The sequence below is a fragment of the Argopecten irradians genome, chromosome 4 (genome assembly GCF_041381155.1).
Source record: "Argopecten irradians isolate NY chromosome 4, Ai_NY, whole genome shotgun sequence".
NCBI lineage: Eukaryota > Metazoa > Mollusca > Bivalvia > Pectinida > Pectinidae > Argopecten > Argopecten irradians.
The window spans coordinates 3,086,336-3,372,172 of NC_091137.1; the positions used below are offsets into that span (position 1 = coordinate 3,086,336).

The window sequence follows — 285,837 nt, forward strand, 5'->3', positions numbered from 1 at the left end:
GCTAAGGTAACAACGCTCCTTATTTGTCATAAAGTAATATGGGGGCATGGATGAAATCAAAATAACTTTTTGTTTGGAATTTCAGTAAAAGTGAAAACGAAACACGAAGACACCGACGTGTTCCTATATTTCTTACCAATCAAAATAGCAATACTGTGAGAGATGGAGTTAACATTACATGTCAACGCTAAGGGTTTGATATGCACTTATCATTGCGTAGTAAAGATAAAAATGATCCAATCCCTGCACCAATATACACAGAACACCAATTCGGTCACGTAATGTAAAGATAGTTATAGAAATACGAGACAGGGAATATTATAGTAAAGGCATTGATGGCTTGGCAAGCGGAGTCCGAAGGCGGGTTCTAATGCTTAAAGGCTCACTACCTTTCCGAAACGGCTTTTAGTTTCTAAAATGGGAAAGTAAAACGAGATCGATATTTTTGTATAGTCGCTAAAGTTATTAACTTACCGTTAATACTACACGTGTCATCACATTCTAAATAATTTGATAAAAATAAATAAAATGTTAATTTTCATAACGCGGGTCGTCTTATGGTTCCCGCCGTCGTCCTAAATACCAAGTTTCAAGTTTTCAAGTTTTTTTTTTATTTTCCAAATTCAATACAGCATATAGGTTTAACCAATACATAAATACATAATCCAATGATCATTGTTATGTTTCAAGATGGCGGAGGATAATTTCGATATACTTCATACCAAATTAAACAAATTGATTGAAACTTGGATCAAATATTTCCCCAACAGATTTAAGCTCTTTACATTTTAGATGAAAATAACATAATTAATTTATATACACTTGGGTGTTTGTGGTAATAAGTTTTTATAAACTTTTTACGTAACTCAGAATAAGCAGGACATAGTAATACAAAATGCATTTCATCTTCTACATCATTTTTGTCACAAACAGTACAAAGTCTATCGCCTCTGGGAACGGCGTTATAACGGCCAGCTTCAATGTGCAGAGAGTGGGTTTGCATGCGATATTTACTCAATATTTGTCCTAAATACCGCGCGGTAGTTGACTATCACTGCGCCAGACGGCAAAACAGCAAAATAACTCTCCACTGTTATCAAACATTACGCAGGAAATCTTGCATATGTTTGGTGTTGTAACCTCATCTTAGGCCATTGGTATATATTTTCTGATGTTATTAATGTTTTTAAAAAACCTTTATGTTTTCCTCCGGAAAGGTAGTGGGCCTTTAAAAGAAACAAAATGGAAAGTTTATAATTGAGAAAAATAAGTGTTAAGAATTTTTACCTGTAATTACTTCATTTTAGAACAAACATCCGAAAAATATTTTTGGCAATATTTACAAACAGCGAATTCCATCCGTACCTTTAACAATAATCAATATAATTTCAGTATATATTCTGCAAACCGTATAGTTCACAAAACCTTGTGGATAACATATTTCAGCATACTCGGACGTCCAGATATCATACACCAATCCTAATTACACCAAAAATCGTACACATAAACATTATCTCATATAATGACAAAACGATCATGCTTTGGGACTAAATGAAAGAAAAACTCAACCAATCAAAATCCAATTCATAATGAAATTTCAAGCTGAAGATTACAGCTAGACTACCTACATATTTATCACTGTGAAATACTTTGTCATCATGAGGACTATTTGTAATCCGATTGGGTGATACCTAATCAACAGAAACAGGTATAAAATGTACAGGTAAGAGATTGATCTGTTATCTGCATGCACCTTTGATCAGCTGTACGATAACATATAGTACCTGGCAGTACGACGGTAGATGTACCCGTGATAGGTGTGAGATAATGTGTAGGGGGAGTTACCGTCACAAGGTACACGCCAGACTCATTGCGAAAGTGGTTCGGGCCTTTTAACATCAGGACGGACCATTAATGACGGTATTTCAGATCTGATTTGGCATCTGAATCTCCAGCAGGCCTGGTCTACATAGCGAGTGAACATTCTGGGAGCAAGACCATTTTGGTCACATTTGAACATTCTTCGTCAGAGGAAATATATAGACAGTTTTCAAAATGGTGATACGGAAAAGTGCTACAACTTTAAATATATGTGTTTTTGTAATAATAGTGTCTACAACATGCCTACAAATCTCAACTGGTAAGTTCAATTCTGTACAAAAATAGAAATCCACTGTGGAGTACTGAACGGTTCCATGTCAAATGTCGCCCAGTTTTAGGCCTACTTTAGCACCACTACTGTGTAGATGTATTGTTTCATAAATGTGTTAAAATGATTTAAATATATGTAATTTTGATGCAATCAATCACAGTAATTGATGTTATTCCTAGTTACAAAATGAAAGTACAATACAAGCTTACTTTAAACCGGATGAAGACCATGTAAAAGAATTGAAGTAATAATCAGATTGTATTACATACAGAGGTAGTGTTCATTTTTTATTTCAATAAGTATCGGAAATAAAACAAGCAAAATTGCCACCTTCATCAAGTATCACTTTGAATTGGATACATTGATTCTCTTTAAGTAGCTATCACTTTTGATGGTCAGTTTTTGATGACACGGTAGAAATCATTTGCGGAGTTTATATTTTGTTTGGAATTTGTATTCGAATTTGGTTATATAAAACGATTGTAAAGTTAAACAATCCCCTCTCCTGAAAAGTTGGTTTTAACATGAAAGTAATTCTTCTTTAGTTTTGGTTTCGTTATATCCCTGGTTTCTCATTAACATAAAACCTATTGATTTTTATCAATATATTAATAAATGTTGTGGACCGCGTAAATCAAATATCTTTTTTCTTTAATTTTGCCCTTACAAAGAATGCTAATCTTCATCTGGTACATTTTTACATTGTTGAAATGTTGACTCTGATCATGTCCTTCTGTTAATACATAGAAGTGTGTTAATTTGTGTGTAGATTCTGCGTTTACGTTATACATTCATCTCTCTTCACACTGTTTTGGTTGAACGCCATGTCCTGTGTTTTAGCATTCCAGATCCGGTTACAAGGGGGTAAGAGAGCGTCACAGGGACGGGTCGAGGTGTACCATAACAACACATGGGGTACAGTGTGTGACGATAGCTTTGATAACAAGGCTGCTAAAGTCGTGTGTCGTATGCTGGGTCTATATAATTCGTAAGTCTTCACATTCCACCTCGTCAGCATTCTGATTGTGTCATTTTTACTGAACACGTTTATTACGATTTTTTTTATTCTAAACTATCTTCTAAGTTATCTGTAAGTACAGTATTACTTGTCAAAACTAGTCCTTTTGAAATCTGGTTTCCATAATGCATAGTATAGTAAACCTGGCTATTCCGGAATATAGTTTGACAATGAAAAAAAAATGTCAAAACAAATCTGCCTTCCCTAGAACTTTTGTAGCTAAATTGATCAAATAAAAAATTGCATAGTACATTCAAACATGAATAGCCGTGCCAAAATTGAAACCCAAAGCCATATCATCACATAATATAAAGCCTTTGAAAGAAACAAGAATATAAATGTATTACTGGGATTAATCTATTCGAACTTTATGTTCTCCTTTTTGAGTATATGATTTTAAAAATAAGATATACATTTTTCAGGGCAAACTATATCCTGGCTCGTTCGAACGCCTTCTTTGGCCAGGGAAGTTCATCCATGCCAATCTGGTTGGACGACGTCACTTGTAGTACGGGACAAGAATCTACTTTATCAAACTGCCGCCTAAAGCCTTGGGGACAACAGAACTGCCGGCACTCAGAGGACGTGGGGGTAGACTGTAACGCTGGTGGGTAGTAGAACTTGTGTCAGAGGACGTGGGGGTAGACTGTAACGCTGGTGGGTAGTAGAACTTGTGTCAGAGGACCTGGGGGTAGACTGTAACGCTGGTGGGTAGTAGAACTTGTGTCAGAGGACGTGGGGGTAGACTGTAACGCTGGTGGGTAGTAGAACTTGTGTCAGAGGACCTGGGGGTAGACTGTAACGCTGGTGGGTAGTAGAACTTGTGTCAGAGGACCTGGGGGTAGACTGTAACGCTGGTGGGTAGTAGAACTTGTGTCAGAGGACGTGGGGGTAGACTGTAACGCTGGTGGGTAGTAGAACTTGTGTCAGAGGATGTGGGGGTAGACTGTAACGCTGGTGGGTAGTAGAAACTTGTGTCAGAGGACGTGGGGGTAGACTGTAACGCTGGTGGGTAGTAGAACTTGTGTCAGAGGACGTGGGGGTAGACTGTAACGCTGGTGGGTAGTAGAACTTGTGTCAGAGGATGTGGGGGTAGACTGTAACGCTGGTGGGTAGTAGAACTTGTGTCAGAGGACCTGGGGGGTAGACTGTAACGCTGGTGGGTAGTAGAACTTGTGTCAGAGGATGTGGGGGTAGACTGTAACGCTGGTGGGTAGTAGAACTTGTGTCAGAGGATGTGGGGGTAGACTGTAACGCTGGTGGGTAGTAGAACTTGTGTCAGAGGACGTGGGGGTAGACTGTAACGCTGGTGGGAAGTAGAACTTGTGTCAGAGGATGTGGGGGTAGACTGTAACGCTGATGGGTAGTAGAACTTGTGTCAGAGGATGTGGGGGTAGACTGTAACGCTGGTGGGTAGTAGAACTTGTGTCAGAGGACGTGGGGGTAGACTGTAACGCTGGTGGGTAGTAGAACTTGTGTCAGAGGACGTGGGGGTAGACTGTAACGCTGGTGGGTAGTAGAACTTGTGTCAGAGGACCTGGGGGTAGACTGTAACGCTGGTGGGAAGTAGAACTTGTGTCAGAGGACCTGGGGGTAGACTGTAACGCTGGTGGGAAGTAGAACTTGTGTCAGAGGACCTGGGGGTAGACTGTAACGCTGGTGGGTAGTAGAACTTGTGTCAGAGGACGTGGGGGTAGACTGTAACGCTGGTGGGTAGTAGAACTTGTGTCAGAGGACGTAGGGGTGGACTGTAACGCTGGTGGGTAGTAGAACTTGTGTCAGAGGACGTGGGAGTAGACTGTAACGCTGGTGGGTAGTAGAACTTGTGTCAGAGGACGTGGGGGTAGACTGTAACGCTGGTGGGTAGTAGAACTTTGTGTCAGAGGATGTGGGGGTAGACTGTAACGCTGGTGGGTAGTAGAACTTGTGTCAGAGGACCTGGGGGTAGACTGTAACGCTGGTGGGTAGTAGAACTTGTGTCAGAGGACCTGGGGGTAGACTGTAACGCTGGTGGGAAGTAGAACTTGTGTCAGAGGCTGGGGGTAGACTGTAACGCTGGTGGGAAGTAGAACTTGTGTCAGAGGACCTGGGGGTAGACTGTAACGCTGGTGGGAAGTAGAACTTGTGTCAGAGGACCTGGGGGTAGACTGTAACGCTGGTGGGTAGTAGAACTTGTGTCAGAGGACGTGGGGTAGACTGTAACGCTGGTGGGTAGTAGAACTTGTGTCAGAGGACGTGGGAGTAGACTGTAACGCTGGTGGGTAGTAGAACTTGTGTCAGAGGACGTGGGGGGTAGACTGTAACGCTGGTGGGTAGTAGAACTTGTGTCAGAGGACGTGGGGGTAGACTGTAACGCTGGTGGGAAGTAGAACTTGTGTCAGAGGACGTAGGGGTAGACTGAAACGCTGGTGGGTAGTAGAACTTGTGTCAGAGGAAGTGGGGTTAGATTGTAACGCTGGTGGGTAGTAGAACTTGTGTCAGAGGACGTGGGAGTAGACTGTAACGCTGGTGGGTAGTAGAACTTGTGTCAGAGAGGACCTGGGGGTAGACTGTAACGCTGGTGGGTAGTAGAATTTGTGTCAGAGGACGTGGGGGTAGACTGTAACGCTGGTGGGTAGTAGAATGTGTGTCAGAGGACGTGGGGGTAGACTGTAACGCTGGTGGGTAGTAGAACTTGTGTCAGAGGACGTGGGGGTAGACTGTAACGCTGTTGGGTAGTAGAACTTGTGTCAGAGGACGTGGGGGTAGACTGTAACGCTGGTGGGTAGTAGAACTTGTGTCAGAGGACCTGGGGGTAGACTGTAACGCTGGTGGGTAGTAGAACTTGTGTCAGAGGACATGGGGGTAGACTGTAACGCTGGTGGGTAGTAGAACTTGTGTCAGAGGACGTGGGGGTAGACTGTAACGCTGGTGGGTAGTAGAACTTGTGTCAGAGGACGTGGGGGTAGACTGTAACGCTGGTGGGTAGTAGAACTTGTGTCAGAGGATGTGGGGAGTAGACTGTAACGCTGGTGGGTAGTAGAACTTGTGTCAGAGGACCTGGGGGTAGACTGTAACGCTGGTGGGTAGTAGAACTTGTGTCAGAGGACGTGGGGGTAGACTGTAACGCTGGTGGGAGTAGTAGAACTTGTGTCAGAGGACGTGGGGGTAGACTGTAACGCTGGTGGGTAGTATAACTTGTGTCAGAGGACGTGGGGGTAGACTGTAACGCTAGTGGGTAGTAGAACTTGTGTCAGAGAACGTGGGAGTAGACTGTAACGCTGGTGGGTAGTAGAACTTGTGTCAGAGGATGTGGGAGTAGACTGTAACGCTGGTGGGTAGTAGAACTTGTGTCAGAGGACCTGGGGGTAGACTGTAACGCTGGTGGGTAGTAGAATTTGTGTCAGAGGACGTGGGGGTAGACTGTAACGCTGGTGGGTAGTAGAACTTGTGTCAGAGGACCTGGGGGTAGACTGTAACGCTGGTGGGTAGTAGAACTTGTGTCAGAGGACGTGGGGGTAGACTGTAACGCTGGTGGGTAGTAGAACTTGTGTCAGAGGACCTGGGGGTAGACTGTAACGCTGGTGGGAAGTAGAACTTGTGTCAGAGGACCTGGGGGTAGACTGTAACGCTGGTGGGAAGTAGAACTTGTGTCAGAGGACGTAGGGGTAGACTGAAACGCTGGTGGGTAGTAGAACTTGTGTCAGAGGACGTGGGGTTAGACTGTAACGCTGGTGGGTAGTAGAACTTGTGTCAGAGGACGTGGGAGTAGACTGTAACGCTGGTGGGTAGTAGAACTTGTGTCAGAGGACGTGGGGGTAGACTGTAACGCTGGTGGGTAGTAGAATTTGTGTCAGAGGACGTGGGGGTAGACTGTAACGCTGGTGGGTAGTAGAATTTGTGTCAGAGGACGTGGGGGTAGACTGTAACGCTGGTGGGTAGTAGAACTTGTGTCAGAGGACGTAGGGGTAGACTGTAACGCTGGTGGGTAGTAGAACTTGTGTCAGAGGATGTGGGGGTAGACTGTAACGCTGGTGGGTAGTAGAACTTGTGTCAGAGGACCTGGGGGTAGACTGTAACGCTGGTGGGTAGTAGAACTTGTGTCAGAGGACGTGGGGGTAGACTGTAACGCTGGTGGGTAGTAGAACTTGTGTCAGAGGACGTGGGGGTAGACTGTAACGCTGGTGGGTAGTAGAACTTGTGTCAGAGGACGTGGGGGTAGACTGTAACGCTGGTGGGTAGTAGAACTTGTGTCAGAGGACGTGGGAGTAGACTGTAACGCTGGTGGGTAGTAGAACTTGTGTCAGAGGATGTGGGAGTAGACTGTAACGCTGGTGGGTAGTAGAACTTGTGTCAGAGGACCTGGGGGTAGACTGTAACGCTGGTGGGTAGTAGAACTTGTGTCAGAGGACGTGGGGGTAGACTGTAACGCTGGTGGGTGGGTAGTAGAACTTGTGTCAGAGGACGGGGGGGGGGTAGACTGTAACGCTGGTGGGTAGTAGACCTTGTGTCAGAGGACGTGGGGGTAGACTGTAACGCTGGTGGGTAGTAGAACTTGTGTCAGAGGACCTGGGGGTAGACTGTAACGCTGGTGGGTAGTAGAATTTGTGTCAGAGGACGTGGGGGTAGACTGTAACGCTGGTGGGTAGTAGAATTTGTGTCAGAGGACCTGGGGGTAGACTGTAACGCTGGTGGGTAGTAGAACTTGTGTCAGAGGACGTGGGGGTAGACTGTAACGCTGGTGGGTAGTAGAACTTGTGTCAGAGGACGTGGGGGTAGACTGTAACGCTGGTGGGTAGTAGAACTTGTGTCAGAGGACCTGGGGGTAGACTGTAACGCTGGTGGGTAGTAGAACTTGTGTCAGAGGACGTGGGGGGTAGACTGTAACGCTGGTGGGTAGTAGAACTTGTGTCAGAGGACGTGGGGGTAGACTGTAACGCTGGTGGGTAGTAGACCTTGTGTCAGAGGACGTGGGGGTAGACTGTAACGCTGGTGGGTAGTAGAACTTGTGTCAGAGGACGTGGGAGTAGACTGTAACGCTGGTGGGTAGTAGAACTTGTGTCAGAGGATGTGGGAGTAGACTGTAACGCTGGTGGGTAGTAGAACTTGTGTCAGGGGACTTGGGTGTAGACTGTAACGCTGGTGGGTAGTAGAACTTGTGTCAGAGGACGTGGGGGTAGACTGTAACGCTGGTGGGTAGTAGAACTTGTGTCAGAGGACGTGGGGGTAGACTGTAACGCTGTTGGGTAGTAGAACTTGTGTCAGAGGACGTGGGGTTAGACTGTAACGCTGATGGGTAGTAGAACTTGTAGTATTGTATCTTCTGGTGTTTGTCGGATCAAACAATATCATACATTCAGCTTCTGTATTCAATGGTGGGAATGATATAAAATAAGTAACTTTTTTAACTGAAGAAAAATACTAATTCGTCTGTTCCTGTTCCTGTTAGAGAAGAAAAAGTCATTTCTCAGCGGTGGAGCATCTTTAAATGTTTTAGTATAACATTACTTGCACACTAAGGTATATTTTAGTGATGATGTGTGTTTAATTAATATGATAACATGTCATAAGACTTTCTTATAAATGCTAGTCATATTTCATGGTATGCTTGTAGCTCTCGATGGTGGTATGTATTTTTACTACTGGGTTATATAATCATATCCTAATTACTTTAAATTGCTTATAACCAGATTGTGTACTTGAACGTTTTGATGTATTCTAGAGATGCGATATTATACTGTTATTTCACGTTGTGTCATACAATGCGTGACTTCAAACACCAATTCAAACGTGTAGATACATCCATGGAACTGTGACTCAATAAAATGATTTTTATAGCATTAAATTAACATTTCCTCTGCAGTATGGTTATCTTAAGCGCAATCTGCCAAATAATAAGTCAAGTCAAAAATACCATACGGCATTCTCTGTTAAATGCTTTTCTCGCTTTGCATTCATTATTATTTTACCATTCAAAGAAGCCTGGTCATTTAATTATCCCTATTTCGTTTTTGTCCTTTTGCTTGTATCATGGCTTCAGCAAATAATGCATCAGAAGCAAATATTACCTGTGCTTTGTAATCAGAGATGCGAATTGGATTATATCGCAACTTATATCCAATAGTGTTTTTATTGGATTTTTTATAATAATTCTGCAACAATGTAGACCTTGAAACTCGAGTCTATTTGATATGATACAAAATAATCGTTTGTAGTACATTTAAACTTTTATATTATAATATTACTAGACTCTTTCGTAACAAAGTTATCATTTAGTCAATTTGTTGTTTGAGTTGTAGGGATATATTAATCTTAAAACTTTTACATGATTTAAAGAAATTAGACTACTAGATTCGTTTAAATTGAATCCAATTATTTTGAGTTTTACAACTTATTTTATCAATGCAAATTTGTCTATTCTATTTTAAAATGTCCACAATCAATTACCCAGTATAAACAAGTGGTTAGGCATTCCTCACAGAAATTGTTTAATATACTTTTGTTTATTTGAAATGTTTCGGTTTGTGATACCTATGAATATCGCTCCTTTTGATGTTGTTATATTTAGTTTACCTGAGATATTCCTACCATTTCTATAACACTATCTATTGCAGCCCTTGATGCTAACGTTCAGTTACGACTGAGGGACGGTACTAACAGCAGAGAAGGCCGATTAGAGGTGTTTTACAACAACAGTTGGGGCACGGTATGTGACGACGAATTCGATGATCATGCTGCTCAAGTCGTCTGTACTTCACTCGGTATACAAACGTAAGCACTGTTATCCTTTAGTCACAAATACCCATACAACGCATATTCAAGTTAAAAAATATATGTGGTTAATTCATAGTAGCATTTACCATCGTTTCTCAACATTTTCCGAACCATTCGATTTTTTTCTTTTGTCCGTGACATTATCAACTAAATGAGAATATTGTTTGAAAGCACAATGTGAGGACTGTGTAGAATTATTATTTATGCCATCTGTGATATTCCACAGAACGAACGCTATACCTATTGGCAATGGATTTTTCGGTAACGGTACTCTACCGATCTTGCTGGATGACGTCAGATGTACCGGTACAGAGCCTGGCTTGGGCGCGTGCGACCATAAAACCTGGGGCCAGAGCAACTGTGGCCATAACGAGGATGTTGGCGTTATATGTTATCAAGGACCTCGTATGTAATTTATTACTAGATTATCGATTATCTTTTATTTTCGGATTTCAAATTCGTCTAATAGACAAGAACTCAAGTTACATTCTAATAACACAAACTTGACATATATTTGAATAGATATTACCGTATGACAAAGTTGTTTTAATTTGGCTGAATACCTATATATAAAATGATAGATATGAAATGCGGGTTCAGTGCCGAGTTTACTTAAAATTCCTAATGTTGACACGACTATTGTTATAGTTATTTTCATTTTTCGTAGTTCTGTCGTTCATTTAGTGAAATTTGGTACTAAAAATAATATTTATTGCAGAGCCGTCATCGGCTAATGTACATGTACGTCTACGTGGTGGCACGAGCCAGTACCAGGGACGTGTGGAAATCCAGGCCTTTAACAGATGGGGCTCCGTTTGTGACGATTCTTTTGATGCCAGAGAGGCCAATGTCACGTGTCGTATGCTGGGTTTCCTCAAGTATGACTCTTTATCCTTATTGTTTATCAAAATAACATCTGTCGTATTTTGACGGCTTTAATTAAATCATATTTAGCTACATAGTACAGCCACGACGAAATTGAGAAAAAATAAAATTTATTACCTATTCACGAAATACTTATGATTATATCATTATTTCATCAACCTGATCAGTAACGATTGGTGACGTATAACGTTTATTACAGTGGGGGTACGGTGTTAAGAGGAAGAACATTCGGAGGTGGGCGTGGTCCTATCTGGTTAGACGACATGGAATGTCAGGGAAGAGAATCTAACCTTGTCAGCTGTGTACACAAGCCGTGGGGTGTGAACAACTGTGATCATAGTGAAGATGTCGCGGTCTCATGTAACCCGGGTAAGTAAAATGATAATCTCGTGTAACCCGGGTTAGTAAAGTGATAATCTCGTGTAACCAGGGTAAGTAAAATGATAATCTCGTGTAACCAGGGTAACTAAAATGATAATCTCGTGTAACCAGGGTAAGTAAAATGATAATCTTGTGTAACCAGGGTAAGTAAAATGATAATCTCGTGTAACCAGGGTAAGTAAAATGATAATCTCGTGTAACCCGGGTTAGTAAAGTGATAGTCTCATGTAGCCCGGGTAAGAACAGTGACAGTCTTATGTAACCCAGGCAAGTAAAGTGATAGTTTCATGTAACCCGGGTACGTAAGATGATAGTCTCGTGTTAATGAAGTACAGTGATTAGGTATGGAAGTGAGGGTTCGAGTGACGACACCTAAATTGTCAAGTTAAGAAAAGTTATATACGTGAATTTCAATGATAAAGTGTTTAGATTACGTATTGACCGTGATAAAAATAAGATAATACAAGATAGTTAAGACATTTGTTTTTCGTTATAGCCAATGTGCCTAGACTTCAGGCTCGTTTGGTTGGTGGTCAGAACAGTTACTCCGGCCGTATAGAGATCAACTACAATAGTGTGTGGGGTACTGTCTGTGACGATTCCTGGAGCAATGCTGATGCTGCAGTCGCATGCCGTATGCTGAATCTACCATTGTATGTATTCTATGCCAACATACTAAACGTCTCTACTATTGAAGTCATTTTAAGGCAAACAGTATTACCAGTAGAAGAAAACGGATCACATGCTAGTATTATTTCATCACATACATCAGGGTGTTTAAATATTTGTATACACATTTCTTTTGTTACTTTGATTTCCACGTGTTGCGTTTTTGAGTTGCACGAGTTTAATGATTAAAAGGAACACTAAAACCATTTCTAATATGTATGGTATTTCCAGTTCCGGCGCCACCGCGATTTCTAAAGGTGGCTTTGGGGCGGGGACAGGACAGATCATCCTTGACGATGTGGTATGTGTAGGGACAGAGACAAATCTGGCGCGATGTCAACACTCTCCATGGAATCAAAACAACTGTGGCCATTCCGAAGATGCTGGAGTTATTTGTCAGAGAGGTAACTCTTCTTCTAAACTTGTCACCGACGACTTGATCTATGTTCTTGTTTTATGTCTAATCAACCTCATATAACCTAACGGATGTGAGGTATGACAATGTTTGTTATTTTGGGAAACTTTCGTATTTGCATACCTAGCTCCTTCCCAATTCATTGTAATACACAGTTCTTTGCTTAAATATAAAACACGTGCTATTTACATTCTTTAAGTGTGGTGTGTTAACATTTATAGTTGTTTTTGAAAGATATAAATTAAAAATAAGATTACAAATATAATGTGAATACTCTGAGTTAAAAGTACGACTTGCAAGAATTTGTGAGACATAATATACTGTATTTAAACAGTTTAAAGATGCTCCACCGCCGACAGAGCATAAATGGCATTCATCAGTAGAACAATAATTGGTGTTCAATCTTGTATATATATATCTAATTAACACAAAAAATAATATAAGATAATTTGTTTTGCCTTTGGTGCATGCACAATCAGTACTTCATTCCATATAGGATATAGTGCCACGGATTTTTTTCGGGATGCAGTTAATTATTTTTTGCATTTTCAACTTGAAGTAAAATTAGAAGCTCAAACATTTCATTGGTGGTAATGGTGTAAAGTAAGTTACATTTGTAACTGAAGAAAAATACTAAATCGTCTGCTCCTGTTTTTGATAGTGAAAAAAATACCATTTGTCAGCGGTGGAGCATCTTTTAGTTTTATATAGCAAGATCAAAATATCTTCTATATAAACTTTCAATTTTATCTTATTATTGCATTTTGATTATTTCTATTACAGAAAATGCGAATACACCTATTCGACTAGTTGGTGGAAATGGTAACTTTGAAGGTCGCCTGGAGGTCTTCTATAACAACATTTGGGGGACTGTGTGTGACGATTCATTCGGTGTCCATGAGGCCCAGGTGGTCTGTAAACAACTCCATTACTCTGGGTCAGTGTTTCCTTCGTTATACCTTTTTATTATGTCTGCTAAAATTTTCATTTTGTTTCTGAACAGTTGACATAGAAAGGATAATGTAGGATTTGAAAGAAGTCAAACAAACATTATTACATGTAACAAAATGGGCAGATAATTAGTGACGTGTAAGGGAATCTAAGATCATTCAAATGATGAGCTTAAAGTACGATGGTTTAGCCAAAATGCATTTCAGATGGAACACTAGAGATGACGGGCATAGTATCTGTTGTGGTCGGTAGTTTAAGGTTCTGTAGCCTCTAGCCAGCGATCTGACAGCCCGTAGATGATAGCAGTGATTGGGGTGGTCAGTGTGAGGCCAGACTGTCAGTTGGGGGAGAGGGAACATGATACCGCACCAACATGGAAAGGGTGTGGTGGATGTTAGAATTTAGATACATGTATGTACAAAGGGGCGGAGTGGAGTTGGTGTTTACTGTGAATTTACGGAGATGAGAGAGAGACTCCAGAATGTAGACCACAGGGCGACATCCCTCCGAGGGGATAGGAATGGGAGGGTGTTTAGGAAATGTAAAATACAACGCGAAGTACTATTAAGAGAGCAACCAACTAAATAATTTTACATAGACCACAGTGTTAAACTTTGTTAAAGTCTTGTACTGTATTATTAATACAAAGGAATATTAGTTAGCTGTTGTGTTCTATAATCAAAGTCTAGGTTCTCATATAACACTAAATAGAAAAAAAGTTTGGGTCCTTCTACTCCAACTCCAACCGGGGTAGCTTAATTGAAATCAGGCGCATTTTGCACTAAAAAATCCTGAAATTCTAATATTTTTACCTATTTATTATCAAAATTGATATTTTGAACCTAAATCTCAATATGAATTTCCAAATTCATATCATGGTTATTTAGGAATAATTACCTGTCAGAAAACATTTTTACTTTTGAAATTCATAATTAGCCAGCCAATCAGCGGCCGGGTTAAAATTCTATCTTGGGCTCAATCTTGTATACACAGGGGCCATTTGGAAGGTCTTTTCATTTAGTTGGTTATTCCCTATAAAATAACTTTTACTAAATACCATGTGTATATGTTATGTCATACTCATCATAAGATAATGAACTAATTAACTTTAGGTTTGTGGCAATTATATGTGTTGGTTTCATTGATCATATTGCGTTAATTGTAAGTAACGAAAAGACTAATTATTGAGATCATCGAACCAACATTATAATTAATGCTGTAACTCTAGCGAGATCGCTAATATAGGTATGTAGCGACCGTAGTTAGACTTGATTATGGAGTTAATGCTACTTAATGTCTTTTATGAAGAAAAGCTGACAACATTTTTATTTTTTTGTAGAACGGGTGCACGAGCCAAAGGAAACGCCTTTTTCGGACGCGGAACTGGACCTATATTCTTGGACGATATGCAGTGTTCTGGCACTGAGCCTAACCTGGCGTTATGTGGACACAGAGGCTGGGGCCATAACAACTGTGACCATACCGAGGATGTGTCCGTCATCTGTGCATGTAAATTAATGTCTTTAATGTCATAATATATTAATAAATAAAGAGGCCCATGTACTTCTTCTTTAGGTAGAATAAAAATTTCCGCCAAAACATATCAGCAATAAAAAGCATTGTGTCTCACCAACGCATTAATCATGGAAGAAAATTCATACAAATCTGCCAGTTTCAGTTATGTATTCTGACATACATCTTAAAAGATATCAATTCATTTCTTCAAATGTAAACGTTAATTACCAACTTAATCCACAGCAGCACGGTATATGATAAAAAGAAATGTAATACCAATGTTGTTTGTTCCAGCGGGAAATCCTTCTGCAAACACCACACTCCGCCTTGTTGGTGGGGCTAACAACCAGGAGGGACGCCTAGAGGTGTTCCATTCCGGTACATGGGGAACTGTCTGTGACGATTACTTCGACAATGTAGCCGCCAGTGTTGTTTGTAAAATGTTAAAACTTCCATGGTATGACACTTATTTAAACATTTAGAAAAAAATTATCATACGTATCCGCCACTAAGAATTACGATTTTGAGTTCATGGTTGTCATAGATAAAATTAAAGAAAGTTTGTTGTTCAGGTCTGTTTCAGAACTCTTCATAATAGTAGTGTTTTAATGTAGTTGTCTTGTTCAGCAGATAAAGTCTCGGTTATATATTATGTGTATATTGTCCCTAGGCGTGGAGCACAAGCCCGACCCCGCGGATTCTTTGGGAGTGGGTCAGGACGGATATGGCTGGATAACGTCGTCTGTCATGGTAACGAGACCAACCTAGCCTACTGTCGTCATCGGCCGTGGGGTAATACCAACTGTGACCATACTGAGGATGTGGGAGTGGTCTGCGGCCAGTGTGAGTTATTTGCCTCATATACTGGTTCTGATTCAGAAAAAAGAACTGTTGTTGCAAATCTAATATAGAGGATTTTATTAGGAATTTAAGAACTTAAGAAATATGAAGGGCGGAATTCAAATTACCTTTCTATTATATAGTGGTTGCATCTTATAAAAGAAACAAATTTGATTCGGAGTTTCAACTGACGGCTTTAATGAGCAGACAAATGTTATCTTTTTGACAAATATTTGAAAACAAAAAAATGACAGATGATAAAATTGATTGAGTAACGTAATATAGATAGTAAACAAATAGGGACAGGGGTAAATCATTATTATCGCATACATGATTAACGTTACAGTAGAGAGACTGAGGGTACGACTGACGAATGGTTCCTCAACATCCCAGGGAAGAGTCGAGGTGTTCCATAACAACACCTGGGGCACAATTTGTGATGATTCTTTCGATAGCGCAGCCGCTAGTGTTGTCTGTCATATGCTCGGTTTTAGACGGTAATATCACAGTGCTATACCATATTTTATATAACTCTGTGCAAGAAATTTCTCATACATTAAGAGATATATTCACTAAAGAATATGCAACACAAAAATATTGTACAGTTCTTTAATCAACACGATATTTAGCTCTGTTTCCAAGCGTGTGTTAACATTTAGAATTCACTTTTGCATAATGCAATACTGAGGTGTTATACTGTTAAAAGTACTGATCTGTCGACATTGATATCTGTATAATAAAGCACGTACTGTTCATATCGTTTAGCATGTTAGTTATAAACTTACAGGAATAAACAAAATATCGAATATAAGCTACAAATGGTATATTATCGTACAATATATATGACTATTTCAGCGACCACGCTTTAGCGTTTTCAAATGCCCATTTCGGACAGGGAACTGGTCCCATAATGCTTGACGATTTAGGATGCACAGGAAATGAAAACAACATTCTCCAGTGTCGTAACAAAGGCTGGTACGAGAATAACTGTGATCACAGCGAGGATGTCGGTGTTGTCTGTAACTCAGGTGAGTCAATGTCTTCATTAGTGTAAAGGTACATCAATTTGGTGATTCCGTTTAGCTCATTGTCGTAAATCCGAATTCTGTATAACAGTTTTACGATTTCTCGATTGTCAAAGACTTAAAATGCAATGTAGGACTTGAGTATATAGTTTTAAATCTATTGATCAGTCTTGCGTTTTAATATTTGATTATACATAAGTATGGTCAAGTGCCCCATATTCGTCAGAGACCTGTTTTTGTCATGTTTACAATTTTGCTTATATCCCATGAAATATCGCGTGATTTCATAAAGAGTGTCGTCTGCCAAAGCAGATTTGATCAAGGAAGATTTGCCATGCTTAAAAAAGATTGTGTGATATAATCAAGTGATTTTATAAAAACGATGTACAATATACTCCAAAATGAAGGTATTTTCTTAAGTCCATTTAAAATGAAACTTTATAACCCTACCGTCAGCGTTTGACTGTCCACGTGCACTGATCAGCAGTATGTCAAGAACGTACCGGAAGTTACGTGTCTGATCATGTGATTCATAGCCCAGATTTTGGGTTATTACAAATTATTTTGGCGATTCAACTTACCCGAAATTTTTGGTGTGGTACTTTTGAAAACATACCGTTATTCTATGTAAACAGATATGTTCTCCACTTTCCATGACCAAGAGGTTTAAAGACTTAAAATCGATGTAACAACAAGAAATTTTCAGCTTAAACACGATCTCACAAGCGCCTGCTGCTCAACATTTATTTGGAATTACCTCAATTTCCGTAATAAACCAAACAGCTCCCTGACGAAAATAGGTCGCTATCGTGTCGGCCATCACCCAGCGACTGGAGGGTAGAAATCTTCCGTATCGCGATAGATAAATAACGAATTGATAGACAACATGTTGTACAAGTAAGACAAAATATTATATATTTGTGTTGATAAAATTGGTACATTTTATTTCTTTCTGGTTGGTTGATATAAGGAAGATTTGATTACTCTGACGAATATTCGTCCTTCAAGGTTATATCTATGAGATCAATACGGTTATGGTAAAATTGATGTTTCTTTAAAAGGAAGATCACCCGTACGTTTAGTAAATGGCCGAAACCGTAACCAAGGACGAGTGGAGATACAGATAGGGGGTCAGTGGGGAACCATATGTGATGACAGCTTTGATGGGAACGCTGCTAAAGTTATCTGCCACATGTTACATAAACCTTCGTAAGTATGGAAGGATGGATTACATTTATAATAAGTCAGGGGATCTAAGCAATCAGAACAAATATCATGTAAACAAGCAAGAAGTTTGTTTGGCGGTTGATCTCATATATACATTATTTGACATTTTTGATAAAGAATCTGCGTCTTATTTTTGCAACAGTTGAATACAAATCTCGGCGAATATACTGATAAAGAATGTTTTCCGGCTACACGAACTCGGAAATACTCGCTTAGTTATAGCTTGTTATTTATCTACGGCGGGATAAGGCTGTGAGACAATGTTGGTTATATCTACATGTATCAGTTTGAACGCTACATTCACGTATTATTGATATTTTCTAATTAGTTTGAGTAATATTTATTTCACAAAAATGATGACATTTCAGAGCTAACGCTGTAGTAGTGTCAGCCGCAGGATTCGGACTGGGGTATGGGCCTATTTATCTTGACGAAGTGAATTGTTATGGCAACGAGTCGGACATTCTGAGCTGTGATGCAAACCCAATCGGAACCAATGACTGTGACCACTCTGAGGATGTAGGGGTGATATGTACCAATTGTAAGTACTTAACTACAAAGATCCTATAATTTATCCAAAGAGAAGAATCCTTTCTAGTTTCTTGTTTTCCAAGATGGTGGATACATATTACTTATCTGGAACAAGACAGATATTAGGTGCGTATTTGGCCTGCACTTACACGAGATTAGATGTATATTTTGTTGACTTTAACATACCGAAGAACCTCTTCAAGCTTTACATTCCTGTCACCTACTAATTTATAAATGAAGCTATATGTAAACAGATCTGGCACCAAGTATAGATTAATCAAATTTTACGTCGATTTCGTGCTGACGCCAGTGACAACTCTTTTGCGACCATTAATGTTTCGCGATTCACAGTCAACATTAATTCACCTATAACTGAATACAGCGATTAAGTTTCACTACTATGTATACATGAAAACCATAGCCAGATGGTCGTGATACACAGGCAGAAGTAGGTATATATCAGCCATTATGGACGCTAAGAAAGTTGTCATTATTCAGGGGTGGTCGCTTAGTGATGTTTTACAGAGCAGCGTTATCATGTGTTACAGATGCGCAGACCAACATTCAGGTGCGACTATCAGGAGGGCCAAATAGGAACGAGGGACGACTACAGGTGAATTATAATCACCAGTGGGGGTCTGTATGTGACGACAGCTTTAACGACTCGGCTGCTGCTGTGGTCTGCAGGATGCTCCATATCAATGTGTAAGTGAAAATTACTGACTCGATACAAAAGGGGTTGCTCGCATATTTCTTCTTAACTAGATATCTTGTAATGTCAATATTATTTTCTTTAATAGGAGTTGATTACATATGGATAAGAATTCTTCGTTATTTTACATAAAATTAGTACACTTGTAAGGTTTATTCGGCCATGTTACAATGACATTATTTCAGAACGTCTTCTTACTAATGGTATAACTGAAGCGGAGTTACTTGTGGTAATGAAAATTAAATCTGAATGCTGTATTATGATATTAAGAATAGCATGAAATAAATTGTTCTAATAATGATATTATAGTGTTTCCTGAGAGCGTAACGGTGTTGAGCACCATTCAAGTACCGTTCATATTATAATCATAACCTGTATTTGGGGACTTCCTGTTGCCAGTGTGAATGCTCGAGCTGTACCCGGTATCCGATACAACGTCTCTAACCCAGGTCCTATCTGGATGGACGATGTTAAGTGTTCGGGAACCGAGACCTCCATCGCTGACTGTCAGCGAAGTCCATTCGGCACCAATGACTGTGAACACACTGAAGATATAGGCATTATCTGCGAGACAGGTAAAGCAATGTTGTCACACATAACATGAAACACCTATGAATGGCATATAAATCCATCTAAACTCAGTGTTTCATTTCCTCTCGGATATTATCTTAATTAGTTGCATTTTTTTTATAAAATCCTAAATTGTGATAATTCAACTTTGTTTGTATCGAGCAGTTCCATTGGCAGCAAACGTATCCTAACATAAAATAATGCTGCGATGTGATTGGCAGATATGGCACATCAATTTCTAAGAAACACAGTGTTTCAAGAAACTTACAATTTAACTGGATTAGAATAAATAATTGGCTAGAATGACCATTTGGTGGCGCTCCTCTCCTCTACATCAATTCTATCCAAGTTAATGCTGATATGCACGTTGCAGCTCAGTCCATGCAGGCTCCAGTTCGTCTGGTGAACGGCACGAATGGAAACACTGGACGGGTGGAGGTGCAACATAACGGGGTGTGGGGTACGATCTGTGACGATGGATGGGGAGTAGCAGAGGCCACCGTGGTCTGTCACCAGCTCGGAAAACCAACGTGAGAACAATAACTCTATTAAATATAATTCAAAGATGTTGCGTATCATTCGTTCTAAGCGCATATGTTCGAATGTGTCAGATATATTATTATAAATTATTTTGTGTATAACAATAATCAATACCATAGACAATACCATATCAATAGATCACAGAAAATAATATATCTGTCACCTCATTTAGTAAAAACGTTCCGTATCTTTTGAACATCAGTACGTAGGTGTTTTATTTTCCATTCTAAGGTCGGTAGTGGTTCCTGTGTCCAATGCATTCTATGGAGCAGGACAGGGACAGATTCTTGTGGATGACGTCGACTGTGTGGGGAATGAGACAAGTCTTGCCTATTGTCAAAGAAAACCCTGGGGAATTAATGACTGTTCTCACCAAGAAGACGCCGGAGTAATGTGTCTAGGTAAGTTAATGACATTCAATAAGTACAATTTAAGTTTAAAAGAAATCAATTCCCACCACTCCTTCCAAACTCTCAAGTTGTTTGATTGATTTTTGCAATTTTTAACGTCGGTAAACTATGTGCCATTGCACCACTCTCCTCCTCGTTTTCGCAGAATTTTAATATTTGTCTTTTTTTCGACCTTTTTCTGTCTATGATTGAAAGTGTCATAAAGATGCAACTATATCAAAGTGATTTTATTGCGATGATACGGCTGTTTACAAATATAACTATGCTATAGATGATACTGCAGGTTGAATATTGCAGAGTCTCATTACATAATACTTTTAACATGGATACTATATCATCTTGTGTAGAACAAGAAAGGAAACGCTTTGTTACGATTTGTTTATACATGTTCTATGTGCTAACGTATTTTAGGGTTTCAATACACAGTGATTTTAACGTGGATGCTAAAAGATCTTGTGTAGAACAAGAAAATAAACGCTTTTCATGATAATTTCAGCGAGAAACCCAAACCCTAACGTGCGTGTAAGACTGGTAGGGGGACTGTCCCACAGTCAAGGGCGCGTCCAGGTGCAGTATAATGGTGTATGGGGATCGATCTGTGATGATTCTTGGGACAACAGGGACGCCACGGTTATCTGTCGCATGCTTGGATATAGCACGTAAGTCTTCAAATCAACAGTTTGATTTTACAACTGAGTTGGTTGATGATTAATGAATAAACGAACGAGATAAAATGACAAGTGCGTTTACATACTATTGATCAATAATAAAAAGATAAGATACACTGACAGTAGATCAGTATTTATTTGTTTTTATTTGGATGTTTATCATATATAAGTTATAAAGTATGATATAGGACAAATTGTTATATCATTACACTGACTAGTAAACAAGCAGAAAAAACCTTAAAATTTGATGTATTGATCGTCTTCTCTCAGTACTGGAGCGAGGGCACTAACAAATATCGGTACGGGGCGTGGACCTATCTGGATGGATGATGTTGAGTGTAGCGGCACCGAGACCAACATCCAGAACTGTACGTTTAAAGGCTGGGCAGAAAACAATTGTGACCATTCGGAGGACGCCGGGGTTTACTGTAACGATGGTACGTTAACTAATATAAATTCCGCTTTTATTCACTCAGATAAGAGAATATTTCCTAGAATGTATCTACGCCCTTGGTAGTATTTACTCTTGCCACATAGATTTAGCTATCGACACAATTGACCAGGCTCATCTACATTCAAATAAATGTTATAGATAATTTTCTACTTATTCTTGGATATTTTACGGAAACTTATTTAATAGTGCATTGTTATGGTAAAAATTTAGTTCATACTTAAATGATCGAAGTATATCCACGTTTTACGTTATTGATCGAAGTAGATGATACCATTTGTAAATTACGAAACCAATCAACGATCAAAGATCGTTTATATTATAATAAGCATTATAAATGTTTTTATATAGTCCAAAATTAAATACTTCATTTTTTAAAATGAATGGTGTATCCGATTGTTTTGTATGTTGCAAAAGTGGATCGATAAAACACCACTCAAAAAATAAGAATAGTAGTCATCCATTATTACATATATAATCGTTTTTACTTTTTAATCTTTTTAATTAAGAGATGATGTTATGGGCCAATTTCCAATGACATATTTTTTCATCATGTTCAAGTATAATGTTAGAGACAAAATGAAAAAGATTAGTTAAATTGTAATTCTCTTCTCCAATATCTATTAATTTTTCCATATAACAAAATTATAGATAACATCAATTTTGTTTTGTATTAAGATAGCATTACTATGATAGTTGCTTAAATTTGTCAGAGAAATCACAAAGTGAACTCTAGGCAAGGCACGTATAATAGTTGATCATTCCGCGATCCAATATCTTTTACATTTTAATGTTTCTGGTATATGATTTTCATCGATACTTCCGTTCATTCTAATTATATCATTTAAAAAAAAAATAAGCCGAAATCACATTAATTTCTAAAATATAAAGCTTTGCCATTGAACGTTATATTCCTATTACCCCTTGTTGTTAGATTTCTCTAGCATTTATTTTACGCTGGAAACGGACTATGTTGTATACCATGCATTGCAATAAGTAGATTCAAACAAAGGTCAGTAATGCAATACTATTGTGTCCAAAGGTTAATGGACCCAGTGTTCATACTGTATAAAGGATCATTTCCTTCAAAGAAATCAAAATCCAAACGAGCTTGTTTTTCAATTAGCATCATCTCTAACGTTCGTATCCATGATTAAAACATTATTATGACATTCTTAATCTCTTACATAAAGCCAACTCATTTCAAGATCGCCAATCATAACATTAAGCTTAGTCTTATAGGGTTTTCCATCCCAGATGTATTGATATATCATTTTTGCTAGAGTTGTGATTGTGTTGCTATCAATTCCACTTGTCTTTACAAGAAAAGTTATCTTAATCATCTGTGTATGATGATAAATTTAACAAGCAAAGTGAGTTTTCTTTTTTTCCCAATTCTAGTAGAATGTCTGTATTAGTCTTTTTTCTTTCCAACTTTGAACATGAACATGCTTTGCTATTTCTGCCAAAATAAACACCCAGAGATTTAAACATAGTGACCCACCCATATAACACCTGCATGAACTTAAGCTTTATTCTTGTTTCTTTCAACAAATATGCTTTCTGGTTTGTCCTTGTATAATTTCAAATCCGTCACTTCGCCGAGCTCTTCCACTAGATTCACTTGTCTTTTCCTATGTGTCAAACCTTTTATATATGTATGAAGGCCACAGCCAGAATGTGCCTGTGAGACTGTCCAATGGCCCGTCCGCCATGGAGGGCCGAGTAGAGGTCCAGTACAATAACCAGTGGGGTACAGTGTGTGATGACTATTGGTCTAACGCGGACGCTCAGGTCGTGTGTAGGATGCTGGGATACGCTACGTAAGTAACATCAATATGGAATTTCAGAAAATATTATCGAAGGATCAAACAAAAGACTATGACTTGAGTAAAAATATCCAAGCGAAAATGAGCATTTATATTAAAAATTAACAAAAGCTGGTTTATAAACATATTCTTAAAAGTTATCAGAAAGATATTCATGTATCATTTGATAAGTATTGATTAAGAGTTTGGGAATATGGTCAATGGTAAACTGACTTAACGGTCAATATTGTATAACCAGTGACTCTGGTAACAAACCACTGCCAAACTAATGATCTCCATGTACATCACTGACCTTTGTTTGCAACAGAGATGGAGCAATGGCCTTCAATAGATCCAAATATGGTGCGGGTACTGGCCGAATCTTAATGGATGACGTCAGATGTGTGGGTACAGAGGGAAACCTAGGGCAGTGTCAGTTCAATGGATGGTCTATTAATAACTGTGACCATTCAGAGGACGCTGGTGTCCGGTGTCGCCCAGGTGAGGACATGCTTCTCAGCATTCACCGGCCGTCTAGTGTTTCATTTCTAGTTTCCTGTAACAAATATAGACTTGATTAAAAACACAATATAATATCCAACTCTGATTAAGTTCAACAATACTTTATTTATCATAACAATTATTCTCTAGAAGACATTTAGAAATGAGAGCACACTTATAAATATGGATTACGAAACTGTATATTGGTTTACAGATTAGTAAGATAAACAAACACTAAACATAACGTTATATTCTGAACACTTTACAGCTGGAACCGTCACGGACAACGTGCAGGTTAGACTTGTGAATGGCTCCAATAGCAACGAAGGTCGAGTAGAAGTGTTTTACAACAATACCTGGGGAACCATCTGTGATGACTACTGGGGGGCCGTGGACGCAAAGGTCATATGTCGTATGCTTGGAAAGCCAACGTAAGTATTATTTGTAGGGTAAATCAATTTAATTTACAATCAATTTCATTTATAATGAACAGAGACGGTACAACAGGAAACATCATATTTCATTTCATGGATTTTGACAATTTAATTTAATATCAAGATTTTGTATTCAATAAGACGCCATTGAAATTGCAGAAATTATTACTCTTTGTTCCGATAAATTTAAAATATTTCTCTCTTTTTATTGATTTTGTACAATAAACGAACATCTGCAGTATAACAAAACTTGACGTCAATTTTTTCTTTGATCTTACATAATAATTCCAATTGCAAAATTTACAATAAATATCTCTTGAAATCAGTGACGAAAAACTATACAAATGATTTCTATGGAATTCGTAAATATTTTCAATATCAAAAATTAAGGATAATTAGAATTTGTTGTAAAACAAACCAAAACTAATAAATGATTAAAATCAAATTGTATTGATGGTGCTCTATATTGTATTTACCAGGCTAAACTTCAATAAGGCCAATAACGTACTTAGATTTTGTATTTCGTGTCAGCTTTGGATATTGTTGATTTACAGTATCGGAGCTGTTGCCAAATCCAGGGCGTTCTATGGGCGAGGCACAGGGCCTATCCTATTGGACAATGTCAACTGTAAAGGCAACGAGACAAGTATTGCGCAGTGTGGCAATCGAGGATGGGGTATTAACAACTGTCGTCACTCCGAGGACGCGGGCGTCGTGTGTGCGGGTACGTTCACAGATACCTCTCTCAGTTACCCCGCTAAACAAGGAATGGTATAAATTTCTGACATGTCCTTAGATAAGGCATGATACTGTCCATAAATTATTGAAATAGCATATGTCTAATTATTGTTATTATTAATTCGTTAGTATACTGCAATCATATTTCTGTCATTCAGGCCGCACTCAAGTGACCCCTGTCCGTCTGGTTGGAGGACCGAGTCGCTACGAGGGTCGTCTGGAAGTATACCATGCGGGAGTTTGGGGGACGGTTTGTGACGACATGACCAACTTCCACACCGCTGCCGTCGTCTGTAACCAGCTGGGATACACAGGGTAAGTATGTAATAACTTTGGTTTTATCCCTCAAACATCACACCAGTGACCAGCAATTCTAACAAGTGTATAAATGACAAAATAAACTTTTCAGTTAAGAATAACAATGATTATATCAATGACCGTTTAGTTTGTATAACATTAAAGAGAACAGCAATGACAACATCATCAAGAAAATGCGTCGTTCTGTTTCTTATTGTGCAAATGTGTTTTTACCAGAGGCCTTCAATCTGTAAGAGGCAATGCATTCTACGGATCCGGTACGGGGCGGATATGGATGGATGACCTGAGGTGTACGGGCACGGAGATATCATTAGATGCGTGCAGCTTTAATCAGCCATGGGGACGGAATGACTGTGATCACAGCGAAGACTTGGGGATAGTTTGTAGAAGTAAGCAGTACATGGAAACCTTTGCAATGATGCCTTGTTTTATCTTGCGTCTAATACAATTAAACATATAGCAGAAACTTATAAAACATAACTTAAACGTATTATCGGAATGGGAGTTCTTAATAACAAGGAACGTAGATAATGTTCTTCGGATACCGATAATACATAATATACATAATTATCTATTTTGTGCCAGACAAGATAACATTACTTCATCCTATTTACAGCTACGACAGTTCCTCTCCGACTGGTGGACCCCAGTGGAAATCCCAACCAGGGCCGAGTGGAGATCCGAGTCAACAACACATGGGGGACAGTCTGTGACGATCAGTTTAACTCGGTCACTGCCGGCGTCGTATGCGCCATGCAGGGATACAGCAGGTTTGTTTCTGTAACCATTACTCAGACACCAAACAAACATTAGACATGTTCTTTGTCATTATTCTGCTTTGCAAAGTATTAAGGAATTGATCATGCAATAACAACGCCAAAAGTATGGCTACGTATTTATAACTGCAATTGAAATAATGCATCACGTAGTCCATTTCATTAGAAACAAAATGATCAACGATTTCTTTCGTTTTTCATTTTTAACAGTTGTTATAATTTTCACGCGAAGGCTTTTAGTTAATTAATTGGCACAAAAAACGGTGATGTTTTCCAAAATCATTGCACATCTAATTTACATGACAAAATAATCCGTATTGACGCTATATAATGTGTATCTATGACTTTCAGGACAGGAGCTGTAGCCAAGGGAAACGCGTTCTTTGGATCAGGCAGTGGCCCCATACTTCTGGATGACGTGCATTGTGTTGGCGGAGAAAGTAACATACTTCAATGTGCATCGAAACCTTTCGGTAATAACGACTGCACCCACGATGAGGATGTTGGTGTTATCTGTCATGTTGGTAAGTATCTCCAACTGTCCATGTGGTTCAATAGTCTTAAACTGTTTTTAATTTTATAAAAATGTTTAATGATTTCAAATACAGACAGCGATTATACTTAACACTCCAATTCTTATCATTGTATTTAGGAAGATAAAAATGTCTTTCAGTCTATGGAGAAGATTACATTGGTACAAACTTTAATATTATTGATCACAGATTCGATCCCGATGCGCCTGGTTGGTGGACCAAACCGTATGAGTGGGCGTCTGGAGGTACTACACAACGGCACGTGGGGAACAGTCTGTGACGATTACTGGACCGGGACCGCCAATGCTAAAGTCATTTGTCGTATGCTTGGTTACCCAACGTACGTACAAAACATCTACAAATAGTGCATAACGAATATTTACGGCTTATTATAAAGCTGATAGAACTATTTTTATTTTAGTTATGTATTCAGCAAAATCATGTATGACAAGACCCTACGTATGCCTGATTTTCCAACATAAAGTTATTTCAGTTTTTTAAATAATGGTTAATAGCCTTACGTATAAGAAAGAATTGATACATGAATGCAATGTCTGTTTTATGAAAGTCGTTTTTTGAGATATCTTTTGATTTAATTATATACCTTTACAATAGCGCTGGGGCATACTCGAGGTCAAGAGCCTATTTTGGAGCAGGAACTGGACAAATATGGCTTGACGATCTTCGATGTGGTGGGAACGAAACGTCCATTGGAATGTGTGGACATCGTGCCTGGGGATCTAACAACTGTCGACACACAGAAGATATCGGCGTTGTGTGTTCAGCAAGTGAGTCAATCTAAAAAACGGTATTTACATTACATGTAGTCTTAGAGTATATACAAATTGTAATCGTATCATAAAACATTAATCTTCACTTCTCTGAGGTATGAATGATTCCTTGCATTATGTAACGGATATGAATATGTTCGTCATTTGTAAATTGGGGGTTTCGATAACGAATAATTACATCTAAGGTCTAGAACTGTACTTGAAGATGGGGCACTTTGTAAACGTTCATATGTGGCCTTACGTAAATGCGATGATAGAAGTAGTGCTATATATACTTTATAGTCGTGTTTTAGATTGGAAAATCGAAACTGGTGGCAATTCTGAACAAAAAGATTGATTGAAATATGCATACTTTGTACTTTGTGCAGCAACAACCCCGGTGATGACATCCCCTCATGCCACTAACCCCCCACCATCGACACCCAACCCAAGTCAGGTGTTCGTGCGCCTTGTCAACGGCAACTCTGCTAATGTTGGTCGAGTGGAAGTGTATGCCAGTAACGTATGGGGTACGGTGTGTGATGATCTCTGGAGTAACAGCGACGCAGGTGTGATATGCCAGATGCTTGGCTACAGCAGGTGAGATTCAAACACTTTAAAGTTCCTATGAATTTTCAGATCGAAAAGGTGTCAGAAAAAATCATTAAGATATTTACCATTTGGCCCTATTAGATACATTTGAAAAAGAATGAACATCTTTGCTTTTAAATTATCTATGGTCCATGGTGAGAACCTAAATTTTTATACTTATTCATATTTAGTTTGTATGTTGTATGGCTTCAGTACTGGAGCTAGTCCAAAGTCTCGAGCTACATTTGGTCAGGGAACAGGAAAGATATGGCTGGATAATGTTAACTGTTCTGGAGCAGAGTCTTCCATCACGGCTTGCCGATCAAATGGCTGGGGAGCTCATAACTGTGGCCACCAGGAAGACGCTGGGGTGATTTGTGCTACCGGTAAGTAGCAGCGGAAGTATGCTAAGGGAGGCCACTCACAAATATTGCTGTATACTGTTATTGTAGTATATCACTTTATATTAATTCTATGGTTTTAAAAAGTTAGGTATTAGGATGTATTGCATGAGACAGATATGTTTATATATGTTATCATAAACATATTGAAATCACCCAATATAAGCGGTTAATAGAATCTTACATGTGCCTATCAAGTTGACATGGATATCTCAACCCGGATGAAAATTTGGGCTGGTTAACACGAGGCTTGTCGAAGGCTGATGGCCAAACTCTTCCATGGGGGTCGAGATCCTTGTGTGCCTGACAGACCCATGTTTAGTTATGTTTCATATTTAATTGAAAAGTAAAATTCATTTGTTTTGTAACATTTTTACTGTCCCGTAATCAAAGTTATAAAGTAATGCGTCAAAATTAAAGACGTCAACAACAATGATCGCTGATAATGTTAATGACATCACATGATTGGCTAGCGCGGTAAAAGTCAAATTCATCTTCTCCCTAGCAACTAACCAAGTTTAATATAATTAATTGAAATATTTTCCAAAAGGTACAAATTATGATTTATAAAAGCATGTACTTTTATGAAATAAAGATAAAAAACTATTGTATTTCTAACGTATACCAATTTTTGGAATTAAAGCTTCTTCAAAATGATTGCTTAGGATAAAATCATTTTTCCCTGAAAAAACCCCCAACGTATTTTCAATTTGTTTTCAGACATGATACAAATTGAAATGAAAATGTTTAAATCTTCAAAACAAAAATAACATTATATGAAACATAACATGGTGTGTTTTATAGAACGCCCGCATTTATATCTTTTGTAGGTCAAATTCCGAATAACTTCTTGCTTATAACGGATAGCACAAAGAGACAAGTGTATCGTATGGATATCAACAGCCAAAGCTATGTGACCATTCCGCTAAGTAACCATGACAACCCTATTGCCATTGACTATAACCCAAGTACGTACCGAATCCTCTGGACAGACGTCGGCTCCAAACAGATACGTATGGCAGGTCTCAACGGCTACGCTGAGAAGACTATCCGACAGCTGTCTCGAAGTAAGATATGTTAGGAATATATCTAAATTATGGTTTCCTTTATAAAGAATAGTAAGATGTCTAAAAAAGAGAGCAAATGACTTTGATAGTAATGACCTCTGAAAATCATATTAAAAAAATTAAATGATTTTAATCATTGATATAACTTTCCCAATAACATTATCACATTATTTAGGGGTCGTTTAAGATACAGGCATCCTATAATCTCCAAGAAACTCTAAACAGAGTTACTATAAATAGCTTGTTTAGCTATTTTGGTGTTCATGCTATTATCGTGCATTATAGATATTTTAAAAAAATGTAGCAATTTACTAGTTATGCATTTGAATTCGGTTGTATTCCAGATGCTATTATGGACGGAATAGCTGTGGATATAGTGTCCGGATTAGTGTTTTACACTGACACCGGAAATAACGTCATCATCGTCATGACAATGGCAGGAACAGTCCAGAAAACAGTCATTAACCAGAACCTGGACCAGCCCAGAGCCATTGTCGCAGATCCACAATATGGGTAAGTTAAAAATTATTAAGATTAGCAAAAATCATGCAAGACACGTTTACTCATTACTTTACTGATTGGGTCGCCTAAATATTAGATTGGAAGCTTCCAAGAAGCATGATCGACCCACCAAGCAAAGAATGATAATACTACTGAATTATTTGTCTTCAGTATGATATACTGGACCGACTGGGGTGCCATACCACGAATAGAGAAGGCCAGTTACGACGGGACAGGGCGCACTGCTATCGTCAACACTGGACTCAAATGGCCCAACGCAATAGCAGTAGATGTGACAGGAAACAAAATATACTGGGCTGACGGCGGGTTAAACAAAATAGAGTCAGCAAATCTGGACGGAAGCCAACGTACTGTACTCCTTGACGAAAGTTCTAGTCGTCCGATAGCGCATTACTTTGGGCTCACTCTACTTAGTGGTCAGCTCTATTTCACCGACTGGTCTAGAAAGTAAGAAGTATAATTTCAAATAACGTGTACCTTAATTATTTATGAGTATTATTGAAATATCTACTTATACTTGCAATATGTCATTACATGATTTCATATATTTAGATACTAGTAATACGTAATATCACGGTGTTAATTAATCATATAATCGAAGTATCATATCGTACTCCAGCACAATCAAATGTGATTCTCAAATTTTATATGCATTTTTAAAATTTAACAATATTTCACAAAACAGTGAGGTAGAGGTTTGTTGACTCCAACAAATATCTAACCGCTTGTGTTGTTTCCTATTTACAGCACAGTTATGACTATGGGTGTTGATGGATCAAATCCCACAACATTTGGTCCGCCAGCCTTCGGGCGTCTCAATGATATTCATTCACACAAAAATGGAGTTGGATTCCAAGGACCCAACGGATGTTCCACTGGAAAAGGCGGTTGCAGTCATTTATGTTTGCCTATGGGAGCTAACAACCATATCTGTGCTTGCCCAGACGGACTTACTCTGCAGCCAAACGGACTTAGTTGTGGACAAGGTAATTATCCCCAATTAGCCTTCTATAATGCAATATCCCTTTGTATACGCACCATGGAAAACGTTCGGTAGTAATCGAATTATTGTTTAAGGATATTAAAAATGGTTTTTAAATATATGTATAAGGTTAGTGCCATATGTGATAAATGAATGTAATGCTTTGTACTTTACAGCTGTCCCCTGTTCAAACCTACAAGCTCCACAGAATGGACAGATCACTCCGGCCAACTGTACCACTGGTCAGTCTGGAGGAGGTGCTGTCTGTAAGGTGTCCTGTAACACTGGATACTACTTGTATGGTCAGTCAAATGTTACCTGTTTATCCAACGGTCAGTGGAGCAATTACGGACAAAATTTCGTTTGCCGAGGTAATTTGATATTTGTAGCATTAACAATTAGTTTGTCAACTATGATGCAAAATATATAGAATCAATATAAATAATACCTGTCAGTACAATACAACTGACTGATCCCAATTCATTTCAAACTATATGATAACATCATCAATCAGAAGAATAATTTTAATTCTTCTCATTCTCTCCAAAGAATACGTTAAAAGGTAGAATTCGCTTATGTAATTTAAAAGTACGACTTGAAATCTATGGCCAAAAATGCCTTTTGTTTAGATAAAGATAAAAACACCATCAGCGAGACATATCTTATTTTGACCCCTAAATTCACATTTCTCCGTGTAGACAACCAGCCTCCATCAGTTTCCTGTCCAGCAAACATACAAGTAAGCGCCGACAAGGGAGCCCAGACCGCCACTGTGACGTGGGCCAAACCCACGGCCACGGATAATTCTGGAGCTAATGTGGTGGTATTCCAGAGCATGCAGTCCCCGACAACACTGGGCGCGGGTACCTACACTGTCACTGTAATGGCGTACGATCCCGCCGGACAATCCGCCTCATGTAGCTTTACTATCAAGGTCACAGGTACAACATCACAATACCTATTTTGAGTTTCAGTGAAAAGTATGTCATGAATCTAATTAATGTAGTTTTGTCACTATTGTACCATTCACACAAAAAAAATAAAAAAAACATATTGAAGACACTTTATTCGAAACTAAGCAACACAACCAACATCATTCCTACACCATTATAAAGGACCTTTGATGGAATCCTTTTCATTCCTATTAATTGTTATCAATGGTGTTTGCACACCATAATAGAACATATTCAATTTCAAAATGCATTAAATCATTTGCACTTCAAAACTTTCCATCCCAATATTACTCGTACAGTGTTTCTAAGGCAAATGTTAACAACATATGCTATACAGGGGACGATTCAGTCTAGATTTGATGACGGACAGCTTGCTACATTAAATCCATGATCACTATAGGTAGGTTCTAATCCACGGAATGATGATCTATTTCAGTCCTTACCTGTCCCCCTCTCAACCCGCCTACCAATGCTGTCATTGCTTCACCATCGTGTGCCTCTTACTATGGAGCGTCCTGTCAGATCAGCTGTCAATCAGGTTACACTCTCAAAGGCAACTCATACGTGTCATGTGACACAACCGGAAACGGAAACCCAGCATGGACACTCACTGGAAGGTCCTGCGTCCGTAAGTATTTAAAAACAGCCTCTGTTCTACACAAACAGATATATGACGCAGTTATACTTTTGTCTTAATGTAGACACGTGCGTCTGCGTATGGACAAAAATTATTAAAATTAATTAACGTTTCCGAATAGTTATTTATTGAATATGAATAAGGTAACTCAAAGACCTTTTACAGAACAATCAAACAAGCGATTTGTTTCCGTTGCATATCTATCATAGGAAATCAATTACTACATGTGTGTAATTTGACTCATAGGAAATATCAGGTAAAAAAACATAAGTATTATTTGTTATTTATATATGAGCTGAATATGTGTCTATTGTATCTACACAGCACTGACATGCCCGAAGCCTCTCGTACCCGGAAATGGTAAAATTACAGCATGTACCGCACCTTACACAGTAGGGACATTATGTGTCCAGTCCTGTAACGCCGGGTACGCGGCGATCTCTGGTACTACCAATCTTCAGTGCCAGTCTAATGGAGTTTGGGCTGGTCAAACACTCAGTTGCTCAAACGGTAAGTATATGCATCTAAAAAAATAAAACCCTTACATATAGGAGGTTTATGAAAACAAAGTTATAAAGCTGAATGTTTCACTTTCATAACGCCACTTTTTAACGAAACTTTCCAAATGTGTAATGGTTTTTTTTACTTGTCTTAAGGTGCCAGTGGTTCAGCTTCTGCCGTCCGTTCTGGAGCTGCAGCGTCCCCATCCTCTTCCCTTTCCGAAAGCAGTGTATCTGGAATAGTAGCAGGCTCTGTTATAGGCATCGTACTAGTTGTGATCATAGCCGCGGCCGTGTTCTTGTACAGCAAAAAGATGTAAGTGCATTCTTAGGTATCAAACATATTCTTCCACATATACACTGGCCGCAAAAAGTGATAAAGATATTCTAACACTCATTGCTATACCACATATATAATGACTATTGACGTATGAAATTATTGAAATAAAGTTAGTTGTTCACATACCTCTCATGTAAGGTCCTCTTTCTATTTTCGACACTTTGTATAAACTACTGTATAGCTAACAGTTAGGTTTTAAAGATACAATTAGTCTTTCTACAATATTTGTGTAATGGTTATTTGGCATCTGAATTTGCGTGTGGAAAGACAAATACCAAAGCCTTGTATTTGAAGCATAATGTCACGGTATTGGAATCAAAATCCTAAATGTCAGTAATACAATAAAAACGGGACATTTTGAAAACTGTTACATCAAATATTGATCATCATATTATGCCTTGATGATCGGTTTTCTCACCAATTCACCCCAATAATTCACTGGATTTTTACAACATTGAAATTTAATGAGATTTAGCTGAGATACCGTTATATTGAATTGCTGCTTCATAACATTTTTTCAGGCAACATAATTTGATAGCGAACACCGGCGGAGCACGAGGTTATGAGATGGGAGGAATGAGCAACCCTAATTACAGCAGCACGGACCAGTAAAGCAACACAAGAGGAAATTATAAGCCCGAGATTAATTTATAAAGGATACTTAAGATCCTTACGTCACTGATATTTTACTTGTGTATTATATTAACTTCATATAAATTCTTGGCATCTGTTAAGAAAGTTCGTGGTATGTGTGTGACCGACATATGTAGGATATATTGTGAACAAGCACGTCATTTTAGCATAATCAATACCATCACCTTTGTGTTGAGTGAGAGGTTGTAAATGAGATGCGGAATATAGCTTCGTAACACGAGTTTATTTTAACAATTTCTCAAAATTCTTTTTTTTTAAGAAGAATTATGAGTTGAACTGACCATAAACAATGCAAAGCGCTACGAGAGAAGTAAAATTGTGAATAATTAATAAAATCCATGTATCGTATGTACCATTACTTCCACGATATTGATTTGTTCAGCATCAGACACGATTATTTATTATGCTTTTATTTCCACGTCTTGATGTTTATGGCTTTACGATGTTACGCATGAAATTTAATTCTGTGAAGATTTGCAATATGGATAGCGCTTTAGAGGGGTTTATTTGTAATCTGTCAACATACGACCAATTGGAGGTGTGCGAGAGTTAATCGACGAGTGTACTTATCATGTCCCCACATCGAGTCATAGATCAACGTCGCCGACAACAGTATTGGACAATTCCTATGGTAAAAAGCGTTGCTGCGAGTAAAATTGAAACCTACGTTAAACTGTTTATGTGATTAAAGTTTCTAGTTATCTATAAAATGTGAGTAAGGAAATTATTGTTAAAGTATAATTTTACCTATTTATTTCTAGGAAACGTGTCGCCTAACGATAAATTTAAAAATGTATTTTAAGATGACGTTTCCTCGCGTCAGCTCGTAAATAGGATAGTCAGTTGGCATCTGTATTAAATGTTCTTTTTCCACGTGGGCTGTATGCTCGTTGTCTGTTTGAGTAACAGACATAGTCAATACTGAAACGCAGGGTGCCTACTGTGAGTGTAATAAGAAAATAGATCATTACTTTTCAACCAGGGATTCATATAACCAATTTGTTCACACAAATGATAAATTGTAAGTCATACGCTTATTCTATTCCATTAAAGCATAAATAACATTCTTTTATATTTGTTCTAGAGCGTGTTTTCTCACAAACCGGAAGTATTAAATATTCATATTTTAAGAATGCCACAGACGAAGATAAGCGATATGCTATCAGCAAACTCAGGGTGATACCAGTGTGAAAGGCTTTAGTTATAATACCATTGTGTCGTCACCTTCTCCTGTATAGTTTAGGTGAAATATTATCCAGCACGCATTAGCGTGTGCATTACACGTGGGCGACGGCATCACGCCGCTATCTCCTAAAGCAATGCGCCGCAATGCAACTTTATTTGGACTGGGATACCATAGAATATTAATAATACTCATTTTTTTTGCATTACATAAATTTAGGTGTAATTGTTTAACTGATGTATGTATGATATGTTAACACACATAATATAACCTCAGGCCAAAGTATCACACAAAAACATTGTTAATTGCAATCGTTGCAATTGTGTGGTGTTTAATTAGTATACTCAAACACATTCAGTAAAACAAAAAATCACATTCCAAATTAATATTTTACCATTACATGTGTTTTATTTGTTTCTTTTGAAGCAATGAACAGAGTAGAGAGATTGTCATATGGTTCATGCGATACTGATAGAATGATTGTGAAATATTGCCATAGGACTAAGGAAGTATGAAATATTACTTCCCTAGTCATGTAACATGAAATTGGATGATTGATGTATAGCAGGTAAATCTTTTGTTATATACGATATACATTGTTGTTAATTTGTGACAGTTTGTAATTGGTAAACGAGTCCTGGTATGTGATATTCATTCATCATATGAAAATACTCCATGTGAAGACAAATTACATTTTTCAATAAAAATAAAATACCTTTGGTTTGTGTTTTGTTATTTGAGATTATCATAACGCTTCTTCTTATATTTTGTGATGGTTACCGACAGTGTAAGTAAGAAACCCAACTACACAACTTAGCGGGGTAGTGTTATGTCGAAACACGTTACAAATTATGAACTTTATCAAACGAGTTCAATGATTTGATATGCCGCGAGCCTCTAGGAGAGTGGCATATTATATTATTTAACGAGATTGATAAATTTCACATCACATAGTCACGAATGTAAGATTCTATTTATCACATAACTTCTACAAATAGAAATATAAGTTAAACTTCTTTCGTCTCGATATAAAACAGTAGAAAATCCGGATGTTATGAATGTGATGTTACCGTCTGCTGAGACAATCATGCGACGTCATATATATATATATATATATATATATATATATATATATATATATATATAATTACCTGTAACGTCATAATAGTGTTATTACACATGTGTCTTACGATATTTATGACATTGCTGTATAATATGGCTGGACTGGAAAGTTATGTGATAAGTATATCTATGATATTACTTCATTCTAGCGATATGATAAAGACATTTGAAGAAGCAAAATATATATTCAGAAAATTTCATGTTTTAGTAGCTTCTTCAGAACCGTCACATCAAGGCACTATTAATATCGGCAAAATATTCATATATTACTTTGTACTGATATAAGACAAACTTGGCTACAAGCAATTCCTGGTGGCGCCCGAAATACCTTTATCAGTTAAAAGACAAAATGATACAGTATTAGCAATATTAATTCACCAGACTATTGAATAAGACAACAGTCTTTGGGGACTTGTTTTGTATACAGCTGTTACAAACAATTGCTATTAAACTTAACGAGGAATCTTCTGATGAAGAGAGAGCATTTCCAGCATTTTCCATTTATTGATCATCTCTTCTCGATATTATTATATAGCCGTATATAGACATTGTAAAGGGCTTGCCTGTCCAAATAGAGTTATAAACGATCTTTAATCACACTCTATAAATTAATTTTCCTTGAGAGCTTCCTTCAATGGGAATGTCCATCAGTTCTATCCGGTGTAGCGTCTCGCAGCACCTGCACCACGACACTCTCTGGGAATCTGTGAATATGAATTGAGAAAACAAGACCTAGGAAACACATGGGTAAGAACAAGTCTATCGAAAACCATGCCCCTGAACGATTCCAGAAGTAGATCCGGCTATGAATTATACATGCTTCCTAAGAAATATCACTGTATTGATAATGTTTGACTCCGATATCCTCCCATTTTGGTCAGCCTCAATAAATATACAAGTGAATGTACATTTCCAAATATTTTGTTGGCAAAGAGATGCTATAAATGCCAATAGGAATAGACATCGAGCATGACCAATCTTGGCCCTTTCCTTATCCACATGTGGTACAAAGAAATCAAATTTAACATGAAACAAGAGGGATTTTTTCCATTTATAGTTTAGATATTACATGTAATTTTCTACCAGTTATTAGTTATTGATAGTTTTTTCACATAGGGGTCTTTTTGTAGATTTTCAGCATGTGATTGTTGTGCTTGCTGTATTTTATTTATGGGGCTTCATTGTTTTATTCTAAAATTTCCTAAATAAGAGAATCCCATGTAGCTGATTTTGCTTCTCTAGGCGCCCACTGTCTATGTCGTATATGTAATCTGTTATCGGTATTTATCAAATGTGCCTAATTGTAACAAATTAACTAGGTATACAGTCAGGATTTTATAAGATCACACAAGATGTTATTTAACTGATTTGTATCATACATAATTATAAGACTTTCTCAATCCTTTCTCAGTACGGATCTGTTCATTTTATCAATAACATCGTCTGGCTATCTAAGACATCTTAACGAGATAAATGTATTTTGCTTGTTTGTTTGTTTTTTTAAACCGAAGAAAAGAAATTGAAATTAATTAAATAATGCTCACTACATATAGGAGGAAGTACAAATGCATTTTCGAAGTTGTTGATTTTGAAGTGATACGAGAAGTAAAAACCATTTAAGAAGATTTAAACATGGCTTTTTCTGAAGCCGAACCATTCCATATATTTGTCCCTCCTTCACGCTCTAATTCAATTAATCTCTTTTCTTAGCGATGTTTTGCTGATACTTATTACCACTAACCTTTACGATATAATGCCCTTTCAGACCACCATTGTCAGCCGAATTTGATAATTGATCAGAAGTGTTTATTTGGTTTTATGCCTGATTGTGTTTGTCACGGAGCAGCATTGTGCCTTGTGATATTTCCTAGAACGACGTATCGACCTATCGTATCTACGGAGTGAAATCACACGTACGGATCACGACATATATCCTGTTTGCAATCCGGACATATCATACTTGTTTTTGGTTCATTTAGTTTTAGATGTTAGCAAACAGGAAAAGCGTTAGGATTTTAGTATATATTATCCAAATGCAGTTTAGTTGGAGCAAAATACGATCTTCTTTTCGAGATTTATGCTGTAGTTATAGACATTATGGCTAGGAAAATACATGTTTTATTTTATACGACGGAATCCCATTCATACCTAAGATAACTGAGTATGCAAAATTTTCATTCACTACGAAACTTTCGAGATTATTCGATGTCTCAAAGATTTTAAACAGTTGCCCATTGCTAATTTTTTTCTCAGATACGTTAAATTTAAACGGACTTCAATATTAATTACCCGAAATTATTATACAATAAAAATGTACATGTCAGTAATTTTAAAAGAATATCACAACCAAAAGTGTGATACGCTTTTGGTTGAAGCATAAAATATATTCAACATCAAATTTCAAAGAATCAAAAATCTTATATTGAAGCTAAATATGTTTATGCGTGTATAAAAAGTATATGAGTTATGTTTAGTAAATCGGTTACCGCACCGAATTAAGAAAACCTAAATAAAAGTGTTAAATGATTAAAACTTGAAGATTCAATCCAGTGCTTGTAAAATATAAGAAGCATTATCATAGGTTCATAAAATTATGCTATCATCTCGTAAAAAGTACGTCGTCATTTGTAACGTCACCTCTGATTGGCTAAAACAACGCCGTAATGATTTCATAGACGAAGGAATTACAAGGATGAAATTAATTAGTAAGAGTTTTATGGAGCTACAACACAACAATCAGAGAGTACTCTCATCACAAAACGCTTCGCAGTTTGTTTAGAATACACTCTGAGTCTTGTGTTATATCTCTTTTGCGTTTACAACATAAAAACCTAATCCATTACAAATAACCATAATCAAATAGAAACTAATGTTATTATTAGGAGATATTTTATTTAGATTTTACCTGCTGTCTGATCAAGATTAACTCTTTTGGATTTTACAAAATATGTTTGAAATGAAAATAATCAAAACACAAAGACAGAAACAAGAAATGAAATACCACTTTACGATATCTATCGTAAGCTATCACTTTACAATTGGCATGGTTAACGTCCCTTTTATGTGTCGTATTGTCAAACAAAGTCAATATATGGGCGGTTCACTGAAGGCAACTGGTTGAGACCATCGTTACAATCATTTTATTTTTGTTATTGTATAATGTCGTCGACATAAGAAGCATTGCACCATACTTCAGAAACATCCACGTAGCTTTGAAACATGATTCTGATTACAATTTGACACCCGACACGCCTTCTGTAGTCTGTGCCATATTGGGACTAATCAGTAGGGCTGTCCATTCTGCCGAGGTCGTCGAGTCCCAATATTCGCTAGGGATGACTGACAGGTGCTCGGATAACACCATAAATACTCGTATCTCCACATCAACAGCCAGTCTACCGAGCAATAGTGCACGGGGGACAACGCTTTCCATCCTGTCAGTAAAGCATAAGTGACCACTTAACTGTGATAAGATGTCAATGCTGGATGCAGTGGTGACTAACATACAATATGAAACTATAAAACGTTTTTATTGAATTTAATTTGTTAAAACATCAAAATGATATTTGTGAGTAAAGCGCTACTCCTCAGCCTATTGGTCCAGACAGCAATGTCTATATATAGATATCACACTGCTTTAGACACGGATGGACACTTATCTTTGGACTGGGACGTAAATAGTGACCACCAACAGGTGAACTTCCGGTTAAAAGTCAAGGTTGACAGTCACTTGAATCAGTGGTTCGGTCTCGGCTTCTCGGACTACGGCGAGATCACCGACGCAGACATTGCCATATATTGGCGGAACAATGGAGTTCACCATTTTCAGGTAAGACGTTACAAAAGTTAATATATAATCCAAAGTAATATTAGAGAATGTTACAACAGGAAAGCGCTAAAAAGAATAACGATATTCTACATGGAGTATATAACATCAGCAAAACCTGAAATTTCTTTTAGAAACCATACAGAAATGCTTCGATGACTGTTTGGAATTGAAGACATGTATAACTTTGTACTTATTTATAAAAGAAATACGAGTAATAATATACAATAATATATAAATAATATAAAAAGAATTAGAAGATAATCTAAACTATCAAAATTAGATATATTTAATACACGCTGTACGTTTTTTTCAAATGACGCACGCTATTTTTATACATGTTAGGAAACATGATCATTTACTATTAAAGTATGGCGAATGCTGAATATTGTTTCAAAGCTGATTTTAACGCAGGATAAATGATGGAAAATTGTTGTATCTTAACAAGTGTAAATTTACGTTATATATGACACTCAGTATTACTAATCAAGCCGTAACTGGTATCAGTATTATCACTCTGTTCGTCTGTATTCCATTACTAACATACCCCTCCACCCCCGCCACAGACCGTTGCCATCGTTAGAGCTACAGATCACCTCACACCTGACATATTCCCCCAATATCCCTTTTTCAGAAAATTGTTTATTTGAAAGTTTAATCGTCCTCATAGGCTTGTTAACATAACCATAGCGAATATTAATATCATGTTTATTCCGTAAACATTTCATGTAACGATTTCCTGTCTACGCGTCCTTTTTTATGCGTTGAATTGATAATCAGGCGTTATTTCCAGATGTTTTATTATGCCTTTTTTTGCATTCAAATATAATAAAATGGTAATGAATATTCCATTCAGGTTGCAAACGCTACACATGACCTTTAGCAGATTGTGTTTCGTATTCACGGAATCAATTTATTTCCCATTGAATCACTCACTTGGGATCAAATTCAAGACTAAAATTCGCAATTGAAGTTATAAATTTAGAGGAAAGTATTATCAATTACCGCAGTCGTATAAATAAACAAATGCCCCAGTAAAAAGACATCCTTCCTGTTTTTTGTTATCGTCAATACTATCCAAAGATTAATCAAATACCATGTTCAATGGTAGAGACAAATATATTTTCGGTTTCAAAAATATCTCTGTAGACATCATATGAAATGATAAATTATCTAACGCGATGCGGACGAAACAATGCGAGGTTACTATTCCGGATCGTCTAGCTCTTGAGTCACATTTCATGCCCTAAATTCTATATGAAAATCTTGTTGCTTTATAAATTTCCTTACCTTTAAGATAATTTCATAATTGATTTACAAATGTGTTGTTATAGCGCGCGGCTACCTTATTTGAACGTTATAACGGAATGCCATCTTTTTTTCTCAAACATTTTGTTCCCATGAACATTACCATGGTATCACCTTAATCAGTCAGAACGGCAGTGAACCATTCTCATTTTGCATGCATTTAAAACAGTAATACTATTGGGGAACATTTAGACACGGTCCGTGATATCATGTGCAACAGCACCATGTTTCTAAGCCTTGATGTTATTTATGATTTTAATACATTGATATTACAAATTAAGTTCAATGATTCAAATGCAATTTTAATTTGTCTGATACACGGTACGTTAACACAGTTTTACAGATATTTTAATTTGTCTGATACACGGTACGCTAACACAGTTTTACAGATATTTTAATTTGTCTGATACATGGTACGCTAACACAGTTTTACAGATATTTTAGCTTGTCTGATACATGGTAACACAGTTTTACAGATATTTTAGCTTGTCTGATACATGGTAACACAGTTTTACAGATATTTTAGCTTGTGTTACATTGTCGTATAAAACAATGACTGTTTCATGTAAATCAAGCAGAAAAGACAGTGAGATAGTCTAAGAGAGTTTTTTTTTGTAAATTTCTAACTTTTATAAAGATACGTAATAAACTGTGCAAACACCAGAAATATCTTGGATTATTCAAAGAACACTCACACACAACGTGTGAGAAACACAGAATACTATATACACATTAAATCCTGCCAAGTTAGGTGCAACAATATTTGAAATAAAAAAATGCGTTCCCATCTGTATCAAACCGAATATTTCTCGTTTTCGTGGCCATTATATCATATTGCCATCCCTCATCGTCATGTCCGCTTGTGAAAAATGACCATTCATTAAATTAAATTACGATTGTAAAATAATATAGGATAAAAGTCTATTAATGTAAAACATACGCTGCTATAAATAATGGAACGTTATACACGCACACAGAGAATGTGAATTAGATTTGCGCTAGGGTCATCGATCGATATACCGTACGACATAGCAATGTATACAATGTAACAAAGCGGTTTGATTAATATGTCGAAATCCGAGGATAAACGGTTATTGTTTTTATACACAAATTTGAAGTGTTATTAATCATTATTGACAACCTTTTGTGGATACATTGCCTGAAAAGGGAGGTAATTTGAGTGGTCGAATGGACGGGATCTCTCACAGGAAGATTGGGCTGTGTAATAACCCAGTATATAATTTCAACGAGCGTATACCACAACGTAAATAACACGAAGTCAGCAGATCTGTGGTTTTAGATAATTGTAATCAGACAATCACTATAAAATTAATCAGAAAATGCTTGAACAACGCGAATCTTTTTGGGGACAGAATTAAAACATAACATTTCATTACATTAGTGTAATAATAAAAACATATATAGTATTACTAATAAATAGAGCGTGTTAATTCAAGTGTTGTAATTAAATACCCATTATTCAGAACGCATGTTTTTTTATATCACCTGAGGTTGCATATCAAAATCTTTAAAACGATCCAATGTCGACAGAGCATAAACAATGTTTTTCATTATGACAATAGCTGATGTTTTAAAATGTTAAATCCTGTATAATGTCTAACTAACACATAGAAATACATATGAAATAATTGGTTTTGCTTTCGTTGTTTGTGTCATCAGTATCTCAATTCATATAGGGCATACTGTTATGAATTGGTTTCGAAATGCAATGAAAATGAGTTATTTAAATTGAAGTAATAAAAAAGCTCAAACTTTTCAATGACAGTAATAGTGTTAAGTAAGTAACTTCTGTAACTTCCGATATTAATAGATAAAATAACCACTCTGCAGCGGTGAAGCATTTTGTAATCATAGTTATTACGTTTTAAATTTCTACACACACCTAATTCGTATTGAGCTTATCGAGATATTTTAACGGTCACCTTTAACCCCGGTCAGTCACTCACACATCACCAGGATAGATATTTTTGTCAAAATTATTGAAACATTTAATGACTATAAAGTAGTAATAATTAGAACATGGCTGGACTGTACAAGTAGACTTGTTCCATACACAGGTCGGAGGAGAAATCTATCACAGAAGTCAACAGATTGACTTTTGTCTGTGTTAGCCCTGGCCATCCCTCAATCTATTAGTGATTTGATAATTATGGTGTTTTCCGATAATATTGTAAGATCCGATAGTGATTTTGACAAGGCGTCACATTTCAAAATTAGGATAATGAATAAATGTAACAATGTTCCACTCACCAGTTTTAGACCACAGTTATGCATTATTCATCTCTATTGGTCATCGCGACACTAAATGATGAGTACAAACCCTTTTTGTATTTTGTGTCGATAAAGCAAACATATTCATTGAGTTTCTCCGAAACATTCTATCAATAATATTGAAACTACCAACATTGCTTCTTCATATATTTCCTTGAAATAGCCACAACACTATCAAAATACAATTAATCGAACACAAATCAGAAAGGGGCCTGACGTATCAGGTATACCTGATGATAAATAAGTGTTATAGACAGTCTCAATTGATAGGCACAATCCCCCCAATTGTTTCCCAGATTATACACATTACACATGGTAATAGTATTTTATTCACAAATACAGGATCATATGATACCAGTGCCTCTTGGCTTATAATGGACTTTTAGCACCAGAGACGTATGGACAGGCCTATGACGTACGTCAAGGATCGGGTGGAAAAGAGTCAATATTTGTTTCGTTAAAATAGTTCATTGAGCATGAATTATTCAATCCAAAGATGATAATAGGTCGTAAAGTGACTCTAACACTAGTCATATAACAATGAACACTGTAGATTTGTCTGTTTAAGAGGACTGTATTACCAAATTAATAAATTACACACGCTGTTTTAACAACGTATGGAATATTGTGTACTTCATTCAAAGCCGTCCTCAGGCCTGCAACATTCACATTGTAAACTTTGCGTCAATTGAGTTCAATAGAGAATCTACTGAGGTGAACAGATAAAGTAAGTTCTAAGACACAATATAACATGGTGTTGTACGTACTTACATGTACAGTATTCCAAACCTTATATCACTACAAACAATTGCATATTATGTTCAAAAATGTCTTTTTAGTTTGTTCATTCACATATTTTTGACACGAATCATGATCACATAATATATGATATATACTTATTATTGTTCTTCGCTTCTTGTTCTTATGATACTTAAGATAAATGTACCATTTCTGGGTAACAGAAGTAGTAAATAGACAATAAGCGAAGCCTAGACAATAGGCGAAGCCGAGACAATAAGCGAAGCCTAGACAATAGGCGAAGCCGACACAATAGGCGAAGCCTAGACAATAGGCGAAGCCTAGACAATTGGTGAAGAATAGTTGGTGATAACAGACGTAGTAAAGGTATAGAAAGAACAGATGGCGATAACAGAATTAGAAAAGGCCAAGGCAAAAGGCGAAAATAGTTGGTGATAACAGAAGTAGTAAAGGTCTAGACAATAGGCGAAGAATAGTTTGCGATAAAAGAAGTAGTAAAGGTCTAGAAAAAAGGCGAAGAATAGTTGGCGACAACAAAAGTAGTAAAGGTCTAGACAATAGGCGAAGAATAGTTTGCGATAAAAGAAGTAGTAAAGGTCTAGAAAAAAGGCGAAGAATAGTTGGCGACAACAAAAGTAGTAAAGGTCTAGACAATAGGCGAAGAATAGTTTGCGATAAAAGAAGTAGTAAAGGCTAGAAAAAAGGCGAAGAATAGTTTGCGATAAAAGAAGTAGTAAAGCTCTAGACAATAGGCTAAGAATAGTTTTCGATAACAGAAGTAGTAAAGGTCTAGAAAAAAGGCGAAGAATAGTTTGCGATAAAAGAAGTAGTAAAGGTCCTAGAAAAAAGGCGAAGAATAGTTTGCGATAAAAGAAGTAGTAAAGGTCTAGACAAAAGGCGAAGAATAGTTTGCGATAAAAGAAGTAGTAAAGGTCTAGACAATAGGCGAAGAATAGTTTGCGATAAAAGAAGTAGTAAAGGTCTAGACAAAAGGCGAAGAATAGTTTGCGATAAAAGAAGTAGTAAAGGTCTAGACAAAAGGCGAAGAATAGTTTGCGATAAAAGAAGTAGTAAAGGTCTAGACAATAGGCGAAGAATAGTTTGCGATAAAAGAAGTAGTAAAGGTCTAGACAAAAGGCGAAGAATAGTTTGCTTTAACAGAAGTAGTAAAGGTCTAGACAATAGGCGAAGAATAGTTTGCGATAAAAGAAGTAGTAAAGGTCTAGACAAAAGGCGAAGAATAGTTTGCGATAAAAGAAGTAGTAAAGGTCTAGACAATAGGCGAAGAATAGTTTGCGATAAAAGAAGTAGTAAAGGTCTAGACAAAAGGCGAAGAATAGTTTGCGATAAAAGAAGTAGTAAAGGTCTAGACAATAGGCGAAGAATAGTTTGCGATAAAAGAAGTAGTAAAGGTCTAGACAATAGGCGAAGAATAGTTTGCGATAAAAGAAGTAGTAAAGGTCTAGACAATAGGCGAAGAATAGTTTGCGATAACAGAAGTAGTAAAGGTCTAGACAATAGGCGAAGAATAGTTTGCGATAAAAGAAGTAGTAAAGGTCTAGACAAAAGGCGAAGAATAGTTTGCGATAAAAGAAGTAGTAAAGGTCTAGACAATAGGCGAAGAATAGTTTGCGATAAAAGAAGTAGTAAAGGTCTAGACAAAAAGGCGAAGAAGGTCTAGACAAAAGGCGAAGAATAGTTTGCGATAAAAGAAGTAGTAAAGGTCTAGACAAAAGGCGAAGAATAGTTTGCGATAAAAGAAGTAGTAAAGGTCTAGACAATAGGCGAAGAATAGTTTGCGATAAAAGAAGTAGTAAAGGTCTAGACAAAAGGCGAAGAATAGTTTGCGATAAAAGAAGTAGTAAAGTTCTAGAAAAAAGGCGAAGAATAGTTTGTGATAAAAGAAGTAGTAAAGGTCTAGACAATAGGCGAAGAATAGTTTGCGACAACAAAAGTAGTAAAGGTCTAGACAAAAGGCGAAGAATAGTTTGCGATAAAAGAAGTAGTAAAGGTCTAGACAAAAGGCGAAGAATAGTTTGCGATAAAAGAAGTAGTAAAGGTCTAGACAAAAGGCGAAGAATAGTTGGCGACTACAAAAGTAGTAAAGGTCTAGACAAAAGGCGAAGAATAGTTTGCGATAACAGAAGTAGGAAAGGTCTAGACAAAAGGCGAAGAATAGTTGGCAACAATAAAAGTAGGAAAGGTCTAGACAATATGCGAAGAATTGTTGGCGACAACAAAAGTATGAAAGGTCTAGACAAAAGGCGAAGAATAGTTGGTGATAACAGAAGTAGTAAAGGTCTAGACAAAAGGCGAAGAATAGTTTGCGATAAAAGAAGTAGTAAAGGTCTAGACAATAGGCGAAGAATAGTTTGCGATAAAAGAAGTAGTAAAGGTCTAGAAAAAAGGCGAAGAATAGTTGGCGACAACAAAAGTAGTAAAGGTCTAGACAAAAGGCGAAGAATAGTTTGCGATAAAAGAAGTAGTAAAGGTCTAGACAATAGGCGAAGAATAGTTTGCGATAAAAGAAGTAGTAAAGGTCTAGACAATAGGCGAAGAATAGTTTGCGATAAAAGAAGTAGTAAAGGTCTAGACAAAAGGCGAAGAATAGTTTGCGATAAAAGAAGTAGTAAAGGTCTAGACAATAGGCGAAGAATAGTTTGCGATAAAAGAAGTAGGAAAGGTCTAGACAATAGGCGAAGAACAGTTGGCGAGGATATTTCGGTGTGAAATGTGTGAAATGAATGAGATAATAGAAAAAAAAACGAACTGACCACAATTTTTAAATCCAACCGAAGTAGAACATGGGGAGATAATTATGATTCTATTTCATCAATCCAAAGAACTCATTTCTATCGGATACTTCGTGGAATTCGATTCCTAATTATAATTATTAGCCTAACGTATCAATACCTAGTTATAGATGATTTATTCTTATCGAAACTTGTAATGACAGAAAGTGTGTTTTTATTCCAAAGTTGTTATTGTGACTTATTGTAATGCAACACATGGGTTTGAGACACAAAAACCACCTCAGTGGTGTACGACTTAACGTCGATTTAGTACCTTCCTGTGATTGTGACGTCACGCAAATTGCGTCACAATATGACGTCACAATCGCCGGAAGGTGGAAAGACGGTAAATCGTATTTTTTTTTAAATCATTTGGTATTTCCGTATTTTCCATTTATCGTCACTTTTTATAACATGCATGGCTTTATGACCAGCGCTGTAATATGTTTCAATGGAACACTGGTATTATCATTGCCCTTCTAAAATTCAAACCATTTTACCATTGTATGTATAGACGTAGGCGTTGTTTGGTGTGATAACGAACTATATTGACAACTTGTCAACTCCCAAATTATATGATGTTGATCATGCTACATGATGCAAGAGGAAGTCGGTGGACCTAGATGTCATGTGTTCTGTTTGTGGTGTTTGATAAATAATCCCGACATATCATGTATACAAAGTCGACAAATATAGAACGTGCTTCAGTACTATGATACTAACAAGTTTTAGCAGTGGTACTTGTCAATAATTAGATAAGGCCAACAAATCAGTGATCACGCTACATATCCGTGATACTAGATATCACACAGCTGACGTGGCTACTTTAACATGACCAGAGTGGTATTTGGTTTAGCTTTGTGAATTAACTCGCTAATGTATTTATATACACACAAAATGACACGGAATAAATATGCCGTGTCTGCATATAGGTATATACCCATATGCTACAATACTAAAATACGTAGAGTGCGTTTTGTATTACCATGCATTCATGTTTAAACTTATATAGGTCAATAAAATGAATAGGTTTCAGGAATGTTAAGGAATGTTCATGAAACTGGGCACTGGAAGCTTTATAATTTGCTCGGAAAAATGAGACTCGTTTCATAAAATCTCATATGAACTGGACACATGTTAGGAACCTATTTATTTTACTGACCTTTATAAGATTAAACATGAATGCGTTGGAAAACAAAATGCATTCTACGTAATTTTAGTATTTTGGCATATGAGTATATTCCTATATGTATGGGCCCAGTTTCATGAACATTCCTTAAGTTTAAGGAATTCCTTAAAATTCTCCATAGGAAAGCATTACAGATTTCAAGGAAAGCTCCTTAACTTAAGGTACTTTCATTAACTTCCGTAATACTTTCATATGGAGAATTTATGCTTTCCTATGGAGAATTTTAAGTTAAGGAATTCCTTAAAGTTAAGGAATGTTGATGAAACTGGGCCCATACTTCATAAACACAAAGTTAAGGTATGTTTTATCATATGCTTACATTTCGAAGAATCTCATTGATGATTTTTTTTTAGACATTTAGACACAACTTCCTCGAATGTTAATGTCACGCATGGATTTCCAGCCAATGAAAATCGCTCTAGATTATATTACAATAGTGACATATGCAAATTAATACATGAGTTGAGTCACTGGATATCAGGCAAATTATGAGATAATTATATAAATACTATATGACAAGAGCTTCGGTCTACAAAAAGGCGCAAAGATCCTAATCTATAGTCAGTAAAAAAAAAGAAAATAATTACGTTTTTTTTTGTTTTTTTCCCCCATTGTCAGGCAATTTAACAGATATCAAGATAATTATGTTATGGTATTCTTGCCAGTTTTCACATGGAATGCATGTCAGCACGGCAATCAGTGAACGATTAGCGTATTGAAATACAATAAGGTTAAAATTGGTTTTAGATTTTCTCAGTATGGACATTATTTTATTGATGTTAGTGACAAGAGCGTTTAACAAAAATGTTGACTGAGCGATATTGCTGTATCAATGTTTTATAGTGACATTTTACATCTATAATTAGCGGATTTTATGTAATCCCGACAGCATTTCCATCTTATTGAAAATGATATTTAGGAAGCAGTGATACCAATTTAAAATAGTATTCCTGATGTTTGTGATATTTGCAGCTTTATCAATTAAAACAAGCAAACAAGCACACCATTATGATTTCTAAAATTTGGTTTATTTGCAGGACTGTTATACCGACGGTCATGGTCGACTGCATGTAGACAGACAACAAGACTATATTATGAAGTCATCGTTTACGGATCGGGATCACCATACCATAGAGTTCGAGAGACACTACGACACGTGTGACAGTCATGACTATATCATTGAGGTACTCAATAGGGATTTACTAGAAATATAGAACATTCCAAATTGACAACAACAGCTATTTGACGCTTAATAAAGTTGAAATACATGTAAGGGGGCATATTTGAATACAATAGCACACGGGCTAATACTTGTTAGAACTTTAGGTAAGCAGCCATATGGAGAAAAATAGAAAAAATGCCCGCTGTAAAATAAGTAATTGCATACACTTATCAAATAGTGGGAAAACGGTGTTTGAAATTATTGAGTGTTTATCATCAAACTGTATTATTTCTTTTCTTGCAGAACGGCACGACTCACATAATCTTCTTTTTAGGCAAGTCTAGTCCACAGAGACTTGAGGGTGTGTTACTGTCTGATCTAGAGGTCAAGGTCACACGAGTACAGCTGCTGAAGCCCGAGATCCCTGCCCCAGTGTACCCTGGTGACACCTGGACATTTGACGTCACCGCTCCTTCGGTACGTATCTACGAATCTAAAATAGTCTACTCCCATAAGAATAAGCTGAAATTGTACAGAAAAAAAATGCATAGTTCACAATCATCTTCGATATAAGTTTAAGCCATTCATGTATGCATTTTTATTTTTCACTGCGATACTCACGATCTATCCGTGAATATTGGAGTTAAAATGATCACATTTATTTATTTCTAATACATGTTGTAATGTTTATCATTTCGTCACACTTCAGTAATACAAAGTCATTATGGAAGTTTAATTGTTAAAAACTATGTTTGGTATCCTCTTAATGATATGCGATGTTCTGTAGATAACCGTCCCGGATAAGGACACCACATATTGGTGGTACCTCACGAGACTCCCTCACCTGTCTGACAAACACCACATCATTCAGGTAAGTAAGGAATATCGTATATCCAGTTATTTTGCGGGGATGGTATTTCGCAGTTTCGCGGAATATTGCTATGATTGCGAAAATCTGATCCGCAAAATATTAAGAATTTGTTGAATCATATATAGCCGTAAAGCCATATCGCGTAAACCAGAGCCGCTATTTGATTTACTTATTTTTACATCATATAGTGAAAGTTTTGATCCGCGAAGTAATCGGCTTTACGATATCACAGAAAATCAACAGAAAAGTACTTTTGATAACATTGTATTTGAATCTACAGAAACTTTTATTTTTTTTTACTTTAAACGAGTATTCCACTTCGTATTCAATTTTGCTTGTGACAAGCATTTTCATTGGCTTAATTTTTTTCTTTATCAGTCCATAATAGAAAAAAGACGTCGCCGTTTATAATGTCACTTTTGATTGGCGGATATAACGACGTAATGATATCATAGAATATAGTCCGACAGTGAATTTGGAATGGATTATCTTTAGTAAATTGAATTATAAGGATTAACAGCTTCGCTGTTTTTTTGTGGTTTTTTTTGTTATAACATAAAAATATATTCAAGTTAATTCTTTAATTTGGTAAATTTTGGATGTGTTGAGCATTTTCATTGGCTTAAAAATCAACCCATTAAGCAAAAAATGGCGTCGCTGTTTATAAAGTTGCTTATGATTGGCAACTATGCATGTAGCGGCATAGTTTTTTTCATAGCAAAAAAAAAACAAGAGTCCCAAAATGAATAAGAAATTTTGAAGAAATTATCTTAAGTAAATTGAATTATAAGCATTACATTGAATAGATTTTTTCATGTTATACAAAACTCTGAGTGTACTCTCATCATAAATGTTTTTGTGTTACATTTCCAAAACATAAAATTCTATTCAGGTTAATCCTTACGCCATTTCAACACTAATGGAAGTTTTGGAAAAAGACAGCATACCACCTTTGTATATACCCTTTTATATCCGTTATAGTATGAAAGTGTAATCCAGCCTGGGAGCGAACACCTCGTCCATCATATGGAAGTCTTTCAATGTGAAATCAGTCCCTATGACGTCATCGGACCTTATAACGGCCCCGGATTGGCGGAAGGGAAGCCTCCGGGATTATCTGCTTGCAGGAATGTCATCGGCGCATGGGCAATGGGAGCGGGGGTAGGTCTCCTCATTATGACTAGTCCTGTATCACTGAATGGCAACATCTGTGAAAATGCTAACCATTTTTTTTTTTTTTTGGAATGTTAGAATTATGCTTCTGTCCATGCTGGTATGTTTTTTAATGTTTTTAATGGCCTAAACTTAGAAGTAAATTAAAATGTGTTACTTTATGGAAATGAAAACGAAAACGTGACTTTGACAGTAAATTGACCTTATGCAGTCAGTGATGAAGACAAGCAGAAGATTTTAAATATGATATAATTGTAAATCTTGTTATTAGGTACATGGTATGCTAAATTCAATTATCCTTAATTGTATACCTATGCCATCATTTGTAAATATAATACGTTGACGAGAGAAGGCTTTATAAGTTGAAATAACATGTTTCTAATCCCTGTTTACTTATTAAAACAGTAAAATATGTTTAAAATCAAAGATCACTCAATTGAACTTGATAGTCAGTTTAGTAACAGTTAAAGTTTGAGTTACAGTTGTTATGTTTTACAGCCTAAAATAACATTATTGGTTTATTTTACAGCCGTTTATACTACCACCAGAAGCCGGAACCCCCATCGGCGATAAGTCGTCCTCGTCATTCATACTTCTAGAGATTCATTACAACAACCCTAAGATGATCAAAGGTAGACAAAATAGGAAAATCGTCAGTGAAACAAAGAAGTGAAACCCGTCAGTAACAGAAAACTGTGGGGATATGATATGATAGTTTCAAGATGTGGATAAAGAAGTGAAACACTAATAAAGTTACTTTTTATCAGGTTTAAGTCTGGTATTTAAATATACAATACATTAAAATTTTGACTTAATCATTTATTGAATATTGTTTCCCATTCAGATACAATATGGGTAAATTTAATGATGCTTCCTTCTCTTTTAATTATGTTTTCTGATATTGTATGTTATTCAATTTATTTTGATTATTAAAACATAAACACAAATTTGACAATTATTGTTAACGTTATGATCTTTATCGTTATAGGAATGGTAGATTCGTCAGGGATACGGTTCTACGTCACACGACATCTTCGTCGCCATGATGCCGGTATTATGGAACTTGGCTTAGAATACACAAACAAAATGGCCATCCCTCCAGGCCAGATATCATTCCCACTTACTGGGTACTGCATCGCTGAATGTACAAAAGTGGTGAGAATTAGAAACAATATTTTAACATGAGGGTTGCAGATGAACTATTCTTTAAACATGGCCTATTAAATGAATTTAGTTTTTAGAATGCTGTTTTAACCTGATAAACAGTTTATGTAATAAACTTGGTGAATATTAGAGCATTTTGAATTTTATATGGAAAGCAACATTGAAAAATGTCAAGTACATATTATGTAGGGTAACTGAAGGGATGTATGGTACTTACTCTAATAACTTAATTCTGCACGCCAGAAAACATGAAGTTGTAATGTTAAAAAATGTCATAAAGTTAATGACTAGAAGTCTGTTTTATTGTATTTTTACAAATATTATAACAAGAGTTAGTAAAAGACAAGAGGTAATTAATTGATCATATGACCTTATCGATTTCTGTGTGTTGCTAAAGGGACTAGGACATGACAACATACATATATTTGGATCACAACTACATACCCACCTGACAGGGACGAAGGTATACACCAAACACATACGTCACGGGGTGGAGTTACCGGAACTTAACCGTGACAACCACTACAGTCCACACTTCCAGGAAATCCGCCGTCTTCCAGTCCCCGTGGAGATTCGACCGGTACTATATTTATAAGCGATCTTGTAAAATATATACAAATACCAATGATATATATCAATCTGAACAAAACGTTGGCATTGTTTTGTGTAATGATATTTGTAACACAACCAGTGATAGTATTACGTGTGACATTTCTATGACTTCGGATGCGTACACTGACCCGGGGAAGGAGGCACGATTACACAACGTACATCGACACGTCACATATGAAACTCACACTGTGCCGAATATTATTACAATAACCTTCCCAACCTACAAAGTGTTTTGAAATGTTGAAATTGTATTAGGAACATTTGAAAGTCTTTCTGGCGTCTCTAAACGTAATTAGTACTTAACTAAGATTCTCTCAAGTAATATGTTTTGAAAATAATGAAAAAAAAGTTATTCTTTCACAATTATTTACGAATTGTACATGTAACATTCTAGTGATGTGTCCTACACTGATTTATATGATACCATTGTACTGTTTATATTTCATTAGGGCGATGCTCTGGTGACCACATGTGATTATAACACTGTCAACAGACCAAACGTTACAGTGGTAGGTTTCTTTAACTACGTTTTAAGTTCTTTTAATTCTCCTTATGTATTAATGGCTGTTTGGTAAGCCTGTTTCTATAATTTGAATAGCTGTGTTTACCTGTCTAAGACAGTATATTGTATATGCCAAATGTCTATGTGAAGATGTAAAGAAATTGTAAAACAATCCCGAGACACACCATAACTGACCACATGCATTACATAGGAATCATACAGAACTAGGGAAGATCAAACAAACTTGATGTACATTGTTTGTAGGACATAGAGCAAACTGTTGAAACAAAAACCTCAGTTGCGTTTGGCAACGATATAAAAACCTGAAGGTGATACCGACCTTTGATGTTGACAGGGCGGGTTCTCTATCAAGGATGAGATGTGTGTTAACTATGTGCTGTACTATCCACGGACCAATCTCGAGGTCTGCAAGTCATCCATACACACATCAAGTCTCCATATGTTCTTCAGATTTCTTAACCAGTGAGTCGCATAGCCATGCATAATCTGACTTCCCTCTGCTTATCCTTCTTCCTATGTGGTATCTGAAATCGTTTACTTTGATATCTACAGTTTTTGCAAAATATGAAAAATACACCTTTTTAATATTGAATTTGAAGTTTATTTCTAAAACAAGAGATTTCTGATATTGATAAAGTTGGATCATATGCAATAACAATATTTCGATGCGCTATATCATGAATAGAATGGTATGTTTGTTTGTTGAAACACACAATTTCGAAGTCTTCTCGACTAATTTCAAGGTAAAATAATTTGCATTCACACACATTGTGTGAAACTTTGACATTTGTATTGTTAGGTGGGAGAAGGACAAAACCTCACGGATGAAGGGTGACAGAGAAAACTACAGTTCTATACACTGGTCCCCTACTACAGCCAAGCTTCTGTTGTCGCTGTACGATATTTCGCCACTCTCCATGCAGTGTAACAAGTCAGATGGCACAAGATTCCCGGTAAGTCGTTCTGTGGGGATGTAGAATTTATATATATTGTTTTCAGTCAGTAACAGAACCTGTTTCCAGGTTAATTATTTCAGTTTACTTTTCGTCACCACGTAGTTTATATACAGTACATCTTACAGTTATCACTTGCTGTCATGAATTTGTAGAAATGTTTGGCAAGATTTGTTTGTTCTGAGACGAAATAAGTGTTCTTCTTGTTTTGACCATCTCGTTCGACACTATTAAAAATTATACTGCGGGCACATGATGTACTTATATAGTTATATGATTTTTATAGTTTTATTAACAACGTACATTGCTTTTACAAGTGAAAAAAAAAAAAAAAAAAAATTGTTCTGTGTCCATACAGGGAGAATGGGAATCCGCCAAGAAGACCAGAATACACCTACCTCTACGGAAGCCAAAGTCAAGCTGTCGTAGGAGACGCTTGTTTACGCGGATCATCTGAGAATCCGGGACCGTCACCACAATCAACGTATCAATGACAAATTAAAAAGTTAGAACAACGAACTAATGTGGTTGCATTTTCATTTTTCGGATGAATGATGTATGTATGATTTATTTTTTGACGTGCAAATAACCAAACTAATCGTACTATTTCATTTCCGGAATACAAGTGCTATTTTGTACATCATAGATCATCTAGTGGCTACAGCTGTTATTCCGTCTTTGCATATTACAGAGTTAGCTCCCTTGTGGCTAGGTATCGATTGTTACGTTATTATTTTGTAAGTACAATTCACGTCGTTTTCTCCGAAAGATATGACGTTACGCTCGCAAACACATGACGTCACAATCAATAGCTACCCGCAAGTGCAGATAACTCTATAATATGCCAATTCGGAATAACATTGGTCAAATAATCTTGTGAGCCAGGCTCTTGTTTCTGTCCCTACCCAGACCAAGACAAACCATGGTCTCTATAACCTTATAATTTAGCATTAAATAAACATCCCGGAACCAATGAACATGCGATGAGGTTTATCGGAAAAGTTTGCTTGACGTCCTTTTAAGGACTATATGATGTCATGTTAAATGAACGGCGTCCTGAGGCCTGTATGGTATATTTTGCGTATGTTGGGGGGTGATGGGATTTTTGTGACTCTGTCTTCTACGAAGTGGACTTTTTGATAATTTGTAGTGCAATCCAGTCGTCCCAATCCCTTTATGGCGCGCATTAATTGTCTTTGAAAATATGAATGTTATAATAAAATATATATGACCATCTTTCCGCAAAATTTTGCCCTCTTGACCATCCTTAGGTACATAGAATCAAAGTTCTATAAAATCCATCTTTAATTTCCAATTTATGATTCTGTCGCAACATTTTATAGGCTAGGGATTGTCTCGGCTTTGGAAGAAAATCTATTTTTCAATAAAGTAACTATCCAATTTTGTTTAGACTATTGGAATCCTGGAAACGAGATATAACGACAGTGATAGTAACCCCTGAATGGACTTGTAGGAATCTAGGTTATTACTGCGTGAACATAATTTCGTTGTATTCTAAATAACAATGACTGTGATTTTCTGGCCTGGAATGCAATCCAACGTAAGCGCTCGTGGTAATGGCGATAAGTGTAAATATAAAATTGAGTCATGCTAATACCGATGGAGCTTTTCTTAGTAAATTGCAAATGATTGCACCAAGGATGAATTTCAACAAATTCCAGTCAAGTCAACTTAAGTTTTCATAGGGAAACAGTCTTTTGTAGTTACAATGTATTGATCGTGGCTTAATTCGTATGTATCTGATCTGATAATCCATCCCTCATGCCAGCATTTTTGGTAAGATTATCTGCACGATTAGTTACCTGGATTTTGAAAGGGACAACACCTCTGAGTAGAAGATGTTCGCACTGTATTTAGTTATTTTCCCGACGATAAAACCAAGTTTAAGTTTTATTTCATTTAAGCATTCAAAACACTATTTATTTAATTTCATCGGCGTTATAAAAGTTTGCAAACAAAATTTATTTCATAACCCGATGAAATTAAAAAAATAGTGACTTCAATGCTTTTAATTAATTTTCCATGCTACTTTATAAAATGAAATACGTTTACACGTACGATTCCAATGATTTTTCCCAAGGGACTATTTTTTCCAAATCAATACGCAACGTCAATGTTTCTATTGTGACGTCAAGATAACGTCCGGTTTTCGCGCCATTCTCTGATTTTTTTTTCATCGTGGAAAAGAAAAAAAATGAAAAGGCCAATCAGAAAGCCAGAAACAAAGAGAAAATTAATTATTATGATGTTAAATATCAAGTGAAAATAATTCAAATGTGCCGTTGCAGGTTTCCAGACGATAACTTGAGAACAGAGTGGTGTATTTCAGAACAAGTGGCTGCTTATGGCTTTGGTAAAATATAATAGCCTACCCTTACTATATGAACTTTAGTTTAAACAGTATTTTATTCATATAAGGATATATATATATATTATATATATATATATATATATATATATATATAATACAGTAAATAAACACATTTCGGGATCGGAAAACAAGCTTAGAGCTTATATAAATTCCTTTCTCTGAAAAATCAAGCCAGAGGAATGTTCGGTACTGGAAACACCTTTTACAAGATATGTATAAAGAAAGTATAACGCAGAAAAACATTAAAACTAGAAAAATACGTGTACATAGAAACATTCATTTGACAACATATTGAAGAATTTCGTTGCAACAGTTTGGTATTGAATTTGGAGTCAAAATTAAAATTGGACGATTTGGAAATTTCACCTTTTATAAGGGCCACAGTACGTGGTCATTTTGGTTCCCCAGTCCTCTTCAAAATAAGAGGCTCAAATGGCCTGAATCGCTCACCTGGTTTATGCCCAGTAATGGTTTGTATACAGAATCATTGTTTCTGGAGGATTTTAAAGATTTTCCTCCAATTTCCCAATCGGGCCCACCATTTCTGCTCTAGGGGTCAATGCCAAGAATTATACAAGTTTCTCTTTCCCTTCTCTAGAGAATTTTTGTGGTCAAACTTGTTAAGTTCTCAGACAAGTATATGACAGGTAGCTATTTAAATGATATACCTATATTTCCCGTATTGGGTCCCTCCCCTCCTGCTTTAATTTGGCGATCAGAGCCAATACTTATACAAATTCTGTTCCCCTTTCACAAAGGATGTCTCTGGCCAAATTGTGTTACAATCCATGCAGCAGAACTATGACTAGTAGCGATTTAAAGGAAATGTTGGTGGACGGACACTGCGCCATGGCATAAGCTCACCAGCACTTCTGAGCTAAATACAACCATATTTATTGTCACTGTACCCTAAATACCATGTATTTCAATTTACATTAATTAGATAATTATTGAATTGTGACTCTATCAGAAGAATCAGTCATGGCATCTTTTAAAACCAGAGCCTAACTTCACTACGTTAGGCCGACTAACATGAGTAACCGATAATGCAGTCATCATGACCATCTTGAATTTCTCGGGAATCATTTGAACTTCTACATATTATCAGGTAATACCTTGTGTTATATCAAAATCATTGGCCCATGAAGTTTTCAGAAAATCTCTGAAAAACAATTGTGGACGGACCGATGAAGAGAATGACAGTGATTACCGTAGGGATCTCATATTTCTGATGTGGAGTACTAATAAAATACCAAAAGACAATCATCTGGTACTAATACATTTTATTCCTGTGAGGGATAACAAGTTTTGTCTATGGGGTTTATAAGACACCACATAAAACCAGCATAGATCCAAAGATTTATAGACAGTAACTGTCATCAAGTGATGATGTGTTATATATTTACACTGTATACTGACATACAGTATGTCTACAAACTTTATAAATAGTTGGTCATACACTCACAACATTGAAAATTGTTTCATTATATCTTATGTAATGTAAGACATATCTCTCTGTTAATGTACATATAGTAATATGTATTGGTCAATAGAAAGAAAATCTATATTTACAAGATGAGCTGAAGCTGAATGTTAAATAGTGGGCTAAAAACTGAATGATCTGATGATAACAGTGTAACTACATGCACTTCTAACTGTAATCAAAACAAACAAGAAGTGAGTGGGATCTACAGAAATCATGAGATGTACAATGTACTACCATTTATTATGTACAATAGTAGGAACAAAATACTATAACTTGGTAAACATCCACTGGCGTAATCACAAATATTAAAGCTTTTATTTCATGGGTAAAACCATCCATGATTAGACAACGGAATAATAAAAATTTCATGGTTTCACAACAACCATGGAAAATTCTATCCAACGAACATTTCTAAACCATGGAAACTACAGAAATTCCTACCCAACAAACATTTCTAAACAACGAACATATCCTATTATACAGCCTTTACTTTGAGAAAGTCACTTCTACCTTTAATACATATAAGTCTCGGAATCAGTAAGTTATCATATTTACAAACTTAAGCCAACAGTGATAGAGAAATATAAAGTAAACTGTTTCCACATCTTTTTTATCATCTTCTCATGTAAGTTCAAAGCTAGACCAGAGAAATAACAGGATGATACCTTCAGTATACCTGTGTCAAGTGTACAAGTTGGTTTCCACAAACAAATAGTCAATAAAAAATAATTTGATAATACAATTGACCAGAGGAATTTCTGTATCTGTAACTCTATTAGGATCCCAGTAATGGACCTACTTACCTGAATTTTTTAAAGTATCTGAGAGCTACGTTTTTGTTAGTTAATATTTGGTCAATGGATTGTTTTATTGTGATACGGCATATCAAAATCTGATCCACTAAACAAATTACATTGTAAATAAACGTATGTTTATCATCACAACACTCTAATATGAACACGTGGCCTTTTGATGTATGTGCAGGTTATTACATGTATGCAAGAAATGTTCTGTCAGAAACATGAGATTAGTTAGACAGAAGAAGAAAAACACATGTGAATGAAATCATCTAAAGCTACTGAGCAACAGATTTTCAACTTTCCACTTCTTTGAGCATAATTTTCATGTCATGATTTCTGTTCAAATATTATCAGAATTACAAATCATTTTTTTTGATATACACATATAACACTTCATTATGGTGATTTTTTAGGGCTGTTCCAGAAAAACATATATGGTAGGGGGGGAAGGCACTTTGAAATTGGGAGACCCACAGATAGAAGCGATTTTCAATTTTGTTGACCCCTCCACATATCTCTTTTTTTGTGAACGAGACTATGGCATAGAAGCGATTTAATTTTTTGTTTTGTTCCAACATCTATTTTTATTTACATATTTTAATTTCTAGCATCACCGAATAGTCCTTGGACAAAATTGCGCTGTTTATGGTGCAGTGAACTATTGTTTGATGTGCTGCATCTATAACTAAATTTGTACAAAGGTACAATCTTCCTAGAACTAGTGGAAAATCTGTTAAAGATACCGAAGTGTTGCACAAGGGTAATGCAAGAGTATGCGTAGACATCTGGACATTCACACTTAGCTTGTGAAATGCCACTTTTTCCTCGACTTAATACCAGTGAATCTAAATAAAGATCTATTGATGACAAATGTATTTTACCAAAACTGTTTCTCTGTACTATTGCCAAGTTTGATTGAATATAATATGTTTTAAATAAATAGTTATTTTTGTAGTCAGGATGACTGACAGGAACATTATAAAACACAAATTTTGCATTTTATTTCAAGAGGTTACAAATGCTTCAGATCGACCCACCCACAGAAGTGATTTTATTAAAACGTCACCCTGGCACAGAATTGATTTTGTTTTGAACCCACCATGGCACATACTATTTTTTAAAGTGCCTTCCCTGGGTGCAAAATATGTTTTGCTGGAACAGCCCTTAGTAAAATGTTTTAGACTACATACCTAACTAAAACATAATTAACAGATAAACTTACAAGTAAAATCATGCCTGAAGTTCACACATTTCATTTTTTCATTATTTTCTTTTCGGGGGAAAATAATTTCAACTCCAATATCATATGAAAACATGTTTTGTTTAGGTTTTTATCTGATTTTATCTGAGCTTTGAACACATCCTGAGTTTGTTTGGATCTGACTACCCAAAGGCCACTGTAAGGGGACATAGGCATGGTACTTATAAAGTATACAACTTTTAGTATTTACATCACTTTATTACAAGATTCTAAATTTATTAATTGAATGAAAATTACATAAACATTTAATAATGGGTCCACAAAGATGAAAATTGGCAGAATAAAATAAGGTTCATGTTTAATATTTCACAACTTTAAAACTTTGATTTATCATAAACAAATGAATATAAATTAAAATATGAATTGAATCAAGATGAAAATACCAGTATTATTTCTAAAATTTAATCCAGTTGACATAGCCATAATAAATTCAATGTGTGACCATGTTTCGTGACATACAATAATCTCCATCTTAACAAGACCAAACATATTCTAAACCTAACTTTTTCCGTTGTGGTCGATTCTTATGACACTTAATTTACCGAGAATAAATACAATTTTTCTGAGGTTTATTTTCATTAAATTTATCATTTTTAATTCATGATAAAATGCCTCATAATAAGAGTTTACTGTATTAAGAAGTTCCTAAAATGTTGCATGAAAGCTTATATATTTATAGTATTATAAAGCAAATAGCTCTACTAATAGAAAGAATACCTAATTAACTATTAAACGCCAGAGAAATGTATCTTAAAAAAAACACACCTAAGTATAAATTTTTATTTAGCTATCAGCAGAGTATCAATTTGTGTTTCTATAGCAATAAAACCATTTATATACTTCAAAAACAGATATAGAAAATAATTTTTTTAAAGCACCATTTTGATGCATTCTGTTAATCCAATGTATGGGCCTGCATTCAGTTCAGCACAACAAAGAATCTATATTGTAGACATACAATGGTAAAATAAAACAATGCCAGAGGTAAAAATGATGAACCACTATGGAAATGTATATTTTCCAAACCTATTCAACAGTTTCTTCATTGAGCATTACAAAAAATGGAAAAAATTAATAGAATTGCACCAACGTGATGTCGCGAAAACAAAGAAGTATATACTGGTTGGAAAAAATATACCATTTTTCTATCCAAACATTTGAGGAAATGTGTTGAAAATGTTCCCATTATTTGCATCTAATGTTATGAAATTTCAATTTTATAATACTTGCCTTCATTCCAAGAATTATCAAAATTACAGCATAGAAAGATTACCTAGTACTCCATACATTTGTATCGAATCATAAAAAAGGAATCCAGCGCACAAACACTTGATAACATACTTAAAAGTGATGATTCCATTTGGTAATTACTTATCAGTATCTGCTCAAAATGTAAAAAAAAATGGAAAAAATACCATGATGATAATTAGACAAATGCAATTAAAAGAAACTAATATGTGCGATGATATAGTAAATCTGTAAATGAAATGACTTAAACACAAAACATCCATAGCTTCTCGTCCTATATTTTCTAAACTTACGAATTACTTTGAAGACAGTTTCTCCTTTTACCGAATACCTTGTACAGCACTTTTATGATTGTATCATTTGATATCTGAGATTTCAATCAAACATTCTACGTTTCATCCTTGAGACCATCACCCTTGAGAAGTTCAAACAGAAGACCACAGGAAGTGAACTCTGGTGGCATGACTGTGTTTAGAATCTCCTTGCCGATCATACTGACGCGCGAGATTTCGGGAAGTCGTAGGAGCATTTCTCCGAATTTGTTATTGTGTTGTGGGTAATGTGAGTTAGTGTAGAGACCTAGAGCCTCACAGATAGCGTCCTGATGCTCCTGGGCTTTACCTGGCTCCTTCAGGCCCTTCACATCTGTAAACATATAACACAAATTCACAAAATCGTGTACCTAAAGATACTTTCATTTCCTTTGGAAGGAATGACTTTGAGAAAAAAAATAAAAAAAATTGTATAAATGATGCTATAATATAACCCGAATATTTCAGGTCAAAGAACTTTCACATCTAATATCAGTTTTTTTTCTTTTTTTGTTTCTTTACATTTTTTATATTTATTTAAAATCAATACCGCTGTAACTTGTAAACTGACAATAAGCTTGCTGCAACCTTCGAAGCATTTTTTCCCCAAAACTTTATTTATTTTTATGAGTGGTCTCCCCTTAATAGAGAAAAGGAAGTTTCAGACAAACCTGGTGTAATGAGCATGAGAACTTTCAGAGCCACAAACTCATACTGGTCGACCTGTAGTCGTCTTAGCTGGTCAGTAATAGCCAGAAGTCGGGACACGATATCATCTGCACCATGCCCCAGTTTTGCGGCCTTCTCCATGTCAATGGACTTGCCCATTGGTAGGAATATTTCTGTTGTGCTCTGTATCGACCGCATACAGCAGTTAAATAGTAACAAGTCTGCCCAGCAGTTCTGTAGCAGTAAGATCTGGTCATCCGTCTGTTAAAGGAAATATTCAGTACAGAGATTATAGTCATCAATTAAACAAATTAATTTATTATTCAGATGTTCCGTTAGCAGTATATAACAGATGAATACATACCAGAATCAGTATTTTACAAAGGAGTGCAGATCATAAGCAGTCTGTTTGATTATTGTAGCATATTGTCATTGTGATAAAATGTATCTTGAAGATTTACATGCATATACTCAAACATTATCATCCAAAACTATTTTACTGTTATAATCAGATAAAATTCCTACTAGCTGTATGGCTGTGTATGTACTTACCCCTATAGAACTGAACTGAGGCAGATTACGAGCCCAACGCACCAACTTGTACAGGCGAAGCTCTGCTAGTTGCAGCAGGGACAACATAAAAGTTGGATCGTTTTCTGACAAACGATCTGCTGGAAAATCTGCTTGATTTTCGTCATCACATAAATAGGATTCAACGTTCATAATTTCCGTTAACAGATGAGGAACAAATGGCTTGATAGTTTCTTCTGGAGCTGTCTTTCCATTGCGATTAAGAATTGCCATTAGTTGACTCCCTGATATATCTTCACCAGTGGGCAAAGTCACATGCACATTTTCTAATGCACTGTTCATATGGTTGGAACTTGATGCTACTTTGCGATGAGAACTAGAAGCGCGTCTCAGTGCTTTTTGGCCTGGAGTGAGCTCCAAGGGATAGACTTTTGGTCGTCCATGTGGAGAACAGCCGTCGTAACTACTTCTTCCCCCTCTCATCCTGTCATGTCTGATAGCTGGTACAAAACAGTACAATCACATGAGAAGTGGACTTACACTCTATATAATAGTTATATCATTAAAATAATTAAAATAACTACATGTAATCAATAAACAGATATAAGGTCATTATTTAAAGATAAAAAGAAGACAATAAAAAATAATTCGTACATATAGGTTTCTTTAATTGGTTAATAGACTTTGCTTCTAATTCTTTTCAGATGATCATGATGATACATGCTACAATTATGGTCTGACGCAATGAATGAAACATAAACCTTAATCTTATAATTACTAAAGCATGATCAGGAAATGTTTGTAAATGGTTGCAAACTGTATGTATTTTAACTGGTTGACTACTCTAGAGTACTCTCGTCTTGTTTTTATTGACATTTTTAACAATATCATATATATACAAGCCCGCCTTATATAGCTATATAAATAGCCAACTAGCGAAGGCAATGTTTGCAACATACACATCCAATGTTGAGAAATGAAAGTTCAGCATTTGAACTTTATTAGCGACAATACTGAATTGAAATAAATTAAAGTGATTAGCTTTTCCCCCACTTACCTTCAAGTTTCATACCGTGGATAATACATTTGGCAAACCGACATGCTGGGCACTTCTTTCGACTTAACTTTGTTATTTCACAATCTCCTTTTCGATGACAAGCGAATGTTTTTTTGTTTTGTACAGTTCTTTTGAAAAATCCTTTACAGCTTTCACATGTGAATATTCCATAATGATAACCTGAAAATAGGTTATGTTAGTATTGTAAAATATCAACATATAATATTTAATAATAAACCACCATCACTAACAAGATCAATTAACATTCTATTCATGGCATCCATCAATGATAATATTTGTTTAATCAACTAAGTACTGTGATTCTAAATCATTATAATAATTTCAGTTTCAACAAATTTCACAATTTTTCTAATGCAATTAATTCATGTACCCAGGGGTTTCAATATAAGGCGGTACCCGGTACTTTTTGCCGGTTGAACCTGGCTGTGGTACCGCCTGATTTGGGCTAAATTACATTAGATAGCGTACAGATGGTATAGAAAAGTACCCCCTGAAATCGCAATTGTACCGCCTCTCCTGAAAGATAATGAAACCCCTGTACCATGTGATACCTGATAACGTTTAATTTGTACTGAATTATTGTTTCATGGAATGACATATAACGTCATGGAATGACATATAGTGTCATGGAATGACATAGCCTCATGGAATGACATTTAACGTCATGGAATGACATATAGCGTCATGGAATGACATGTACGTCATGGAATGATATAGCGTCATATAGCGTCATGGAATGACATAGCGTCATGGAATGACATATAGCGCCATTGAATGACATATAGCGTCATGGAATGACATATAGCGTCATGGAATGACATATAACGTCATGGAATGACATATAGCGTCATGGAATGACATATAGCGTCATGGAATGACATATAGCGTCATGGAATGACATATAGCGTCATGGAATGACATATAACGTCATGGAATGACATATAGCGTCATGGAATGACATATATAGGGATTGGATTTCGTTTTTATGTTAACCATGCTTGTATGGAGCAATTCCTCTAAGAATATATTCTATGGGGCGCGTTAGCGCCCCATATTGAATATATTCTTAGAGGAATTGCTCCATACAAGCATGGTTAACATAAAAACGAAATCCAATCCCTATATTTACACTCACACGACTTTTTATTTATATTTTATGCAATAAAATCGTCATTTGAAAGTGACGTAATTATTCAATAAAAGTCGGTCAAAAGTGGGAGGAGCTTACTCAATTGAACAGCGAATGATGACGCTTCACGTAAGGTAGAATTATTCATCCGCGACGACAAAAAAGTTCAATATTTTAGTGTAAAATAAACATGACAAACAAAGTAAATTTCAGAGATAATTTTATTTAATTAGATCAGAACTTTAAATATATATTCAATTTTGCTAAAAGTTAATATATAGCGTAATAACATAAAGAATTTGTACTCGGCCACATGTGTGAACTCGGTGGCCGTTATTGTGCAGCGAGGCGAAGCTGACGCACGCTTACACACTGGAGTTTGCCGAAGTTGTGGAATACCGATTTTCAAGTAGCTCAATGTGTTTGAATTGTCGTCTGACTTGACGGTTTTACATCCTTGGGAGCCATGTGATTATATAATCTACGCTTAGATCCATATTGCCATCGATAGATAAAACAAATTCACTTGTGTTCGATGGATGCAATGTATAAATTTGTGGTGACGCGGAACTGTCAACACGTGGATTATTAGCGGTGCATGTTTTATAATACACATGATTAAATACTCAAAGAACAAAGACAAGAGGATATGTTTATAACTGACCTCTATCACAGGGTCTCACACCCGTCTACCCCAAAGACTCGATCGTAGGACGAACATAGGCACAGAGGTAATGTTTACATTTGACACCCATCATTTTTAACAAAAATGAAAGCACGTCGCCCCGGTCGGGATATTTTTCCGTTTCTTTATACAATTGTTAATTTAAAAATTGTTTGAATCATATATAAATATAAAACATGTATATATTGTTTACTTTTTTCCAAAATTTTATGATAAACAACAATATACACGTAATGTTGCGTCAAAATGTAAACAAAGCCATGTGTTTCTTTTTTAAAAAAGTAGTCCTTTTACGTTGCACAGAACATTTCCTTACGCAAGTTCAAAGTTCAATGTTACCATGCAGTTATGGTAAACAAAATCGGCTAGTATTAGCGTATAGTGACCAAGCCTAGCAAGTGTAAATATAGCATCATGGAATGCGATTAACGTCATGGAATGACATATAGCGTCATGGAATGACATATAGCGTCATGGAATGACATATAACGTCATGGAATGATATAGCGTCATATAGCGTCATGGAATGACATATAGTGTCATGGAATGACATATAGCGCCATTGAATGACATATAGCCTCATGGAATAACATATAGTGTCATGGAATGACATATAGTGCCATTGAATGACATATAGCGCCATTGAATGACATATAGCCTCATGGAATGACATATAGCGCCATTGAATGACATATAGCCTCATGGAATGACATATAGGCTCATGGAATGACATATAGCGTCATGGAATGACATATAACGTCATGGAATGATATATAGCGTCATGGAATGATATATAGCGTCATGGAATGACATATAGCGTAATGGAATGACATATAACGTCATGGAATGACATATAGTGTCATGGAATGACATATAGCCTCATGGAATGACATATAGCGTCATGGAATGACATATAGCATCATGGAATGACATATAACGTCATGGAATGATATATAGCGTCATGGAATGACATATAGCGTTATGGAATGACATATACAGCGTTCCCCCTGACTTTCTCTCATCAGGGGTTAAGTGTACCCCTCCTCAGAAAATTTGAGGGGTACAAGCATAAATCTTGGGGTACAAGCAAAATTTTAACAAATATGAAGCATTTCATCAAGCTTTTATCATAAGACAATGACACATTTAAGTATATTCAATTATCGACTCCTTGGGTGACATAAGGGCAATTTTACTTTCATTTCTAATTCCAATTCATCGGATATCATGCTGCAAAAATGACATTGAAAGGCTCAAAGCTGTAGATTTTAAAGAACTTAAATAGTGTTAACTGTTTCCAATCAAATCATCATAAACACTGGGATTGGAACTTTTTTACTCGTTTCTTACATTGATCTACGTTTTCAGACGATGTTTCATTCAGGGATTTTCTTTGGTGATATAAGGACACGCAAAGAAATCGCTAATCGTACGCTTTTTAGACGGCTCCATGTTTACAACATCGGACAAGTTAACACCACTGGTGTTACGCCTTACGATATTTAGTGTGTAATAGCGCCCATAATCAAATAGCGAAACATTATTCAGGTTATGAAATAACCTAGATCGATGGGTCGTCATGATCAGCCAATCAAAATGCAGGGAAATCGCCTGTAGCAACCAGCTTACAGAGGATTAGGACGATATTGTCTCGTCATTTCTTCCGACAGTTTTAATATATAAATTATATATAACAACTGTTTTCAGTTTTTACACCCATTTTATTAGCTTTTACTCCCATTTTATCGTACGTGCAGTGTACCCTCTGCTTCCAATTTGTGTACGTGCATATTACTTTTGATGCGTGAATCACGTACACCTGTACGTAATGGGGCACGCTGCATATAGCACCATTGAATGACATATAGCGTCATGGAATGACATATAGCGTCATGGAATGACATATAGCGTCATGGAATGACATATAGCGTCATGGAATGATGGAATGACATATAGCGTCATGGAATGACATATAGCGTCATGGAATGACATTTAACGTCATGGAATGACATATAGTGTCATGGAATGACATATAGCATCATGGAATGACATTTAACGTCATGGAATGACATATAGCGTCATGGAATGACATATAACGTCATGGAATGACATAACGTCATGGAATGACATATAGCGTCATGGAATGACATATAGCCTCATGGAATGACATATAGCGTCATGGAATGACATAGCGTCATGGAATATAACGTCATGGAATGACATATAACGTAATGGAATTATATAGCGTCATATAGCGTCATGGAATGACATATAGTGTCATGGAATGACATATAGCGCCATTGAATGACATATAGCGCCATTGAATGACATATAGCCTCATGGAATGACATATAGCGTCATGGAATGACATATAGCATCATGGAATGACATAAAGCGTCATGGAATGACATATAGTGCCATTGAATGACATATAGCGCCATGGAATGACATATAGCCTCATGGAATGACATATAGCCTCATGGAATGACATAAAGCGTCATGGAATGACATATAGTGCCATTGAATGACATATAGCGCCATTGAATGACATATAGCCTCATGGAATGACATATAGCCTCATGGAATGACATAAAGCGTCATGGAATGACATATAGTGCCATTGAATGACATATAGCGCCATTGAATGACATATAGCCTCATGGAATGACATATAGCCTCATGGAATGACATAAAGCGTCATGGAATGACATATAGTGCCATTGAATGACATATAGTGCCATTGAATGACATATAGCTTCATGATTTTAGTGGGAAGATTACAGAGGTTCATATATGTTCCACCATCACTGGAGATACTATATATAGCTAGTAGTGCACAAAAGTTTAATATCAGATATCAGGTGGTACATGAATTATTCCAATTAAAAAAGGGGCTTTAATATATATTTACAAAGAGATTTGTCTAGAATATTATATTATCAATTTTGACAATTTACTTTCGAAACTATACGAAAATTTAATTTCCTTAAGTAATACATGTGAATAAGTTAAGAATTAAATCCCCTGCACAGGGTTCTCACGAAGTTTTATTTTAGATGGTTGAAAATTATTATAGGTGGATGCTGGGGGTCACATGTACAGGTCCCGTGGTTGACAATACTTATTTCTGACATAAATAACCTGTTGTAAACAAGGAAATAGACGGCTGTTTTTGTTGGCAACCGGCTTTTAACGAGAACCCTGTTTGGACTATATATATACTTACATATGTCAATCTACTGTATTTTCCCTAATAAGGGCGCAGGGCACTGCTAAATGTCCGAGGGGGGTTATTTGAGACCATTTGTAGATGGTTTGACATCTTGCTTTTAGTTTCGTATTTTTCTTAAACTTACTATAACCAGCTTACGTTTTGAAGTCAAGTAAGTATTGAAATTCAGTCTGTGACGTTAATATTTTTCGCTGCTAGTCATTTGGACAAATAAACCCCAAAATTGTATTAGTCCGACTATTTAATCACTAGTCCAAATTAAATATAAAGTTGTTTAGCTTCAGCACTTCTGTCATGATCAGTGTACGATTCTTGACCTATTTAAATTACAAACGCAAATTCTCACAAAATGATGCATCAGGACTGAAATAATTGCATACATTATAATGCACTAAAATGTGTTGAAATATGCAATTGACCACCATATTTAATTTGTAAATATAGTATTTACCCATTTTAATTGGGTGGGGAGCCAATAATCCCATGAATCGTACTAGTTCATTACAATTGGCACTAGTTCGGCTGTAAAATTACTAGTCATGGGCATCGGATCCCCGACTAGTGCTTAAAGTCGCAGACTGGAAATTACATAATTATGAAGAAATGTATGTTCCAGAAGTATCTAACATTGGTTAAATGTGATTATGTGTCTGTTTCACAGAATTTTGGCATTTCATGTCAGCCTGTTTGTTTACCATGTGTACACAAAATGGCAGACAATGCTTTTGATCGCTACTTTCGTTTTGTGGCAGAAGGGAAATACCAATAAGAACAATATGTGTAAACACTTGGAAAAATGTCCTAAGTTGTCCAATGCATTAAATTTAGTACTTTACAAGATGATCAAATATCTGTTTAGCATCAGACTGATGTGAAACAGTATTTTATTAGCATCTCAGTGCAAAGACAAATCGTCACAATCTGACAAAAATTGCATGAAATTCGTTGATTTTTTCAGCAAAAAAAATTGGGGTGCCCTTATTAGAGGAGGCAATCTTAATAGGGAAAATACGGTATATATAAGGGCAAATACATTAAATATGTAAACAATCTAAAGATAGCAATAATTCCACTTAGACAATAATTCTGTCAAGCTCTTTGAAATCACAATGAAACACATGTCCTCATGAAATCCATTCTAATTATATATAATTAACTTATTATTCCCATTTATCTTACCTGATATTGCATCCCCACAAATCGGACATGGTCCCATGGAAGGGTCTGGGGGTAGACCAGAGTCCCTACTTGGCATCGAAGATATTACTTCCACTGGGGCACTTTCATTTACTATAGTGAAATTGCCATCCTCTGTGTATCGGAATTGCTTTACGGCAGGTGACGATCGGTCAAGACCTACATTACTAGATTTGTCCGTGGAGGTATTATGCATGTAAAATCTTTGTCCGTCCTGTTCTATCAGCATGCCGACAGGCTGACCGCCCGCATCAGAGACTACCACATCATTTATTGGTGACGGAACATTCACCTGACCGTTGTTGTCTTGATAACATATTATCATCTGTTTCTCTTGTTCCAGAGTATCTGCCTCCTTTGTCTGCACGGGGGCGACGTTATGAGTTTGGGAAACATTTACTGTCTCTGCAGGGCATTCATCATTTTTGGCCTCTTTGTCTGCTCCTGTAGATTTCAAATGTTGAGAAGCTAAGGCTGATAACACATTTACCATACTTAGATCTCCACCAGAGTTTGAGGTAATTAAGATGGTGTCTCGACCAGCTGTATTGTTTTCCTGCTCCTGCAGTCTAGCCTCTTCCTGAACTTGTTGTATAGCACTGTTCAGCACATTCTGTTGATGTAACTGGTCAATCTTCCATTTTAACATGCTCTTAATGTTTTCTGAAGAAATGTTCATGCCTTCAGGAGAAAATACCTGACCTGGACTTTCACAGCTACCGTCTATATCGGATGAAACAGATCTGGAATGTAGGCGCGATTGTTCTGAGACAGGTTCATTCATACCCTGAAGTATATGACCAACAGAGTGAGCCCCTGCTGCTTGGAGGTCTTCCATCATCTCTTGCTTGACGTTGATGTTTGGCTGCATGCTGACGGTGTGCCGGTCTTTGGTCGAGGTGAGAGTCTGCGATATGGCCTGAAGAAGCACTGGAGAAATGGTCACTTCATTAAGCCCACTCATGTCTGAAATAAATAAATTTTACTGTTACTTATCTCACTTTTTAACTTACAGTTGGACCCTTTGAAGACTAAAGCCCAAATAAAAAAAAAATCCTGTTTCTGTTAACAATCTTTAAAAATGAATGGTTGGTAGGTAGAGATTTTTTTTTTTTTGAAATATTTGTTCTCCTCATCCAAGTTATTTGCAGCAAAAAACGAATTAGTCTTTAAAAATGTATTCAACCTTATATAAATGATGGATTTGATTCCCAGGGGATTATTGGGGTCTTAAATTTACAGAATTTGTACCAAAATTCCTGATTTTGTGCAAAACCAAACAAAATTTAGGTTGTTATTTGATTGCTTGAGGAACAAAATTGATACAAAGTTTTGAGTAGGCACTGATTTTGAAGGGTCGGTCAGATTACTGGAAACACAAATTTTTTTTGCATGGCCTAAATTGTATTTTCCTAAATAACACTCAGGTAAGTTAACCAAAAGTTATGACTGGATTGAAACTCTGAAAGTTACAAAGTATATATCATTAAATGTAAAATAACGATAGAAAATTATCAGTAAATTAATGAATTTCTTCATGTTTTATAGATTCAATTGTCTCAAGCCAACCAAGAAATGCAAGCAAAATTTATAAGATTATATCAAAGACAACTAGTTCATCTTATTCTGGTATGAAGATAAAGTGATTAAACACAAGAAACTGAAGTTAAACTACATGCAATAGTATCATATTATGGTAATAAATTAGGGTTAAACTACATGCAATAGTATCATATTATGGTAATAAATTAATTTAATAAATCTCATTTTAATGTTTTGGGGTTTATTTATTTCATAAGCATGTATTTCGCCATAGATAACAAAGTAAAAAAAACAACATTAGATCGTTTAAATTCACTAGATTATTTTCAAAACATCGAGAGAATGGGTTTGTTTTCGTTACAAGGCCGAATATCGGCGTCGCTGTCAAGGTCGAGTCGTGAGTCCAAACTGACCACCGGTGGACACACATGGACACGTGATGCGAGGTGTGTGTCACCGCAAGATCAACAATATTTCAAAAACTTCAATAAACCTTACTAAGATAACTTGATATTTCACATAAAAACTATTTTCCAAAGCCAGTTTACTGTTTGGGACGGACAAAAATAGACCCTCCCGTGTGTTGTCGGAATATCAGCACGCACATGTGGTCTTTGTTTGAAAACAAAGCGGAAGAAAAAATACCCCTCTCCGAGTTAAGTAACGCGATTAATCTTCCGTGAAGATGAACTCACTACATACTGATTGAGATGTCTTCGTAACTACTCCATAATCATTTACTCATGTGACTCGTATGTTTTCATATGCTTTCAAGATACCCGTGCTTGGTTTCGATGCTCTTCGGCCATGACCTTGCACCCTCTGAAACGTCCTTCACTGATTCTTTCGGTTCTCCACGCCCCTCTCATTTAGCAACACAATTCCCATTGTATTAGTCAGCTACTTACCACATTGATGTGCTGTTTCCTATTTTTCTTGACAGGTTTGTCAGATTTTCACAATGGCGGCCATTTATGTGTATTTGGACGCCATATGACTGAAATCAATTTTTACGTAGAGAGTATTACTCCGCGAAGAATGTGTAAAATTAAAATCACGAGTTGTCTCCCCTACTACGGTATTCAGCAGGTGCGCGGTGTCAATTAATGATTAATTTTAGGCCTATAAGATAAACGAGGAAAGTATACATTAGGACACCATTTGCTCTGCTTCTGAGAGGAAGATCTCTCACAAATTAAGGCATGTCAAATATTTAGAAGAAAAACACAATTTGTGTTCCTAAAATTTAGGGTTTTCTGTCCTTTTTTTCTTACATCTCACCACAGAAAATAAAATCCGTTTGGTTATTAACATATAAATTTAGATAGTTAGAATACTATCTAAATTTCTGCTATTAACAATAATCTTGTCCGATATACTTTCTTTTTAAATGTACACATTGTATATTTATAGATTATTTTAAACACTGAAAACAAAGAAACTATCTTTTTCCTATATTTTTCACAGGGGGCCAATTCAATGAAAATGGATGTTGTCATACATGTTTTTGTATTTGGTGGATGGACTGATGAGTATACATACCTGTAACCTGTTACCTATCGTCGAGGTCTTTAAATATGCCGTAGGCATCTCTGACCCATTTGAATATTGTTCATATTGTTTGGCGTTTGTATGTTCTCATAGCAGGTAGGGTTGAACTTCTCTTGCTTGAATTTCCAATGGCTGTTTAGTCTTGACTTAAACTGGTTTAAAGTTTCTGATGATATGACATTTTCAGGTAAAGAGTTCCATTGATTTACTACTCTTTTCCTGGTGTTAAGTCTGGAACGTCCCTTGACAAGTTTTTTACTATGACCTCTTGTTTGAGTATGACTTTGGGGAAGTAATTTATTTTTATCACATTTGTCTATGTCGTTCAGAATTCTGTATACTTCCACCATATCACTCCTGAGACGTCTGTATTCTAGGGTTGGCAGTCCTAAATCTAGTAGCCGTTCTGGGTAAGATTTGTTTCGTACAGTTTTGTTGAGTTTTGTTGCACGCCTCTGTACTTTCTCAAGTGTGATTTTTGGTTTTTTTTTTTTTTTTTTTTTTCGTATTTGTTGTCCAGACGGTAGATGCATATTCCAGATGTGGTCTCACCATGGCTTTAAAAAGGTTACAGAACGATCTTTATGACAGTCATGTGATTTTTTTTTAGAAAATACGAGATTTGAAAAATTATCTAAAAAAATCGGAACATTTACTATAAAACAGTTTTATAGTAAATATCCCGATTTTTAAAATATTTTTTTTTTCAAATCTCATATTTCTTTAAAAAAATCACATGACTGTCATATATACTCATCAGTCCATCCACCAAATACAAAGAATGCGATTAAGGTTTCTCCGACACATGCGTGGGACATATATTCAAACACATTATCGTTTGCCTTTCTGATTTGAGTTATCTGAGTTAGAAATTCACATAGTATTTGCCAGGTTATGTCCATAGATCAGTGATTGTTTCTCCGTGTAAACCGGTTATCATCGACCCCTCCAATTAGCAACCTGGCACGTCCTATATCATACACCGTATCATCTAGAAAAGTTATTGAATTTATTTTTGTTCTATTTTATAGCTGTTTCTCTAAAATATAAAATATCTAATTGTACCTGTTCAAGTGAAACCAAATATATTTAATTGTTGCATTTTCATTAAATGAGAAATAAAAAAGATAAAAATTGATAATGAAGAATCTTGATCCCGTCACGATGATTTCTTAAAAATAACGATATTTAAGCTACATTGTATCTTCTCAATACTGAGACCCTTCTTACCCTCCCCAATCCCCCCTCAATTTACATGAACAGTTCGAGTACTTACCTGGTATTAGCTGTTGCACACCAACTGATACCGCCCGTACAGACGTAACCGTATAGTTTATATTGATATCCCCTTAGTAGTGGTGATAGCGACACACGGGGTGGATGACATTGTCAAGTTCGCGTCAAGGACAAATCTATAACGACCTTCAAAAAAATATGAACGGTACCGCCACCAAGGGCATACCTTTCAGATTGTCATATAGATATACAATTAACATACGACCTACATTGTAGGTCTCATGGCTACTTGCTCAGGTAATTCTTTAATTCCACAATATATTTTAAGGCTGAGATATGGAGTCCCGATAGCAGTTTGGATACTGTGAACAGTTTTCCGAGTTTTAGAAATTAGAATCTAAAATGCAATAAGAAATGATTTAGTAAAAACTATCTAGTGTTAAAACGAACATGTACTGTCTGCTTTGGCTGCTGGTAACACGGAAATATCAACCTATCAAAAGAGGCACCTATAATGTACCTATAATGAGAGGCACTTACAATGTACCTATAATGAGAGGTACTTACAATGTACCGATAATGAGAGGCACTTACAATGTACCTATAATGAGAGGCACTTACAATGTAGCTACATATGTATAATGAGAGGCACATGTAATGTACCTATAATGAGAGGCACATGCAATGTACCTATAATGAGAGGCACTTACAATGTACCCATAATGAGAGGCACATACAATGTAGCTACATATGTATAATGAGAGGCACATGCAATGTACCTATAATGAGAGGCACTTACAATGTACCTATAATGAGAGGCACTTACAATGTACCTATAATGAGAGGCACATACAATGTACCTATAATGAGAGGCACTTACAATGTACCTATAATGAGAGGCACTTACAATGTACCTATAATGAGAGGCACTTACAATGTACCTATAATGAGAGGCACTTACAATGTACCTATAACGAGAGGCACTTACAACGTACCTATAATGAGAGGCACATACAATGTAGCTACATATGTATAATGAGAGGCACATGCAATGTACCTATAATGAGAGGCACTTACAATGTACCTATAATGAGAGGCACTTACAATGTACCTATAACGAGAGGCACTTACAATGTACCTATAATGAGAGGCACATACAATGTAGCTACATATGTATAATGAGAGGCACATGCAATGTACCTATAATGAGAGGCACATACAATGTACTTATAATGAGAGGCACTTACAATGTACCTACATATGTATAACGAGAGGCACATACAATGTACCTATAATGAGAGGCACATACAATGTACCTATAATGAGAGGCACTTACAATGTACCTATAATGAGAGGCACATACAATGTACCTATAATGAGAGGCACATACAATGTAGCTACATATGTATAATGAGAGGCACATACAATGTACCTATAATGAGAGGCACTTACAATGTATCTACATATGTATAACGAGAGGCACATACAATGTACCTATAATGAGAGACACATACAATGTACCTATAATGAGAGGCACATACAATGTACCTATAATGAATGGCACATACAATGTACCCATAATGAGAGGCACATACAATGTACCTATAATGAGAGGCACTTACGATGTACCTATAATGAGAGGCACATACAATGTACCCATAATGAGAGGCACATACAATGTACCTATAATGAGAGGCACATACAATGTACCTATAATGAGAGGCACATACAATGTAGCTACATATGTATAATGAGAGGCACATGCAATGTACCTATAATGAGAGGCACATGCAATGTACCTATAATGAGAGGCACATACAATGTACCTATAATGAGAGGCACTTACAATGTACCTATAATGAGAGGCACATACAATGTAGCTACATATGTATAATGAGAGGCACATGCGATGTACCTATAAAGAGAGGCACATGCAATGTACCTATAAAGAGAGGCACATGCAATGTACCTATAATGAGAGGCACATACAATGTACCTATAATGAGAGGCACATACAATGTACCCATAATGAGAGGCACTACACTTACAATGTACCTATAATGAGAGGCACATACAATGTACCTATAATGAGAGGCACATACAATGTACCTTCATATGTATAACGAGAGGCACATACAATGTACCTATAATGAGAGACACATACAATGTACCTATAACGAGAGGCACCTATAAAAACGAGAGGCACTTACAATGTACCTATAATGAGAGGCACATACAATGTACCTATAATGAGAGGCACATACAATGTACCTATAATGAGAGGCACATACAATGTACCTATAATGAGAGGCACTTACAATGTACCTATAATGAGAGGCACATACAATGTACCTATAATGAGAGGCACTTACAATGTACCTATAATGAGAGGCACTTACAATGTACCTATAATGAGAGGCACATACAATGTAAATACATATGTATAATGAGAGGCACATACAATGTACCTATAATGAGAGGCACTTACAATGTACCTACATATGTATAACGAGAGGCACATACAATGTACCTATAATGAGAGACACATACAATGTACCTATAATGAGAGGCACATACAATGTACCTATAATGAGAGGCACATACAATGTACCCATAATGAGAGGCACATACAATGTACCTATAATGAGAGGCACTTACGATGTACCTATAATGAGAGGCACTTACAATGTACCCATAATGAGAGGCACATACAATGTACCTATAATGAGAGGCACATACAATGTACCTATAATGAGAGGCACATACAATGTAGCTACATATATAATGAGAGGCAGCTACATATGTATAATGAGAGGCACATGCAATGTACCTACAATGAGAGGCACATGCAATGTACCTATAATGAGAGGCACATACAATGTACCTATAATGAGAGGCACTTACAATGTACTTATAATGAGAGGCACATACAATGTAGCTACATATGTATAATGAGAGGCACATGCAATGTACCTATAATGAGAGGCACATGCAATGTACCTATAATGAGAGGCACATACAATGTACCTATAATGAGAGGCACATACAATGTACCTATAATGAGAGGCACATACAATGTACCTATAATGAGAGGCACATACAATGTACCTATAACGAGAGGCACATACAATGTACCTATAACGAGAGGCACATACAATGTACCTATAATGAGAGACACATACAATGTACCTATAACGAGAGGCACATACAATGTACCTATAACGAGAGGCACATACAATGTACCTATAACGAGAGGCACATACAATGTACCTATAATGAGAGGCACATACAATGTACCTATAATGAGAGGCATATACAATGTTCCTGTAACGACTGTGTTCTGTTTCCTTTCAGCGGTACTTTGTCCTTATGCATCCTCGATACTCCAGGGGTTCCGATCACTTACGATCTGTGTAGAGATCGTAAGTGATCGGAACCCCTGGAATATCGAGGATGGCCCTAATTGATTGTGAGAATGTTAACGTTAATATTCCTAAATAAGATATACTGATACACTTAACCATGCTATTGAAACGACGATCTGACTATAATTATGTCTGATCTAAAAACTTTTCGTTTAATCCAACTTCTATGTTACTCGACAGCGATGGACAGTGGTTTTCAGTTACAAAGATGTTTCGACATATTGCCACTAGCTCCCCCCGTTTCTTGTTCGTGAAGTCGACTGGGATATAGTTCCCAGGATTTTTAAAATCGTAAACCTAACAGAAGTGATTTTCTTAAGGTGGTGTTCAAGCTAATGTTAAAAATACCATAGAAACTGCCCACAGTCCAATTTTCTTGAAACTTTGCATATTGTAAGTACTACTAGTTGTCTCTTTAAAATGACACTTCTTTTTCCTTTTGTGATTTTAAAAAGGCCCAAAGGGCCTGAATTCTTTGAAGTCATTTTCATTAAAACTACCTGCACAAGCATGCCAAAAAAGGTTAGCCTTTGTTAAATATTCTACATTTTCTAATTCATAAATCATTTGAGTAGATCGTATACTTTGTATTTAAGTCATTTCTTTTAGATTTTTAACGGAAAATTTTGTTTGAAATAATATTTTTTACGAAAATTTAACACTTTTTGGAAAAAACGAAAACGAAACATTGCTCTTTGTCATCTTATTTCACCCTGTTACTGGTTTTGTCCACAATTTTACCGCCGTTTAAAAATTCTCCCATGACATTTCCTGTTATGTGTAAATCAGGTTCAAAATTAAAATCCGGGAAAACTGTTTTTTGAGTGACTTCAAAATAGAGAGTGCATGTAGCAACGGAACACTTCTTTGTTAGTATACCTAGTTATACATTTCCAGTTTATGATTCCAGAGTCCGATATAAGTGAAAATCGGTGTACAGTAATAATTTTTGATGCTAAATATCATGGTAACACCTTTTAAAATATTGGTTGCCATGGTAACAAAACGGAGGCCTCTGATTGGCTGAAATTTAAATGATGTCAGAATTAAGTGAAAAATGGTATATATGGGTTATAAAATATGCTGAATAATATTGAATCCCTTTTTAAACGATTGGTTGCCATGGAAACAAAATGGAGGTCTCTGATTGGTTGAAATTTCGATATTATTAGATATTAGTGAAAATTGGTACATATGGGTTATGGGGTAGGCCGAATGAGATAGTAACAGTTTTAAATACATTGTTGCCATTGTTTCGAAATAAAAGCCGTCTGATTGCTCAAAATTAAGATTGTAGCCTTTGTGGTGCTGGTATTATTTTTAAATTATACATACTTTATTTGAAATTCAAATGTAACTCTATTTCCCTCTTTAATCATTTTTAATTCAATTTAAAATAGTTTCTATTTACATAAGAGAGATGGATAATCTTAATTTGTATCTTTTGAGTTTAAGTTGCTGAGGAAAATATATTTCTTTCCAATAATTATTTGATTTCTGATATGAAAAGAGAAACTATTTGTTTCACCCAAGAGTATATCTAGTTGTTAGGTTTTTTTGTACTGGTGGGGAAGATGCATGAATAGAAATGCAATAATTTTAGAGTACATATGTTAACTAACAAAAAATTCTATCACTAACTGTTGTTTTATTATGGTGTCTATGATAATTTAAAATTTATGGTCAACTAGGGCAAATATTGATTTTTTAGAAAATTCCCCTCGCTACATTTCAGCCTATGAAATGCTGTTTTCCCGGACTTCAATTTTTTTGAAAAAGTATCTGTTATAAGATTATACCTATAGCATGTTTTTAAAATGGTTTAAAAGTGTGGACAAAATCGATAACATGCCAAATATTTCGAGCAAACCCAATATCCTCAATTTTTAACCTGACAAAAATTTGAGTTTTTTTGCTTCAAAATCAATTTGTCGTAAAAATAATTCGTAAATATCATTATAAATGGATATGAAATAAAGAATGAAGTATCTTTTATTAACAAAAATAATTAAAAAATAAAAATTATGTTCAAAAGATGGACACAAGGGGTCCCCTTGCCACATACCCAAAGCAATTTTAGAAAATATCATTTCAGGACCTTTATGCCTTTTTAAAACATACAAAATAAATAAACAACACATAAAAAGTAATTATGTACCTAGACCTTTAACACTGCAAAATTTGAAAAAAAATCGGCAAGTGGGCGGATTTTGCAACCCCACCAATTTGTCCACCTTTGTCAAAGTAAAATAAACCCGTAACCCCAGATCGAGATGGATAAGAATGACATAAAAATGGAAAAAATTCAATATGATTTATTCAGTATGCACACTTTGATTGATTTTAAAACAACATAAATCATAACTTGTATACGGGTTTGGATCATTCATCTTTCCTTGATATTTAATTGCGTCAATGCAACTTCATGTGTGATCTACAAGGCACTAAGACAAACCAGTAATGAATATATAACTGTTGTTGATACGTTACATTATCTTAACTGGCATTACCCTCAAGGATGCATACGACATAAAACCAGAGAAACGTTAGTGACACTCACAATTGTAGTGCTTGATAACTTCTTTAAAAGTTTAAAGAACAAAATAGATTCCATACATATTATCAAAAATATATTGGTTACATAAGGAATCAAGGTATTACAAACTCAGACGTCATGTCATATATGGGTGTCAATGATGAGCACTCAAAACCATAACACGTGCACATTTACTTGTAATGTAGTTATCAGCGTTATTCTATATCAACACTACTCTTGATATCGATTACAAAAACGCCTCACATGGAAAGGTCAATTTTCATTTGTTTAAACCAGGTGTATCTTTTATGTTTCAAAAATTTTACAAATGCCAATATTGGTTTGAGAACACACGTGTTACACTATGTTTAACATTCCTTATGAACAGCAAAACGATTACAAAAATGTTTGTTAGTACAATGGGGATGTTTTAAAACATTTCCACCTACATCCCGTGTAACCATTAACGCGCAAACATTTAGTACTACTTTTTCTGGTGCCACACCATAGTAATTTTAAACATTTACATATTCTTGCTGGCGTTATAGACTATCTAAATCCGTTGCCGAAGTATATACTTCCAGTTCTTTTTCAATTATATTTCACTGATTGTCAATATTTTCATAATAAGTAAGTAAGTTCATTCAATGCTTTAATTGTCACTCGCACGGTTGATAAAATATTTTTTACACTCAGTTTTAAAGGTTTATTTTTTATCAATGTGAATTCCCATTAAAATGTTGTTTGCGCTCTAGGATCGCCCATTAATTGTCGTTTGTAGGCGTCCGAGACGTTGGCTCTCTGTCGCGCTTGTGGTCTCTAGTCAAGAATTTCTTCTGGATTACTATTTTGAGGCCTCCGAAATTGGCCCTTGACGGTAGTGTTGGGGTGGGAAGGACTCGAATCTGTTTCTTTTCGGGATTGAATGATATGATGTCTTGATGGACATTGCCGGAACTTTCACCTCCAATGACCAGTATGGAGCCATTGTGATGGACCAGTCCAAACCGGCGCCTATTAAAGTAACTGAGCGTTTCGATAGTACGGCACTTGCCGTCGTCAGCCATTTCCACAATGCTACCGTCCGTACACACTACAAATAACTGTTTCTCTAACACTATTGCTTTTGCCATTTTGCATTTAGAAGGCATTCCCGATAGAAAACTTGAAACTCCGAGTCGTGTGTCGAAGCACTGGACAGCGTCTGTTTCTTTATCATCGGAAAGTATACCGCCGAAGACAAGAATCTTTTCTTTGGACACAGCTGCCGTCATAGACCGCACCGCTACCTGGAGCTTTCCCACAGAAGACCACGAACGTGTTTGAATATTGTATTCATCAATGGATGACAACGTTCTCTGGGATTCCTCTTTAACGTTATCGTCAAAGCCACCGATGACGTAGATGGAACCGCCAACTGCAACCATGGCATGACGTCGCCGTCCTTGATTCAATGACGTACATCGATACCAGTCATTGTTTTCTGACCGGTATCGAAGAAGAACGTCAAGTCTCTGTGAACCTCCAGATACAAAAATATCGTTACCATAAGCACACGTGGCGAACTCGCGTCCCAGAACGATTGGCAGCTGTGTGAGAGTACACCAGCGTTCCTGATGGAAGCTGTACGCCAACAAGTCTGATACTTTGTCTCCTATAGCGTTATAGCCACCTATAATCACTAGTACTTCTTCAAGGTTAGAAAATTGCCGAAAGGCAATCCGCGGGGAATTGAACTCAGGGCGGCGAGCTAAAAGCATTTGATAACTAATGGCCTCTTTGACTATTTCCCTACACCGCGGACTATCTGTAACGATTTGCATGGGCTCTATTTCATGCAGGAGGTACTCTGATCCTAATAGCGGAAGTCTAAGATGCTCAAACAGACGAATTGTTTCTTCTTTCCTCTCTTGTGGTTTGGCATTGTACCAACGAAACACGGCGTCACACACGACTTCTTCGTTCGCCACCATTAAGTGATCGTCAGTAATGATTGAAATTATGTCATCAACATCGAGCCACAGGAAGTCATCAGATCGACAAATGTCACTAAAATGTTCCATAACCAGAGCCCATGCCTTCTGCGATAATTGTGGACATTCATGCGACTTGCCGAGTTTCCATGCACCAATGCAATTCTCTGCACAAATATTTTCCAAGAGAAACTGTTCACACTTTTCATGCAGATACTGAACTTGGAATAACGCTGCGGCTTTAATCAATTCCTGGACATTGTCAACGGTTACTACGCTTTTTCCAGAATAGATAAAATCTAAGATGTGTTCGAAAATGTCTTTATCAATGTTGTGTAATGTCACGACACTGTCTAAGGATTCACGCATACCTGAGGAAAACATGGCGTCAAAGTACGGAGAGATGGCGGATAAGACGGTCTTGTGGCAGTGGAAGGTTTTGTCCTCCACTGTAATCTCCACGTCCGTGTGTCGTCTGCTCTGGTACATGTCCTCCAGGGACGTGTGGATAAACATGGCCAGGTCCTGTCTCCAGTTGGCAGGCATCTTCGCTCTGAAATATACAACACAGCAACTGAAGTATCACGTCCAAAAACTACTGTCAGTACATACACAACATACACATAACTTCCTAAAAATTGTCCGAAAGAAATATTGACACGAAAATGTCCAATAATTGATTCGAATTTGACATCAGCGATTTTTTTTATATATACTTGAGGGCGTTGTCAGGTAAGCTTTTTAAATTTGTTTTACATGACATTGGCTTTCCGATTTAATTCAGTTCAGTTTCAGATCATCCTATATACTTCAGGGGTTACTTTCAATATCGCTAAATATTCACCACTAGACTATTTTAAAGTATAGGCATGAAAAGACTTCAACTGAAGACTACAGATAGAGAAACGCTTAACTTCATAGCCACACAGTCGACTATAGTGTACCGTTATTTTATTCTTTTGATCAACGTCAAAGAACCAAACCACACTTTTGCTAACGTGACGCTGCCCAAATTGGAACACTTTTTTGAAGTTAATTATAAAAAAAGAAAATCTTACGAGTGCTTGAATCCAGTTTTTTTCTTAACACTCAACATATAAATGCCATTGGTTTTAAGTTCATGATTTTTTATATGTCAGCAGTGCATATATTTATAAATAGAGAGCGTTGAACCATGCCTGGTCCAGCCCTGTGTTACAGCAGGTTTGAGTACACCTTTTAAGTATGGTTTGATTTTTAAAAGTATAGATATAATAAAACATGTTTAAACTCATTTAAAGACAGTTCAAACTTTTTTTATTTGTTTAAGTCACAAAAATATTCCATTCAGCAATAGTTTTTGTTGTTTTGAAATATATGATGTGTTTAGGATTGTCGCACGTTTTCCCGGATTTTTTCCTCACCATTTCATTATTATCATGCCTGAATAGAGATGATAAGCATCAGGAACGACAATAACATAAGACAATTGTCACAGTTACTACTCAGCACCTGATGTTTTCTTCAGAACAATTATTGTTAGTTTAGAAAATCAGAAAATTTTGTTATTACTTATTTTAAAAGTGTTCACTTTTGAGTATCGTTCAAATTCGGGTAGAGTCACGTTATTTGCCATGACACATTCGAGGGGTGGATATAACGACAGTGATTACATACATATGTATCCCCTGGGATATTGAAGATTTTTTCAGATCAGACTTTTGACCACTATGATAATTTATTGTGAATTTCAAGCTTGTGTAGTAGATAGAAAATGAAGATGTCATCGATCGACCAGATCGATATCTGGGTAAAGATGAAAGGGTATGACTGGATAACGTGGATTTCAATGATAAAATTTTAAAAGAACCTCTTCTTTTTTTTGGATTTCAATGATTAAGTTTTAAAAGAACCTCTTCAGAGAAGAAACTAAAGGTAAGTTTAAAAAAAATAAATGCATGTATATGGTTTTATGCCCAATATACTAAATAAAAATTCATGTAAAAAATTAATATAACATGTGTTAATAAATGTTGAATGTAGATGCGAATGTTAGAAAAAGAAGAAAATGAAACGGCCATAATTAACAATGGAGGAGTTGCCTCTATAGCAAGTATTCACTACATTATATATTCTTTTTGGAAACAATAAAAACATTAAAGTTCCGTGTGACCGGTTAACCTAGTTATGTCGAAGCTTTAAAAATTTATGATAATTAAGTTTAGTCATACAAGCGGAACCGAAATATATGACAAGGTTAAATACATAGCAATTATACTTCATTTACAAACAGAATTATTGATAAGGTGGATAGATAACCACGCGACTCGTCAATATAACAGAGAATGAAACCATTGAGGGACACGAATCTAGGGAGATCAGGATGAACAGGAAATGACATTTTTGGAAGTACTAAAATCAACCTTTCATATAATGTAAGATATTCTACGTGAACGGATTGGTGGGATTAAGTCCGTAAAACGTAACTGCTTTTGGAAATCAATATACTAGATAAATTGTATATGTTTTCTGAACAGTGGAAATTCATTTTGAACTTCTTAATAAAACAAAAACTGATATGAAACACGCAATGATCAATAATCATTTGTTTGAATGCATACGTCAGTTCTTTTTCTTTTTAAAATTAAAAAGTAGAATATACAGAGCACATTTACTTTCTAAATCGATTTAAACGTATTTCATGTTTATGTATTATACAAAGCATGAAGAAAACGATTTGTTCGTGTATAGGCGTGCATTTCTCGGAGTAGGTCGTGTTCTGTGAATAATTAAAAGAGGACGTTCATTATACATATATAGTATATATCCACCCGACCCGATGGGATCACGTGAGTTATTTATAATGGATAGGCCTAGATGAAGAAAGAAGTACATTTGCAGACGGAGCTTGGCGTGTTAGCAGAGACACACCAGTATAAAGACTGAGTATAGAGACACACCAGTATAAAGACTGAGTATAGAGACACACCAGTATAAAGACTGAGTATAGAGAACATTTATGGAGGCAACTTCCATTTTTAACATTGATGATAAATAATAGAATATTGGTATGCATGCAATTTAGTTAAAATAAGTTATATTCAAGTGTTCCACATTTTGAAACAACAATTACTCAAAAGCAGAAAGCAATGGGGAGTTACTTTTACAGTATTCAAATAAGGACCATAAATTAAGAAAACATTTGTAACTTATAAAAAAAATACTTAAAACTAAAAAAAAAAAGAAAATAGATAATTAATAAACTAATGAGTGAAATATAAATATTTACCAAAATCGAAAAAAATCACATATTCAAATGAAGGCAGATAGCTTAAGTTTTTAAGGTAAGACAATAACGCGTATTCAATTTGTCTGCAATCCTGGGAGAATTATAGGACCATAAAATTCCCCAAGAAGGCATTCTAATGCTTAAATAGAAGACACACTTTGAATCTGTATCGACCCTAGTGTAGTTGGTAGTGTTTATAATGTATACTAGTAATGCCTCATCAGTTATGCTGATCAATAACAACACATTAGCTGGATATTAGGCAGTTGTGCGCGGATCCTTTCCTCACGTCCAATTACATTTAAAGCAATCGATGTAATGGCTAATGCGTATGACGATGTGAAACTGAAGTCAGTGCACACAGAAGTTGAAATATGCAAGGCAATTTTAAAATGCATGATATTGACATTTTAACGATCGATCTGTTCATTCACCTCTTTGCAGCCTCGAACTGAATACCTTTGGCTAGCGCAGTATCACCTCTCTGTATCTAAAAACAAACAATAAAGCACTATCAAGGTGCTATTACCTACATCATTTACATAACACAGGCCTGTAATGATTTTTATTAGATATATAGATCTAACGTGTGATATCGGTCATATTAGGTAACTATAGGCTGATAAAAACGAAGTATATCAATGTCAATGTTTAGAGGTTGACATTGCAAATCTGGTAACCTAGCTATAAATAGACACAGGGAATTCCCTGTCCCTTCCACATTTTTGACCAATCAAAATAGAGCTTTTCTGATCATTTAGCAAAAGTCCTAATATCAGCAAACATGAAAGACGACAGCGCAATAGGAGTTAAAAAATGTTGAACACATGAAGCTGTATGTTCGAAGATTATATTGTGAAGAAGCATAGCAAAAGTACTAAAGAGCATACTGAGGATATGTAGGTGAAGATTTTCCTTGATATTTTGTTCAATTATAGTCATTGTTTCAAAATTGTTTCAAATAGCAAAGCTTGTATTATAGGCACCGTTTCATACAACAACACAATCATTGACATTTTGTAGGTTTATACGAGGAATTGTTAAACTTTTGAAAGTTCATATTTTCATCTGCTTTTGACCTCTGATCGCACTATAACATCCTTAATGATTTTTTTCAAAGAAATCAATACGCCGTAAACCAATACTATCATCATCATCATCAAACTTTATTTCCTCCAGGTGGAGATACAATATAAATCGACATAAAAGAGAACAAAGAGAGAAGTTCAATTAGTATAAATAGAAGAGTAATAGGCAAGCCATTACTCTTTTAAGTGAATTTTTATCAATGTCACTTTCACGGATGGAATAAACGCAAAGCGTTCAAGATGAACCGAGCCGATTTCATCAGGTATGTCTTTCTAGCAGCATCCTGGAAAGGGACTCCTGCCGTTTCGCCTAGAAGGGTTCCAGCAAATGAAATGTCATTTTTGCTTATGATAGTGGTGAAGACACTGGGCCCAAATTCAGTCATGATTTCCTGCAGAAACCTGTCACGGAGAGCTCTGGAATGATCACAGCTAGCACAGAAATGAACTATGGCGTCGTGGAAGTGCTGAAGGCACAGAACACACACTATAGTATCATGGGTGACTGATAATGTCAACATGGAACACAAGGAGTAGATTACCTGAACATCCAATAAGGATGTTGCTGCTTGCAACATGACGCACGGTTTGTAGGATGAATGACACAGCCGAAACATCTCAAAATCTGAATCATTTGTCATACGGACTTTCAAGGCCGCGTTTTCAGTAGATGATATTGCGGTATTCACTATTGATTTCCATTTACATTTAGAGGGGAATGAACATGACCTGAGGTACGTGTCAAGATATGAGAGTAGCTGGTATCTTTGAAGGACTCCAACGATATCTGGAAGGTATCCTTTGCCACAAGAAGATTCTGGTTTTACAATTTGTACATTCAAATAGGAATACAATCGTGCGGTGAAGATTCGCTTGACTAAAAACGACTGTTCTAAGGATATCAGTTTCTGAAGGAAACACAACTTTCTTCTGTCAATTTCGGCAGATATACGAAATAATCCAAGCATGGGCTCGATCATGTCCGATCTTGATCGCCGGTGTACACAAAGAATAAGTTTTGCTGCGTAGTGTTGGAAACGAGCTAGTTGTGAAAGATCGCTCACACTCAACTGCACCCAATGTTCGCATCCATAGAGAACAGATGGCAAAACCTCTTTTTTGTACAAATTGGTCTTGACGAGCGGATTAATGAAATTGGATGGGTCAATGCCAATGATCGAGTGGATGGTTCTTCTTCCTTTATCACACGCCGCGCGAACACGTTCCACGTTGGACATTCCGGCTGATACTAGAGTTCCAAGATGAACTTGAGAACAAGTTATACCTATATCGACAGGACAATACAATACAAATACAATTCGGATAATTTATAAGTTGTTAGAATTTGTCTTCTGCCCAACCCTTTAAATTAAATATCAAAATTGATATTGTCACTGGAATGAAATATATCGCTTTTATGTTCATCGCAAAACCTTTTTTTACTACCGTAACGAAAAATTCAATAAAAACTGCACTCATTATTTGATGTTTTAAAATTTCAGTTCTGTGATCAATCTCATTATTTTAGTTTGACGTTTCACCTCCCAAACAATATCGGATGATATGTGATATTGATATGTATATTGACCTAGTCTGTAAGATCCTTTTATGATATAGAGTTTACACATACACTTATCAGCATCATATCTAGACTAAATATACGTGGTACAATCAGTTATAGCATCATATCTAGACAGATACGAGGCATACTAGACAGAATCACATATTTGGATTATGGGTACATCAGTTTATTTAATCATTGCAAGACAGATATATCCGATGTTTCATTGATTTCAAACAGAAGATATTACGATGGGTACAATCTGTTATAGCATCACATTTCGACAGATATTACGATGTGGTACAATCAGTCTATATCATCACATCATCTAGAAAGATATACGCATTGGGTACATCAGTTATAACCATCACATATAGGACAGTGATATACGATGGGTACAATCAGATAAACATCATAGCTAGGGACAGATATTACGACGGGTACAATCAGTTATAACATCACATCTCGACAGATATACGATGGGTACAATACAGTTAGAGCATCACATCTAGACAGATATTCGGATTGAGTACGAATCCAGTTATAACATCTATAGCTAGACAGATTATTCCGACTTAGGTACCAATCAGTTTATAACATCATATCTAGACAGATTAATACGATGGGATCACAATCAGCAAAGCTAACATACATCTAGGACAAATATACGTTGGGTACACTCAGTTAAAGCATCACATCTAGACATATACACGATGGAGTACAATCAGTTATAGAATCCACATATAGACAAGATACACAGATGGGTACAATCAGTTATAGCATCTACATCTAGACAGATATACGAGGGGTTCTATCAGTTATAAACATCACATCTAGACAGATATACGAGGGGGGTACAATCAAGTTATAGCATCACATCTAGACAGAATATACGATGGGTACAATCAGTTATAGCATCACATCTTAGGACAGATACACGATGGGATACAATCTGTTATAGCTAGACATGAATTACGATGGGTATATAACATCACATCTAGACAGATATACGATGGATACAATCAGTTTATAACTTCTTATCATATCTAGACAGATATACGTTGGGTAGGTACAATCACGTAGCTTATATCGCTAGACAGGATATACCGATGGGTACAATCAGTTATAGCTAGGACAGATATACGATGGGTACAATCAGTTATAACATCACAATCTAGACAGATATACGATGGGTACATTCAGTTATAGATCTATTCACATTAGAGAGATATACGATGGGTACAAATCAGTTATAGCATCTTATCTAGACAGATATACGAATGGGTACAATCAGTTATAGCATCATATCTAGACAGATATACGATGGGTACAATCAGTAATAACATCAACATCTATTGACAGATATACGAGGGGTACAATCTATGTTATATATCACATCCAGGACAGATATACGATGGGTAATATCAGTTATAATTCATAACATCTAGTTAATATCAGACAGATATACGATGGGTACAATCAGTTATAACATCACATCTAGACAGATATACGATGGGTACAATCAGTTATAACATCACAGTTATCTAGACAGATATACGATGGGGTACAATCAGTTATAGCATCATATCTAGCATATACGATGGGAGACAGATATACGATGGGGTAGCACAATCAGACAGATATATACACATCAGTAATTAATCATATCTAGACAGATATACGATGGGTACAATCAGTTATAGCATCATATCTAGACAGATATACGATGGGTACAATCAGTTATAACATCACATCTAGACAGATATACGATGGGTACAATCAGTTATAGCATCACATCTAGACAGATATACGATGGGTACAATCAGTTATAGCATCACATCTAGACAGATATACGATGGGTACAATCAGTTATAGCATCATATCTAGACAGATATACGATGGGTACAATCAGTTATAACATCACATCTAGACAGATATACGATGGGTACAATCAGTTATAGCATCACATCTAGACAGATATACGATGGGTACAATCAGTTATAACATCACATCTAGACAGATATACGATGGGTACAATATCTGCAATCAGTTATAGCATCATATCTAGACAGATATACGATGGGTACAATCAGTTTATAACATCACATCTAGACAGATATACGATGGGTACAATCAGTTATAGCATCACATCTAGACAGATATACGATGGGTACAATCAGTTTAATAGCCATCACATCTAGACAGATATACGATGGGTACAATCAGTTATAGCATCACATCTAGACAGATATACGATGGGTACAATCAGTTACAGCATCTTATCTAGACAGATATACGATGGGTACAATCAGTAATATAGCATCACATCTAGACAGATATACGATGGGTACAGAACAATCAGTTATAGCATCACATAGCTAGACAGATATACGATGGGTACAATCAGTTATAAGCATCACCTCTAGACAGATATACGATGGGTACAATCAGTTATAGCATCACCATCTAGACAGGATATACGATGGGTACAATCAGTTATAGCATCATATCTAGACAGATATACGATGGTACAATCAGTTATAACATCATAGTCTAGACAGATATACGATGGGTACAATCAATGTTTAGCGATCAGGTACAATCGATAGACGAGGTATACAATCAGTACATATAGTATCACATCTAGACAGATATACGATTGGTACAATCAGTTATAACATCATATCTAGACAGATATACGATGGGTACAATCAGTAATAACATCACATCTAGACAGATATACGATGGGTTACAATCAGTTATAAGCATCACATCTAGACAGTATATACGATGTATACAATCAGTTATATTCAGCATCACATCTAGACAGATATACGATGGGTACAATCAGTTATAGCATCACATCTAGACAGATATACGATGGGTACAATCAGTTATAACATCACATCTAGACAGATATACGATGGGTACAATCAGTATAGCAACATCTATCAGATATACGATGGTACAATCAGTTATAGCATCACATCATACAATATACGATGGGTACAATCAGTTATAACAATCACATCTAGACAGATATACGATGGGTACAATCAGTTATAACATCGGATGGGATATAACATATCTAGACAGATATACGATGGGTACAATCAGTTATAACATCACATCTAGACAGATATACGATGGGTACAATCAGTTATAGCATCATATCTAGACAGATATACGATGGGTACAATCAGTTATAAGACATCACATCTAGACAGATATACGATGGGTACAATCAGTTATCACATCACATCTAGACAGATATACGATGGGTACAATCAGTTATTATAAGTATCACATCTAGACAGATATACGATGGGTACAATCAGTTAAACCATCACTATAGGACAGATATACGATGGGTACAATCAGTTTAACATCATATCTAGACAGATTATACGATGGGTACAAATCAGTTTTATAAGATCACATCTAGACAGATATACGATGGGTACAATCAGTTATAAGCATCACATCTAGACAGATATACGATGGGTACAATCAGTTATATAGCATCATAGACATCTAGACAGATATACGATGGGTACAATCAGTTATAGCATCACATCTAGACAGAATATACGATGGGTACAATCAGTTATAGCATCACATCTAGACAGATATTACGATGGGTACAATCAGTTATTAACATCACATCTAGACAGATATACGATGGGTACAATCAGTTATAAGATCACATCTAGACAGATATACGATGGGTACAATCAGTTATAGCATCACATCTAGACAGATATACGATGGGTACAATCAGTTATAACATCACATCTAGACAGATATACGATGGGTACAATCAGTTATAGCATCACATCTAGACAGATATACGATGGGTACAATCAGTTTATAACAATCAATCTAGACAGATATACGATGGGTACAATCAGTTATAACATCATATCTAGACAGATATACGATGGGTACAATCAGTACTATAACATCACATCTAGACAGATATACGATGGGTACAATCAGTTATAAGCATCACATCTAGACAGATATACGAATGGGTACAATCAGTTATATAACATCACATCTAGACAGATATACGATGGGTACAATCAGTTATAAGCATCACATCTAGACAGATATACGATGGGTACAATCAGTTATAACATCACATCTAGACAGATATACGATGGGTACAATCAGTTATAGCATCATATACGATCTACAAACAGATACAGATATACGATGGGTACAATCAGTTATAGCATCACATCTAGACAGATATACGATGGGTACAATCAGTTATAGCATCACATCTAGACAGATATACGATGGGTACAATCAGTTATAACATCACATCTAGACAGATATACGATGGGTACAATCAGTTATACGATGGGTGCAATCAGTTATATCTAGACAGATATACGATGGGTACAATCAGTTATAGCATCACATCTAGACAGATATACGATGGGTACAATCAGTTATAGCATCACATCTAGACAGATATACGATGGGTACAATCAGTTATAACATCACATCTAGACAGATATACGATGGGTACAATCAGTTATAACATCACATCTAGACAGATATACGATGGGTACAATCAGTTATAGCATCACATCTAGACAGATATACGATGGGTACAATCAGTTATAGCATCACATCTAGACAGATATACGATGGGTACAATCAGTTATAGCATCATATCTAGACAGATATACGATGGGTACAATCAGTTATAGCATCATATCTAGACAGATATACGATGGGTACAATCAGTTATAACATCACATCTAGACAGATATACGATGGGTACAATCAGTTATACCAGCATCACATCTAGACAGATATACGATGGGTACAATCAGTTTATAGCATCACATCTAGACAGATATACGATGGGTACAATCAGTTATAGCATCACATCTAGACAGATATACGATGGGTACAATCAGTTATAGCATCACATCTAGACAGATATACGATGGGTACAATCAGTTTATAGCATCACATCTAGACAGATATACGATGGGTACAATCAGTTATAACATCACATCTAGACAGATATACGATGGGTAACAATCAGTTATAATAGATCACATCTAGAAGATATACGATGGGTACAATCAGTTATAGCATCACATCTAGACAGATATACGATGGGTACAATCAGTTATAGCATCACATCTAGACAGATATACGATGGGTACAATCAGTTATAGCAGCATATCAAGACAAAATATACGATGGGTAACAATCAGTAAATAACATCATATCTAGACAGATATACGATGGGTACAATCAGTTATAGCATCATATCTAGACAGATATACGATGGGTACAATCAGTTATAGCATCACATCTAGACAGATATACGATGGGTACAATCAGTTATAGCATCACATCTAGACAGATATACGATTGGGTACAATCAGTTATAACATCACATCTAGACAGATATACGATGGGTACAATCAGTTATAGCAATCACATCTAGACAGATATACGATGGTACAATCAGTTATAACATCACATCTAGACAGATATACGATGGGTACAATCAGTTATAGCATCACATCTAGACAGATATACGATGGGTGCAATCAGTTATATCTAGACAGATATACGATGGGTACAATCAGTTATAGCATCATATCTAGACAGATATACGATGGGTACAATCAGTTATAACATCACATCTAGACAGATATACGATGGGTACAATCAGTTATAGCATCATATCTAGACAGATATACGATGGGGTACAATCAGTTATAAACATCACATCTAGACAGATATACGATGGTGTACAATCAGTTATAGTCATCACATCTAGACAGATATACGATGGGTACAATCAGTTATAGCATCACATCTAGACAGATATACGATGGTACAATCAGTTATATCCATCACATCTAGACAGATATACGATGGGTACAATCAGTTATAGCATCACATATCTAGACAGATATCGAGCAACAGCTATAACATCATATCTAGACAGATAACGATGGTACAATCAGTTATAACATCACATCTAGACAGATATATACGATGGGTACAATCAGTTATAACATCACATCTAGACAGATATATACGATGGGTACAATCAGTTATAACATCACATCTAGACAGATATACGATGGGTACAATCAGTTATAACATCACATCTAGACAGATATACGATGGGTACAATCAGTTATAACATCACATCTAGACAGATATACGATGGGTACAATCAGTTATAGCATCACATCTAGACAGATATACGATGGGTACAATCAGTTATAACATCACATCTAGACAGATATACGATGGGTACAATCAGTTATAACATCATATCTAGACAGATATACGATGGGTACAATCAGTTATAGCATCACATCTAGACAGATATACGATGGGTACAATCAGTTATAGCATCACATCTAGACAGATATACGATGGGTACAATCAGTTATAGCATCACATCTAGACAGATATACGATGGGTACAATCAGTTATAGCATCACATCTAGACAGATATACGATGGGTACAATCAGTTATGGCATCACATCTAGACAGATATACGATGGGTACAATCAGTTATAACATCACATCTAGACAGATATACGATGGGTACAATCAGTTATAAGATCACATCTAGACAGATATACGATGGGTACAATCAGTTATAGTTATCTAGACATCACATCTAGACAGATATACGATGGGTACAATCAGTTATAGCATCACATCTAGACAGATATACGATGGGTACAATCAGTTATAGCATCACATCTAGACAGATATACGATGGGTACAATCAGTTATAACATCACATCTAGACAGATATACGATGGGTACAATCAGTTATAGCTAGACAGATATACGATGGGTATAGCATCATATCTAGACACAGATAATACGATGGGTACCAATCAGTTATAACATCACATCTATCTAGACAGACTAGGACGATACGATGGTACAATCAGTTATAGCATCACATCTAGACAGATATACGATGGGTACAATCAGTTATAGCATCACATCTAGACAGATATACGATGGGTACAATCAGTTATAGCATCACATCTAGACAGATATACGATGGGTACAATCAGTTATAACATCACATCTAGACAGATATACGATGGGTACAATCAGTTATAGCATCACATCTAGACAGATATACGATGGGTACAATCAGTTATAACATCACATCTAGACAGATATACGATGGGTACAATCAGTTATAACATCACATCTAGACAGATATACGATGGGTACAATCAGTTATAGCTAGACAGATATACGATGGGTACAATCAGTTATAACATCACATCTAGACAGATATACGATGGTACAATCAGTTATAACATCACATCTAGACAGATATACGATGGGTACAATCAGTTATAGCATCATATCTAGACAGATATACGATGGGTACAATCAGTTATAGCATCATATCTAGACAGATATACGATGGGTACAATCAGTTATAACATCACATCTAGACAGATATACGATGGGTACAATCAGTTATAGCATCACATCTAGACAGATATACGATGGGTACAATCAGTTATAGCATCATATCTAGACAGATATACGATGGGTACAATCAGTTATAGCATCACATCTAGACAGATATACGATGGGTACAATCAGTTATAACATCACATCTAGACAGATATACGATGGGTACAATCAGTTATAGCTAGACAGATATACGATGGGTACAATCAGTTATATCTAGACAGATATACGATGGGTACAATCAGTTATAGATAGACAGATATACGATGGGTACAATCAGTTATTCAGCATCATATGACAGATATACGATGGTAAAATCAGATTAGACGATATACGATGGTACAATCAGTTATAGCATCATATCTAGACAGATATACGATGGGTACAATCAGTTATAACATCACATCTAGACAGATATACGATGGGTACAATCAGTTATAGCATCACATCTAGACAGATATACGATGGGTACAATCAGTTATAACATCACATCTAGACAGATATACGATGGGTACAATCAGTTATAGCATCATATCTAGACAGATATACGATGGGTACAATCAGTTATAGCATCATATCTAGACAGATATACGATGGTACAATCAGTAATAGCATCACACATCTAGACATATATACGATGGGTACAATCAGTTATAGCATCACATCTAGACAGATATACGATGGGTACAATCAGTTATAGCATCATCACATCTAGACAGATATACGATGGGTACAATCAGTTATAAGCATCATATCTAGACAGATATACGATGGGGGTACAATCAGTTATAACATCACATCTAGACAGATATACGATGGTACAATCAGTTATAACATCACATCTAGACAGATATACGATGGGTACAATCAGTTATACCATCACATCTAGACAGATATACGATGGTACAATCAGTTATAGCATCATATCTAGACAGATATACGATGGGTACAATCAGTTATAGCATCAGTTATCTAGACAGATATACGATGGGTACAATCAGTTATATCGACAGATATACGAAGGTACATCAGTCATCATAATCACATCTAGAAGAATATACGATGGGTACAATCATTTATAGCATCATATCTAGACAGATATACGATGGGTACAATCAGTTATAGCATCACATCTAGACAGATATACGATGGGTACAATCAGTTATAGCATCACATCTAGACAGATATACGATGGGTACAATCAGTTATAGCATCATATCTAGACAGATATACGATGGGTACAATCAGTTATAACATCATATCTAGACAGATATACGATGGGTACAATCAGTTATAACATCACATCTAGACAGATATACGATGGGTACAATCAGTTATAGCATCACATCTAGACAGATATACGATGGGTACAATCAGTTATAGCATCACATCTAGACAGATATACGATGGGTACAATCAGTTATAGCATCACATCTAGACAGATATACGATGGGTACAATCAGTTATATCTAGACAGATATACGATGGGTACAATCAGTTATAACATCACATCTAGACAGATATACGATGGGTACAATCAGTTATAGCATCACATCTAGACAGATATACGATGGGTACAATCAGTTATAGCATCACATCTAGACAGATATACGATGGGTACAATCAGTTATAGCATCATATCTAGACAGATATACGATGGGTACAATCAGTTATAACATCACATCTAGACAGATATACGATGGGTACAATCAGTTATAATATCACATCTAGACAGATATACGATGGGTACAATCAGTTATATCTAGACAGATATACGATGGGTACAATCAGTTATAACATCACATCTAGACAGATATACGATGGGTACAATCAGTTATAACATCACATCTAGACAGATATACGATGGGTACAATCAGTTATAGCATCATATCTAGACAGATATACGATGGGTACAATCAGTTATAACATCACATCTAGACAGATATACGATGGGTACAATCAGTTATAGCATCACATCTAGACAGATATACGATGGGTACAATCAGTTATAACATCACATCTAGACAGATATACGATGGGTACAATCAGTTATAACATCACATCTAGACAGATATACGATGGGTACAATCAGTTATAACATCACATCTAGACAGATATACGATGGGTACAATCAGTTATAACATCACATCTAGACAGATATACGATGGGTACAATCAGTTATAGCATCACATCTAGACAGATATACGATGGGTACAATCAGTTATAGCTAGACAGATATACGATGGGTACAATCAGTTATAGTATCACATCTAGACAGATATACGATGGGTGCAATCAGTTATATCTAGACAGATATACGGTGGGTACAATCAGTTAAAGCATCATATCTAGACAGATATACGATGGGTACAATCAGTTATAACATCACATCTAGACAGATATACGATGGGTACAATCAGTTATATCACATCTAGACAGATATACGATGGGTACAATCAGTTATATCTAGACAGATATACGATGGGTACAATCAGTTATAGCATCACATCTAGACAGATATACGATGGGTACAATCAGTTATAACATCACATCTAGACAGATATACGATGGGTACAATCAGTTATATCTAGACAGATATACGATGGGTACAATCAGTTATAACATCACATCTAGACAGATATACGATGGGTACAATCAGTTATAACATCACATCTAGACAGATATACGATGGGTACAATCAGTTATAACATCATATCTAGACAGATATACGATGGGTACAATCAGTTATAACATCATATCTAGACAGATATACGATGGGTACAATCAGTTATAACATCACATCTAGACAGATATACGATGGGTACAATCAGTTATAACATCACATCTAGACAGATATACGATGGGTACAATCAGTTATAGCATCACATCTAGACAGATATACGATGGGTACAATCAGTTATAACATCACATCTAGACAGATATACGATGGGTACAATCAGTTATAACATCACATCTAGACAGATATACGATGGGTACAATCAGTTATAGCATCACATCTAGACAGATATACGATGGGTACAATCAGTTATAACATCATATCTAGACAGATATACGATGGGTACAATCAGTAATATACATCACATCTAGACAGATATACGATGGGTACAATCAGTTATCACATCTAGACAGATATACGATGGGTACAATCAGTATAGTATCAATATCTAGGACAGATATACATTGGTACAATCAGTTATATCTAGACAGATTATACGAATGGTACAATCAGTTAAAACATCACATCTAGACAGATATACGATGGGTACAATCAGTTATAGACATCACATCTAGACAGATATACGATGGGTACAATCAGTAATATAGCATCATATATACAGTTATAGCTGACAGATATACGATGGGTACAATCAGTTATAGCATCACATCTAGACAGATATACGATGGGTACAATCAGTTATAACATCACATCTAGACAGATATACGATGGTACAATCAGTTTATATACGATGGGTCAACATCTCATCATTAGACAGATATACGATGGGTACAATCAGTTATAGCATCACATCTAGACAGATATACGATGGGTACAATCAGTTATAATACATCACATCTAGACAGATATACGATGGGGTACAATCAGTTATAGCATCACATCTAGACAGATATACGATGGTACAATCAGTTATAACATCACATCTAGACAGATATACGATGGGTACAATCAGTTATATAACATCATATCTAGACAGATATACGATGGGTACAATCAGTTATAAGCATCATATCTAGACAGATATACGATGGGTACAATCAGTTATAACTATCATGAGAACATCACATCTAGATCAGATATACGATGGGTACAATCAGTTATAACATCACATCTAGACAGATATACGATGGGTACAATCAGTTATAACATCATATCTAGACAGATATACGATGGTACAATCAGTAATAACATCACATCTAGACAGATATACGATGGGTACAATCAGTTATAGAATCACATCTAGACAGATATACGATGGGTACAATCAGTTATAACATCACATCTAGACAGATATACGATGGGTACAATCAGTTATAGCATCACATCTAGACAGATATACGAGGGGTACAATCAGTTATAGCATCATATCTAGACAGATATAGGATGGAATACCAGACAGAGAGGATTACTCGAAACAAAGTTTGTTTCGAGAAGTCGGGACCTGGGTGGGGATTGAGACAAATGACAGAAGCTATTAGATAATTCCAAACAAATTCAGCTTCACAGGTTCATCAATTCTGCTTCATGAAATGTTTTAAATCGATTGCTAACAAATTTTCAAAGGATCCTTTGTGAAAATTAAACTTCTTTTTTTACACGCATAATTACATAGTTTCTTTCGAATCATCAGAATGATTTGCTGCGGATATATTATACTAATACATTGTACTTATCTGTATGTATTTATCATTTCTTTAAAAAAACATATAGTTGAAGAGAATTTATTGAAAGGAAACAAACGATATATTTATATAAATGTGATATAGTGCCAAATGCTTTGCCCATATGAAGTCTGGAGCGTTTGTCTGTCATGCAATGTGCCGATAACTATTTCTAATATACTGTCTACTGTAACACAGTAACGTTACAGTCTTAATGAGAGAACACGAACAGGGCAAATGTTATTTGCCATACTTTAGCCTGAAGAATTTAGAATTTCCATTTATTTAAATTGGGTATCACTATGATAATTAGATACTTCTCCCCCAAGAACAGGTGATAGATGCATATCAATCAGGCTTCATTTGTTGTTTTAAGCGTTTACATCGCACGTTATGGCAGGTCTACTGGTCTGATTTAACTCGAAGGGGATAATGGTCGACACTAGGTTCTCAAAGAAACTTTTTTTTCGCTAATTAGTAAATACATGATGAGACTACTTCATGTGGGAGTTATGGACATCTAAGTGATCTTGACAACAAATCACTTATCGGCATGATACAATGTAAACACCATTAATGATGCATTGGGTATCGGGTATAGTTTATGCTTATCATGGATATTGATTTCATTATTTAATACCCAGTGTTTACGGATATGTGACGCACATGATGAAACATTTCCTTAATGTTTAATGGGCATAACGTGATTCATAGGTCATTTTTATCATGTTTTATTATGTACTTTGCAGGTGTTTATATATAAAACAATTGATTTGGTGCTGTTACGTGGAAACATGTTAATGTACACTCCATCATAAAGAACACGCCACCAATTCGAAACAATTATCTGATATTCTCTAGTTACCGCTACAATTTAAGTAAACATCGTTTAATGTTTCCTGATATTATCATACCAGTATCATAGCGATAATGTCAATGATCCCGACGGTTATTGCGACGGCAACAATACTAGTATTTTACATATCTTAAACGCATGTACATTGTGTCATTATATGCGTTTTTAATATCAGTGATCAGACATTGCATATGCTATTCGATTTAAATCGGCAATGATATTGATTTTTCACAGGTTACTGTAATTGTAGGAAGGCGAAACTGTCTGTCAACAACACACCGTTTTATACATCGACTGTAACTTCCATGGCAGGGCACATATACAGAGGTTACAGTCAGATCCCTCATTTGCTTAAGTTTTATAACTTACATTTAAATTCTTAACTATGCATATACAATATAACATTATAAGACATACGATTTATACATTGCAGAAAAACATAAGCCATCACACCCATTACGCTTTCACACACACTCACACATTCTTGGTATAAAATGATCCTTACATTAGCTTTTGTAGTAGAGACAGTGTGTGTGTGTGTGTGTGTGTGTGTGTTGTGTGTGTGTGTGTGTGTGTGTGTGTTGTGTGTGTGTGTGTGTGTGTGTGTGTGTGTGTGGAATACTAATTCTAGCATCTTTTTCATCCTTTGGTGTATAAACTATAAAGTTATTTCATATAACAGGGGTATTAGATTTTACATATTCAGCTGTATCACTATTGTAGCATAGGTTTGCGATAAAATACTGGATTTCATTACTGATTTAGTAATTTGCCACAACTCACTAGAAGGCATTGACTTATCTTGAAAAGATTTTCTTACGAGTGATCAAATCATTAAGTTTGGTAGTTCGAACTAAGTTGTAACTTAATTTTAAGGTTTCCCAGAGTGTTTATCAATTTGTATTTGATTTGCTAGTTATCCACGATTTATCATTTGGACGTATCGTAATAATTTTAGATGGAATAGAAATGATGTTAGATAATTAATACATATAGTATCAGTGAACAGCTTTATATATTCATAAGAGTAAAGGTTTTGTATCATTTAATCCCAGTTTAATTACATTCCGGGTCTTTTCTTCTGGTGTTTATAATATGTTTATAATTAATCAATCCACTTCTAGGCCAAGCCTATGTATTTTTTCACCAATTTCAAACAGTGATTTATCATTCAAGTGGGGCTTTCAAGATTACAGTAAAGTCCTGGATATATCATAAATAAATTATAAAACAACTCCACAAGTCATAGAATCGGTGTCAAAAGGCAAGTATTCTAATGTAGCGACATGAGTTATATGCCAAGTATTCTAAGGTAGCGGATAACTTACATGACAAGAATTTTGATGTAGCGACATAAGTTATATGCCAAGTATTCTAAGGTAGCGAATAACTTACATGACAAGAATTTTGATGTAGCGACATAAGTTATATGCCAAGTATTCTATGTAGCGACATAATATATGCCAAGTAATTCTAATGTAGCGAATAACAAGTATTGTAATGTAGCGACATAAGTTATATGCCAAGTATTTAATGTAGCGAATAACTAAATGCACAATTAATGTAGCGACATAAATATGCCAATATTTAATGTAGCGACTAACTAATATGCCACAGTATTCTAATGTAGCGACTAATAACTAATCATCCACATATTGTAATGTAGCGACATAACTAATATGCCAATATTGTAAATGTAGCGACATAACCAATATGCCACATATTGTAATGTAGCGACATAACTAATATGCCACATATTGTAATGTAACAATAGCCACATATTGTAATGTAGCGACATAACTAATATGCCACATATTGTAATGTAGCGACATAACCAATATGCCACATATTGTAATGTAGCGACATAACTAATATGCCACATATTGTAATGTAGCGACATAACTAATATGACATAACCACATATTGTAATGTAGCGACATAACTAATATGCAATACATATTGTAATGTAGCGACATAACCAATATGCCACATATTGTAATGTAGCGACATAACTAATATGCCACATATTGTAATGTAGCGACATAACTAATATGCCACATATTGTAATGTAGCGACATAACTAATATGCCACATATTGTAATGTAGCGACATAACTAATATGCCACATATTGTAATGTATGTAGCGACATAACTAATATGCCACATATTGTAATGTAGCGACATAACTAATATGCCACATATTGTAATGTAGCGACATAACTAATATGCCACATATTGTAATGTAGCGACATAACTAATATGCCACATATTGTAATGTAGCGACATAACTAATATGCCACATATTGTAATGTAGCGACATAACTAATATGCCACATATTGTAATGTAGCGACATAACTAATATGCCACATATTGTAATGTAGCGACATAACCAATATGCCACATATTGTAATGTAGCGACATAACTAATATGCCACATATTGTAATGTAGCGACATAACCAATATGCCACATATTGTAATGTAGCGACATAACTAATATGCCACATATTGTAATGTAGCGACATAACTAATATGCCACATATTGTAATGTAGCGACATAACTAATATGCCACATATTGTAATGTAGCGACATAACTAATATGCCACATATAATGTAGCAATAACAATCCACATATTATGTAGCGACATAACAATATGCCACATATTGTAATGTAGCGACATAACAATATGCCACATATTGTAAGTAGCGACTAACTATATGCCACATATTGTAATGTAGCGACATAACTAATATGCCACATATTGTAATGTAGCGACATAACTAATATGCCACATATTGTAATGTAGCGACATAACAATATGCCACATATTGTAATGTAGCGACATAACTAATATGCCCACACATAACAATATGCCACATATTGTAATGTAGCGACAATAATGCACAATAATGCCACATATATTGTAATGTAGCGACATAACTAATATGCCACATATTGTAATGTAGCATATATGCATATTGTAATGTAGCGAAATAACCAATATGCCACATATTGTAATGTAGCGACATAACTAATATGCCACATATTGTAATGTAGCGACATAACTAATATGCCCATATTGTAATGTACTAATATGCCACATTTAATGTAGCGACATAACCAAAATGCCGCATATTGTAATGTAGCGACATAACTAATATGCCACATATTGTAATGTAGCGACATAACTAATATGCCACATATTGTAATGTAGCGACATAACTAATATGCCACATATTGTAATGTAGCGACATAACTAATATGCCACATATTGTAATGTAGCGACATAACTAATATGCCACATATTGTAATGTAGCGACATAACTAATATGATACATATTTTGATGCATTGTCATAAGTTAAATGCAAAGTATTCTGATGTAGCAACATGATTATAACTTATATGCCACGTGTTGTAATTTAGCGACATAAGTTATATGTCACGTATTGTAATGTAGCATTAGTATTTTAATATAACAACATAAGTTACATGACCTATACACTATCATGATGAGATGTTAAAAATTATGAAAATGAAACGAATTCACAAGTTCAATTTTCCTTTGACGACACTCTTACGACATTTGTTTACGCTGTAGTGATTGTAATGCATAATTCATCAAACTTTAGGTATACGTGTGTAAACGATGTCCAACAACCTGCTAGATCACCCTTATTGCTGTGTCATGGTGGAACAATTAACATAATGGGTATTTACAAAGGTATCGAGCTCATTCCCCAGACATTCAATTATTTAGCAGGATATTGGTCTCCTATTGATTCGTTGATAGAATTGATCATATCTTATGTATTAGTGTGTAGCTGTGATATGCCAATCAGACTCTCCTTAGGGGGATGTCTAGTATGTAGGTCAATCCTAGGGACACTGCATCAATATGCAAAGCTTATACTAAATAAACAATCGTATAACTGTATAACCTACTTATTGTAATCGATAAAATATATTAAGATCGCGCTTTTAAAGAATCCGTTCATATCAGTAATTTGAGACACAAGAGAAATGTTTTGGTAGACTGTTAAGGAAAAAATTAGTTATGATTTGTGATAGGATAGTACATGTGTCACACTGTGTAATTATAGGAATGCAATGCAGCAAGCAAAGAGTAGACATTCGAACCCTAAGAGCAAATCGTGTTTGTCTCTGGTATAAGCTACCACCACATAAATGAATGGGTGGCGAGAAAGGAATTACCTCGAAAAGCATATTGAGACGTGGCGAAAAACAAATCTGACCTAGATTCAACAAGGGGCGAAATTAATATAAAATATATCAGTTCGTAAAGGGAATCAGACCTTATATTGAACAGGGAAACAAATCTAACGTCGCCTATCCCAGAGTATTTACCAGCCTGTATTTCTCCGGTTTTTGTCTCTGTACAGCGGCAAAAATAATAACGACAATACGTAGACACATGGTTCTAAGAGTAGAAAAACCAACAAGTGTGATGGTATTACCAGTCAGGCGTACTTACCTGTAGTACGCTTGTAGGTATCACTCTGGTACAATGTCTTCCATGTCTGTGGAATGGCTGCTCCAGTCAGTCTCTACCACTGTCGGGTATTAGTGTGAGTTCAGATAAAACTGGTTTTAACAGACTATCATCAGTGCTAATAAAAAGACAATAGTTAGTTGTCCGTCTAAATAGTATCACGAACCCTCACCGACTCCTCAGGTCGAAGTTGAGTAAAATGTATACTGTATTCCTGCAGCACATATTGATCTGTATAGTTTACGCTCTTGTCGCGATCGATTTCATGGTGAATGCTCTAAACGGGTAGATTATGGACTCGGTGAGGTATATAGGGAATAATCTACACAACTGAGTGATGAAACAGGAATTAGGTCATTCCAGGACAGTGCGTAGTCATTTCTGGACTGGTGGTACGGACATCGGGAGACAGGTAGTAACGATACAGACATAAGTCATAACAGGACATTCTAGAACAGGTGCTAACGTAACAGACGTCTAATGGCAATAGCAGACGATACAGGTATAGGACATTCTAGAACAGGTGCAAACGTAACAGACGTCTAATAGCAATAACAGGACATTCTAGAACAGGTGCGAACGTAACAGATGTCTAATGGCAATAACAGACGATATAGGTATAGGACATTCTAGAACAGGTGCGAACGTAACAGACGTCTAATAGCAATAACAGGACATTCTAGAACAGGTGCGAACGTAACAGACGTCTAATAGCAATAACAGGACATTCTAGAACAGGTGCGAACGTAACAGATGTCTAATGGTAATAACAGGACATTCTAGAACATGTGCGAACGTAACAGACGTCTAATGGTTATAACAGGACATTCTAGAACAGGTTCGAACGTTACAGATGTCTAATGGTAATAACAGGACATTCTAGAACAGGTGCGAACGTAACAGACGTCTAATGGCAATAACAGACGATATAGGTATAGGACATTCTAGAACAGGTGCGAACGTAACAGACGTCTAATGGTAATAACAGAGGATATAGGTATAGGACATTCTAGAACAGGTGCGAACGTAACAGACGTCTAATGGTAATAACAGAGGATATAGGTATAGGACATTCTAGAACAGGTGCGAACGTAACAGACGTCTAATAGCAATAACAGATGATATAGGTATAGGACATTCTAGAACAGGTGCAAACTTAACATACGTCTAATTGCAATAACAGGACATTCTAGAACAGGTGCGAACGTAACAGACGTCTAATCGCAATAATAGACGATATAGGTATAGGACATTCTAGAACAGGTGCGAACGTAACAGACGTCTAATGGCAATAACGGGACATTCTAGAACAGGTGCGAACGTAACATACGTCTAATGGTAATAACAGGACATTCTAGAACAGGTGCGAATGTAACAAACGTCTAATGGTTATAACAGGACATTCTAGAACAGGTGCGAACGTAACAGACGTCTAATGGTTATAACAGGACATTCTAGAACATGTGCGAACGTAACAGACGTCTAATGGTAATAACAGAGGATATAGGTATAGGACATTCTAGAACATGTGCGAACGTAACAGATGTCAAATGGTAATAACAGACGATATAGGTATAGGACATTCTAGAACAGGTACGAACGTAACAGACGTCTAATAGCAATAACAGAACATTCTAGAACAGGTGCAAACGTAACAGATGTCAAATGGTAACAACAGACGATATAGGTATAGGACATTCTAGAACAGGTGCGAACGTAACAGACGTCTTATGGTAATAACAGGACATTCTAGAACAGGTGCTAACGTAACAGACGTCTAATGGTAATAACAGAACATTCTAGAACAGGTGCTAACGTAACAGACGTCTAATGGTAATAACAGAACATTCTAGAACAGGTGCTAACGTAACAGACGTCTAATGGTAATAACAGAACATTCTAGAACAGGTGCTAACGTAACAGACGTCTAATGGTAATAACAGAACATTCTAGAACAGGTGCTAACGTAACAGACGTCTAATGGTAATAACAGGACATTCTAGAACAGGTGCGAACGTAACAGACGTCTAATGGCAATAACAGGACATTCTAGAACAGGTGCGAACGTAACAGACGTCTAATGGTAATAACAGAGGATATAGGTATAGGACATTCTAGAACAGGTGCGAACGTAACAGATGTCTAATGGTAATAACAGAGGATATAGGTATAGGACATTCTAGAACAGGTGCGAACGTAACAGACGTCTAATAGCAATAACAGGACATTCTAGAACAGGTGCGAACGTAACAGATGTCTAATGGCAATAACAGACGATATAGGTATAGGACATTCTAGAACAGGTGCGAACGTAACAGACGTCTAATGGTATAACAGAGGATATAGGTATAGGACATTCTAGAACAGGTGCGAACGTAACAGACGTCTAATGGCAATAGCAGACGATACAGGTATAGGACATTCTAGAACAGGTGCGAACGTAACAGACGTCTAATGGCAATAGCAGACGATACAGGTATAGGACATTCTAGAACAGGTGCGAACGTAACAGACGTCTAATGGCAATAACAGGACATTCTAGAACAGGTGCGAACGTAACAGACGTCTAATGGCAATAGCAGACGATACAGGTATAGGACATTCTAGAACAGGTGCGAACGTAACAGACGTCTAATGGCAATAACGGGACATTCTATAACAGGTGCGAACGTAACAGACGTCTAATGGCAATAATAGACGATATAGGTATAGGACATTCTAGAACAGGTGCGAACGTAACAGACGTCTAATAGCAATAACAGGACATTCTATAACAGGTGCGAACGTAACAGACGTCTAATGGCAATAATAGACGATATAGGTATAGGACATTCTAGAACAGGTGCGAACGTAACAGACGTCTAATGGCAATAACGGGACATTCTAGAACAGGTGCGAACGTAACAGACGTCTAATGGCAATAATAGACGATATAGGTATAGGACATTCTAGAACAGGTACAAACGTTACAGAGGTAGGGCAAACATACATAAAATGGACATCAGGAGGTTCCCACATACCTGGCACATTTAATTTGTTTGCGGTGTATATAAAACCACAATCACCAATAGGTAGATAAACATTTGGCTCAACATATAATCTATAAATAAAGTTTATTATTACGATTGTTATTATTGGGATTAAAACACCACTTGTACAAAACACTCCGACAATCTATGGACAGTTAGTTATGGATAGAAGACGGAAAGTAACGAACACTGACGTCATCATAGGTCAGGCATGAACCGGGCATTACTTGAATAGAATTTTGGACCATATACCTATCAGGAGACGTACTTTAATATCAAAATAAAAACATACAAAAACGCATGTGTGAATTAAGTATGGAAGAAAGACACCGATCATACGGACAGTTTTGAACAGACACATACCAGCGCTAGAAGACAACGTAGATTTTGTAACAGGTGTGACAAAGATGACAAAGACAATAGGAATGAGATGACTACAACCAGAGCAATATAGTAAACACACATTGCAGATGACGATTCCTTATATAGAATCAGCACGATCATTTAGCTGTAAATTAAACGTAGATGTACACGATCTCGGCAGAAAACCATACATCTAACTCCCTTGCACGTTCGATTGTTTTATATACGGATATCGAGACAGTTTTTGGCACGGCGCTTTAATTCCAAAACACTACATATCAATCCAAATAAATACAGTGGAGTAAAGTAAAAAGGTCAGCTAAATAAAGCAATCAAAAGCATCAAGTACCACAGTTTTATGTGATTCGATTTATTCCGCTTAATAAATTTTAAAGAAATGATCAGATTAAGGTTCTGAATAGGGATTTTGTATTTGCACATTACAGAGGTTACCCGGCCTTGCAGAGAGGTTTTGATTATTTGCGAGCATGATGGCATACTTTTAGAGACATAATGCTAGTTTCGCTTACAAAATGATGGCATCGCACTAGATACCTACTCGCTAGAGGCAGCTACAAGACATTTGTCTGCCTGGATCAAAATCAACTGCATGCTTCGCAATGAATCTTTTCAGGATGTGTGTACAAATACGATACTCAACAACAATACGTAGAAAACAATATAAACATACAAACTTTATTTATTTTACAACGATTGCGAAGCAATTCATATAACATAATACAAAACACGCACGAGGGGTGACAAACTATTAAAGTCTTTCAAACTGTTCGTTACAAATCAAATCAAGTAACGCATAAAAATAAGTGAATTTTATATGTAAAATGCAAACAGCATATTAAAATGGAGAAAATCCATGTGCATGACATTTAAAACGTGTAAGAAAAATAACACTTTTAGATGTCGTTTATAACAACTTTTGTGCCCTTGGTATACACAAGTTCTAACTTGACCTATTATATGACTCCAAGATTATCGGTGATCGTAGTGGCAACGGACAAAATTTTTAATCTTGTTATCCTTCCTAAATAGCATTCTAAGTTTAGTGTATATGAAATAACAGTTACACATGCCAATAGCGAAACTCTGGGAGACAACAAAATCACTTCGTTGCAAGCAAAATTCCTTATGCACATATTACAAACATTGTAAAGTAACCTTAACAAGAAATAACATCTATAACGTTATAACAATCATTTCGATATTACATGAGTGATCATTTCATATGAGATTTTATGAAACGAGTCTAAGAAGTTTTTATTTTTGCGAGCCTTGGCGAGCAAAAATTAAAACTTCGAGACGAGTTTCATAAAATTACTTAATTAACTTTAATTCGCGTTATTTTTCCTGACGTCATTTTATTGTTTCTGTCTGACGTCACAATAAACTTTCAGCCAATGAAAATCGCTCCAGGTCATATTACAATAGTGACATATGCAAAAATATTACACTGGTGAAATCACTGATTATTAGGCGGATTATGTGATAAAAATGTGTTTTGCTGTATAAGCTCCTTACATGAGCATTGTAATCGAATCATCATTGGACGGAAATGGGTAACATGATAAATCAATTCATTAAAAGACATGTGCAAAATATGCGAGAGATACCAGATTAAATTACCATAAAAAGATAACATTTTGTCTTTCAAATTGCCTTGAGTGTTTTGTTTTACTGTAAATATAAGTATCGTTATAATACTATATTTGGAACAATAATGCACTCTCCACATAAGCAATGATGATTGCAAATACACTGTATATCGCGTTTTACCGACAATAACGAATGCGCATTTGTTCATATCCGTTTTACTAAATCTTCCCTATTTAGTACTGCGCTTGCACACGGAATATTTCCAACACTAATATGCCCTGCATATCATTTTTTAAGTTATACAACTACAAAATATTCCGTTGATTGGATTTTATACTTCTCCAAACACAATGTTGTAATTTATCTTGGTATAAATTTATCTTGGCAAAATCATCGTTTTTGGTATCAATGTCGTCTACCGAGATATTACCGGCGGTAATATTCTTCAGTAAGACGGAGGAGGATCGACTATTTGTATTCATCGGTCTGATGTCGGTTCGGCTATCGATGTTCTTCGGTCTGATGTCGGTTCGGCTATCGATGTTCTTCGGTCGGACGGCTGTTCGGCTTTCGATGTTCTTCGGTCGGACGGCTGTTCGGCTATCGATGTTCTTCGGTCGGACGGCTGTTCGGCTATCAATGTTCTACGGTCGGACGGCTGTTCTGCTATCGATGTTCTACGGTCGGACGTCGGTTCAGCTAGAGATGTTCTTCGGTTGGAAGTCGGTTCGGCTATCGATGTTCTTCGGTCGGACGTCTGTTCAGCTAGAGATGTTATGCGATCGGTTGTAGATTCTGTATTAGATAATCTTCTATCTGTCGTTGACTCTTCTATAGATATTTGACGTGCAGTGGTTGGTAAATCTATTGTTGATTTTATGTCATCCGTAGATGTTTGTTGCACAATCTTTAATTCTGCTTTCACGGCCGAATGATCATCTTGAGACATTCTGCGGTTGCCATCCGACTGAGTAATGGATTTCCGCCGGTCGGTGGCATTCTTTATAATTTGATTTTCTGTGGTCAATTGAGATGCAGTTGATTTGTGGATTGCTTTGGAATTGGTAACGAATGCGCCGCATCCAACTCTACTTGCAGTATAATTTGTTACAGCAGCATTCTGAGTAGCATTGCTATCGGTATCAAGTCCAGAAAGCTCACCTACTGGAGACACTAACGTAATAGAGGACGAACTCTTATTAATATGCAGTCCTAAGCCGATCAACACACTCTGAAAATATAGATAATTTCATATTGATAAAGACAAAAGTACAAATAATCAAATAAAGTATTCTATTCGCTTTTTAGAAAAAAAATTTACCAATCGTATTCCTTGATTTATTACGAATAAATATTAAATTCTTTTTCTTCAGATAAAATCTCTCTTTTTTTCTTTAATAGAATTCTGCGTAATAGACGTATTCATCACACACATTATTTTAACTCGTCTTAAACCGTTTTTCATTTCAAAATATTTTATTAAATCATTCGATTTAATAGGGATTGGGCAGCAGGCTATGCCTATATAAGCTCTCTCCCTCTGGATACATACATGTACATCTCAAAATCATGTTATGACGAATATATGTAATTTTTATGACAAAAATTGAAATTAAATATATATTTAGGATACACTTGTAACTTATACTATGATAACACTCCGATAATGAGCGGGTATAAAACAGCATTATATATACAATGTATATATGTATATAAAAACATGTTAAGCATATATATATATAATATATATATGTATACCTATGTTTTTGTTTATAGTTTAAACGTGGATACTGTATAGCCAGATAATTATAAGTTAAAATATATAATGGATTCATATCAGTTCTATATATATACAGTTCCTTGATTTAAATCAGTTGATGTTGATTTGAATTTAATTTGAATTTGGATCCCTCAATATTACTCCCACATAAGCCATACTTAGTGACCGGGCAGTACTAAGTCGTCTTAGTAATTTGAGAATCGGGAAAATGACATTTAGTTTCATTAATTTGTTTATAGGACATGTGTCTATACACAATGCTTACTTACCAATAATACAATGTGAACTACGTCAAATCCAAGGTATAATCCCGTCATAAGGTACACTTCAGAAGCGCCTGTATCACACACTCCCTGGGGCTAAAATATTATTCCATGTTGATATAAACCATTCAGCAACTATAGGCTAATATGTTCGAGTACAATTATTGATATAGATGCATGTAAGAAGAAAAAAAAGAAATTCGTTTGGGATTGAAGAAAAGGAAATTCATATTAAACGAACTGAAGCTAGTATCAATGACATCAAACCTCTAACTCAGAAAAAACTGAAATATGATAATGAAATGTATCAAAGCAGACTATTCGTTTAGTACCATTGTTGTAAGGATGTTATTGTTTAACTTACCGACCAATAGAATGTGTCCACACAGTTATAACCAGCCTGGAAAATATCAATATCTTCATTACAATGAATATCATATATATCCATTGTGTTACACAAGATGTTTATATATATATATATATATATATATATATATATATATATAGATGTTCTTGCGTGTGAGGTCATGTGATTTAAAATCAATTAAACGAGTTCAATAAATTGATATGCCACAAACCTTCAGCCAAGTGACTTATACAATTCTTTAAAGAGTTTAATTAATATCATATTACCTAGATCATCTTAGAGTGTAAGATTAGATTTATCACATAGCTAGTATTTATGGATGTATAGACAAAAGTGGTTAAGATGTCCAAACATCTGGATCGGGAGTTCGAATCCCAAGTGGGTCAGTTACCAGATTATGACCACTAGACGGTGGTATCTCTCCGGGTTCTCCGATTTTTATCCAGTATCACACATGTCGCGTCCTTAAATGACCCTGGTCGTTAATAGGACACAAAAGCAAACAAACAAAACAAACAAAACTAAAAGTTCAGTTTCGTTTTATTAAATGGGGGAAATCATATGACAAATGTTATAAAAATAACAATGATAAAAACACTTTACCTTATCAAGTAAAAGTGCCACCAAAGCGAGAGTAACGATGTCGCATATTATCATAAAGGCCTGTAGCAGTACGGACTGAAAGGTAAAAATATAGAATGCATTTTTGTTTTTAATTTGCTTTGAACGAAGTACTATTATTTCAGTTAGTTATGATGTCATCCATAATTGTATATGTGAAACAGACTGAAATCAGATGTATGAATGATTAGAATCAGCTGTCAAGAGTTAAGGAGACGCAGGTTCACGATCTTGTCGTCACGGATGGTGTACCTGGTCTATGCTCTGGGGTATTATAAAAGATCAGAAAACCTGCCTTAGCGACCACCTTTGTTTTTACAGAACTACAAAAGTTTATTATAAAACTCTGGGTAAAAACAGACAACTTACCATATAGATAAACCCCCAACTACAAAAGTGTATTATCAAACTGTGGGTAAACACAGACAACTTACCATATAGATAAACCCCCAACTACAAAAGTGTATTATCAAACTGTGGGTAAACACAGACAACTTACCATATAGATAAACCCCCAACTACAAAAGTGTATTATCAAACTGTGGGTAAACACAGACAACTTACCATATAGATAAACCCCCAACTACAAAAGTGTATTATCAAACTGTGGGTAAACACAGACAACTTACCATATAGATAAACCCCCAACTACAAAAGTGTATTATCAAACTGTGGGTAAACACAGACAACTTACCATATAGATAAACCCCCAACTACAAAAGTGTATTATCAAACTGTGGGTAAACACAGACAACTTACCATATAGATAAACCCCCAACTACAAAAGTGTATTATCAAACTGTGGGTAAACACAGACAACTTACCATATAGATAAACCCCCAACTACAAAAGTGTATTATCAAACTGTGGGTAAACACAGACAACTTACCATATAGATAAACCCCCAACTACAAAAGTGTATTATCAAACTGTGGGTAAACACAGACAACTTACCATATAGATAAACCCCCAACTACAAAAGTGTATTATCAAACTGTGGGTAAACACAGACAACTTACCATATAGATAAACCCCCAACTACAAAAGTGTATTATCAAACTGTGGGTAAACACAGACAACTTACCATATAGATAAACCCCCAACTACAAAAGTGTATTATCAAACTGTGGGTAAACACAGACAACTTACCATATAGATAAACCCCCAACTACAAAAGTGTATTATCAAACTGTGGGTAAACACAGACAACTTACCATATAGATAAACCCCCAACTACAAAAGTGTATTATCAAACTGTGGGTAAACACAGACAACTTACCATATAGATAAACCCCCAACTACAAAAGTGTATTATCAAACTGTGGGTAAACACAGACAACTTACCATATAGATAAACCCCCAACTACAAAAGTGTATTATCAAACTGTGGGTAAACACAGACAACTTACCATATAGATAAACCCCCAACTACAAAAGTGTATTATCAAACTGTGGGTAAACACAGACAACTTACCATATAGATAAACCCCCAACTACAAAAGTGTATTATCAAACTGTGGGTAAACACAGACAACTTACCATATAGATAAACCCCCAACTACAAAAGTGTATTATCAAACTGTGGGTAAACACAGACAACTTACCATATAGATAAACCCCCAACTACAAAAGTGTATTATCAAACTGTGGGTAAACACAGACAACTTACCATATAGATAAACCCCCAACTACAAAAGTGTATTATCAAACTGTGGGTAAACACAGACAACTTACCATATAGATAAACCCCCAACTACAAAAGTGTATTATCAAACTGTGGGTAAACACAGACAACTTACCATATAGATAAACCCCCAACTACAAAAGTGTATTATCAAACTGTGGGTAAACACAGACAACTTACCATATAGATAAACCCCCAACTACAAAAGTGTATTATCAAACTGTGGGTAAACACAGACAACTTACCATATAGATAAACCCCCAACTACAAAAGTGTATTATCAAACTGTGGGTAAACACAGACAACTTACCATATAGATAAACCCCCAACTACAAAAGTGTATTATCAAACTGTGGGTAAACACAGACAACTTACCATATAGATAAACCCCCAACTACAAAAGTGTATTATCAAACTGTGGGTAAACACAGATAACTTACCATATAGATAAACCCCCAACTACAAAAGTGCATTATCAAACTGTGGGTAAACATAGACAACTTACCATATAGATAAACCCCCAACTACAAAAGTGTATTATCAAACTGTGGGTAAACACAGACAACTTACCATATAGATAAACCCCCAACTACAAAAGTGTATTATCAAACTGTGGGTAAACACAGACAACTTACCATATAGATAAACCCCCAACTACAAAAGTGTATTATCAAACTGTGGGTAAACACAGACAACTTACCATATAGATAAACCCCCAACTACAAAAGTGTATTATCAAACTGTGGGTAAACACAGACAACTTACCATATAGATAAACCCCCCAACTACAAAAGTGTATTATCAAACTGTGGGTAAACACAGACAACTTACCATATAGATAAACCCCCAACTACAAAAGTGTATTATCAAACTGTGGGTAAACACAGACAACTTACCATATAGATAAACCCCCAACTACAAAAGTGTATTATCAAACTGTGGGTAAACACAGACAACTTACCATATAGATAAACCCCCAACTACAAAAGTGTATTATCAAACTGTGGGTAAACACAGACAACTTACCATATAGATAAACCCCCCAACTACAAAAGTGTATTATCAAACTGTGGGTAAACACAGACAACTTACCATATAGATAAACCCCCAACTACAAAAGTGTATTATCAAACTGTGGGTAAACACAGACAACTTACCATATAGATAAACCCCCAACTACAAAAGTGTATTATCAAACTGTGGGTAAACACAGACAACTTACCATATAGATAAACCCCAACTACAAAAGTGTATTATCAAACTGTGGGTAAACACAGGCAACTTACCATATAGATAAACCCTCAACTACAAAAGTGTATTATCAAACTGTGGGTAAACACAGACAAACTATATAACCCCATACAAAAGTAAACAAGAAACTTAACCCCCAACTACAAAAGTGTATTATCAAACTGTGGGTAAACACAGACAACTTACCATATAGATAAACCCCCAACTACAAAAGTGTATTATCAAACTGTGGGTAAACACAGACAACTTACCATATAGATAAACCCCCAACTACAAAAGTGTATTTTCAAACTGTGGGTAAACATAGACAACTTACCATATAGATAAACCCCCAACTACAAAAAGTGTATTATCAAACTGTGGGTAAACATATACAAATTACCATATAGATAAACCCCCAAACTACAAAAGTGTATTATCAAACTGTGGGTAAACATAGACAACTTACCATATAGATAAACCCCCAACTACAAAAGTGTATTATCAAACTGTGGGTAAACACAGACAACTTACCATATAGATAAACCCCCAACTACAAAAGTGTATTATCAAACTGTGGGTAAACACAGGCAACTTACCATATAGATAAACCCCCAACTACAAAAGTGTATTATCAAAAACTGTGGGTAAACACAGACAACTTACCATATAGATAAACCCCCAACTACAAAAGTGTATTATCAAATTGTGGGTAAACACAGACAACTTACCATATAGATAAACCCCCAACTACAAAAAGTGTATTATCAAACTGTGGGTAAACACAGACAACTTACCATATAGATAAACCCCCAACTACAAAAGTGTATTATCAAACTGTGGGTAAACACAGACAACTTACCATATAGATAAACCCCCAACTACAAAAGTGTATTATCAAACTGTGGGTAAACACAGACAACTTACCATATAGATAAACCCCCAACTACAAAAGTGTATTATCAAACTGTGGGTAAACACAGACAACTTACCATATAGATAAACCCCCAACTACAAAAGTGTATTATCAAACTGTGGGTAAACACAGACAACTTACCATATAGATAAACCCCCAACTACAAAAGTGTATTATCAAACTGTGGGTAAACACAGACAACTTACCATATAGATAAACCCCCAACTACAAAAGTGTATTATCAAACTGTGGGTAAACACAGACAACTTACCATATAGAGAAACCCCCCAACTACAAAAGTGTATTATCAAACTGTGGGTAAACACAGACAACTTACCATATAGATAAACCCCCAACTACAAAAGTGTATTATCAAACTGTGGGTAAACACAGACAACTTACCATATAGATAAACCCCCAACTACAAAAGTGTATTATCAAACTGTGGGTAAACACAGACAACTTACCATATAGATAAACCCCCAACTACAAAAGTGTATTATCAAACTGTGGGTAAACACAGACAACTTACCATATAGATAAACCCCCAACTACAAAAGTGTATTATCAAACTGTGGGTAAACACAGACAACTTACCATATAGATAAACCCCCAACTACAAAAGTGTATTATCAAACTGTGGGTAAACACAGACAACTTACCATATAGATAAACCCCCAACTACAAAAGTGTATTATCAAACTGTGGGTAAACACAGACAACTTACCATATAGATAAACCCCCAACTACAAAAGTGTATTATCAAACTGTGGGTAAACACAGACAACTTACCATATAGATAAACCCCCAACTACAAAAGTGTATTATCAAACTGTGGGTAAACACAGACAACTTACCATATAGATAAACCCCCAACTACAAAAGTGTATTATCAAACTGTGGGTAAACACAGACAACTTACCATATAGATAAACCCCCAACTACAAAAGTGTATTATCAAACTGTGGGTAAACACAGACAACTTACCATATAGATAAACCCCCAACTACAAAAGTGTATTATCAAACTGTGGGTAAACACAGACAACTTACCATATAGATAAACCCCCAACTACAAAAGTGTATTATCAAACTGTGGGTAAACACAGACAACTTACCATATAGATAAACCCCCAACTACAAAAGTGTATTATCAAACTGTGGGTAAACACAGACAACTTACCATATAGATAAACCCCCAACTACAAAAGTGTATTATCAAACTGTGGGTAAACACAGACAACTTACCATATAGATAAACCCCCAACTACAAAAGTGCATTATCAAACTGTGGGTAAACATAGACAACTTACCATATAGATAAACCCCCCAACTACAAATGTGTATTATCAAACTGTGGGTAAACACAGACAACTTACCATATAGATAAACCCCCAACTACAAAAGTGTATTATCAAACTGTGGGTAAAACACAGACAACTTACCATATAGATAAACCCCCAACTACAAAAGTGTATTATCAAACTGTGGGTAAACACAGACAACTTACCATATAGATAAACCCCCAACTACAAAAGTGTATTATCAAACTGTGGGTAAACACAGACAACTTACCATATAGATAAACCCCCAACTACAAAAGTGTATTATCAAACTGTGGGTAAACACAGACAACTTACCATATAGATAAACCCCCAACTACAAAAGTGTATTATCAAACTGTGGGTAAACACAGACAACTTACCATATAGATAAACCCCCAACTACAAAAGTGTATTATCAAACTGTGGGTAAACACAGACAACTTACCATATAGATAAACCCCCAACTACAAAAGTGTATTATCAAACTGTGGGTAAACACAGACAACTTACCATATAGATAAACCCCCAACTACAAAAGTGTATTATCAAACTGTGGGTAAACACAGACAACTTACCATATAGATAAACCCCCAACTACAAAAGTGTATTATCAAACTGTGGGTAAACACAGACAACTTACCATATAGATAAACCCCCAACTACAAAAGTGTATTATCAAACTGTGGGTAAACACAGACAACTTACCATATAGATAAACCCCCAACTACAAAAGTGTATTATCAAACTGTGGGTAAACACAGACAACTTACCATATAGATAAACCCCCAACTACAAAAGTGTATTATCAAACTGTGGGTAAACACAGACAACTTACCATATAGATAAACCCCCAACTACAAAAGTGTATTATCAAACTGTGGGTAAACACAGACAACTTACCATATAGATAAACCCCCAACTACAAAAGTGTATTATCAAACTGTGGGTAAACACAGACAACTTACCATATAGATAAACCCCCAACTACAAAAGTGTATTATCAAACTGTGGGTAAACACAGACAACTTACCATATAGATAAACCCCCAACTACAAAAGTGTATTATCAAACTGTGGGTAAACACAGACAACTTACCATATAGATAAACCCCCAACTACAAAAGTGTATTATCAAACTGTGGGTAAACACAGACAACTTACCATATAGATAAACCCCCAACTACAAAAGTGTATTATCAAACTGTGGGTAAACACAGACAACTTACCATATAGATAAACCCCCAACTACAAAAGTGTATTATCAAACTGTGGGTAAACACAGACAACTTACCATATAGATAAACCCCCAACTACAAAAGTGTATTATCAAACTGTGGGTAAACACAGACAACTTACCATATAGATAAACCCCCAACTACAAAAGTGTATTATCAAACTGTGGGTAAACACAGACAACTTACCATATAGATAAACCCCCAACTACAAAAGTGTATTATCAAACTGTGGGTAAACACAGACAACTTACCATATAGATAAACCCCCAACTACAAAAGTGTATTATCAAACTGTGGGTAAACACAGACAACTTACCATATAGATAAACCCCCAACTACAAAAGTGTATTATCAAACTGTGGGTAAACACAGACAACTTACCATATAGATAAACCCCCAACTACAAAAGTGTATTATCAAACTGTGGGTAAACACAGACAACTTACCATATAGATAAACCCCCAACTACAAAAGTGTATTATCAAATTGTGGGTAAACACAGACAACTTACCATATAGATAAACCCCCAACTACAAAAAGTGTATTATCAAACTGTGGGTAAACACAGACAACTTACCATATAGATAAACCCCCAACTACAAAAGTGTATTATCAAACTGTGGGTAAACACAGACAACTTACCATATAGATAAACCCCCAACTACAAAAGTGTATTATCAAACTGTGGGTAAACACAGACAACTTACCATATAGATAAACCCCCAACTACAAAAGTGTATTATCAAACTGTGGGTAAACACAGACAACTTACCATATAGATAAACCCCCAACTACAAAAGTGTATTATCAAACTGTGGGTAAACACAGACAACTTACCATATAGATAAACCCCCAACTACAAAAGTGTATTATCAAACTGTGGGTAAACACAGACAACTTACCATATAGATAAAACCCCCAACTACAAAAGTGTATTATCAAACTGTGGGTAAACACAGACAACTTACCATATAGATAAACCCCCAACTACAAAAGTGTATTATCAAACTGTGGGTAAACACAGACAACTTACCATATAGATAAACCCCCAACTACAAAAGTGTATTATCAAAAATGTGGGTAAACACAGACAACTTACCATATAGATAAACCCCCAACTACAAAAGTGTATTATCAAACTGTGGGTAAACACAGACAACTTACCATATAGATAAACCCCCAACTACAAAAGTGTATTATCAAACTGTGGGTAAACACAGACAACTTACCATATAGATAAACCCCCAACAACAAAAGTGTATTATCAAACTGTGGGTAAACACAGACAACTTACCATATAGATAAACCCCCAACTACAAAAGTGTATTATCAAACTGTGGGTAAACATAGACAACTTACCATATAGATAAACCCCCAACTACAAAAGTGTATTATCAAACTGTGGGTAAACACAGACAACTTACCATATAGATAAACCCCCAACTACAAAAGTGTATTATCAAACTGTGGGTAAACACAGACAACTTACCATATAGATAAACCCCCAACTACAAAAGTGTATTATCAAACTGTGGGTAAACACAGACAACTTACCATATAGATAAACCCCCAACTACAAAAGTGTATTATCAAACTGTGGGTAAACACAGACAACTTACCATATAGATAAACCCCCAACTACAAAAGTGTATTATCAAACTGTGGGTAAACACAGACAACTTACCATATAGATAAACCCCCAACTACAAAAGTGTATTATCAAACTGTGGGTAAACACAGACAACTTACCATATAGATAAACCCCCAACTACAAAAGTGTATTATCAAACTGTGGGTAAACACAGACAACTTACCATATAGATAAACCCCCAACTACAAAAGTGTATTATCAAACTGTGGGTAAACACAGACAACTTACCATATAGATAAACCCCCAACTACAAAAGTGTATTATCAAACTGTGGGTAAACACAGACAACTTACCATATAGATAAACCCCCAACTACAAAAGTGTATTATCAAACTGTGGGTAAACACAGACAACTTACCATATAGATAAACCCCCAACTACAAAAGTGTATTATCAAACTGTGGGTAAACACAGACAACTTACCATATAGATAAACCCCCAACTACAAAAGTGTATTATCAAACTGTGGGTAAACACAGACAACTTACCATATAGATAAACCCCCAACTACAAAAGTGTATTATCAAACTGTGGGTAAACACAGACAACTTACCATATAGATAAACCCCCAACTACAAAAGTGTATTATCAAACTGTGGGTAAACACAGACAACTTACCATATAGATAAACCCCCAACTACAAAAGTGTATTATCAAACTGTGGGTAAACACAGACAACTTACCATATAGATAAACCCCCAACTACAAAAGTGTATTATCAAACTGTGGGTAAACACAGACAACTTACCATATAGATAAACCCCCAACTACAAAAGTGTATTATCAAACTGTGGGTAAACACAGACAACTTACCATATAGATAAACCCCCAACTACAAAAGTGTATTATCAAACTGTGGGTAAACACAGACAACTTACCATATAGATAAACCCCCAACTACAAAAGTGTATTATCAAACTGTGGGTAAACACAGACAACTTACCATATAGATAAACCCCCAACTACAAAAGTGTATTATCAAACTGTGGGTAAACACAGACAACTTACCATATAGATAAACCCCCAACTACAAAAGTGTATTATCAAACTGTGGGTAAACACAGACAACTTACCATATAGATAAACCCCCAACTACAAAAGTGTATTATCAAACTGTGGGTAAACACAGACAACTTACCATATAGATAAACCCCCAACTACAAAAGTGTATTATCAAACTGTGGGTAAACACAGACAACTTACCATATAGATAAACCCCCAACTACAAAAGTGTATTATCAAACTGTGGGTAAACACAGACAACTTACCATATAGATAAACCCCCAACTACAAAAGTGTATTATCAAACTGTGGGTAAACACAGACAACTTACCATATAGATAAACCCCCAACTACAAAAGTGTATTATCAAACTGTGGGTAAACACAGACAACTTACCATATAGATAAACCCCCAACTACAAAAGTGTATTATCAAACTGTGGGTAAACACAGACAACTTACCATATAGATAAACCCCCAACTACAAAAGTGTATTATCAAACTGTGGGTAAACACAGACAACTTACCATATAGATAAACCCCCAACTACAAAAGTGTATTATCAAACTGTGGGTAAACACAGACAACTTACCATATAGATAAACCCCCAACTACAAAAGTGTATTATCAAACTGTGGGTAAACACAGACAACTTACCATATAGATAAACCCCCCAACTACAAAAGTGTATTATCAAACTGTGGGTAAACACAGACAACTTACCATATAGATAAACCCCCAACTACAAAAGTGTATTATCAAACTGTGGGTAAACACAGACAACTTACCATATAGATAAACCCCCAACTACAAAAGTGTATTATCAAACTGTGGGTAAACACAGACAACTTACCATATAGATAAACCCCCAACTACAAAAGTGTATTATCAAACTGTGGGTAAACACAGACAACTTACCATATAGATAAACCCCCAACTACAAAAGTGTATTATCAAACTGTGGGTAAACACAGACAACTTACCATATAGATAAACCCCCAACTACAAAAGTGTATTATCAAACTGTGGGTAAACACAGACAACTTACCATATAGATAAACCCCCAACTACAAAAGTGTATTATCAAACTGTGGGTAAACACAGACAACTTACCATATAGATAAACCCCCAACTACAAAAGTGTATTATCAAACTGTGGGTAAACACAGACAACTTACCATATAGATAAACCCCCAACTACAAAAGTGTATTATCAAACTGTGGGTAAACACAGACAACTTACCATATAGATAAACCCCCAACTACAAAAGTGTATTATCAAACTGTGGGTAAACACAGACAACTTACCATATAGATAAACCCCCAACTACAAAAGTGTATTATCAAACTGTGGGTAAACACAGACAACTTACCATATAGATAAACCCCCAACTACAAAAGTGTATTATCAAACTGTGGGTAAACACAGACAACTTACCATATAGATAAACCCCCAACTACAAAAGTGTATTATCAAACTGTGGGTAAACACAGACAACTTACCATATAGATAAACCCCCAACTACAAAAGTGTATTATCAAACTGTGGGTAAACACAGACAACTTACCATATAGATAAACCCCCAACTACAAAAGTGTATTATCAAACTGTGGGTAAACACAGACAACTTACCATATAGATAAACCCCCAACTACAAAAGTGTATTATCAAACTGTGGGTAAACACAGACAACTTACCATATAGATAAACCCCCAACTACAAAAGTGTATTATCAAACTGTGGGTAAACACAGACAACTTACCATATAGATAAACCCCCAACTACAAAAGTGTATTATCAAACTGTGGGTAAACACAGACAACTTACCATATAGATAAACCCCCAACTACAAAAGTGTATTATCAAACTGTGGGTAAACACAGACAACTTACCATATAGATAAACCCCCAACTACAAAAGTGTATTATCAAACTGTGGGTAAACACAGACAACTTACCATATAGATAAACCCCCAACTACAAAAGTGTATTATCAAACTGTGGGTAAACACAGACAACTTACCATATAGATAAACCCCCAACTACAAAAGTGTATTATCAAACTGTGGGTAAACACAGACAACTTACCATATAGATAAACCCCCAACTACAAAAGTGTATTATCAAACTGTGGGTAAACACAGACAACTTACCATATAGATAAACCCCCAACTACAAAAGTGTATTATCAAACTGTGGGTAAACACAGACAACTTACCATATAGATAAACCCCCAACTACAAAAGTGTATTATCAAACTGTGGGTAAACACAGACAACTTACCATATAGATAAACCCCCAACTACAAAAGTGTATTATCAAACTGTGGGTAAACACAGACAACTTACCATATAGATAAACCCCCAACTACAAAAGTGTATTATCAAACTGTGGGTAAACACAGACAACTTACCATATAGATAAACCCCCAACTACAAAAGTGTATTATCAAACTGTGGGTAAACACAGACAACTTACCATATAGATAAACCCCCAACTACAAAAGTGTATTATCAAACTGTGGGTAAACACAGACAACTTACCATATAGATAAACCCCCAACTACAAAAGTGTATTATCAAACTGTGGGTAAACACAGACAACTTACCATATAGATAAACCCCCAACTACAAAAGTGTATTATCAAACTGTGGGTAAACACACAGACAACTTACCATATAGATAAACCCCCAAACTACAAAAGTGTATTATCAAACTGTGGGTAAACACAGACAACTTACCATATAGATAAACCCCCAACTACAAAAGTGTATTATCAAACTGTGGGTAAACACAGACAACTTACCATATAGATAAACCCCCAACTACAAAAGTGTATTATCAAACTGTGGGTAAACACAGACAACTTACCATATAGATAAACCCCCAACTACAAAAGTGTATTATCAAACTGTGGGTAAACACAGACAACTTACCATATAGATAAACCCCCAACTACAAAAGTGTATTATCAAACTGTGGGTAAACACAGACAACTTACCATATAGATAAACCCCCAACTACAAAAGTGTATTATCAAACTGTGGGTAAACACAGACAACTTACCATATAGATAAACCCCCAACTACAAAAGTGTATTATCAAACTGTGGGTAAACACAGACAACTTACCATATAGATAAACCCCCAACTACAAAAGTGTATTATCAAACTGTGGGTAAACACAGACAACTTACCATATAGATAAACCCCCAACTACAAAAGTGTATTATCAAACTGTGGGTAAACACAGACAACTTACCATATAGATAAACCCCCAACTACAAAAGTGTATTATCAAACTGTGGGTAAACACAGACAACTTACCATATAGATAAACCCCCAACTACAAAAGTGTATTATCAAACTGTGGGTAAACACAGACAACTTACCATATAGATAAACCCCCAACTACAAAAGTGTATTATCAAACTGTGGGTAAACACAGACAACTTACCATATAGATAAACCCCCCAACTACAAAAGTGTATTATCAAACTGTGGGTAAACACAGACAACTTACCATATAGATAAACCCCCAACTACAAAAGTGTATTATCAAACTGTGGGTAAACACAGACAACTTACCATATAGATAAACCCCCAACTACAAAAGTGTATTATCAAACTGTGGGTAAACACAGACAACTTACCATATAGATAAACCCCCAACTACAAAAGTGTATTATCAAACTGTGGGTAAACACAGACAACTTACCATATAGATAAACCCCCAACTACAAAAGTGTATTATCAAACTGTGGGTAAACACAGACAACTTACCATATAGATAAACCCCCAACTACAAAAGTGTATTATCAAACTGTGGGTAAACACAGACAACTTACCATATAGATAAACCCCCAACTACAAAAGTGTATTATCAAACTGTGGGTAAACACAGACAACTTACCATATAGATAAACCCCCAACTACAAAAGTGTATTATCAAACTGTGGGTAAACACAGACAACTTACCATATAGATAAACCCCCAACTACAAAAGTGTATTATCAAACTGTGGGTAAACACAGACAACTTACCATATAGATAAACCCCCAACTACAAAAGTGTATTATCAAACTGTGGGTAAACACAGACAACTTACCATATAGATAAACCCCCAACTACAAAAGTGTATTATCAAACTGTGGGTAAACACAGACAACTTACCATATAGATAAACCCCCAACTACAAAAGTGTATTATCAAACTGTGGGTAAACACAGACAACTTACCATATAGATAAACCCCCAACTACAAAAGTGTATTATCAAACTGTGGGTAAACACAGACAACTTACCATATAGATAAACCCCCAACTACAAAAGTGTATTATCAAACTGTGGGTAAACACAGACAACTTACCATATAGATAAACCCCCAACTACAAAAGTGTATTATCAAACTGTGGGTAAACACAGACAACTTACCATATAGATAAACCCCCAACTACAAAAGTGTATTATCAAACTGTGGGTAAACACAGACAACTTACCATATAGATAAACCCCCAACTACAAAAGTGTATTATCAAACTGTGGGTAAACACAGACAACTTACCATATAGATAAACCCCCAACTACAAAAGTGTATTATCAAACTGTGGGTAAACACAGACAACTTACCATATAGATAAACCCCCAACTACAAAAGTGTATTATCAAACTGTGGGTAAACACAGACAACTTACCATATAGATAAACCCCCAACTACAAAAGTGTATTATCAAACTGTGGGTAAACACAGACAACTTACCATATAGATAAACCCCCAACTACAAAAGTGTATTATCAAACTGTGGGTAAACACAGACAACTTACCATATAGATAAACCCCCAACTACAAAAGTGTATTATCAAACTGTGGGTAAACACAGACAACTTACCATATAGATAAACCCCCAACTACAAAAGTGTATTATCAAACTGTGGGTAAACACAGACAACTTACCATATAGATAAACCCCCAACTACAAAAGTGTATTATCAAATTGTGTGTAAACACAGACAACTTACCATATAGATAAACCCCCAACTACAAAAAGTGTATTATCAAACTGTGGGTAAACACAGACAACTTACCATATAGATAAACCCCCAACTACAAAAGTGTATTATCAAACTGTGGGTAAACACAGACAACTTACCATATAGATAAACCCCCAAACTACAAAAGTGTATTATCAAACTGTGGGTAAACATAGACAACTTACCATATAGATAAACCCCCAACTACAAAAAGTGTATTATCAAACTGTGGGTAAACATATACAAATTACCATATAGATAAACCCCCAAACACAAAAGTGTATTATCAAACTGTGGGTAAACACAGACAACTTACCATATAGATAAACCCCCAACTACAAAAGTGTATTATCAAACTGTGGGTAAACACAGACAACTTACCATATAGATAAACCCCCAACTACAAAAGTGTATTATCAAACTGTGGGTAAACACAGACAACTTACCATATAGATAAACCCCCAACTACAAAAGTGTATTATCAAACTGTGGGTAAACACAGACAACTTACCATATAGATAAACCCCCAACTACAAAAGTGTATTATCAAACTGTGGGTAAACACAGACAACTTACCATATAGATAAACCCCCAACTACAAAAGTGTATTATCAAACTGTGGGTAAACACAGACAACTTACCATATAGATAAACCCCCAACTACAAAAGTGTATTATCAAACTGTGGGTAAACACAGACAACTTACCATATAGATAAACCCCCAACTACAAAAGTGTATTATCAAACTGTGGGTAAACACAGACAACTTACCATATAGATAAACCCCCAACTACAAAAGTGTATTATCAAACTGTGGGTAAACACAGACAACTTACCATATAGATAAACCCCCAACTACAAAAGTGTATTATCAAACTGTGGGTAAACACAGACAACTTACCATATAGATAAACCCCCAACTACAAAAGTGTATTATCAAACTGTGGGTAAACACAGACAACTTACCATATAGATAAACCCCCAACTACAAAAGTGTATTATCAAACTGTGGGTAAACACAGACAACTTACCATATAGATAAACCCCCAACTACAAAAGTTTATTATCAAACTGGGTAAACACAGGCAACTTACCATATAGATAAACCCCCAACTACAAAAGTTTATTATCAAACTGTGGGTAAACACAGACAACTTACCATATAGATAAACCCCCAACTACAAAAGTGTATTATCAAACTGTGGGTAAACACAGACAACTTACCATATAGAAAAAAAAACCAACTACAAAAGTGTATTATCAAACTGTGGGTAAACACAGACAACTTACCATATAGATAAACCCCCAACTACAAAAGTGTATTATCAAACTGTGGGTAAACACAGACAACTTACCATATAGATAAACCCCCAACTACAAAAGTGTATTATCAAACTGTGGGTAAACACAGACAACTTACCATATAGATAAACCCCCAACTACAAAAGTGTATTATCAAACTGTGGGTAAACACAGACAACTTACCATATAGATAAACCCCCAACTACAAAAGTGTATTATCAAACTGTGGGTAAACACAGACAACTTACCATATAGATAAACCCCCAACTACAAAAGTGTATTATCAAACTGTGGGTAAACACAGACAACTTACCATATAGATAAACCCCCAACTACAAAAGTGTATTATCAAACTGTGGGTAAACACAGACAACTTACCATATAGATAAACCCCCAACTACAAAAGTGTATTATCAAACTGTGGGTAAACACAGACAACTTACCATATAGATAAACCCCCAACTACAAAAGTGTATTATCAAACTGTGGGTAAACACAGACAACTTACCATATAGATAAACCCCCAACTACAAAAGTGTATTATCAAACTGTGGGTAAACACAGACAACTTACCATATAGATAAACCCCCAACTACAAAAGTGTATTATCAAACTGTGGGTAAACACAGACAACTTACCATATAGATAAACCCCCAACTACAAAAGTGTATTATCAAACTGTGGGTAAACACAGACAACTTACCATATAGATAAACCCCCAACTACAAAAGTGTATTATCAAACTGTGGGTAAACACAGACAACTTACCATATAGATAAAACCCCCCAACTACAAAAGTGTATTATCAAACTGTGGGTAAACACAGACAACTTACCATATAGATAAACCCCCAACTACAAAAGTGTATTATCAAACTGTGGGTAAACACAGACAACTTACCATATAGATAAACCCCCAACTACAAAAGTGTATTATCAAACTGTGGGTAAACATAGACAACTTACCATATAGATAAACCCCCAACTACAAAAGTGTATTATCAAACTGTGGGTAAACACAGACAACTTACCATATAGATAAACCCCCAACTACAAAAGTGTATTATCAAACTGTGGGTAAACACAGACAACTTACCATATAGATAAACCCCCAACTACAAAAGTGTATTATCAAACTGTGGGTAAACACAGACAACTTACCATATAGAAAAAAAACCCAACTACAAAAGTGTATTATCAAACTGTGGGTAAACACAGACAACTTACCATATAGATAAACCCCCAACTACAAAAGTGTATTATCAAACTGTGGGTAAACACAGATAACTTACCATATAGATAAACCCCCAACTACAAAAGTGTATTATCAAACTGTGGATAAACACAGACAACTTACCATATAGATAAACCCCCAACTACAAAAGTGTATTATCAAACTGTGGGTAAACACAGACAACTTACCATATAGATAAACCCCCAACTACAAAAGTGTATTATCAAACTGTGGGTAAACACAGACAACTTACCATATAGATAAACCCCCAACTACAAAAGTGTATTATCAAACTGTGGGTAAACACAGACAACTTACCATATAGATAAACCCCCAACTACAAAAGTGTATTATCAAACTGTGGGTAAACACAGACAACTTACCATATAGATAAACCCCCAACTACAAAAGTGTATTATCAAACTGTGGGTAAACACAGACAACTTACCATATAGATAAACCCCCAACTACAAAAGTGTATTATCAAACTGTGGGTAAACACAGACAACTTACCATATAGATAAAAACCCCCAACTACAAAAGTGTATTATCAAACTGTGGGTAAACACAGACAACTTACCATATAGATAAACCCCCAACTACAAAAGTGTATTATCAAACTGTGGGTAAACACAGACAACTTACCATATAGATAAACCCCCAACTACAAAAGTGTATTATCAAACTGTGGGTAAACACAGACAACTTACCATATAGATAAACCCCCAACTACAAAAGTGTATTATCAAACTGTGGGTAAACACAGACAACTTACCATATAGATAAACCCCCAACTACAAAAGTGTATTATCAAACTGTGGGTAAACACAGACAACTTACCATATAGATAAACCCCCAACTACAAAAGTGTATTATCAAACTGTGGGTAAACACAGCCAACTTACCATATAGATAAACCCCCAACTACAAAAGTGTATTATCAAACTGTGGGTAAACACAGACAACTTACCATATAGATAAACCCCCAACTACAAAAGTGTATTATCAAACTGTGGGTAAACACAGACAACTTACCATATAGATAAACCCCCAACTACAAAAGTGTATTATCAAACTGTGGGTAAACACAGACAACTTACCATATAGATAAACCCCCAACTACAAAAGTGTATTATCAAACTGTGGGTAAACACAGACAACTTACCATATAGATAAACCCCCAACTACAAAAGTGTATTATCAAACTGTGGGTAAACACAGACAACTTACCATATAGATAAACCCCCAACTACAAAAGTGTATTATCAAACTGTGGGTAAACACAGACAACTTACCATATAGATAAACCCCCAACTACAAAAGTGTATTATCAAACTGTGGGTAAACACAGACAACTTACCATATAGATAAACCCCCAACTACAAAAGTGTATTATCAAACTGTGGGTAAACACAGACAACTTACCATATAGATAAACCCCCAACTACAAAAGTGTATTATCAAACTGTGGGTAAACACAGACAACTTACCATATAGATAAACCCCCAACTACAAAAGTGTATTATCAAACTGTGGGTAAACACAGACAACTTACCATATAGATAAACCCCCAACTACAAAAGTGTATTATCAAACTGTGGGTAAACACAGACAACTTACCATATAGATAAACCCCCAACTACAAAAGTGTATTATCAAACTGTGGGTAAACACAGACAACTTACCATATAGATAAACCCCCAACTACAAAAGTGTATTATCAAACTGTGGGTAAACACAGACAACTTACCATATAGATAAACCCCCAACTACAAAAGTGTATTATCAAACTGTGGGTAAACACAGACAACTTACCATATAGATAAACCCCCAACTACAAAAGTGTATTATCAAACTGTGGGTAAACACAGACAACTTACCATATAGATAAACCCCCAACTACAAAAGTGTATTATCAAACTGTGGGTAAACACAGACAACTTACCATATAGATAAACCCCCAACTACAAAAGTGTATTATCAAACTGTGGGTAAACACAGACAACTTACCATATAGATAAACCCCCAACTACAAAAGTGTATTATCAAACTGTGGGTAAACACAGACAACTTACCATATAGATAAACCCCCAACTACAAAAGTGTATTATCAAACTGTGGGTAAACACAGACAACTTACCATATAGATAAACCCCCAACTACAAAAGTGTATTATCAAACTGTGGGTAAACACAGACAACTTACCATATAGATAAACCCCCAACTACAAAAGTGTATTATCAAACTGTGGGTAAACACAGACAACTTACCATATAGATAAACCCCCAACTACAAAAGTGTATTATCAAATTGTGTGTAAACACAGACAACTTACCATATAGATAAACCCCCAACTACAAAAGTGTATTATCAAACTGTGGGTAAACACAGACAACTTACCATATAGATAAACCCCCAACTACAAAAGTGTATTATCAAACTGTGGGTAAACACAGACAACTTACCATATAGATAAACCCCCAACTACAAAAGTGTATTATCAAACTGTGGGTAAACACAGACAACTTACCATATAGATAAACCCCCAACTACAAAAGTGTATTATCAAACTGTGGGTAAACACAGACAACTTACCATATAGATAAACCCCCAACTACAAAAGTGTATTATCAAACTGTGGGTAAACACAGACAACTTACCATATAGATAAACCCCCAACTACAAAAGTGTATTATCAAACTGTGGGTAAACACAGACAACTTACCATATAGATAAACCCCCAACTACAAAAGTGTATTATCAAACTGTGGGTAAACACAGACAACTTACCATATAGATAAACCCCCAACTACAAAAGTGTATTATCAAACTGTGGGTAAACACAGACAACTTACCATATAGATAAACCCCCAACTACAAAAGTGTATTATCAAACTGTGGGTAAACACAGACAACTTACCATATAGATAAACCCCCAACTACAAAAGTGTATTATCAAACTGTGGGTAAACACAGACAACTTACCATATAGATAAACCCCCAACTACAAAAGTGTATTATCAAACTGTGGGTAAACACAGACAACTTACCATATAGATAAACCCCCAACTACAAAAGTGTATTATCAAACTGTGGGTAAACACAGACAACTTACCATATAGATAAACCCCCAACTACAAAAGTGTATTATCAAACTGTGGGTAAACACAGACAACTTACCATATAGATAAACCCCCAACTACAAAAGTGTATTATCAAACTGTGGGTAAACACAGACAACTTACCATATAGATAAACCCCCAACTACAAAAGTGTATTATCAAACTGTGGGTAAACACAGACAACTTACCATATAGATAAACCCCCCAACTACAAATGTGTATTATCAAACTGTGGGTAAACACAGACAACTTACCATATAGATAAACCCCCAACTACAAAAGTGTATTATCAAACTGTGGGTAAACACAGACAACTTACCATATAGATAAACCCCCAACTACAAAAGTGTATTATCAAACTGTGGGTAAACACAGACAACTTACCATATAGATAAACCCCCAACTACAAAAGTGTATTATCAAACTGTGGGTAAACACAGACAACTTACCATATAGATAAACCCCCAACTACAAAAGTGTATTATCAAACTGTGGGTAAACACAGACAACTTACCATATAGATAAACCCCCAACTACAAAAGTGTATTATCAAACTGTGGGTAAACACAGACAACTTACCATATAGATAAACCCCCAACTACAAAAGTGTATTATCAAACTGTGGGTAAACACAGACAACTTACCATATAGATAAACCCCCAACTACAAAAGTGTATTATCAAACTGTGGGTAAACACAGACAACTTACCATATAGATAAACCCCCAACTACAAAAGTGTATTATCAAACTGTGGGTAAACACAGACAACTTACCATATAGATAAACCCCCAACTACAAAAGTGTATTATCAAACTGTGGGTAAACACAGACAACTTACCATATAGATAAACCCCCAACTACAAAAGTGTATTATCAAACTGTGGGTAAACACAGACAACTTACCATATAGATAAACCCCCAACTACAAAAGTGTATTATCAAACTGTGGGTAAACACAGACAACTTACCATATAGATAAACCCCCAACTACAAAAGTGTATTATCAAACTGTGGGTAAACACAGACAACTTACCATATAGATAAACCCCCAACTACAAAAGTGTATTATCAAACTGTGGGTAAACACAGACAACTTACCATATAGATAAACCCCCAACTACAAAAGTGTATTATCAAACTGTGGGTAAACACAGACAACTTACCATATAGATAAACCCCCAACTACAAAAGTGTATTATCAAACTGTGGGTAAACACAGACAACTTACCATATAGATAAACCCCCAACTACAAAAGTGTATTATCAAACTGTGGGTAAACACAGACAACTTACCATATAGATAAACCCCCAACTACAAAAGTGTATTATCAAACTGTGGGTAAACACAGACAACTTACCATATAGATAAACCCCCAACTACAAAAGTGTATTATCAAACTGTGGGTAAACACAGACAACTTACCATATAGATAAACCCCCAACTACAAAAGTGTATTATCAAACTGTGGGTAAACACAGACAACTTACCATATAGATAAACCCCCAACTACAAAAGTGTATTATCAAACTGTGGGTAAACACAGACAACTTACCATATAGATAAACCCCCAACTACAAAAGTGTATTATCAAACTGTGGGTAAACACAGACAACTTACCATATAGATAAACCCCCAACTACAAAAGTGTATTATCAAACTGTGGGTAAACACAGACAACTTACCATATAGATAAACCCCCAACTACAAAAGTGTATTATCAAACTGTGGGTAAACACAGACAACTTACCATATAGATAAACCCCCAACTACAAAAGTGTATTATCAAACTGTGGGTAAACACAGACAACTTACCATATAGATAAACCCCCAACTACAAAAGTGTATTATCAAACTGTGGGTAAACACAGACAACTTACCATATAGATAAACCCCCAACTACAAAAGTGTATTATCAAACTGTGGGTAAACACAGACAACTTACCATATAGATAAACCCCCAACTACAAAAGTGTATTATCAAACTGTGGGTAAACACAGACAACTTACCATATAGATAAACCCCCAACTACAAAAGTGTATTATCAAACTGTGGGTAAACACAGACAACTTACCATATAGATAAACCCCCAACTACAAAAGTGTATTATCAAACTGTGGGTAAACACAGACAACTTACCATATAGATAAACCCCCAACTACAAAAGTGTATTATCAAACTGTGGGTAAACACAGACAACTTACCATATAGATAAACCCCCAACTACAAAAGTGTATTATCAAACTGTGGGTAAACACAGACAACTTACCATATAGATAAACCCCCAACTACAAAAGTGTATTATCAAACTGTGGGTAAACACAGACAACTTACCATATAGATAAACCCCCAACTACAAAAGTGTATTATCAAACTGTGGGTAAACACAGACAACTTACCATATAGATAAACCCCCAACTACAAAAGTGTATTATCAAACTGTGGGTAAACACAGACAACTTACCATATAGATAAACCCCCAACTACAAAAGTGTATTATCAAACTGTGGGTAAACACAGACAACTTACCATATAGATAAACCCCCAACTACAAAAGTGTATTATCAAACTGTGGGTAAACACAGACAACTTACCATATAGATAAACCCCCAACTACAAAAGTGTATTATCAAACTGTGGGTAAACACAGACAACTTACCATATAGATAAACCCCCAACTACAAAAGTGTATTATCAAACTGTGGGTAAACACAGACAACTTACCATATAGATAAACCCCCAACTACAAAAGTGTATTATCAAACTGTGGGTAAACACAGACAACTTACCATATAGATAAACCCCCAACTACAAAAGTGTATTATCAAACTGTGGGTAAACACAGACAACTTACCATATAGATAAACCCCCAACTACAAAAGTGTATTATCAAACTGTGGGTAAACACAGACAACTTACCATATAGATAAACCCCCAACTACAAAAGTGTATTATCAAACTGTGGGTAAACACAGACAACTTACCATATAGATAAACCCCCAACTACAAAAGTGTATTATCAAACTGTGGGTAAACACAGACAACTTACCATATAGATAAACCCCCAACTACAAAAGTGTATTATCAAACTGTGGGTAAACACAGACAACTTACCATATAGATAAACCCCCAACTACAAAAGTGTATTATCAAACTGTGGGTAAACACAGACAACTTACCATATAGATAAACCCCCAACTACAAAAGTGTATTATCAAACTGTGGGTAAACACAGACAACTTACCATATAGATAAACCCCCAACTACAAAAGTGTATTATCAAACTGTGGGTAAACACAGACAACTTACCATATAGATAAACCCCCAACTACAAAAGTGTATTATCAAACTGTGGGTAAACACAGACAACTTACCATATAGATAAACCCCCAACTACAAAAGTGTATTATCAAACTGTGGGTAAACACAGACAACTTACCATATAGATAAACCCCCAACTACAAAAGTGTATTATCAAACTGTGGGTAAACACAGACAACTTACCATATAGATAAACCCCCAACTACAAAAGTGTATTATCAAACTGTGGGTAAACACAGACAACTTACCATATAGATAAACCCCCAACTACAAAAGTGTATTATCAAACTGTGGGTAAACACAGACAACTTACCATATAGATAAACCCCCAACTACAAAAGTGTATTATCAAACTGTGGGTAAACACAGACAACTTACCATATAGATAAACCCCCAACTACAAAAGTGTATTATCAAACTGTGGGTAAACACAGACAACTTACCATATAGATAAACCCCCAACTACAAAAGTGTATTATCAAACTGTGGGTAAACACAGACAACTTACCATATAGATAAACCCCCAACTACAAAAGTGTATTATCAAACTGTGGGTAAACACAGACAACTTACCATATAGATAAACCCCCAACTACAAAAGTGTATTATCAAACTGTGGGTAAACACAGACAACTTACCATATAGATAAACCCCCAACTACAAAAGTGTATTATCAAACTGTGGGTAAACACAGACAACTTACCATATAGATAAACCCCCAACTACAAAAGTGTATTATCAAACTGTGGGTAAACACAGACAACTTACCATATAGATAAAACCCCCAACTACAAAAGTGTATTATCAAACTGTGGGTAAACACAGACAACTTACCATATAGATAAACCCCCAACTACAAAAGTGTATTATCAAACTGTGGGTAAACACAGACAACTTACCATATAGATAAACCCCCAACTACAAAAGTGTATTATCAAACTGTGGGTAAACACAGACAACTTACCATATAGATAAACCCCCAACTACAAAAGTGTATTATCAAACTGTGGGTAAACACAGACAACTTACCATATAGATAAACCCCCAACTACAAAAGTGTATTATCAAACTGTGGGTAAACACAGACAACTTACCATATAGATAAACCCCCAACTACAAAAGTGTATTATCAAACTGTGGGTAAACACAGACAACTTACCATATAGATAAACCCCCAACTACAAAAGTGTATTATCAAACTGTGGGTAAACACAGACAACTTACCATATAGATAAACCCCCAACTACAAAAGTGTATTATCAAACTGTGGGTAAACACAGACAACTTACCATATAGATAAACCCCCAACTACAAAAGTGTATTATCAAACTGTGGGTAAACACAGACAACTTACCATATAGATAAACCCCCAACTACAAAAGTGTATTATCAAACTGTGGGTAAACACAGACAACTTACCATATAGATAAACCCCCAACTACAAAAGTGTATTATCAAACTGTGGGTAAACACAGACAACTTACCATATAGATAAACCCCCAACTACAAAAGTGTATTATCAAACTGTGGGTAAACACAGACAACTTACCATATAGATAAACCCCCAACTACAAAAGTGTATTATCAAACTGTGGGTAAACACAGACAACTTACCATATAGATAAACCCCCAACTACAAAAGTGTATTATCAAACTGTGGGTAAACACAGACAACTTACCATATAGATAAACCCCCAACTACAAAAGTGTATTATCAAACTGTGGGTAAACACAGACAACTTACCATATAGATAAACCCCCAACTACAAAAGTGTATTATCAAACTGTGGGTAAACACAGACAACTTAGCATGCATATAGATAAACCCCCAACTACAAAAGTGTATTATCAAACTGTGGGTAAACACAGACAACTTACCATATAGATAAACCCCCAACTACAAAAGTGTATTATCAAACTGTGGGTAAACACAGACAACTTACCATATAGATAAACCCCCAACTACAAAAGTGTATTATCAAACTGTGGGTAAACACAGACAACTTACCATATAGATAAACCCCCAACTACAAAAGTGTATTATCAAACTGTGGGTAAACACAGACAACTTACCATATAGATAAACCCCCAACTACAAAAGTGTATTATCAAACTGTGGGTAAACACAGACAACTTACCATATAGATAAACCCCCAACTACAAAAGTGTATTATCAAACTGTGGGTAAACACAGACAACTTACCATATAGATAAACCCCCAACTACAAAAGTGTATTATCAAACTGTGGGTAAACACAGACAACTTACCATATAGATAAACCCCCAACTACAAAAGTGTATTATCAAACTGTGGGTAAACACAGACAACTTACCATATAGATAAACCCCCAACTACAAAAGTGTATTATCAAACTGTGGGTAAACACAGACAACTTACCATATAGATAAACCCCCAACTACAAAAGTGTATTATCAAACTGTGGGTAAACACAGACAACTTACCATATAGATAAACCCCCAACTACAAAAGTGTATTATCAAACTGTGGGTAAACACAGACAACTTACCATATAGATAAACCCCCAACTACAAAAGTGTATTATCAAACTGTGGGTAAACACAGACAACTTACCATATAGATAAACCCCCAACTACAAAAGTGTATTATCAAACTGTGGGTAAACACAGACAACTTACCATATAGATAAACCCCCAACTACAAAAGTGTATTATCAAACTGTGGGTAAACACAGACAACTTACCATATAGATAAACCCCCAACTACAAAAGTGTATTATCAAACTGTGGGTAAACACAGACAACTTACCATATAGATAAACCCCCAACTACAAAAGTGTATTATCAAACTGTGGGTAAACACAGACAACTTACCATATAGATAAACCCCCAACTACAAAAGTGTATTATCAAACTGTGGGTAAACACAGACAACTTACCATATAGATAAACCCCCAACTACAAAAGTGTATTATCAAACTGTGGGTAAACACAGACAACTTACCATATAGATAAACCCCCAACTACAAAAGTGTATTATCAAACTGTGGGTAAACACAGACAACTTACCATATAGATAAACCCCCAACTACAAAAGTGTATTATCAAACTGTGGGTAAACACAGACAACTTACCATATAGATAAACCCCCAACTACAAAAGTGTATTATCAAACTGTGGGTAAACACAGACAACTTACCATATAGATAAACCCCCAACTACAAAAGTGTATTATCAAACTGTGGGTAAACACAGACAACTTACCATATAGATAAACCCCCAACTACAAAAGTGTATTATCAAACTGTGGGTAAACACAGACAACTTACCATATAGATAAACCCCCAACTACAAAAGTGTATTATCAAACTGTGGGTAAACACAGACAACTTACCATATAGATAAACCCCCAACTACAAAAGTGTATTATCAAACTGTGGGTAAACACAGACAACTTACCATATAGATAAACCCCCAACTACAAAAGTGTATTATCAAACTGTGGGTAAACACAGACAACTTACCATATAGATAAACCCCCAACTACAAAAGTGTATTATCAAACTGTGGGTAAACACAGACAACTTACCATATAGATAAACCCCCAACTACAAAAGTGTATTATCAAACTGTGGGTAAACACAGACAACTTACCATATAGATAAACCCCCAACTACAAAAGTGTATTATCAAACTGTGGGTAAACACAGACAACTTACCATATAGATAAACCCCCAACTACAAAAGTGTATTATCAAACTGTGGGTAAACACAGACAACTTACCATATAGATAAACCCCCAACTACAAAAGTGTATTATCAAACTGTGGGTAAACACAGACAACTTACCATATAGATAAACCCCCAACTACAAAAGTGTATTATCAAACTGTGGGTAAACACAGACAACTTACCATATAGATAAACCCCCAACTACAAAAGTGTATTATCAAACTGTGGGTAAACACAGACAACTTACCATATAGATAAACCCCCAACTACAAAAGTGTATTATCAAACTGTGGGTAAACACAGACAACTTACCATATAGATAAACCCCCAACTACAAAAGTGTATTATCAAACTGTGGGTAAACACAGACAACTTACCATATAGATAAACCCCCAACTACAAAAGTGTATTATCAAACTGTGGGTAAACACAGACAACTTACCATATAGATAAACCCCCAACTACAAAAGTGTATTATCAAACTGTGGGTAAACACAGACAACTTACCATATAGATAAACCCCCAACTACAAAAGTGTATTATCAAACTGTGGGTAAACACAGACAACTTACCATATAGATAAACCCCCAACTACAAAAGTGTATTATCAAACTGTGGGTAAACACAGACAACTTACCATATAGATAAACCCCCAACTACAAAAGTGTATTATCAAACTGTGGGTAAACACAGACAACTTACCATATAGATAAACCCCCAACTACAAAAGTGTATTATCAAACTGTGGGTAAAACATAGACAACTTACCATATAGATAAACCCCCAACTACAAAAGTGTATTATCAAACTGTGGGTAAACACAGACAACTTACCATATAGATAAACCCCCAACTACAAAAGTGTATTATCAAACTGTGGGTAAACACAGACAACTTACCATATAGATAAACCCCCAACTACAAAAGTGTATTATCAAACTGTGGGTAAACACAGACAACTTACCATATAGATAAACCCCCAACTACAAAAGTGTATTATCAAACTGTGGGTAAACACAGACAACTTACCATATAGATAAACCCCCAACTACAAAAGTGTATTATCAAACTGTGGGTAAACACAGACAACTTACCATATAGATAAACCCCCAACTACAAAAGTGTATTATCAAACTGTGGGTAAACACAGACAACTTACCATATAGATAAACCCCCAACTACAAAAGTGTATTATCAAACTGTGGGTAAACACAGACAACTTACCATATAGATAAACCCCCAACTACAAAAGTGTATTATCAAACTGTGGGTAAACACAGACAACTTACCATATAGATAAACCCCCAACTACAAAAGTGTATTTATCAAACTGTGGGTAAACACAGACAACTTACCATATAGATAAACCCCCAACTACAAAAGTGTATTATCAAACTGTGGGTAAACACAGACAACTTACCATATAGATAAACCCCCAACTACAAAAGTGTATTATCAAACTGTGGGTAAACACAGACAACTTACCATATAGATAAACCCCCAACTACAAAAGTGTATTATCAAACTGTGGGTAAACACAGACAACTTACCATATAGATAAACCCCCAATACAAAAGTGTATTATCAAACTGTGGGTAAACACAGACAACTTACCATATAGATAAACCCCCAACTACAAAAGTGTATTATCAAACTGTGGGTAAACACAGACAACTTACCATGCATATAGATAAACCCCCAACTACAAAAGTGTATTATCAAACTGTGGGTAAACACAGATAACTTACCATATAGATAAACCCCCAACTACAAAAGTGCATTATCAAACTGTGGGTAAACATAGACAACTTACCATATAGATAAACCCCCCAACTACAAATGTGTATTATCAAACTGTGGGTAAACACAGACAACTTACCATATAGATAAACCCCCAACTACAAAAGTGTATTATCAAACTGTGGGTAAACACAGACAACTTACCATATAGATAAACCCCCCAACTACAAATGTGTATTATCAAACTGTGGGTAAACACAGACAACTTACCATATAGATAAACCCCCAACTACAAAAGTGTATTATCAAACTGTGGGTAAACACAGACAACTTACCATATAGATAAACCCCCAACTACAAAAGTGTATTATCAAACTGTGGGTAAACACAGACAACTTACCATATAGATAAACCCCCAACTACAAAAGTGTATTATCAAACTGTGGGTAAACACAGACAACTTACCATATAGATAAACCCCCAACTACAAAAGTGTATTATCAAACTGTGGGTAAACACAGACAACTTACCATATAGATAAACCCCCAACTACAAAAGTGTATTATCAAACTGTGGGTAAACACAGACAACTTACCATATAGATAAACCCCCAACTACAAAAGTGTATTATCAAACTGTGGGTAAACACAGACAACTTACCATATAGATAAACCCCCAACTACAAAAGTGTATTATCAAACTGTGGGTAAACACAGACAACTTACCATATAGATAAACCCCCAACTACAAAAGTGTATTATCAAACTGTGGGTAAACACAGACAACTTACCATATAGATAAACCCCCAACTACAAAAGTGTATTATCAAACTGTGGGTAAACACAGACAACTTACCATATAGATAAACCCCCAACTACAAAAGTGTATTATCAAACTGTGGGTAAACACAGACAACTTACCATATAGATAAACCCCCAACTACAAAAGTGTATTATCAAACTGTGGGTAAACACAGACAACTTACCATATAGATAAACCCCCAACTACAAAAGTGTATTATCAAACTGTGGGTAAACACAGACAACTTACCATATAGATAAACCCCCAACTACAAAAGTGTATTATCAAACTGTGGGTAAACACAGACAACTTACCATATAGATAAACCCCCAACTACAAAAGTGTATTATCAAACTGTGGGTAAACACAGACAACTTACCATATAGATAAACCCCCAACTACAAAAGTGTATTATCAAACTGTGGGTAAACACAGACAACTTACCATATAGATAAACCCCCAACTACAAAAGTGTATTATCAAACTGTGGGTAAACACAGACAACTTACCATATAGATAAACCCCCAACTACAAAAGTGTATTATCAAACTGTGGGTAAACACAGACAACTTACCATATAGATAAACCCCCAACTACAAAAGTGTATTATCAAACTGTGGGTAAACACAGACAACTTACCATATAGATAAACCCCCAACTACAAAAGTGTATTATCAAACTGTGGGTAAACACAGACAACTTACCATATAGATAAACCCCCAACTACAAAAGTGTATTATCAAACTGTGGGTAAACACAGACAACTTACCATATAGATAAACCCCCAACTACAAAAGTGTATTATCAAACTGTGGGTAAACACAGACAACTTACCATATAGATAAACCCCCAACTACAAAAGTGTATTATCAAACTGTGGGTAAACACAGACAACTTACCATATAGATAAACCCCCAACTACAAAAGTGTATTATCAAACTGTGGGTAAACACAGACAACTTACCATATAGATAAACCCCCAACTACAAAAGTGTATTATCAAACTGTGGGTAAACACAGACAACTTACCATATAGATAAACCCCCAACTACAAAAGTGTATTATCAAACTGTGGGTAAACATAGACAACTTACCATATAGATAAACCCCCAACTACAAAAGTGTATTATCAAACTGTGGGTAAACACAGACAACTTACCATATAGATAAACCCCCAACTACAAAAGTGTATTATCAAACTGTGGGTAAACACAGACAACTTACCATATAGATAAACCCCCAACTACAAAAGTGTATTATCAAACTGTGGGTAAACACAGACAACTTACCATATAGAAAAAAAAACCAACTACAAAAGTGTATTATCAAACTGTGGGTAAACACAGACAACTTACCATATAGATAAACCCCCAACTACAAAAGTGTATTATCAAACTGTGGGTAAACACAGACAACTTACCATATAGATAAACCCCCAACTACAAAAGTGTATTATCAAACTGTGGGTAAACACAGACAACTTACCATATAGATAAACCCCCAACTACAAAAGTGTATTATCAAACTGTGGGTAAACACAGACAACTTACCATATAGATAAACCCCCAACTACAAAAGTGTATTATCAAACTGTGGGTAAACACAGACAACTTACCATATAGATAAACCCCCAACTACAAAAGTGTATTATCAAACTGTGGGTAAACACAGACAACTTACCATATAGATAAACCCCCAACTACAAAAGTGTATTATCAAACTGTGGGTAAACACAGACAACTTACCATATAGATAAACCCCCAACTACAAAAGTGTATTATCAAACTGTGGGTAAACACAGACAACTTACCATATAGATAAACCCCCAACTACAAAAGTGTATTATCAAACTGTGGGTAAACACAGACAACTTACCATATAGATAAACCCCCAACTACAAAAGTGTATTATCAAACTGTGGGTAAACACAGACAACTTACCATATAGATAAACCCCCAACTACAAAAGTGTATTATCAAACTGTGGGTAAACACAGACAACTTACCATATAGATAAACCCCCAACTACAAAAGTGTATTATCAAACTGTGGGTAAACACAGACAACTTACCATATAGATAAACCCCCAACTACAAAAGTGTATTATCAAACTGTGGGTAAACACAGACAACTTACCATATAGATAAACCCCCAACTACAAAAGTGTATTATCAAACTGTGGGTAAACACAGACAACTTACCATATAGATAAACCCCCAACTACAAAAGTGTATTATCAAACTGTGGGTAAACACAGACAACTTACCATATAGATAAACCCCCAACTACAAAAGTGTATTATCAAACTGTGGGTAAACACAGACAACTTACCATATAGATAAACCCCCAACTACAAAAGTGTATTATCAAACTGTGGGTAAACACAGACAACTTACCATATAGATAAACCCCCAACTACAAAAGTGTATTATCAAATTGTGTGTAAACACAGACAACTTACCATATAGATAAACCCCCAACTACAAAAAGTGTATTATCAAACTGTGGGTAAACACAGACAACTTACCATATAGATAAACCCCCAAACTACAAAAGTGTATTATCAAACTGTGGGTAAACATAGACAACTTACCATATAGATAAACCCCCAACTACAAAAGTGTATTATCAAACTGTGGGTAAACACAGACAACTTACCATATAGATAAACCCCCAACTACAAAAGTGTATTATCAAACTGTGGGTAAACACAGACAACTTACCATATAGATAAACCCCCAACTACAAAAGTGTATTATCAAACTGTGGGTAAACACAGACAACTTACCATATAGATAAACCCCCAACTACAAAAGTGTATTATCAAACTGTGGGTAAACACAGACAACTTACCATATAGATAAACCCCCAACTACAAAAGTGTATTATCAAACTGTGGGTAAACACAGACAACTTACCATATAGATAAACCCCCAACTACAAAAGTGTATTATCAAACTGTGGGTAAACACAGACAACTTACCATATAGATAAACCCCCAACTACAAAAGTGTATTATCAAACTGTGGGTAAACACAGACAACTTACCATATAGATAAACCCCCAACTACAAAAGTGTATTATCAAACTGTGGGTAAACACAGACAACTTACCATATAGATAAACCCCCAACTACAAAAGTGTATTATCAAACTGTGGGTAAACACAGACAACTTACCATATAGATAAACCCCCAACTACAAAAGTGTATTATCAAACTGTGGGTAAACACAGACAACTTACCATATAGATAAACCCCCAACTACAAAAGTGTATTATCAAAATGTGGGTAAACACAGACAACTTACCATATAGATAAACCCCCAACTACAAAAGTGTATTATCAAACTGTGGGTAAACATAGACAACTTACCATATAGATAAACCCCCAACTACAAAAGTGTATTATCAAACTGTGGGTAAACACAGACAACTTACCATATAGATAAACCCCCTTCGAAGTGTTCTAATAGCGAAAATGGTGATGACATGAATGATAGCAAAAACCATTTGCATGACAAAAATGGTGATCAGAAGACCGTAGACGAGATAACCCAAGTGTGGAGGAACGTCATTAGACCATTTCTCCGCTTCGGTTAAGTCCTGTACCAAACCGGTTGTCAAATATCCCGGGGCAAACGTCTGTATCAAAACTCCGATCCACATCAACAGTTCACCCAGCTTAAAAAGATATAAGATGCGTTTTTTACCGTAATTACATTGAACAAAACCTTTCTGTGAATAGAAACGATAATGACAAAGAAGTTATCTGTACAACTATCTCTTGGAATTATTCAGCTCTTCATGCGAAGTACATGTATTTATGTTCCGTTTTGTTTTTATAGAATTCAACAATATACCATATTGTAACTTACCATTAATAAAACCGTCAGGCCCGTGAACACTAACAGCTTTGCAGTCAGGTGTGGAATGTAGTTACTTGCATCCAAACTAACAAAATCACACACACAGTAACATTATTATGCAACATATAAAAGACGCAAGTCAAGCACCAATAAAGCACAGAATGGAATAATAATATCCAATAGATAAAACTTTAGAACGCGACATATTGACACCCTTAGAACAATCAAACATAGTAGTGAGGTGAAGTCCTTATTTGTAATCTGTCTTTGTACCTACTTGTTTCCCTTGACGTGATGTACGAAGGTAGAGAAAGCGCCCCTCTGCTGGTTAAGCGAAACTTTCTGTTTGTACCGCCGATCTAGTAACACCACCGTCGATACCTAGCAACACAAAAATTCGACATTTACCATTTATCTACCTTATCCTTATTGTTTGATGGTGATCCACTAGGATGGGACGATATTGGTGACTGGTAACACGTTGAAAGTATTTGTAATAACAATGTGTATTGCCAATGCAAAACTGTATACCATACAGTTTCATGAACATCCTTTAACTTTAAGGTATTCCTTAACTTAAATTTACCAACAGTAAAGCATTGCAGAAGTCAACGAAAATACAGAAAAGGAGATTTTTAAGTTAGCTATCTCTTGTTGTGTTATTTTAAACTATCATCTCAAGCTATGCATGATACAATACACAATACACCTTTGCTTCACTACCAAATACATTGATCATAATGTAATAATGCTAGAAGCCCTCTTTTATAAGGGGCGTGGTGATCCCAAGTACATATTATACCCTTACCTGAAGAACTACAGACAATGTTGTCAGAACAAATCCAGATATGTCATAGTTGTGTATGGAGTTCAAAACTTCTTTGGCACATCCCTGTTGTACAATTAAATAAGATAAAGTTAAGATTAAAAAAAAAAAAACAACAACCGAACCTTCCTTTCATTTTCTTTTCAAATCAATAAGTCGTTGTTCCGCAACTTAAAACAAACCAGACGTCATTGTATATGATCTGACGACCATTTCTTAATTGAATCTCAGTGATTGGCAATTCAATTTCAATTTTCAATTTCAACAATATCTTATTGATATTATGTACATCAATAGGATCGGTCATCAGGCTACGCCTATTTAAGTCCTCTCCAGATCATATTTTAAAGTATAAACATGAATTCATTCTGCAATTCATTAATACATATATTTATATATACAAATAAACTGAATTAGTTACAGTAAGGGATAATAATATTAATAATTACTATATAAAGGGGGATAACTCCAATTTAATTTTTAATAGAAAATGTTTCAGAACAAGTTTAGTTATTTGGAATTCATATTCCTAATGATTGTAGTTTTCGGATAGGGATAAGAATCATGCTCATTTATTGACAGACTAACATACATACACACCATGAGATATTATGCCAAAAAATCCCTGTGCTTATGCACACTGACCCATCCCAGTTCTATATCTATTTGATTAAATTCTCTAAGCATTGAGGGAATAAACCTGTTGGAGTATAATTCAGTTCTACAGAGGGGGGGGGATTAAACAGGCGATTATTCCTTAATGTGTAAGTGTTATTATTATTATCATTAAAGAATGTTTCAATCAAATATGTATGAGAGTCTGACAACAAAAGACCATTTTGTCTTCAGTTGAATATGAAAAAAACAATTGGTAGAAGATTGAATGCAAATTTTTATACAACTGGAGTTAACCAACAATTATGGTTCTAAGATATAATAGTTTGATTATTCAATTAGATAATTATTATAGTATAAAAGATTCTCAATATTCAATAAACAGTATTCAGTATCCATCCAGCCAGGATAGTTTAGAGTAAATTAGAAATAAATATTAACATATACAATAGTTTAATTGTTTAATTGCACTGCTAAATAGTATTTTGACTATCAAGTAATTAGATATGGGTCTTTGTTACTTGTTGTTTGCTTATAAATGCAGAGGGCTACGATACATGTACATAAAATACATGTTTATCAGAAATCAAATTTTTTAGTTAGGCGGATATATTCAATCACGCATTGTAAAATATCTATGTTAATATCATTATTGCAAAATTTACATCCATATAATAGTGTTTCAATGTTTAAATGATAATAATTATGTGGTAAACCTAAGTTCTGTATTCCATGTATAAGAACTGCTCTCTGTTCATAGAAGTGCCTATAGTCAAAGAAAAAGTTATATGAATTTTCTTTGGTATAATAATAGGAACAGACTGGAGATTCTCTTAAATGATCGTGATAAAGATATTCTCTTAGCATTGAGGGAATAAACCTGTTGGAGTATAATTCAGTTCTACGGAGGGGGATTAAACAGGCAATTATTCCTTAATGTGTAAGTATTATTATTATTATCATTAAAGAATGTTTCAATCAAATTAGTAAGATATCTAGGGGATTCATTATTTACAATTTTAAACATCAATATTGATTTATGGAGTTTTATCTGAATGCAAGTGAATCAAGTCCAACTTCAGCATAAAGTTTAATATGCGATGTTCCTCTTCTCAGGCCTGCGATTGGCAAGTAAGTCAAAGAGTACATTAAAATTTGCACATATTTCGGAAACAAACTAGTTCTTATAGAAATTATATTAGTTGGTTTTACTACAGTGTATGATATGCCAGAAAAGTCCACTGTAGTGAAATGTATTTGAAATGTTCAAACTCGCTTACTATTCGCAATTACACATAGTGGTCGATGTCTTGTATGCCGAACCCTGGTCTATGCCAGTGTAGTAAAGCATTTTTATTTAAAAATACCCAAAGCGCTCTTACAGTATTGTGTTTACCTTATTAGATGCATGTCCTTGTCTAAAGCTAATTTTATAAACTCTTCAGTGGTTATATATTGCATTTGTTTAACGTGCGTGACTTTGACTCGGGTATGAGTACAGCGTACATGTTTTACCTGATTATTGTATTGATCAAAGATTTGGAATTTCAAAGGTATCAATCAACAATATCATGAAATTTGTAAATATTTCTTGTTACATGTATATGTTTCGTAAGGAATGCAGAATAATACATTTATGACATATGTTGCTTCGTGGTTATGTAACAGAATTAGCCTCACTGAATTCTCCCTTATTTATCTACAATCGTCTTCCTAAGGCATTTTGAAGCCTTCTTTATTCATTAATTTTAGAACGGCGGTACATGTTATCAAATTGCCATGCCATTAAGCTGAAAATCGTTTCAATTATTCTCGCACACAAAATGTGCAACACTAAGAAAGCAGATATTTTGAGTTAACTTTACATTTGGGATATGAAGTTTATAAATCAAATTCTGATGAAAATACTAAATATACTTTAACGAGAGAATGGTTTTCGCCCATCGTACTTTAGAGTAGACTGTATCCTTAAACGACGACATTGCTCTGTTGGTGTACCACCGTACAGTATCACTTGCGATGTGACAGGTCCTTGGGTATGTAGAGTATATGTAGGTGGTAGTCCAGGCGACGGAATTAAAGTCGTTGATCGAATCAACACCACAACAGTCCCCCTGTAAAGAAAACACTAGGTTTACATTATTGTACAAGAGTATTTTCATAAAATAATCCTACTGGATGAAGATGCTGTTCTTGGTATTACGGGGAGGAAAATAATAGACAATAAATAGGGAATTATTGCAAACATAGACCTGAATCGTTTTTTACGATTTGCTGGTTGGCGAACATCATTTTGAATGAATTGAATATATGGCTCTTAATTTTGAGTTCATTTTTAAGAAAAACTTTTAAACTTTGTTTTTGATTGTGTTATTTTTTCGGGTGCTTATCACTTTGAAAATCTCATCAAAATTTGAAATGCTCTAAACTACATATATGTACACTTGCCTCGAAAAACAGGAAGTTGAATCCCAGATTAGCAGTACCATAATAATCTGCATTGTCTGAACTATCTGTCCTGTAATAGTTGAGTAGCACGGACCTCATTCCAGGTACTAGATTCCAATCAAGCTGAAACATACAATGCATCACGTTTTGTATATATATATATATATATATATATATATATATATATATATATATATATATATATATAAATAAATAAATAAAAGTCAACGACTTTCCTCTTGTACTTTCACCATTTCATGAAATGGTGAATGTACAAGAGGAAAGTCGTTGACTTTTATTTTTTAAATATTCAACTCTACATGGACACGTACTTTTTTCTTGATATATATATATATATATATATATATATATATATATACATGTATGCCATTTTCAATACCAAACAAAAATATTGTTTGATAAAATTTATGAACAAAATAAACAAAAGTACGCACATTTTTCTCAACCCTCCCATTAGGAGAGGAGCTGGTTGGGTATTTAATATTTTTATGTTTGGTATATATAAAACATATTGTTTTTGTCTGTTGTGTCAGGGATGGTACTTTTTATTTTTGGTATATATAAAACATATTATTTTTGACTGTTGTGTCAGGGATGGTACTTTTTATTTTTGGTATATATAAAACATATTGTTTTTGTCTGTTGTGTCAGGGATGGTACTTTTTATGTTTGGTATATATAAAACATATTGTTTTTGTCTGTTGTGTCAGGGATGGTACTTTTTATGTTTGGTATATATAAAACATATTGTTTTTGTCTGTTGTGTAAGGGATGGTACTTTTTATTTTTGGTATATATAAAACATATTGTTTTTGTCTGTTGTGTCAGGGATGGTACTTTTTATTTTTGGTATATATAAAACATATTGTTTTTGTCTGTTGTGTAAGGGATGGTACTTTTTATGTTTGGTATATATAAAACATATTGTTTTTGTCTGTTGTGTCAGGGATGGTACTTTGTATGTTTGGTATATATAAAACATATTGTTTTTGTCTGTTGTGTCAGGGATGGTACTTTTTATTTTTGGTAAAGTAATAGTGCAGAATGCAATACAAGATGGCAGATCCCACGTAAAATATTGGTGCAGAGTTCAATACAAGATAGTACATCCCAGGAAAAGTGTTGGTGCAGAATGCAATACAAAATGGTAAATCCCAGGAAAATTAAATGAATATCAAGTTATTGATATGTTATTAAGACAATGATAGTATAATGTATCCAACATCACAACTTAAGACAGTTTGCTGATTCTGCCTTAATCAATTCTGACTTATGTGCAAGATAATGTTTCACCTTATTTGTCTCTTATATACAGGAAGGAAGTATGGGGGTCTAGCTACCATAGTAAGTGAATCCCATCCATTCGTAACATTTGTGTCCGGTTATATATGGTCAGTTTCAGAGTGATAAATACTTTGAGTGACAACTTTGATTAAAAAAACTGGTAATAGCAAATCATCACAGAATTATTTTAACTGACCAATGGGAAATCATGAAAATAATGGAACTATCAGCTGTCTGATGTTAAGACATCAGTATCTCTTGTTTGTAATTCCGGCGACAGCAGGCAAATCAAGCTTTAAAACTGATTTAACCTTGACAGTGACATTAATTCCTGTACAACACATTTAAATCTCATTATACAAAGCTCGTTTTGTGGTTCTGGGGTCTCTATGTGTGCTTTACAGGGCTTCGTCATACAACGTGTGAACAAGGCATTACAGGGATTGTACTCAAAACCCAGTTAACAGTAATCAATCGAGATCGCAAATGAATTATTTTCTCTTAGCTTTTAATTCTATGAATGCAATTAAATAGTATTATTTTCTTACAAGAGGATGTAACAAGATATTTAGATTACTTGTTGTGTTGAAAAGGAAAAGACAGTTGATCCTAGTGGAAATCATAGTAGGAGTACAACAAAAACATACCTCAACTCTCACATTAATCCAAGCACAAATAGCAAGAATTGTGCCGACAATAGATACACAGAGGCCGCTCAAAGTCTACAAAATCAAAATATCTGATTAGGATATAGATATATTGTATCTGAACTACTGTGAGATATATTACGTAGTACAGAAACAATCCATTTAAAAAATCATTGATTGCAAGGCATACATGTGAATCAAGGATGTACTGCTGACATATACTGATGGCTTGATTTTGTATGTAATGCCATTATAATTCAACCAGTGAAATATTAATATGTGACGTTTTGGTGACATTTCCATTTTGTCTAATGATGATTGTATATAGTACTAGCCATGGAAACGTCATTATTGATTGTATAACAGATATGATTACATAAAACCATACTTTTAACTATAAAAAGGTTAGTGTGGTCGAAATAACACTATTGAGCTATAACAAAAAAATATCGTCTAAGTAAGCAAGGCACATACATTATGTATCAAATATAATGGCAACCATTGTTTGCTGTCTTCAAGTCTGACACTCTAAGAAATTTGCAACATTGATACAACAATTGCTACGTAGACATTACGATGGTTAATAAACACAATCGTTACCCTCTAGAATAAAGGTAACGAAATGCAATGTTTGTATTTGCTTCCGCTGGAAACTGATACTTATGAGTAATGCAAAACAGAACATACGACTGCGAAACCGATCACACTTGAGTATGAGATTGGATGTGAATGTCAAGGACAACATATACATACAAACTTACCACTATGTAAAACGCTGGCATACCCGTAACTAAAGACAGACAGGCGGTACCGAACAATAGCAAAGTCACACTGCCAATAGTTATCATACAATAAGTCAGACCAAGCATCCAGAAGTTCAGGTTACTGCCGCTTATATAAACATAGGAGAATAATCCTTGAATATCCTTGTGTCCGAATACGTTATCGAATCTGAGAATAGCCCCAGTCAACAGGATACCCAGGGAAATCAACTGTGCAATTATAAAAAAATAGTAAATATGTTTTTATGTAAAAGTCATCGTGAGTAATAGACTAAGGAACATTAATAAATGTTATATAAAAGGCATCGATACCTTTGAATGAAACATTTAAAAATCCCAACAAAACACTACATAAAAAAGTGCGTTACCAACAAGAGAACATTTTTGAAACTTACAATGGTTTTTGAATATTTCAAAACACATATTCCTACACATCAAATACATGTTAGTCTGGTAATAAAATTCAACTCATCAAACTATTTCGTTTGAAATTGAGTGAAACTATAATGCAATGAATAAGAAACAAGAAAGGGCTGGCATACATATCCTTTGTCGCTGTAACGTTAGTCGTCACAGTCACATTAGTATCATTACAGAATACTCTTTGTAGATATATGTTTAGATCCTAGAGCAAATATGGTATATTTCATTATTATGGTGATTCACATCAAGTGGATGTATTATTTACATACCGACATTCAATAATGACTCACCAATGCCGTTACTATGACAGCCAAGAGCAACGTCTGAATCTTCTTACTGCAATACAACAACTTCTAAGTCGATCACGTAAATGGTAGTGAATCACATGTTCATTGGGTAAGTATGTTTCGTAATTAATTAGCAACAATAAAATCATTTAAAAAGTTATTAAAGCATTGAACGTCTTTCAGTTGGCATTCATAGCCACTATGAATGACAACTGGACAGAGGCAATTTCCATGAAGCGCTAGCCCTTCATGTTGAAGTTGCCTCTGTTCAGTTGGCATTCATATTTTCTATGAATGACAACTTAAAGACGTTCAATGATTATGTTTAAATTTGGTTACAATTTTATGATGAAATCCCAAGGAATTTCGCATCTATAATGAATTAATCATTCGTTATCGTCATGGATGGAACAGCCATTTGCCCAGCCCTCTTCCGTGATCGATGTCACGACAATTATGACTCAATGATAATGACAAAATAAGCGCTTGAAATTCATTTTCTATAGGACTACCAACTGCGCTTGGAAAGTTTACATAATGGGACTGCAGTGATAATGAAAATATAATTGTTTGAGTATTATATAAGTACTCATGTACTTTGACAATGCAAGAACGATGCATATGTTAGTTTTGGCGAGAAATCAAGACCATAATCAACCTATTGCAATTTATTATATTTTTCGCGGTGAAATACAAGGTTTTACAGTGAACAAAACCCCATAAAACGATATAATTCACTCCAGTGAAAATATCAATTTTGATATTTCTACTCCCTTTTGACTAATAGCAATGCAGCATTGACAGTGAAAATATTATTTTGATTGCTACGTCATTAGTTTATGCGCGAAAATGACGTCATATTTGTATGGAATATATGAAGTTATGCTCACACACATAGACGTCATAATCGCAAGTGCAAATAACTCTGTAAAATACAATGGCGGAATAACTGTTGGCTGAATTAGTAGTGATGGTCTTTAGTAAAAAATGAGAGCGAAAAGAAATGTAATAGATATAATATTCCTTGTTTCTTGGTGAATACCAGTAATATTTCATCTCCAGATGGTGGAAACGTTGATGTTTATCCCCTCACTCGATGAAATATTACTGGTATTCATGCAGAAACAAGGAATATCCTCTATTTAACTATTTGATGCGTCATACAAATACGCAGTATAGATATAATAAAGGCTTATTTTATTATTTCTGAATAGTAAAGACCAACCTTCGCAGTCCACGAAGCTTCACAGACAATGGTATCCAGGGACCGATCTCGCCTGTCTGATTGTCCTTGGTGATGAGGTATAATACTGTATAGAACTGAAGAGGCACAAACATTACAACTAATACAACATTTATTTCTCTTATAAGAGGATTTGTTTCATATGGGTATTGACTGGAACCAAATATCGCAGGAAAAATGAAATAGATAAGAATGAAAGAAAATATGATTGCGCCATCGAGTACCCCTATTTCCCTCTTAAAGTTATTTTATGTTCCTGTCTTGATGATTACCTTAGATAAGACGGCAACCCCAAACAGGACAGTTACAGCTAACTGGTACTTGTAAATCTCATCAGAGATTTTCTCTTCGCAAAACTGAAACAAGAAATATCAATTTTAAATATTGGTGAAATTGTGAATAATTCCATCCAAGTGATTAATGACTATCTGTGTAGTGTTATGTATTCTATAAGGCATTTCGATCTATATTTTTGTACTCACATCTTGGTTGACTCCGGTTGTGACGGTGACACCGACATAGAGTAAGTTGGAGTTGATCGGCGTCCTTTCAAACATACATTCTTCTGGTATACCAGCAGATACCGGGGAACTGCGATAGTCTAACCCCTTAACTTTGCAACATCTAAACTGCGGTGGAATAGATGGAAGAGATCATGGAAAATCCAGGTATATCAAACAGAATAAACGTATCATTTTTAGAGCAAATAACCGACAACATGCAGTATTCATCTAAAACAGGCGATATATTCAAACAATACTTTTTGTATTTATTTCGTAACAGAGTGTTACCGTTCACGTCATTTAATGTCAGCTATGCGTGTGTGTAAGTTTATTTATTCAAGGAAATCTTTGTTGTATTGAAGACTAAATATGTTGATGTTTTAATGTAAGGGATAATAAAACGCCAGAAAAAGTAATATGCATGGACAAGACTGTGTGTAAAGAATTATATAGAATATGTCGCTGTGATGAAATGATTCTGTCTTGCCCGGCTATATCTTTTTTTATCACTATGGACCTATACAGACAGAAGAATAACAAACAATAGAAGAATACATGTAAATGCGAAACGTATTACTAAAGGTTTTGAAATTACCATGGAAACAGAAAATTATGACCACGACTTACTGTGATAAACAGCGCCTTCCAGGACTGGGTGTAATAGTCGTTGTAGTCAAACTGACTGTCGTATCCCACAAATTCTTTATAAAGCTGGAACTCTATCAGATGTCGGACCTATATTTAGAACATTTGTTGTATTATCCAAACTCGTTTTCTCATCAGAAATTAGAAATGTGTAAACATTGACAAGATTCACACCGCTATAACTTCTTATGAATAATTAATTGTTTTATATTGATATTGATGGCTTTATTACTTTTGTGGATATTTACGTGGCGTTGTTTTTATCATGTGGTGATGTGTTCTATATAATCGGTTAGATTCGCTTACCCCATAAAGCATTACAGACCAGAAGGCCACCATTGTGATGAGAATCACCATCATGAGAATCTGTAGTACTCGAGCCTACAATACAAGTTACAGCATTTACAATGATTCACTACTGTAAACAAATAAAGTTTGCAGGCAGGAAGAAATCCTCAAAATAAAATCCTCAAAATACATCGACGCAAAAATCATAAGTGAAACCTAAAGACTTTAAATTGTGAAATTAAATTGCCACAAATGCAGTTTGGCATTAAAACGCATAATTAGTTCGCGCGAAAATAAGCTGGTTTACATAATGTTTCGCATAAAATGTTAGAGTATTTTAAGGAAAGAAATATCCAACACATTGCCTTATTTGATGTCGAATGTATACGGAACGTATATGTAAATATCCAACACATTGCCTTATTTGATGTCGAATGTTTACGGAACGTATATGTAAATATCCAACACATTGCCTTATTTGATGTCGAATGTTTACGGAACGTATATGTAAATATCCAACATTGCCTTATTTGATGTCGAATGTTACGAACGTATATGTAAATATAAACATTGCCTTATTTGATGTCGAATGTTTACGGAACGTATATGTAAATATCCAACACATTGCCTTATTTGATGTCGAATGTATACGAACGTATATGTAAATATCCAACACATTGCCTTATTTTATGTCGAATGTTTACGGAACGTATATGTAAATATCCAACACATTGCCTTATTTGATGTCGAATGTTTACGGAACGTATATGTAAATATCCAACACATTGCCTTATTTGATGTCGAATGTACGAACGTATATGTAAATATCCAACCATTGCTTATTATGTGTGTTACGGAACGTATATATGTAAATATCCAACACATTGCCTTATTTGATGTCGAATGTTTACGGAACGTATATGTAAATATCCAACACATTGCCTTATTTGATGTCGAATGTATACGAACGTATATGTAAATATCCAACACATTGCCTTATTTGATGTCGAATGTTACGGAACGTATAGTAAATATCAACACATTGTGATGCGATGTATACGAACGTATATGTAAATATCCAACACATTGCCTTATTTGATGTCGAATGTATACGGAACGTATATGTAAATATCCAACACATTGCCTTATTTGATGTCGAATGTTTACGGAACGTATATGTAAATATCCAACACATTGCCTTATTTGATGTCGAATGTATACGGAACGTATATGTAAATATCCAACACATTGCCTTATTTGATGTCGAAAGTTTACGGAACGTATATGTAAATATCCAACACATTGCCTTATTTGATGTCGAATGTATACAGAACGTATATGTAAATACCCTACTTACGATTATAATTTTGGGCTTGGATTTGAAACAAAGGAGATTATGTCCAAGGCAGCTGGCTCCTGTGTTGAAGGTTCCAACTATCACCATAGTTACACCAAGCCCTAGCATCAGGTCGGGGAGGTAAATATTGTAGAATCGCAGATTTCCGAATAGTGGACTAAGGAAGCTGTTGGACACGAAGTCACTCTGGAGTGCTACGGCTCCGGCCACGATCAAACAGAGGCCAGCTATCTATAACAGAATATTTATCTGGAATTATGGGATTCAAATGCAGTTTTTTGTTCTTCATGCTGTTGCATTCAACATATGTTGATTGTATTGCACATTTTTTCATAAAACATGGATTACGTATACAGAAATATTAATGGCATGTTTCTGACAACTAATCACAACTTATCATCATGTGAATGGCCGTAACTACATGACCTGTCGTGCTAATGTACTGAATAAAATAAAATGTAGTTTTCTGTCTTACTGAATAACTATACTTAAATCCTTTCTGTAATTTTCACCATTCAGCAAACTTTGTCCCTGGATATTATAACGCCATGAATGTCTAATGATGCTGTATATTGGTAGTTTTAAGTGAAATATCAATACCACAAAATGATATTATGGTGCAAACAAATAAAGCAGGATTAGCATACAATGATATCAGGATAAAAGTTAATAAGATACTATCAAGTTACTTGTATATAAATCACGTGATGAAATTATTATATCATATAACCAGTTTGAACGTGATAGCTATTCTAATATATACAAATGACTTACAATGTACATAATTGTGAAAATAATAGCATGACCGACGATTAAAGTCATATATCTTATACTGTATTATTTATGGAAATCATAACTTACTGTGTCCATGAATGTAACTATTGTAAAGATGACTTTGCCTTTGCTCCTGAAACAAAATATCAAATAACAGTGAATGTGTAAACCACAGAACACATAAGGGTATGTGTTATAATGACACCCATATCTTTATTTTTATGAATTACGATTGAATCAACAGTATACGTAGACAAGGATTCCACGGAAGTGGATGTGTCACCTGCACAGCATCACAAAAAATAGTTATTTACGGCTGAAAATATTGTTAATAATTAGGTGAAATTATCAAGCCCCGTAACTCTTGCAAATATTGATGGATTTTGACCAGTGTCGAACCCATCTAAAATCTCTAGTTATCGAGCGGAAACCATGGATTTATCTCTTTTCACGATTTTAAAGTCCCGTAACTCTTGCAAATATTGACAGATTTTTGGCCATTATCAAGCTCATTTGAGATATCATTGTTATAAAGCAATATACCTAATTTGGTTGAAAACAGACAATAAATACTTAAGTTATCGCACGAAAACCGTTTCCCGGACGCCGCCACCGACACCGGCGACGCTCACGCTAACGCCGACAAAGTGATACGTAAGTGTCGGCCTTGCGTTCCAGGCTGCACAAAAAACAACGACTATTTGTTAATGATATGAAAGTTGATTGTCAGTAATATTACCATTGCACTCACGTTTTCCATGACCTACACACAAACGCATCGAATTGTTTATATACAAACAAAAACACCCTCTGTACACACGTTTTCCATGATCTGTACAAACTAATCGTTTTCCATGATCTGTACAAACTAATCGCCCTTTTCATGATCTGTACACAAACGCGCTGAATTGTCTATATACAAACTAAACGCCCTTTGTACTCTTGTTTTCCATGATCTGTACACAAACGGACTGTATTGTCTATATACAAACTAAACGCCCTTTGTACTCACGTTTTCCATGATCTGTACACAGACGGACTGTATTGTCTATATACAAACTAAACGCCCTTTGTACTCACGTTTTCCATGATCTGTACACAGACGGACTGTATTGTCTATATACAAACTTAACGCCCTTTGTACTCACGTTTTCCATGATCTGTACACAAACGAACTGTATTGTCTATATACAAACTAAACGCCCTTTGTACTCACGGTTTCCATGATCTGTGCACAAACGGACTGTATTGTCTATATACAAACTAAACGCCCTTTGTACTCACGTTTTCCATGATCTGTACACAAACGGACTGTATTGTCTATATACAAACTAAACGCCCTTTGTACTCACGGTTTCCATGATCTGTACACAAACGGACTGCATTGTCTATATACAAACTTAACGCCCTTTGTACTCACGTTTTCCATGATCTGTACACAAACGCGCTGAATTGTCTATACATGCTTGACGCACACATCTTTTTACGTTTATGGCTGAGACGTTGATACGACAACTCCGAAATTACTAGACCAACAATCTGTGAAATAAAGAAAATAATTTTTTATGAAAACAACGACCAAATACATCCCAACTTAATGTAGTCGTTTATTTTAGATGGTAGTCTGAGTATTGGGTTTGCCTGCAAGTGGGCTTACTTTTTCTATTTTTTTTTTGTACCAGAAACATAACCGTTTGAAAAACGCAACAATGTGTATCTCCATCTAGTGGTGACTCTATCATTATTATTAATCTCCTCTGTCGCGTCATAGAGACATCAATTCCTTATTCATCAATTTTTAGACGGAATTAGTAGTATTGCATATCTTTATTTGGAAGGAAATTAAATTTTTTCTTTATACGAATATTTGCTATCTAAAAATGATCATTTTGTGATGATACAAGATGTTATTCAATAAAACAAGTTGAAGTGTCTTAGTGTATTACTTACATCGAGTATGATACTGCAGATGAGCAGTAAGAACAGCGTCCACGCGTAGCCTGACATGGGAGTATAGTACTTGTTCCAACATCCTACAGTGTAAGGAATACCAGGGCAGTAGTTACTTGATCCTGATACACCGCAACACTCCAACTGTTATCATACAATGGTATGTGCCGTCATTTCATATTGACAAACCAAAAAGAGCTTTCAATATGTTACTCCCCACCACAAGGTACCAACATGTTGGACATTTTTTTTTTAACTTTGCGAAGACAAATAAGAACTTGTCTAAGAATGTTGTCAGTATGGTAAACGATAAATGGTTTTCCAATACATTTCCACTTTAAGTCAAAATATGAGAGTTAATTCTATCAGACCTGTGTTTCACCACGCACCAAATGTTGATGAGGACTTTTAACATTAAACAACACATTCGTGCAGAATTGCTAATTTTTCACTCTGATACAGCTTTTCCGAAATTTCAAAAATATAACACGGGAGTTTATTCGCTGTGTATATAAGAGGTGTAGAGTCAGTATGGAGGTAGACAGAATGTGAAAACATTTTTAAACATTAAAAATATTAAAAAACATTTGTCTATCGTAGCGGGAAATATTTGTCCTCCAAAAATATACAAAGTTATCGTTCTTGCTAAGTAAGTGCGTTTGTCGATACTATCGAGTTTTTTGTCTGTTATTTTCAATCAATTAAAAAGAATCATTATTACTTCCATCTGCTGATGGTAAAGCAGGTGGAATCTCACTGTCAAAATCGTTTCGAGAACTAAAGGTAGGCTTTGCATGAGTTCCCGGGTTTTGTATATATAACTTCACTTGTTCTCAAACAATCCCCTATTACCTTTAGGATGACGTAGAGAGATTTATCATCTTCTAATTTTATTAACCAATGTAATGGTTTATTTGAGAAAACCCCGTCATTTAAATAAAATTTGGAAGTTTCATCTTTGAGAACGAAAATCGAAAACATTTAAGATAGAAATGTCAAATCATAATTAACATCAATAAAAAAATTGTAGCATCTTGTTCCCAACATGCTTAGCGCAACAGCCAAGAATGATAACTCAATACAGTTTCATTCCACGGTAAGTATCAATATTTCCCGATATGTTTTCCTTAAGTTTTTGACTACGTCGTACTTACATTCATAAACATGGCGTTCCAGGCTGTTTTGAGATCTGTGTTTATCCAAGCCTCGCTGTAGTATTGGTAACTGTTGATAAAACTACTCTCGACCCAGGTAGTCAACTGTAAACAACACTCACCAAATGACAATAACGTTATTTAGTATCACACTATAGTATATAATAACGTCGTATAATGATTATACACGCTGATTATTCTGCTGAGGAAATTAATTTTATAAAGTTGTACTTACAATTCTTGTTTTGTATCTATAAAATGACATTAAATACACCAAAATACAACTATGATGCTGCAGACACCAGCTTTTATTTTGATTAACATACTAATATTCCTATAATTCCAGCAGGTAGGTTGCGAGCCTTACCCCATTCAGTAATAAAGAGATAAGCACTAGAAGACCGATGTCCAGTAGCAAAACCAGGATCAGAAAGCCGGTATACTGCAACATAGAAAGGGTTAGTAATAGTTATTGTACCTAAACAATTAAAAAAATCAATTCTTAACACAGAGCAATTCAAATTTTAATAAAACTTTTATAATACAAATTACCGCTTATATGGAAGGTAAAAAGTTTGCAATGGAGACAGAAAGAAATATATATATATAAATCGTTTAATGGACTTTCCACTTATATTTCATACATTTAAGTTCTCTCTACATGTATGCTTTCAGCTTTCACTGCCAGATGTGACTGATAATTGATATTATAAAATCGCTGGGAGGATTCCCCATCACGAATGGCAGAATGCTTACTAAACAAACTTACCAGTAACAAAAGTAGTTTGTTTCTGCACAAAATTCCCAACAGCCCGATGAAGCCGAAGATGGTATTTAGGGGCAACATGATGAATAGAGTATAGGCCGTGCCCTCTGTTAGGTCCCCGAGTGGAAGTCCATGGACGTAGAATTGGTTTAATACCATCCTCTGATGGAGGTTCAGCACACCTTCACGTCCGATCATTAGGGAGACGATCACCACATATGTCACACCTAAACCCTGGAGTGTTTACATGGTATACAATATAATACTATTCCTATCTATAGTAATAATAAATATATGTAAAACTCATACTTGGGTTACTCGTAAATGTGATGCAACACAATTTCTTAAAAAACCCAGCTGAAATCAGATCTAACCCTTAATTAAAGGATAGTTAGTACCGTATACAATAACATTTTAGTTTACTAGTTTTAAGTTAAGTTTTCTCATGTTTATATTTTGACTTAAAAACATACCTTTGATAAAGTTGTGCATACCAACAGGGCATGGGCCAGTCTGGTAAATCTGCCCTTCGTAGAGGGGTTGATATTTACTATCGTCATGATATGGATCGAAAATACTTCATTCGAATAGCTTCATGAAGTTAACTGCAAAGGTTAGTTTTGTATTTTTAATTTATTCCAACACAAATGCCATATTCATTTTAACCTTTACATCTATATGGTGACATAAGTATACAGTTACTATATAGCGGTATACGATGAGGAGTGTCTGTAGAATATTTGTTATAAATTAAAAGAATCAGTAAAATTTTATAAAGTGAAATAAGTATACCACTATTTAAACGTTGTCTTAATAGAATATATTGAACACGACAATCCAGCTTTCAATTGACGGAAATGATATGATTATACCAGTCTACTTGCGGTGACTACCCACAATACGTATTAGCTACATGTTGTAGGCAAAATTGACAAGATTATATCTAAAACATGATGGATCAATACAAAAATAGGTCACTGTGATCTACGTTTAGACTATGATTTTCATAGTTTTCAATGTATTTCATTATGTACGACGGTAACGCATAATGATAAAATATATCAAATAAAATACATGTAATCAAGTTCCCTTTACATTGTAAATAGGGATGTATATTGGGGAATCTTTCACATTCCATCTCATTAACTCATCGTCAACCGGACCAGAATTTGATATGTCATCCAGATACTTACCGTCCTGTGATGAATGTCATCAAGAAACTTACCGTCCTGTGGTGAATGTCATCCAGATACTTACCGTCCTGTGGTGAATGTCATCCAGATACTTACCGTCCTGTGGTGAATGTCATCCAGATACTTACCGTCCTGTGGTGAATGTCATCCAGATACTTACCGTCCTGTGGTGAATGTCATCCAGATACTTACCGTCCTGTGGTGAATGTCATCAAGAAACTTACCGTCCTGTGGTGAATGTCATCAAGAAACTTACCGTCCTGTGGTGAATGTCATCCAGATACTTACCGTCCTGTGGTGAATGTCATCAAGATACTTACCGTCCTGTGGTGAATGTCATCAAGATACTTACCGTCCTGTGGTGAATGTCATCAAGATACTTACCGTCCTGTGGTGAATGTCATTCAGATACTTACCGTCCTGTGGTGAATGTCATCCAGATACTTACCGTCCTGTGGTGAATGTCATTCAGATACTTACCGTCCTGTGGTGAATGTCATTCAGATACTTACCGTCCTGTGGTGAATGTCATCAAGATACTTACCGTCCTGTGGTGAATGTCATCAAGATACTTACCGTCCTGTGGTAAATGTCATTCAAATACTTACCGTCCTGTGGTGAATGTCATCCAGATACTTACCGTCCTGTGGTGAATGTCATCCAGATACTTACCGTCCTGTGGTGAATGTCATCCAGATACTTACCGTCCTGTGGTGAATGTCATCAAATACTTACCGTCCTGTGGTGAATGTCATCCAGATACTTACCGTCCTGTGGTGAATGTCATCAGATACTTACCGTCCTGTGGTGAATGTCATCCAGATACTTACCGTCCTGTGGTGAATGTCATCAAGGTACTTACCGTCCTGTGGTGAATGTCATCAAGATACTTACCGTCCTGTGGTGAATGTCATCAAGATACTTACCGTCCTGTGGTGAATGTCATTCAGAGTACTTACCGTCCTGTGGTGAATGTCATCAGATACTTACCGTCCTGTGGTGAATGTCATTCAGATACTTACCGTCCTGTGGTGAATGTCATCAAGATACTTACCGTCCTGTGGTGAATGTCATTCAGATACTTACCGTCCTGTGGTGAATGTCATTCAGATACTTACCGTCCTGTGGTAAATGTCATCAAGATACTTACCGTCCTGTGGTGAATGTCATCAAGATACTTACCGTCCTGTGGTGAATGTCATCAAGATACTTACCGTCCTGTGGTGAATGTCATCAGATACTTACCGTCCTGTGGTGAATGTCATCAATACTTACCGTCTGTGGTGAATGTCATCAGATACTTACCGTCCTGTGGTGAATGTCATCCAGATACTTACCGTCCTGTGGTGAATGTCATTCAGATACTTACCGTCCTGTGGTGATGAATGTCATCAGATACTTACCGTCCTGTGGTGAATGTCATCAGATACTTACCGTCCTGTGGTGAATGTCATCAGATACTTACCGTCCTGTGGTGAATGTCATCAGATACTTACCGTCCTGTGGTGAAATGTCATCAGATACTTACCGTCCTGTGGTGAATGTCATCATCAGATACTTACCGTCCTGTGGTGAATGTCATCAGATACTTACCGTCCTGTGGTGAATGTCATTCAGATACTTACCGTCCTGTGGTGAATGTCATTCAGATACTTACCGTCCTGTGGTAAATGTCATTCAAGATACTTACCGTCCTGTGGTGAATGTCATCCAGATACTTACCGTCCTGTGGTGAATGTCATCAAGATACTTACCGTCCTGTGGTGAATGTCATTCAGATACTTACCGTCCTGTGGTGAATGTCATTCAGATACTTACCGTCCTGTGGTGAATGTCATCCAGATACTTACCGTCCTGTGGTGAATGTCATTCAGATACTTACCGTCCTGTGGTGAATGTCATCAAGATACTTACCGTCCTGTGGTGAATGTCATCAAGATACTTACCGTCCTGTGGTGAATGTCATCAAGATACTTACCGTCCTGTGGTGAATGTCATCAAGATACTTACCGTCCTGTGGTGAATGTCATCAAGATACTTACCGTCCTGTGGTGAATGTCATTCAAGATACTTACCGTCCTGTGGTGAATGTCATTCAGATACTTACCGTCCGTGTGGTGAATGTCATCAAGATACTTACCGTCCTGTGGTGAATGTCATCAAGATACTTACCGTCCTGTGGTGAATGTCATCAGATACTTACCGTCCTGTGGTGAATGTCATCAAGATACTTACCGTCCTGTGGTGAATGTCATCAAGATACTTACCGTCCTGTGGTGAATGTCATCAAGATACTTACCGTCCTGTGGTGAATGTCATCAAGATACTTACCGTCCTGTGGTGAATGTCATCAAGATACTTACCGTCCTGTGGTGAATGTCATTCAGATACTTACCGTCCTGTGGTGAATGTCATTCAGATACTTACCGTCCTGTGGTGAATGTCATTCAGATACTTACCGTCCTGTGGTGAATGTCATTCAGATACTTACCGTCCTGTGGTGAATGTCATCAAGATACTTACCGTCCTGTGGTGAATGTCATCAAGATACTTACCGTCCTGTGGTGAATGTCATTCAGATACTTACCGTCCTGTGGTGAATGTCATCAAGATACTTACCGTCCTGTGGTGAATGTCATCAAGATACTTACCGTCCTGTGGTGAATGTCATCAAGATACTTACCGTCCTGTGGTGAATGTCATTCAGATACTTACCGTCCTGTGGTGAATGTCATCAGATACTTACCGTCCTGTGGTGAATGTCATTCAGATACTTACCGTCCTGTGGTGAATGTCATTCAGATACTTACCGTCCTGTGGTGAATGTCATTCAGATACTTACCGTCCTGTGGTGAATGTCATCAAGATACTTACCGTCCTGTGGTGAATGTCATCCAGATACTTACCGTCCTGTGGTGAATGTCATTCAGATACTTACCGTCCTGTGGTGAATGTCATTCAGATACTTACCGTCCTGTGGTGAATGTCATTCAGATACTTACCGTCCTGTGGTGAATGTCATCAAGATACTTACCGTCCTGTGGTGAATGTCATTCAGATACTTACCGTCCTGTGGTGAATGTCATCAAGATACTTACCGTCCTGTGGTGAATGTCATTCAGATACTTACCGTCCTGTGGTGAATGTCATTCAGATACTTACCGTCCTGTGGTGAATGTCATTCAGATACTTACCGTCCTGTGGTGAATGTCATTCAGATACTTACCGTCCTGTGGTGAATGTCATTCAGATACTTACCGTCCTGTGGTGAATGTCATCCAGATACTTACCGTCCTGTGGTGAATGTCATTCAGATACTTACCGTCCTGTGGTGAATGTCATTCAGATACTTACCGTCCTGTGGTAAATGTCATTCAAATACTTACCGTCCTGTGGTAAATGTCATTCAGATACTTACCGTCCTGTGGTGAATGTCATTCAGATACTTACCGTCCTGTGGTGAATGTCATCAGATACTTACCGTCCTGTGGTGAATGTCATCAGATACTTACCGTCCTGTGGTGAATGTCATCAGATACTTACCGTCCTGTGGTGAATGTCATCCAGATACTTACCGTCCTGTGTGGTGAAAGTACTTACCGTCTGTGGTAATGTCATCAGATACTTACCGTCCTGTGGTGAATGTCATTCAGATACTTACCGTCCTGTGGTGAATGTCATCAGATACTTACCGTCCTGTGGTGAATGTCATCAGATACTTACCGTCCTGTGGTGAATGTCATCAGATACTTACCGTCCTGTGGTGAATGTCATCAAGATACTTACCGTCCTGTGGTGAATGTCATCAAGATACTTACCGTCCTGTGGTGAATGTCATTCAGATACTTACCGTCCTGTGGTAAATGTCATTCAGATACTTACCGTCCTGTGGTAAATGTCATTCAGATACTTACCGTCCTGTGGTGAATGTCATCAAGATACTTACCGTCCTGTGGTGAATGTCATCAGATACTTACCGTCCTGTGGTGAATGTCATTCAGATACTTACCGTCCTGTGGTGAATGTCATCCAGATACTTACCGTCCTGTGGTGAATGTCATCCAGATACTTACCGTCCTGTGGTGAATGTCATTCAGATACTTACCGTCCTGTGGTGAATGTCATTCAGATACTTACCGTCCTGTGGTGAATGTCATTCAGATACTTACCGTCCTGTGGTGAATGTCATCAAGATACTTACCGTCCTGTGGTGAATGTCATCCAGATACTTACCGTCCTGTGGTAAATATCATTCAGATACTTACCGTCCTGTGGTGAATGTCATCCAGATACTTACCGTCCTGTGGTAAATGTCATTCAGATACTTACCGTCCTGTGGTGAATGTCATTCAGATACTTACCGTCCTGTGGTGAATGTCATCAAGATACTTACCGTCCTGTGGTGAATGTCATCAGATACTTACCGTCCTGTGGTGAATGTCATCAGATACTTACCGTCCTGTGGTGAATGTCATTCAGATACTTACCGTCCTGTGGTAAATGTCATTCAGATACTTACCGTCCTGTGGTGAATGTCATCAGATACTTACCGTCCTGTGGTGAATGTCATCAAGATACTTACCGTCCTGTGGTGAATGTCATCAGATACTTACCGTCCTGTGGTGAATGTCATCAGATATACTTACCGTCCTGTGGTGAATGTCATCAGATACTTACCGTCCTGTGGTGAATGTCATCAGATACTTACCGTCCTGTGGTAAATGTCATCAAGGTACTTACCGTCCTGTGGTAAATGTCATTCAAATACTTACCGTCCTGTGGTGAATGTCATCCAGATACTTACCGTCCTGTGGTAAATGTCATCAAGGTACTTACCGTCCTGTGGTAAATGTCATCAAGGTACTTACCGTCCTGTGGTGAATGTCATCAAGATACTTACCGTCCTGTGGTGAATGTCATTCAGATACTTACCGTCCTGTGGTAAATGTCATTCAGATACTTACCGTCCTGTGGTGAATGTCATCAAGATACTTACCGTCCTGTGGTGAATGTCATCAAGATACTTACCGTCCTGTGGTGAATGTCATCAAGATACTTACCGTCCTGTGGTGAATGTCATCCAGATACTTACCGTCCTGTGGTGAATGTCATCCAGATACTTACCGTCCTGTGGTGAATGTCATCAAGATACTTACCGTCCTGTGGTGAATGTCATCAAGATACTTACCGTCCTGTGGTGAATGTCATCAGATACTTACCGTCCTGTGGTGAATGTCATCCAGATACTTACCGTCCTGTGGTGAATGTCATCCAGATACTTACCGTCCTGTGGTGAATGTCATCAAGATACTTACCGTCCTGTGGTGAATGTCATTCAGATACTTACCGTCCTGTGGTGAATGTCATTCAGATACTTACCGTCCTGTGGTGAATGTCATCAAGATACTTACCGTCCTGTGGTGAATGTCATCAAGATACTTACCGTCCTGTGGTGAATGTCATTCAGATACTTACCGTCCTGTGGTGAATGTCATCCAGATACTTACCGTCCTGTGGTGAATGTCATCCAGATACTTACCGTCCTGTGGTGAATGTCATTCAGATACTTACCGTCCTGTGGTGAATGTCATCAAGATACTTACCGTCCTGTGGTGAATGTCATCCAGATACTTACCGTCCTGTGGTGAATGTCATCCAGATACTTACCGTCCTGTGGTGAATGTCATTCAGATACTTACCGTCCTGTGGTGAATGTCATCAAGATACTTACCGTCCTGTGGTGAATGTCATCCAGATACTTACCGTCCTGTGGTGAATGTCATCAGATACTTACCGTCCTGTGGTGAATGTCATCAGATACTTACCGTCCTGTGGTGAATGTCATCAGATACTTACCGTCCTGTGGTGAATGTCATCCAGATACTTACCGTCCTGTGGTGAATGTCATTCAGATACTTACCGTCCTGTGGTGAATGTCATCAGATACTTACCGTCCTGTGGTGAATGTCATCAGATACTTACCGTCCTGTGGTGAATGTCATCAGATACTTACCGTCCTGTGGTGAATGTCATTCAGATACTTACCGTCCTGTGGTGAATGTCATTCAGATACTTACCGTCCTGTGGTGAATGTCATCAGATACTTACCGTCCTGTGGTGAATGTCATTCAGATACTTACCGTCCTGTGGTGAATGTCATCAGATACTTACCGTCCTGTGGTGAATGTCATCCAGATACTTACCGTCCTGTGGTGAATGTCATCAAGAATACTTACCGTCCTGTGGTGAATGTCATCAAGGTACTTACCGTCCTGTGGTGAATGTCATTCAGATACTTACCGTCCTGTGGTGAATGTCATTCAGATACTTACCGTCCTGTGGTGAATGTCATCCAGATACTTACCGTCCTGTGGTGAATGTCATTCAGATACTTACCGTCCTGTGGTGAATGTCATCAAGATACTTACCGTCCTGTGGTGAATGTCATCCAGATACTTACCGTCCTGTGGTGAATGTCATTCAGATACTTACCGTCCTGTGGTGAATGTCATCCAGATACTTACCGTCCTGTGGTGAATGTCATCAAGATACTTACCGTCCTGTGGTGAATGTCATTCAGATACTTACCGTCCTGTGGTGAATGTCATCAAGATACTTACCGTCCTGTGGTGAATGTCATCAAGATACTTACCGTCCTGTGGTGAATGTCATCAAGATACTTACCGTCCTGTGGTGAATGTCATCAAGATACTTACCGTCCTGTGGTGAATGTCATCAAGATACTTACCGTCCTGTGGTGAATGTCATCAGATACTTACCGTCCTGTGGTGAATGTCATCAGATACTTACCGTCCTGTGGTGAATGTCATCAAGATACTTACCGTCCTGTGGTGAATGTCATCAGATACTTACCGTCCTGTGGTGAATGTCATTCAGATACTTACCGTCCTGTGGTGAATGTCATCAAGATACTTACCGTCCTGTGGTAATTCATGTACTTACCGTCCTGTGGGAATGCCAGATACTTACCGTCCTGTGGTGAATGTCATCAAGATACTTACCGTCCTGTGGTGAATGTCATTCCAGATACTTACCGTCCTGTGGTGAATGTCATCCAGATACTTACCGTCCTGTGGTGAATGTCATCAAGATACTTACCGTCCTGTGGTGAATGTCATCCAGATACTTACCGTCCTGTGGTGAATGTCATCCAGATACTTACCGTCCTGTGGTGAATGTCATTCAGATACTTACCGTCCTGTGGTGAATGTCATCAAGGTACTTACCGTCCTGTGGTGAATGTCATCCAGATACTTACCGTCCTGTGGTGAATGTCATCCAGATACTTACCGTCCTGTGGTGAATGTCATCCAGATACTTACCGTCCTGTGGTGAATGTCATCAAGATACTTACCGTCCTGTGGTGAATGTCATCAAGATACTTACCGTCCTGTGGTGAATGTCATCAAGATACTTATCGTCCTGTGGTGAATGTCATCCAGATACTTACCGTCCTGTGGTGAATGTCATCAAGATACTTACCGTCCTGTGGTGAATGTCTGGGTGTAAGGAATCTCTATGTGCTACAAATAGTAAATTCACACTGCAACGCAAGTGTGCAGCACATATCAAAAACACATTACAATCAATAGGGATAGCACAAGTATGAGTTGTTTATGCACGTTCAATTCATAAACCAGGAAGTAAAATAGTATGCTCTGAGTCTTAACATGCTAGTCTATCGTCAATAGTTATAATGATTTTCTGGTAGACTAGCCAGGGCGGACAATCGGGAACAAAGCTTAGGCTATAGGTGAATGCTTTTCGTCGTCTCTATAGGAGTTTAACCAGTCGATATACTTCTCAGATTATCGGGGTTGATAGACATTAGTTTTAAAATACGAACAATGTTAAAAATGCAACTAAAATCTATGCTCAATAAGACGAAGCGTTCTGTTTATAAACCAATGCAAAAATGCATTTGCTTCTTCGAACTACACTGTCAGTAAACTTTTCCTGCTGTCGTTACCGTTAAAACAGTTTATGATACATAAAACGTCATTAAAATGATATGTGAATACTAACATCCACCAAATTACCCCGCTTAGTGTTCATACGCTAGTCAGACATAAAAGGAATGGCTCATTAATATTGCATAAAATAAATTAAACCTGCAACTGAAAATTTCGAAGACTTCTTTCAAAACGATACCACTTAGGTAAACCAGTACAGAATATGAGTAAGAGGTGGTGTAGACGAGAAAGTAGACCCAAGTTTGTTTTATTGTGGATTGATAAAAAAAATTATGTAGATAAATGAACGAATTAAAAGGCAGTTATATACCCGGTCATGATTTACGCATATGGATATAATGGTAGAAAGTAACAGAAAGTGCAGTTGTACAGCAGAAGCCGCACTAACGCCCTGTGTTATGAACTGAATATTTTTTAATGAGAGTTCAGATTGTATTGTAGAAGCTAGATTACCATTCTACCATATCAGCATATCTATTACAGTACATCAGTGCAGCTCCATTAGATAAAACCTATCGTGAGTGGTTATACGATGAATGGGTTATCTGGACTACTCTAAAGTATTTATAACCAGCGGTACAGCTCTTCATACATGTATGTTGGACCTGTTATTGGGATCCACTGAGGTGTAGGGGACTTTAAATTAGTGTTTTATTATCGTTATAAACCTGTTCGATATGATCAACAAAAGGTGTACATTATTACGATCCTTAACGTGTAATAGATTGCATGTTTCTCAATTTCAGTTTATTTACCAAATGCAATACACCATATAGAAAAATACACACATAAATATTAGTTGAGGTATGGAACAGCGGTGGCAAATAATTAATTAAATAAATTCTTAATTTTTGGTCTAACTAAACACGAAATACGAAAATATTAGATGTCATGATTGTGTGCTATTCATTTCATGCTGAAAGTTATTCTTAATCAAAGTTCGCGACTTTGTTTCTCAAAGGACATTATTATTTTTACAGACCAGCAAGGAACTTCAGAAAAAAATACAAATTCGATTTTAAAAGATCGAAACACTGTATTATGTAAATTAATTCATCATTTCGCAAGCAATCATACAAGAGCTCGGTTAATATCATCAGATAAATGTCAGCACTCTAACAATCTGTTGCAAATTTTCAACGATATCGTGGCAACATGTTTTATAGCATTTTAAATGTATGCAACTTCTGAAACAGTGTTAGAACGCCAAACGAGACTAAACACTTTTTTTACAAAACAGCAAAAGTCATAATCAATAGTCATAAAATGTGAACTCCTCAAAAGGTATACAATAACCTGGCGTGTCACTAGTGACAATGGTTGTTTAAGCTCTATCTATATCCTATATTAGTACATCACGTGACAGAATACTGGATTCTGATTGGCTACACACATGGATACTATTTGCAATAGTGCCCGGGCAAGCGGGCACTATTGAAGTGGCGCGAAATTGAACGTGAATGTATTGTGACGTCACTATAACATGACGTCATTAACGTTGCGATTCGACAAAGACGTCAAGATGGCGGACAGGCTGTTGTGTGCGGGGATGGAAGCAATGTTGTTTTTCTACAGAAGACAGTTCACTCATGTTCTATATTGATACTTTTAATCTTCATGAAGCTGAATCCCGTTTTATAGAAACAGATTTCCGCGACAATTCATGTGCTGTACTTTTAACGTAATAATATGGTTTGGAAATGAAGATAGCATTGCGAGGTGTCACTTTGACGTGCTTCTGTTACGATAACATAAAAAACAAGTCTCATCTGAGAGTGATGTACTAAACCCATTCGGCTCGGGCACTATTCCATCCCTCGACAATACTATGAGGCAATAGTGCCCTCTCAAACAGGCCATAATAGATAATTAGTTTGATTACTGATAAGCATTCTGATATACAACTCCTAGTGTCCATTTCATTTTTAACAATCTGATTAAAATTCCGATCCTTGTTATCACTACTTTTGATAAGAGGATCTGACATCATCCCATTTGGGGCCACGTTCTGGTGACCTTTGGAAATGGCCAAACAAAATGCTGCTGCCAGAACTTGACTGGGGACGAAACTATCAAAAAAACCTGTCGTAAAGTGTTCGGTGTACGTAGCCATCTCGCCCAAAAAGCACAACAAAGCTATAGCAAAATGCATAGTAAACTGGGGCGAAACCTCGTTAACAATTGAAGTAGCAAGGTGTAGGGATATAAAGGTCATCCGAACATGACCCCTTATGGGATGTTGTCAGATCCTCTATGGAACGGAGTAGGTATAAGGATCTGTATTTTAATTAGATTGAATTTGTAGAAATGATAGAACAATGTATAGACTTAACAATATATCAAAACGCAGTAATGTCCCTTTAGTCGTTGTTCCGTATGTGTGCCCTAGAAAGTAAAATGAATTCCGCAAAGTTAAAAAAGCTATTGAAGCTCGGGTCAGATCGATGCTACTGATCCAATACTATGAAGACAACGACAACATAGAATGATTTTGTTTTTTAATATTTGATTGATATCATTTAAATACTGGCTGTATAAAGCATGCTCTTTTACCATACAATCAACGAACGCCCTCTAATATTATGTTGTCAACATTTGGATTTTTTAGGGAATGTTTTTGAATATTTGTTATCAATGTAAATATAATCCATATCAGTTACTTCTATAGGAATACATAAGATAAGGAATGAGGGCGTAATATGTATTTTTTGTCACAATTATAAGATACATGAAAATAACTTTTGGGTACCTTTCCGTGACTTCAAATGACTTTCATATAGTATAAATACAAATGCACCCTATCCTACTTTAAAAGGTACTCCCGAAGCAGCGAGTAACGTTGGCTAAAAGTTTTAGAAAGATACCTGTTACGAAGTTACGACAGTATATTTACCATGGACGTCATTTGTCTTATGAGCGGATGAGAAAATCCATATTTTTGTTTCTTTTCCAGCAGTTGTACATTATTTATTGATTTGATTTGTCAGAGCTGACAGAGTAACGTCTATCTGCCTCGCTACAGCATTGGTACAATACCAGTAAACAGATAGACGTCTAGAATGATCTACCCAACACTGAAGTCTCCAGGATATATCACATACCAAAAATCATGGTTACTCTCAGAATCCACAGCACAAGAACTATGGATTTTTAATTGGTACTGAAGACAAAGTGAATACGAAAATGTAAAAAAAAAGAGTGGTATACATGTGAATATAAACGGTAAAAGTGGATTAATTTCCTTTGTTCTTAATCTTAATTACAACGGATAAAAAAGGATAAAGAAGACTTTTAAACGGGTAACAAATGATTCTGGTTAACAGATATATGTAAGAACTGTCCGTAGATGTTGTTCGGCGTTGCTTACACGCGTTTATGTTACGTATCCTATATCCGGGCAGACTTCGGTAAGTTAGATTAAAATCTGTGTGGTCAAAACGTTTCATAATCTCTATTGAAACTCACGTGTTTCACGAAAGTGTTGTAGAGTCGAGACACATGTGAGATGGGTAGTGGAGACACTATGCCTAATCTATCGGTGGAGGAGATAATGTCTCTATTACATTACATCTACATATGCTCCGGAATCATCATGTCTATTGTTGTCGTCCTTGGATTAATAGGTAACTCTGTTACCATGGTAATTCTCTGCCGGAAGTCCCTACGTAGCGCCCCCGTGTGTTTGTTACAGTGCCTTACTGTGCATGCGTTAGTGAACCTTGGGTATTCTGTGTATTCCGACATTGAGCCAGCAGTCCGGTCCTACAAGGAAGCGCTTGATCTGACGTCACATTCCATTGATATCATTCTAGGTCCCTGCGACCAGTACACAACGGAGGAAGAAGTTCTATCATGTATTCAAGTTATGATTGCTTGTCAACATTTACATTTGGCAAACTCGTCGACTGCCAGTAACAGGACAAGCATCTGCGAAAACAATTCGTCAGTGTTAAACCAACTTGAACTTTCCGCCGTTCAAGATAACCACACACCCTATCTATTTACAAATCTGACCAATGATGTATATTCATTTCCAGGGAGTAGCTCGAGATTAGCCGAGAACAGAGTTGAAATGAGTTATTTTATAAGGAAGGCTATCGAGCGATTCTTCGCCTACACAATTGTGTATTTTGGTTTACTGTTAACGATATGTTTGGCTGTGGAGAGATGTGTTGCAGTTTATTTTCCACTGAAAACTCACCGGATCATCACCATTAATCGAACTCGCTTAGCGGTTATTGGTATCGCTGTCGTCTGCTGCTCTGTCCATTTCCCTCAACTTTTCAAAGAATTTTCACGTGCTGTGAACAATTCTGGAAATATACAGCCTGACGGAAATGACTTATTGACTGCATCGTGGAGACAGGATTACGAACGATTTTTTACTATCTCTTGTTTATTATTATGTTTTCTGTTATTTCTTGTAAATGTCACAATTCTACGAAAAATAACCATTTTACGAAATCAGTTGTCGCCATTTAAACACACGGGGAAGACGAAACGTGGAGAAATCAATGTTACCTTAATCATTGTCATATTGATTTTCTTTCAACTTCCGCTGTATATATTTATCAATGTGATAACGTTTATTGCTAAAGAAAAATATGTTCAGAATTTCTCTTTAATGACCAGATTAATGACGCTTATCCGACTCTTGTACATTTCACAATCGTCTGCTAACTTTCTGGTATACTGCATGTTTGCACATAAATTCAGGCAAGTGTTGCGTGATTCATATGACAAATTGGTTGCAGCTTACGGTCTGATGGGCAGCCATAGAAACAGAACGGATGAAGCACAGTTAGAAAAAATAACGGACAGGGCTAAACTTCCTGAAGCTATTTAGAACTTCCGGTAGCAATGGCGTCAGTGAAATGATACAATGTATATAAAGGAATATGGGTGTGGTAATAACTGTGAATATGCCGCATGTTACAAATATTGTGTGTATTTGGACATTTCGTGGTGTTGATACTTATAATGAGACACCAAGTGAATGTGAATGTAGTGATAATAAAACAGACTTTAATTTACATCTACTGTTCTATACAATGCAGTACTACATGAGTCGCATTTTTAATATTTCGAAATTGTAGGGACATAGTCGTTCAAATTGAAAAACTAAAATGGCAATACATCTTCGAGTAATCTGTTGATTCTGTCAAATAACATCATACAATGACTTTTTCTATTATCACGAGAAAATTTATTTGTGATACAACCTCAAAAATCACACCACAAAAATTTAACAACAGCTAATTGTAGAATAGCTAAATTGTTGATAACTTTAAAGCTATTTTCGGAACCTTTGCTGTTTTTACTATAAATAATGCAAACAACGTGATTTACGTTTGAAATATCACGTAGTGTTTATGTAATTAAAATTGACTTGCAGGTGATGTTTTCATGTAACTTTTTTCTTCTTCTAAAAATGACGAGATATCATAATATTTAAATTAAAAAAAAACGTTATGAGAAAGGGTTTTGAGAGAAAACACCATTCTTTTACATGTTAATAATAAGGATAGCCATATTCTATCCTTGGAACACAAAATATTGGAAAGCCTCGGATTTATAACATTTTATGGCTCTTGCGTAGAATATCTCTATCTTTCATATCCACTTATAAAATGTCTCATAACATACGGCATTTAATTTGAATAGTCGTTTTTGTTCTTCCAATTTATATGTAAACCACAACTACCTTTTTAAGCATTGTACCGTCAGATTGTATGTGGGAGTTATATCCCTTTATATGTTGGTTTATGCTCTCGGTGATCCTAAAACGTATTGGCTGTTGTATACAGAGATTTGAATGGATGATACGTGTGTTAAGTAATGCCATCAACTATCCTTCAAACTCAAACGAGGAAAAGAAATAAAATCGATCTTTATATAATTATACACATGTGATGGTGTTTGGGAAATATTTTCTAGTTTTACAATAAAAACACTTATAATCACATTGACATGCTTATATTTTCATTTATAACAACAGTAATCGTTCATCAATGTCTTTCCCTCCATTGTTGTCGTTGCTGATTTTGTTATCAAATGTTCAAGAAACCATGGAATAAAACCGAACACATTGAATACATTATACGCAAACTAATATCTTTATTACTTTTACATTGTCAAGTTGTAAACATTTTTGTGATGGGCAAGACTCGGTAATATTACAGAATGGTAGCGTTGAACAGAGGATGACACAGGCATAATATGTGATAAAATAAATGCATTCTTCAAGTAATCTTATTGATCACATGACAATCACGTCCAATGTTTAAACTGTACTAGACTGACCGCCACAGTCAAATATCCACTGGTGTTAAAACGAGACGAAGTCAAATATCCTATCCACTGGTGTTAAAACGAGACGAAGCCGAATTTCAAATACACTGTACCACAGTATAACTTCCAACATTTCAAATTAATTAACGAAATAATGACGTCTTTGATGATATATATTTCGATGGTGATATGGAGGCAAGACAGAAGCTGAGATCAAATTAATGTATAGATTAACAAAAGCATCATCCGCTGAATATTTCAGTATCCCACAGTAAAATGTGATACCGATAGAATCTGCGATACCGACTACCAAAATGCTAGTAAAAGAGATTGTTTCTCCAGTGGATTTGTTTATCCGCTTTACAAGTGTCCACCAATAATGTCAGACTATTGTGTGTCTGTGTTACCTAGACCTATTCAAAATAGTGTTATATGACTTAACTGAATTACGTAAAGCTAACAAGAATAGGAAGCTGGTTATTTAGTAGTTCGTCGGGAAGATCAAACACAATTACACTGTTTCATACAACAATCAGGTACATGAATTTGTTGAGTTTAACTATTCACTGATGAACATAGAGACATCAAACGAATGCGATTGGAAAGTTACCTATATTATAACGACAGGTAAAACTGATAATATGACGTACAGGTAATAAGGTGGGCAAGGCGTGGGTAAGGTGACTTATCCGTATTATCAAAAACTCACAGGGAAATCGGGTCTAAATGTACTGAATTTTACACAATAAATCAAAAGAATACAACATAGGTCTCTGTAAATTACATTTCTCTTCAGGAGGTGAACTGATCGAATGACAACACAATGGTTAGAGAATCCTTGCATATCGTACTCTGATAAATGAATATATTACGAAATCTTTAAGAAGTAACATGCACATGGAATTAATCTTGCACAATTGGGCAAATGATATAAAAGTGAACATATAGCATGTAAATTAGACATCTCGAAGTGAATATGAAATATTATCTGCTATTTTGACAAAATAGGAAATACAAGGAAGAACAGTAGACCTGATCACATCCTCAATACTCCAGGGGTTACTATCACTAACGTAATATCCACCACAGAACTATCTCATGGTAAAACTGGAGAGAGTGAAAACACAGGTAATTTGGTCCTTTGATGTACATCAAAAGAATCGAATAACGGTACACTGTGATTGCCTGTGTTGCTATGAAGTCTTTACAGGCCTATGGTTGGTAAATTTGTTTTTCTCCTAAACAGCCTTCAGTTTTTGGATATAACAACAGTGATAGTAACCCCTGGAGTATCAAGGATGGTTTGAACACCGTTGTGTACTACATTATGTAACAATGCTGGTCATACATCCAAGTCCATAGAATGGGTAAAACAAAGTGGACAATCAACTGTAAGGTGGACTAAATACACCACAAAACACGTTAACAATATCAATGATTCTCTTTCATCCGTGGAAGTTCGTGTATATTATTCATAACTTTGGCGACTCATTGAGGTTTTGTCATCACAACATTTTCTGAACCCGCTCCTTCCAAACTGTCATCACACACATCATTGCTCCATTAACATTCAGAATAAATTCTGTCTTTTTGGCATCATAGAGACGCCGGTACGTTCTTTCGGAACTCCCCTGGTCTGTTGCCGTTACCGACCGGTCGGTACTGAGCTACAACCACACACTTGTCTTTGTCTTTGACTTTAGCCACGCCCACACCGACATCCGTAGAGGATTTCCAAATCATTTGGGTAAAGTTCATGGTTGCTGAAAAATAGAAATTACCAATTACAATGAAGGTCTAAGTTCGCATCAAATTCGGAAGTGTGTATAGTCACAATTACCTTATATTCTAACGTCAATGTTTCTATTGTCCCGAAGACCGTGTTACAATGCTGAGACTACAATCCTAACACCATACGGCGTTATATAAATAACGTGACGCTACCCCAATTGAACGCAACCTAAAATGGAACACCTTTTAAAATATGTGATACAGAATTTCAGTTTACAATCTAAACCACCAATAACTGCTCTTAACAAAAATTAAGGTGCGGAATAGCAATTGTGACAATTTTTAGATTTCAATTTTCTAGTTGCTTGTTATCTGTATTAAAAAAAATCGAAAATAATGAAATTGTGAAAAATTCAGGAAACGATGTCGTGCAACAACCCACAAAACACCATATATTTTAAAAGAAGAAAAAACAAATGCACAATAGGATATTTTTGACAGATATGTGATTTGAACAAACAAAAAGATGTTTGAAATTTCCTTAAATGAATTCAAACATTTTGTATGATGTGCATTTTTTAATCAAACTGTATTTAGGAGATGTTCCATTTTGGGTACTCGAACCTGCTGAAACACGGGGCTGGGCTGTGCTGGGCTGGGCTGGGCTGGGCTGGGCTGGGCTGGGCTGGGGCTGGCTGGGCTGGGCTGGGCTCTGGGCTGGGCTGGCTGGGCTGGGCTGGGCTGGGCTGGGCTGGGGCTGGGCTGGGCTGGCTGGGCTGGGCCTGGGCTTTAAGCTGCTCTATTTCAAAATATATGCACTGCAGACATTGCTGGCATCTTTTTGTGGAATATCTAGAAAGAAATCTGGATTCAAACACAATTACGATTTTTTTGACAATTATCTTCAAAAAGTGTTCCAAATTGGGTGGCACCATGTTAATAATGTGTTTTGTACCAAAATGAAAGTGTTATTTTGCAAGAGGATTTTCGGCAATGAATAATTGGATTATTTTCAAATATGGTGGCATCCGGATGTTTTCAAACATTTCCATGACAAAATGAAATACATTTGGTCCGCCATCTCGGATGAAAGTGGTACGCTTAAGAAACAAACCATTTGATTCGGTTTTGTTCGGCTGTCACAGTGTGTTTCATTACAGATACAGCAGATTCGCACTAGTGTAACTGATACGAAGCCGTAAATGGATTACCTTTCCTCCACTTGGGGTCGCTGAAGTCGAATTGGTCCCGCTCATTGTACCATAGTTTTGACACGTCACCGCCGTCTAACTCCAATCCATTCGTGTCAAGTAGTACGATGCTCTCACCTCTACCTGAAAGAAGTCAATAGGCTCGGAAACGCGAAATTAAGTCATCGCAAAAAGCTTTTTGTATATTTGGTCTATGCACTCTTCTGTTTTTTCATTCACCTTAAATGTTGGATGCCACGAAATAACAAATTGAATCAGAAATTATTGGTAAAAATAATTATTTAACGATTCCGAAACATATTTAAATCTGGTTTTTCGTCGAAGTAAAAATGAGGTAATAAAAAAAAGAATACTTAAACATATGTTTTACTATTATTATATAAAAATAATGCATCTATCGGTTATTGGTAAGGGTACCAATCTGATGAGATCCCATAAGGTTACAAATTTTCTCACAATTGACTGGATATTGCGTGACATGACGAAACGATTTGTTTTGTGCACGTCTTTATAACTCGTATTTATACAAACATGGTAAAATAACTACCGATCAAAGCTGAAACAGAAATTTTATTTTCTTTTTGGTTTCATTTGTGTTTTGTAAATTTTGTTTGATGGTGTTGTTTTTAATGATCAGTATCATTTTTTGTGAATTTGTTTGACTCGGGTATTTTCATTATGTGGTGTGGGAATAAGGGAAACTTTTTCCTATATTGTGAAATTTCGTCAAGAGTTTTGTGAGAAGTGTTCTTATAAGACGTCAAGCACTAAAGTCCTGGAGCTACATGCAACTACCAAACTGTAATATTGGTACCTACCAGGAAGTTCACTGTATTGTGTGAACCCCTTTTCTGCAATGATATCAGCCCACATCTGCGCATCGCGTGTCAGATCGTCTACTTCCGCTAACTTGGGACTTCCATGGCAACCCCGTAATGCATTGTGGGCATCAATTAACTGTCTTCGGAAAACTCTGTTTTCTGCAAAAAGAAAAGAAAAAAGTTTTTGAAAGAGAAACCATATGATCAGGAAATCAATTGTTTACACTATTAGCATTTTAGAAAAAAAATCGTTACCTCCTGTTACCGTTTTATTGCACATTTTGCAAGGCTTCTCATCAGCTAAGCGGATAGAGTATCCGACACTATCATATGGCATTGATTAAGTTTAATCATAACATTATGTTGCAATGTTGATATGACCTACAACCTCCAGTGTTTCTGACTACCTCTATCACTCCCCCAATACGTTGTATCTCATCAGCGCCAGCTGCGGGTCAATGCAAAATAAACACTCCATATGGTCACAAAATACACACAGTATTATTAGACATACCAGACAATACATCTCTTCTCTTCCATGATTCGTAACTACATAAACAGTTCAAACTACTATGGCGAAATTATAGGTTTCGGGTCTACTGTATCGAGCTATACCACATCGTAATTACAGGTTTCAGGCCTACTGTATCGAGCTATACCGCATCGTGATTACAGGCTTCGGGCCTACTCTATCGAGCTATACCACATCGTGATTACAGGTTTCGGGCTTACTGTATCGAGTTATACCACATCGTAATTACAGGTTTCGGGTCTACTGTATCGAGCTATACCACATCGTAATTACAGGTTTCAGGCCTACTGTATCGAGCTATACCACATCGTGATTACAGGCTTCGGGCCTACTCTATCGAGCTATACCACATCGTGATTACAGGTTTCGGGCTTACTGTATCGAGTTATACCACATCGTATTTACAGGTTTCGGGTCTACTGTATCGAGCTACACCAAATCGTAATTACAGGTTTCAGGCCTACTGTATCGAGCTATACCACATCGTGATTACAGGCTTCGGGCCTACTCTATCGAGCTATACCACATCGTGATTACAGGTTTCGGGCTTACTGTATCGAGTTATACCACATCGTATTTACAGGTTTCGGGTCTACTGTATCGAGCTATACCAAATCGTAATTACAGGTTTCGGGCCTACTGTATCGAGCTATACCATATCGTGATTATAGGTTTCGGGCTAACTGTATCGAGCTATTACACATCGTGATTACAGGGTTCGGGTCTACTGTATCGGGCGATACCATATCGTGATTACAAGTTTCGGGCCTACTGTATCGAGCTAGACCATATCGTGATTACAGGTTTTGGGCCTACTGTATCGAGCTATACCACATCGTGAATACAGGTTTCGGGCCTACTGTATCGAGCTATACCACATCGTAATTATAGGTTTCAGGCCTACTGTATCGAGCTATACCATATCGTAATTACAGGTTTCGGGCCTACTGTATCGAGCTATACCACATCATTATTACAGGTTTCGGGTCTACTGTATCGAGCTATACCACATCGTAATTACAGGTTTCAGGCCTACTGTATGGAGCTATACCACATCGTGATTACAGGTTTCGGGCCTACTCTATCGAGCTATACCACATCGTGATTACAGGTTTCGGGCTTACTGTATCGAGTTATACCACATCGTAATTACAGGATTCGGGCCTACTGTTTCGAGCTATAACACATTGTAATTACAGGTTTCGGTCGTACTGTATCGAGCTATACAACCGTGGTTACTGCAGTATGTAACATATTTATGTTTTCCTGACAGACCTCCTCTAGAGTGTGCAGTACACTGCACGGTGTAACAGACTTTTAGCGCCTAGTTAACATATTAATAACCGTGACGTGGAGGTTATTCAAAGACCGACAGATGACGGGTCAGGAACTTGTTTTCAGTCACAACAGTTCCCGATAGTGCTGATGATGACATTGTTTTTGCAATTAATAATCGGGTTTCAATGACATTTTTCCGACAGACTCTCAAGGCATATAGAAAACTGAATTGCTTTACAGATAGTTGAGCTTTTATCTTTGTTTTCTATAAAGAGGACATGTAGACTCGTTGAATATCAATAACAAAGTAGATCTATATATTGTACGCATCGAAAACATTGCCAATATCTCAATTGAATACATTTCGAAACTGTTTTTGTGCATTGTATACATCTGTACCTGTGTAATCCTTTACATATCCACAGCAATATTCAAATATGCATCGCCAACAGTTGACAAATGAAACAAGTGATGTATTTCATTGTGATCGAAATACAACTGATTTATTTTTGTAGTTGAAAATATTGTCAACATTTCTGGACGGTATATTCACATCCACAAATCTAACATTGATAAAAACGATTGCCTGATGCCATTCATTCGTGTAAGCATTGAAATATGATACAATGAGAGTAAATTCTTTGTATGCACTAAATCGTAGAATGCTGTTAGTATTTAGGGAAAGCATCCCAGCGTCTGGTTCTGAAATACTTTGAGGCTTCTACACAGAGGGATAATTGTTACAGCATTGTATGTAAACTGCTAACAGCAACTAATCAGACAAGACAGCCTTAATTAGATGTTGCCGGAAGTACACAAGAGAAAGTTTAAAAATATCAGTATCTCTATTCCTTGACGTCCCGATAAGATCCACGGTTTCGAGCTGATAATGAATGAGTGAGTGTATCCTCATTGTGTGTATGTTTTCTGACGCAGTGTGAGGTCATTGGGTCAAACTCGAATCTACAAAGTACGTCAACTGAGGTCCTCGGGTCATTCACCCCGACTATCACTTTAAAACTGAGACGTATGGACAGACTACTGACGCTATAATAAAACTATAATGGTAATATTGATTATTAATAAACAAATAGTTAATGTCATTTTCATAATGGAATCCCTATGTAAGTATTACATAAACATGGCAGTACTAACAATATCGGATAACTACACCGCTATCTGCCCTGGTGTTTACTTTTTAGTTTAGTTGTTTTATTTTGTAAGCGTAACGTCACATTTTGTTCTGAGCGAATGACGTAAATGTGTCACCTACAAAATAATGACGCAACAATTGATATACAGATTGCATGGTTAGTATCTTATAATGCAAGGCTTATTTTGGTGCTCGACACAAAAGCTGAAAAGTCTTTGCCGAATTATTTCAGCTTTCTGTGTCGAGCACCAACATAAATCTTGTATTGTAGGATACTAACCGACACTCAAAACTTAAGCAAATTTACATAGTTTGGTTTGAAGCTAGACACTTCATTGTTTCACAGGAACAGATTCATTTCATTCATTAAACTATATTAAGAATGCACTCCATTTCACTGCCTTGGGAAATACATACGTGCATTTGTTAACAGTTCTAGCAATCGAGGTTTTGAAATTCAGTCATATCACTGAAACAGGGGGTTTTAATATAGTAACAATGACGTACTACAAAACCAATCATTCGTAAACAAATAATTATTTACACTACATACTTCTGCCATGAACCTAGAAAGAGACAATATCACAAAAAGGGGGTTTTAATATAGTAACAATGACGTTATTTCGGCGAATGTGAAGTCATGCTAGGCGGGATGCAATGACGTTATAATCACGGAGAGGGGTTAGTTTAGAAAAACGTTTCGTAAGATGTGTAGAGAATTCACGTGAATCGTATTTACGGAAAAAGCATTTCGTATTAACGGATAAAGCACAAGTGTATCCGGCAGCATTTATCGGTCAGTATGTTTTGCATCAGAGTGAACGACAAATGTATCACTTCAACAACAGTTTACTAATGAAGTAATACTCCTTCATTGGAATTGCATAAATTGGATATAGAACGTTCAAAGAACACCCAGTCATCAATGTCGTTCCAAAAGGTAGACGGTGTTAATTTTGGGAGGAAGAGGAAGTAGCTAAGAAGATGATAAAGGTTGGGTATGATCCAAGGTATTTGAGCCCTTTAGATGAATTTAACTCTGATCCCCGAGGAAAGGCCAATGTGTTACGCTGCCAACCGACCACCCATTTACTCTGTGAACAGTTTCTATCTATCAATGTCAATGACGAGAGCGAGATATAACTATGGTGAAAAAATGAAGCCCGATTTCTCCCTCTGACTTGTTAATGGGTATTATGTAACTTCTGTGTTATAGACTGACAGCTGTCAAACATCAGTTCACATCACTGTTGGAAACGTGACTATTCCAACTGAAGCCAAACTATTCCAGCAATCCCAATTGAGATCCGTTCTAGGCGTGTTGTAAATCTTTATTTCAGAAGTGAAATCGAAATGTTAGTGCAAAAACCAAAACGTTAATGCGAAATATACATTATAAACATGTACGTAATCGGGATATATTCTGTAATATAAAATATTCTGTATCATATGGATGCATTTTTTGGCGTTTTTGTACATCACCTGAGATAAGTTAATGTTGGTTTAAGGGTGTGATTTATACCGATAAATTAGTATAGTTATTTACACGAACATTTAGTACATTGTAATTGTAAATAACGAATAATTGTACACTGGTACACCTTGTTTAATGGTTCAACGTGTAATTATTACTCTATTTGTAAAGGAGGGGTATCACTTTGGGCCGTTTTACGGCCACTCTGTGATCAGCAAAATACTTTGCATGAAGATACATCAGGGTCAGCTGCATATTGTATGCTATTCAGAATATCCGATTTTTTCTGCGCTCAAGGTAATTTCAATTTCAAAGGTCAAAGGGTGAAAATTCACATTTTCATTATTTAAGTCCTAATTAGTTAAAAATTAGAATATAGATAACGTTTTGTGCAAGTTTTGCCTGTAAATATTGGGTTTGTGAAGTTCATTTCAGAAAACTGATAAAATTTCAAAACGTAGATCACAGTGACCTTGCTAAGCATTTATTATATTTCAGCATTAAAATTTGAATATTTTTGCTGAAAACTAGGATTTTTCACAGATTTGGTAGCATGGAATTGATATTTAGTACTGCATAAGGATCTTGACATAATCTGCTGATGGTGATTACATCTTAGGGTAACATTGGCTAGGTCACGTGCATAAATTAGGTAATATTCAATAAATGGTATCATCTGTCCACTAAGTATATGCTGTTTTCCCATGTTTAAAGCAGGATTTTAAATCATTTAAGCTTGTTTTATGAGCTTAATTTCAAGCAACGCCTTCACTGAGGTGAGATGTTAGAATTATGCCTGCCGCCCCACTGCATGATTGTGAAAGGCGACTAAATTTGGAATCTTAGTGTCATGGTTATGGAAATAGTTTACATTTTCAACCATTCAATAGCTTCAGCGTGATGTGTAGAGCTTTATTTAGGTTCTGTATTGATCTAGTTAAGATGGTGGCAGATTAGGGTCATATGAGCTGGGTGACGGGGATTAATGAAGTCATATTTAATGAAAGGTATATTCTGTCAATTATGTATTTTCTGGATTTTCTATATTTAAAGCAAGTGTTTAAGCTATTTAAGATTGTTTTATGAGATAATCTCAAGCAACACCTGCATCACAAGCGTTTTATTAGAATTGTGCCTGCTGCTCCATTGCATGATCGTAAAAGGCGACTAAATATGGAACCTTTATCTCGTGGCTTTTGCAAACAATATCATGTATTTAACATCTAGTGGTCAGCATAAGAGAGTATTATCTTATTATTATTAACTGGTATGTAGTGATAGGAAAGTTTTCCTGAGAAAGAAACCTTCTCTATGATATTTGAGACAGAAATCCAATTAATGTTTTGATCTAGCCACTAGAAATGAGGTCCCAGATTTAGTCGCCTTTTCCGTTCATGCAATGAGGCAGCAGGAACAATTCTTACATCAAACTTGCAATGTAAGTGTTGCTTAATATCTTCTCTTACAACAAACTTAAACAGCTTAAACACTTACTTCAAACATGAAAAATCCAGAAGATACTTAATTGACAGACAATAACATTCATTGAATGTGACCTAATTTATACACGTGACCCAGTAAATGTGACCCTAGGATGTAATTATGTAAAGCAGACCGTGACAAAATACAAAACAAGTGCTAAACATTACACTAAAGCTTGGAAATGGTTGGAAAAGTAAATATTTTCATCCTAATAACCGCGAAATTACGATTCCAAATAATTTAATAATTGGATAGAACTTATCGAGGAGAGTGTGTAATTGAGTGTAAAATGTCTGTAAGAATTTAGTAGACTCACCATTTTGTATATATTATAGACTAACGGGTTTACAACTGAAGTGTACGGAATTCTGTGTAACCGTCTAGACATGCAGCCAAAAAGAAGAGAGAGAAATCAATGACCTTAAACGGAATGTCACATACATCCTCCAGCATCGTCATCTACACAGACTGATGGACTGTTATCTAACCTACAGACGGTACATTGCACACAACGTTGTATGACTATGGATATCTAACATTCTGTAGTCACACCGTACAGACGGTACACTACCATACAGGGGTGAAACACACAGTATTGTATGACTATGGATATCTAACATTCTGTAGTCACACCGTACAGACGGTACACTACCATACAGGGTGAGACACACAGCATTGTATGACTATGGATATCTAACATTCTGTAGTCACACCGTACAGACGGTACACTACCATACAGGGGTGAGACACACAGCATTGTATGACTATGGATATCTAACATTCTGTAGTCACACCGTACAGACGGTACACTACCATACAGGGGTGAGACACACAGTATTGTATGACTATGGATATCTAACATTCTGTAGTCACACCGTACAGATGGTACACTACCATACAGGGGTGAGACACACAGTATTGTATGACTATGGATATCTAACATTCTGTAGTCACACCGTACAGACGGTACACTACCATACAGGGGTGAGACACACAGTATTGTATGACTATGGATATCTAACATTCTGTGTTCACAACGTACAGATCGTACACTACCATACAGGTTGAGACACACAGCATTGTATGACTATGGATATCTAACATTCTGTAGTCACACCGTACAGACGGTACACTACCATACAGGGGTGAGACACACAGCATTGTATGACTATGGATATCTAACATTCTGTAGTCACACCGTACAGACGGTACACTACCATACAGGGGTGAGACACACAGTATTGTATGACTATGGATATCTAACATTCTGTAGTCACACCGTACAGACGATACACTACCATACAGGTGGGTGAACACACAGCATTGTATGACTATGACTATATCTAACATTCTGTGTTCACACCGTACAGACGGTACACTACCATACAGGGGTGAGACACACAGCATTGTATGACTATGGATATCTAACATTCTGTGTTCACAACGTACAGACGGTACACTACCATACAGGGTGAGACACACAGCATTGTATGACTATGGATATCTAACATTCTGTGTTCACAACGTACAGATCGTACACTACCATACAGGTTGAGACACACAGCATTGTATGACTATGGATATCTAACATTCTGTAGTCACACCGTACAGACGGTACACTACCATACAGGGTGAGACACACAGCATTGTATGACTATGGATATCTAACATTCTGTAGTCACACCGTACAGACGGTACACTACCATACAGGGTGAGACACACAGCATTGTATGACTATGGATATCTAACATTCTGTAGTCACACCGTACAGACGGTACACTACCATACAGGGGTGAGACACACAGTATTGTATGACTATGGATATCTAACATTCTGTAGTCACACCGTACAGACGGTACACTACCATACAGGGTGAGACACACAGCATTGTATGACTATGGATATCTAACATTCTGTAGTCACACCGTACAGACGGTACACTACCATACAGGGGTGAGACACACAGTATTGTATGACTATGGATATCTAACATTCTGTAGTCACACCGTACAGATGTTACACTACCATACAGGAGTGAGACACACAGTATTGTATGACTATGGATATCTAACATTCTGTAGTCACACCGTACAGACGGTACACTACCATACAGGGTGAGACACACAGCATTGTATGACTATGGATATCTAACATTCTGTAGTCACACCGTACAGACGGTACACTACCATACAGGGGTGAGACACACAGTATTGTATGACTATGGATATCTAACATTCTGTAGTCACACCGTACAGACGGTACACTACTATACAGGGGTGAGACACACAGTATTGTATGACTATGGATATCTAACATTCTGTAGTCACACCGTACAGACGGTACACTACCATACAGGGTGAGACACACAGTATTGTATGACTATGGATATCTAACATTCTGTAGTCACACCGTACAGACGGTACACTACCATACAGGGGTGAGACACACAGCATTGTATGACTATGGATATCTAACATTCTGTGTTCACAACGTACAGACGGTACACTACCATACAGGGTGAGACACACAGCATTGTATGACTATGGATATCTAACATTCTGTAGTCACACCGTACAGACGGTACACTACCATACAGGGTGAGACACACAGTATTGTATGACTATGGATATCTAACATTCTGTAGTCACACCGTACAGACGGTACACTACCATACAGGGGTGAGACACACAGCATTGTATGACTATGGATATCTAACATTCTGTGTTCACAACGTACAGACGGTACACTACCATACAGGGTGTGAGACACACAGCATTGTATGTCTATGGATATCTAACATTCTGTAGTCACACCGTACAGACGGTACACTACCATACAGGGGTGAGACACACAGCATTGTATGACTATGGATATCTAACATTCTGTAGTCACACCGTACAGACGGTACACTACCATACAGGGTGAGACACACAGTATTGTATGACTATGGATATCTAACATTCTGTAGTCACACCGTACAGACGGTACACTACCATACAGGGGTGAGACACACAGCATTGTATGACTATGGATATCTAACATTCTGTGTTCACAACGTACAGACGGTACACTACCATACAGGGTGAGACACACAGCATTGTATGACTATGGATATCTAACATTCTGTAGTCACACCGTACAGATGTTACACTACAGACTGATACACTACCATACAGGGTGAGACACACAGCATTGTATGACTATGGATATCTAACATTCTGTAGTCACACCGTACAGACGGTACACTACCATACAGGGGTGAGACACACAGTATTGTATGACTATGGATATCTAACATTCTGTAGTCACACCGTACAGACGGTACACTACCATACAGGGTGAGACACACAGCATTGTATGACTATGGATATCTAACATTCTGTAGTCACACCGTACAGACGGTACACTACCATACAGGGTGAGACACACAGCATTGTATGACTATGGATATCTAACATTCTGTAGTCACACCGTACAGACGGTACACTACCATACAGGGGTGAGACACACAGTATTGTATGACTATGGATATCTAACATTCTGTAGTCACACCGTACAGACGGTACACTACCATACAGGGTGAGACACACAGTATTGTATGACTATGGATATCTAACATTCTGTAGTCACACCGTACAGACGGTACACTACCATACAGGGTGAGACACACAGCATTGTATTGTAGACTATGGATATCTAACATTCTGTAGTCACACCGTACAGACTGTACACTACCAAACAGGGATGAGACACACAGTATTGTATGACTATGGATATCTAACATTCTGTAGTCACACCGTACAGACGATACACTCCCATACAGGGTGAGACACACAGTATTGTATGACCTATGGATATCTAACATTCTGTAGTCACACCGTACAGACGGTACACTACCATACAGGGTGAGACACACAGCATTGTATGACTATGGATATCTAACATTCTGTAGTCACACCGTACAGACGTACACTACCATACAGGGTGAGACACACAGATTGTATGCTATGGATATCTAACATTCTGTAGTCACACCGTACAGACTACACTACTACATACAGTGGGAGACACACAGTATTGTATGACTATGGATATCTAACATTCTGTAGTCACACCGTACAGACGGTACACTATCATACAGGGTGAGACACACAGCATTGTATGACTATGGATACCTAACATTCTGTGTTCACAACGTACAGATCGTACACTACCATACAGGGTGAGACACACAGCATTGTATGACTATGGATATCTAACATTCTGTAGTCACACCGTACAGACGGTACACTCCAATACAGGGCGAGATACACAGCATTTTATGACTATGGCTATCAAACAGTTGGTTTTCTGTAATCACACAGCAATAACGAAATTTGCATTGACGATTTAATACAGGTCACGACTGTTGTAAATCGTTACTGCCAGTTTTATTTGATGTTATTATGAATATATTACATGTTATTGATGGTTATATATTTGTATGTGTGTGCTTTTTCTTGGCCTTGGTTTTGTATTCAATGTAATAATGTAGTGTGGCGTAATGGTTTCTTTCTTTGAAATGTTAAACTAATTAGACAGATGGCATAGACAATGTCACCATACCATTTAGCTTGTGATGCCTTGGTTCAATGGAATTCACTGCATATTATCATATCATCTTGGATAGCCTTCAGTATTTGACATACGTTATCTGGAAACTATATCATTTAGAATACTGACGGATCGACATGAGAAGCTATAGCTATGATAGGACTTTATCTGAGAAGACCTCACATACCGCAGGCAGGAGTTGTCTCCAAGCTGATACACCCGCCAGGACGGACGGTCACCATACAGCCCTACAGATCAACAGTCGGCTATTTGTATTTAGTTATTATACATAAACATCAAGATCAACGGACATTGATGACATGTTTAATCATCTATACATTCCTAGTAAATCCATCACCCTGATCACACAAGCAAAGCACTGTAACGTTCCTAAGACATAACAAAATCATTGTTAAGCTCCTGGCATACTTCTATAATTACAGTCCATACTCCTGATAGAAAAAGGCGACATCCGAATCTGACACGTACAAGGACGGTATGTATTGTCAGTCGTAATAAGACAATAGGATGGGTGATCACGATTATTGTCCGTGTTATTTGTGTTACATCAACATTATACATCTGTAGTTGATGTATTATATATTTACGGACTGCATCAACACCACATGGTGGCAGAACATACGTACCTCCACATGCGCGTATGTAAATGATGAGATGGTCAAAGTCTCGCAATCTATGTCCACATGTCTACCTTCTGGTTATGCCCACAACAATACACAACATACCACATATTCTTTTACTGGTCAATCTGACTGTGCGGGCTAATTATATATACCATTTCGTACGATGACCTTGGCTTGGTAATATAGCCCATTGAGAAAGGTGTGAAGGGGATATATTGCTATCCAGAAACGGAAATTCACATCTGACACAAAAAGCAAACAAAATTGCTAAAACATTTTAATGAAATTCAATAAAGATGCATGTTTCTTACTATTGTATATATTTAATAGATGGAAGTACAAACAAGACTTGTAATTACAACGTGTCTGTCTCCATCCGTTTCTATTTTTTAATAAAATGCATTTTTTCTGGTTTTGTTATAAAAGTTCTTCCAATATTTTAAATAATTTCTTTTCCACTTTCGAAACACAATTAGACATTTGGTTTCATCCATTGAAGATTCAGTTTTAGGGGGCTAAGAATTAGATAACCATTACAATTCATTACGCGAGAAACTGACGTCGAACATATCAAAGACGAACCCTTTTAGTGCTACCTCGAATGACATCAGACATCGCGAAGAGGGACCCTTAGTGCTACCTCCAATGACATCAGACATCTCAAAGAGGGACCCTTAGTGCTACCTCCAATGACATCAGACATCTCAAAGAGGGACCCTTAGTGCTACCTCCAATGACATCAGACATCTCAAAGAGGGACCCTTAGTGTTACCTCCAATGACATCAGACATCTCAAAGAGGGACCCTTAGTGTTACCTCCAATGACATCAGACATCTCAAAGAGGGACCCTTAGTGTTACCTCGAATGACATCAGATATCCCAAAGAGGGACCCTTAGTGCTACCTCCAATGACATCAGACATCTCAAAGAGGGACCCTTAGTGTTACCTCCAATGACATCAGACATCGCGAAGAGGGACCCTTAGTGTTACCTCCAATGACATCAGACATCTCAAAGAGGGACCCTTAGTGTTACCTCCAATGACATCAGACATCTCAAAGAGGGACCCTTAGTGTTACCTCCAATGACATCAGACATCGCGAAGAGGGACCCTTAGTGTTACCTCCAATGACATCAGACATCTCAAAGAGGGACCCTTAGTGCTACCTCCAATGACATCAGACATCTCAAAGAGGGACCCTTAGTGCTACCTCCAATGACATCAGACATCTCAAAGAGGGACCCTTAGTGCTACCTCCAATGACATCAGACATCTCAAAGAGGGACCCTTAGTGCTACCTCGAATGGCATCAGACATCTCAAAGAGGGACCCTTAGTGTTACCTCCAATGACATCAGACATCTCAAAGAGGGACCCTTAGTGTTACCTCGAATGACATCAGACATTTCAAAGAGGGACCCTTAGTGTTACCTCGAATGACATCAGACATTTCAAAGAGGGACCCTTAGTGCTACCTCCAATGACATCAGACATTTCAAAGAGGGACCCTTAGTGTTACCTCGAATGACATCAGACATCTCAAAGAGGGATCCTTAGTGTTACCTCGAATGACATCAGACATCGCGAAGAGGGACCCTTAGTGTTACCTCCAATGACATCAGACATCTCAAAGAGGGACCCTTAGTGTTACCTCGAATGACATCAGACATCGCGAAGAGGGACCCTTAGTGTTACCTCCAATGACATCAGACATCTCAAAGAGGGACCCTTAGTGTTACCTCCAATGACATCAGACATTTCAAAGAGGGACCCTTAGTGTTACCTCGAATGACATCAGACATCGCGAAGAGGGACCCTTAGTGTTACCTCCAATGACATCAGACATCTCAAAGAGGGACCCTTAGTGTTACCTCGAATGACATCAGACATCGCGAAGAGGGACCCTTAGTGTTACCTCCAATGACATCAGACATCTCAAAGAGGGACCCTTAGTGTTACCTCGAATGACATCAGATATTTCAAAGAGGGACCCTTAGTGCTACCTCCAATGACATCAGACATCGCGAAGAGGGACCCTTAGTGTTACCTCCAATGACATCAGACATCTCAAAGAGGGACCCTTAGTGTTACCTCCAATGACATCAGACATCTCAAAGAGGGACCCTTAGTGCTACCTCCAATGACATCAGACATCTCAAAGAGGGACCCTTAGTGTTACCTCCAATGACATCAGACATCTCAAAGAGGGACCCTTAGTGTTACCTCCAATGACATCAGACATCTCAAAGAGGGACCCTTAGTGCTACCTCCAATGACATCAGACATCTCAAAGAGGGACCCTTAGTGCTACCTCCAATGACATCAGACATCTCAAAGAGGGACCCTTAGTGTTACCTCGAATGACATCAGATATCCCAAAGAGAAACCCTTTGTGCTAATTCGAATGACATCAGAACACAATTATATCTCCTTTAATAAATTTATGAGAACTATTATTAAAAATAGAAATGCTTTTCCCCTTTTTGTGTCAAAATGATAAAAAGCTACATAATATATTTGATGATGTATGGTAAGTATTGTAAGCATATTTGGAACAATTTGAAAATACGGAGATTCCATTCTGATGGATTCCTTGATAAAATGACAAGAAAAAAAAACATTTTTAGTTGATAATGTTTTGCTTCCTATACTTGTAAAGATTGATATTTCTGTGTAATGTGTGTATTTCACTACAGAGGAAGAATGACTTAATTTCTGACGAGCTTTAGACAATTTCGCTTTCTACGTTGTATTTTCTCGTGAAATATTTTGTACGAATGGTGTAATTCCTCTTTATGGTTACATCAACTTATTAAGATATTGTCTCTTGTGTGTGTTTCGTTAACCCTTTATATCAGACCAAACAAACCGTAGGTGATGCAGACGACCAAGGTTCTCAAAATCGTACAGACGAATGTAAACGTACAATTCCACAATCATAAGTTCAATAGTTCAACATTATTTCTAATTACATTGTGTGTGAAGGACCAAAATGAGTTCGGTCTCTATATAATACCTTATAGTTAGCATTCCTGTCACGGACAGTCCTGTCGGCCAGGCGTCGAGCAATCTCCATGACGGGGGAACGATTAGTGACGCTATGTATACCACGACGGAGGCTACTCAGTTCGGCCATGGAGGTTTCTTATTTACCATACCTGTGGCTACAGAACAACTTAAGAGGAAATATGTAGCCCGCCTTTTAGGCACGTCTAAAGAGATTATAGAAAGAAGGTAGATCCACAGACTGAGGAGACAAGGTTATTGTCCAGTTTTAAATCGAAGTGTCAGTGTTCGTTAAAGGCGCGACCTGAGACGGGTGACCGCCTTATATCCCTACGGCCCAATAGTCCGAAGGCCCGTCAGTCCGAAGGCCCATTAGTCCTAAGGCCCGTTAGTCCGAAGGCCCAATAGTCCGAAGGCCCGATAGTCCGAAAACAGATAATACAATTGGGATTTATATGCGAATAGTACTTGAAATGTTACAGTTTTCGATGCAAAAGATTTGTTGTAAACTTGCTAAGGTATACTTACATGTATGTGACTATAGAATTGATACGGAAAATGATATGAAACAACGAAATGTAGCGTATTTTCAAAAAGAGCATAATCTTGAAATACATAAACGTATCTGATATTAAAGAGTATTATTTTGTATATGTACAATGTGATCCTGTTTAATATTTCCCCGAAAAAATATCATTATGTGGACCATTTCCATCATTATGGGTAGAATAAACAATTCAAAGAATGGGGAAGCAAAAATACGTCCTTAAATACATGTATATATTGTACAAAATAACGACGTTTACAGGTATAATAAAAGTCATTTTTCGATAAGATTTGATTATATACATCATTTATTCATGAAGCAATGTTAATCCTAATGCAATACAGTGTACAAAAGGCTAACAATCGGACATTTTAAAGCTTGCATGTTTGTAAGATAATCCATAGAATGTATGCTTGTGAGATATCCTATAAATTGTAAGATGTTATTTTATTATTTTTTTTTTTATCTATTTTTTTTTATTTTGATGTAATTTTGACCTGGTATTGCTCATGAAGAAATGACAACTTGCTGTCCATAGAAATTGTCAGATCATCAGTGCCGAAAAATGTTTTCGTCAAAATACGTTAATTATAACAACTCTCTAACTTGCAATATTTACTAATTTTCGGACTAACGGGCCTTCGGACTATTGGGCCTTCGGACTAACGGGCCTTCGGACTATTTGGCCTTCGGACTAACGGGCCTTCGGACTATTGGGCCGTAGGGATATAAGGGTGTCACCCCTGAGACGTATGTGGTTTGAAGTGAATAATGCAACTATATCCAGCTAGATAGTATCGATATGGTATCATAACTATTAGCTATGTCACTTATGATAACAACATTGAAGCATTTCTTATTACTACTATGATAATTTTCAAAAGTTTTATACAACTGGAATATAAAACAATTTATATACAAGTCAAACTTCTTTGAAACAGAGTTAATATTGTCAACAAGGGAAGCTTACTTCTATTCCATTTATACTCGATTAACTAACTTACCGATGACATGAACAAATACGGTATTGTATTTAAATTACAAACAAATCGGGATTTCGCCTAGTTCTTTTCCGATAATAGCTGCCCCAACAGGTTGATCAATACAGATATGGTTGTCGTTATCACAGCTAATCACGACCCGGGACTAAACGAGAGGCAATAAAACCGACCGGCGCACGTGGGGAACCGATCAACAAAGCCAGAGATATTAACTCCTGCCCCCCTCCCCCTCCTCCTCCAGTATTAAATGGAGACTGATCGGGGTTTGATACGTATGCAAAGAGCGTAATATCGGACATGCTTACATTACAATAGTCGATACACAATTATCCCTGTTTTCCTGTTTTGTGATGAAGTCTTTGGGACTGATTGTATTCCCTGTAATTAGCTTTGATCTAAAATGCTGTACGTTTTCGTTTTGTTGTTAAGCTGTACAATTTTGTTATACAGATTTGCAGTATATTGTAAAATTTCGCTGTATAAAATGGCTATGTGGATTTGCTGTATAAGTGTTTTGCTAAGTGGATTTGCTGTATAACTAATTGCTATGTGGATTTGTGGTATAAATTATTGCTACGTTGATTTGTGGTATAATTTATTACTTGTATGTGGATTTGCTGTATAAGTTATTGCTATGTGGATTTGTGGTATACGTTATTGCTATGTTGATTTGTGGTAAAAGTTATTGCTGTGTGGATTTGTGGTATAAGTTATTGCTATGTGGATTTGTGGTATAAGTTATTGCTATGTGGATTTGTGGTATAAGTTATTGCTGTGTGGATTTGTGGTATAAGTTATTGCTATGTGGATTTGTGGTATAAGTTATTGCTGTGTGGATTTGTGGTATAAATTATTGCTATGTGGATTTGTGGTATAAGTTATTGCTATGTGGTTTGTGGTATAAGTTATTGTTATGTGGATTTGTGGTATAAGTTATTGCTATGTGGATTTGTGGTATAAGTTATTGCTATGTGGATTTGTGGTAAAAGTTATTGCTATGTTGATATGTGGTAAAAGTTATTGCTATGTGGATTATTGTGGTATAAGTTATTGCTATGTGGATTTATGTGAAAGTTTTGCTGTTGATTTGTGTATAAGTTATTGCTGTATGGATTTGTGGTATAAGTTATTGTTATGTGGATTTGTGTATAAGTTATTGCTATGTGGATTTGTGGTAAAAGTTATTGCTATGGATTTGTGATTTTGTGTATGTTATTGATTAGTTATAAGTATTGTATGTGGATTATTGGTATAAGTTATTGCTATGTGGATTTGTGGTATAAGTTATTGCTATGTGGATTTGTGGTATAAGTTATTGCTATGTGGATTTGTGGTAAAAGTTATTGCTATGTGGATTTGTGGTATAAGTTATTGCTATGTGGATTTGTGGTATAAGTTATTGCTATGTGGATGTGTGGTATAAGTTATTGCTATGTGGATTTGTGGTATAAGTTATTGCTATGTGGTGTGGTGATAGGTTTCTATGTGGATTTGTATAAGTTATTGCTATGTGGATTTGTGGTAATTATTGCTATGTGGATTGCTTATTGCTATGTGGATTTGTGGTATAAGTTATTGCTGTGTGGATTAGTGGTATAAGTTATTGCTATGTGGATTTGTGGTATAAGTTATTGCTATGTGGATTTGTGGTATAAGTTATTGCTATGTGGATTTGTGGTATAAGTTATTGCTATGTGGATTTGCTGTATAAGTTATTGCTATGTGGATTAGTGGTATAAGTTATTACTATGTGGATTTGCTGTATAAGTTATTGCTTTGTGGATTTGTGGTATACGTTATTGCTATGTAGATTTGTGGTATAAGTGTTTGCTATGTGGTTTCGCTGTATAATTTAGCTATGCGGTTTCGCAGTATAATTTTGATGTATGGTTTCGTTGTATAGTCTGGATATATACTTAAGTCGATTTAAATATGTTTCATCTTCAAATAATCAGTTCGATTGGGCTGTACAATGTTTTGTAATAATGTCGCATGGCTGTATATCCCGGCTGTTTGGTTTTGCTGTTCGCTATTAGTCTTACGATCATGTTATAGAGTATAACTATATCTCAGTTATATAATATGTTAATGATTGACTACATAGAGCTTGATTTGATGGTGTGACCTTGTCGATCGACCGTTATATAACACGCATTGTTTGACTGTATAGTTTAATGAAATAAAATAAAACTTATGAGCCTATTGGGATACATTACAACTATTCGGTTGACTGCATCATAAGTAATTTGAATATTACTTTGTTTGGCGATGATTGTGCTTAAATTGAACTATGCTACTATACTTTACTGTTGAAGTGCACGATGCTGATTGCGTGTATGGTAGAGTGACATTGTACACAGTTTGCTGTAGGAATACTATGTACTGCTGTAATGCACCATTGAACTATTACAGGGTGAATGCTATCGATGATGAAATATTCACTAATTGTTGCACAGGGTGTGCATTAGACACTTTTCAGCGGAAACACTTCAGCTGCATCTTCTCATAAAATAAATTCTTTAGACTTTTTCGAAATTCCAATTGAAGTTGTTGGTATGTGAAATAAATTCCTGTCTGTAGTTTACATTTCAAAACAAAGTGCCGTCCAACAACATGACGTACTCACTGATAGTGTTCATTCCATTTCCTTGTACAGCATTACATAAATGGGCCAAGAAGTTTTTCTGTGATTTTGTTTTGCAGTAAACCTATGATAAATCTAATACAAATGGAATTATGTTTAAACCGTAAGCTATAGACAGTGCCAGTCTACAAGTTTTAAAATGAAGTCACGCTGTTTGGCCTGGAAAACACGACGTTTCAATTAAAATCTCATTCCTCGCGGTAAAAAGAAATGTTGGCTAACCTAATCAAAGAATGCAGGCGATGTTAGGCCTAAGGGGGCCGTAGAGAGCTAGGGAGACTGGAGAGGTCGCCACGATAGCAATCTCTCGCGAAAACGTAACACCTGCCATCGGGGAGGTCAATTCTAGAGATTGGTGACTATTGTTAAAAATAAGCAATGAACAATATGCGTTTTTCAATAAAGGTATAGCAATTTATTAGTACATCTATTATACATGTGATACAAATTCGGCAGATAAATGTCAATTTCAACGCTTATCAAACAAATACAACTAGATAAAGCGTTTTTTTTATAATTGGACAAAATTCCAATGGGAATATCTGAATAAGCTGTGTTTTCAATCGCTACAACCCTGATACTTTTTAAGTATGTGTGTAATGTAAGTGTAGTCTCCTTTGCTAACAGGTGGAATCGAGAGCTCTGATACATTTTCGCTCTTGTAGTTCATCACGCTATCTTACAATAGAATCTGTACTGCCTTGCCTTAGTTTGTTTTTAATTCAAGTACAAAGTATAGATGGAAGTGATCTTCCTTTGTTAAACAATTATCTCTATACACTCTAAGTTCCTTTACTCTGTATGACGACGATAAGCAGCATGACCTATCGTGAAAACAATATGAACCTATCTACATCCTCAATGCTGCCCCCTGTCACCCCGAACCCTTTATTGTGATGATAGCTGTCAGTCATAGGCCACCTCTAAAAACAATACCAGTACACAATACCAGTACACCACATCCTCTGAGTTTTGTCTTCATTGGATTACAGAATCGAGTTCCGTAATATTCTGAATGTACTCTGTATATCATGTGACCTTCTGCGAACATCTTATTTTATATTCAACTCATTGTGTGATAGCATAAGTAACTGTTCGATAATTTATTTAAATAAATTAATGCAATATAACAGAAAAAAAACATTCGATAAGGAAATTGTGCTATGGAATTGAAATTGATATGTATTATCGACAACGGCATGACCTCATATGTTATGTTTTTAACCCTTTTCATAACCTTGAAATCCAGGTCGTTAATTCCAGTAACAGAATGTAGTAATTGAAACCATTAGCTCTCTCCCCGTTATACCCCACACACCAACAAAGGTATATTGACTACCAAACCAAACATCTCCCACACCCCGAAATATTCTAAAACCACTATCTTCACTCCACAATATCATTACGGTGTCATTTCACACATCTCCAAGACAACTGAAAGGCATTGAAAATCAGGTATGTAAATAACGGTAACGTGGCCTTAAAGGGAATTTGTGTCCTTTACATAGGTCAGCGTGCGTGCGAAAAATTACTTAAAGGCATGGAGAGTAAAATCTCAAGCATAGTACTTAGATCCAAGCAGCTCTCATACAAGAAGAGTCACTTTGGTGATTAACCAAAATGATGCTTCACATTTTAGGACAAAAATCTTTCTTCCAAAGAAATGACTAGCAGGATTTAGCTCGGACAAGAAAGAAGTTAAGTATATGTTAAATGTTGATGTGATTTCATCAGCAGCTGTTGATTGTAATGGTAGCTACATGGTCGAGGTAACGACTCTGGTCATGACGCAGTCATACCGTGTCAAAATAACGCTTTGTTATTCCCAGTCAGGTTGTTTTGTGTAACGGTCCTAGTAACGCGAATCCCGAATATGATATAATAAATTACAAGATAAACGACGTGTTGTTTCCATTCACACTAAGGTTACATTACTTCCCAATGTTCTCTATGACAAGTGAGGAAAGCTGACAATGACAAAGAAGGGGCAGGAGAACCAAATGCTTTGGTCACGATAAGTAACATTTACAGAAAGCATTGACAACTTACCTTCAGAGTCCATGTGTGGAAGTAAAATTTGCATGAGGATCAACGCATTTTTATGAACTGAAACCTTCAACTATCTCTACTCCTAAGGTAAAATCCAACTTTAAAATTCAAACGACTTGAGGCTTTAACCAAAACATGTCGGCAATGGTACATCCAGTGATGAGAAGGCTGTGGAGAGTGTAACACTAACTAGTAGGTGTACTCAGCCGTCTGTCTACTACAATTTGTCGATTTTTCTCACCGAATCAAGCGTCACCGGTGAACCGACGATGTAAGTGAGTCTGCGTTATCAGAATGTTTGCGCGTTGCCATGGTAAATGTATGGCCTGTGAAGTATCGTAAGAGGGTTGTAACGTTCAAACTTTCACCTGTATAGAAGTGTTTGTATTCTATACTTGATCAACATGATATAATTTATTCATTAGTCATAAACCTTCCATTTATGGATTAAATGACGCTGTGCACGCATGGTGGTGTTCTGTTGCCGTATTACCAGATGTTACAGGAGTCAGCTAAGTGATCGGGAAAACGCAACGCTTGGTATCTAAACACTCCAAGGAATATAGAACCTATACTGTAGTGCAGACACAATAGTCCTTCTACATGCAAATGGATGCAGACGCTGCATGGTGAAGTGTCAAGTTATATTTCCTGCCATAATACGCTAAAACAATTTAAACTGAACGAGAAACTCTGAAACATACTCACAGAATACATAACAACTGAACTCAAACATAGCCAATGTCATATTTAAATTATAATTATGCTTTAAAACTATACTTCAGTACATGTAAGTATGCTACATACAATGTATATTAAACACTTTAGTTTTAGTTTAAGGGAACTATTTTGTGTGCGGATTTATGTTCTATTTGAATCATCTGTCTTAATTACATACAGCGATAACATGAAGAAATCGGGCAGGATGCCGGAATTGCAAAATAATTTTACAATAAAATAGATTGGAAATTGTTCAAAGGACTACCTAAATAAGATTGTTTTTGAATCTGTAATCTTAATAGCTTTATCTGTATAGTTAATCAGACTGACAATATAGTCCGGGGAAGCCACATCAGTACTCCGTTACCCTGTATCACCGACATTTTCAATATACACGTGATCGTAAACGGCTACCAACCAACACTGTTAATCTGATCAAATGGATTCCGATCATCTCCTGCGAACACTCCGTACATTCTTTAAATCTCGCACCGCACGTGCGACTTTATTGCAAATAAGGTAATACCGCGATAATAAAATTTGTGTCGTTGCGATGCGCATTAATCTCCGATTATCATTTATTGGAAAAAGACTACCTCTTCATACCTGTTTCATATCTTGACGCATGCGCAAAAATGCTGCTTGTCCAGGACTTGGATTTTATACGAAGCATTGTTATTTTTTTCGTCAAGTCTATACTACAACAAGGAACATTGTAATTTTAGTATGCCTTATATTTATTTTGATGGACACAGTTAAACGAGATTCTTAGTTGATATCGATAAGATTTCTATTGTTGTGGTTTTCTCTTAGTGAACACTTTAATTTTTTTTTATTTTACCAAGGCATTTACCAGTGTTATTCAGAATGCAATATGCTAACTTAGGAATGGCGTAATTAAGAGAAACTGAACCAGCACACAAATTTTCCTCGTTGTTTGATATAAATTCACTTAGACCATTTAGCCAATAAACATATCTCATTCCTTTCTGATAACAATCGCCAGGCTACATCATCTATAGGAGGTTCGTGACTGATGTCTGCATATACTTAAAGTAAATAGTTAAACTATGCTGATTTTGAGCATTGTTTTAAACATAACATGATGTAATTTGTAAGTAGGCGGTTTTTAGCTACGATTGTTAAAGTTGTGCTAATTAAAGCCGACTATGTTTTCAAGGACATGCATCAACATATGCGAAAATGCTGTTACGGCAGGAACAGACATCAAATCAACTTAAATCACCAGATGTATTTATTCAGAGGGTAGACGGTTATAAACAACCTGAAGAAACAACAGGAACTCTTTTCTAAGTAACACAGTACTCTAATCTCTTTCATGGTTTCTCTCTCGGCTCTCGCCACATTTGTCGTGTCTGTCTCCCGCTCCAATAACACATGTGCTACCCTACTAAACAAATCCATTCAACCTTTTTCTAACAATAGAAAATCACGTATACTCTAGCTTTCAATTAACATATTTTTATCAAAACTTTCACATTGCATGTTATAATGTTTATCCTCATTTTGGGGCTTACTCAAAAATGTAGCTTGCCGTAAACACATTAAGTCGGAGTACCCAGAAACAAACGTATAATTAACTAACAACTAGTCCATGCAGTGTTCGAACTGGCTTCCAAGAATTATTGGTAGCGTTACGGGACATCTTAACCACTCTGGTGGTGAGAAATCGAAGTTTCTCCGACTCAGTGGCACACACGTTTGTGTTCCTTCCTGATTTAGATGTGTTTGTAAGACCTCGTCGTTAGTTATCGATTTCATTACCAACAACTGCTGTTGTCGCTATGCAATTCAATATTAACTGTTTCCTCAATGATATTAGGACATAGTTTTCGGTTCATAATCAATTTTCAGGAAAACGGGAGAAATGTGCAAAATAACACTAACATGATTATTGTGGAAGTTAATTTTACACCAATGCACCTTGCTGGAGTTATATCCACTTACAGGTACAGCAATACATACGGAAACACGAAGATGTGTAATATAAAAGTCAGAGTGGAATAGACTGTGTTGTGTAATGTTTACATACTGTAATGTGATGAGTTGTCCCAGAAGTATTACCAACTGTTATTAATGTTAGGTGTTGTTATTACTATGGTACGGATAGTACTACTTCCACAACAACAATCTATTTACCACAAAGAATCATACATTTTGAATATTTGAACAACTGGTTTTGTGTGTGTGACACTTCCTTGTAGTACAGAAACTAATATAACAATACGATAACAAAGCCATATAAAGACATATATAGTACAGATTGGGACCAGGTGGTTCGGAGAAGTAACCGTATCTTGATCTCCACACTCGATTTATATAGAAATGTGGAACATTACAAATGTTTTGCTGTGTGTCACCATGTTCAATGGTACCATTAATTTACTAATCGAGCTAATAATTTGTTGGGGAAGGTTAGGGTCTAAAGAACTTAGCGGATTTACAATAATGGTACACACGTCGGGAGATTTGACGCTGTTGTAGAATATTTAATCTGTTATTAATGTCGGTTTAAGGACACACACTTACCAGTGTCGCTAACCCGATCAGTTAATTAGAAATTATTGACTTTTTTAAGTTCAATATCCCATGTTATATTAGAGAACAGTCCTTTAATATATATGGAATTATGTTTTAGGTATTCAGGGGCATTTAACAGATGTGTAATATCATCGTGGTGCATCCATGTTCATTATAAGCATTTGTAGTTGTTAAGGGTAATCATATGTATAGTACTATAACCAAGAGTGATGTGTTTGTATAGCATAGCGTATATGTTGTGGTGAAGGATTGATATTTCGTCCAATGTACTAGTAAATGTAAAAATTTGTAAACCAATCAAAAGGTAACGTATTATCGTAGACTCGCAGATTGTTCACGAGTAATGTGACACTACCTAAATCAGAACACTACCCAAAATTGAACACTTTTAAGATATATGATAGAATAGCTTGGCCTAGTTTCATGAACATTCCGGATTTAAGGAAGGTTCCTCCTTAACTTAGGATTTCTCCTTAATATCTGTACTATCCTATGGGGAATTGGAAGCTAATGAATTCCATTCAGTTAATTGTGGAATCTTAAGTAAAAATCTGGATTCAAGCACACAGCAGAAATATTTTATAGTCATCTTCAAAGTATGTTCCAATATCGGTAGCGTCACGTTAGAAAATAGTCCATTAAAATATCTAATGTAGCACTGATAGAACGGGACACTACCATCAAACAATTTATTGAGCTTACATATTAGAAAAATAAACATAATCAAAACGTAGCTTGTAGCCCGTTGTGGTTTTGAAATAATTCTGAGAATGAGAAATACCTTAGTAAGTTGTAGATGCATTTCAAGATACCTTATAACTGTGATATTAGTGCAAAGCTGAAATGTTATACAACTTCAGAGGCATACCAGAATGAAATATGTTCGAAGGCGAACGGAATAGGAGGGAATCGATCTTAAAGAAGCAAAGTTTCCTCTCTATCTCCTTTCTGTACTATTACCCTATTTTAATTTTCGATAGATATTTCAGCTTATCTACTATTCCCCAAAAACCGGTCTAGCGGCGTCCCTATCTTATATCTTTACATTGAGCCTAAGTGATAACACAGGTTGACTAACTTCTTATACAGATTAAAAATCTTCATCAAAACCTCCCGGGAGCAAAAATTAAAGATCAAAATGACACTCTGCTATATTTGTTGTGGAAATAAAATGTTATACATACACTGAGAAATGTAAAATATATCTGGTATTTTCTTTGATGTTTAATACTCCTCTATCAGCAGCCGTACTATGGTAGTTTTATACTTACATGGCTTTAGATGACAATGGTTGTTGATATGTTGTAACGATAACCCCGTCTTTTGATGTTGGTTGTCGTTGATTATAGATTTAATGGATTACTGATACTGTGCCGATACCCCGTTTAGAAAGACGAATAGTACTTCGTGTCAAACTGGATGACTTACGGAAAGGAATGACATTATAATGAAATGAGTTTTCGCCTTCTTTTGTACAAATAGATATAAGGTAGGAAAGACTTTGGCCACCAACACTCGGGATGTTTAGCCAAAATCTTTCACTCCGTGATTCATCGTCCGCTTGACAGACCCATGTACGATTACATTAATTTCTATCTCTGATACTTACGGTTGTAATACAGGTTCATTCCAAGTAATACACACATGTTGTCTTATAAGACTCTTTCATAATTGGATATGAAGGATAGGGATATTCTACCCGAGGGTCACAAAATGTAGTAAAACCCGAGGCTTCGTGAGGGTTTTGCAACATTTTGTGATCCAGAGGGTAGAATATCTCTATCCTTCATATCCAATTATGAAAGAGTATTTTTCTTTCATAACTCGACGTTTTATTGCAATTTTACAACCATAATATCTTGCCATTTTGAAATAAATTCGAAGAATCAACGGCTGAAAGTCAATTTTTCATACATGAAAAAATACATGATATTTTCAACAAAAATTCCGTTGTTTGCATCTTTTATAGTAAAACCAGTCAAGTTTGCGAAAAAAGGGAATTTTATCGAGGAAATAGAAATATTGTTGACGCCGCTACGTCACGTCATCGGAAGCTATGCAATACAGCCTCAGGCGACTTGAGTGTATTGCCCTAGACCAGCCAGTATTACACCCGTAGGTATGAAAGGAATTGCTGTATTTCATGGCTATCTATGCAATACAACCTCGTGAAGTCACTGCATCAACAAAATTATTATCGTTTTCTAGGTAACATTTTACCTCATTAGGCCTATGAGAGGTTAGAATGGTTTTACTATGAAAGGAGCAAACAACTAGATTGATGCTAAAAATTCACACATTTTTCATGCATGGGGAATTGACTTCCAAATGGCAGTGTCATAACTGGAAATTTTAATTAAAAATATAGAGGTATGAGAGAAAAAAATCTTTTATAGGTGTATATGTATGATTAGAATATTCTTACATCGAATTTTACAACATTTTGTTACCCTGAAATATCCGTATCCTTCATATCCACATACGATAATGTCTTATGATACAATTATTCGAATAATAATTTGCGTTAGAGCTATATCGGGAAATTACGCGCTGATGATTTGTATATCGTGGCTTATAGTATTCATAACACGGATCATAAGGGTATCCAATGTAAGTTGTCCTATCAATAGCAGAATATTGACCGCCTCCTCGTATGGTATTTTCGCCATTACAGAATACAAGTGGGTGTTGATTTGACCTTTCGGACGGAAACAATCGGGGTTGATCTATTTAAAGAACCACATATGCCAAGACAAAAGATTTCTTTAAAGACTTATGATTAATTCATGTCAACCTGTCTCTTTTTCTGTTTATCGGTTTCGGAAACCAGTTGAGATGAACTGTACCAAGAAAATCCTTTCTTTGCTACCCCATTAAAAACAAAAATGCATATTGGATTCATTTGAAGTATGAACGAACCACTAATATTAAGACATTATTTGCATACCTTGAAGTCTGCTGACCAGTTGTCTCTCTACTTCCTCACTAAGACCAGGTAAGGTCCAGCCCTGCCACAAGGACCTTGACACTCCCCACTGCCATTGTTGCCTTGGCTCATGATACGACTCTCCAATGCGGCTAGAAGCATCCTCTTTATTTCCTCCATTTTCATCCTCAAACACATCTGGGTACTCCTCATCTTTGTACCGATTACTGTAGAATTCTGGAAACAGCCACGGTGGATACCGAGTGGCTGGCGGTTCCACTTTCAGTGTAGACAGTTCAGTATAGTCTGTCGGATTATGACGGTTATGTGAGCGCCATTCCATTGCGGTAGCAGGAATCACATCGTCAGATACATGAGGTATCATAACGTCACCATTGTCTCTGTTTGAACTGTCCTCCGTTTTGTCTTTTCTATCGCCGTCATCATTTCCCGTTGTTGCTTGGTTTGTTATGACGGAAGTCATATTCATAACTTTAAATCTACCAGTGTTATTATGTGGTTGGTATCCGAAGTCTTTCGGGCCCTTCTGTACGCTTCCGGGTTCTTTACTCGTAACATCACATGTACTAGACGATATACTAGACATAGACTTTGGTACCCAGTTACAGTAACCTTTTTTCAATAGCTCCAAATAATTGGTTGATTTCATTGGGCGCCATTGTCTTCGTTGTCCGTATGGATAATCAACCCCAGCAATCGTGCGATATGCTGTATTGGAACTTTCGGTTTGGTTGTATTCCGAGCCTCCTATTCCACTGTCGTTTGATTTCACACTTTCGTGGACGTGTGGAGAATGTCGTTGTCTGGACTGATTGTTTATATCGACACAAGCGTTGATGTGATCTAGACTCGTAGATCGTAAGTCCCGTCCAGTTTTGACGGCGAAGTTGAAAACTGTGTTACTTTCTGGAATTTTTTGGACATTGAAGTGGTCTAAACTTTCCGATTTTATACTAGGACTGTAAGGTGTATGTTGACTGAATGATTGGAAAGGTGAACTTCCGTCGTCGGTTTGGTCAAGGTCATTCTCACTCTTGGATATAGAGTCTGTGAGTCCAGAATCCTGACTGACGTCATTTCCGCCAAGTAAAGACGTTAGCGCAGTAAGTCTGTCTCGGATGTTGTTGATGCTCGCTCCAATAGATGTGCTCACTTGAGTAAGTTTTCTCTCAAACTCTCGCGAGATTACCGACTGTTCTTCTTCAAAGTTTGATTGTAAATGTTCCAAAGATCTTCCTATTCGTGTTAGATTGGTTTTAATGAAGGACGTGTTCCTACCAACACATTGGTTACCGGTGTTTCGTGGTGTAGAGAGGGACGGTTTTGGCAGGTTTTTGATGTCAAGTGGCGAAGTCTTATAGTACTGAACTGGCTTGCGCGTCGCTGGGGAGAATTCATTCGATCCCATCAACTGCTGACGCCTCGCTCTGAGAATGTCCATGTTTATCTGTGGGCGATTAGAAGATAGAAGAAATCACCATAAAACATTGATATTGAAAGGTATATATGTTACATATATGTTGAAAAATGTTTTTGGCCATGGTGTGAGAGACATAGCTATATTTCGGAGTATTTCAATACGTCACATTCACCTTCAAACGTTAAATGTATACATCTATATTATGTTTGTCGGTGGTTAAAGTAATGGCATTCGACAAAAGAATAAAGAGATTGATCACATTATAAGAGGATGTGGTTTGCTTTATTCAATACTTGGTCAGTTGACGTCAATAACATTGTGTTGGGATTATTGCCATCTGTGGTTGACCAGGTCATCCCTCTTTATTTCAGATTCAGCACACACCTTAGGCGAGGGTGGTCAATCAGTTATACATTCCCTGTGTTGGCTACATACCGAATGGAATCAACAAAGAGAGATGGACTTCGATCTAACCTGGACGTGACACCTGTTAATTTTAGCAAAGTAAAAGTAGCCGAGTCCTATATGTATATATGTGACAGCTAAAGCTAAATCACATGTGTTATTAATATCAATAGGACTGATATGGTTGTTACAATACTAAGAAAGACTTCTATGGAACCCATTTTTGGTTTTACAATTTATGAATGTAGACACATCAGGTCTGATTATATATTTCATTCTATAAACTTTTTTGTACAAAACTCTTGGATGTGCTATTGTAATCTAATGATCTTTCCCGAAACATAACAAAATGGTATCGGTGGCTAGAAATGACAAATATAGATAACAATAGTAATTTTATTTTATAAAATTGTAGACTAAAAACACCAATTAAGAGTAATTGTCCATTAAATGAATTATTAAAGTCATCACAACAATACTGGGAAGTAACTGGACCTTAAGAGCTAGGATGGACGGTCCGAAAGCAATCACAACAGACCCATAACACCTATTGTCCAGTATGTCCGAAAACAGGTGACGTGCGTTCCCATCCCCATTCCGTGTCGGGCTGACCATATAATTAACAAATACCTCGATAGACCTAACCGACCGTGAGTCCGCGTATCTATGACCAAATAGCTATTTGGGAATGTTATCAGATACACATCCTGTATATATTTGATTAGGGTACATTCTGGTCGACATCTTGTATAGGGCTGGGCATTAACACAGGGATCCGATTAGCATAATTATACTGTTGATACATGTTCATATGGGGACAGGGGTAGTCAGTGACACATGTACATATTTTGGAAGACGATGCAGAGTTATTTGATGGACAGAACTGTACTGCAGATACATGATACCCTATTGATTATGTGTTATATGAAAAGTTTGATTCAGCTAGAAATGTTGACGTCATAATGTCGGCGCAACCGCTTTCACGGTGGGGAATCACGTGGTCTGTAGTTGGTGTATTACACGAACCAAAATGGCGACCGCCAGGAATTTTGCCAGAAAAGGAGGTAAATCATTGAAAATACCCTTCATATCGGCATTTTGTAGTGACGAGCATATGCTATACATAATTTTAGACAAACCGATACCTTAGTTGTGTTGCAACGCTCTGTGCTTTTCTGTAACATTCTGACCAAAGTTTTGAATCGGAGCGATTTTGCTCGTAGTAGAATTGGTAGTATACACGAACATACACTTTTCGTACGTTTTCTGTGTTTAGACGGGGCCATTCGCTGTAAATGTGATATTGAATGTTATAGTCTACATTCAATTCACATATAACCTTTCTGGCAGAAAGCGTCATGTTCATTGTTAATTCTTTGGTTTTGTAAAAGGATGAGTAAACACGTTCCGTTTTGGACTGATGAGTTGACACGAACTGCTACATATTTCTGTCAGTTTGACTAATCTGGCAAACATTGATAGTGTGTACCAGTTAAAATTAAGAATAGTATACTTATTTAATTGATTAAACATTAACACATAACATTGGAAGGTGAGAGGATATACCCGTTTGAAGTTCCGCAATGGACCGAAAGTGGACGTCGTTTGCAGCTTCAGTCAAAATGGCAAATATGTACGTTGCTTTTTTACGATAATTATGCCATACAAAACAACAGGAATCTGTTAAATATGGCGTACAGTCATTATTTGCTTACATCATGTTGATCTCCAGTGACTGCAGTCCAAAAAAATTTAAGCACTGTCGTTGGTAAATATATTGATCAATTACTTTTACGAGTGGTGAATATAACTATTTGGTGATTAATTTCTTAATTGTCTTTGAAATACAAGGGATCCCTGGTGTTAATCCACATACATGTATATGTGTTTGACTATACAACTTCTGATTTTTTAGTGAGAGATTTTTAAGTCTTATTTCTGAAGGAAACAGTCATGACATTGGGTCTTTCCTTAATTCACAATCTTTATTTCTTTATGCAAAATGACGAGACTAGTTCCCTTTGTTATAACCGTAATTCTAATAAAAAAAGAAGACACGGTGCTCACAAGCGTTCCCATGTTCCAAATAAAGACGTTCCCTACAAGTTTCGCGAATTTGAAATACACTGTGTGTGATGTAGTCCTTGTTCCCTTTGAAAAGCCATTTTACAAATTTTGTAAATTATCTGGCATTTTGTTACAGCATATCAACATATAACGATATGATACAAAGAATCACCACGGAACCAAATTGCTAATTAATGTTTGGAAGATCTTATGATTGACAACTAGTATAATTTACGTATATTGTACTTGTTTATTTATACATTTGTATTTTTAATGATAAGACTACTGTTTTTAAAATACTCAATAAATACATATTGAAGCATGGGTTTCGTTCATTAGTTTTATTAATGCTCTTCTGTAAAGTCCTATTCCAATCCGGTAGCATTCTTGACTGACACACAGGAATCTTCCTGTATGGCAACACGTTAAACGTTCCTTCTTTCCGTCGTTCTGACAGGCGTTTTCTTCCAGTCTTGTTAAGTGATCTCTGAAAAATACCAAATTTGTGTTATTGATGTTGTACAAATTCCTTGTTTGTTGTTTATAAACTTGTTTGTGATTTTCCCTTTGGATGAATAAAGTGATGGTAAGTTTTATGTCAGCCTAAATTGGTTACGAGAAACCTTCAATGTCTTTTTTGTGACTAAGTTGTAGGTTCATTCTATAACATATTCATTTATAAAACTGATTAACAAACAAATCTCAATATTACCAACACTTAAAAACATTAAACATGTGTGTTAGATACCGTATATATCTATAGTGATCTTCTAGAAATGGACAGACACAGACAAAAAATGTTATGAAATTCCCTAATCTCCCCGTTTGTTTCCTTAACCAGATGATATGCATTCATAGCTTTGATGCAGTAGATAGTGAATGTCCTGGATATTATAACAGTTGTCATATATATTGAACGATATTCCATTGAACTATAGCTTGTTAACATATTCCGTTAAATTTTAACCGCCCATATACTACATCATGCGGTTGATTCTAACTGGTATAAGTTAATCATGTAAACATACTTGAACATAATTATTACAATATCATTGTTTGCCAGCTTAGTTAAAGTAACGTACATATGTAGCAGTTCGTGTCAACTCATCAATCCAAAACGGTACGTGTTTACTCATCCTTTCGTAAAACCAAAGAATTAACAATAAACATGATGTTTTCTGCCAGAAAGTTTAGATGTGCAATTGAATGTAGACTATAACATATAGACAATATCACATTTACAGCGAGTGGTCCCGTCTAAACACAGAAAACGTACGAAAAGTGTATGTTCGTGTATACTACCAATTCTACAAAGAGCAAAATCGCTCCGATTCAAAATTTTGGTCAGAATGTTACAGAAAAGTACAGAGCGTTGCAACACAACTAAGGTATCGGTTTGTCTAGAATTATGAATATCATATGCTTGTCACTATAAAATGCCGATACATAGAGTATTTTCAGTGACTTACCTGAATTTTCTGGCAAAACTGCTGGCGGCCGCCATTTTGATTCGTGCAACACACCAACTACAGACCACGTGATTCCCCACCGTGGCTTTTAAACATCAAAAATATAAGACACTATGATAGGCACCAACAGAACTATAGAGCGTGTGTAATGTGTCATATACATTGTGTGTTATATGAACATTTTTATTTTGCTGTAATTTATCAGTCAATTAATTTCTTCCTGTGAGAACATTACCAGAAATATACAATGGAGTTAGCATTGTAAAAATACATTGACAAATACATCAATAAAATGATAGTAAACTTCAGAAATTCCCCGATACTTGTGGCCTTACGTTGCTCAAACGTCGATGATATCAACTGGTTATGACAGCATTTTGTCTTTTATGAAGATTGTCACTAAGGCAACCAATAATGTGTTTAAGACGTTTTCAATTCAAAACCCTGGTGTTTTATGTCATGTATTTAACATTTTTTTTATTTAAAGCGTAACACGTACGTTATGTGTCATCCTGAAAGTAGTAATAATACATCTCACACAAACTGTCAGTGTAATAACACTTGCTTTTACTTAGTTCCCCTACGTTAGGGAAGTAGAATCGCAACAATTGCATGACCGTCAAAGAAGGCTAAATTGATTTTTATAACTCCACTTATGTCTAACCGGCAGACACCACGGTCTATAAATATTGAGCGGAAGGAATGAGTGGTCAGTATAATGTGAATACTTGGTGGGCTGAGTGATGTCATGAATAGATATCTTAACAGTCAGTTAGCATCATGCAATGGTTACAATATAACATCGAATATTGACACACAATGTCAATGTTGTCTTTCGAAACACAAACACTTAAAACACACATCGAATACAAGGGAGGTAATTCTGAGTTGTTGATGGGACGTTAAACAAAATCAGAAGAGTAAACAGAAGTTACGTTAGAGACATATCATTGATACAAGGACTTAACCTTCATTCCAAAATGTTATGGGGCAGTGGCTGGAAAGGAGTCATATAGGAAATACAAAATGCCGTCGTTCTTCATAATACATTATGTATCAACAATTAACAGGGGACAGTGTGAGTTGACAATCGTTGAGGACATACCTGCTGCAGACACACTATAGTTCTTTATTGTCTACATCACTAAAGGTATCCTGCTCGACGAAGCTGGAGTCAGGATAGGTCGACATTCTGCAGATCTACGTAGACACATATCAGCCTTTCTTCGTGGTACAACTCACGTTATAGGTTATGATCACTGTTGGACCAACATAATATTGCCATTCATAACAATAACAGTTTTGATACACATATAAAAGGATTTACTAGAGATTTTTATCGATATGAAGTGGGTTAATCTGGGGCCACGAAAGTGATTATCAATGGTACACGTTGTTTGAGGTCTAAGAAGAAAGATGCATGGGAATAAACGCAACATATGCTTCTTGCTTAGAAATAAATTGCACATATTATTAAGGATCCAGCATTATACTTTTTAACGTTCGGAAGTCGCGTCTAGATATGTATGTTTATAATTTAGCGCTGCTACCTGTGTATGTTCGGGCCATGTTAGGTACCTCCTAAGCGGGTTAACGTGTACCTGTCGGGCGTGACAGGTATTCTGTGGTTTAAACAAACCATTGTTCGATTTAAATCCAATAACTCATTCAATTATTGATATTCCAGCTGGTCGGTTATAAGTAGTTTTTTAGTGTGACCAGAGAAAGCGTGTTTTGTTGTCTGGTAGAAAAAAGAACTTGTGGTGTATTTATATAATTTCAACTGTTTGGAATGAAATCAAGCTTTGTGTGCAAAGAACTGTACTTGTACTTTATTAAAATATATGTAATGCATAAACCACTCTTATATAAGTAATACAAAGCACAGGTGTTAGTATTTACATTCTAAAAGAAAGGTTTTATGTATACAAAACAAGATTTTGTGATATTCATAAAGGATTTAAATAAATTATCGTATAAGAGGGCTATTTCTTCAAGTTTCTAACTACAAGGTTCAAACATATGAGAAGGCAAACATTAATTCGATAAAACAGTCTTAAAGTAGTCTAGTCGGTTGTAAAAGCCTTAATGGCTTGTGTTGATATGTTGTACCACATGTACCGACTCTAAATAAAGGTTACTTTACTTGACTTGTGCGAGATACAATTTTATTATCACATCGTAATTGAATTATTAAGTAATATGTAGGAAATAGATTAAAACCAATAAACTTAAGACAACGAAAATACTGTATTTATTTCGTCTCGATACAGACGAAACTTAATTCCAGATCAGTAAAGACGAGAGATAAGAGTAGTCTATAAGTACATCTATATTCCATCTAACCCTTGTGCATGTCATCAGTCATACTTATAGTAAGCATTTTATCCATCATAGTTACTTCACATCGTTCCTGAAGGAGTGAAACGAAGGGATATATCTGATAGATAAGATTAATGGTAAGGCTCTGTAAATATATACAGTTACATTGTCATTCAAATGATAAGTCTTTTTAAATCAATAGTGATCTGCTATTGTAAAGTTCAGAGTTCATTTTAGGTCTATACAATTTCTTCATCATCTTACATTCTAAGAAATTCTAAATATCTTGGTAATATTTCATTTCATGTGAAGGGGAACTACTCCTACATAAAACGTTCATTTGTAATTCTGTTTTTAAAGAAAGGTATACCATGCAACAAATAAATCATTGTTGAGGCGAATAAAACTAGTGAATGGCTTCTATTATTTATTGCCACCAATAAGCACGTTTTGCATTTTTTACCCCCATTGGTATCAGAAATAAATTAGAGGCATACACCGTTGAAACACATGTATAATAACACACTTTATCATATTCCTTTAGTGTATCATTTTAAATTCTATCTAAACTTCACTCGATATTCTAAACACCTGTTGATAGGAGAACTCTTTAAAATTAAAAAAAAACTACAAACAAACAAACCAAGCCAAACAAAATAAAAACAACAATGCCCAAAGCTTGTAAAGTAACACTGTATTCATATAATCGCCAAGGGCGGTGATACAATATATGACTGATAATGATAAGTATAAATCATAAACTCACAAAATAAAAAGTTTTATAACAAAACAATACTTACAACTACAAGAAAAACATATAATGATGAGATTGAATTAAGATCAAAATGAAGCGAATTGAAAAAAAAATGAAAAAAAATGAAACACATCTACTGAAATTTCGTTTTGAAAATAGGTATTTAATATTATATAATTATATGATGCATTCGTATAAGTGTTGGTCTGTATGTTCTTATAGTGATAACATAATTCCTTTAGATCTATTTGATCCGCACATGTTTACGACTACCAGCAATAAAACCGTACCGATGTAACAGCCCGTCGAATTCAAAGAAAACCACAGTCACAGCCTGATCGTTATCGGGTTGGCATAATTGATGATCCTTATGGTATTTGCACATTAAAAACAGAAAGAAACGGAAGACAAAACACTTAATTGATAAACAGATGTTTTTTCTTTGTTTTCTATTCGTCATTTACATATTTATCTGTCCTTGCGGGTAGGTGTTACCTCATAGATTAGTAAGCCTAATGACGCAATTTGTGCTAAAAATGTAATGACGTCAAAAAAGATAGCGTGCTGGAAGTGAGAAAACACGGTAGTATACAAAGAGGGAATACTATCGATCTTTCATTGTTTGTATAATCTTAGGTAAACTGGCGATTACGAGGTCGTGGAACATAAGGCATTAAAGGACAATAACATTTTTCGACAGCAGCTCATTGCAGACATTTTTATTGCTACACATTGTTTAATCCAATGGCATTGCGCAATATAAAAATGCATTATATTACTTTTATAAAATATGTTTAAAAAATCAATAGTAAACATAATGTTAGCTAATCAACATATACAACTTATCAATAGTTTCATGTTTAACGATAGTATCATAGTTTAGCGATAATTTCTTTTTTGCTAATCGATTTCCTATCATGCGATCACATACGTGTCCTTAATGCAAACTTTGCTTTGACAAATGATACAATTGGAACATCATGTGCATATTCCAATATATTATCAGCATAATAGGTGTCACGTGATATTCTGCAATTAGAAAAAAAAAATAAACTTAAAAAAAAAGATCTAAACATGCAATCCATAAAATGCTTAGTTGATAGATGATACCATGTATATCACATGACCGAATTTATATCTGTTACTCGGCTCATGTGACCTAATAATTGTCTTAAGTGTAGGTCAAAATCGAGATCCACCCGTAATATAGTAATATCAAGCTATCGAATAGTAGGGAAATCAAAGTTTTATGTACACGTTTTAAAAAGTGTGTAATTCTAAAATGGAGTAAATGCTTACGTAGGTCAATCGTCTTCATTTTTGTCAATCCTTTCTGAATCAAATTTCATGATTTGCAGATATCAACTGCAAAAAAAAAATATCCTTTTTATTGGAATATTGATTAGCAAGGAAATAGATAATGAACATTTCAGTCTTTCCGTTTGGCTTTTGAAATAACCGTTTTGAAAATCTATTCATCAACTCCCTAGTTAGCCCCATGCAAAATTATTTTCCTTGTAACTGAGTGGCCGTAAACGATTCAAAATGACACTACTCAATTCTGATAATAGAATAGTATTTCCGCCTTTACTTTTAAACTTATAAGTGCAACAACTGGTCAAGTTTGACCTGTTATTTTTTTTCTTCAGCTACAACTTTTAATGAATTATGCTGTCAAAATGTTTGGAATACACGGAAAAATATCAATGACGCTTTATGAACATACGTCAGCAGATATTTCATATTCATTATAATACCCACTAGCCGTCCTTTGCCGAGCCAATACCACAAATTATTTTCTTTCATACCTACGGGTATAATACTAGCTGGTCCAGGGCAATACACTCATGTCGCCTGAGGCTGTATTGCATGGCTACTCGTGCAATAAAGCCTCGTGACGTCACGGCGTCAACAAAATCTCTATTTCCTCGGTAAAATTTTAACCTTTTTCATAAATATGACTGGTTTTACTATAAAAGATGCAAACAACGAAATTTGTTATGAAAATATCACGTTAATTTTCATGTATGGAAAATTGACTTCCAGTCGTCGATTTCTCCGAATTTATTTCAAAATGGCGGTATATCATAGCTGTACAATTGCAATAAAACATCGAGGTATGAAAGAAAAATGCTCTTTCATAAGTGGATATGAAGGATAGGGATATTCTACCCTCGGGCTCACAAAATGTAGCAAAACCTTCGGCAAGCCTCGGGTTTTAATACATTTGGTGACCCTCGGGTAGAATATCCCTATCCTTCATATCCACATATGAATGAGTCTTATAATCTTCACCAGGGACGTAGAGTTCCTTGTTGTCACATTGGATGCTTGAGGCAATGTTTTAACCTTTGTATTTACTAATTGATATAGCTGTATTTGTGTAAACCATAAGGGCGATCACCTATGTTCCCGGCGAGGTTATATGTTTATACCCGTAGGTATAACTAGTGACATTCGTTATATAGTTGTCACCTATTCAATCCGCTGTCCGTACAGATAATGTAATACATACGTAGTATAAAGTCTATTCAGTCCGCTGTCCGTACAGAAGTTCCAACATGAATGTGTCGGTATCAGTATTTCACTATCTCACCGCCTTTACTGTAATGGGTATCTTTCTGATCATTTTTGCACGTAAGTAATGTTTATATGTTTATCGATGACAAATCGCCATATCGTGTATTATATGTTAATCGTGTTCTACCCTCAACTTGTTGGATGTAATCAGATGATCAGAGAATGTAACAATATGTATACCGTGATAAAGTACACGTGGTGAAAGCAAGATGGAGTCAAGACTATATATTGTATTGATAACTTCATAGTGTTATTCAGTTTCATCAAAAAGCAAATATTATTGAAATAAATGCATTTCGGCGTTTCCCCTCCAGTTAAATCAAAAAGATAAAAAATTAACAAAAGTTCACTGTTAAGACTGCAATAACCATAAGAAGTCGCGATCGCATTACATGTAAGCTAGCAGGCCCATTATATTTACGATGTTGCACTGCCAATGGATGTATCGTATTAACTTTAAAATCTGTAGATAGATGGCGAAATATGACATCGATACTGAGCACATATAGGTTGGACACAACTGGTTCAAGCATCGTACTAGACAAGCTACACGGAAACAACATTCGAAGTAAACTAGCCACAGTGATCCAGTCTAAAAACCAAACGTTTGGAATAACAGAGCATTCTGATCACAGGCTTACAAGTGAAGGTCAACAAACAGGTAGATTTAATTCCTACTTGTATATTGAGATATGTTGTATCGCTGGACAGGTAGGTGAGCACATCAATTTTGATTCGTTATCAAACGTATTGCCCCTGAACAAGCACGCTGACAATAACGACATTTTGACAGAAGTAACATAAACAGATACCTATATATTTTACTTCACGAATTAAGAATTTAATAATATAATCGTATTCAAAATAGTGCTCATTGCGGTTTACATTTGCAAGACAGCGTAAAATATAAATGAAATGCCTTCTCAAAGACAAAAGAGATAAAAAACACACATAAATAAGTAATGTATCTAAATCTTTTACTCTAAAAAAATGAAATGAAACCGGAGCGTTGGCGAACTATATGTAGGTCGAGTGCGGTATCGTACATACATGCGCAGTAAATACTCGTTTATAAGACAAAATATCAGTATACACCTTTCATGGAGGTTTACTATTGGTATATGATTTATTGCTGATGTTCTGTTTCCTAGTCATACTACTGACATACATGCGCAGTGGATCCTCTTTCACCGGCCAGATTCTACAGGCAGCACCGTCAGCTTTTTATTGGTTCGAACCAATGCATCAACTACTCAACAGATTTACAACAAGGAAACCGATTCAATTTTTGAACGGAGATAAAAGGTAAGAATACTTTGCTGTTAGATACATCACGTTTTGTTATTTAATATACCGTATGTACTACATTACATATAAATATATTCACCATATAGATTATGTATACCAGAAAACATTTTAAAGGATGAGTATTTTAAAAGCATTAAAAAAGAGTATCACGTAAATCTCTTTTAAACATTTACAAAACTTATATTTTACCTATTTTAGAATATGCTGATGTTTTATGGGATAACTGTACTGAACAGTTTAAACTTCTGTTAGAGTCTGTTCACTTAGAAGCCGCTAGGATTATAAGGGGATTGCGTAGAGGTACCTCCTATGATATACTTTATATAGAACTAGCTGGGGAATCTCTCTGATCGGCGTCAAAAGCACAAACTTATTCTTATGTTTAAGATACTTGTTGCCTTGCTCCACAGCAACAGATTGAAATTGTACAACCATTTTTACATAAGCCTGAAAATGGGAGATATCCACTAAAGATGACAAGATATTTTAATATTCCTATGTGCAGAACTGCAAGTTACTATACTAGTTTTTTCCAAGCACTTTTTGGGAATTTAATCAATTCGCTCTAAACATTGACTTATCAAATGGTAATACTGTAGCACAATTTAACAACAAGTTTTTTAACATTAATAAAATGGAGCCTGATATAACAAATATCTTTATAAACAAAGGTTCTCCAATTATGAATATTACTCTGTACCAGCTCAGAAATTCCTGTAGCAATCTAAATTCTGACCTATTTCGCGATCATTTGCTATATTCTTCAATTTGTTCTTTTGGCCTTGGTAATGGAACAGCAGACCACTACCTTTTTATATGTCCATTGTTTAACGAACAATGATCATCACTCAGAACCAAAATACATAACTCTAATATCCCAACTTGCATTTTAACACAAAACCTCTACTACATGGCTGTGGCAATTGTTATGAAGAAAAAATACATATTTATTGCAATGTTTATCAGAATATATATCTGAAACTACAAGATTTTTTATAAATAATTCTACGGTGATAGGTTTGGGAGATACACTTAAAATAATATTCATTCATAATGTAATGTTTAATGTTAATTGTACTAAACCGGATTTATTTGGAGATGGCTAATATAGGCTTTGTCTGTTGCCAAATCCATTTGCATATTATTTGCAATAAGATTTGCTGAAATGAAATATAAATGTACGTTCACATTTCAAAACACTGGCGTCTACAAAACGTATGCAAATTATAAGAGTCCAACCGATTGTGTTTTGTCTTTCGGTTTGAACAGATTAAACGTTCATTGCGAGAAATCCTGAACAATACAGACTATACCTGCGCAAAATAGACTTAAACAAATATGTAGACGAACACGGTGTGTTAGTGTTATTTTTGACTGAAGAAGGATCTAAAGTGACTGAATATATATTTCATAAAAATGAATTTTGATTTTACGTTTTTGGCCTTTTATTTAGGTATATTAATATACTAGCTTTATTCCCTTTTTTTACCTCATTATAATACAGACTATGGAATTCAAAACGATATATATTCGCATTCGCAAGAGTTTGTAAACGAAATAGAACATATCAGATAAATGAAGAGCAATGCCATTCCCTGATACATTAATCCACTTATTGTTTTAAAAGCTATATAATTATGCAATGATTACCTCATATAATACCCGTTGAATGCTTTACAGAGACTTTTTATCTAAAGAGAATGTGACAAGCCTCACAACAACAAGCATACTTTCCTGTAAACTAAGTGAACTTCCGTTGGACGTTCTGACAGACGGATTTCTGAATAAAGGGAACGAGAAGACATCACACCAACTCATGTCCTGTTTGGCATCGTTCAGACGAATATCATCAGAGCCAGGCATGGCGTTACGGAGATGTTTACCAGACTATGAAATGGTATGTAACAATTCAAAACACGTGGTAATCAAAACAATACGAATGAGCATGTCTAGCATGGAGAGACTCCTTGTCAACTTCCCCAGACTGAAAGTTATTCATCTGATGAGAGATCCTCGCGGCACAGTTGGATCACAGAAGAGATATGGAGAACTTCGTAAGTGTTGTAATGAAACTGAATCTGTGAGGATGTTCTGTAGTACCGTTCTACGCGATGTGATCGACAGAGAGGATTTACAAAGACGATTTCCAAATAGAATAATGTCTGTGTTTTATGAGGATATAGCTGAACATCCAATCAGAAGCTCAAAGGAGCTTTATAGCTTTTTAGGGATGAATTATACAAGTGAATCAGAGAAAGAAATTTTGCATATGACTTCATCTGGAAGCTCTCAGAAGAACTGTGGGATGCTGTGTATTTTCCGACCAAATTCGTCAAAAGAAGCCTATGAATGGAGACATGAAATCAGTATCAACTTTGTCAAAATGGTGGATAAAGTGTGTGTAGATTTATATAAGAAATTAGGATACAATACAATTCCGAACAAAAAAATACTTCATGATTTACAATATTCATTACGAAACAATAACTGAAAACATTAGGATTGATTTATTGAAGGAAGTTGGTTAAAAGAAACATATTTCTACTCTATGAAATCAATGACGTTACATTTCCTTCGTCCGGATGGTAAAAAAGTGGCCTTGTATATGTTAAAACGGAAGTATATTTGAAAGTCACTGCAGCATATATTTCAGCAGAATTTCTTACTGCATGATATTGAATGAATGTAAATTGTGTTTGTGTGAAATTGTAGTTTGTTTTTGTGAGGTTGTAATACATTTTTGTGAGATTGTAGAATGTTTTTGGGAGATTGTTGTATATTTTTTGTGAGATTGTAGTATGATTTTGTGAGATTGTACTACGTTTTTGTGAGATTGTAGTATGTTTTTGGGAGATTATAGCATGCTTTTGGGAGATTATAGTACGTTTTTGGGAGATTGCAGCATGTTTTAGGGAGATTGTAGCATGTTTTTGGGAGATTGAAGTATGTTTTAGGGAGGATGTAGTATGCTTTTTGGAGATTTTAGTATGTTTTTGATAGATTGTAGTATGTTTTTGATAGATTGTATTATGTTTTTTGAGATTGTAGAATGTTTTTTGGAGATTGTAGTATGTGTTTGGGAGTTTGTAGTGTGTTTTTTGGTGATTGGAGCAAGTTTTTGGGAGATTGTAGCATGTTTTTAGGGAGATTATAGTATGTTTTTGGGAGATTGTGGTATGTTTTTGGGAGGTTGTAGTATGTTTTTGGAGATTTTAGTATATTTTTGTGAGTTTTTGGGTAATTGTAGCATGTTTTAGGGAGATAGTAGTATGTTTTTGTGAGATTTAGTGTGTTTTAGGGTGATTGTATTATGTTTTTGATTCGATTGTAGTATGTTTTTGTGAGATTGTAGTATGTTTTTGAGAGATTGAAATATGTTTGTGGAAAATTGTAGTATGTTTTTGTGAGATTGTTTTATGCTTTTTGGAGATTTAAGTACGTTTTTGTGAGTTTGTAGAATGTTTTTGGGAGATTGTAGTAGGTTTATGGGAGATTGAACAATGTAACATGTTTTTGGAAGATTGTAGCATGTTTTTGGGAGATTATAGTATGCTTTTGGGAGGTTGTAGTATGTTTTTGGAGATTTTAGAATGTTTTTTGGGAGATTGTAGCATGTTTTTAGGGAGATTGTAGTACGTTTTTGGGAGATTGTAGTACGTTTTTGGGAGATTGAAGTATGCTTTTTGGAGATTTTAGTATGTTTTTGATAGATTGTATTATGTTTTTGTGAGATTGTAGAATGGTTTTTGTAGATTGTAGTATGTTTTTGGGAGATAGTAGTATGTTTTTGTGAGATTTAGTGTGTTTTAGGGTGATTGTATTATGTTTTTGATTCGATTGTAGTATGTTTTTGTGAGATTGTAGTATGTTTTTGAGAGATTGAAATATGTTTGTGGAAAATTGTAGTATGTTTTTGTGAGATTGTTTTATGCTTTTTGGAGATTTAAGTACGTTTTTGTGAGTTTGTAGAATGTTTTTGGGAGATTGTAGTAGGTTTATGGGAGATTGAACAATGAAACATGTTTTTGGAAGATTGTAGCATGTTTTTGGGAGATTATAGTATGCTTTTGGGAGGTTGTAGTATGTTTTTGGAGATTGTAGTATGTTTTTTGGGAGATTGTAGTGTGTTTTTTGGAGAATTTTAGTATGTTTTTGATAGATTGTAGAATGTTTTTGTAGATTGTAGTATGTTTTTGGGAGATTGTAGTGTGTTTTTGGGTGATTGGAGCAAGTTTCAGGAGATTGTAGCATGTTTTTAGGGAGATTGTAGTATTTTTTTTTTTGAGGTGTAGTATGTTTTCGGGAGGTTGTAATATGGTTTTGGAGAGTTTAGTATGTTTTTGTGAGATGTAGCAAGTTTTTGGAGATTTAGCATGTTTTAGGGAGATTGTAATATGTTTTTGATAGATTGTAGTATGTTTTTGGAAAATTGTAGTACGTTTTTGGGAGATTGTAGTATGTTTTTGTGTGATTGTTTTATGGTTTTGGGAGATTTTGTTACGTTTTTGTGAGTTTGAAGAATGTTTTTGGGAGATTGTATAATTTTTTTTGAGATTGAACAATGTAACATGTTTTTGGAAGATTGTAGCATGTTTTTGGGAGATTATAGTATGCTTTTGGGAGGTTGTAGTATGTTTTTGGAGATTTTAGAATGTTTTTTGGGAGATTGTAGCATGTTTTTAGGGAGATTGTAGTACGTTTTTGGGAGATTGTAGTACGTTTTTGGGAGATTGAAGTATGCTTTTTGGAGATTTTAGTATGTTTTTGATAGATTGTATTATGTTTTTGTGAGATTGTAGAATGGTTTTTGTAGATTGTAGTATGTTTTTGGGAGATAGAAGTATGTTTTTGTGAGATTTAGTGTGTTTTAGGGTGATTGTATTATGTTTTTGATTCGATTGTAGTATGTTTTTGTGAGATTGTAGTATGTTTTTGAGAGATTGAAATATGTTTGTGGAAAATTGTAGTATGTTTTTGTGAGATTGTTTTATGCTTTTTGGAGATTTAAGTACGTTTTTGTGAGTTTGTAGAATGTTTTTGGGAGATTGTAGTAGGTTTATGGGAGATTGAACAATGTAACATGTTTTTGGAAGATTGTAGCATGTTTTTGGGAGATTATAGTATGCTTTTGGGAGGTTGTAGTATGTTTTTGGAGATTTGTAGAATGTTTTTTGGGAGATTGTAGCATGTTTTTTAGGGAGATTGTAGTATGTTTTTGGAGATTGTAGTACGTTTTTGGAGATTGAAGTATGTTTTTGGAGATTTTAGTGTGTTTTTTGATTAGATTGTATTAGCATGTTTTTGGGAGATTGTAGAATTTTTTTGTAGATTGTAGTATGTTTTTGGGAGATAGTAGTATGTTTTTGTGAGATTTAGTGTGTTTTAGGGTGATTGTATTATGTTTTTGATTCGATTGTAGTATGTTTTTGTGAGATTGTAGTATGTTTTTGAGAGATTGAAATATGTTTGTGGAAAATTGTAGTATGTTTTTGTGAGATTGTTTTATGCTTTTTGGAGATTTAAGTACGTTTTTGTGAGTTTGTAGAATGTTTTTGGGAGATTGTAGTAGGTTTATGGGAGATTGAACAATGTAACATGTTTTTGGAAGATTGTAGCATGTTTTTGGGAGATTATAGTATGCTTTTGGGAGGTTGTAGTATGTTTTTGGAGATTTTAGAATGTTTTTTGGGAGATTGTAGCATGTTTTTAGGGAGATTGTAGTACGTTTTTGGGAGATTGTAGTACGTTTTTGGGAGATTGAAGTATGCTTTTTGGAGGATTTTAGTATGTTTTTGATGGATTTGTATTATGTTTTTGTGAGATTGTAGAATGGTTTTTGTAGATTGTAGTATGTTTTTGGGAGATAGAAGTATGTTTTTTGTGAGATTTAGTGTGTGTTTTAGGGTGATTGTATTATGTTTTTGATTCGATTGTAGTATGTTTTTGTGAGATTGTAGTATGTTTTTGAGAGATTGAAATATGTTTGTGGAAAATTGTAGTATGTTTTTGTGAGATTGTTTTATGCTTTTTGGAGATTTAAGTACGTTTTTGTGAGTTTGTAGAATGTTTTTTGGGAGATTGTAGTAGGTTTATGGGAGATTGAACAATATAACATGTTTTTGGAAGATTGTAGCATGTTTTTTGGAGATTATAGTATGCTTTTGGGAGGTTGTAGTATGTTTTTGGGGCGATTGTAGTATGTGTTTGGGAGTTTGTAGTGTGTTTTTTTGATTGTGATTGTGTATGCTTTTTGGAGGTTGTAGTAGATGTTTTTGGGAGATTGAAGTATGCTTTTTGGAGATTTTAGTATAGTTTTTGATGGATTGTATTATGTTTTTGTGAGATTGTAGAATGGTTTTTGTAGATTGTAGTATGTTTTTGGGAGATAGAAGTATGTTTTTGTGAGATTTAGTGTGTTTTAGGGTGATTGTATTATGTTTTTGATTCGATTGTAGTATGTTTTTGTGAGATTGTAGTATGTTTTTGAGAGATTGAAATAGTGTTTGTGGAAAATTGTAGTATGTTTTTTGTGAGATTGTTTTATGCTTTTTGGAGATTTAAGTACGTGTTTTGTGAGTTTGTAGAATGTTTTTGGGAGTTTGTAGTAGGTTTATGGGAGATTGAACAATGTAACATGTTTTTGGAAGATTGTAGCATGTTTTTGGGAGATTATAGTATGCTTTTGGGAGGTTGTAGTATGTTTTTGGAGATTTTAGAATTTTTTTTGGGAGATTGTAGCATTTTTAGGGAGATTGTAGTACGTTTTTGGGAGATTGTAGTACGTTTTGGGGAGATTTGAAGTATGCTTTTTGGAGATTTAAGTATGTTTTTGATAGATTGTATTATGTTTTTGTGAGATTGTAGAATGGTTTTTGTAGATTGTAGTATGTTTTTGGGAGATAGAAGTATGTTTTTGTGAGATTTAGTGTGTTTTAGGGTGATTGTATTATGTTTTTGATTCGATTGTAGTATGTTTTTGTGAGATTGTAGTATGTTTTTGAGAGATTGAAATATGTTTGTGGAAAATTGTAGTATGTTTTTGTGAGATTGTTTTATGCTTTTTGGAGATTTAAGTACGTTTTTTGTGAGTTTGTAGAATGTTTTTGGGAGTTTGTAGTAGGTTTATGGGAGATTGAACAATGTAACATGTTTTTGGAAGATTGTAGCATGTTTTTGGGGAGATTATAGTATGCTTTTGGGAGGTTGTAGTATGTTTTTGGAGATTTTAGAATGTTTTTTGGGAGATTGTAGCATGTTTTAGGGAGATTGTAGTACGTTTTTGGGAGATTGTAGTACGTTTTGGGGAGATTGAAGTATGCTTTTTGGAGATTTTAGTATGTTTTTGATAGATTGTATTATGTTTTTGTGAGATTGTAGAATGGTTTTTGTAGATTGTAGTATGTTTTTGGGAGATAGTAGTATGTTTTTGTGAGATTTAGTGTGTTTTAGGGTGATTGTATTATGTTTTTGATTCGATTGTAGTATGTTTTTGTGAGATTGTAGTATGTTTTTGAGAGATTGAAATATGTTTGTGGAAAATTGTAGTATGTTTTTGTGAGATTGTTTTATGCTTTTTGGAGATTTAAGTACGTTTTTGTGTGAGTTTGTAGAATGTTTTTTGGGAGATTGTAGTAGGTTTATGGGAGATTGAACAAATGTAACATGTTTTTGGAAGATTGTAGCATGTTTTTGGGAGATTATAGTATGCTTTTGGGAGGTTGTAGTATGTTTTTGGAGATTTTAGAATGTTTTTTGGGAGATTGTAGCATGTTTTTTAGGGAGATTGTAGTACGTTTTTGGGAGATTGTAGTAGGGGGGGTTTTTGGGAGATTGAAGTATGCTTTTTGGAGATTTTAGTATGTTTTTTGATGGATTGTATTATGTTTTTGTGAGATTGTAGAATGGTTTTTTGTAGATTGTAGTATGTTTTTGGGAGATAGAAGTATGTTTTTGTGAGATTTAGTGTGTTTTAGGGTGATTGTATTATGTTTTTTGATTCGATTGTAGTATGTTTTTGTGAGATTGTAGTATGTTTTGAGAGATTGAAATATGTTTGTGGAAAATTGTAGTATGTTTTTGTGAGATTGTTTTATGCTTTTTGGAGATTTAAGTACGTTTTTGTGAGTTTGTAGAATGTTTTTTGGGAGATTGTAGTAGGTTTATGGGAGATTGAACAATATAACATGTTTTTGGAAGATTGTAGCATGTTTTTGGGAGATTATAGTATGCTTTTGGGAGGTTGTAGTATGTTTTTGGGGAGATTGTAGTATGTGTTTGGGAGTTTGTAGTGTGTTTTTTTGAGATTGTGGTATGCTTTTTGGGAGGGAGATTGTAGTATGTTTTTGGGGAGATTGTAGTGTGTTTTTGGTGATTGGAGAAGTTTTTGGGAGATTGTAGCATGTTTTTTAGGGAGATTGTAGTATTTTTTGGGAGATTGTAGTACGTTTTGGGGAGATTGAAGTATGTTTTTGGAGATTTTAGTATGTTTTTGATAGATTGTATTATGTTTTGTGAGATTGTAGCATGTTTTTGGAGATTGTAGTATGTTTTTGGGAGATAGTAGTATGTTTTTGTGAGATTTAGTGTGTTTTAGGGTGATTGTATTATGTTTTTGATTCGATTGTAGTATGTTTTTGTGAGATTGTAGTATGTTTTTGAGAGATTGAAATATGTTTGTGGAAAAATTGTAGTATGTTTTTGTGAGATTGTTTTATGCTTTTTGAAGATTTAAGTACGTTTTTGTGAGTTTGTAGAATGTTTTTGGGAGTTTGTAGTAGGTTTATGGGAGATTGAACAATGTAACATGTTTTTGGAAGATTGTAGCATGTTTTTGGGAGAGATAGTATAGTATGCTTTTGGGAGGTTGTAGTATGTTTTTGGAGATTTTAGAATGTAGTTTTTTGGGATGATTGTAGCATGTTTTTAGGGAGATTGTAGTACGTTTTTGGGAGATTGTAGTACGTTTTTGGGAGATTGAAGTATGCTTTTTGGAGATTTTAGTATGTTTTTATAGATTGTATTATTGTTTTGTGAGATTGTAGAATGGTTTTTTGTAGATTGTAGTATGTTTTTGAGTAGTTAAGTATGTTTTTGTGAGATTGTAGCATGTTTTTGGGAGATTGTATATGTTTTTGGGAGATTGAAGTATGTTTTAGGGAGATTGTAGTATGTTTTTGGGAGATTTAGTATGTTTTTGTAGATTGATTGTAGTATGTTTTTGAGATAGATGTTTTTGGAGATTATAGTATGTTTTTTGAGATTGTAGAATGTTTTTTGGAGATTGTAGTATGTGTTTGGGAGTTTGTAGTGTGTTTTTTGGTGATTGGAGCAAGTTTTTGGGAGATTGTAGCATGTTTTTAGGGAGATTGTAGTATGTTTTTGGGAGATTGTGGTATGTTTTTGGGAGTTGTAGTATGTTTTTGGATTTTTAGTATGATTTTTGTGAGTTTTTGGGTAATTGTAGCATGTTTTAGGGAGATAGTAGTATGTTTTTGTGAGATTTAGTGTGTTTTAGGGTGATTGTATTATGTTTTTGATTCGATTGTAGTATGTTTTTGTGAGATTGTAGTATGTTTTTGAGAGATTGAAATATGTTTGTGGAAAATTGTAGTATGTTTTTGTGAGATTGTTTTATGCTTTTTGGAGATTTAAGTACGTTTTTGTGAGTTTGTAGAATGTTTTTGGGAGATTGTAGTAGGTTTATGGGAGATTGAACAATGTAACATGTTTTTGGAAGATTGTAGCATGTTTTTGGGAGATTATAGTATGCTTTTGGGAGGTTGTAGTATGTTTTTGGAGATTTTAGAATGTTTTTTGGGAGATTGTAGCATGTTTTTAGGGAGATTGTAGTACGTTTTTGGGAGATTGTAGTACGTTTTTGGGAGATTGAAGTATGCTTTTTGGAGATTTTAGTATGTTTTTGATAGATTGTATTATGTTTTTGTGAGATTGTAGAATGGTTTTTGTAGATTGTAGTATGTTTTTGGGAGATAGTAGTATGTTTTTGTGAGATTTAGTGTGTTTTAGGGTGATTGTATTATGTTTTTGATTCGATTGTAGTATGTTTTTGTGAGATTGTAGTATGTTTTTGAGAGATTGAAATATGTTTGTGGAAAATTGTAGTATGTTTTTGTGAGATTGTTTTATGCTTTTTGGAGATTTAAGTACGTTTTTGTGAGTTTGTAGAATGTTTTTGGGAGATTGTAGTAGGTTTATGGGAGATTGAACAATGAAACATGTTTTTGGAAGATTGTAGCATGTTTTTGGGAGATTATAGTATGCTTTTGGGAGGTTGTAGTATGTTTTTGGAGATTGTAGTATGTTTTTTGGGAGATTGTAGTGTGTTTTTTGGAGATTTTAGTATGTTTTTGATAGATTGTAGAATGGTTTTTGTAGATTGTAGTATGTTTTTGGGAGATTGTAGTGTGTTTTTGGGTGATTGGAGCAAGTTTCAGGGAGATTGTAGCATGTTTTTAGGGAGATTGTAGTATTTTTTTTTTTGAGGTTGTAGTATGTTTTCGGGAGGTTGTAATATGGTTTTGGAGAGTTTAGTATGTTTTTGTGAGATTGGAGCAAGTTTTTGGAGATTGTAGCATGTTTTAGGGAGATTGTAATATGTTTTTGATAGATTGTAGTATGTTTTTGGAAAATTGTAGTACGTTTTTGGGAGATTGTAGTATGTATTTTGGTGATTGTAGTATGGTTTTGGGAGATTTTGTTACGTTTTTGTGAGTTTGAAGAATGTTTTTGGGAGATTGTATAATTTTTTTTGAGATTGTAGTGTTTTTTGGGGAGATTGTAGTGTGCTTTGGGGAGATTGTAGTGTGTTTTTGGGAGGTTGTAGTATGTTTTTTGGAGATTGTATAATGTTTCCGGGACATTGTAGTGTATTTTTGTTTTAGCAATCTTTGTGATTATGAAACCCCTATCCGTTTTATAACTTGTTTTTTACCCTGAAGCATGTGGTCAGAGACACATAACAAATGCTCATCACCTGGTCACTTGTTTTGGACAACAGACAAGCCAGTCGCCCAACTCATTATATCCTGCACTAAATAATAATGTGTACCCGATATAGAGTGGACACTTCAAGATGGCGGTCAAATCACAGCGAAAACATATGATTGTTACTGGGTAATTGCCGTTCCTTGTGTATAAGTTATTTCAATGCCACTTACATTTATTTCATAATATTTACAATTGCAACTGTTTCTGTATCGATAAGCTATGTTGGGACAGATCTGTTTATTTCCCCAATAACTTTAGTGCAGAACGTGACCCGATTCGGTGCGTATGAATACCTGTAAACATTGGCGGACTTCCTTTGACATTCCACAAAATCACGTGCCAATCTTTACAAATTAAAACATGTACGAGACAATCGGAGACATACAATAACACTCATTGTTAGAATGCATTATTTTTATTTGACATGAATAAAAACACTGAAATATGAAAACTATTTTTGTGACGTCATTGAAGCGGCATTTAGCTGTCAGTCAACGGCGCGCTTTTTTGAATGGCTGTTGGGCATGGATCAACATGAAGGCAGTATAATTTTGACGGCGAATAACACAGGTAAATGATTGTATTAGACGTTTTTTTTCATTTTATTGTTTAAAGAAAATATTGTAAATATTAGGATTAATCTCTTAGTTTGCTTAGTTTATGAAATAATAACCCCAATGGAGCAGTCAGTAAATTGTCGGTAAATTGTTTGTAAAAGCTTCGCGTTTTACGCAATTTACCTCGTGTGTATTGGCTTAACCATCTCATAAACTTAGCAAAGTAAGAGGTTTGTCCTTAAATAATTGATTAATTTTCTGAAATAGAACATATATCCAGCTTATATTAATTAGTATCAATACAGTCTCTTTAATGAAATATGCCGTGCAGTTAGGACGTTGCCCTAATTGTGTAAACGTAAAAGGCGACTAAATCTAGAATAGCATTTTTCTATTCTTTCTTCTAAACGTCTCCCTTGACATCACCTTACTTTTGATGAGTTGGGCACTAGACACTGTGAGGAGAACTCTTCAGTTCTGTCCACTACACTGAACACAACATAGTCAATAACAGTAGTAGTTTCTGCTCCTGCTTAAACACGTGGGTGTATCCGATATAGAGTGGACACTTCAAGATGACGGCCATATCACAGCGAAAAAGTCATGTGTCAGATATTAAATAGCAGATTTTTCCATACCATAGTTAATTTTTTGAAAGAATTAAACAAAGATCACACACAACTATTCCTCTGTATTTATGATTACGTTTGAAATCTAGCAATAATATGGAAAAATCTGCTACATGTTTCCTGACTTTTTGCTTATCACTTAGCTGGCCCGTTCAAGGTTGTCATACACCCAAGTCATGTGTAATAACACTATTGTGACGTCATAAGTATCTTAGACCTGATAAGCAATACATTACGTCACAATTTTGTTAAATGCAAGTTGTTGAACTAGTTTAATAAATTTCATATTGCATAACCACTCTCATAATATTAATAGATTCCTTCCTATACGGATATGAAGAATATGATATGGATATTCTACTCGATAGTCACAAGAAGTTAAAAGTCGGCGACTGCAAGTCACTTTTCCATACTTGAAAATTGCCTGATATTTTAACGTAAACCCCGTTGTTTACACCTTAAGTGTAAAACCAGCTTAGTTTTTGCAAAACATATTAATTTTACTGAAGAAATAGTAATTCTTTTGACGCAGTGACATCACGAGACTTTATTGTATGACTTTATGTAGTCATGTAATGCACCATCAAAACATACTTGTCTATCGTATGGCATAAACCAGTTGGTTTTTCAAGTACAGTAAATGTTTGTTCAAAAATTACAATTTTTAATATCAATCTAATAAAAGACTTGATTTTATTAATTATATAATCACTATACAGTGTCGTTTAGGTGATAAATAAGCTATCTATTAATTATAAACATAAGTATGAAGTTTTGGGGATATATGAATTCAATCACCATCTTATAATTAGATTCTTCTATATTCCTAACACTATAATTACGTTAGAGTTAAATCTACCCAGACCTATATGTACAACCTTGTAGTTGTAAAACATAAATCTGTTTTGTAAATTCGTCAATACGGCAAAATTGGATTACTCTCTCGCTTAATAATCTTACTTTTGATATAGAATACAGTATCCATGACTGGCTCAAAAAGTCATCGGTTGATGACCAATGGCTAATAAGCCGATATGGACATGTTTTGGTCTGTATCCCATGGGTGACGGTAACCCTTTCATTAAAAACTGGATCCAATACCAGTAACCATTTGAAACCTAAAAATATCCTGTATATAAATACAATTTTTGGCAAAAAACCATCATTCATATAATATATTTAGTAATTATAAGATGTTTATACTGTTATATAATATAAACAATACTTTATTTCCTAGGTATTTTCCATGTACTAGTTATTACTTAGGGAGAGAGCTCATATAGGCTATGCCTGTTGGTCGATCATTTTTCAAATATTTTTCAAATAAAATTTGTTGAAATTGAAATGACAGGTTCAATTCCGTCGAAGCTTTGACACAAGAAAGTGTAACAACATTCAAGAATGATACGGAACCGAGCATTGAATCTTGAGGACCCATTATCAAATTTTCTGAGTATTCGAGTTATGCGATGGGTACCCAATACCAAATCTTATCTATCTTTTGAGTATACAAGTTATGCGATGGATACCCAATACCAAATTTTCTGAGTATTCGAGTTATGCGATGGATACCCAATACCACATTTTCTGAGTATACGAGTTATGCGATGGATACCCAATACCAAATTTTCTGAGTATACGAGTTATGCGATGGATACCCAATACCAAATTTTCTGAGTATACGAGTTATGCGATGGGTACCCAATACCAAATTTTCTGAGTATACGAGTTATGCGATGGGTACCCAATACCAAATTTTCTGAGTATACGAGTTATGCGATGGGTACCCAATACCACATTTTCTGAGTATACGAGTTATGCGATGGGTACCCAATACCAAATTTTCTGAGTATACGAGTTATGCGATGGGTACCCAATACCAAATTTTCTGAGTATACGAGTTATGCGATGGATACCCAATACCAAATTTTCTGAGTATACGAGTTATGCGATGGATACCCAATACCAAATTTTCTGAGTATACGAGTTATGCGATGGATACCCAATACCAAATTTTCTGAGTATACGAGTTATGCGATGGGTACCCAATACCAAATTTTCTGAGTATACGAGTTATGCGATGGGTACCCAATACCAAATTTTCTGAGTATACGAGTTATGCGATGGATACCCAATACCAAATTTTCTGAGTATACGAGTTATGCGATGGATACCCAATACCAAATTTTCTGAGTATACGAGTTATGCGATGGGTACCCAATACCAAATTTTCTGAGTATACGAGTTATGCGATGGGTACCCAATACCAAATTTTCTGAGTATACGAGTTATGCGATGGGAGCACCAAAATATTTTTAATTTATAGTAATTATACCATTGTAAGTTCAACTATATGAGCAAACAAGTAAGAATTCACTAAGGTTACACATTTCATTAACTCGTTAAAAATTCAGTTGAAAGAATGTATTTTGTCAGACTGTTTCATGGAACAAAAAAGACAAATGAACAAGATGAATTATGTATTGACGTACATTTCTGCTGAAGAATATTGACGAATAATGCATACGGGCACCTGTCGTTGTCGTGTCATGTATTGCTTTACGCCGGTAACATAACACGAAATGGTGTTTGACTATTTCTCTTAGCTCAACATTTCTTTGAAAGAGTGAGTAAGGTCATCCTAATATTGATTATGAAGTGTATTAAGGAAATCTGCGCTTCATTCAATTGAATGTGAAACTCGAACACTCTCTAAAGTAAACTAAAATAGCACCTTTTCTAGAAAATTTGAACTATTGATATATTACAAGTGTATTTGTTCTATACATTAATGCCGGATTTATCATTGAAAAACTATTCAAACCTACTTCGGACTTTATTCTACACCATTTTTGAACGAGCGTCCTTACTATTTAAAATTGATCTTCGTACTTGCAGAGTGTTCTGAAAATTGAGTGTTGATAAAATCAATATAAAATTGATTTTAAAAGTAAATGTTATGAAAACCACCACAAAACGATCACAAACAATCTATTGATCTTAAGCGAAAAAGATAGATATTCGATATTTGAAGACGTCTGTTTTCGAAGACAATATTTAAACTTTTAAACCAAACTCACCAAGTTTAAATACAATGTCTACTTTACATTGTTTTGTAATAGCGAAAGATAAACTTCTCGGCGACTTTTTAATGTCCTTCTTGATTAGATTCTTGTAAGACTTTAATCAATAAGTATATCAAATGTCAAGTTCATTCCACAATATTCTTACAGTCCAGGTGCTCACATATCAAGTTATAACAGCAGTTTATAGTAATTTAGAAAATTAAGTAAAATTTAAATTGGTATGCTAACGCTGTTTCTATACACCCTCCACGAAACTTGTTATTCAATCGCAAAACCATCTACCGGACACGAAATAAACTGCCCTTAGGATGTGTATCGCCGGACGATTATTGTCTTTCTAACTCTTAGAACAAGACATGTTGTGAAGCGTTGGCAATGTCGTGGTGAACATCCAGAGTAATTACCTGTTGTAAAGGTAACAGTTGTGTCCTGATCAGCTTCCCCAGATGTCCACTGCTGCCTAGAGCTTATACCCACAACTGTCACAGTCAGTAACAACCTGGACTGTATTGGTGAAAGATGGCGTTACCACTTTGTCGAGTGTACGGGTACCTTCTTATCACCGCCTCTGTAGGCATTGCACTAATACTGCTAATACGTAAGTTAAAAGTTCATTTATATCATGACTTTATTGGTTAGAATATTTTATTACTGTTATATGTTAGAACACTAGGTATGGAAACCGTAACATAATGTGCACTTTGCACGAGTTATATCGTGTTAAATCGTTGTCCTATACTAAAATTCGAAATTTTTCGACAGTGTTTAAGTGTTGAAGGCTTGAAATTAGAAGGAAAAAACAATATCTGCAATAATATTACTTTAAAGGTGTAAAACTAAACGTAAAACACCGAACTAATATAACGATTAGAGGTAGGTCTTGATTTCTTATAAATGTATTAAAATACGTTTCCTCTCCAAACACAGTTTTGCTTCCCAGAATCGTGTGTGTATCAGTATAAGTATAATATCTTTTTCTCTTTGCTTCCCAGAATCGTGTGTGTATCAGTATAAGTATAATATCTTTTTCTCTTTGCTTCCCAGAATCGTGTGTGTATCAGTATAATATCTTTTTCTCTTTGCTTCCCAGAATCGTGTGTGTATCAGTATAAGTATAATATCTTTTTCTCTTTGCTTCCCAGAATCGTTGTGTATCAGTATACTTTTCTCTTGCTTCCAGAATCGTGTGTATAGTATAATATCTTTTTCTCTTTGCTTCCCAGAATCGTGTGTGTATCAGTATATATATCTTTTTCTCTTTGCTTCCCAGAATCGTGTGTGTATCAGTATAAGTAGATATCTTTTTCTCTTTGCTTCCCAGAATCGTGTGTGTATCAGTATAAGTATAATATCTTTTTCTCTTTGCTTCCCAGAATCGTGTGTGTATCAGTATAAGTATAATATCTTTTTCTCTTTGCTTCCCAGAATCGTGTGTGTATCAGTATAAGTATAATATCTTTTTCTCTTTGCTTCCCAGAATCGTGTGTGTATCAGTATAAGTATGATATCTTTTTCTCTTTGCTTCCCAGAATCGTGTGTGTATCAGTATAAGTATAATATCTTTTTCTCTTTGCTTCCCAGAATCGTGTGTGTATCAGTATAAGTATAATATCTTTTTCTCTTTGCTTCCCAGAATCGTGTGTGTATCAGTATAAGTATAATATCTTTTTCTCTTTGCTTCCCAGAATCGTGTGTGTATCAGTATAAGTATAATATCTTTTTCTCTTTGCTTCCCAGAATCGTGTGTGTATCAGTATAAGTATATATATTTTTTTCTCTTTGCTTCCCAGAATCGTGTGTGTATCAGTATAAGTATAATATCTTTTTCTCTTTGCTTCCCAGAATCGTGTGTGTATCAGTATAAAGTATGATATATTTTTCTCTTTGCTTCCCAGAATCGTGTGTGTATCAGTATAAGTATAATATCTTTTTCTCTTTGCTTCCCAGAATCGTGTGTGTATCAGTATAAGTATAATATCTTTTTCTCTTTGCTTCCCAGAATCGTGTGTGTATCAGTATAATATAATATCTTTTTCTCTTTGCTTCCCAGAATCGTGTGTGTATCAGTATAAGTATAATATATTTTTCTCTTTGCTTCCCAGAATCGTGTGTGTATCAGTATAAGTATAATATCTTTTTCTCTTGCTTCCCAGAATGTGTGTATAAGTATAATATCTTTTTCTTGCTTCCCAGAATCGTGTGTGTATCAGTATAAGTATAATATCTTTTTCTCTTTGCTTCCCAGAATCTTGTGTGTATCAGTATAAGTATAATATATTTTTCTCTTTGCTTCCCAGAATCGTGTGTGTATCAGTATAAGTATAATATCTTTTTCTCTTTGCTTCCCAGAATCGTGTGTGTATCAGTATAAGTATAATATCTTTTTCTCTTTGCTTCCCAGAATCGTGTGTGTATCAGTATAATATCTTTTTCTCTTCTTCCAGAATCTGTGTGTATCATATAAGTATAATATCTTTTTCTCTTGCTTCCCAGAATCGTGTGTGTATCAGTATAAGTATAATATCTTTTTCTCTTTGCTTCCCAGAATCGTGTGTGTATCAGTATAGATATATATTTTTCTCTTTGCTTCCAGAATCTGTGTGTATAGTATAATATTCTTTTTCTCTTTGCTTCCCAGAATCGTGTGTGTATCAGTATAAGTATAATATCTTTTTCTCTTTGCTTCCCAGAATCGTGTGTGTATCAGTATAAGTATAATATATTTTTCTCTTTGCTTCCCAGAATCGTGTGTGTATCAGTATAAGTATAATATCTTTTTCTCTTTGCTTCCCAGAATCGTGTGTGTATCAGTATAAGTATAATATCTTTTTCTCTTTGCTTCCCAGAATCTTTGTGTGTATCAGTATAAGTATAATATCTTTTTCTCTTTGCTTCCCAGAATCGTGTGTGTATCAGTATAAGTATAATATCTTTTTCTCTTTGCTTCCCAGAATCGTGTGTGTATCAGTATAAGTATGATATCTTTTTCTCTTTGCTTCCCAGAATCGTGTGTGTATCAGTATAAGTATAATATCTTTTTTCTCTTTGCTTCCCAGAATCTGTGTGTGTATCAGTATAAGTATATAATATCTTTTTCTCTTTGCTTCCCAGAATCGTGTGTGTATCAGTATAAGTATAATATCTTTTTCTCTTTGCTTCCCAGAATCTTGTGTGTATCAGTATAAGTATAATATCTTTTTCTCTTTGCTTCCCAGAATCGTGTGTGTATCAGTATAAGTATAATATATTTTTCTCTTTGCTTCCCAGAATCGTGTGTGTATCAGTATAATATAATATCTTTTTCTCTTTGCTTCCCAGAATCGTGTGTGTATCAGTATAAGTATAATATCTTTTTCTCTTTGCTTCCCAGAATCGTGTGTGTATCAGTATAAGTATATATCTTTTTCTCTTTGCTTCCCAGAATCGTGTGTGTATCAGTATAAGTATAATATCTTTTTTCTCTTTGCTTCCCAGAATCGTGTGTGTATCAGTATAAGTATAATATATTTTTCTCTTTGCTTCCCAGAATCGTGTGTGTATCAGTATAAGTATAATATCTTTTTCTCTTTGCTTCCCAGAATCGTGTGTGTATCAGTATAAGTATGATATATCTTTTTCTCTTTGCTTCCCAGAATCGTGTGTGTATCAGTATAAGTATAATATCTTTTTCTCTTTGCTTCCCAGAATCGTGTGTGTATCAGTATAAGTATAATATCTTTTTCTCTTTGCTTCCCAGAATCGTGTGTGTATCAGTATAAGTATAATATCTTTTCTCTTTGCTTCCCAGAATCGTGTGTGTATCAGTATAAGTATAATATCTTTTTCTCTTTGCTTCCCAGAATCGTGTGTGTGTATCAGTATAAGTATAATATCTTTTTCTCTTTGCTTCCAGAATCGTGTGTGTATCAGTATAAGTATAATATCTTTTTCTCTTTGCTTCCCAGAATCGTGTGTGTATCAGTATAAGTATAATATCTTTTTCTCTTTGCTTCCCAGAATCGTGTGTGTATCAGTATAAGTATAATATCTTTTTCTCTTTGCTTCCCAGAATCTGTGTGTATCAGTATAAGTATAATATCTTTTTCTCTTTGCTTCCCAGAATCGTGTGTGTATCAGTATAAGTATAATATATTTTTTCTCTTTGCTTCCCAGAATCGTGTGTGTATCAGTATAAGTATAATATCTTTTTCTCTTTGCTTCCCAGAATCTGTGTGTGTATCAGTATAAGTATAATATCTTTTTCTCTTTGCTTCCCAGAATCGTGTGTGTATCAGTATAAGTATAATATCTTTTTCTCTTTGCTTCCCAGAATCGTGTGTGTATCAGTATAAGTATAATATCTTTTTCTCTTTGCTTCCCAGAATCGTGTGTGTATCAGTATAAGTATAATATATTTTTCTCTTTGCTTCCCAGAATCGTGTGTGTATCAGTATAAGTATAATATCTTTTTCTCTTTGCTTCCCAGAATCGTGTGTGTATCAGTATAAGTATAATATCTTTTTCTCTTTGCTTCCCAGAATCGTGTGTGTATCAGTATAAGTATAATATCTTTTTCTCTTTGCTTCCCAGAATCGTGTGTGTATCAGTATAAGTATAATATCTTTTTCTCTTTGCTTCCCAGAATCGTGTGTGTATCAGTATAAGTATAATATTTTTTTCTCTTCCAGAATCGTGTGTGCTTCCCAGAATCGTGCTTCCGAATCGTGTGTGTATCAGTATAAGTATAATATCTTTTTCTCTTTGCTTCCCAGAATCGTGTGTGTATCAGTATAAGTATAATATCTTTTTCTCTTTGCTTCCCAGAATCGTGTGTGTATCAGTATAAGTATAATATCTTTTTCTCTTTGCTTCCCAGAATCGTGTGTGTATCAGTATAAGTATAATATCTTTTTCTCTTTGCTTCCCAGAATCGTGTGTGTATCAGTATAAGTATAATATCTTTTTCTCTTTGCTTCCCAGAATCGTGTGTGTATCAGTATAAGTATAATATCTTTTTCTCTTTGCTTCCCAGAATCGTGTGTGTGTATCAGTATAAGTATAATATCTTTTTCTCTTTGCTTCCCAGAATCGTGTGTGTGTATCAGTATAAGTATAATATCTTTTTCTCTTTGCTTCCCAGAATCGTGTGTGTATCAGTATAAGTATAATATCTTTTTCTCTTTGCTTCCCAGAATCGTGTGTGTATCAGTATAAGTATAATATCTTTTTCTCTTTGCTTCCCAGAATCGTGTGTGTATCAGTATAAGTATAATATCTTTTTCTCTTTGCTTCCCAGAATCGTGTGTGTATCAGTATAAGTATAATATCTTTTTCTCTTTGCTTCCCAGAATCGTGTGTGTATCAGTATAAGTATAATATCTTTTTCTCTTTGCTTCCCAGAATCGTGTGTGTATCAGTATAAGTATAATATTTTTTCTCTTTGCTTCCCAGAATCGTGTGTGTATCAGTATAAGTATAATATCTTTTTCTCTTTGCTTCCCAGAATCGTGTGTGTATCAGTATAAGTATAATATCTTTTTCTCTTTGCTTCCCAGAATCGTGTGTGTATCAGTATAAGTATAATATATTTTTCTCTTTGCTTCCCAGAATCGTGTGTGTATCAGTATAAGTATAATATATTTTTCTCTTTGCTTCCCAGAATCGTGTGTGTATCAGTATAAGTATAATATCTTTTTCTCTTTGCTTCCCAGAATCTTGTGTGTATCAGTATAAGTATAATATCTTTTTCTCTTTGCTTCCCAGAATCGTGTGTGTATCAGTATAAGTATAATATTTTTTCTCTTTGCTTCCCAGATGTTGTACAGTAATAATATCTTTTTCTCTTTGCTTCCCAGAATCGTGTGTGTATCAGTATAATATAATATCTTTTTCTCTTTGCTTCCCAGAATCGTGTGTGTATCAGTAAAGTATAATATCTTTTTCTCTTTGCTTCCGAATGTGTGTATCAGTATAAGTATAATATCTTTTTCTCTTTGCTTCCCAGAATCGTGTGTGTATCAGTAAAGTATAATATCTTTTTCTCTTTGCTTCCGAATCGTGTGTGTATCAGTATTTAATATCTTTTCTCTTTGCTTCCCAGAATCGTGTGTGTATCAGTATAAGTATAATATCTTTTTCTCTTTGCTTCCCAGAATCGTGTGTGTATCAGTATAAGTATAATATCTTTTTCTCTTTGCTTCCCAGAATCGTGTGTGTATCAGTATAAGTATAATATCTTTTTCTCTTTGCTTCCCAGAATCGTGTGTGTATCAGTATAAGTATAATATCTTTTTCTCTTTGCTTCCCAGAATCGTGTGTGTATCAGTATAAGTATAATATCTTTTTCTCTTTGCTTCCCAGAATCGTGTGTGTATCAGTATAAGTATAATATCTTTTTCTCTTTGCTTACCAGAATCGTGTGTGCATCAGTATAAGTATATCTTTTTCTCTTTGCTTCCCAGAATCGTGTGTGTATCAGTATAAGTATAATATCTTTTTCTCTTTGCTTCCCAGAATCGTGTGTGTATCAGTATAAGTATAATAAATTTTTTTTGTAATGCGGATAACATTAACATGTGATCACATTAAGAACATAAATCGGAATTAGGAATGAGCAACCATTTAAAAATCATTTAGAACTTGATCAAATAAAAACAATATTATAGGCAGATCCTTTGGCAAATGATATATGTTAGTTCATAACAAACATCTTAATTATAGAGTAAGTCATTCCTCAATTTCATCTATCTTGAACGACAACATGGCACATGAAATGCATTTCAAAGTAAAATATATATATTAAATTTTGCAAAATGTAGTCCTATGTTTAAGCAGTGAATCAAAGACACAATAGTGTGAAACACTAATATACCGGTGATATTTCGACCCATTGGGTTTAATACAGAGACTTGTACACATCTGGTTATAATGTAAGAAGGTATAAATCCCATAAAAATATCAATATTTAGGTAACGATGCACAAATTAGGAATACCTAAATTGTACTGGTGTATGCTTATCTTTCCCCAGTTAAGTTTTGTCTATTATATCTGTATTCACAGTACTATTTAATTATATAATGCTGTTTTCTACTTGTTCTAATATTTAAGACAGTTCTATAATTTATAAAATACCGTCATCAATACCATTTCTTTAAAGTCGACTACGCGCACATACGATTTGATCCCGAGAAAAAAAATCACTAACAGGCACAGTAGAACAATATCGCTATTAATTAAGATATAATCCATTATGAAAAAAAAAGATTTAATTGTTATGAAAAGGCAAAATAAAGACACCCAAAACAATTGGTCTGTACAAAATGACTTAGTCCCAACGATCATTCAAATGTCAAATGATTATCCTTCGATAAAACTTGTTTTCCTTATTTAGAAGGACCGTTACAAATGAGTGAGATACAAAGAAGGTGGTCGTTAATCAATGAAGATAACACGGATGTGATACCACAAGGTATAATACGAGCTCAACCATCAGTCGTATGTACAAGTGATACAACCAGAGATCCATTGACTTCTACCACGGATCCAAACCAGTTAGTGCAGACTGAACAACAACAAAAACACCAAGGTAGATATTAAAACATTAAGTGGAACAACACATTATCACTCTGTCTGTACTGTAAATTCTTAATTTCGGTAATAAGTCAATTAATTTAAGCATTGTTCGCGAGTGGATTCTCCCAAACGTTTGCAAAAAAAAAGTATTTAATAATCCGATGAAATTAAAAAAAAAATTGACACCAATACTTATAATGAATTTTCCAGACAACTTGATAAAACATGTTTACACATACGATCCTATTGATTGTTCAAGGGATTATTTTGTTCAAAATCAATACGCAACGTCAAGGTTTTTATTGCGACGTCAGGTGTCCGCGCCATTCTCGGAGGTTTTCATAGTAGTTTGAAAAATAATGAGTCGGCCAATCAGTAAAGCAGATTTAGTAACAAAGAAAAAAAAAGAAAAAAGTTACGGCTCTTCACATGAACCAGTTCGCACGTTAAATTTATCTTAAGAAAAGAAATCCTTCAGATAAGAATTAAGGTTTTGCTTTTTGGTGTATTGTATTATAATCCAATATTGATTTCATGTTGTTAGGTCCACTTCCGGTTATGATACTAACATACATGCGCAGTGGTTCCTCTTTCACCGGTCAGATTCTTCAGGCAGCACAATCAGCTTTCTACTGGTTCGAACCAATGCACAAACTATTCAGAAACTTCACGACAAAAAAAACATTCCATTTTTTGAACGGAGAAAATAGGTAAGGATATACTATACTGCAAAACATTTCAGCTTAAAGGGACAAATCAGTAAAGCGAATTCTGATACATAATCACGAAGCAAAATATGACATAGATGTATTGTTCTACATTCCCGAATCATATGAAACATATAACAAGAAATATGGACAAATTTCACGACATTGTTAAGTATTTTGATCGATACCGTTGAAATTCCAAATCGTTGATCAATACGATTAAGGAGGTGCAACATGTACGCTGTAATCATATCTGAGCCAAAGTCACGCACGTAAAACAAATGCATTATATAACTACTGAGGAGTTCATGACATCATTTTAGACAAGAACATGTATATAACAAGGTAAATGCACTTATGTAAGAGCGATTTGAGTACTTCTAGACAAAAGTTTCTTTACTACACTGGCAAGGGCCAGAGTTCGACATACAAGATATCCGACCACTATGTGTAATAGGCGGACTGTAAGCGAGTTTGAATATTTCACATACATTTCACTACAGCGGGCTTTTCTGGCGTATCACAGTAAAACCAACTAATCTAATTTCTATTAGAACTGGTCTGTTTCCGAAATTTGTACAAGTTTTAATGTACTCTTAGACTGAATTGTCCCTTTAACAGGAATTAAAGTACAATTAAGTTATAGGAAAATATATCATTTCAACGCACAACCATTTGATTGGATAGTTCATATTCGCCATTTGCTTGTATGTAGTAACAGTTAAGTATTGCACAGTTTTCATGATGCTTCAGAAAGTGGTCAGAAGATATCCCGTCTATCAAACATTTTAGGGGGTTTGTATATGAAATAGAACGTTGAAGCTGAACGTTCAAGAGAAATTACTAATTACGTTATATATTCAAATTGGTTTGCCATTTCATTTTTGAGCTCATTTAAATTATAATATTTCGCCTTTTGATGTCAATGTTATGAGCTGATTTAATAACAATCTTCTTATTTTAGAGAATTTTCAATACGGGAGGATGCCGCTAGTTTTACTGCAAGGGCGATCTTTTCCTGTAAATTAACTGGGCTTCCGTTGGACGTTCTGACAGATGGATTTCTCACGCATGGAAATGAGAAGACGTCACACCAACTCATGTCCTGTTTGGCATCGTTCAGACGACTATCGTCAGAGCCAAGCATGGCGTTACGGAGATGTATACCAGACTATGAGATGATCTGTAACAATTCAAAACACGTGGTAATCAAAACAATACGAATGAGGATGTCTAGCATGGAGAGACTCCTTGTCAACTTCCCCAGACTGAAAGTTATTCATCTGATGAGAGATCCTCGCGGCACAGTAAGATCACAGAAGAGATACGGAGGATTTACTCACTCTTCTAATGACACCGAATCCGTGGAGAATTTCTGTAGGACAGTTTTACGTGATGTGCTCGATAGAGAGGATTTACAAAGACGATTTCCAAATAGAATAATGTCTGTGTTTTATGAGGATATAGCTAAACATCCAATCACAAGTTCAAAGGAGCTTTATAGCTTTTTAGGTATGAACTATACAAGTGAATCTGAGAAAGAAATTTTGCATATGACTTCATCCGGAATCGCGGAAAAGAATTGTGGAGCGTTGTGCACTAACCGCTCCAATTCTTCACAAGAAGCCTATGAATGGAGACATGAAATCAGTATAGGCTTCGTCAAAAAGGTGGATAAAGTGTGTGTAGACTTATATAATAAAGTAGGGTACAATACAATCCCTAACAAAACAGTACTCCAGGATTTACAGTATCAATTACGTAATAATAACTGAAAACATAAGGTTATAAGACATAACCGAAAAAAGTGTAAAAGGAGCTGGTCGGTGTGGTTTGTGTTAAATACGGTCTCTGTCACTCAGGTGACGGAGCATGATTCTTTAGCTCATTTGGTAGTTTGAGTCGGGTTCGATTCCTGGTCGGGGCACTCGGCAGGAATAATATATTTTTTCAAGTTCCTCTATTAAAGTAATACTTTTAGAAATTACACACGTTTCATTTCGCTCGTCAGGATGATGTCCACGGAGGTTGGTTAATTATGTTTAGGATTTATAAATATATGAACGTTTTGATGGATCATTCTACTGGATTATACCAGTACAGCAGTGACCTTTAATGCACATAGCTGTTAATAGGACGTTAATTAATCAAACAAACAAGCAAATTTAATGCACAACAGGACACGAACAGATGGTAAGATGAAAAGGACGTCACGATTGCAAAGATCCACGATAAAATATATGCACACGGTAATTATATTGCGCGAATGTTTCTAATTTCAGAAGACTGGTTTACGAAATGCTAAAACTTTCAATTATTTGTTTTGTAGTTCTATAACATATCACTTGTATAATTACTGCAGTGCTATATCCAATATTATTCAGTGACCCTGAATCATAAATCAAGAACGTTGATTTTATAACGTGATAGATCAAGATGATGGAAATGTTATCGATATGATATGCGTTATTATTCTCCGGGTTGCAGCACACAAGACACAATGGGCTGGTTGGTTTGTAGAACATCTTATCACATAAACTACTTTTCTCATATATGTGACGAATGTATGCTTAATAATTTTCCAGGTATTAAGTTAAACTATGATGTTTCCATAGATAAGATTGTTATGCATATATCACGAATCAAGTGTCTTTTACTATTCTTTATGGGATATGAAAACAAAAATGCTTTTAGAAAAGATATTTTATATAATATGATAGTGAATGAGTTTGCAAGGTGTCTTATACATTGTTTGATAAGATAAAGTAACAATAAAACGTTTCAGAAAATATAAGATATCAAGTATAATAAAAAAATATTTCTGAATGTTTTGTTAGATTTCGAAATCAATACGATACAATGTTTCCTGGATAAAATGTTCATACACTATTTCTATATGTAATGGAACAGGAACTTCTTTACATCTTTTGTTGGAAAGTCAACAGATGAGGGAATCTCGACTTGATCTGTACGGTACCATTAACAGTAAAATATGTATTATGATTGAAACAAATTAGTAAACAAATATAATCTTTAAATGTTTAATATGTTCTATATGTAAGGGATTTAGTCCCAAACATCTACTTATACCAAAGTAATTAGAGAAACTGCTTAGTACTTTAGATGTAGATGATCTGGTGAGGAATAAAAAAAAATAAAAAAAACCATAAATAAATAAATGAATAGAAGAAAAAAAACCATCTTAATAATCTTTGTCACCTGTTCACGGTTTTTGGAGTAAGACAAGTGAATGACGTTAAGAAATATTTGTGTGGGACTTAGCGCGACAATGTCACACGTGTATCATCGATTGATTGTTCCGGTTATAACCAAACCTTGGCCATTGTCAGTAGGATAAATATTTAAACAACAGTCGACACGTTCAGATTATTAATGTTGAAGACAACTTGGAGACAAGGAAACTTGAAAGAAGAAGAACCTGACAATATATGCATATAACGGACGACATTTGCAATGTCTTTTTGGCGGTGGTTACTTTGTAAACCCCACATTGGCTTTTTGATTTATTAATTCTTGAAGCAAATATTGTTTTATATGTATTTCACATATATTTTGTCCTGTATTTTATTGAATTATCATTTGTTGTTGATTTAATAAATATCCTGTCATCCTCTGTGAGGTTGGCCTTATTCATTCAATATGGTTGTTGAGTTTCACATATATTTTGTCCTGTATATTATTGAATTATCATTTGTTGTTGATTTAATAAATACCCTGTCACCCTCTGTGAGGGTGGCCTTATTCATTCAATATGGTTGTTGAGTTGTTACCTGTAAGTGTGTAGATGTATAAATATTCCTATAAATCACTTTACTACCCGATACGGGTGAAATATATATATATATATATATATATAAGTAAAAAAGCACCGTGTCCATGTGATGGTTTCCATATACATAAAAAGAAAACACAACTATATTTGACCAGAGTCAAATGAATAATAAATTTAAAAAGCTTTAAGGTAAGCATGAAACTAAAAACATAACTTTATAAGTAGTTTATTATAATTTGGATTCGTCGAAACTTGTTTGCATGTTGAAATGAAAAAGTAGATATCTTAAAATCAACTTAAATATTTTCATACTTTTAAAAGTTAGAAATGAGATTTAATAGTCTTACTGGTAACATAATGCCATGCATGTCTTTCACAAAGAGGAGAGGGGACTATCACTTTGGTCCGTTTTACGATTGTCACGATTCATATTTCGCGGTAAGTATAAATATGTTAAGATGAATGATTTTCCCCTTCCATACGCCAGCAGATGCAGCACCCATTTTGGATTGTGACTTCTTTGGCGGGAAATATATATAGAAGTCATGTGACTCATGTGGTCATGTGACAAGTCATGTGACTTTAGTGGATATTCATTAAAATTCTTCAAAATGAATGAAATAGCATGTCAAGAATAATTCATGAAGTTTTATGCATAACTGAAATTCATTAAAATTCTTCAAAATAAATTAAACATTTTCATTCATTTTGAAGAATTTCAATGAATATCAGTCATGCATGAAATTTCATAGATGATTCTTGACACATCGATCATGAACACTTATGAATGTTTCATGGATTCATAAAACTTCATGAAGAGTTCATGAGAGTCATTTGATAAATATTCATGAACTTTTTTTCATGAACAACAATCTGCTGATATTCTTGAAAGTTCATAAATCATTCATGATTTTTCATGATGTCGTGAATACCATCTCGCAGGGGTAGGCATTATAGTGATATATTCTAGCACGAAAGTCAAAAGTTCATTTTAAGCATGTATTATTAATTTGGTCATTTTTATTAGTGTTATAATTATTCATAAAACATGATGTCATATAACTTTGAATGTAGTATAAAACAATTTGTATTGAAACCATAACATATTGTTATTTTTTCTCAATGATTGGGATTCTAAGCAAGTGTTTTAGTTTTTAAATCCGGCAAATTTTCGCAGTAATAGTACTGTTTCTTTAAAACACCGACTTAATATAACAAATGCCAAATTTGACTTCTTGTAAATGTGGTGAAACATATTTGCTGTCCGAACACAAATTCAGCCTCGGCGGATCATGTGTGTGCTTCAAATTTGATATCAGTATATATATATATATATAATATCTATTTCCACTTTGTAACGTGGAGGGTAAGGTTAACATGTTATCTCATTAATTACACAAATCAGCATCCGGAATTAATTGTCATATGATTGAGATAACCAGGAAATCTGTATTGACAAAACATTGACTCATAACCCCTTTTACATTTACATATCATAACAAAAAGCTGAATTATACCGTATATTACAAAAAGACATGACACTTACATTTCAAAAGTGATACATATATATATTGAATAAGGTTCAGTGAAGTCGTGTGGTGAATCAATGATCAAAGTCTCAATACAGTAAAACTAATATCGGTGATATTTCGCCCCATTGGATTTAATACATAGACTTGTACACAGCTGGTTATTATGTAGGAAGTTATAAATCCCATAAAATATATCAATATTTATGTAACGATGCACGTATGGGGAATGCCTTGTTTTGAGCATTGTATTGTCAATTATGTGTATACGGTCTACAGTAATCGGATGATGCTTCGCGGTCCATTCCAAATATCGATACCCTACACTATTCTTCGATATAACCACTAAAAGCGTAATCCTTAAACACACGGTTATAAAAAATGTGGGGACCTATGAAATCAATTTGTTATAAGCATAGATCGTTATACATTTAATAGTAACATCTTACAGGCATGGTGATGGGAATTAAAAAATACTACATTATTAACAAAATGTCGTTGTTATCATGTTAGTAATAAACGCAAAGTATACCATGTTACTTATAATTTTAGACTACAATTTAACGTGTTAAATACTTTCAGTATTGCTGTTACATCATGTATTTACAGACACTTTGTCTACTGCACGGGCGTTAGATCTCGCGAAATCAATCGCCAGGGGAATGTATAAATAATGCGACTCTTAATTGTAAAGTAATAATTTAAAAAAAAAAACCCACCATTATCGGTCATGAAAAAGCGAAATGAATTTACCGCAAAAATAGATTGATTTATATATAAGTTGACTTTTTGAAGTTGAAGTGTCTATTAGGACCATTCTAAGGTTCCACAGTTATTGGTCGATTAATTTGTTTCCGTTATTTAGAGGGATTGTTGAATATGAGTGAGATACAAAGAAGGTGGTCGTTAATCAATGAAGATAACACGGATGTGATACCACAAGGTGCTAAACGAGCCTACATACAAGTGGTACAACCGGAGATCCATGTCCTCTAGAACAGGAACGACTGAACAACATCAACAGCGAGGTAGATATTTAAAGTTCAGATTAAAGTGAATAGTCTATAGGACTCTGTAAACTTTGAGTTACGGACTTGGGACAGTTAGTAAATGAATGCGATTCCGAACGCAGTGTGTTGGACAGTTGAATGTTTGTTTAAAAAGAATTGCTTACGAGAAATACAAGGTCATCGTATGTCTGGAAGGCAAACAAATGGATTATAATTATATGTTGTTATATTTGACATTTGTTGCATCAGAAAATGTACCATATAAGCGTATGCAATTTAAACTTGATTTCAGTTATTGAAATAATAATAAGGACGTATATGTATGCAAATGCTTTCATTTCATAACAAATACACGTATTTATTCTAAATAATACCCTAAAGTCAACTCAACTGATCAATGTACCGCTGAATATATGAATATAATTACTTCGTCACCAAAACAATGCCAAGGAAATGGATTACTGTGATTTTTCACGAATCAAGAAAACTGAAATAATGATATACAGATAGATTATTAAGCTCAAAACCATAGCTTTCTCTATCATTTTCATATTTTGTTTTTAGTCCTTTGCTGATTTCCCGTTGGTAGTTCCACTTCCGGTAATAATACTGACATACATGTGCAATTGTTCCTCTTCCACCGGCCAGATGATTCTTAAGGCAGCACTATCAGTCTTCTATTGGTTCGAAACAATGCACAAACTATTCAGAAACTTCACCACAAGTAAAATATTTCAATTATTGTACGGGAAAAATAGGCAAGAATACTTAGCTGTCTTAATGAAAAGTTAATTAGATAAAGATAGATTTATCACATAATCCGCCTGATATCCAGTGATTTCGCCCGAGTAATATTTTTGCGTATGTTCACTAGTGTAATATAACCTGGAGCGATTTTCATTGGCTAGACATTTTATTTTGACGTCAGATAGAAAAAATAAAATGACGTCAGGAAATTGACGTGACGTCAGGATTACGATGACGGCAGAACAAAATTGCGGCCTCTGCTGGATTTTCGGCATACATTTTGACGTTAAATTCTTTGTTATGTAAGTATTTGTTGTTATGTGTTAAAAATATCTTAAATTTGTGTTAATTTCATATGAAATTTTAAGAAACTCGTCTCGAAGTTTTGATTTTTGCTCGCGAAGGCTCGTAAAAATAAAAACATCTTAGACTCGTTTCATAAAACCTCATATGAAATGAGCACTCATGTAAGATCCTATATATGTCAACTATTGTAGAATATATTAAATGCTACAACTACTTCATAACAATGTAAACCTTCACAATGCGAAAACAGTCAGCTTCGGCATTTAGAAATATTCGCTACTACAGAAAGAATGAAATGAAAAACCATGATATAAGATTCCGATCTTGTTATCAGTTGTTTACTGTTCTTGACCTTTTGAACTCCATTAAATGTACTGTCTGCCTTTGGCCTTCACACGCCGGAGGGGTTATTTCATTCAATTTTATTATCGTAAATTGTACTTGTCTCCTTTGTCTTATTGTAATTTCCACATGTATTGTTAATTTTTATGTGTTTCTTGAACAAGAGAAGACAATCTTGACAATTTATTCTGTCTACAGTCAGCGTTTACAGTTTATAATGAAATGCAGAGAAAGAGTTTCATCAATCAGTTTTGAAGCATTTTATTATTGTTTATTATATTTCCTATTTATTGAACACCTCTTTTTAAAGCAATGACAATGATATATAATTAAAACACATGGGGAAACATATCGATTTCTGTTTATAGATGAATTTATACATGCCTCCTTACATTGTCTAACAAACAGCTAGAGAAAGTCATTTGTTTTCCTGACGAGTTGTGCCCAGCTGTTCACAATATACCGCTATTCTATAGACGAAGATCGTGATGCTCTTATAACGAGTTTGATCTCAGGCTTTTGGTTCTAATCCTATTTAATGTTAGGCTACCTTTTACTATTTCTGTAGGGCAGACGCTAAGATTTGACCATAAAATCAAAACAAGAAAAGATTTAGTTGTACCATATAGAATTTTATCAAGAACACATTTAGCTTACAAATCATCATATCTCTGATCGTAATCCATATTGATCATCGACCATTGTATTGTAGATATGATTTATACTACTCGGCAATCTGACTTTATTTAGATGTCTCCTGTCTGTTTCGTGATGAAATCGATTTCAACATTCAGTTATATAACACCATGCTAGTTTACACTTCTCTGTATTTACACCTCCATTACCGCAGTATTGAATACAGTTAGCAATACCTACGATACTTCATCTTTTTGCCCAATAGTTTAAGTTCAATAAACTCGTTTTATGTGATTCGCCGGACTCAGCCTCTTGCTATTCTTCCCTTTCCTCCCTTCCTTCCACTCTTTTTCCCATTACGACGTCGTTTTTTATTCCCTTTGGATCCTCTCTCTAAAACGAGAAAAATGTTTTATTCCCTTCGATTGATACCATAAATATACAAAAGTAGAAATGTCTCACACTTGTCGCAGGTGGTTAGAAAAGACGATCTTTAGCAAAATATATGTTTCAATCGTAAATAAGATCTGTCCTAGTATGTAGGGTAGGGTTGTCGGTAAACCCTGATGTTCTCTGTACTCTATGTTGTAAATACTCAATATCTGTTTTTGTTATAAATTGCTGAGTGTAAAAATACCATGTTCTCCCTATCCGCAAATAATCTAACGCAAACATCCACTGGGTTACATTTATGTATGGTGTGAGTCGGATACTGTTTGACGTCTTTCAAACAAGGCCAAAGCAACTTCATCTGTCAGGCGCGTATCTGGAAGGTTTTGTGTTATACGCAAAATGTAAGGCGAGGGGTCTGGGGGCCACCCGGGGGCCCCCCCCCCCCCCCCCCCCCCCCCCCCCCCCAGTGGGTGCATGGCAAAACTACTAAATTCAACATCCTTTTGGAGGGAGTTCTGTTTTTTAATTTTGAACTTTTTATCAATTATTAACCTTCATCATATTGTACTGCCAGGTATGGTTTATAGTTGTATGTTGTTACAACATACATTACAAATAAAAGGCACACTACCTTTCCGGAGTAAAATTTACAGGTTTCTTAAAAACATTAGTAACATAAAAAAATACATATCAATGGCCGACGATGAGGTAACAACACCAAACATATGCAAGATTTATTCCTTAATATATGATAACTGTAGATCGAGCTTCATTCCGCTGTTTTGCCGTCTGGCGCAGTAGTATTCAAATAATGCGCAGTATTTAGGATGACGGTGGGAAATAAAAGACGAACCGCGTTATGAAAATTAACATTTTATTTATTTTAATTAATTTTTACAGGAAATGATGATGAGTGTAGTATTAACGGTAAGTTAATAACTTTAGTTACTCTATACAAAATTATCGATAAAAAAAATAAAAGCCGTTTTGGAAAGGTAGTGGGCCTGTAAGTCCATAGTTCATAGATCTCAAAAATATCAATATTGTCCGCGCACACACACTTCCAAAAATCGAATTACGCATATGTTAAAATCGTGACTGTTTTTGCATGTGTAAAATTGTATTTTCATATATGCATAAATCGATTTTCACAAATATATAATAGAATCTTAAAATTATATTTTAGTTACAACAGTGGCAGTTATAATGCAACGATCGTTTCTATTTTAAGAAGTATTAAGCGAGTAAAAATTTGAACAAGTCGAAGATATGATTTTTTATTCTAATAAATAGCCTGGATAATATCATGTGGAACTGTATATGAAACGTAGCTACCTCGCTCATACCTCATACAATAGACTGTCATATTGTATGAAGGTCCAATTGTAATGTTTACGATGATTTAATGTTATACGTAGTATAAATTCCAACTAACATCAGAGGAGAAGAAAAGTAATATAATAAAATTAATACTGTACGAAAAACATCCATCTGCATGATGTGTACGCAACTACGTTTTTACGTACGGGTAGATACGTCCCTGTCTGTAATGACCAGCAGACTTCGTATATTATTTGTATTTTCTATTTCAAATCATAGATTAACTATATGATACTAGAACAAGTGCAGAGAAAAGGAACGACACTTATGATTGCCCCGGGTCACTACGACTCTGCCGCCTGAGTCAAATAAGCATGAACCGTCAGCTGAGTACCTTTTACATAAGTGTAACACCGGACTTACTGTACCCTGAGTCAAATAAGCATGAACCGTCAGCTGAGTACCTTTTACATAAGTGTAACACCGGACTTACTGTAGGATTGATGTGGCTTTCTCTTCTTCCGACATGGTGTCTCAATCATGGTCCACGGACTACAGCCGTCTGAGATCTGTTTGGTTCTCACTAATGTTACGTTATACACACGTACCCCTTCCTCTCCTACCCCACAGAAATTCCGGGCAAGTGTTCCTTTCTTCTTTTTGTTATACTTACACTCTAAAACAAATCATGCAAGAGGACATCGAAATCAAACTATTTACATACGTTTTTTCAAATGTTACATAATGGGTTAAAAATATCTATTTACTATAATAAGTATATTTCTGTTGACTTCCGATTGACTGTGACGGCAGGGTTGTTTAGTAGTCACAGCATATTACAAAATGCCTTCTCTCTGCGTCGCGTCGCTAGTTCTTAGAAAACCATATGGGGCGGATGCCAGGTACTGAAATGAGATAGGTTACTGTTCTTCGGGTTATCCGACTTCCATCTACCTCATAACAAGGTTTGTCCGTAAATGATCCTGTAACTAAACAACCCAAACATATCTGTAGGAATTTGTTATAACTTAAAGACAAAGGGAGGTAAACTGTATGAAATCATTAGGTTAACGATATCTCACTAGCTGTGATTTAGTTTACTTTTACAGTTTAAATGTTCTCTCAGATAAATTTCATTCTTGTGATGATATCAAATATCATAATATATGTCAATACTTACTAATGCACTTACTAATGCACTTAGCGCCTTTTCGATTGCCCCTAAACATTTGCCCGCATACCTCGGCGCCAGTTGGGTTTTCGTTCGTTTTCAAAACTATAAATATAAACCAAGATCTAAAAAAAGCATTATATCAAAATACTACATTTAATTTACTAGTAGATATATATAATGTAACATGCTTAAGGTAGAAAAAGGATGAAGTATAAAAGATTTATATTCATTACTTCTCCCAAACATCCTTACAGTTTTTTTGTAAATGAACGAACATTATATATTTACATATGCATTCTTTATGAACCGTGAGTAACACTCACAAGTAAGTGATCCTATCCTCCACATTTACGTTTTAACATTAACTCTTTCCGTACCTTTGTCGTCTTATAACTTCTTTCTATGCATTTCTTCTCGTATACCCTTTACGTTCATATATACAATGTAGTGCAGAGACTTTTTTATATATCAAAATCTATATAAATTTTTTTTTTACCGAAACTTGACGATTTGTCTAGATTTGTTCAATCATGTTTGATGGGGTAGGGAGATAAAGTGATACAAGACTATGCTTATTCATATCCTCCGACAAGCTCATTACGAAAAACAATGCCTACCTAAAAATATGACTATATATAACTATTGACAGCATTTATTTTATTCCGAAATAAAAGTGGAAACATTATGAACGTGCGAATCACCTATTTATACTTGTAAGCGTCCAACTATTCTTAAACGTATAGATATTTTAGGGATAGCTTACTCCACTCCAATTATTGTGGATATAAAGCACGAGTTATTGTGACATTTTGAACGATTGCATTTGTCCTAGCTTTGAAACAAAATGTATATTTTGTCAAAATCATAACTATCATAAATATCATAGATATTTCAAAAACCTTCATGTAATTCGTTTCCAGGTACAGTTAAAGATTACCATACGGATAAAGAACTGGGGTATTAAAAGTCTGGTGAACCGTAAGGTTAAATGTGAGAAAAAATGTTTATGTTAGAGCTTAATAAAGTGGTCTTATCAACCAGGTGGTCTTTATACAGAGGTGGTCGCTAAGACAGGTAGTCATGTACTCACATTTAAAGCAGATAACAAACCCAGCTCCAGCAATCCGGGAATCGTCTTTGCTATGGCGGCCAACAGCCCTCTCAAGGCTTAAGACTACCTTTTGTCCAGCTGGAAAAATGTGAACGACAGGTGAGCGATTGGTGTTGAACTCAACTACTTTGTCTTTAGATACAGCACGAAGGTTCTCGTATTGCGGCTGGATGTCCAGGTAGACTACAGACAAAGCCAGTCTAGTGAATCCGCCGTGGTTACTCAGAAGGTGAGGATGAAAAGTTTTGTTACACGCTGGTACATCTTCATTGGCCGTCTTTGTGGTATAGAGATAAGGCCAAGCTTCGTGACTTCGAACCACGCCATGTCGTGTTGTGTCTTCGTCTATATCTATTTCAAACGTCTTGGTGTCATCACACATCTTATGAATCACTGCGGGAGAATAAGAGGGCTCAGTTTTTTTAAAATCATCATATTATAATTCTTCTAAATGTTGACTAATATATCTATCCCTGTTTCTAATTATTTACATTATTTTATAAAGCTCTGTGACATTTACACTAAAGTCTTTTTTCACGATTAACAAAAAAATCAATATGGAAGTCCCAATTTGTCATAAAGTTTCTTACACATTCGCCCATAAGTCTTCAATGGTATCCTTGGTTTACGATTGATGAAAACAATATTGCACAACCAAAAAAATGCCAAATAAATGGAGGGACTATATATACATGTATATTTATACAAAAATAACTGATTGATCTGCCTTACGTGTATCTTTGATGCATTGCCAGCTCCTAACATGTAAAGACTGGATGCATTGTCCTAAACAACTTTCGTCGTCGTCGAGGTTTCTTATGATCACGGGGAGTTTTGGATATGACACTGTGCACATATTCTTCCAATAACACTCGCTTTTCTCGATCATCATTTCAGACGTTAGTCCAGTACAGGATCGCGTAGCAGGTATGCCTTGTATATCTGGGTTGTATATGGAGTAGCCTGGCTGGCACGAGAGCTTAGCAAATGTGCATTTCCGTCCACTCTTAACGCAAACGGTGTTGTGTTGACATGTGCCACCACGTGGAAAGCTACTTCGTCTGGAGCTGGCGGTTTCTCTGTAGTTAGCATTGTCGCACAGAGTTAAACCAGTACAAGGACGGAAACCTACAACAAACATGTTGGTGTAAGTCGGTGAAACAGAACTTGCAAGGTATACCCTTTATATGTTAAAATCTAAATAAAATACAGGCAAAATCAAAACGTTAAAGATAGATACCATAGTGCACAGAATTGCATCAGGGTAACGAATCCGAAACCCAAATAGGACAACTGCAAGATACTGGCTGTTATGAGATGAATTTTCTTCAAATGTCCCGGTTTTCTCCCCACCTTCTCAACCTTAAACGGCATACCTTAATTTACCTTGAATTTTATTAGAGTTTGAAATAATAGCAAACAATGATAATAAAAACCATTTACCACAAATGTCCAATGTTAGTAATCATGGGTAGTAAATAGGTCAGACATCCCGAGTTCGATTTTAACCAGAAATGAACATGTTAAATGTTCCTATACATTGTCATTCTTTTGTACAGACTAAGTATTGGTAACAAATCCACATGTCCCTTGTAGCGGGACATGACAACATTTTCTAGCTATACAATAAATAAACCAAAATGCTATCATAAATGTCAAAACATAATTGCTTTAGATATAAATAAAAGTTAAAGCATACTAAAAAACACATTCGGAAATACGTACCTGAGATAACGGAAATGACTAACAGCACAAAGCGCGCTGTTACCTTGGCAGCATCCATCGCGGCAAGGCCGTCTCGCCGGGTCTGCGATTCCAGGGGACCAATGTTTACATTTTACTGTAGTGGATACAGAATCTTATCGGTACGCCGACAAACATACTGCTGCATTTCCTTGCCTATCACAGCTATCATAAATAATTTGTCAAAGATGAAGCTCCCATCGCAGCATTTTAAGCGAAGATTGGTTTTTTGGTTTTATCAGTTTAACGACCTATTGCCAGCCAAGGTCTTTTAAGGACATGCCGGATTTGTTCGTGGAGGAAAGCCGGAGTACCCGGAGAAAAACCACCGAACAGCGATCAGTACCTGGCAACTCGCCGAAATAGAATTCGAACTCGTGTACCAAACCATTTTTCATCCTGCTTAATTTCAATTGATTTTATGAAGGCCCCATTTGAAACAATCCTTTGACAGTTAGGTGAGCGTTCGACCTTGTCCTGTGCGAAAACCTCTGTGTCCACTGGCTAGTCACATGTAAATCACTATAAAAGTGATTCTGCTACTGTTATCACACTTATGATATTGTAAAACCTTGTGGATATGATTTTACAAAATTCTGTGATAGGGTTTTACAACAGTCTGTGATAGGGTTTTACAACAGCCTGTGATAGGGTTTTACAACAGTCTGTGATAGGGTTTTACAACAGTCTGTGATAGGGTTTTACAACAGTCTGTGATAGGGTTTTACAACAGTCTGTGATAGGGTTTTACAACAGTCTGTGATAGGGTTTTACAACAGCCTGTGATAGGGTTTTACAACAGTCTGTGATAGGGTTTTACAACAGTCTGTGATGTTACATAGGGTGATAGGGTTTTACAACAGTCTGTGATAGGGTTTTACAACAGTCTGTGATAGGGTTTTACAACACATTTTGTGATAGGGTTTTACAACAGTCTGTGATAGGGTTTTACAACAGTCTGTGATAGGGTTTTACAACAGTCTGTGATAGGGTTTTACAACAGTCTGTGATAGGGTTTTACAACAGTCTGTGATAGGGTTTTACAACATCTGTGATAGGGTTTTACAACATTTCTGTGATATGGGTTTTACAACAGTCTGTGATAGGGTTTTACAACAGCCTGTGATAGGGTTTTACAACAGTCTGTGATAGGGTTTTACAACAGCCTGTGATAGGGTTTTACAACAGCCTGTGATAGGGTTTTACAACAGTTTTACACTGTGATAGGGTTTTAACAACAGTCTGTGATAGGGTTTTACAACATTCTGTGATAGGGTTTTACAACAGTCTGTGATAGGGTTTTACAACAGTCTGTGATAGGGTTTTACAACAGCCTGTGATAGGGTTTTATAACTGTCTGTGATAGGAACAGTCTGTGATAGGGTTTTACAACAGTCTGTGATAGGGTTTTACAACATTTTGTGATAGGGTTTTACAACAGTCTGTGATAGGGTTTTACAACAGTCTGTGATAGGGTTTTACAACAGTCTGTGATAGGGTTTTACAACAGCCTGTGATAGGGTTTTACAACAGTCTGTGATAGGGTTTTACAACAGTCTGTGATAGGGTTTTACAACAGTCTGTGATAGGGTTTTACAACAGCCTGTGATAGGGTTTTACAACAGTCTGTGATAGGGTTTTTACAACAGTCTGTGATAGGGTTTTACAACATTTCTGTGATAGGGTTTTACAACAGTCTGTGATAGGGTTTTACAACAGTCTGTGATAGGGTTTTACAACAGTCTGTGATAGGGTTTTACAACAGTCTGTGATAGGGTTTTACAACATTTTGTGATAGGGTTTTACAACAGTCTGTGATAGGGTTTTACAACAGTCTGTGATAGGGTTTTACAACAGTCTGTGATAGGGTTTTACAACAGTCTGTGATAGGGTTTTACAACAGTCTGTGATAGGGTTTTACAACAGCCTGTGATAGGGTTTTACAACAGTCTGTGATAGGGTTTTACAACAGTCTGTGATAGGGTTTTACAACAGTCTGTGATAGGGTTTTACAACAGTCTGTGATAGGGTTTTACAACAGTCTGTGATAGGGTTTTACAACAGTCTGTGATAGGGTTTTACAACAGCCTGTGATAGGGTTTTACAACAGCCTGTGATAGGGTTTTACAACAGTCTGTGATAGGGTTTTACAACAGCCTGTGATAGGGTTTTACAACAGTCTGTGATAGGGTTTTACAACTGTCTGTGATAGGGTTTTACAACAGTCTGTGATAGGGTTTTACAACAGCTGTGATAGGGTTTTACAACAGTCTGTGATAGGGTTTTACAACAGTCTGTGATAGGGTTTTACAACAGTCTGTGATAGGGTTTTACAACAGTCTGTGATAGGGTTTTACAACAGTCGCTGTGATAGGGTTTTACAACAGTCTGTGATAGGGTTTTACAACAGTCTGTGATAGGGTTTTACAACAGTCTGTGATAGGGTTTTACAACAGCCTGTGATAGGGTTTTACAACAGTCTGTGATAGGGTTTTACAACAGTCTGTGATAGGGTTTTACAACAGTCTGTGATAGGGTTTTACAACAGTCTGTGATAGGGTTTTACAACAGTCTGTGATAGGGTTTTACAACAGTCTGTGATAGGGTTTTACAACAGTCTGTGATAGGGTTTTACAACAGTCTGTGATAGGGTTTTACAACAGTCTGTGATAGGGTTTTACAACAGTCTGTGATAGGGTTTTACAACAGTCTGTGATAGGGTTTTACAACAGTCTGTGATAGGGTTTTACAACATTCTGTGATAGGGTTTTACAACAGCCTGTGATAGGGTTTTACAACAGTCTGTGATAGGGTTTTACAACAGTCTGTGATAGGGTTTTACAACAGTCTGTGATAGGGTTTTACAACAGTCTGTGATAGGTTTTACAACAGTCTGTGATAGGGTTTTACAACAGTCTGTGATAGGGTTTTACAACAGCCTGTGATAGGGTTTTACAACAGTCTGTGATAGGGTTTTACAACAGTCTGTGATAGGGTTTTACAACAGCCTGTGATAGGGTTTTACAACAGTCTGTGATAGGGTTTTACAACAGTCTGTGATAGGGTTTTACAACAGTCTGTGATAGGGTTTTACAACAGTCTGTGATAGGGTTTTACAACAGTCTGTGATAGGGTTTTACAACAGTCTGTGATAGGTTTTACAACGTCTGTGATAGGGTTTTACAACACTGTGATAGGTTTTGATAGGGTTTTACAACAGTCTGTGATAGGGTTTTACAACAGTCTGTGATAGGGTTTTACAACAGTCTGTGATAGGGTTTTACAACAGTCTGTGATAGGGTTTTACAACAGTCTGTGATAGGGTTTTACAACAGTCTGTGATAGGGTTTTACAACAGTCTGTGATAGGGTTTTACAACAGTCTGTGATAGGGTTTTACAACAGTCTGTGATAGGGTTTTACAACAGTCTGTGATAGGGTTTTACAACAGTCTGTGATAGGGTTTTTACAACAGTCTGTGATAGGGTTTTACAACAGTCTGTGATAGGGTTTTACAACAGTCTGTGATAGGGTTTTACAACAGTCTGTGATAGGGTTTTACAACAGTCTGTGATAGGGTTTTACAACAGTCTGTGATAGGGTTTTACAACAGTCTGTGATAGGGTTTTACAACAGTCTGTGATAGGGTTTTACAACAGTCTGTGATAGGGTTTTACAACAGTCCTGTGATAGGGTTTTACAACAGTCTGTGATAGGGTTTTGATAGGGTTTTACAACAGTCTGTGATAGGGTTTTACAACAGTCTGTGATAGGGTTTTACAACAGCTGTGATAGGGTTTTACAACATCTGTGATAGGGTTTTTACAACAGTCTGTGATAGGGTTTTACAACAGTCTGTGATAGGGTTTTACAACAGTCATAGTTTCTGTGATAGGGTTTTACAACAGTCTGTGATAGGGTTTTACAACAGTCTGTGATAGGGTTTTACAACAGTCTGTGATAGGGTTTTACAACAGTCTGTGATAGGGTTTTACAACAGTCTGTGATAGGGTTTTACAACAGTCTGTGATAGGGTTTTACAACAGCCTGTGATAGGGTTTTACAACAGTCTGTGATAGGGTTTTACAACAGTCTGTGATAGGGTTTTACAACAGTCTGTGATAGGGTTGTTCTGTGATAGGGTTTTACAACAGTCTGTGATAGGGTTTTACAACAGTCTGTGATAGGGTTTTACAACAGTCTGTGATAGGGTTTTACAACAGTCTGTGATAGGGTTTTACAACAGTCTGTGATAGGGTTTTACAACAGTCTGTGATAGGGTTTTACAACAGTTTTGTGATAGGGTTTTACAACAGTCTGTGATAGGTTTTGTGATAGGGTTTTACAACAGTCTGTGATAGGGGTTTTACAACAATAGGGTTTACAACAGTCTGTGATAGGGTTTTACAACAGTCTGTGATAGGGTTTTACAACAGTCTGTGATAGGGTTTTACAACAGCCTGTGATAGGGTTTTACAACAGTCTGTGATAGGGTTTTACAACAGTCTGTGATAGGGTTTTACAACAGCCTGTGATAGGGTTTTACAACAGTCTGTGATAGGGTTTTACAACAGTCTGTGATAGGGTTTTACAACAGCCTTGATAGGTTTACAACAGTCTGTGATAGGGTTTTACAACAGTCTGTGATAGGGTTTTACAACAGCCTGTGATAGGGTTTTACAACAGTCTGTGATAGGGTTTTACAACAGTCTGTGATAGGGTTTTACAACAGTCTGTGATAAGGTTTTTACAACAGTCTGTGATAGGGTTTTACAACAGTTTGTGATAGGGTTTTACAACAGCCTGTGATAGTGGATTTTACAACAGTCTGTGATAGGGTTTTACAACAGTCTGTGATAGGGTTTTTACAACATTTTGTGATAGGGTTTTACAACAGTCTGTGATAGGGTTTTACAACAGTCCTGTGATAGGGTTTTACAACAGTCTGTGATAGGGTTTTACAACAGCCTGTGATAGGTTTTACAACAGTCTGTGATAGGGTTTTTACAACAGTCTGTGATAGGGTTTTACAACAGTCTTGTGATAGGGTTTTACAAACAGTTTTCAGTCTGTGATAGGGTTTTACAACAGCCTGTGATAGGGTTTTACAACAGTCTGTGATAGGGTTTTTACAACAGTCTGTGATAGGGTTTTACAACACTGTGATAGGTCTGTGATAGGGTTTTACAACAGTCTGTGATAGGGTTTTACAACAGTCTGTGATAGGGTTTTACAAACAGTCTGTGATAGGGTTTTACAACAGTCTGTGATAGGGTTTTACAACAGTCTGTGATAGGGTTTTTACAACAGTCTGTGATAGGGTTTTACAACAGTCTGTGATAGGGTTTTACAACAGTCTGTGATAGGGTTTTACAACAGTCTGTGATAGGGTTTTACAACAGTCTGTGATAGGGTTTTACAACAGTCTGTGATAGGTTTTACAACAGTCTGTGATAGGGTTTTACAACAGTCTGTGATAGGGTTTTACAACAGTCTGTGATAGGGTTTTTACAACAGTCTGTGATAGGGTTTTTACAACAGTCTGTGATAAGGGTTTTAACAACAGTCTGTGATAGGGTTTTACAACAGTCTGTGATAGGGTTTTACAACAGTCCTGTGATAGGGTTTTTACAACAGTCTGTGATAGGGTTTTACAACAGTCTGTGATAGGGTTTTACAACAGTCTGTGATAGGGTTTTACAACAGTCTGTGATAGGTTTTTACAACAGTCTGTGATAGGGTTTTACAACAGTCTGTGATAGGGTTTTACAACAGTCTGTGATAGGGTTTTACAACAGTCTGTGATAGGGTTTTACAACAGTCTGTGATAGGGTTTTACAACAGTCTGTGATAGGGTTTTTACAACATTGTCTGTGATAGGGTTTTTACAACAGCCTGTGATAGGGTTTTACAACAGTCTGTGATAGGGTTTTACAACAGTCTGTGATAGGGTTTTACAACAGTCCTGTGATAGGTTTTACAACAGTCTGTGATAGGGTTTTACAACAGTCTGTGATAGGGTTTTACAACATTCTGTGATAGGGTTTTACAACAGTCTGTGAAGGGTTTTACAACAGTCTGTGATAGGGTTTTACAACAGTCATGTGATAGGGTTTTACAACAGTCTGTGATAGGGTTTTACAACAGTCTGTGATACAGGGTAGGTTTTACAACAGGTTTTTAAAGCTGTGATAGGGTTTACAACAGTCTGTGATAGGGTTTTACAACAGTCTGTGATAGGGTTTTACAACAGTCTTGTGATAGGGTTTTACAACAGTCTGTGATAGGGTTTTACAACAGTGTTTTACAACCTGTGATAGGGTTTTACAACATTTCTGTGATAGGGTTTTACAACAGTCTGTGATAGGGTTTTACAACAGTCTGTGATAGGGTTTTAACAACAGTCTGTGATAGGGTTTTACAACAGCCTGTGATAGGGTTTTACAACAGTCTGTGATAGGGTTTTACAACAGTCTGTGATAGGGTTTTACAACAGTTTTGTGATAGGGTTTTACAAACAGCCTGTGATAGGGTTTTACAAACAGTCTGTGATAGGGTTTTACAACAGTCTGTGATAGGGTTTTACAACAGTCTGTGATAGGGTTTTACAAACTGTGATGTTTTACAACATAGGGTTTTACAACAGTCTGTGATAGGGTTTTTTACAACAGTCTGTGATAGGGTTTTACAACAGTCTGTGATAGGGTTTTACAACAGCCTGTGATAGGGTTTTACAACAGTCCTGTGATAGGGTTAGGTTTTACAACAGTCTGTGATAGGGTTTTACAACAGTCCTGTGATAGGGTTTTACAACAGTCTGTGATAGGGGTTTTACAACAGTCTGTGATAGGGTTTTACAAACAGTCTGTGATAGGGTTTTACAACAGTCTGTGATAGGGTTTTTTACAACAACAGTCTGTGATAGGGTTTTACAACAGTCCTGTGATAGGGTTTTACAACAGTCTGTGATAGGGTTTTACAACAGTCTGTGATAGGGTTTTACAACAGTCTGTGATAGGGTTTTACAACAGTCTGTGATAGGGTTTTACAACAGTCTGTGATAGGGTTTTACAACAGTCTGTGATAGGGTTTTACAACATTCTGTGATAGGGTTTTACAACAGTCTGTGATAGGGTTTTACAACAGTCTGTGATAGGGTTTTACAACAGTCTGTGATAGGGTTTTACAACAGTAGGGTCTGTGATAGGGTTTTACAACAGTCTGTGATACGGGTTTTTACAACAGTCTGTGATAGGGTTTTACAACAGTCTGTGATAGGGTTTTACAACAGTCTGTGATAGGGTTTTACAACAGTCTGTGATAGGGTTTTACAACAGTCTGTGATAGGGTTTTTACAACAGTCTGTGATAGGGTTTTACAACAGTCTGTGATAGGGTTTTACAACAGCCTGTGATAGGGTTTTACAACAGTCTGTGATAGGGTTTTAGTCGTGATAGTGGTTTACAACATCTGTGATAGGGTTTTACAACAGTCTGTGATAGGGTTTTACAACAGTCTGTGATAGGGTTTTACAACAGTCTGTGATAGGGTTTTACAACAGCCTGTGATAGGGTTTTACAACAGTCTGTGATAGGGTTTTACAACAGTCTGTGATAGGGTTTTACAACAGTCTGTGATAGGGTTTTTACAACAGTGCCTGTTGGCCTTATTATATTTTGTCCTGTATTTTATTGAATTATCATTTGTTGTTGATTTGATAAATACCCTGTCATCCTCTGTGAGGGTGGCCTTATTCATTCAATATGGTTGTTGAGTTGTTACCTGTAAGTGTGTAGATGTATAAATATTTCTATAAATCACTTTACTACCCGATACGGGTGAAATATATATATATATATATATATATTGAATAACATTAAATTCTCAGTGTCCGGTAAACATATAGAAAAATAAAAAAAAAAAAAAAAATGAAACACGTTGTTAGTTTAGCATTAGCGCTTTCATCATGTTCTTCAGATGCTTAACAACATAAGATGACGTCATGACAGTATAGTCATTGTGTATTGTGACGTCATATTAAGGGAGGTAATTATACATATAACAATTGATTTATACAATTACAACAAACGATTCAGTTTCGGTTTCAGAGTTCTAATAAATTGTTTTTCTTGTTCTTTTCTTTGGATGGTATTATTATTTAACATTTTATAGAACGGAAATATAGTAAACCTTTTCTTTCCGCAAATGTCCAAATGTTCACTTAAATTTATTTTCCTGTACTCCGGTACATTAATATGTTGTTTATGTACACGGACACGGGCCCTCAGTGTATTACTGGTCTCTCCAATGTAAAATTCCTTACATCCGGGGCATGTTATTACATAAATGAGGTCTTTCGAATCACAACACATATTTGCATTCACTACGAATGTTCTGGAGTGGAATTTGAAAGATTGACCTTCTGTAATGTAGTCGCAGGTTCCACATCGTGGGTCCATACATTTTCTTACGGTGAAATTTTCTTCGGTTTGGAAGTTAGATTTACATAGTACTCTCTTCAGATTTTTGGGTTGGCGTTTACTATTGATGAAGGTTGTGTTTTTCAGCACTCTCTGCATATGTACATCTGCTTGGAGTACATTGTTTAGTTGGTGTACTGTTCCGGTTATGTTTTTTATTCCGTGGATTATGTGTGGTTACTAATGGTAATATTAAAGATTCTGTTCCTTGATTCTCTTTTGGACTGAGGAGCATTGTTCTGTCTAATTCTTTTGATTTCCGGATTCCATCTTCTATCAGTTTGGTAGGATATTTTTGAGATTTCAAATAACTGGTTAATTCTTTCAAGCGGAGGTCTCTTGTTTCACTCTCACTAACTATGGTACAAATCCTTCGAGCAAGATTATATGGGATTGCCCGTTTATTGTGTCGCGGATGGCATGATCCAAAATGAAGATACTGGTGTGTGTCTGTTGGCTTGTAATAAATATCTGTTATTATGGTATCATCCTTTTTCAGAACTAGAACATCTAAGGATGGTATTTTTTTGTCATCAACTTCAATAGTAAAACTTATGCTTTGATCTAGCATATTAAGTTGATTGAACAATGTTGTCAGACGTTCTTCATCGAAGTTCCATATGATAAAGCAATCATCCAGATATCGTTTCCAGTTATTAATTAGGTACAGTTTGAAGTTTGTATCCCACATTTCTTCAGCTTTGTTGTAAAGTCCTTTTTCTAAATATCCAAGTGTAAGGGTCGCATACGTTGGAGCCATTTTCGTGCCCATAGCAGTGCCTTTGATTTGTAGATAATGTTCGTCATTGAACATAAAAGTATTGTTAGATAATACTAGTTCTATCCCATCTAGGATAAATTGTTTTTTGAAACGATGATGTATTTTTCTCTGGGTGATTATCTAACCAGTATTCAATTGCCTTCAGTCCCAGTTCTTTGGTGATATTTGTGTAGAGATTCACGACATCCATCGTTACAAGTTTCGAATTTTCATTGACTTCCTTCGGGAGGTGGGTAATAAAGTCCATATCATCCCGTACATAACTATTTACTTCTTTACAGAATGGTTTTAAGCAGGATATCTAGTAAGTTGCTGAGTCTCTGGGTTGGGGAATTCGGTCCACCCACAATTGGTCTGAATGTTAAATCATCAGGATTTAAACAAGTTATATATTCTGAATTTTGTGTTTGTATTGCTTCTTTAATTTGTTTTGATTTGTGAATTTTCGGTAGTCCATAAAAGCAGCTTTCTTTGAATTCAAAATGTGTTAGGTAATCCTGTTCATTTCCGGTTATTTTCGTAGTATTTAAGTTGTTGCTGATGAGTCTTTTTATTTTCTGCATTGCATGTTTGTCCTGATTACCATCTACCTTGACGTAATATTCCTCATTCAGCAGTATGCTCGTAATTTTCGTTTTATAGAATTCTCTGTCCATCACTACTATCGCGCCTCCTTTATCTGCTTCTTTTATAATTATGGTGTTGTCATTTGCTAAGGCTTTTAAGGCATTTTCTTCATCTTTCGTTAAATTGCTCCTCAGATTTGTTTGTTCATTCTTAAGAGGTAGGTTTTCCAGCGTTTCACACACGGCATCTAGTGTGTTGTTTCTACCTTTTCTGGGGTTGAATGATGATTTATTTCTCACAAGGTCTTCATCGTTAATTTGATTATCTTCATTTTCATTCTCTTGATGAAAAAACTCCGCTAATCTTAATCTTCTAGTATAGGTTTTAATATCCGTTTTGAGTTCTTGATTATTGGAATTTGGCGTTGGAGTATATTTGAGACCTTTGGATAACAATTTAATTTGGGAATCATTTAATTGTCTATTGGACAGATTTATTACTTTTGGATCAATACGTTTGTCTTCATTTGGTATCAAACAGGTGTTGGTTCCACTTCTTAAAATTGGAACTTTTGTCCTCGGTTTGCTTTGCCTCCTCCTAAAAAATAGTTTCTGGCTCCATGACCGATGTATGTAGTTCCACCGTTTCTGTAGTAACCCTGTGTGTTATTTTTAAATGCTATCCTTCTCTCACTATTCATGCTCTTTCTAGGATTATGATAATTGCCGCCGGGTCGTCTTCCGTACTGGGAAAAATTATACCCTTGGCGGTAGGTATTTTTCATATGGGAAATTATTGCCTTTGCGGTTCTCCTAGGTACGTTTCTATTGGTGTTGGTAGTCCTTCTTGGCTGTCGTGGCGGAAGTCGGTTGACTGGTGTTCGAGATCTGGGTCGCATCCTTACCGCTGATGCATAGTTCATTTGTCCAGATGGCAGGACCGTTTCCGCTTCATTCTTGTTATTGTTTTGCTTGGTTTTCTTTCTCTTTTCTTTTGTTACTTCTGTACCATACTTTCTTTTATAGTCCAGAAGCCATACCTCTTTATATCTCCAGCGATCTCTTGACTTGTTTTCTTCCAAGTCACATTCCTTTTGCCACATCTCCAGTAATATTTCTGAAATTCTTCCAGAAGCGACATTTTTTATTTTGGATTTCAGTTGTTCATCAAAGGCTATTACTTTCTCTTGACATAGAGATGATCTTAATCTGAGTAATTCGATTTCTCCTTTGACTCTTTCTACCGCTACACCGACACGGATTTTCGTTTGTTCGGTCGGTTCATTCAAAATGGATTTTATTCTGAACTTACGCGGGAATATTGGTTCCTCTTCAGCTAGCCATTTCTCGTACTGTTCTGCAAGATTGGCGTGGTTGATTTGTTTCCAAAATGTCTGTTTTCTGCTGTTCAGAATCAGGCTCCAGTCTTTGTTGATCCTTTTCTTAATTTTCGATCCTTCATTTCTGAGAGCCAGTTCATTTATCTCTTGTTGAATTGCCTGTGTCGGAGATCGATATCCCGTTTCGGATGTTTCTGGAATGCTTTCCTCTCCAATCGAGGTATTTAATGTTCTCTCTCTTCTTGGTATCTCCACGATACGCGTTGGTTGCACGCGATTCTGTCTGGAAATTTCAACAAGTTCACGTAGTAGACCGTTTGTAAAATCGGTCATTGAAATAAAAATGTTCATTTTCGCAAGAATTTCTCGTAATATCTTTTCCGTATCATCTTCTTTTTCCTTCTCCCTTTGTGCTTTTTTCCGTGTTTCCATCGCGGACGCTGGTATTAAATATTGAATAACATTAAATTCTCAGTGTCCGGTAAACATATAGAAAAATAAAAAAAAAAATGAAACACGTTGTTAGTTTAGCATTAGCGCTTTCATCATGTTCTTCAGATGCTTAACAACATAAGATGACGTCATGACAGTATAGTCATTGTGTATTGTGACGTCATATTAAGGGAGGTAATTATACATATAACAATTGATTTATACAATTACAACAAACGATTCAGTTTCGGTTTCAGAGTTCTAATAAATTGTTTTTCTTGTTCTTTTCTTTGGATGGTATTATTATTTAACATTTTATAGAACGGAAATATAGTAAACCTTTTCTTTCCGCAAATGTCCAAATGTTCACTTAAATTTATTTTCCTGTACTCCGGTACATTAATATGTTGTTTATGTACACGGACACGGGCCCTCAGTGTATTACTGGTCTCTCCAATGTAAAATTCCTTACATCCGGGGCATGTTATTACATAAATGAGGTCTTTCGAATCACAACACATATTTGCATTCACTACGAATGTTCTGGAGTGGAATTTGAAAGATTGACCTTCTGTAATGTAGTCGCAGGTTCCACATCGTGGGTCCATACATTTTCTTACGGTGAAATTTTCTTCGGTTTGGAAGTTAGATTTACATAGTACTCTCTTCAGATTTTTGGGTTGGCGTTTACTATTGATGAAGGTTGTGTTTTTCAGCACTCTCTGCATATGTACATCTGCTTGGAGTACATTGTTTAGTTGGTGTACTGTTCCGGTTATGTTTTTATTCCGTGGATTATGTGTGGTTACTAATGGTAATATTAAAGATTCTGTTCCTTGATTCTCTTTTGGACTGAGGAGCATTGTTCTGTCTAATTCTTTTGATTTCCGGATTCCATCTTCTATCAGTTTGGTAGGATATTTTTGAGATTTCAAATAACTGGTTAATTCTTTCAAGCGGAGGTCTCTTGTTTCACTCTCACTAACTATGGTACAAATCCTTCGAGCAAGATTATATGGGATTGCCCGTTTATTGTGTCGCGGATGGCATGATCCAAAATGAAGATACTGGTGTGTGTCTGTTGGCTTGTAATAAATATCTGTTATTATGGTATCATCCTTTTTCAGAACTAGAACATCTAAGAATGGTATTTTTTTGTCATCAACTTCAATAGTAAAACTTATGCTTTGATCTAGCATATTAAGTTGATTGAACAATGTTGTCAGACGTTCTTCATCGAAGTTCCATATGATAAAGCAATCATCCAGATATCGTTTCCAGTTATTAATTAGGTACAGTTTGAAGTTTGTATCCCACATTTCTTCAGCTTTGTTGTAAAGTCCTTTTTCTAAATATCCAAGTGTAAGGGTCGCATACGTTGGAGCCATTTTCGTGCCCATAGCAGTGCCTTTGATTTGTAGATAATGTTCGTCATTGAACATAAAAGTATTGTTAGATAATACTAGTTCTATCCCATCTAGGATAAATTGTTTTTTGAAACGATGATGTATTTTCTCTGGGTGATTATCTAACCAGTATTCAATTGCCTTCAGTCCCAGTTCTTTGGTGATATTTGTGTAGAGATTCACGACATCCATCGTTACAAGTTTCGAATTTTCATTGACTTCCTTCGGGAGGTGGGTAATAAAGTCCATATCATCCCGTACATAACTATTTACTTCTTTACAGAATGGTTTAAGCAGGATATCTAGTAAGTTGCTGAGTCTCTGGGTTGGGGAATTCGGTCCACCCACAATTGGTCTGAATGTTAAATCATCAGGATTTAAACAAGTTATATATTCTGAATTTTGTGTTTGTATTGCTTCTTTAATTTGTTTTGATTTGTGAATTTTCGGTAGTCCATAAAAGCAGCTTTCTTTGAATTCAAAATGTGTTAGGTAATCCTGTTCATTTCCGGTTATTTTCGTAGTATTTAAGTTGTTGCTGATGAGTCTTTTTATTTTCTGCATTGCATATTTGTCCTGATTACCATCTACCTTGACGTAATATTCCTCATTCAGCAGTATGCTCGTAATTTTCGTTTTATAGAATTCTCTGTCCATCACTACTATCGCGCCTCCTTTATCTGCTTCTTTTATAATTATGGTGTTGTCATTTGCTAAGGCTTTTAAGGCATTTTCTTCATCTTTCGTTAAATTGCTCCTCAGATTTGTTTGTTCATTCTTAAGAGGTAGGTTTTCCAGCGTTTCACACACGGCATCTAGTGTGTTGTTTCTACCTTTTCTGGGGTTGAATGATGATTTATTTCTCACAAGGTCTTCATCGTTAATTTGATTATCTTCATTTTCATTCTCTTGATGAAAAAACTCCGCTAATCTTAATCTTCTAGTATAGGTTTTAATATCCGTTTTGAGTTCTTGATTATTGGAATTTGGCGTTGGAGTATATTTGAGACCTTTGGATAACAATTTAATTTGGGAATCATTTAATTGTCTATTGGACAGATTTATTACTTTTGGATCAATACGTTTGTCTTCATTTGGTATCAAACAGGTGTTGGTTCCACTTCTTAAAATTGGAACTTTTGTCCTCGGTTTGCTTTGCCTTAACACACAGGGTTACTACAGAAACGGTGGAACTACATACATCGGTCATGGAGCCAGAAACTATTTTTTAGGAGGAGGCAAAGCAAACCGAGGACAAAAGTTCCAATTTTAAGAAGTGGAACCAACACCTGTTTGATACCAAATGAAGACAAACGTATTGATCCAAAAGTAATAAATCTGTCCAATAGACAATTAAATGATTCCCAAATTAAATTGTTATCCAAAGGTCTCAAATATACTCCAACGCCAAATTCCAATAATCAAGAACTCAAAACGGATATTAAAACCTATACTAGAAGATTAAGATTAGCGGAGTTTTTTCATCAAGAGAATGAAAATGAAGATAATCAAATTAACGATGAAGACCTTGTGAGAAATAAATCATCATTCAACCCCAGAAAAGGTAGAAACAACACACTAGATGCCGTGTGTGAAACGCTGGAAAACCTACCTCTTAAGAATGAACAAACAAATCTGAGGAGCAATTTAACGAAAGATGAAGAAAATGCCTTAAAAGCCTTAGCAAATGACAACACCATAATTATAAAAGAAGCAGATAAAGGAGGCGCGATAGTAGTGATGGACAGAGAATTCTATAAAACGAAAATTACGAGCATACTGCTGAATGAGGAATATTACGTCAAGGTAGATGGTAATCAGGACAAATATGCAATGCAGAAAATAAAAAGACTCATCAGCAACAACTTAAATACTACGAAAATAACCGGAAATGAACAGGATTACCTAACACATTTTGAATTCAAAGAAAGCTGCTTTTATGGACTACCGAAAATTCACAAATCAAAACAAATTAAAGAAGCAATACAAACACAAAATTCAGAATATATAACTTGTTTAAATCCTGATGATTTAACATTCAGACCAATTGTGGGTGGACCGAATTCCCCAACCCAGAGACTCAGCAACTTACTAGATATCCTGCTTAAACCATTCTGTAAAGAAGTAAATAGTTATGTACGGGATGATATGGACTTTATTACCCACCTCCCGAAGGAAGTCAATGAAAATTCGAAACTTGTAACGATGGATGTCGTGAATCTCTACACAAATATCACCAAAGAACTGGGACTGAAGGCAATTGAATACTGGTTAGATAATCACCCAGAGAAAATACATCATCGTTTCAAAAAACAATTTATCCTAGATGGGATAGAACTAGTATTATCTAACAATACTTTTATGTTCAATGACGAACATTATCTACAAATCAAAGGCACTGCTATGGGCACGAAAATGGCTCCAACGTATGCGACCCTTACACTTGGATATTTAGAAAAAGGACTTTACAACAAAGCTGAAGAAATGTGGGATACAAACTTCAAACTGTACCTAATTAATAACTGGAAACGATATCTGGATGATTGCTTTATCATATGGAACTTCGATGAAGAACGTCTGACAACATTGTTCAATCAACTTAATATGCTGGATCAAAGCATAAGTTTTACTATTGAAGTTGATGACAAAAAAATACCATTCTTAGATGTTCTAGTTCTGAAAAAGGATGATACCATAATAACAGATATTTATTACAAGCCAACAGACACACACCAGTATCTTCATTTTGGATCATGCCATCCGCGACACAATAAACGGGCAATCCCATATAATCTTGCTCGAAGGATTTGTACCATAGTTAGTGAGAGTGAAACAAGAGACCTCCGCTTGAAAGAATTAACCAGTTATTTGAAATCTCAAAAATATCCTACCAAACTGATAGAAGATGGAATCCGGAAAGCAAAAGAATTAGACAGAACAATGCTCCTCAGTCCAAAAGAGAATCAAGGAACAGAATCTTTAATATTACCATTAGTAACCACACATAATCCACGGAATAAAAACATAACCGGAACAGTACACCAACTAAACAATGTACTCCAAGCAGATGTACATATGCAGAGAGTGCTGAAAAACACAACCTTCATCAATAGTAAACGCCAACCCAAAAATCTGAAGAGAGAGTACTATGTAAATCTAACTTCCAAACCGAAGAAAATTTCACCGTAAGAAAATGTATGGACCCACGATGTGGAACCTGCGACTACATTACAGAAGGTCAATCTTTCAAATTCCACTCCAGAACATTCGTAGTGAATGCAAATATGTGTTGTGATTCGAAAGACCTCATTTATGTAATAACATGCCCCGGATGTAAGGAATTTTACATTGGAGAGACCAGTAATACACTGAGGGCCCGTGTCTGAACTGTACATAAACAACATATTAATGTACCGGAGTACAGGAAAATAAATTTAAGTGAACATTTGGACATTTGCGGAAAGAAAAGGTTTACTATATTTCCGTTCTATAAAATGTTAAATAATAATACCATCCAAAGAAAAGAACAAGAAAAACAATTTATTAGAACTCTGAAACCGAAACTGAATCGTTTGTTGTAATTGTATAAATCAATTGTTATATGTATAATTACCTCCCTTAATATGACGTCACAATACACAATGACTATACTGTCATGACGTCATTTTATGTTGTTAAGCATCTGAAGAACATGATGAAAGCGCTAATGCTAAACTAACAACGTGTTTCATTTTTTTTTTTTCTATATGTTTACCGGACACTGAGAATTTAATGTTATTCAATATTTAATACCAGCGTCCGCGATGGAAACACGGAAAAAAGCACAAAGGGAGAAGGAAAAAGAAGATGATACGGAAAAGATATTACGAGAAATTCTTGCGAAAATGAACATTTTTATTTCAATGACCGATTTTACAAACGGTCTACTACGTGAACTTGTTGAAATTTCCAGACAGAATCGCGTGCAACCAACGCGTATCGTGGAGATACCAAGAAGAGAGAGAACATTAAATACCTCGATTGGAGAGGAAAGTCTTCCAGAAACATCCGAAACGGGATATCGATCTCCGACACAGGCAATTCAACAAGAGATAAATGAACTGGCTCTCAGAAATGAAGGATCGAAAATTAAGAAAAGGATCAACAAAGACTGGAGCCTGATTCTGAACAGCAGAAAACAGACATTTTGGAAACAAATCAACCACGCCAATCTTGCAGAACAGTACGAGAAATGGCTAGCTGAAGAGGAACCAATATTCCCGCGTAAGTTCAGAATAAAATCCATTTTGAATGAACCGACCGAACAAACGAAAATCCGTGTCGGTGTAGCGGTAGAAAGAGTCAAAGGAGAAATCGAATTACTCAGATTAAGATCATCTCTATGTCAAGAGAAAGTAATAGCCTTTGATGAACAACTGAAATCCAAAATAAAAAATGTCGCTTCTGGAAGAATTTCAGAAATATTACTGGAGATGTGGCAAAAGGAATGTGACTTGGAAGAAAACAAGTCAAGAGATCGCTGGAGATATAAAGAGGTATGGCTTCTGGACTATAAAAGAAAGTATGGTACAGAAGTAACAAAAGAAAAGAGAAAGAAAACCAAGCAAAACAATAACAAGAATGAAGCGGAAACGGTCCTGCCATCTGGACAAATGAACTATGCATCAGCGGTAAGGATGCGACCCAGATCTCGAACACCAGTCAACCGACTTCCGCCACGACAGCCAAGAAGGACTACCAACACCAATAGAAACGTACCTAGGAGAACCGCAAAGGCAATAATTCCCCATATGAAAAATACCTACCGCCAAGGATATAATTTTTCCCAGTACGGAAGACGACCCGGCGGCAATTATCATAATCCTAGAAAGAGCATGAATAGTGAGAGAAGGATAGCATTTAAAAATAACACACAGGGTTACTACAGAAACGGTGGTACTACATACATCGGTCATGGAGCCAGAAACTATTTTTTAGGAGGAGGCAAAGCAAACCGAGGACAAAAGTTCCAATTTTAAGAAGTGGAACCAACACCTGTTTGATACCAAATGAAGACAAACGTATTGATCCAAAAGTAATAAATCTGTCCAATAGACAATTAAATGATTCCCAAATTAAATTGTTATCCAAAGGTCTCAAATATACTCCAACGCCAAATTCCAATAATCAAGAACTCAAAACGGATATTAAAACCTATACTAGAAGATTAAGATTAGCGGAGTTTTTTCATCAAGAGAATGAAAATGAAGATAATCAAATTAACGATGAAGACCTTGTGAGAAATAAATCATCATTCAACCCCAGAAAAGGTAGAAACAACACACTAGATGCCGTGTGTGAAACGCTGGAAAACCTACCTCTTAAGAATGAACAAACAAATCTGAGGAGCAATTTAACGAAAGATGAAGAAAAATGCCTTAAAAGCCTTAGCAAATGACAACACCATAATTATAAAAGAAGCAGATAAAGGAGGCGCGATAGTAGTGATGGACAGAGAATTCTATAAAACGAAAATTACGAGCATACTGCTGAATGAGGAATATTACGTCAAGGTAGATGGTAATCAGGACAAAATATGCAATGCAGAAAATAAAAAGACTCATCAGCAACAACTTAAATACTACAAAAATAACCGGAAATGAACAGGATTACCTAACACATTTTGAATTCAAAGAAAGCTGCTTTTATGGACTACCGAAAATTCACAAATCAAAACAAATTAAAGAAGCAATACAAACACAAAATTCAGAATATATAACTTGTTTAAATCCTGATGATTTAACATTCAGACCAATTGTGGGTGGACCGAATTCCCCAACCCAGAGACTCAGCAACTTACTAGATATCCTGCTTAAACCATTCTGTAAAGAAGTAAATAGTTATGTACGGGATGATATGGACTTTATTACCCACCTCCCGAAGGAAGTCAATGAAAATTCGAAACTTGTAACGATGGATGTCGTGAATCTCTACACAAATATCACCAAAGAACTGGGACTGAAGGCAATTGAATACTGGTTAGATAATCACCCAGAGAAAATACATCATCGTTTCAAAAAACAATTTATCCTAGATGGGATAGAACTAGTATTATCTAACAATACTTTTATGTTCAATGACGAACATTATCTACAAATCAAAGGCACTGCTATGGGCACGAAAATGGCTCCAACGTATGCGACCCTTACACTTGGATATTTAGAAAAAGGACTTTACAACAAAGCTGAAGAAATGTGGGATACAAACTTCAAACTGTACCTAATTAATAACTGGAAACGATATCTGGATGATTGCTTTATCATATGGAACTTCGATGAAGAACGTCTGACAACATTGTTCAATCAACTTAATATGCTAGATCAAAGCATAAGTTTTACTATTGAAGTTGATGACAAAAAAATACCATTCTTAGATGTTCTAGTTCTGAAAAAGGATGATACCATAATAACAGATATTTATTACAAGCCAACAGACACACACCAGTATCTTCATTTTGGATCATGCCATCCGCGACACAATAAACGGGCAATTCCATATAATCTTGCTCGAAGGATTTGTACCATAGTTAGTGAGAGTGAAACAAGAGACCTCCGCTTGAAAGAATTAACCAGTTATTTGAAATCTCAAAAATATCCTACCAAACTGATAGAAGATGGAATCCGGAAAGCAAAAGAATTAGACAGAACAATGCTCCTCAGTCCAAAAGAGAATCAAGGAACAGAATCTTTAATATTACCATTAGTAACCACACATAATCCACGGAATAAAAACATAACCGGAACAGTACACCAACTAAACAATGTACTCCAAGCAGATGTACATATGCAGAGAGTGCTGAAAAACACAACCTTCATCAATAGTAAACGCCAACCCAAAAATCTGAAGAGAGTACTATGTAAATCTAACTTCCAAACCGAAGAAAATTTCACCGTAAGAAAATGTATGGACCCACGATGTGGAACCTGCGACTACATTACAGAAGGTCAATCTTTCAAATTCCACTCCAGAACATTCGTAGTGAATGCAAATATGTGTTGTGATTCGAAAGACCTCATTTATGTAATAACATGCCCCGGATGTAAGGAATTTTACATTGGAGAGACCAGTAATACACTGAGGGCCCGTGTCCGTGTACACAAACAACATATTAATGTACCGGAGTACAGGAAAATAAATTTAAGTGAACATTTGGACATTTGCGGAAAGAAAAGGTTTACTATATTTCCGTTCTATAAAATGTTAAATAATAATACCATCCAAAGAAAAGAACAAGAAAAACAATTTATTAGAACTCTGAAACCGAAACTGAATCGTTTGTTGTAATTGTATAAATCAATTGTTATATGTATAATTACCTCCCTTAATATGACGTCACAATACACAATGACTATACTGTCATGACGTCATCTTATGTTGTTAAGCATCTGAAGAACATGATGAAAGCGCTAATGCTAAACTAACAACGTGTTTCATTTTTTTTTTATTTTTCTATATATATATATATATATATATAAGTAAAAAAGAACCGTGTCCATGTGATGGTTTCCATATACATAAAAAGAAAACACAACTATATTTGACCAGAGTCAAATGAATAATAAATTTAAAAAGCTTTAAGGTAAGCATGAAACTAAAAACATAACTTTATAAGTAGTTTATTATAATTTGGATTCGTCGAAACTTGTTTGCATGTTGAAATGAAAAAGTAGATATCTTAAAAACAACTTAAATATTTTCATACTTTTAAAAGTTAGAAATGAGATTTAATAGTCTTACTGGTAACATAATGCCATGCATGTCTTTCACAAAGAGGAGAGGGGACTATCACTTTGGTCCGTTTTACGATTGTCAAGATTCATATTTCGCGGTAAGTATAAATATGTTCCGCCAAATATTTTTTACGTCCCTTTCCGGCTATTAGACGCACCGGGTAAGTGTAACGAAGCTGCGGTGCGCTTCGTTGTTATATTTTCCGGAAATTATATTAACCGAGACTTTGGCGAGACTTCGCTGGGAACGAGATCTCGGGACTGCGCCGATACTTTCAGTTTTCTACCGGGCCTTGAGAGGTAAGGGTTATGTTTTTAAATCCTATGTAATTTTTATATACTTTCCCTAATTTGCTGTTAGTCTGTAGTTTGGAAATGCATTAACATTACTGTGTGTGTATATTTCGCTGTCAGTCGATATTTTTGCAATATTTTTGAGTTTGAAATACTTGTGAATTTGTGCAATGTTGGACTTGGCATGTCTCGCTTTTAGACGGGTTTCGATAGTAATTAATAGTCTTCACTCTTGCGTTGAGAGCCGTTGGTAGGCTGGAAAAGAATGGGAGCCTCCGTTAGTGAGTTTCGGGGTAGCCGTTAAGGAGATATTTTGTGCATCTTCGCTCGAGAACGGTGTTTGTGAAATTGGAGGTTAAACTATCGATAATCGGCAGGTGTGTAGCGCCATGTGCTCGGTCTTTCATTGATGGACTGGAGTTAATTATGACAGCGGAAATATGAGAATATTAGTAGCAAATCTGTCCATTACACACTACTTCCCACTGAGCCACGCGGGTATTTTCTTGTTGTTGACTTTACATAAACGTTAAACGTTAATAAACTGTGAAATGAATTTGATGTCGTCCATTGTCCATACTCACTAGTACCTTTGAATATTGTAGCGACACATAGGAATCTGCAAGCTAACGCGGCAGTCGAACCCAGAGCAAAACAAATTAATTGTATCATTCTACTCTTTGCTAATGACTATGGTCGTAGCAAACAAGTCGTTACGACACACAGTCTAAGACCAGCAAATTAAACTGGTAAGACGTGTCAAGCCGTTGTGATTACCAGACAGGTGTGCCCAAGACCACAGCCCAAGAAACGAGGTGAGTGTTTGCGATGTTGTTCTATCTTTATGTTCTTAACTTTATGTTTCCATATTCTTTTGGGCTTTGCATTTAGTGTTTAATATTAGTTAAGTGTGTGCATGCATCAGATAGTAAGGTTAAGTAGGTCAGGTACGGGTGCGCATCAGTCATGCGTATCGTGTTTACGTGTACATCTCATGAGTACATTGTTACGTATATAAGTTGTTGTGATGTTCATGAATATAACTCATTATGTGTGAACTTTAGTTCTCTTATGATTATGACAGTTATGTATAGGATATAGTTAACTTGTGTATTATAATAGTAGGTAATTTCATGTATTGAAGTGTTAAATTGATATAATTATTCGCTGTGTAAAGAAAGTATGAAAGAGTAATGGATTGCGTATGATGTACATCTGTATTTTGCAAATGTCTGGTCTCAATGCTGGGGATTGACATAACCGTATGTGAGGATACGGCTACTAGACATCTCCAGTTCTGAGCGTAGACGTACTCGTACACGTAGACGTACGCGTATTCTTGGGTCGTATCAAAAGTTAAGACACATGTACATAATTAAAATGTAGTCTTTTCGCTAGTGATAAAATAAGCTAATATTATCAATTGGAAATACAACATGCATTTTTCATTTGACAAAGCTGTAACATAGATCTTACGTATACGTATATGAATATTTTAAGAATATTCATGAACTGAAAACCATCATGAATGATCATGAATGTTTATTCGTGATAATTCATGAGTTATTCATGAACTACAACTTGCAGCAGTATGTACAAACAATTAATGAATATTCATGAAACTTTATGAACTGGAACAATTCATGAATATTCATGAACTTGAGTCATGTTCATGAAGTTTGTTGAATGCAAGTTGGAGTCAGCGACATCATATTTTCATAAACTCTACTGGGGGTCAAGAATTCTATTGGAATCAATTCGATATTTGATGAAACAAATTTTATGATAATAGGTACAATCCATATATTAATATATAACATCAGAGTTTAACAAGAAATCACCAACAGTTAAAAAGAAACCTATATTTGTAAAGAATGATAGTTTATATGGGCAATTTCATTCAATAACATTTGACAAAATTTCACAAATCAATATCTATGCATAATCACTATAGCAATATCACTGTGCAACAATTTCATGTTGAAAAAGAACTGCAGATTAATCAAAACTACTGAAAGCGTTCATCTGAGCTTAAAGAAATCCAGGAATGTAATATTTCGTTCACTAATGTACCAAAACATCCATTTTAAGATGAATAATTTTTCCCCTTCCATACGCCAGCAGATGCAGCACCCATTTTGGATTGTGACTTCTTTGGCGGGAAATATATATAGAAGTCATGTGACTCATGTGGTCATGTGACAAGTCATGTGACTTTAGTGGATATTCATTAAAATTCTTCAAAATGAATGAAATAGCATGTCAAGAATAATTCATGAAGTTTTATGCATAACTGAAATTCATTAAAATTCTTCAAAATAAATTAAACATTTTCATTCATTTTGAAGAATTTCAATGAATATCAGTCATGCATGAAATTTCATAGATGATTCTTGACACATCGATCATGAACACTTATGAATGTTTCATGGATTCATAAAACTTCATGAAGAGTTCATGAGAGTCATTTGATAAATATTCATGAACTTTTTTTCATGAACAACAATCTGCTGATATTCTTGAAAGTTCATAAATCATTCATGATTTTTCATGATGTCGTGAATACCATCTCGCAGGGGTAGGCATTATAGTGATATATTCTAGCACGAAAGTCAAAAGTTCATTTTAAGCATGTATTATTAATTTGGTCATTTTTATTAGTGTTATAATTATTCATAAAACATGATGTCATATAACTTTGAATGTAGTATAAAACAATTTGTATTGAAACCATAACATATTGTTATTTTTTCTCAATGATTGGGATTCTAAGCAAGTGTTTTAGTTTTTAAATCCGGCAAATTTTCGCAGTAATAGTACTGTTTCTTTAAAACACCGACTTAATATAACAAATGCCAAATTTGACTTCTTGTAAATGTGGTGAAACATATTTGCTGTCCGAACACAAATTCAGCCTCGGCGGATCATGTGTGTGCTTCAAATTTGATATCAGTATATATATATATATATAATATCTATTTCCACTTTGTAACGTGGAGGGTAAGGTTAACATGTTATCTCATTAATTACACAAATCAGCATCCGGAATTAATTGTCATATGATTGAGATAACCAGGAAATCTGTATTGACAAAACAATGACTCATAACCCCTTTTACATTTACATATCATAACAAAAAGCTGAATTATACCGTATATTACAAAAAGACATGACACTTACATTTCAAAAGTGATACATATATATATTGAATAAGGTTCAGTGAAGTCGTGTGGTGAATCAATGATCAAAGTCTCAATACAGTAAAACTAATATCGGTGATATTTCGCCCCATTGGATTTAATACATAGACTTGTACACAGCTGGTTATTATGTAGGAAGTTATAAATCCCATAAAATATATCAATATTTATGTAACGATGCACGTATGGGGAATGCCTTGTTTTGAGCATTGTATTGTCAATTATGTGTATACGGTCTACAGTAATCGGATGATGCTTCGCGGTCCATTCCAAATATCGATACCCTACACTATCCTTCGATATAACCACTAAAAGCGTAATCCTTAAACACACGGTTATAAAAAATGTGGGGACCTATGAAATCAATTTGTTATAAGCATAGATCGTTATACATTTAATAGTAACATCTTACAGGCATGGTGATGGGAATTAAAAAATACTACATTATTAACAAAATGTCGTTGTTATCATGTTAGTAATAAACGCAAAGTATACCATGTTACTTATAATTTTAGACTACAATTTAACGTGTGAAATACTTTCAGTATTGCTGTTACATCATGTATTTACAGACACTTTGTCTACTGCACGGGCGTTAGATCTCGCGAAATCAATCGCCAGGGGAATGTATAAATAATGCGACTCTTAATTGTAAAGTAATAATTTAAAAAAAAACAAAAAAACACCATTATCGGTCATGAAAAAGCGAAATGAATTTACCGCAAAAATAGATTGATTTATATATAAGTTGACTTTTTGAAGTTGAAGTGTCTATTAGGACCATTCTAAGGTTCCACAGTTATTGGTCGATTAATTTGTTTCCGTTATTTAGAGGGATTGTTGAATATGAGTGAGATACAAAGAAGGTGGTCGTTAATCAATGAAGATAACACGGATGTGATACCACAGGTGCTAAACGAGCCTACATACAAGTGGTACAACCGGAGATCCATTTCCTCTAGAACAGGAACGACTGAACAACATCAACAGCGAGGTAGATAGTCTATAGGACTCTGTAAACTTTGAGTTACGGACTTGGGACAGTTAGTAGATGAATGCGATTCCGAACGCAATGTGTTGGACAGTTGAATGTTTGTCTCTTCCACCGGCCAGATTCTTAAGGCAGCACTATCAGTCTTCTATTGGTTCGAAACAATGCACAAACTATTCAGAAACTTCACCACAAGTAAAATATTTCAATTATTGTACGGGAAAAATAGGCAAGAATACTTAGCTGTCTTAATCAAAAGTTAATTAGATAAAGATAGATTTATCACATAATCCGCCTGATATCCAGTGATTTCGCCCGAGTAATATTTTTGCGTATGTTCACTAGTGTAATATAACCTGGAGCGATTTTCATTGGCTAGACATTTTATTTTGACGTCAGATAGAAAAAATAAAATGACGTCAGGAAAAATGACGTGACGTCAGGATTACGATGACGGTGGGACAAAATGGCGGCCTCTGCTGGATTTTCGGCATACATTTTGACGTGAAATTCTTTGTCATGTAAGTATTTGTTGTTATGTGTTAAAAATATCTTAAATTTGTGTTAATTTCATATGAAATTTTAAGAAAACTCGTCTAGAAGTTTTGATTTTTGCTCGCGAAGGCTCGTAAAAATAAAAACATCTTAGACTCGTTTCATAAAACCTCATATTAAATGAGCACTCATGTAAGATCCTATATATGTCAACTATTGTAGAATATATTAAATGCTACAACTACTTCATAACAATGTTAACCTTCACAATGCAAAAACAGTCAGCTTCGGCATTTAGAAATATTCGCTACTACAGAAAGAATGAAATGAAAAACCATGATATAAGATTCCGATCTTGTTATTAGTTGTT

General features: G+C 35.8%; 9 protein-coding genes across 14 annotated transcripts; 4 read left to right on the top strand and 5 right to left on the bottom strand.

The window, feature by feature from the left end:
* Positions 1–1,822: 1,822 nt before the first annotated feature.
* LOC138320377 (scavenger receptor cysteine-rich domain-containing protein DMBT1-like) lies at positions 1,823–36,140 on the top strand. The gene is made up of 45 exons (XM_069263304.1): positions 1,823–2,140; positions 2,993–3,140; positions 3,593–3,777; positions 9,764–9,920; positions 10,150–10,328; positions 10,642–10,801; positions 11,008–11,177; positions 11,686–11,842; positions 12,090–12,262; positions 13,057–13,210; positions 14,564–14,733; positions 15,034–15,196; positions 15,410–15,582; positions 15,926–16,076; positions 16,435–16,607; positions 17,666–17,813; positions 18,200–18,372; positions 18,911–19,067; positions 19,474–19,649; positions 20,018–20,174; positions 20,416–20,585; positions 21,091–21,253; positions 21,533–21,699; positions 23,380–23,536; positions 23,850–24,022; positions 24,291–24,453; positions 25,011–25,180; positions 25,353–25,509; positions 25,729–25,901; positions 26,129–26,282; positions 26,640–26,812; positions 27,011–27,161; positions 27,437–27,609; positions 27,981–28,191; positions 28,396–28,568; positions 29,414–29,650; positions 29,995–30,163; positions 30,323–30,619; positions 30,920–31,158; positions 31,331–31,525; positions 31,853–32,095; positions 32,544–32,735; positions 33,069–33,254; positions 33,401–33,560; positions 34,106–36,140. Exons 1-45 carry the CDS (start codon positions 2,056–2,058, stop codon positions 34,194–34,196), a joined length of 7,746 nt encoding a protein of 2,581 aa, XP_069119405.1. The 5' UTR covers positions 1,823–2,055; the 3' UTR covers positions 34,197–36,140.
* Positions 36,141–39,940: 3,800 nt separating this feature from the next.
* On the top strand, positions 39,941–55,686 carry LOC138322373 (dopamine beta-hydroxylase-like). Its single transcript, XM_069266412.1, has 12 exons — positions 39,941–40,372; positions 49,747–49,893; positions 50,175–50,348; positions 50,659–50,742; positions 51,724–51,903; positions 52,445–52,547; positions 52,904–53,070; positions 53,477–53,659; positions 54,141–54,200; positions 54,549–54,676; positions 55,014–55,167; positions 55,526–55,686. Exons 1-12 carry the CDS (start codon positions 40,103–40,105, stop codon positions 55,622–55,624), a joined length of 1,749 nt encoding a protein of 582 aa, XP_069122513.1. The 5' UTR covers positions 39,941–40,102; the 3' UTR covers positions 55,625–55,686.
* A 3,139-nt stretch (positions 55,687–58,825) lies between these two features.
* Positions 58,826–75,607, bottom strand: LOC138320378 (steroidogenic factor 1-like). Of its 5 annotated transcripts, none has more exons than XM_069263310.1 (6): positions 75,556–75,607; positions 71,169–72,152; positions 64,923–65,102; positions 63,887–64,365; positions 63,337–63,595; positions 58,826–62,999 (listed from the first exon to the last, which is right to left on the bottom strand). In XM_069263310.1, the coding sequence occupies exons 2-6, from the start codon at positions 72,148–72,150 to the stop codon at positions 62,743–62,745; spliced, it is 2,157 nt and encodes a 718-aa protein (XP_069119411.1). In that variant the 5' UTR covers positions 72,151–72,152; positions 75,556–75,607; the 3' UTR covers positions 58,826–62,742. The 5 variants fall into 5 exon arrangements, with proteins under 5 accessions (XP_069119411.1, XP_069119407.1, XP_069119408.1 ...); XM_069263306.1 differs by lacking the exon at positions 75,556–75,607 and adding an exon at positions 73,637–73,757; XM_069263307.1 differs by lacking the exon at positions 75,556–75,607 and adding an exon at positions 73,424–73,563.
* Positions 75,608–81,240: 5,633 nt separating this feature from the next.
* LOC138320379 (kelch-like protein 24) lies at positions 81,241–107,159 on the bottom strand. Its single transcript, XM_069263311.1, has 2 exons — positions 106,646–107,159; positions 81,241–84,002 (listed from the first exon to the last, which is right to left on the bottom strand). Exon 2 carries the CDS (start codon positions 83,993–83,995, stop codon positions 82,241–82,243), a length of 1,755 nt encoding a protein of 584 aa, XP_069119412.1. The 5' UTR covers positions 83,996–84,002; positions 106,646–107,159; the 3' UTR covers positions 81,241–82,240.
* A 3,270-nt stretch (positions 107,160–110,429) lies between these two features.
* Positions 110,430–172,739, bottom strand: LOC138320380 (uncharacterized). 2 transcript variants are annotated; one of them, XM_069263312.1, is made up of 27 exons: positions 172,570–172,739; positions 164,347–164,478; positions 163,877–164,107; positions 163,475–163,549; positions 163,108–163,212; positions 161,954–162,097; positions 161,424–161,542; positions 160,091–160,136; positions 159,230–159,460; positions 157,891–157,965; positions 157,567–157,674; positions 156,919–157,065; positions 156,709–156,792; positions 156,419–156,513; positions 155,197–155,242; positions 154,463–154,693; positions 153,702–153,776; positions 151,750–151,872; positions 151,251–151,415; positions 148,669–148,752; positions 148,138–148,241; positions 147,870–147,945; positions 147,433–147,675; positions 114,680–114,754; positions 114,074–114,109; positions 113,716–113,805; positions 110,431–112,897 (listed from the first exon to the last, which is right to left on the bottom strand). In XM_069263312.1, exons 2-27 carry the CDS (start codon positions 164,431–164,433, stop codon positions 112,145–112,147), a joined length of 3,648 nt encoding a protein of 1,215 aa, XP_069119413.1. In that variant the 5' UTR covers positions 164,434–164,478; positions 172,570–172,739; the 3' UTR covers positions 110,431–112,144. The 2 variants fall into 2 exon arrangements, with proteins under 2 accessions (XP_069119414.1, XP_069119413.1); XM_069263313.1 differs by lacking the exons at positions 161,424–161,542; positions 161,954–162,097; positions 163,108–163,212; ... (2 more) ...; positions 164,347–164,478; positions 172,570–172,739 and adding an exon at positions 160,824–160,836 and having other exon boundaries at positions 110,430–112,897.
* A 6,681-nt stretch (positions 172,740–179,420) lies between these two features.
* LOC138320381 (uncharacterized) lies at positions 179,421–216,362 on the bottom strand. The gene is made up of 5 exons (XM_069263314.1): positions 216,214–216,362; positions 209,748–211,194; positions 183,108–183,273; positions 182,294–182,412; positions 179,421–181,114 (listed from the first exon to the last, which is right to left on the bottom strand). The coding sequence occupies exons 2-5, from the start codon at positions 211,186–211,188 to the stop codon at positions 180,948–180,950; spliced, it is 1,893 nt and encodes a 630-aa protein (XP_069119415.1). The 5' UTR covers positions 211,189–211,194; positions 216,214–216,362; the 3' UTR covers positions 179,421–180,947.
* Positions 216,363–221,247: 4,885 nt separating this feature from the next.
* On the top strand, positions 221,248–224,563 carry LOC138322042 (carbohydrate sulfotransferase 1-like). Its single transcript, XM_069266098.1, has 3 exons — positions 221,248–221,425; positions 221,916–222,069; positions 223,753–224,563. The coding sequence occupies exons 1-3, from the start codon at positions 221,248–221,250 to the stop codon at positions 224,561–224,563; spliced, it is 1,143 nt and encodes a 380-aa protein (XP_069122199.1).
* Positions 224,564–245,844: 21,281 nt separating this feature from the next.
* Positions 245,845–247,385, top strand: LOC138322043 (carbohydrate sulfotransferase 5-like). The gene is made up of 2 exons (XM_069266099.1): positions 245,845–245,882; positions 246,575–247,385. The coding sequence occupies exons 1-2, from the start codon at positions 245,845–245,847 to the stop codon at positions 247,383–247,385; spliced, it is 849 nt and encodes a 282-aa protein (XP_069122200.1).
* Positions 247,386–253,582: 6,197 nt separating this feature from the next.
* LOC138320382 (uncharacterized) lies at positions 253,583–259,771 on the bottom strand. Its single transcript, XM_069263315.1, has 6 exons — positions 259,697–259,771; positions 258,704–259,099; positions 257,951–258,364; positions 256,879–256,962; positions 256,180–256,362; positions 253,583–254,366 (listed from the first exon to the last, which is right to left on the bottom strand). Exons 1-6 carry the CDS (start codon positions 259,752–259,754, stop codon positions 254,278–254,280), a joined length of 1,224 nt encoding a protein of 407 aa, XP_069119416.1. The 5' UTR covers positions 259,755–259,771; the 3' UTR covers positions 253,583–254,277.
* Positions 259,772–285,837: the final 26,066 nt, after the last annotated feature.

What these genes read in the sequence shown, in the direction of transcription:
- LOC138320382 (XM_069263315.1), bottom strand. Translation starts at nt 259,754, where the DNA reads ATGGATGCTGCCAAGGTAACAGCGCGCTTTGTGCTGTTAGTCATTTCC. An exon ending in GCAATGCATCAAAGATACAC is followed by an intron (nt 258,365 to 258,703) that starts GTAAGGCAGATC and finishes ATTCTCCCGCAG; the next exon opens with TGATTCATAAGATGTGTGAT. An exon ending in GTTTGTTATCTGCTTTAAAT is followed by an intron (nt 256,963 to 257,950) that starts GTGAGTACATGA and finishes TTATATTTATAG; the next exon opens with TTTTGAAAACGAACGAAAAC.
- LOC138320379 (XM_069263311.1), bottom strand. Translation starts at nt 83,995, where the DNA reads ATGCCTGCCAACTGGAGACAGGACCTGGCCATGTTTATCCACACGTCC.
- LOC138322043 (XM_069266099.1), top strand. Translation starts at nt 245,845, where the DNA reads ATGTACGCTGTAATCATATCTGAGCCAAAGTCACGCAC. An exon ending in TCTGAGCCAAAGTCACGCAC is followed by an intron (nt 245,883 to 246,574) that starts GTAAAACAAATG and finishes TTCTTATTTTAG; the next exon opens with AGAATTTTCAATACGGGAGG.
- LOC138320380 (XM_069263312.1), bottom strand. Translation starts at nt 164,433, where the DNA reads ATGACGATAGTAAATATCAACCCCTCTACGAAGGGCAGATTTACCAGA. An exon ending in AGGATACAGTCTACTCTAAA is followed by an intron (nt 148,753 to 151,250) that starts GTACGATGGGCG and finishes ATTGTACAACAG; the next exon opens with GGATGTGCCAAAGAAGTTTT. An exon ending in CATCACGTCAAGGGAAACAA is followed by an intron (nt 147,946 to 148,137) that starts GTAGGTACAAAG and finishes TGATTTTGTTAG; the next exon opens with TTTGGATGCAAGTAACTACA.
- LOC138322042 (XM_069266098.1), top strand. Translation starts at nt 221,248, where the DNA reads ATGACATCGATACTGAGCACATATAGGTTGGACACAACTGGTTCAAGC. An exon ending in AAGTGAAGGTCAACAAACAG is followed by an intron (nt 221,426 to 221,915) that starts GTAGATTTAATT and finishes TCTGTTTCCTAG; the next exon opens with TCATACTACTGACATACATG. An exon ending in TTTTTGAACGGAGATAAAAG is followed by an intron (nt 222,070 to 223,752) that starts GTAAGAATACTT and finishes AATGCTTTACAG; the next exon opens with AGACTTTTTATCTAAAGAGA.
- LOC138320381 (XM_069263314.1), bottom strand. Translation starts at nt 211,188, where the DNA reads ATGGACATTCTCAGAGCGAGGCGTCAGCAGTTGATGGGATCGAATGAA. An exon ending in ACTGGTCAGCAGACTTCAAG is followed by an intron (nt 183,274 to 209,747) that starts GTATGCAAATAA and finishes TTCTTTTTGCAG; the next exon opens with AAAACAGAGTTTTCCGAAGA. An exon ending in TACAGTGAACTTCCTGGTAG is followed by an intron (nt 182,413 to 183,107) that starts GTACCAATATTA and finishes TCTTTCAGGTAG; the next exon opens with AGGTGAGAGCATCGTACTAC.
- LOC138320378 (XM_069263310.1), bottom strand. Translation starts at nt 72,150, where the DNA reads ATGAGTGGGCTTAATGAAGTGACCATTTCTCCAGTGCTTCTTCAGGCC. An exon ending in CCACGGTATGAAACTTGAAG is followed by an intron (nt 64,366 to 64,922) that starts GTAAGTGGGGGA and finishes GTTTTGTACCAG; the next exon opens with CTATCAGACATGACAGGATG. An exon ending in CTCAGTTCAGTTCTATAGGG is followed by an intron (nt 63,596 to 63,886) that starts GTAAGTACATAC and finishes TTCCTTTAACAG; the next exon opens with ACGGATGACCAGATCTTACT.
- LOC138322373 (XM_069266412.1), top strand. Translation starts at nt 40,103, where the DNA reads ATGATATTTGTGAGTAAAGCGCTACTCCTCAGCCTATTGGTCCAGACA. An exon ending in ACAAACACCACATCATTCAG is followed by an intron (nt 50,743 to 51,723) that starts GTAAGTAAGGAA and finishes TATCCGTTATAG; the next exon opens with TATGAAAGTGTAATCCAGCC. An exon ending in ACAGACCAAACGTTACAGTG is followed by an intron (nt 54,201 to 54,548) that starts GTAGGTTTCTTT and finishes TGATGTTGACAG; the next exon opens with GGCGGGTTCTCTATCAAGGA.
- LOC138320377 (XM_069263304.1), top strand. Translation starts at nt 2,056, where the DNA reads ATGGTGATACGGAAAAGTGCTACAACTTTAAATATATGTGTTTTTGTA. An exon ending in TGGTGTCCGGTGTCGCCCAG is followed by an intron (nt 24,023 to 24,290) that starts GTGAGGACATGC and finishes AACACTTTACAG; the next exon opens with CTGGAACCGTCACGGACAAC. An exon ending in AACCAGCTGGGATACACAGG is followed by an intron (nt 25,510 to 25,728) that starts GTAAGTATGTAA and finishes TGTTTTTACCAG; the next exon opens with AGGCCTTCAATCTGTAAGAG.